Source organism: Bos javanicus, chromosome 14 (genome assembly GCF_032452875.1).
Source record: "Bos javanicus breed banteng chromosome 14, ARS-OSU_banteng_1.0, whole genome shotgun sequence".
Classification (NCBI taxonomy): domain Eukaryota; kingdom Metazoa; phylum Chordata; class Mammalia; order Artiodactyla; family Bovidae; genus Bos; species Bos javanicus.
In genome coordinates this window covers 15,962,259-16,229,588 of record NC_083881.1, presented here as the reverse complement: position 1 = coordinate 16,229,588, position 267,330 = coordinate 15,962,259, and the positions used below count along the sequence as shown (strand labels likewise).

Below are 267,330 nucleotides of genomic sequence, written 5' to 3'. Positions count from 1 at the left end.
CCTACACCTCACAACCACTTACCTGTTCCTATAATTTTGCTTTTCCCAGAATGTCATATAAATGGTGGAATTGTACAGTTTGTAACCTTTTAAGCCTAGCCACTTGTGCATAACAAAATGCGTTTTAAATTCGTATGTGTTGTGTGAGTCAATAGCTCTGTTTCTATTGCTGAATACTTCATTGTATGGACATATCAATGTTTGTCATTTAAAATTCATGTGCAAATTTTAATATAAACAATTCATTTTGCTTGGGTAAATACCTAGGAATGGGATTGCTGAGTTGTTGGTAAGTGTGTATTTAACTTTATAAGAAACTGCCAAACTCACCAAAGCGACTATGACATTTTACATTACTGCCAGCGATGAATGAAGGTTCCCATTGCAATGGTATCTTACAGTAGTTGAAATAATTTGTTTTCCCAGTGAAAAATTATGTTGGGTGTCTTTTCATATGCTTATTTGCCATACATGTGTCTTCTCTGGTGAAGTATCTGTTCAGATCTGTTCCTCATATTTTAAAAATAAGGTGTACTGAGTGTTTTTTTTTTTTTTTAATTTTTATTCCTTTATTTCTCATGTGTTCCCCATCCTGAACCCTCCTCCCTCCTCCCTCCCCATACCATCCCTCTGGGTCGTCCCAGTGCACCAGCCCCAAGCATCCAGCATCGTGCATTGAACCTGGACTGGCATCTCGTTTCATACATGACATTTCACATGTTTCAATGCCATTCTCCCAAATCTTCCCACCCTCTCCCTCTCCCACAGAGTCCATAAGCCTGTTCTATACATCAGTGTCTCTTTTGCTGTCTCGTATACAGGGTTATCGTTACCATCTTTCTAAATTCCATATATATGCGTTAGTATACTGTATTGGTGTTTTTCCTTCTGGCTTACTTCACTCTGTATAATTGGCTCCAGTTTCATCCACCTCATTAGAACTGATTCAAATGTATTCTTTTTAATGGCTGAGTAATACTCCATTGTGTATATGTACCACAGCTTTCTTATCCATTCATCTGCTGATGGACATCTAGGTTGCTTCCATGTCCTGGCTATTATAAACAATGCTGCGATGAACATTGGGGTACACGTGTCTCTTTCCCTTCTGGTTTCCTCAGTGTGTATGCCCAGCAGTGGGATTGCTGGATCATAAGGCAGTTCTATTTCCAGTTTTTTAAGGAATCTCCACACTGTTCTCCATAGTGGCTGTACTAGTTTGCATTCCCACCAACAGTGTAAGAGGGTTCCCTTTTCTCCACACCCTCTCCAGCATTTATTATTTGTAGACTTTTGGATCGCAGCCATTCTGACTGGTGTGAAATGGTATCTCATAGTGGTTTTGATTTGCACTGATTTGCATTTCTCTGATAATGAGTGATGTTGAGCATCTTTTCATGTGTTTGTTAGCCATCTGTATGTCTTCTTTGGAGAAATGTCTATTTAGATCTTTGGCCCATTTTTTGATTGGGTCATTTATTTTTCTGGAGTTGAGCTGTAGGAGTTGCTTGTATATTTTTGAGATTAGTTGTTTGTCAGTTGCTTCATTTGCTATTATTTTCTCCCATTCTGAAGGCTGTCTTTTCACCTTGCTTATAGTTTCCTTTGATGTGCAGAAGCTTTTAAGTTTAATTAGGTCCCATTTGTTTATTTTTGCTTTTATTTCCAATATTCTGGGAGGTGGGTCATAGAGGATCCTGCTGTGATGTATGTCAGAGAGTGTTTTGCCTATGTTCTCCTCTAGGAGTTTTATAGTTTCTGGTCTTACGTTGAGATCTTTAATCCATTTTGAGTTTATTTTTGTATATGGTGTTAGAAAGTGTTCTAATTTCGTTCTTTTACAAGTGGTTGACCAGATTTCCCAGCACCACTTGTTAAAGAGATTGTCTTTAATCCATTGTATATTCTTGCCTCCTTTGTCAAAGATAAGGTGTCCATATGTGCGTGGATTTATCTCTGGGCTTTCTATTTTGTTCCATTGGTCTATATTTCTGTCTTTGTGCCAGTACCATACTGTCTTGATAACTGTGGCTTTATAGTAGAGCCTGAAGTCAGGTAGGTTGATTCCTCCAGTTCCATTTTTCTTTCTCAAGATCGCTTTGGCTATTCGAGGTTTTTTTGTATTTCCATACAAATTGTGAAATTATTTGTTCTAGCTCTGTGAAGAATACTGTTGGTAGCTTGATAGGGATTGCATTGAATCTATAAATTGCTTTGGGTAGTATACTCATTTTCACTATATTGATTCTTCCAGTCCATGAACATGGTATATTTCTCCATCTGTTAATGTCCTCTTTGATTTCTTTCACCAGTGTTTTATAGTTTTCTATATATAGGTCTTTAGTTTCTTTAGGTAGATATATTCCTAAGTATTTTATTCTTTTCGTTGCAATGGTGAATGGAATTGTTTCCTTAATTTCTCTTTCTGTTTTCTCATTATTAGTGTATAGGAATGCAAGGGATTTCTGTGTGTTGATTTTATATCCTGCAACTTTACTATAATCATTGATTAGTTCTAGTAATTTTCTGGTGGAGTCTTTAGGGTTTTCTATGTAGAGGATCATGTCATCTGCAAATAGTGAGAGTTTTACTTCTTCTTTTCCAATTTGGATTCCTTTTATTTCTTTTTCTGCTCTGATTGCTGTGGCCAAAACTTTCAAAACTATGTTGAATAGTAATGGTGAAAGTGGGCACCCTTGTCTTGTTCCTGACTTTAGAGGAAATGCTTTCAATTTTTCACCATTGAGAATAATGTTTGCTGTGGGTTTGTCATATATAGCTTTTATTATGTTGAGGTATGTTCCTTCTATTCCTGCTTTCTGGAGAGTTTTTATCATAAATGGGTGTTGAATTTTGTCAAAGGCTTTCTCTGCATCTATTGAGATAATCATATGGTTTTTGTTTTTCAATTTGTTAATGTGGTGTATTACATTGATTGATTTGCGGATATTGAAGAATCCTTGCATCCCTGGGATAAAGCCCACTTGGTCATGGTGTATGATCTTTTTAATGTGTTGTTGGATTCTGATTGCTAGAATTTTGTTTAGGATTTTTGCATCTATATTCATCAGTGATATTGGCCTGTAGTTTTCTTTTTTTGTGGGATCTTTGTCAGGTTTTGGTATTAGGGTGATAGTGGCCTCATAGAATGAGTTTGGAAGTTTACCTTCCTCTGAGTTTTATGAGTTCACTAAATATTTGAGTACGAGTCTTTTATCAGATACATGCTTTGCAGGTGTTTTCTCCCAGTCTGTCTTGTCTATTCATTCTCTTAATAGTGTCTATTAAGGTAAAGAACAAAAGTTTTAAATTTTGACAGTGTCTGATTTGTTAGTGTTTTGTTTTTTTTTTTTAATGGATTGTGCTGTTGATGCTGTTATCTAAAAATTCATCACCAAACCCAAGATGCAGCATTTTCATTTTCTTCTCAAAGTTGTATAGTTTTATGTTTAGGTCTTTGACCCATTTGAGCTGATTTTAATGTATGAGGTACATGTTTATCCTTTTATTTGCTGCATCACCATAACACCTTTGTCAAAAATCAGTTGATGGGGATTCCTCTGGTAGTTCAGTGGCTAAGACTCCATGCTCCCAAAGCAGAGGCCCTGGGTTTAATCCCTCATCAGGGAACTAGATCCCACATGCCACAACTAAGCTCAGCCAAATAAATATTGAAACAAAAAAATTAGTTGATAGACCTATAGAGACAAAAGTAGATCAGTAGTTGCCTGCGGGGGAAATGAATGACTGCAAATGGGCACGAAGCATCTTCTTGGAGTGCTGGAAATGCTATAAAGTGGATTGTGGCGATTGATGGTGGTTCAACTCAAGTTTTCAAAAAATGCATTGTACACTTAAGTAAATTTTATCATGTAAGTTATACTTCAGTAAAGTGGTTTTAAGAAATCAATTGACATTTTTTTGTCTGGGTCTATTTCTGAGCACTCAAGTCTGTTTCATTGATCATTGTGTCTGTCCTCTCAATACCATGCTGAAATTGGATACTGTGAGTCATCCAAATTTTCAGGGTTTTTTTTTTTTTTTTGAATTGATTTTGGCTCTTACAGTTCCTTTGCCTTTCCATATAAATTTTAGAATCAGCTTTTCAACATCTACACACAGGCCTGCAAAGATTTTAATCAAAATTATATTGACTCTGTAGATCAAATGGAAGAGAACTGACCTCCTAACAAATCTCTATAACTTCACTGATTTTTGTTGGGTCACTGTTTTGTAGATTTTCTTTCTTTCTTTTTTATTTTGGAAATGTTTTGAGCTCCAAATTAAATTTCTGTAATCGATGTATTCAGATTATCTGTGTCTTCTTGAGTGAGTTTTGGTGGTTTGTATCATTCACAAAATCGGTCTGTTTCCTCTGTATTACTGAATTTGATGGTATTTATTTTTCATAGTGTACTCTTGCTGTCCTTTTATCTTGTGAGGTAATATGAAATAGATGAAGTGAGATCAGTTCCAAAGAGAAAATGGCCAGGAATGATCCACAACAGATGAAAGATGGGAATCCAGAGATACAGGAATCTGGTGCATAGTATTTATCCATAGTGTTAATCAGTAATGAACTCAGAAAACAATTCAATTACATCGTCAAAGTACTTAGAGAAAATGACTGTTGACCTAACTATTGTGAATCCAGCAAAACTATCTTTCAAAAACAAGTGTGGAAAAGACATTTTCAAATATAAAAAGACCAAGTTTATCATTAGATCAATCTTAAAAAAATAAAGGAAAATTTTTTCATAAGGAATGTCTTTTATGAGAGGAATGCTAAGTAAAGATGCTGATTAACCTTAAATTTCTTTTCTGAATGAAAATAATAGATTTGGAAGAGTAAAAAAAATAAGACTAAAATCCGTATGAGAGTTATGATTACACGGAGTGAAGCACTCTTAGCCCACTATTGTTTAGAGGGTAAATAATACTCTTTCGTGTGCACATTCATCACTTCCTGTAGATTTACTAAATGGCAGACATGATACTAGTTTAGGAAAGGGATGGATCAGTGAATAAGAAATTCTGGTCTTTGTGGAGTTTACATTTTAGTGGAGACAGTAAAAATAAATTGCATAGCAGGTTCAGTTCAGTTCAGTTCAGTTCAGTCGCTCAGTTGTGTCCGACTCTTTGCAACCCCATGAATTGCAGCACGCCAGGCCTCCCTGTCCATCACCAACTCCCGGAGTTCACTCAGACTCATATGCATCGAGTCGGTTATGCCATCCAGCCATCTCATCCTCTGTCATCCCCTTCTCCTCCTGCCCCCAATCCCTCCCAGCATCAGAGTCTTTTCCAATGAGTCAACTCTTCACATGAGGAGGCCAAAGTACTGGAGTTTCAGCTTTAGCATGATTCCTTCCAAAGAACACTCAGGACTGATATCCTTTAGAATGTACTGGTCGGATCTCCTTGTAGTCCAAGGGACTCTCAAGAATCTTCTCCAACACCACAGTTCAAAAGCATCAATTCTTCAGCACTCAGCCTTCTTCACAGTCCAACTGTCACATCCATACATGACCACTGGAAAAACCATAGCCTTGACTAGGCATAGCAGGTTAGAAGGTGGTAATTGCTGTAGGAAAAAAATAGTAAAAAGGATGGGAAATATTAGGAATTGGAATTACTATTTATCAGTACCTGATCAGAGAAGACCTTAATGAGAGGGTGATATTTAAGCAAAGATTTAGAATGTGGGCCAAACATCTAGGGAAGAGTGTTCAGGGAGAAGAAATAGTCTGTGCAAAGGCTAACTGGTAGAGGCATGCCTGGCATGCATGTCAAAAAAGAAAAAAAAAAAATGATGGGACTGGGGTAAATGGAGCTAGGGTAAATTGTGTTAGATATATCAGAGGCCCCCAGCCTCTACATTCTAATACCTGATGATCTGAGGTAGAGCTGATGTAATTATAATAGCAATAAAGTGCGCAATAAATAGAATGTGCTGGAATCATCCTGAAACCATCCCTCCCCCTGCCTCCCCCCGCCTCCCCTACCAAGCACAACTCACTTCCTGGTCCTTGGAAAAACTGTCCTCCACGAAACCAGTACACGGTGCCAGGAAGGTTGGGGACCATGAGCGAGAACGGCAGCAGTCTGCTTTCATATGTTTTGCTCATGAGGAAAAAAAATATATGCATGGCCTTCATTTTCCGGGCAGGCGTCTGCTGAATGCCAGGCAGGACAGTCAAGTTGAAACCCACGTTTAGGCCTGTCCTGCTATCTTTTGAACGCCACTGAAAATTGAGAATGCCCAAAGGGAGCAGCTGCCCAGTTAAACTTTCCTTAACTTCATCTCTCAGTGTTTTTATTGCTGGTATTTCAAAAGTCACTGTCCAGGTCCCTGTGGGCAAAGAGTGGGAGTTGTGTTTAAAGCTCAGGGTCCAGGCCTCTGAGGGCTGGAGTGGTTTCAGTAGCTTCTTTCTTTGCGTACAGGCTTCTCTCTTCCAGTGGGTGGCAGTGTCTCACTTTTTAATCCTCCTTTCTCTGGGGGACTTAACTTACGTGAGGACAACAAAGAAAGCGGAATTCATTTACAGCCCCCCTTGTCACCCACTGCCTCCAGCCCTGTTAAAGGACTGAGTTCGCTTGGATGACTACTTGGAAAACATCAGGACTTACTCCTCCCGGTTGATTGTCCTGTAACTGGTCCTTAAGTGGCTGTGTGACCTAATTCTGGCTGATGAAACAGCATGGGAGGTCTGTTGGGGAGGGCACCCTTCCCAAAGGGAAAATATGAAAAAAATACTGAACAATGAGGAGAAATGAAACCCCATCCATGGTCTTTGGATCCTGTCTCATTGCTTTTCTGAGACCTTCTAGGTCTAATACTTAGTGATTGTGTAATGGTGGCATGTTTACATCCTTAAGTTAGGTCATTTTGGTTGATAAACATGAGACCTCATAAGAGTGTCAGAAGAGAGCAATAAGGATCTAGTGAAGCTTGGAAGATAATGTGGGAGATCTGTTACCAAAAGAGTGTGGGGTGGGGCGGGGGGCAGTTCCAGCTGCTCGCCCCTAGAAAGCCAATAAACAGGCCAGGTTGGTGGAAAGGACCAACATGCAGAAAAAGCAGTCATCTCTAACAGTCATCTTCAGATTGGTCATCAGTGGTCTGACCATCATCATCTTGGTGGTTTCAGTTCAGTTCAGTTCAGTCGCTTAGTCGTGTCCGACTCTTTGCAACCCCATGAATTGCAGCATGCCAGGCCTCCCTGTCCATCACCAACTCCCGGAGTTCACTCAAACTCATGTGCATCGAGTTGGTGATGCCATCCAGCCATCTCATCCTCTGTCATCCCCTTCTCCTCCTGCCCCCAATCCCTCCCAGCATCAGGGTCTTTTCCTATGAGTCAACTCTTCACATGAGGTGGCAAAGCACTGGACTTTCAGCTTAAGCATCAGTCCTTTCAATGAACACCCAGGACTGACCTCATTTAGAATGGACCGGTTGGATGTCCTTGCAGTCCAAGGGACTCTCAAGAATCTTCTCCAACACCACAGTTCAAAAGCATCAATTCTTCGGTGCTCAGCTTTCTTCGTAGTCCAACTCTCACATCCATACATGACCACAGGAAAAACCATAGCCTTGACTAGACGAACCTTTGTTGGCAAAGTAATGTCTCTGCTTTTTAATATGTTATCCAGGTTGGTCATAACTTTCCTTCCAAGGAGTAAGTGTCTTTTAATTTCATGGCTGCAGTCACCATCTGCAGTGATTTTGGAGCCCAAAAAAATAAAGTCTGACACTGTTTCCACTGTTTCCCCATCTATTTCCCATGAAGTGATGGGACCAGATGCCATGATCTTAGTTTTCTGAATGATGAGCTTTAAGCCAACTTTTTCACTCTCCTCTTTCACTTTCATCAAGAGGCTCTTTAGTTTTTCTCCACTTTCTGCCATAAGGGTGGTGTCATCTGCATATCTGAGGTTATTGATATTTCTCCTGGCAATCTTGATTCCAGCTTGTGTTTCTTCCAGCCCAGCGTTTCTCATGATGTACTCTACATAGAAGTTAAATAAGCAGGGTGACAATATACAGCCTTGATGTACTCCTTTTCCTATTTGGAACCAGTGTGTTGTTCCATGTCCAGTTCTAACTGATGCTTCCTGACCTGCATACCAGTTTCTCAAGAGGCAGGTCAGGTGGTCTGGTATTCCCATCTCTTTCAGAATTTTCCACAGTTTATTGTGATCCACACAGTCAAAGGCTTTGGCGTAGTAAATAAAGCAGAAATAGATGTTTTTCTGGAACTCTCTTGCTTTTTCGATTTGATCTCAGGTATAGTTAATCTTCAGTTCCAGGGTGCATATGTTCCCATTTCTTTGTGGCCAGTTCTCAAGTGCTTTATTTCAGATGCTGGCAACTAGGGGATGGGGAGGGTGGCAGACATCTTGTCCAAAGGCTGATTCCCGCCCCCCTCTCCCCACTGACAAGCAGAGGGTGAGAGCTCTTACAGACAGAGTGAGGGGGGCTACATGCAGAAACAGCAGTCATCTCAAACAGTCATCTTCACATTGGTCATCAGTGGTCTGACCAGCATCATCTTGCTTAAGGTACAGTTACTCTTCAGTTCCAGGGTCCATTTGTTCCCATTTCTTTGAGGCCAGTTCTCTGAACTGTGGCAGCTCATGTCCTGGGTGCAGTCTGGTCATCATGTAGTTAACTTCCCCCCCTGGTGTTTTAGTGTCGGTAAGACAGCTCACAGGATATGGCTCAGAATATTATCTATAGTCCTTGAGAAAGAACTAAAGGTCCTAAGTATTATTATTTATTCTCCTTTGACTGTTTTCCTTTATTTCTGTATTTCTCATTTCTCTGGTTAAACTTCTTTGACTAGAATTTTCCGCAGACAAGAAGCAGGCCGAGGACACGGTCGGGGGCAAGGACCATAGAGCCCTGCTCCGTTTCAAAACCACATAGCTGGGAGCAAGGGAGGAAATGGTGAGACAGCCCCAGAAAAGCCCGTGCTCCTGCAAAGACTGTATAAGCGGGGAAGGTGAGGATGAGCCGTGAGCTTCTAGTAGGCAAATGTGAACAGATTAGATTGGAGCCAGGGGACATCTGACACAATACTAATGACTGTATTAAGTATCAGGCATACCAATGACTATTCGTATTGTGCAGGAAGGGTTTCTAATTTTCTTGATTCCTCTCATTAGGCACAGTGAAGGCATTCAAAGAATTCTTATAAATGAATTATTCTCTTATTAGCCCGGGAAAACCAAGGTCTTTTTTCTGAGGATAGATAGAAATACAGGTTTGGTTTTTCCAGAAATGGAGCAATTATCCTTCATTTATGTGTGCAATAATTGGACAAGACACACTTCTTAAATTTCCAGAGGTAGAGAATTACATAAATGCAAGACCACTAATAAAAAACAAGGTCATTATCCATGACATGTGCAGAGGACCCTGAGATGAATGGGGCTCCCAAAGGAGTTCAGCCAAGCAGAGAAAGTACACACAGAGCTGACCATAGTACAATGAGGAAGGGTGGTATCCTACGGCTACTTAGAAAGAGGTGCAGAGCACAGAAGAGGGTGTTGTGCTGAGAGGAAAGGAGAAGAGAGTCAGGGTGGGGTTTATGACAGGCTGCTGTGAAAATTTAATTGGAGTGGGGCTTCCCTGGCGGTCCAGTGGATAAGACTACTTCCAATGCAGGGGACGTGAGTTGGATCCCTGGTTCAGAAACTAAGATCTCACATGCCTCAAGGCCAATAAAAAAGAAAAAAAAAGAATAGGAGTTTGCCAGACGGGGATTGCAGGAGTGTATATCCTATGCAGAGGGGTTAGCATGAATGGACACACGGGAGCAAGACAGTGTTAAGCATTTTAAAGTAATGGCAAGTTCTCTGCGTTTGTAGAGCATGACCATGGTCGGTGCTATAACAAAAGACTAAAGAGAACATTGCTTTCTGCAATCAGGAGAAAGCTAAATGCCTCTGGTCATCTGGAAATAAGCTGAGTCACCTAAGTATTCTGAATGTCAGTAGAATCTTTGTTGTTTTTCTGTTCACATTACCCGATTAAGGGCAAAGTTTTTGGGTGAGGCTTGTGCCTTTAAATCTTGACATCCCACGGGTAGCTGGAAACAGTGTGGTAGATGGCTCTTTGAGCTCTTGGAAGGTAAGCCTGAAATGAATCTTACTCATTCTAAGGTTGTGTGGGCTCATGGTGGGTATGACACATGGCTGCTGGTCAAAATACAGGTGTTGACTTGATTCAAACGCTGTAGATGACTGTGAAAGCAAAAAAGATGGTAAGTCCTGTCTCTGAAAAGGGAAAGTATGACATCGGAAGTATGAGTCTCTTGGAGAAGAGAATCATATCTTTTTTTTTTTTTTTTTTGGCCAAATGGCATGTGGGATCTTAGTTCCCCAACCAGGGATTAAACTCGCACCCCCTAATTTGGAAGCAGAGTCTTAACCACTGGACTGACACAGAGGTCCCAGGAATCGTCTTTAATTACAGGCAAAATGAAGTAAAAGGCTTGGATAGAGAAGTATTTTGTGTCTTGAGATTTTATGTTCTATATTCTTTCTTTGGACTTGCATGATTCCTGCAAGGACCCAGGCAGGCTACACAAAAAACCTACTTTATGAATTAATCAACTTAAGACAAAGTTCTTATAATTAAGCTCAACCATGGTCTTTTTAAAAAAAAAAATCATTTTCTTCTGTATTTTCCCTGACATTTTCTCTAAAGAGATAACAATTCTCTCATCAAATTGTTTCCTTTCAGAGTCCATCTCTTATCCCCCTGAAATGTAAACTTCTCTGCTTGATGGATAATCTAGGTCTGTGGAGAAGAATTCAGATGTTAAAATCATAAAACAAGCCTAGTGTAAGGGATAACGATCGTGACTATATTCTACCCATTGTCAATCTCTTCAGTTATATCTAAATAATGAAACTGGACATTTGGTACAACAAGAAACTAATTTTCTTTCTTTCTTTTTTTTTTTTATCTGTTTAGAGGTAAATCATTTGCTTTGTGTGCTTAATAAAACCTCTGGTCTTTAAGAGAGAGATTTATATTTATAATTGCTGCTTCATCCTGCAGAGGCTTTCAACAAATTTAAATTATATAAAAGTGTTTTGGACACTTTCTAAGTTTAAACATCTTGCCAATTGTCGTTCATCTACAGTAGTCCAAACAGTCTTGCTGAATTTTTATTTGTCTGAATTTAATCACAGGAGCTACAAGAAAGAAAATTTAAAAACTTGATATTTGTGGCTCAACCATAGAAGAGGCTGACCAGAAGAATATAAAATAGCCAATGAAAAAGAAAATCAGGCATTTAGTGTTTGTCTAAGGCTCATTAAGGCTTCCCTGGTAGCTCAGCTGGTAAAGAATCCGCCTGTAATGCAGGAGACCCCAGTTTGGTTTCTGGGTCAGGAAGATCCGCTGGAGAAGGGATAGGCTACCCACTCCAGTATTGGGCTTCCCTGTGCCTCAGCTGGTAAAGAATCTGCCTGCAATGCAGGAGACCTGAGCTTGATCCCTGGGCTGGGAAGATCCCCTGGAGAAGGGAAAGGCTACCCACTCCAGTATTCTGGCCTGGAGGATTCCATGGACTATATCGTCCATGGGTCTCAAAGAGTCAAACACCACGGAGTGACTCTCACTCTCACTAAGGCTCATCAAGAAAACAAAGCAGAAATACCAGTACTGACTCTTGTCATGGTGATGATCCTTCCAAATCTTAAATGTATAGAAGCCCAAAGAAATGCTTCACAAGGCACGTGATCCAAGGACTCCAGGCTCTCTAAGGCAGTAAAATTTATGTTTAGGAATTTTGATTCAGGTGAGACAAGCCTGGTTTCTCTCTGTACCACTGTCTCCGCATCTCCCCATATTTGCCACCCAAAACCAGTCCTTTGGTTTTGTTATGGAGGTTTCATTACACAGAGCTTCCCAAGTGGCACTAGTGGTAAAGAACCCAGCTGAACACCAGGTCAGACTGGGCTCCCCTGGTGGCTCAGATGGTAAAGAATCTGCCTGTAGTTGGGAAGAGCAGCCTGGGGGCCCACAGTCCGTAGGCACCCAAAGAGTCGGACACAGCCGAAGTGCCTTAGCCCCAGAAAATGACTCAAGTGAAAGATCTGATTCCTTCTGAAGAAAAACTATTTCTGTGAGTGAAAGTTTTTCTTTGAATTAAGATCAGAATGAGGAAAGAACAGAGATAACAATCTATAAGACACACCAGTTGTGCATAAGTGTTCCTGCTTCACATTTTTGGGGTTTTATAAAAGCCCTCTTATTCTTTTTTTTTTGGTCTCAAAGCATGGCATATGGGATCTTAGTTCCCCCACTAGGGATTGAAGCTGTGTCCCCTGCAATGTGGAGTCTTAACCACTGGGCCACCAAGGAAGTCCAAAAGCCCTGTTATTCTTTTCACCAAATTTAAACCAAGACCCAGGGCCACTTCTACCAGAAGATTAAATTTTATACCCCATACATTTCTCTCCTCTTAATCTTGGTAATTATAGAAGTAGGTTTGCCAGATTTAACAAATGAAAATACAAAATGTCTGGTTAAGTTTGATTTTAAATAAATAATAAATTGTTGGTAAAAGTATATGTTCCATTTACCCAAAAACTCAAATTTAACTGGCTATCTTGTGTTTTACCTGGCGAGCCTATTTAGAAGACTTCATGTTACCCTATCCAATAAACTTTTTCTTTGCTGGCATTGAATGACCTGATTTTGTTTGGGAATCTACTCCTTCTTAGGTGGATTTACTTCAGAAGTTAATCCTGATTAGTCTAAGTGAGCCATAGTAGTTCCATTCTCCTTGAGAGTGATTGGTTTAGATGTGGTATATGGTTCAATTCTTGACAATGGTGGTTCAGATGGTAAAACGTCTGCCTGCAATGCGGGAGACCCAGGCTTGATTCCTGGGTCGGGAAGATCCCCTGGAGAAGGAAATGGCAATCCACTCCAGCACTCTTGCCTGGAAAATCCCATGGACGGAGGAGCCTGATAGGCTACAGTCCATGGGGTCGCAAAGAGTCGGACGGCGACTTCACTACTAGGGTAGGGATTCTGGGAAAGGCTTCTTTGCTAATTGAAAGAAACATATGAAAAGAACTGACCTCTTTCATTTCTCTGGATGTTGTCCTGTCTAAATGTGACACCTGGAGCAGTGGCAGCAATCTCGAGACCATCACAAGGGCAGACTAGACTGGAGGACAAAGCTAACTTTTGGAAGGTGGCAGAGCAGGGAATTGGGAAGAACCTGAATCTCTAATGATGTCACTGATTCCCTGAATTAGTTAAGCCTGATATCTCACTTTGGAACTTCTTAGATGAAATAATAAAGTTTCCTTATCTTTTAAAAAATTAATTAATTAATTGTTTTGGCCGCACCATAAATCTTATGGGATCTTAGTTCCCCAACCAGGGATGGAATCCAAATCCCTGCATTGCAAGGTGGATTCTTTACTGTGTGACCACCAGGAAGGTCCCAAAATTTCTTTACCTTATAAGGTATTTTGATTTGAGTTTTCTATTCCATGTAACCCAAAACATCCTAAATAATAAATTATTTATTAGACTGGAAAACCAAAGCGCAAATAAGTGAGATAAGTTATCCAATGTCACTGATCAAGGAATTACTGGGGTTGAATTTGCACACAGAGCTGTCTAAACTTCTCTCCGTTATACCAGTTCAATCATTTCCCTGAAGTGTGGCTTTGGGCAAATTCTATCACTTCTCTGAACTTTGACTTCCTTCTCTGTAAAATAGAGATGTACCTTTTCCCTTTTTTTGTTGTTTCGTCATTAAGTTGTGTGAGATTCTTTTGTGACCCCATGGACTGTAGCCCACCAGGCTCCTCTGTCCGTGGAATTCTCCAGACAAGAATACTGGAGTGGGTTGCCATTCTCTTCTCCAGGGGATCTTCCCCACCCAGGGATGGAACCCCAGTCGCCTGCATTGCAGGCAGAGTCTCTACCTCTGAGCCACCGTGATGCGTTAAAGATTTAAATAAACAGTGTGAACAGAAAGGTCAACATGAAGATACCTAATACGTTTCCTCCTTCCTTGCCCAATTTATGTTTTTATTCTTAGGAATAGTCCTTTGCTCCTTACTGTGTGAGCAGATGAATAGTCCTTTCCCTTGAAAAGGGCGGGTATACTATAAGGAGTTAGATAAGTAAAGTTTCCCATTCCATGAAAGTACTTAGACTCTTGGGTCTCACTGTTCATTGGACTGAATGAAGCTCATAACCTCAATGAGCTCTTCAGACTCTGGGGATCACTCACGATTGTGTCTACATGCTGGAGCATTTCTTTCCATTTTGTTATAGTTTTCCATTCCAGCCGTCACTCATCTTGAGTTTTCATGCTGTGGATGACACAGCGGGGAACAGCCCCCACTAGGAGCCAAAATGTAATGGTTCTCAGAACCATACTTAAAAAAAAAATTCTCTTATGGATCTGGAAGCCAGAAGTTCTAAATTGAGGTATCAGTAGGACCATGCTCCCTCCCAAGGTTCCAGGGCAGGATCCATTCTTGTCTTTTCCTATTTCTGGTGGCTCTGGGCAATTTCTTGGCTTGTAACTGCATCACTCCAGTCCTCTATCTTCCTGCGACCTTCCCTTCTGTGTTTCCCCCGATGCTTTCTAAAAACAGAGGCTTTCTAAACATGTTAGAACCATGCTTTCTAAAAACAGAGGCTGGGACACTGGTTTTCAGGATACTGGCTAAGTGAACTTGTAAAGGTTGCTTAATCATTCTGAGCTTTACTTTCCTTATCTGAAAAATGGAAATAATAAGACTTAACTTCAAAGATTGATGCCAGGACCACACGAGGTAAAAAGTGAAAGCTCCTGATATCTAGAAGTTGAACAGAGCATCATCACCTTCAGGGAGTCCTGCCAAACACACACCGCTCAACATTCTGTTACTGTTGTTACCTCTGCAGCTGCAGTGTCACCTGCCAAACTGTTCTCCTTCATAAAAAAAGATTCTTGAATTCAGCCTTTCCGTCACACATCATTTCTCTTTAGAAACTGAGCAGTAATCAAATTTCCAGACCTCGTGTGAACTGCAGGGGCATGAATGGGTCACAGCTCAAACAGATCCTCCAGTCAGTTCTGATGCCTCACCAGCATCTCTGGTTTGAATATAAACAGGAAAATCTATGAGACTCTCTGAAAGCCCATGTTTGGGATTTGAGCAACTTGAAACCTGAGCAGATAATTACATACCCTCTGTTACAGTCCTCCAAATTAACTTGTACCAACTGAGCTCGCTCAATCCATTTCAAAGGCTAAGGAAATTGACAAAATAAATTGTCTTCCTAGAATCAATATAAAATATGCTTCTACTGAGAAGTTACAGAGAAGATAGACTAAAAGAACCTTGGCTAGTGACTCAGTCTAGATTCTACCAGCCCTAAATCATTGCTCCAGCTAGGCTGTCTTTATGGAATAGCCCCTCGACCCTTCTCCATCTCTGCCCTCTTTGTGAAATCCGAAGACTCAAATATAGTGTGTGTGTGTGATCCAAAATAAACATTCCCAAAGCCGTAGGAAATTCTCTTGCTCCTTCCAAGCTAATTACCTGCCCCACAGAGGTAACCAATATTCTGACCTCTATCACCTTACTTTTCTGTGACCTTGAACTTCACATACATGAAATCATGAAGTTTGTACCCTTTTGTATTTGGCTTCTTTTGCTCATCAATGTATTTGTTGCATGATCCATATTTTTGCTTGTAGCCTTAGTTTTTGGTTTTATTTTTTTGATTGTGCCATGCAGCATGCGGATCTTAGTTCCCCAATCAGGGATCGAACCCATTCCCCCTTCAGTGGAAGTGCAAATTCTTAACTACTGGACCTCCAGAGAAGTCTCTAGTTTTTTGTTTTTTTTTTTTAATAGAATTTATTAGTAGTTTTAGGCTCACAGCAAAATTGAGTCGCTGGTACAGAGATGTCCTATATACCTCCTGCCATCCACACAAGTGTAACTTCTCCCATTATCCATGTCCACACAAGGCTGGTGTTTTGTTACAATCGCCATGTGGCACAGTGGTTTTCAACCAGGGCAGGGCACCATCTTCTTAGGAACCACACAGGTGGACAAGTGTGGTGCTGCCTTAACTGTGACAATCACCGGCTCACTACCACCCTGCAGTGGGCAGGGGACAGGAATGATAAACATCCTGGACTGTGCTGTGTGGCCCCACAAGAGAATGATTAGCTCCACCTGTTTACTTTACAAGGGCGTTAAAGCCCAGGAAAAGGATGCTAGTCTGGGGTCATGTGGGGCGACATGAGCTAGGAATCCCAGTGCCCCATTCTACCTTCAGTGCCCTCACTTCTCTGACATAAGGTGCAGCTCTTAAGAGGATGAGCTCTGGAGTTCCGATAACCTGGGTTCAAATCCAAAGTCCAGTGTGTTCTGGGCAAGTTGTGTGATGCTGGGCAAGTTACTTATCCAAGCTTCAGTTTCTTTATCTGTAAAATGGGAATAACCTTAGTATTTGCCTTGCAGAGTAGTTTTCTGAGGATAAAAATGAGCTAATTTACCCACAGTGTGCTCAGAACTGCCTGGTCTATGGGGATGCACTTTGTACGTTGAGTGCCAGCTCTTTCTCACAGTATTTGGATGCGGTTGTTGTTGTGAAGATGGCTGTATGTTAGTCACTCAGTAGTGTCCAACTTTTTGCAACCCCATGGACTGTAGTCTGCCAGGCTCCTCTGTCCATGGATTTCTCCAGGCAAGATTATTGGAGTGGGTTGTCAATCCCTTGTCCAGGGGATCTTCCCAACCCAGGGATTGAACCTGCACACAGGGAAAGTTGCAGGCAGATTCCTTACTGTCTGAGCCACTGGGGAAGCCCCAGTGGGGTTCATACTCGTGAAGATGGCTAGTATTTTCCTTTTTTAAAAAAGTTTTAATGAAGTATAAAGTGTTTATTATCAAGCTGGGACTTCCCAGGTGGCCCAGCAGTTAAGACTGAGTGCTCCCAGTGCAGGGGTGAAGGTTTGATCCCTGGTCATGGCAACCCATTCCAGTGTTCTTGCCTGGAGAATCCCAGGGACGGGGGAGCCTGGTGGGCTGCCGTCTATGGGGTCACATAGAGTCGGACACGACTGAAGTGACTTAGCAGCAGGGAACTAGATCCCACATGAGTTCACAAGTCACAGCTAAGAGCCCACATGCTGCGATGAAGATCCTGCAAGTGGAAACAAAGATGCTGTGTGCCACAATGAAACAGTCAAACAAATAAAAAGCTCACATATCACAAGTGTGCAGATTAATGAATTTCTTCCAACTGGACTGATCCTCATAACTAGCGTCATGATTAATACACAGGACATATCACTGGTACTCATATAACCGCTTTTGTTCCCTACCTGTCACTACTCCCCACAAAGAGCAAACTGTGAGTCTAAATTCTAACAGCTTCGATTCTTTCATGTCTATTTTCATACTTTGTATAATGGAATCCTATCACATGTACTTTTTGTGTGTGCTGGCTTCATTCTCTCAACATTGTAACTGTAAGTTCCATTCTCCCCCACCTCCCCCTTGTCCCCCTCTCTCTGTTTATTGGAAAAGAATAAAGTGCCAGCACAGAGGGAAAATATATGAGAGGGTGACTTAATGGAAATTTTTAAAGAGGAAAACTTGCTGCTTAGATTAGTTAAAGGGATTGTGTGAACTTTGCTGCCTTGTTAAAATCCCGGCACTTAAGAGTCCCAGGTGTGGTCAGAAGAGCCAATTAGTGATTTGGGCTTTGAGGAAGGGATCAAAAAAGAAGAGTAATGAGAAATAAAAACTTATGAAGCATGTGTTCTGGGGCAATGACTCAACGCAGGCCAGTTGCTAGATGAGACATCTGTTCAGTGGCACGCTTTCTGGAATTTTTCCGAGGGATTTTATATATCATAACTGAGGTTCATTTCTTTATATAATGAAAACACATTCTAAGTACCGCATGTTTTTCATTCCCAGAAGTGATCTCTGCTTCCTACATACGTTTGGGGAGGTGGCCCCCGTCAGCACACTGCTTCTTTCCCTAAGCACTGCTCTGTGGACTTGCTGGCATGTTTGTGCAATAAAGAAGTAAGTCTGTTGACTTGAATTGATATTCATCTTTATTTCTATACTCTAGTAGGAGTCATTGTCTGCTTAATTTCGGGAGATAGAGGTAATCATTTTTCTCTATCTTTCACCCAGCAGAGCTACAAAACAAATTCTGAGCTATCGGTCTCACAAGGCAGGAAGTCACCAAAGAGTTGTCAGACATGTCAAGAGAGGTGTGATAGGAAGACGTCAGGAGCATAGCTCTTCAGAAAGCGCCATCGGTGGGTTAATCAATGACTCAGACAGGGAAGGAGAGTTGTTTGCTGTCACCTGCCAGGTGAGCCCGAGTGATGCGTGCTCCTGTGCCCCACCTCTGTCACTCCCATACTGACCCAAGCTAGTATTGTCTCCTGTCTGTTTTAGGAAGTCTCACGGCTGTGCCCCCATGTTCTCTATAGTCTGGTCTCCATTCAGAATCCAGAACTGTCCATGAAAATTGTAGCTCAAATCTGGTCTCTCTGCTTCTCAAAGCCCTCCAGTGGCTCTCTCTTCATTCAAAGGGAATATATATATAAAAGATTTTATATTCCGATGCATATATATATATAATCTTTTATATTAATATATAATCTTATATATGCACATATATAATCTTTTATATATTATACACAGATGCTAGGGGATTTTGTGCATAATGTGTGATAGAGTTTCTTATCATTGTAAGACTTTCTTCTTAGGTATGGACCAATTCTTCCTTCTCTGCTTCATAGCCCTGACACCTACCACAACACTTGGCACATAGAAATGCTTAGTGAGGGACAGAATGATATAAATGTATGTGAAAGCAACTGGGCATCCCCTCACCCAAGAGTCATTCTTTCATATAATTTTTAATTACAGTTGATGTATTGGACTTGTCTGCAATTGCTAGCCTTCTTTTTGTTCACTGCCATGATTTTATCCAACCTCTGTCTATTTAGCATATTTTCCCATGTCTCATTTCCTCTGAGCTCCCAAAATAGCACTATAATTTTCACTGATTGATGCTGTTTGTATAAACTGGCGAGGATCCTGGGTTTACACACCTGAGTTCTCTGGCTCATGTGGGTTTCAGCAGGACGCTTGGGAGTTCAGCCACCAGCAGCTGGACGTGTTTGGCATCAAATAAGATGAAGTAGGGAGAAACAGCAAAGTCCTGTAGAATGGCAGGCACGATAAGGGCCGTTGTCATCCTGCCGCTGTGACAGGCAGTTTCTGGTCCTGTTCTGTGAGTGTTCTCCCTGCTGGCCTCGTGTTGTTCAGCCTACGTCGCTCAGGCTTTGAATTAGTATTTTCATCAGGTTGTTCCAATGACAGGAAGCACCATCACATATTATGCAAAAAATCCTCTAGCATATGCATGTGAAAAAAGAGCCTCCTGTAATTTTGTTTTCTTTACCTGCCCCTGCAAAGAAAAATGAAATTATTATCTCTGGTGAGATTGATTCTTCCCTAAAAAAGTTGTTACCATCACGAAAAAGAATTACCAGCTGTAATAGAGGCCAACAAATTATTATTATTTTGCTTAAGCACATTTTTCATTATAAGTACAGGAGAGAGAGTAAGCTAGCTCTTCATAAATCTTTTTGGTATTGTAAAGAATTTGATGGTCCAATTGTTTTTTTTTATGAACACATTTTTTCTACCTTTTAAATTTTTTAATTTTGTTTTTAATATTTTAATTAATTAATTTAATCTTTGGCTGCGCTGGGTCTTTGTTCTGATGTGGGCTTTCTCTAGTTGCAATGAGTGGGGTGTGATGGTGCACAGGCTTATCACTGCAGCGGCTTCTCTTGTTATGGAGCCAGGCTCTAGGCTGTGTGGGCTTCCATTGCAGAGCACAGGCTCAGTAGTTGTGGTACTCAGTGGCATGCGGAATCTTCCTGATCCAGGGATTGAACCCGTGTCCCTTGCTTTGGAAGGTGGATTCCTACTCACTATACCACTAGGAAAGTTATCTAATTGTTTTATTTATTTATTTTTTAAATAAAATGGAGCATCGTCTTTAAGAAATCAGGTTTAAGATTTCTGAGCTATCCTGTGTCACTTTCCCAGAGAACAAGTCTTAGAGAAAATTAAAAGCAGCTGGGAGAAGGGGTTGGGGTGAAATAGAATAACATGATATGTTCCAGAACAGGAAAGATGAGAGAGAGGAAGAAGCTAACTGTGTCAAGACTGCAGGGGAAGTCAGGAGACTCACCGGTACTCCCAAATCCACTTTTTAACCCTTACATGGTCAAGGGTATGCTGAGTTCCTGGAGTCAAAGTCATAAGGAGAGCCTGGAGCAGTCTTTGGATGGGAGTAAGTTAAATACAGGGCTGTTGATCAAGACCTGAATTTCAGCACTTGTGGCTCAAATGTTAAAGAATCTGCCTTCAAAGCAGAGACCCAGTTTCAATCCCTGCATCAGAAAGATCCCCTGGAGGAGGACATGGCAACCCACTCCAGTATTCTTGTCTGGAGAATTTCATGGACAGAGGAGCCTGGCAGGTTATATAGTCCATGGGGTCGCAAAGAGTCGGACACGACTGAGTGACTAAACAACCAAGTTAAATACAGGAGAGTTGATCAAGACATGGTTTTCATCATTACTGCCCAAGCCTTAACCTACGACCTCCCAGAGAGCCACTACCCTCCCCTGCAATGTTTACTGACCTCTGTCCCAGGGACAGAGCTCCTGGGAGAGGCAGGGGGTGGGAGCCACGCCTCAGGACCCCACCCTGAGCTCTTCATTTCAAGGCTCGCCTGAACTAGCTGCGTGACTGCAAGTTACTTCACCCATTAGGCTCATCCTAGAGATAAACGAGTTAATGTTTGTGAAACATTTGGCGTAGTGCTTGGCACATAGCAAGAACAATTGGAACAGTAAATAAAATACTTTTTTTTGGCTTTGTCCAAATACTTTTTCCTATTCATTTTCTATAAAACTTGTACATGTAACTATATCTGTTTTATATAGTTAGTTACATGTACAAGTTTTATAGAAAATGAATAAGAAAAAGTATTTGGACAAAGCCCCAAAAAAAGTATTTTATTTAATGTTCTGATTAAATATTTAATATCTGTTTTAAAAGGAAACTTTGTTACTAATAAAAATGGAAGGCCATGTTATAAAAAGAAGGTAACTAAAAATAAAAATGAGGAAAACAAAACAATGTTATTAAACTCTAGTTATATTCTGTGCCCTAAGTCAGGCTCTGAGCTTGAGGCCTCTCTCTCTCTGTTAAAAAGTGAGATTTGCCAAGCCTTGGGCATAAAACATACAGTAGCACCAAAATGAAATTTACCCTTTGTTGTAATCACAAGGATCAAGGGAGAAAGAGAGTTGTAATAATTTTATTGTACATTTCATTATATAAAAAAACTATATTATTATATAGATTTATTGTGTATATATTTCATTATATATACAATTTTATTATATAATGTATAATACATTTTACTATACATTATATAATATATCAGTCAGTTCAGTTGTTCAGTCGTGTCTGACTCTTTGCAACCCCCTGAACCGCAGCACACCAAGCCTCCCTGTGCATCACCAACTCCCGGAGCTTACTCAAACTCACGTCCATTGAGATGGTGATGCCATCCAACCATCTCATCCTCTGTCGTCCCCTTCTTGTCCTGCTTTCAATCTTTCCCAACATCAGGGTCTTTTCAAATGAGTCAGTTCTTGGCATCAGGTGGCCAAAGTATTGGAGTTTCATCTTCAGCATCAGTCCTTCGAATGAATATTCAGGACTGATCTCATTTAGGATGGACTGGTTGGATCTCCTTGTAGTCCAAGGGACTGTCAAGAGTCTTCTCAAACACCACAGTTTAAAAGCATCAATTCTTCAGCGCTCAGCTTTCTTTATAGTCCAACTCTCACATCCATACATGACTACTGGAAAAACCATAGCTTTGACTAGATGGACTTTTGTTGACAAAGTAATGTCTCTGCTTTTGAATATGCTGTCTAGGTTGGTCATAACTTTTCTTCCAGGGAGCAAGCATCTTTTAATTTCATGGCTGCAGTCACCATCTGCAGCAATTTTGGAGCCCCAAAAATAAAGTCTGTCACTGTTTCCACTGTTTCCCCATCTATTTGCCATGAAGTGATGCGACCAGATGCCATGATCTTAGTTTTCTGAATGTTTAGTTTTAAGCCAAATTTTTCACTCTCCTCTTTCACTTTCATCAAGAGGCTTTTGAGTTCTTTGCTTTCTGCCATAAGGGTGGTGTCATCTGCATATATAAGGTTATTGATTTTTCTCCTGGCAATCTAGATTCCAGCTTATGCCTCCTCCAGCCCAGCATTTCTCATGATGTACTCTGAATATAAGTTAAATAAGCAGGGTGACAATATATAGCCTTGACGTACTCCTTTTCCTATTTGGAACCAGTCTGTTGTTCCATGTCCAGTTCTAACTGTTGCCTCCTGACCTGCATACAGGTTTCTCAAGAGACAGGTCAGGTGGTCTAGTATTCCCATCTCTTTCAGAATTTTCCACAGTTTGTTGTGATCCACACAGTCAAAGGCTTTGGCATAGTCAATAGAACAGAAGTAGATGTTTTTTCTGGAACTCTTTTGCTATTTTGATGATCCAAAGTATTTTAGCAATTTGATCTCTGGTTCCTCTGCCTTTTCTAAATCCAGCTTGAACATCTGGAAATTCACAGTTCACGTACTGCTGAAGCCTGGCTTGGAGAATTTTGAGCATTACTTTGCTAGCATGTGAAATGAGTGCAATTATGTGGTAGTTTGAGCATTCTTTGACATTGCCTTTCTTTGGGATTGGAATGAAAACTGACCTTTTCCAGTCCTGTGGCCACTGCTGAGTCTTCCCAGTTTGCTGACATATTGAGTGCAGCACTTTCATAGCATCATCTTTTAGGATTTGAAATAGCTCAACTGGAATTCCATCACCTCCACTAGCTTTGTTCATAGTGATGCTTCCTAAGGCCCACTTGACTTCACATTCCAGGATGTCTGGCTCTAGGTGAGTTGTCACACCATTATGGTTATCTGGGTCATTAAGATTTTTTTTTGTATAATTCTTCTGTGTATTCGTGCCACCTCTTCTTAATATCTTCTGCTTCTGTTAGGTCCATACCATTTCTATCCTTTATTGTGCCCATCTTTGCATGAAATGTTCCCTTGGTATCTCTAATTTTCTTGAAAACATTTCTAGTCTTTCCCATTCTATTGTTTTCCTCTATTTCTTTGCATTGATCACTAAGGAAGGCTTTTTTTTTTTAATCTCTCCTTTTTATTCTTTGGAACTCTGCATTCAAATGGGTATATCTTTCCTTTTCTCCTTTGCCTTTCACTTCTCTTCTCACAGCTGTTTGTAGGGCCTCCTCAGACAACCGTTTTGCCTTTTTGCATTTCTTTTTCTTAGGGATGGTCTTGATCCCTGCCTCCTGTACAATGTATATAATATTGTTGCTATATACAATATAATATATAATCTCATCTAAAATAATTTCAGGACCACCAGGGAAACACGCAGTTCACTCACACACTCAGATATGTATTTGGGGCTTCCTTGGTGGTGCAGAGGTTAAGAATCCACCTGCCAATGCAGGGGACATGGGTTCAATCCCTGGTCTGGGAAGATCCCGCAAGCCACGGAGCAGCTAAGCCTGTGAGCTGTGACTCTTGAAGCCCATGCTCTACAGCCTGTGCTCCACAAGAGAAGTCACGGCAATGACAAGCCCTAACAGCACAATTAGAGAGTAGACCCTGCTCACTGCAACTAGAGAAAGCCGGAGCAGGGCAACGAAGACCCAGTGCAGCCAAACTAAATAAGTATAAAAATAAGCAAGTACAGAGCTTTGTGCAGCCCCGATTTTCAAAAAAATAAAAATGCATTTGGAAAAATGGAGGTTTACCCTCACACCTCTCCTGCCTTGGGCACTTGTAAATTTCTTCACCATTCCCAGCTCTGTGGGAAGCATGTACTGTTGGTTGACACTTGGGTTCCCCAGACCCTCTCCCTCATTGCATGATGCTTCTCTGTGGACACCAGTGTCAGTTAACAGCTTCTGTGCGACAGGCTGTACTTCTTATTGTGTTGTCCTTCTTCCCATCATTACATTGCCACCAAGACCAGGTGTGGATTAGACTCTCCTGAAATATATGTAAGTCTGACCTGGGTCCTTTGGCTGTGAAGGGCAGCCCTGACACAACTGGTCAAAGTTCAATATTGGTCTAAGGATTAGATCACGGTTTCTGTATGTCTTACACACGTGAACTCATCTTCTCTTCACAACAGCCCCATGAGTTAGTAACTTAATTTACAGATGAGGCAGCTGAGGCTCAGACAGGTTAAGTAGCTTGCCCAAGATCACACAGCTAGTAGGTAGTAAGAGCCAGGATCCTCTAGGTTCTGGAGTCTGGGATTTTGCCACTGCACTGTACTTCCTCTCAACAAACAAATAATAAACAAACAAATGAGATAAGTATATTGTGGATCAGAGAGTGACCTATGCTAATGGAGAATACCAAAGGAGGGCGTGCAGGGGGCCAGGTTTTCACCGAAGTGAGTAGTCAGAGATGATGTCTCTGAGCAACGAAGGATTTGAGCAGAGGCCTGATGGGGTTGAAGGGGAGGAACCTTGAAAAATCATTCATTTCACCCATGAAATCAATCTTAAGGATATACTACCTCTGATCTTGCCCACTGCTCAGCTCAACGTAATAAGATATGCAGGATCAAATTTAAGAAACACATTATTATTGTTAGGTGCTGGAAAACAGAGAGGAGAAGACCAAAACAAATAGCTGAGAATAAGGAAGGATTCTTAGTCTTCTCCATGCCTGGTTCAAAGTGAGGGCAGGATTAGAGAACACACAGCACAGGCTCCTGGGGGTGCAGTCCACAGAGTGGGGGCTGCTCAGTCGCTCAGTCGTGTCTGACTCTTTGAGACCCCACGGACTACAGCACGCCAGGCTCCTCTGTCCTCCACTAGCTCCCGGAGTGTGCTCAAACTTATCTCCATTGTGTCAATGATGCCATCCAACCGTCTCATCCTATGTTGTCCCCTTCTTCTTCTGCCCTCAATCTTTCCCAGCATCAGGGTCTTTTCCAGTGAGTCAGCTCTTTGCATCAGATGGCCAAAGTGTTGGAGTTTTAGCTTCAGTATCAGTCCTTCCAATGAATATTCAGGGTTGATCTCCTTTAGGATGGACTCTCAAGAGTCTTCTCCAACACCACAGTTCAAAAGCATCAATTGTTTGGTGCTCAGCCTTCTTTATAGTCCAACTTTCATATCTGTATATGACTGGAAAAAACATAATCAGGATTCTAAGGGGCCAAATAAAAAGAGGGCTTGTTCTGGAAGCAACCACACTAGAAGAAGCAAGTACTGTCCTGGGAGGGGGGATGCAAGGGCTGGTGGTACAAGGCATCGTCCTGGGAGGTGGCAAACGAGGGAAGCCAGCCAGGGGTACCACAGTGAGCTGAGGGGCTGTTGGGTAAAAGAGGGGAGCGTGCTCAGCTCAAAGGCCTCCAGATTCCAGTTCTAACAACACACTCACCGTCATGTGCTATTCCTTCCAAGTAGGATTTTAAGTCCCTTTCAGAGCAAAGGTACTGAGGTATTTTACTGTGTTGGCTGAAAAGCTCGTTAACAACTTATGCAGAAACCTAAATGAATCTTTTGTCCAATCCAATATGTGCTGCTAATTGGCACATCTGAGAAAGCCTGAGAAAGCCTGGCTTCTTCCTTACTTCTGCTCTGCAGAAAGGTAAAATCAGGCAGAACACATGGAATTTTTGTTTGTTTGTTATTGTGGTTACATGTTGTGTGATTCACAAGAGCTCTGAAACTGTGCTGATTTGACTCTCCTGCAAGGAATCTGTCTTTGTGCTTTGAATCTGGAAATATTTGGGAAGGATGTTTTCTTGCTAGGGATTTGTAACTTTTTTGCCTGAAAGGTCATGAGTTTCTCATTTTAAAATTTCTATCTTTTTTCTTTTATCTTGATGTCTTTCCCCCTTCCCCACTTTGCTTTTGAATATTACCCTGATTTGCTTTACCTTTTTAAAAACCTAAGTTATATTTGTGGTTCTCACTGTGTAACAATAGTACCCGTATTAGGTAGAAAATAACAGCTTTCAACACCGTCTATGTACTGATGATTTTCAAGTTTATGTCTCTAATCCCACCTGTTTCCTAAGCTCTGGGTTCAAGGAAATCTGGAAATCTTTCTCTTTTTTAAAAAATATTTTGTTTATTTATTTGGAAAAGACATGAGTTAGATTCCTGGGTTGGGAAGATCCCCTGGAGGAGGAAATGGCAACCCATTCCAGTATTCTTGCCTGGAGAATCCCACGGACAGAGGAGCCTGGTTGACTGCAGTCAATGGGGTGGCAGTAAGTCAGACACAACTCGGTGACTGAACACCAACACCAACATCTATTTATTCATTTATTTGGCTGCCCTCGGTCTTAGTTGTGGTGCACGGTGTCTTTCGTTGTGGCACAGACTCTAGATGCGGCTCGTGGGCTTAGTTGCTCTGCAGCGTGCGGGATCTTAGTTCCCTGACCAGGGATCGAACCTGCGTCCCCTGCATTGCAAGGCAGATTCTTAACCACTGGACCACCAGGGGAGTCCCTGCATTCTTAAATGTTGCCAATGAATTAGATAAAACAACAACCACAGTAACATTATGGGATCCAAACCTATCTAAATCTGTCTGCAGAGGGTGACTGACATAGAGACGGAGAGGGAGAAGGATACAAGCCGTGCTTGGGGAAGGAGCACTGCTGGAATGTATGTGGGTATGAGTGGTTGCAAGTCCGGGGCAATAAGACACAGAACTGGATAGGGCTGTACAGCCTGAGAACTGAATCTACTTATAGGAGTTCAGACCCCATTCTGTGTACTGTGGGGAGTCTGTGATTATGGAGGTGATTTGTTGAAAACTCTGTTCTATAAAGCAACAAGATCCCCTAGAGGAAGGAATGGAAAAGGTTGTTGAGTTGAGGATAGAGAATGAGTTAAGAGTGTTGCAGGGAAGATCCAATTCTCACTCCAAGTTGCACGTGTTCTTTGATTTGCTTTTTGTTGCTTTTGTTGTTATAATCATACATAATGACTTGCCTCAGGGAACCAGCCCCGCTGGCTGAATATGAAAACCAAAGTGCAGGACCCTGTCCACTGTGGATATCTACAGGAAGAGAGAAATTAACACACCCCCTCCCCAGACTTGCCATTCCAGAGGATATTTGCAAAATTGGTTGTTGTTGTTTAGTCACTCAGTCATGTCTGACTCTTTGTGACCCCCGTGGACTGGAGCACGCCAGGCTTCCCTGTCCTTCACCATCTCCTGGAGCTTGCTCAAACTCATGTCCATTGAGTCAGTGATGCCATCCAACCATCTCATCCTCAGTCATCCCCTTCTCCTGCCTTCAATCTTTCCCAGCATTAGGGTGTTTTTTAAATCAGTTGGCTCTTCACATCAGGAGGCCAAATTTTTGGAGCTTCAGCTTCAGCATCAGTTCTTCCAATGAATATTCAGGATTGATTTCCTTTAGGATTGACTGGTTTGATCTCCTTGCAGTCCAAGGGACTCTCAAGAGTCTTCTCCAACACCACAGTTCAAAACTATCAATTCTTCAGTGCTCAGCCTTCTTTATGGTCCAACTCTCACATCCGTACATGACTGCTGGAAAAAACCATAGCTTTGACTATATGAATCTTGGTTGGCAAAGTAATGTCTCTGATTTTTATTACGCTGTCTAGGTTTGTCATAGCTCTTCTTCCAAGGAGCAAGTGTCTTCTAAATTCATGATTGCAGTCACCATCTGCAGTACTTTTGGAGCCCAAGAAAATAGTTTGTCCCTGTTTCCATTGTTTCCCCATCTATTAATGGGCTTTTTACTTTGCTTCCTCACTTCCCCCATCTGTGTTCTATAAAATAACTTGGCCTCTAGACCCTGATAAGATGGTTATTTTGAGACTTTCCAAAGTCGTATTCCTGTAGACTACCAGACTCCTCTGTTTATGGGATTCTCTAGGCAAGGATACTGGAGTGGGTTGTCATGCTGTCTTCCAGGGGATCTTCCTAGGGATCTGGGTCTCTTATGTCTCTTGCATTTGCAGGTGGGTCCTTTACCCCTAGTGCCCCCTGGGAGGCCCTGCCTCAACACCTCATCTCTCAGTTAATTGGCCTATCATGCAGCAAGTAGGGTGAGTTTGAACTCAGTGACATGAGGATGCTACAGGGATTCAGGGTGAAAACTGATGAGGGTCTGAACCTGGACTAAAACAGGGCTAGCGAGATATATGAACAGTCAAAAAATATTCATGTTTGGCTAAAAATAAAGGTTTCTTTCCATTTGTTGAGAGGTTGATTTAGGAGACTGAGGTCTAAGTCACAGACAGACCACTAACTAGTTTTGCGGCTTAGGGCCAATCATTCCTTTTAAACTTTAGCTTTTCTTCTGCCACATGGTGACAATGATAACTGTCCTGTCAACTCAGGATGCTGCAGCAATCCAGAGAAGCAGAGAGCCTGAAAGAGCAGCCATCACTATAAAGGACTGTGTCCATGGAAGTGATCTGGGAATATGGGGATGCGCATGGTAATTGAAATGAGGATGGGCATGCTAATTTATTTATAATCATGGGCTGCGTAGAAAAGGACAAAATTATCATGGAAGTGATTTTTATTGGTGTAATTTTAGCCAGTTATGGGATTCCACATCAGTTAGGATTTTAAAAACATAAGGAAACATGAAAAATTATTATTTAAAAGAATGATGATTTTTTTTTTAAATTTATGTGAAACAATAGCAGCATCCGGAGAGGAGAAACTTCCTCTGTTGCTGTGAGCGGTGACAATCACAGAACATGCTGAGTCTCACAGCTGCTTCTTGTTTTAAAAAATTTTTTATTTCTTTGCACTTGATCTTACTTGCAGCAGGTGGGATCTTCACTGACGTGTGTGGGCTCTTTTAGTTGCAGAATATGGGATCTAGTTTCCTGACCAGGGATCAAACCCGGGCACCTTGCATTGGGAACACGGAGTTTTGGCCCCTGGACCACTAGGGAAGTCCATTTACAGCCACTTCTAAGCAAAATGGACCCACCCACTATCTTGAGTTGAGGGCTCAATTCAAGGCAGCTGCATTTGATACCTCAAGCTACATCTGACCCAGCAGCAGCAGATACATCAGTGGTCTAAGATGTGCCTTGTGTCAAAGAGACTCTTCCAAATGGAAACAATGGTAATTAACTGGGCCAGGAGGGTAATTTCTACAGGAAATTTGGATGAGAAAGTAAAGCATCCCATCTGTGGCATAAGGACCATGCGGTAGATGGGTAACATGGCAGAAGGGGGGTGATGGTAGAAGGAAGATGGTAGAACACTAGGGAGATGGTCCAAGGTCTTTTACTTCCAGCATTTCTGGAGTTACTTTAGGTCAAGAATCACTCTTCTGCTGTATTTTCCACGAGGCCATGTCAACTTTCATTATTTTGTTCTGTATAATTCCATTCAGTGGGAGTCCTTAAAATAATCTTCACCATTCACTTGAGTTAGCCAAGCCTCCTGAAACCAAAAGGCTATATAAAAACACTGTGCCTATTCATCTGAACTGAGAACAATCTTTTTTGGGGTGTTTGAATTTAAAACAGAGGTCATCTACAATTTGCTTAAATGGTAAAGTTAGATGGTATGTGACTGGATAGACTCAGAAGTTTAGGTTAAACATTAGAAAAATGCTGTTATTTCAAATTCCTCTTTATAGAAGGGCCATTGCTTTAAAAAAGGAAGATGTCTTAAGACTAGTCATATCAATGATGATGAGAACAAGGCTGAATTAACTCATGAAATTGATGGTGGAGTGGAATAATCCTGGGCTTCAGTCAGACGCCTTAACTTGAAGTCCAGGTCCTATGACTTCCTGGTTGGGTGGGCATTGAGGTTGCAGGTAAGTCACACAGTCATGCAGGACCCCAGGTGTTGAAAAATGGAGATGTGATGGTGTTGGCCCTTCTATAACAACAATGATGATAATGATGGTGTCATAGGAGTCCATGAGATAAATTATGCAAAGTTCCTTATAAATAAAACTAATCAGTATTGTGAAATTAAGAAATTAGAGACTTCCTTGGTGGTCAAGTGGCTAAGACTGCTGTACCGCTAGGCTCCTCCGTCCATGGGATTCTCTAGGCAAGAATACTGGAGTGGGTTGCCATGCCCTCCTTTAGGGGATCTTCCTGACTCAGGGATCCAACGTGGGTCTCCCACACAGCAGGCAGATTTGTTACCATCTGAGCCAGCAGGAAAGTTGGGAAAAAGGATTAAGAGGCTTGATCAAAGTTGAAGAGCTTGGGGTTCAAACCCAGGTCTTTTGGGCTCTGCATTGTATGGGTGATTGGCTCATCCTAGGATGCTGAAATGGATGGGCTGTTATGATCCTTGCAGATTGCCCACTCTAGGCCTTTCTTTTTGGAGAAAAGAAATCTGAGGTCCAGGGCAGTGAAGTGACCTGCCCAAGGGCACACAGCTAATTATTGGCGAGATCAAATTCTCAGACTTGGGCCTCTGACTCTCACAGCAGTACTAGGTGACATCTCTGGTGTGCAGCTATTCTGCATTTCCATGTGCTTCCACAGATAGGCTGTTGAGAATTACAGGGAAAACTTACCCTTCCTGAGGGAACAGCTGGCATGCGTGCTGTGCTGTCTGGAACAGCCCCACACCCTGGGTTTATGGTGTTTTGCCTCTGGCTTCTCCTGGCAGTGGGTAGCTGTGGCCCAGATTAAACAAATAAGGGAGTTCACTGAAAATCAACCCCTCAATTCTTGTGGATCAGCCACTTCTAGCATGAATGTTACATGGTACTGCACCTGGAAGGGAGCAGAAATGACACATTAATATGCTCACAATAGCCAGTTTGGGTGGAGTTCTCATCAGGTATCAAGGTCCTTTAATTGTCATAGGCTACCAGTTAGTCAATTAAACCCATTTAACAGATGAGGAAACTGAGAACCAAGGACATTAGGAAACTTGTCAGTGTTGAAAAAAAAAAAAGCCTCATGAGTACTTGAGCCAGGTTATAGCCTTCATTCTCTGGTATGTTTGATGCCAAAGTTGAGATTTGTAATCACTGCGCACACCTGTGCTGGACTTGTACCCATGGGAATGCTGGGTGGTCGGGAAATAAGGCAAAGTTTTGCCTTCATGAAACTGATAGTCTCACATGGGATGCACAAGTGCACAAGCATGATTAATTAAAGCACTTGCTATCTCAGAGGGAGCGCTGACTTTTTCTACCAGGCCCTCTTCTAGGAGATTTATGAGAATCACCTTTAATTTTTTTTTAACATGGCTATTCAGTGAATTTTTATCTGCATTTTACAGATGAGTGAGAGAGGTAAAGCAGATGACCAAACTTTATAGTTTATAAGTGTTAGAGTCTTGATTCAGTCCAAGGTCATAGTTACTACGGTCAAGTTAAAAAAAGGAAATGCAATGCGAATCTGAAAGGAGAAGTCTGTGGGTTTGAAAATTTGATTACACTAAATGCTTTGAATCTATATGACTTTGATAGCTTTTCCTGCCAACCTCAGTGATCTTGAAGAGCAGTGGATTGCATGGTGTTGGAGGTAGCATGTTGCAATCAAAACAGGAAGAGAATGGATGACAGAGCTCTGAATTTGAGACCCTTCTCTTCCTCCTGGTGAACTGTGCAGCCATTGTAACTTGGCTGTTGTAAGCCAAGAGTACATTGGCTCTTTCTTCTGTGTCCTGCTTGCTGTCACTGAAAGGAGCTCATCAGTCAGTCAGTTCAGTCGTTCAGTCGTGTCCGACTCTTTGCAACTCTTTGCAGCATGCCAGGGCTCCCTGTCCATCACCAACTCTCAGAGTTCACTCAAACTCATGTTCATTGAGTCGGTGATGCCATCCAACCATCTCATCCTCTGTCGTCCCCTTCTCCTCCTGCCTTCAATCTTCCTCAGCATCAGGTCTTTTCCAGTGAGTCAGTTCTTTGCATCAGGTGGCCAAAGTATTGGAGTTTCAGCTTCAACATCAGTCCTTCCAATGAACATTCAGGACTGATTTCCTTTAGGATGGACTGGTTGGATCTCCTTGCAGTCCAAGGAACTCTCAAGAGTCTTCTCCAACACCACAGTTCAAAAGCATCAATTTTTTGGTGCTCAGCTTTCTTTATAGTCCAACTCTCACATCCATGCATGACAACAGAAAAAAAACACAGCCTTGACTAGACAGACCTTTTGGCAAAGTAATGTCTCTGCTTTTTAACATGCTGTCTAGGTTGGTCATAACTTTTCTTCCAAGGTGTAAGTGTCTTTTAATTTCATGGCTGCAGTCACCATCTTCAGTGATTTTGGAGCCCAAAAAAACAAAGTCTACCAGTTTCCACTGTTTCTCCATCTATTTGCCATCAAGTGATGGGACCAGATGCCATGTAAGGAGTTCATAAACCTGGTTTATTTTTAAGATATTTTTTGTTTTATTGCTTGTGTCTGGGAAGATACCCATAGGTACTAACAAGCCCCACAAAGACTGGAGAATTTGTAAAAGCTTTATAGAAATCTCGAAGTTATAGGGCTAGTTCTATTTTTTCTCATATTCCTTTCTTAGGCATACTTAGGTAATTATTCATCCATTGATTTCTCTTTGGTATTACAAATGTCTGCTTCTTTAATTCCTCAAAATCTTCAAAGAAGGAAAAGAAGAGAGTTGTTTTCAATTTGGCCAGCTATATTTCCCCAGTGGGGCTTCCTTGGTAGCTCAGTGGTAAAGAATCCACCTGCCAGTGTAGGAGATGTGATTCAATCCCTGGATTGGGAAGATCCCCTGGAGAAGGAAATTGCAACCCACTCCAGCATTCTTGCCTGGAAAATTCCATGGACAGAAGAACCTGGTGGACTACAGTCCATGGAGTCGCAAAAGAGTCAGACATGACTGAAGTGACTTAACAACAGCAACAATTTTCCTGGTGAGTTTCCTTTCTTCTGACTTTGTGACAATGAAAATAACAGTTGTCTGGCCAATGCCATTGGTTATTAGCTATGTGATTTGGGCAGGTCTTCTTTTTTGGGCTCAATCTTCTCTCTCTCTCTCAAACTAAGGCTACATAAAATCACTGGTTTGCACATTGAATTGTGCACTCTCAGAAATGGTCATCACGAGCTATGGATTTATTGGATAAGATCTGGAAATCTGTACATTAGACAAGTTTGAAGGCTGAACAAAACCATGCCTTACATATATCTATTATATGTGTATAAGGATGCTGTTGTAAATTATGAAATGCAATTTAAAGTATTACTGTAATTTTACTAATTTTGGCCTCTATGCTTTTCTTAATTAAAATGCCATTAAAACTTGTTATTGAATATTTACTGATTTTGATCATCATGATTTTCTTAATTAAAATGTAATTTAAAATGTGTAAAGTTTAAAAATAAAATAAAATTAGAGAGAGAAAAAAAAATGTTCTTGAACTTTTGTTCATTTGGGTTATTACAATATTTTTAACAAAAGATACTACACATTCTGTTAATATGAGGAAGGTCTGAATGCATCTTTAATATTAGGAATGGGTCTCCCAAACGCAAAGGTTGGGAATCACAGGTCCAGATGATTTATTGGGTTCTTTCCAGGCCTAACATTTTGGGATCCTAAACTGCAGTGGCCAAAACAGTGGCCATTAAGCCACATGTAGCCATTTAAATTTAAATTAATTTTAAAAAGTGTACACAGTTGCACTTGCCACATTTCAAATTCTCAGTAGTCACATGGGTTAGTGGTCAGTGTTGGTAATAAAACATTTCATTGTTGAAGAAACAGCCTTTTCTTGGAGAACTGAGTGGTTTATTTATTTTTTTGCCTTACTGAGCAGCTTATGGGATTTTAGTCCCCTAACCAGGGATCTCAGCAGTGAGATAAGTCCTAAACACTGGACCACTGGGGAATCCCCTGAGTGATCGTAATAACATGTTGTCCTTGCAATGAGATGGTATATGTGCATGTGTACACTCAGCCGTGTCCAACTCTTTGCAACCCCACGGATTACAGCCCACTAGGCTCCTCTGTGGAGAAGGCAATGGCACCCCACTCCAGTACTCTTGCCTGGAAAATCCCATGGAGGGGGGAGCCTGGTGGGCTGCTATCTATGGGGTCGCACAGAGTCGGACACGACTGAGCGCCTTCACTTTCACTTTTCACTTTCATGCATCGGAGAAGGAAATGGCAACCCACTCCAGTTGTTCTTGCCTGGAGAATCCCAGGCACAGGGGAGCCTGGTAGGCTGCTCTCTATGGGGTTGCACAGAGTCGGACACGACTGAGGCGACTTAGCAGCAGCAGCAGCAGCAGGCTCCTCTGTCCATGGGATTCTCCAGGCAAGAATATTAGAGTGGGTTCCATCTCCTCTCCCAGTGGATCTTCCCAAGTCAGGGATCGAACCTGCATCTCCAGGGTTGGCAGGTGGATTCTTTAGCACTTGAGCCACCATGGTCTTAAAACATAATTCTTAGAAGAATATGAGTTTGAGGCTTGAAGGCACTTAGCCTTTGGTTCTGTCATTGAAGGGAATTAAGACACATGCTGCTAGGCGTGTCTGATGGATGGGTCCACTCTTCATGGGACAGTTTCTTTTTGCACCTTTGATTACACTGGGTAACATGATGCTCGAGAATAGCCGTGCACGCCAGCGAGTGTTGATTCAGCCACACCCCAAACAGCCTCACCCACCAGATGACTGTGAAACTCAGAAGCCTGTGCCCAGGATCTGGATAAAGCCAGACATCAGGATTTTGCCAGTTACTAGCCCAGAGGAGCCACCAAGAAGAGGAAGAATGGAGAAGCCATCCAAAGCCAAGTAATATATTTCCTTTTGCTAGCAAGGTTTCTGGGTGTGGCCAGAGCCAAAGGGCTGGGAGCTGGGAAAGGAGGGCCTCCCTTCAAAAAATCCTTAAAGATTAACTGAGACTTAAAGCTTAGGAGGGAAAGTTCATGGGCCAGAAAGGACGGCTGGGTCTGACCATGCACTTAAAGGGCTTCCCAGGCAGCTCAAGTGGTAAAGAATCCACCTGCCAATGCAGGAGACGTGGGTTTGATCCCTGGGTCAGGAAGATCTCCTGGAGAAGGGAATGGCAACCCACTCCAGTATTCTTGCCTGGAGAATTCCATGGACAGAGGAGCCTGGCAAGCGACAGTCCATGGGGTCACAAAGGGTTGGACATGACTGAGTACATACATGCACCTAAGAGACAGAATTTTCCCCTTCTGATGAGAAAATATATCATATTCATTGTAGAAAACTTGGAAAATATAGAAGCTATGAGGACTTTAAAAATCACTCACAGTATCACTGGAGATAACCACTGTTAATATTCTGAACATTAAAAAAATTCCTTTAGCTCTCCCAACTGAGCCATAAGGTGAAAAGTGAAAGCAAAAGTGTTAGCTGCTCAGTCCTGTTCGATTCTTTGTGATCCCATGGCTCCTCTGTCCATGGAATTCTCCAGGCAAGAATATTGGAGTGGGTTGCCATTTCCTTCGCCAGGGCATCTTCCTGACCCAGGGATCGAACCAGGATCTCCCACACTGCAGGCAGATTCTTTACAGTCTGAGCCACTGGGGAGTTATAAAGGGTTAACATTAAATGCTTTGTATTTTCAGAAACCAGGCCCTTTTCTGATGTAATTGCACTAACCTATAAGGCCAGCTTAAACTTGTGGTTTCTTTTCTTGCTCTGGCCATCTCTTGCTTCAGAGTCTCTTCTCTCATTTTGTAAATAAGAAGTGGGGTCTTTTTAGTCCTATGGTCTCATTCTTGGACCTGCCTGGGGAGTTTTGCTGGGGCTCAGTCTGCACCCCTATGGCCACAAGGGCCTTGGGGAAGTTAGTCGTGCGTCCAGAACAAGCCTTCGCTCTTCATTTGGCTTGGGGCTGGTGAAAAGGGGTGGGATAATGAAAAGCAGTCTAAGCACATTTGATTGTTTCATCTACAAAGCAACTTGGTAGAATTAGCTGGGCACATCGTCAGCTCTGCCTGGGGACAGGATTGGGGTAATTGTATACAAATGGGCTGCTGAATCATCTTTGAAAACTCAATCATTTATTAAATATATCTGTTACGAGTACAGCTCTTTACTAGGTTCTGGGTCCACACACACGGATCACCCAGATCTTCTCTCAGAGCGCTTGCAGAGAAGTGGTATCGATGAATAGCAAAGTAGACGACTATGATGCGGGTGCTGTGAAATTATGATAGGAGTAGGAACCCATGTGGGAAGAGAAATTTCATCCATTTTGGAGGATCAAGGAAGGCTTTTCAGAAAAAGTGCATCTAAGCTGAGAAGTGGAGGGTGAATGGTAAACAACATTCCTGAATGTGGAGAAGGTGAGAGAATGTTCCAGGTAGAAGACACAGCAGGGGTAAAAGCTGGGAGGCAAGAAAGCATGATCGCTCTGAGAGGACAAGTTCAGTAGGGCACATGCGATGTCTGTCTGCATATTTTCCTGGTAAATGCCTTACACGGTAATGTTTGCTTCCAGACTGGCCTGAGTTGATCTCTGTTGGCACATTTCCCTTCCTCCTCAAGGGTTACTGTCACAGTTTCTCAAGAAGACCCAGGTGGGGGTTGCCTTCCTCAGGCAGCCCTGCTAGATTTCCTCTGGGGGAAAGAAACTCTCTCTCCTCTGAATTCCCACAGTGCTCTTGTCCGCTCTCACTTTCCATTTTACAACAGCTACGTCCAATGTCTCTCTTGCTACTTTCTGAAAGTCTGAGCAGACTGAGGTCAGGGACAGTCTGTCTTCCAGAATTTTACCTGGTGCCTGGAACAAAATTGCACATACACAGCATATGTGTGTCCAGGGAGAGCTGTGCTCAAGCAAGGACTGGCCTTCTATGGGGCTGTCTTGTACTTCTTGAGATTTTATTTTATTTTTTTGGCCATGCTGCATGGCATGTGGGATCTTAGTTCCCCAAGCAAGGACTGAAGCTGTGCAGCCCTTAAGTGGAGTCTTAACCACTGGACTGGGAAGTTCTTTTTTTGAGATTTTATCACATCCTCTCTCCCTTTATAATCATTCTTTCCCTCTATAGACCTGCCCTGATCCTCTGCTATGGCCAGGCTCAGGAAAATTTTCAGAAGAGGATAATGACATTTGATTTCATTTGTGCATGCAAATTGGATGTGTCAGGATGAAGGTTTCAAGTGGAGTTATAAATAGTGCTCAGAGCAAGGGCCGTGCTGTGCGTGGAGAGTAGAGCTTCTCACTTGGGGAGTGACACTGCAGTGTGTCATGGAGGGTTTTTGGCAGAGTTCATATCCAACCATTATGCATGTGTTTGGCTGCATTTGTTGGTAAAATAATGAAATAGTTCTAAACCAGTGGCTGAGTGGGCTCCTATCTTGAACCCAATGAATGTCCTGACACCCAGGATCCACTGGCATCTGGCAATTAATGGGTTAATGCTGATCAAGGCAGGGGGTCTCCGGGGTCCTGCACCCATGCCATTTCGACAGGTCAGTACCCACGCCGCTTTGAATATCAGCCCTGATTATCAGATCTATGTCTGTCAGTGATAGTGAAGACTTTCCTCCTAAAGAAAGATTTGGGGTGGGAGTGGCTTTTGATAAAAGAGAGCTGATTAGGAAACCCTATACAGGAATGAGTCCAACCCTCGAGTTAATAATGGACTAACAGTATCACCCTAGGGATGTTGCTTCACCTCTGCTTCTCTGTTTTCTTGTCTGCAAAAGAGGGAAAAGAATTCATTCCTGTTATCCATCCGTCCACCCATCCATCCAACAACCTGCTCATCCATCCAGCAAGCAACTGTGCATCCCCAACCCAGAAATGTTGCCTAATGCTGGCCAGACAGATATTTAGGGAGTTCAGTTTGGGAAACTGGCCACAAATCTAGTTTTGAAGGTTGAATGAGATGTCGAAAGCACAAGCCTTTCAAAACAGTGGAGGATTTCACTTATGGTGAGCCCTCACCACATCAGTAGAAACGTTACTTCCATGGTGTTGACTCAGGCGGCAGACTAGGGCATTTTGGTGCAATTTAGCAGTCAGGAAGGCCTTTTAGGTCTTCATCTATTCATGTCATTTGTAGAATCCTGCCTCTACCAAAAGACTATGAGTCAGTTTCCATTTAACTAGTATTTGATAAGAGCCTTCTTGTTCCAGATACAGTTTTCTTTCCCCAAATGAAAAGAACCTTACAATTTTTGCTGATTGTAAACATAATGCACAACTTTTATAAAAATGTAAAACCACACAGTAAAAGGTATAACTGCTGCTAAGTTGTTTCAGTCGTGTTCAACTCTGTGCGACCCCTTAGACAGCAGCCCACCAGGCTCCCCAGTCCCTGGGATTCTCCAGGCAAGAATACTGGAGTGGGTTGCCATTTCCTTCTCCAACACATGAAAGTGAAATTGCTCAGTCATGTCCGACTCTTTGCGACCCCATGGACTGCAGCCCACCAGGCTCCTCCATCCATAGGATTTTCCAGGCAAGAGTACTGGAGTGGGGTGCCATTGCCTTCTCCTAAAAGGTATAAAGATGAAAGTAAAATTACCCCAATCCTGCTTCCCAGAGATTAATACTCATCTTTTTGATGAAAAATCCCTTCAGGCATCTTTCTATGCTGATATGCATTTTTAAAAACATAGACTGAATTGTGTTATACATGCCATTCTGTAACCTACTTTTCCTCTGAATGTTATCGACATGCACTGAAAATTCCATTATCCAGTGGGTGATTGAAAAGAAGTGTTTAATATTGAAAAGCACTGTGACTTTTATGGTTTCTTTTCCCATATCGTACCAAGATTCTGTGAGAGTTAAATCCTTTTCTTGCATTTTCTTCTTAAACTAATCAAGTTTGTGCTTGTGTCTTGTATGGTTCTTTTTCAATTCAATGAGTACATATTGCCCTGTCGTTGTTAATGAATACCTGGTACTCCACTGTATATACAAAATACATTTATTTAATTAGCCTCCAGCTGATGAATATTTGAGTTATTTCCCATATTCGGCTAACGTAATCATTCCATAATAAACATCCTTGTGTATTCAACTTTGTTCCTTGGTAAAGTTTTATGATCTCATCCTCAGGAAAAATTTCTAGAAATGAGAATCTGGCTGAGGTCAAAGGTTTTTAAAATTTAACCTGTATTTGTATCAGGGGCAAGAGAAGTTGTGGAAACTCGAGGCTTAGCTGGGTTGATGGGACTTCAAACTCATGGCACAATCGTAGAACAGTCCAGAAAGCAGACAGCCGAGGAGTGAATGCTTTTACGTGAAATGGTCACTGAATGTTGGAAGCAGTTTCAGAGAAAGTGAGTGAAATGATCTTGCTTTGGAGTCCTTAAAAATAGCTGGACCTTCATCACTGAGGTTACCTCTTAGAGAGCTCTGCTTAAAGGCAGTTGGATGAATAGATTCTTTTTGTTCAACAAATACTTCATGAGTGCCCCTTCAGTGTGCGGCATGGGGCAAAGCCAGGGCAGCAGGGGCGGTCAGTCCATGGGGGACACAGCGTGGCCAGTGTGAACTGCAGCTCAGAGTGGGTGTGCTCCAGCCAGTTCTTGGATCCTTCTGTGACTCTATGGCTTCCTTTAAACGAATGGGCACACTGTCTGGCCCCCGAGGGTTGTAATCCACTTCAAAATCGAGGATTCGGAGGTTAACGCTGGGTTGTCATGAAGAACCAAGACTAGACTAGTTCCGTGGCCCCCAGAGCTGGGAGGAGAGATGGTGGCATGGCGGCTCTGTCTGGGAGACAGGATTGAGCAAGGAGCACTCGTGGTGAGTCTGAATGACCACATAGCTTCTGTTGGGTAGGGAATTCATGCTTTATACAGGAAGACACACTGATTTGACCTTTGGGGTTTCTTCTTACTCTGGGACTTCGTGATTTCATAATAAAGTTTTAAGCAATGTAGTATACATTTGTTTACTCATTCAACAAATTCAAATGCCAGGTACTCTTCTAGGTACTGGAGACAAAAGACAGATCAGGTTAGGTTTCTGCCACTGAGGGACTGTTTTCTTAAAAATTAAAATAGAATTTAAAATAGAAAAGGCATGCTATAATATTTACCATCTTAACCATTTTTAAGAGTATTCAGGGGTGTTAAATATATGCACATTGTTGAGCAAACAATCTCCAGAACTTTTTCATCTTTTGAAACAAACTCTGAACCCACTAAACACCAGCTCCCAATTTCCTCCTCCCCTGCCCTGATAATCACTATTCTGAGTTTGACTACTTTAATAATTTTTTATTTATTTATTTTAATGGGAGGGTACTTTACAATATTGTTATTGTGTTTGCCATACATCAACATGTTGACTATTTTTGATGCCTCATGTGAGTGGAATCACATAGGATTTGTCTTTTTGTGACTGGTTTATTTCATTCAGTATAATGTCCTCAAGGTTCACCTATGTTGTAGGATGTGACAGGATTTCATTCTTTTTTAAGGCTGAGTAACCAGGTGGCTCTATCAGTAAAGAACCCACCTGCCAATGCAGGAGACATAAGAGACACAGAGCCTGGACTCAAGAGAGCCTGGAATCCTTCTCCCTATGCCCTTTCCCTACCCTACTCCCGACTTCAAAAAGAAATTGCCATGCTTGTAGATTCCAAGGGTCACTTTGGATCTACATGTTGCACTTCCATTGTATCTTATAATTGATGTATATGATTTATATGTTAGTGTCCCCCTACAATTCCTCCAGCCCCCCAAAAACCATTCATATAATGGTGATTATCTTTCTATATTCTACTTAATCCCACTGACTCTTACAGCAGCCCAGGGAGGTAAATATTAAGAGATGCTGGTGAAGACTCTGTAGCTAAGAAGGGCAGAGGGACTTCCCTGGAGGACCAGGGATTAATACTTCGCAGGTGGCACTATGGAAAAGAACCTGCCTGCCAATGCAGGAGATAAAAGAGACAAGTTTGATCTCTGGGCTGGGAAGATCCCCTGGAGGGCATGGATACCCACTCCAGTATTCTTGCCTGGAGAATTCCATGGACAGAGGAGCCTGGAGGGCTACAGCCCATAGGATCACAAAGAGTCAGATACAACTGAAGCAACTTAGCATGTTCCAATGCAGGGGGATGTGGGTTTGATCCCTGCTTGGGAAGCTAAGATCCCATATGCCTTGTGGTCAAAAAACCAAAACAAAACATGGAAGCACAATATTATAATTAAATCAATACAGATTTGAAAAATGGTCCATATTCAAAAAAAAAAATGGTGGTAGAGTCAGCTTGAACTCAGACTGACTCATCCAAAGCTCTTCTTTTCCTCTGAATCATGTGTCCTGGCTCTGGTTTCCAAAAATACAGCAGCTGTGATCTCTTGCCCCCGCATCCTGTCTTGCCCTCTTTGTTCTCCTCCGACTGTGTCTTTTCCTGTCCTGGGGAGGGGCTGCTGCACAATGAGTTTCTACTCTCTGAGCCAAGAGTTGTGGCTCTTGGCCATCATCACTCCAACATGGTGATGGAGAGATTTGCCCCCAAGATTTATTCCAAAGCTGGTGAGGAAATGTCTGGTAAGAAAGCGAGAGTCTGGAGAAGTTTTGCCATTTGCCTAGAGTCATGGATAATCAGTAAATGGCAGGCAGTGAAAAAGACAAGCTTCTTGGGAGCTTAGTTTTATATCACAGAAGTGAGTCAGACGTCAATAATGAGACTTTAACAACCAATCTCATTTTGGGGAAAATAAAAGATTCAACTCATGGCTTGGCTGAAAGACTGGGCTAGTCATCATAATAATGAGTCTAGTTATTCGTGAGATAAGAGGATTGATGAAAAAAAATTTTCTAGGTCTCTACTGGAACTGGTTAGTGGAAATAAAATCTGTATTAATCCTTTGGGAAAACCAAGTGAACTCTGAGTGGTAAGGATTCAATGATAGAAGTCACGTTTCTTTATTCAAATATCTGAAGGGCAACCTAGTTTTTATTTGTGAAACTGAATTTTTGGCTTTGACTATAATAAACATCCTATGTTTTGAAAATCTTCACACTGGCTTTTGTGGAAGCATTCATTTCCGAAGCGTTCATTTCCGAAGAGATCTTATTTTAATGCTTCTTCACAAGTTGTACTTCTGGCTGGTAGATGGATGGGCTGGCTGATACTATCTTACTTTACTAATGCCTGCTTTATTCAAGGCAGAATCCCAAAGGCTGACAAAATAAACGTAGATCACATTTATCGCTTCTTCTCCACGTTCTGCAGTTACCTTGGAGAAGGAAATGGCAACCCACTCCAGTGTTCTTGCCTGGAGAATCCCAGGGACGGGGAGCCTGGTGGGCTGCCATCTATGGGGTCACACAGAGTCAGACACGACTGACGTGACTTAACTTAGCTTAGCTTGGCAAGAGAGCTGAGTTACTTCAGTTTGACAGGATTTGTTCTTTATGAAGCTTTACTGACTGCTGTCTTACACTTCTATATATCCCTGTTTCTAAAGTTGTTGTCTGATGAGATTTCTTCTCACTGCTTCTTTTTCCCTTTCTGGAAAGGTATGCAAAGTTCATGTTGTGAATAATGCAGGGCTCTACTTATGTAATTGCTGCAAATGATGATAAGGGTTAGAGAGGAATATTAATTTCTCTATTAATACTTGAATATGAATCAAAGTTTCATTGATTTGTAAATTACCTTCTAATGGAATTTGAAAAAAATCTTCTCATCAAAATTTCTCCATAAATTCTCATTAAATGCTCACCTTTGCATACAAAGGATACAGATGAATTCACTGATGATTATTTCAACATGTTCAATTTTTTAGAGCAAAAAATCATATTTGGATTAACCAATATCACTGCTGCCTGGTGGTGACTTATTGAAGTTATTTATTGTTGGTGGAATGAGACAGTTTTTCTTTCCAACTGCTCTACACCTCTAATCTTCTTTCCCATCTGTAAATTCTTCCCAAGGTAAAACCCATAATAAACCTGCTTGCCTTGCAGTTAGGATGCTGACATTAGACTCCAGCTGCACCAGTCAGATGTGTGCACTTGAGATTTTGAATTGAAAGCTAGTGACACAAATAAATAGGTGGAGCATAGAATGATTTTGGTGCGGGGAAGGGCAAATAGCCTATTTTATTATTTATTTATTTGTTTTTGGCTGCACCAGGTCTTCACTGTAGTATGTGAGATTTTATTTTCAGACCAGAGATTGAACCTGGTCCCTTGCATTGAGAGTGCAGAGTCTTAGCCACTGGACCACCAGGGAAGTCCCCAAATATCCATTTTCTCAGAGAGCAGTACCAGAGGTTCTGGCAGTACCTCTGGTTTCCAGTGTGGTGGATAAACTGAAGTATCTGTACCCAGAGGTGGGGTCTACCCAGGGGCTGTCTGTGATGTGTGAGGCACTGCTCCTGGCTTTGTAGTCTTCAAGGTCTTCCCAGTTTCCCTGAGAATCTGGGGCTTCCCTTGTGGCTCAGATGGTAAAGAGTCTGCCTGCAATCTGGGAGACTGGGTTTGATCCCTGGGTTCGATCTCCAGGAAGATCCTTTGGAGAAGGAAATGGCAACCCACTCAAGTATTATTGCCTGGAAGATCCCATGGATGAAGGAGCCTGATGGGCTACAGTCCATGGGGTCGCAAAGAGTTGGACACGACTGAGTGACTTCACTTTCGCGTCTCACTTTTGAGAATTTGAAACTGTCTCATATCCTTTAACACATTCCTTTTCTAGTTAATCTAGCCAGGGAGTGTTTCTGTAACTTGCCACTAAGAAATCCAACTGATACAACTGCAATATGAGGAAAAAGAAAAGGAAATAGGATTCTTTCACATGTATTCATATACATGTGTTTCAACAGCTGATGTCTTTCAACAGCTGATTCATATCAGCTGTTGAAAGACATCAGTAGAACAAGACTCTTTGTCAGGTTTTCTTATAGTAGCCTTCATTTATTTCAACTGATTAATGTTTTAAAACAGCAATCTAGAGACAGTAATGCACACCCAGACTGGGTGTTTCTAAGGGAAACAGAGGGTGTTTTAATACCAATGAATGGCTGTGAGTTTGGGACTCAACAGTGGCTTTTTGTTGTTGTTTAGTCACTAGGTCATGTCCAGTGGCCTTAGGAAATGGCTTTAAAAGATGAACTATGAAGAAATTAAGGATAGAGATATTCTGGAAAGGCTCCAGGTTCTTAGCTTGTGAGGTATTAGGAGTTGGTTGAAATAAAGAATAGTTTCACTGGAGGCCCATGATTTAATTCTTCCACCCATTCATCCAGCTATATTTATTAAGCATCCATTCTGTACCATGCACATGCAAAAATATCAATGTTAAGGAGATGGTGGTGAGCTAGGCAGAGCTACACAAGCCTTTATTTTGATGCTCCAGGGTTTCAGAGTGTTTCCATATACACATGAGGGAAGGACGATGAGCTTTAGTATAACTGAAGATGATGAACACTGGAGATGTCACATGAATTATCCACCAACACATAGCCAGTAAGTAGTAGAACTGAGAATCAAATTCAATTCTTCTGGTTCCAGAATCTTACATTCTTTCCAGGATGCCAGCCCGCCTTACCTGCTAGAGTTCATATCAACAGTGAGAGACAGGTGTGAAAATAATACTTTTCTTGGAAGAAAGTCTGAATCAGAGAAGGGTTAAATTGGTAAATATAGAGGCAGGACCTTGCTTTCTAGGGCTTGTGGTCTTACTTCCACTCTGCAATTGTACTACCCCAGGATGCCTCTCTCATTTATATCTTGATTATAAACATAGTATTGAGAGATGCCCTTGATGGGTGATATTCAGGGAAGGGAAAACATTAGACATCTTTGGGATGAGGGTCAGGTAGCTTCAAATGTAGTCAAATGTGAGAACTAGAGAAAGAGGGAGGGCAAGAAAGGGAACTCTACCTACTTAGCCATTTCTTCCTAGGGCTGTGACTTTATAGAAGACGTGGTCCCACCCTCCCTGATACCACAGTCTAGTGGGCAAGATAAAACATGTACACACTGAGTCATTTCTATCCTCAAGCCTGTGCATATGTGTATCCTACTAGGTGGCATTATTTTCCTTCTTTTTTTTTTTTAATTGAAATTTTTATTGAGACAATTGTAGGCTGTTGAGAAGTGAAGATAACACGCGATTATGGGAAATAATACAGAGAGATCTCATGCACCCTTTACCCGGTTTCTCCAAAGGTAACATCTTGCAAAACTATAGTACAATATCACCACTAGTACATCGACTTTGAAACAATCCACTGATTGCACTCATTCCTAAGTTTTACTTGTACTCATTTGTGTGTGTGTGTGTGTGTGTGTGTAGAAGTGTGTGTTTGACTCTATACAGTTGTATCACCTGTGTTAGGTTGGGATCTAACACCACAGTTAAGATACAGAACTATCCATCACTATGAGGATCCCATGTACTGACCTTTTATATTTTTATAACCATATTTCCCGCCCTCCCTGGTTTTATATTTTGTGTCTTGTGTACCCTTGGTATCTATAAAGAATCAATGAAGGGACTTCCCTGGTGATCCAGAGGCTAAGGCTCTGAACTCCTAATGCAGAGGGTTTGAGTTCAATCCCTAGTCAGGGAACTAGGTCTCACATGCTGCAGCTAAGGGTTTGCATGCCACAGCTAAAGATCAAAACTCCTGTGTGCTGCAGCCAAGACCTGGTGCAGCCAAATAAACAACTAATAATTTAAAAAAAACTCACAACACAAAGTAACATAAAAAAGGACATTTGAACAACTCCTAAAATAAAGTATTTTTTAAAAAAGAATAAATGAACTAACAATGCCATAAGAGATTGTATTACGTTTATATTTATATTTGTGTTTGTATTTATATGTGTCCTCTGAAGGAGAGGAAGAAGCCATTCATTTGAGCAGGGCCTTGAAGTCAGAGAAGGAGGCAGAGCTTCACAGTGAGTGAGGGACACCCATGACTTGGACTGGAGGGCGTGGTGACTAAGCACGTGGACTCCACGAAGGCCTGGCTACCTGGGTTTGAATTCCCTTTCCACCACTTACTGTCTGAGTGATCCCCACCAGGCAGATCTCTAGGCCCCCTCAGTTTTCTCATCTTTAAAACAGAAAGGACATTGGACCCACTTCAGAGGTCACTTGGAACAAGCTGCAATGGTGCACGTGTAAGAGTGCCAGGAAAGCGGTGAGACTCACCTCAGCAAACAGATGCCATTCTTACTAGTCTCACTTAGCAATCTGAGAAGGTCCTTCAGTGACCCGGACTGAAGTCCTGTCTCATTCTGCCTTTGTGAAGAGGTGTGGATTGAGCTTCCTCCTCGAGGCTGATGTGGGAGACAGTTCTCAGACGACACCCACCCTTAACACCCCGACAGTGGTTCTTGGTTCTTGCCCTGGTGGTCACTCTCATTGAGGATCCTGAGGCCTTGCTGGCATTTTCCCCATCTCTTCTTAAATGCATTCTATGAGGAGGTTGTTTTTTTAAAGGTTGTTTTTATTTTTAAATTTTTTCAATTTTAGTTTTGACTTTTTCGGGGCTCAGTTGCGGCACGCAGATCTTCTGTTGTGGTGCCTGGGCTGGTCTCTAGTTGTGATGCACAGGCTCTCTAGTTGAGGCACTTAGTTGGCATGTGGAACCTTAATTCTCCCGCCAAGGATTGAACCGAGACCCGCTGCACTGGCAGGCAGGATTCCTAACCCCTGACCACCAGCGAAGTTCCAGAAAACGATTTGTTAATGAGCATTTAATCTGGGAATTTGTGAACTTCCTGAGTCACTGCTCTCCTGAATAAGCAGAGCTTTGTGTAGCAAAAGCCCCACCTACACTTTGCACACATGGTCAGTGGACGAGTTTGACCCCAGGCTGACCTCCTTCCTAACAAAGAGGCTTGTAGGAAATTATTCCTGAGAATCAGCTCCCTTTTCATCCACTTCCTCTTCATGTGATTGAGAGAGGTGTTTACTGCGGGTCTGATCTGTGGGTAGTGTGTCTAGACCTCTCCTGGTTCCACTGACATTCCTTTGTTGTGTACACACCTGCTGTGAGAAAATAAATCTTGTGTTCCAAAGACAAAAGGCAGTTAGTAGAGCAGGATTTGGGTTAAAAACCCTTTGCAAATCCCTTTGCCAACTGTCAAATCCACTTCCAGAGGCCACCACAGAAAAGGCCTGTCTGAGGAGCCACAGAGACAATTTTTTTTAAGGATGAATTTGAAGAGCACCTTGGCCAGCACTTTCCACCCACAAATTTCACATGGCATCCTCAACAATTCATTGTATGCTGTGAAATATTACTGTCTTTTTCTCCCCTTAGAGATTCTTGCCATCTCAATAGAGCAGGGACTTCACCCATTAAGTGTGGGCAGTTATGGAGAGGAGAGTAGCGAACTGTTTCTTAATTACAGACACGGGCACATTCAGTAGGCTGGTGGGATAAGCATAAATTTAGGGGACGTGGGAAGAGGTTTTAGCCCTCACTGATGATTCTTAGCTAGTGCTCACTCTAAGGATGAAAAGACTTCTCTGGTGGCTCATACTGTAAAGAAACTACCTGCAAGGCGGAGACGTGGGCTTGATCCCTGGGTCAGGAAGGCCCCCTGGAGAAGGGAATGGTAACCCACTCCAGTATTCTTGCCTGGAGAAGTCTATGAACAGAGGAGCCTGGCAGGCTATAGCCCATGGGGTCTCAAAGAGTTGGACATGACTGAGCAACTGAGCATGCGTACAAGGGATGAAAATCTTATTTTCTATTATTACTCTGAGTATAAAAAGAGGTTTCCCCTCTCTCTTCTTCATCTAGCCCTTCCCCTTTTCAGTATTAATATGGGTTTTCAAATTGTTATCTAATGTGTTATAATCCACTCCTGTTATTGATTTTGATACTCAAATTGTCTCCTATTTTTCCAGAGAAAGCTCCTTCAGGTTGGCTCCTGTGTCCTTTCCACATGCCCCCATCAGTTTTTTTTTTTAGCAGTTTCTTTCTTTCTGAAATGAGACTTTCCAGGTTCCTATCTAACCTCTTGTAATTATGTTAGAAAAGCAGGAAGGTAAAAATCATTTCCCAGCTTTAACACTGGCAAATGTATCCTAGAACTTTGGCAAAGACCTAGCAGGTTCTGGACTGGTCCTATTGATCACTGAAGCTCCAGAAATGGGTCCTAGGAAAGTCACTGTTTTCTGTGAGAGGCAGCTGAGTGTAGATGCTGCTGGTGATAGGCAGACCTGTGGGCTCAGGCAAGTGCAGATTCATGGACATCTGGTCAACACGGCCCCTGGCACGTATCCATGGTGATGGGAGATGGGAAGCATATGGTAATTAAACCCACAAGGAAAACAAGTTCATTCAGGGATTTGAACTCTTGTTTCCCAGATGACACCAGGAGAGCAGCAAACCAGTTATAAAATTATCTCTTTGCTTTGCACCAGTTTAAACAGGTGCTATGGTAAAGAAGCTGCCTGCCAATGCAGGAAACATAATGAGATATGGATTCAATCCCTGGGTCAGGAAGGTCCCCTGGAGGAGGGCATGACAACTCACTCCAGTATTTTTGCCTGGAGGATCCCATGGACAGAGGAGCCTGACGGGCTACAGTCTACAGGGTCTCAAAGAGTCGGACACAACTGAACCGACTCATCACACAAACGTCTTCTACTCTCATATCTGTAGAGATGATGATCATCAGTAAAGGGAGACAGTAAAAGGATACTAGAGAAGATGATGAGGTGAAAAAAGTCTCCCAAACCAGCTGATGCAAAAAAAAAAAAAAAAGTCAAATGTCAAAATGTTTCATCAAAGCAGAGACATTTTGGGTCAGAGACTTCTAGACAGTTTGTGTGTTACTTGGCAAGCATCCCTTAAAGAACTTTGCAATGCCAGTTGAATGTGTGGAAAGAAAGCGATAGACCTGTGTATGAGGATGGGAAGAAGATTAGCCGCTTGGTTGGAAAGAGCCAGTGGCCGTGTCACCAGTGGCCTGATGTTACGCTAGGATGCATGCCAGTTGGGATGTCCCAAGCCAACTGCCCACATGCTTCAAAATTGCTCTGAACCCTACCAGTTGTTTCAAGGACAGAAGCTTAGAAGTGGACCCACACTCCTCAAGTTCGATGAGAAGGCCAGGTCCTGAGGAAGAGAAGAAGCCCAGCTAGTTTTGAGCCCATAATATGGTGCCCTACTTTTTCACCATAGAGGCTCAAAGCCCTTTAGTATTATCGACTTAGTTAATTATGATGTTGCCCTTTGAGTCTGGAAAGTGCATTGATATTTTTAAATAAAAGCTGATTGCAGCCTGATCTTTTCAATAAACAGTGGTGAATTTTCTAAGCAAAATGAGGGTGCTGTGACATCCATTCACTTGGACCCAACCGCCTCGCATTTTCTGGTCTTCCCATTGTTAGGAGAAGACAGTGACTATTACTAAAACACATGTGTAGTGTTCAAGCTTTAGAAAGTCAGCTTCCTGGGGATATTCAGGAGTTGAGTCAGCAAATACACACACTACTGTTCTCCTTTGTCTTGCCTCTTGCAGACACAGATAATCTATCAGAGTTTCATAACTTTCTATATAATATTAGTTGGATGCCTACAATGGATGGGATGATGGGGGCAAGAAGAGTGAAATGTATCTTGTCTCTCCTCTAAGAGCTTTTCAGTATGCTTGGGAAGAAATCAAGGGTGACAGCAACTGTTCTCAAATGCACTTTCAACCTATGAGAATTTTACAGTTACATGGAGTCAGAGCCATCCAGTTTTCACGGTACGGCAGTAGTAGAATGAGGATGGTATGTTTCCCCTGGGTCTCTTACAACGTAATAGTATTTTCCAGAAAGACACTTGTCCTCTAGCCAGTTTTGGTTATGATTCCCCTGTGCTGTGCAGTCTAACTGTGATTTGGGGTTTTTTAATTGCACAAAACACAATAACATGCAGGTTACCCCCAGTGGTGGAACGTGTCTTATGGATATATTGAATATGGGATAGGGAAGCAGTGAAGTGTGGACCTTAAGGGCAGAAGTTCACAGTCAAGTCTTGGCTATCTTCAGGATGGTGGATCCTGGGCACATCAGCTTAAGCTCTCTGATATCTGTTTCTTTATCTGTAAAATAGAGACAGTGGTAGGTCCTTTACAGAGTTGTTCTGAGGATGAAATGAGATAAGAGTATAAAGGTGTTTGCCACAGTTCCTGGCATGGCAAAATGCTCAAATTCATAATTGCCATTATGATTTAAAATTTTTTCTCTTAAATATTTATTTTTCCTGCTGCACTGGCCCACAGGATCTTCATTCATTGTGTCACGTGGGATCTTTCATTGCACCACATGATCTCTAGTTGGGCCCCGGGGGCTTACTTGCTTCATGGCATGTGGGATCTTAGTTCCCTGACCAAGTATTGAACAAGCGTCCCCTGCACTGCAAGCCAGATTCTTAACCTCTGGCCCACCAGGGAAGTCCTAGCCATTATTACTTTTGAAATTAAGCTCGTTATTTTTGGTTGTGCATGGCCTTTGTTTAGTGGCGGTGCACGGGCTTCTCATTGTGATGGCTTCTCTTGTTGCGGAGCACAGGTTCTAGGGGCACAGGCTCAGTAGTTGCCCTGAGGCATTTGGGATCTTCCCGGACCAGGGATTGAACCCATGTAACCTGCATTGGCAGGTGGTTTCTTAACCTCTGGACTACCAGAGAAGTCCTGCCATTATTTTTATTCTTATTCTTATCACTATTATTACATGTGGCGTCGATTCCAGCAAGCAGCCTTGTGGATGAGCAGAAATGTTGACAGAGCGCCTCCCCGGCCACCGCCCCTTTAGGGATGCAAACATTGCTCAGGAACTGTTGCGCTGTTCAGGGTTCCCATCAGCCCCTGGACATTAGGAGGTTTCCTCTGGCTCTTTCTGGCTCCTTCACTTTGTAGACTCATCTACTCCCTTTCTGCTTCAACTAATTCCTGCTACCCTGAGCTAATTTCCCTGTATTCCTCCACCTGGTGACTTCTGTTGACTCATAGGTTTCAAAATTGTGTTTCTGTTTCCTATTTCAATGACAGGTAATCAAAAGCAGTTAGTTGGTTTCCCCTATCTGTCTTGCCAAGAACATTTTCTTTTCATTACTGTACATCTCAAGAAGGGAGAAGAAGGAACATTTGTAAAATTCAAGAAGGCTGAATCCCACATAGACTCATGTCAGGCCTCTTGTCCCTCGGTGACTCTAATGTGCCTTTTAGATGACTGTTGCCTAACTGTTTACACAGGGGAACACCTGCTTGGTACATAGAAATCAGTATCTTTTCCCACTAAGCTTCCAGTGTACTGAGAGGCTGCATCACCCGGAAGTTTACAGAAAAACTATAGCACAATTTGTAACAAGGGATTTATTTCCTTTTCATTCAGTTGTGGAATCATGAAGGGGTGAAGTGAAAGTTGCTCAGTCATGTCAGACTCTGCGACCCAATGGGCTATACAGTCCTTGGAATTCTCCAGGCCAGAATACTGGATTGGGTAGCCTTTCCCTTCTCCAGGGGATCTTCCCAACCCAGGGATCAAACCCAGGTCTCCCACACTGCAGGCAGATTCTTTCCCAGCTGAGCCACAAGGGAGCTGAGGTACAATTACCCACTTTCAACCTTGAGTGGAAACATTTGATATCAATTAAAACAACAGGGTAATACCCACAATAATAGGTCCAGTATTAAGATCTATAGATAGTTTAGAATTGCATATTAACACATATATGTGGAAACTAGAAAAATGGTACAAATGAATTGCTTTCCAGGGCAGAAACAGAGACACGCATGTGCAGAACCATGCGTGGGGAAGGGGAGGGTGGGACGAATCGGAGAGTGGCACTGATGTATTTACACTGCTGTGTGTAAAAAGCTCGTGGGAAGCTGCCACGAGCACAGGGAGCTCACCGCTGTGCTCCGTGATGACCTAGAGGGGTGGGATGCCGGAGGGTGGGGTGGGAAGGAGGCTCAACAGGGAGGAGATATATGTACACATATAGATGATTCACTTCTTTGTACAGCAGAAACTAACGCAACATTGTAAAGCAATTATATTCTAATTTAAAAAAGAAAGTTATAAAAAAAGAATCCACTGCTTGTGTTTCTTATTTTACTCAGTTCACCCATCTGTTAAAGAAGACACCTATTTTAAGAGATCAAAATCACACCATTTGCTAAAAATAGGAGCAAAGCTTTAATATAAAGGATAATGAATTTCCTACTCTTCCAGGGAAGATTGCATTGCTTGAGGTTTTCCTGGGTACCTTGCTTTTTCCTCCCACTTTTTGTCATCCATTTGAGGACAGCAAAAGAAGCGAATATCAAACCATCATTTTGAGGCTTTTTAATAATGCTGACTGCAGCCATGAAATGAAAAAATGCTTACTCCTTGGAAGGAAAGTTATGACCAACCTAGATAGCATATTCAAAAGCAGAGACATTACTTTGCCAACAAAGGTCTGTCTAGTCAAGGCTATGGTTTTTCCAGTGGTCATGTATGGATGTGAGAGTTGGACTGTAAAGAAATTTGAGCACCGAAGAATTGATGCTTTTGAACTGTGGTGTTGGAGAAGACTCTTGAGAGTCCCTTGGACTTCAAGGAGATCCAACCAGTCCATTCTAAAGGAGAGCAGTCCTGGGTGTTCATTGGAAGGACTGATGATGAAGCTGAAACTCCAATACTTTGGCCACCTGATGTGAAGAGCTGACTCATTGGAAAAGACCCTGATGCTGGGAAAGATTGAGGGCAGGAGGAGAAGGGGATGACAGAGGATAAGATGGTTGGATGGCATCGCCAACTCAATGAGCATGGGTTTGGGTAGACTCCGGGAGTTGGTGATGGACAGGGAGGCCTGGCATGCTGTGGTTCATGGAGTCACAAAGAGTCAGACATGACTGAGCAACTGAACTGAACTGAACTGAGAGTGGGTCCTCCAAAGAGTCGATTCCAAGATGGCATTTGTGTGATCAAGATTTATTTGGAAAGGGAATTCTCTGGTGGTCCAGTGGTTAGGACTCTGAGCTTCCACTGCAGGGGGCTGGTGTTCAAGCCCTGGTCAGGGAACTAAGATCTTGCATGTCACTTGGTGTGTCCAAAAAACCCCATTTATTTGGGAAACTTATGGCAAAGATAAAGCTTCCCAGGTGGCGCTAGTGGCAAAGAACATGCCTGCCAATGCAGGAGTCGTAAGAGACACAGGTTTCATCCCTGATCAAGAAGATCCCCTGGAGGAGGGCATGGCAACCCACTCCAGTATTCTTGCCTGGAGAATCCCATGGACAGAGGAGCCTGTCAGGCTACAGTCCTTGGGTTGCAAAGAGTCAGACACGACTGGAATCAACTTAGCACTGACTCATGGGAGGGATAAAGAGGAAGGAGTACCAGAAGGCAGAGAGTTTTCAGACTATGATGCAAACCTGACTCCTGTGATGAAGAGCAGGAAGGAAGGGGAATTGGATAAGAAGAATCTTCCCAAAAAATTTTCCTCCAGGCCAACAGGGACTCTTGTGACTCAAGTCATCCATTAGAAGAGTACCATGTTTTATAGGACTAGCTCACTTGCAGTGCTTAGTCATTTGCTGGGTAGCATGATCTCAGTGTGACACAGCAGTGAATCAGAGGTACAGGAGCTAGGGCTGTCAGTGAACTATGCTTCGTGCAGCCAGAGACCTGAGTGGCACTTTTTCATGACTACCATGGTTTCCAGTTTTGGCCATTTTTAACTGTGCAAACTTGAGTAAGTCATTCCAGGCTCAGAAACTAAATGGTTAATCTATCAATGAAGAGGGAAACCGTTCTATGTCACACAACTGCTGTGACACATCAGATCAGATCAGATCAGTCACTCAATCATGTCCGACTCTTTGTGACCCCATGAATCGCAGCACACCAGGCCTCCCTGTCCATCACCAACTCCCAGAATTCACTCAGACTCACGTCCATCGAGTCAGTGATGTCATCCAGCCATCTCATCCTCTGTCGTCCCCTTTTCCTCCTGCCCCCAATCCCTCCCAGCATCAGAGTCTTTTCCAATGAGTCAACTCTTCGCATGAGGTGGCCAAAGTACTGGAGTTTCAGCTTTAGCATCATTGCTTTCAAAGAAATCCCAGGGCTGATCTCCTTCAGAATGGACTGGTTGGATCTCCTTGCAGTCCAAGGGACTCTCAAGAATCTTCTCCAACACCACAGTTCAAAAGCATCAATTCTTTGGCGCTCAGCCTTCTTCACAGTCCAACCCTCACATCCATACATGACCACAGGAAAAACCATAGCCTTGACTAGACGAACCTTTGTTGGCAAAGTAATGTCTCTGCTTTTGAATATGCTATCTAGGTTGATCATAACTTTCCTTCCAAGGAGTAAGCGTCTTTTAATTTCATGGCTGCAGGCACCATCTGCAGTGATTTTGGAGCCCAGAAAAATAAAGTCTGACACTGTTTCCACTGTTTCCCCATCTATTTCCCATGAAGTGATGGGACCAGATGCCATGATCTTCGTTTTCTGAATGATGAGCTTTAAGCCAACTTTTTCACTCTCCTCTTTCACTTTCATCAAGAGGCTTTTTAGTTCCTCTTCACTTTCTGCCATAAGGGTGGTGTCATCTGCATATCTGAGGTTATTGACATTTCTCCGGGCAATCTTAATTCCAGCTTGTGCTTCTTCCAGTCCAGCGTTTCTCATGATGTACTCTGCATATAAGTTAAATAAGCAGGGTGACAATATACAGCCTTGAGGAACTCCTTTTCCTATTTGGAACCAGTCTGTTGTTCCATGTCCAGTTCTAACTGTTGCTTCCTGACCTGCATACAGATTTCTCAAGAGGCAGATCAGGTGGTCTGGTATTCCCATGTCTTTCAGAATTTTCCACAGTTTATTGTGATCCACACAGTCAAAGGCTTTGGCATAGTCAATAAAGCAGAAATAGATGTTTTTCTGGAACTCTCTTGCTTTTTCCATGATCCAGCGGATGTTGGCAATTTGATCTCTGGTTCCTCTGCCTTTTCTAAAACCAACTTGAACGTCAGGAAGTTCACAGTTCACATATTGCTGAAGCCTGGCTTGGAGAATTTTGAGCATTACTTTACTAGCATGTGAGATGAGTGAAATTGTGCGGTAGTTTGAGCATTCCTTAGCATTGAATTAAAACTGACCTTTTCCAGTCCTGTGGCCACTGCTGAGTTTTCCAAATTTGCTGGCATATTGAGTGCAGCACTTTCACGGCATCATCTTTCAGGATTTGGAATAGCTCAACTGGAATTCCATCACCTCCACTAGCTTTGTATGGTAAAGTTCTTTGTAATCTATGAAGCACTCTGGAAATAGAAAATAATGTTACGATGGAGTGACCGAAGCCTTTCAAATGTAGTAGCTGTTAAAAAGCCATTGTGCTCCTTGACCACAATGCATTGTCTTTCCCGGATTGCTCTGTGTTTCCCATAGGCCCACTGCAGTGCTGGGCGTCTAATAGGTAATGAGTAAATGTTTGTTGAATCATGATAGCAACTTTTGAGAGTTCTGCAAGGAAACACTCCATGACTGAGACGGTATGTGGGATAATGATTGTAGACACTGAAATTTAGTCCCTCTGGCAGAAGGCCACATGGCAGGAGGCAAAGCATGGGGGAGGGTGGAGGAGGATTTTTGTTGATATGGTCTGCACTTGGATTTGGAATTGACGTAGCAGCTTCGTGCAAAGGGCATTATTCTTCCCAGAGTGGGGAAGGCTGGAAGAGAGTTTTGTAACCTTCTTGTTTTGCAATATAGCCTTTCTTTTGAGAATTTCTAAAATAATTCTGAAGCCAACTGAATTAAGACAATTCCCAATCTTCTTTTTAGATAACTTTACAGCATCACTCCTCTGAAGTTCATTTCCTAGAGTTGTCTATCATTTACATTATTGAGCCCTTTGAGTTTTACCAACTCATCCTTCCCTCCTTTTGAAGAAAAATCTGTTGGGGCTAAAATGTTTAAGGGGCAAGCACAGGAATGAGGGAAGTGGATAGTGGGGGTGAAGTGTGACTGGGTAATTTCTTAAGGAGCTGACTATAGCTCATCTGTTTGGTTCTATTTCCTGAGAACTCACAGTTTTATCTGTTCCTTCTTTCTACACTGCTTTGCACCAGCTCAGCATTTTCAGCATTCAAATGTTTGTTGAATGAATTAATGAATGAATTAGATGTGCTGGGTGCAGGAATCAACTAGAGAGAGTTTCTACCTTAATGGAACTTTTGGTTTAAGGGATGCTGGTGAAAAAAAAATTATGTAAAAATAAAATGACAAACTATGATAAGTGTTGAAAAGAAAAAGCATGAGAAACATGAGGACCTGCTGAGGAGGAGGAGGCGGGGAGTATCTGGAATGTTAAGTGGCATCCTTCTGAGGGGCAGGATGGAGTCAACAGGGTGAAGAGGTGTGTGTGGGCATATGGATTCCAGGCACAGAGAAGGCCACGTGCAGAGACCCGGAGGGAGGGGCATGTGCCAGTCAAGTTGCCGAAGGAAGGTGGTCAGAGCAGAGAGAGAAAGCAGCAGAGATAAAGCAGAGAAATAAAGCTCTGGGTTTTCCCTGTGATGAACAACCAACAAACCTTTATGGCTGTCTACCATGCAGCTAGCTGACTTCTGTTGTTATGATGTGTACTTATATCTGAGTCAGACATAACAGCTGCACAGCAAGACTCATTCTGCAGATAAAGAGGAATAAACTTAAATTCTAGGAGGAGAAATGTGAGTTTTAGCTAGAGAACCGTTGAGGGCCCCTGGGACTATTGAGTTCAGATAAGAGCTGCTACAGATCTTCTTTTGTGAAGAACAGATCAGACAAAGGGAGGAGGTTTCGCTCCCTTGAAAGGATCAGGGATCTGGAGGCGAGGTTCCAGCTCTGATGGTTCCATGATTGGCTGTGTGACCTCAGACCACATCACCTTTTTAGTCATCACTTTCCCCATCCATAACACCTGAGGTTGGGGCTCAGGGATCTCTGACATATTTGCTTCTGACTGGGGTCAAATTCACAATGACCAAAAAGGGAAGAAGGCGTGTATCAGGAAACATGTTCCCCATCTGTGAACCCCTGAGCCATAGACCATTTCTTTGGGGACAGTGAAGGCTCAGCTGGGGCTCTTGAATGAGGTTGCCTTGTGAGTTACTATGTAACCGGCTCAGTCCTCACTTGCAAAACCTTCCCCCTATCCCTTGTCTTCCTGTTCTGCCTCTTGGAGACTCTTACATCACTGCCTAGTCCACAGGCATCAACCTCCTAGCCTTCCCCATGAGGGATCAGTAGAAAGAACCCAACTTTTTTCTCCTTTCCTGTGGCGCCATCAGGAAGTGCAAGAGGGGACTTCCCAGTGGGTAAGACTCTGAGCTCCCAACACAGGGGGCCTGGGTTCCATCTCTGATCAGGAAACTAGATCCCACATACTACAGCTAAGACCCAGTACAACCCAAATAAATAAATATTTTTTCTGAAAGTGCCAGAGAAAGTAACAAAGGGTAGTGGGTCAGTTCCTTGAGGTTGCCATACAAATGACCACAGACTGGGAGGCTTAGAACAACAGAAAAGTATCCTCTCCCAGGTCTGGAGGCCAGAAGGCTGAATTCAAGGTGCTGAGAGGACCATGCTCCCTCTGAAGGCTCTGGGAGAATCCTTCCTCTTCCAGCTTCTGGTATCTCTAGGTGTTCCTTGGCTTGTGGCCACATCGCTCCAATCTCTCCATCTTCACATGGCCTTCTCTGTGTGTCTTCTCCTTTTCTGTTTCTTGTGAGGACACCTGTCATTGGATTTAGTCCCCACTCTCAGGTGACACTAGTGGTAAAGAACCCGCCTGCCAGTGCAGGAGATGCAAGAGACGTGGGTTCAATCCCTGGGTCGGGAAGATCCCCTGGAGAAGGGCATGGTAACCAACTCCAATATTCTTGCCTGGAGAATCCCATGGACAGAGGAGCTTGGTGGGCTATGGTCCATATGGTCCCAAAGAGTCAGACACAACTCAAGAGACTTAGCACAACACAACACGGGGGTAATCTAGAACTTAATTACATCTTCAAAGATTCCTCTCTTTTTTTGCAAATGAGGGCACATTCACAGTTTTCAGAATGTGCAGAATTTTTCAGAATATCTTTTGGGGCGCCACCATTCACTCCACTACAGGCCATGACTTCTGAGACATTTGACCCACCAAAATGCCTTCGTTTCATTGATTTTTCTCCTTTCTAAACTTGACTTCTTGAAATAACATCATACTACAAGTTCCAATGAAATGCCAGAGAGGAGACAGCAGGCTGGAGAGCCTGAGCACACAGGCTCTGAGGGTAGGTGGTGGTGGTGTTCAGTCACTAAGTCGTGTCTGAATCTTTGTGACCCCATGGGCTGTAGCCTGCCAGGCCTCCCTGTCCTTCACCATCTCCTGGAGTTTGCTCAAACTCAAGTCCATTGAGTCAGTGTCAGTGATGCCATCCAACCATCTCATTCTGTGTCGCCCCCTTCTCTTCCTGTCCTCAATCTTACCCAGCATCAGGGTCTTTTCCAATGAGTCGTCTCTTCGCTTCAGGTGGCCAAAGTACTGGAGCTTCAGCTTCAGCGTCAGTCCTTCTGATGAATAATCAGGACAGGTGGCCTTGGTTCAAACCCCAGCACTTACCAGCCCCTCTGTGACTCAGTTTCACCATTCATAAATTGGGTACAATAACAGTACCTACCTCTGAGGGCTGTTGTGGGACTTAAATAGGATAATACTTGTTAAAGTATCTAGAACTGGCCTCAAGAAAAGTGAAAACACTTTACTTGTGGGAGTATGTGTGGTAGTATGTGGGAGAAGGGGGCGACAGAGGATGAGATGGTTTGGATGTCATCACTGACTCAATGGACATGAGTTTGAGCAAGCTCCAGGAGTTGGTGATGGACAGGGAGGCCTGGAGTGCTGCAGTCCATGGAGTCACAAAGAGTTGGACAAGACTGAGCAACTGAACTGAACTGAAAGTGAAAAAACGTATTACAAAGCAGTAGAGGATGGTGAAAACGACTAACTTGGATGGCTAGATGGTGGCTAGAAAGTATCCAGGGCTTTGGCACTGTCTGGAGCTGGGGTTTCTTTGAGCCTCAATCCACCTGTGGCTACCTGACTTGGAATAAAGCACGCCAGTGGCCACTCCCCTCAGGATCTGCTCTGAGCTGCTGTGTTTGCGGATCAGCGTCCTGGGCTCTGGCGGCCAAGCCAAGCAGCAGGCACTAGGTTTCAGATAGGGAGCTACCAGGTGGACACAGCAGAAAGGGCATTTCCCACTCCATGCTAGAGGGGAGCCTTTCTCCTCCCAAGACCAGTTCTGGACACTGTGCCTCTGGCCCTGCTTTGAATCCAAGAAGATAGTGAGCACGAGTACTTCCAGGCACGGTCAGAAGCTCTCCGTGGCCAAGGTGAGACCGGTTGCTCTTTTTCTTATGACTGAGCAGGACTCAGTCATAGAAAAAGACTGGGCTGTTGGGAGCCCTTTGGGATGTGGCTCCTCTGTTTGTGCTTAGAGACCTGAGTCATGATGGGTGAGGTCTCAAAGTGCAAAGGGGCTGGGCTTCAGCAATGGATACTGTGTGGCTGTAGGCAAGTTTCCACATCTCTCTGAGCTATGCGGTTTAGCCTCTGGGGAGGATTGCACTCTTGTTAAACCTGTGGCTCTAATTGGTATTTGGGAGGAGGTATAGAGCAGAGGTTTGATGGAGCTTGGTTGCAGCTTAGAGCTGTGGGATCTTAGGCAGGTTACTTAACCTCTTACACTTTTATTTTCACATTTGTAAAAGGGATTGAACACGGCTGTCAGATGGTTACTGGGACAACTAAATGAAAAAACTGTATGCAGGACCTTAAGCCAATGCCTGACTTATCCTACATGCTTAATCAGCTCAGTTCAGTTGCTCAGTCATGTCTGACTCTTTGTGACCCCATGGACTGCAGCATGCTAGGCTTCCCGGTTCATCACCAGCTTCTGGAACTTGCTGAAACTCATGACCATCGAGTTGGTGATGTTATCCAACATCTCATCCTCAGTTGTCCCCTTCTCCTGCCTTCAGTCTTTCACAAGCTTAATGAACAGCAGCTATTAAGATTTCCCCAGAGCACTTTGAATAATGACAGTCAATAATGAAATGGATGACTCTATTGAGTAAATTAAACACTATACAATGGAAACTGTTTAATCCCAGCATGGTCTAGAAGGAAAAGCATTCAGCTGGCCATGGGAGACTCAACTCTGTCCCCAGCTTGGCCAGTTTGTAGCTGGGTGACTGAGCAAGTTGCCTAACCTCTCTGAGCCTCAATTTTCTTGACTTGAAATAAGAATCATAGTAGCTATTTTCTTTTATTTGCCAGGAGCTGATCTAAGGGCTTTTCATATATAAACTCAATCCTTGTTACTTTGTGAAGTAGATATTTGTTAATACCTGTTTTACAGATGAGGAAATGGAGGCATAGAGGAGTTATGTCATTTGCTTCAGTTGCACGGATTATAAAGAAGAAGCCAAGGTTAGATATGAGCCTGTGTTCTTCCCAGGATGCCATGGAAAGACTGCCATGCTGTGTCCTCTCACAGAGCTTCTGTTAGGGTCCCACATGTGACAAAGTGCTTGGGGGGAGGGAAGAGTGTGGTCCAGGTAGGACCCAGAGTCCCCATGTACCTCCTCAGGTCTGGGCTCCACTGCATCTTTGTTTTATGTGTGTGATATTCATTACTGTGTAAACTAGGATTTTAAGCAGGAGTTAAACAGGAGTAAGTAGAGGCTTCCCTGGTAGCTCAGTGGTAAAGAACTCACCTGCCAGTGCAATGATCCCTGCATTGGGAAGATCCCTTGGAGAGGGAAATGGTAACCCACTCCAGTATTCTTGCCTGGGAAATCCCACGGACAGAAGAGCCTGGTGGGTTACAGTCCATGGGGTCACAAACAGACACTTAGCAACTGAGCAAGCGTATATGAGTTCAACATAATCTTCTCCACTTCTGATATTGCTCCTAGAGAGGATTGGAAGTAAATGAGGTTTTCATCATTGTTTATATGGAAAAATCTTTACTAAGAGTCTCAAGGACTCAATATAACTTTATACCTTTTCTATTAGTGTTTAGACCCCTGCTATTAGTGTTTCCAGGTGGAGCCTGGGAGGGACAGGACTGGGATGCCCCTGCCAGTTTGGGACCCTGAACTGAGGCTGAAACCCCAAGGACAGTTACTCCTGGGGAGGGTTTTTTTCTTCCCAGCCAAGAAGCTCAAACTTCAGCTTTTGCAAAAGTAATTTCAAAGGAAACCCAGCAGAGCCTTCAAGAATGTCTTGGCTGAGTGCCGGAGAGACAGTTGATGGCATTCTGTTGTTCCTGAGACCCTGTAAATCTCACACACAAGACTCCCTCGAGACAAGCTGTTCTACAAAACCTCTCCAAAATGCCTTCAGTGTTATGTCTGGTTGCATGAGTTGATAGATGACCCTTCAGATTCATTTCCTTTTATGCAGGATATCAGTGAAAAGGGAAGCAATGAATTTCTGGTGGGGATTTTTTTTCCTCTGTGATCTGTTCAGGGTCTGGCTGATTGGAAGCTGTTTGTGAATCATTGCATTGACTTGCCTCACTATATTTCAAGTTTTAACTGACAAGAGAGCTTCACTCGACTGCTCAAATTAAAGTCCCTACTTTGGGAACGCATCAGCTTGAGTGAAGTAGATTTTCCCTCCTCATGGTTGCAGAAGCCATTAAAGAATTCAAGTGTGTGAAGGAGATGGGATCCTATGGAGGTCATATCTGAAGTACTGTAGCCTTTCATTTTCAGCCTTGATTTGCTTTTTCTTTTATCAGTTGTGAAATTCTTAGAAAGTGGTTAGGTTATCGTAGTTGACCCCCTGGAATATTTTCTGTAATGCACAGGAGTTCTGAAGGAGAGCTCTGTGGAAGAATAAAGACCATTTTTTTCCATTTATTTATTTAAGTTAATTTTTATTGGAGTATAGTTGCTCTACCATGTTGTGTTGGTTTCTGCTGTGCAGCAGAGTGAATCAGCTCTCCGTACACATACATCCCCTCTTTATTGGGTTTCCTTCCTGTTCAGGTCACCACGGAGCACTGAGTAGAACTCCCCGTGTGCGGTAGGTTCTCCTTAGTCACCTACTTAATGCAGGTGTGGTCTGTTATCAGCTCTCTGCCCCACCTGTGTTTGGAGAGGAAGGGCTATGGAAGTCCACACCTGCTGAAGTCTTAGCATTCCTGGGGGGTAAATATGTGAATAAATGGGGACTCAGAAGCCCCAGCAATTTCCATAAGCAAATATGACCTTGGTCTGGTTCCTAGGTCTTAGCTCTTTTTCCTGGGTCTTAGTTTCCCTATCTGTCGAATAAGTAGGCTGGTCTTGAAGAGCAGTTTTCAAACTTCAAAAGTTTATTTATGTATTCCTTGAACTCCTTAACACAGAAAACAGGTGATGATGAAGCCCCTCAGATCGAAGGGGTGGAGGGAAGAGGGCAGACTGGGCCATCTTGATCTTTCCTTACTTCCTCCTACCTCGACCCCCTGGGTAGACACCCTGGCTTGAGATCATTGATAACCCCTCCCACCAAATATCTAGAATTCTTTTTCCAATCCCTCCTTTCACTCAGCATCTTTACTGTAGTCATTCTGCCCAAAGATAGAAGTGAAAATGACTTTATTATTTCATCTCTTCCTGACTGAAACTGGATAGTCCTGTTATAAATCACTCTGAACTATTCTGTCTTGGAAGAATGCATGTAAATTTCCATCTCCCCCTTGTATGTTTTGAAAGTATTTGTAATCATCAATTTGTGAAGTAGTAAACTCCTCATCACTGTAGTCTTTGAGGCTAGGGTTGGCTTGTCAGCTGAAAGCCTTATTTATTAATTATTTTATCAAACAAATACCTCTTGAGGACCTAGTATATGCAAAGCACACACGTGTGCCCCAACCTTGCCTAATGGGGAGGATGGACATACATATAAACAATTCGTAAGGGACTGACTGGCTTTACCAGCTTCAGTTCAGTTCAGCTCAGTTGCTCAATCGTGTCTGACTCTTTGCGACCCCATGAACCGCAGCACACCAGACCTCCCTGTCCATCACCAACTCCAGAGTTTACCCAAACTCATGTCCATTGAGCCAGTGATGCCATCTAACCATCTCATCCTCTGTTGTCCCCTTCTCCTCCTGCCTTCATTATTTTCCAACATCAGGGTCTTTTCAAATGAGTCAACTCTTTGTATCACGTGGCCAAAATATTGGAGTTTCAGCTTCATCATCAGTCCTTCCAATGAACACCCAGGACTGATCTCCTTTAGGATGGACTGGTTGGACCTCCTTGCAGCCCAAGGGACTTTCAAGAGTCTTCTTCAATACCACAGTTCAAAAGCATCAATTCTTCTGTGCTCAGCTTTCTTTATAGGTTACAAATAAGTCACACTGTCTTTTATCGTTCAAAGTCATTGCTTTAATAGGTTTGAAGAGTGGTCAATTTGTCTTTGGTAAAGACAAGCCTTCCTACTCTTGTTTCCCTGGGAGCATAAAGCACAGGTTTGCTTTTAAATATTTTGTACCTTTAAAAAAATGTTTTTGACATGTACACACTGCTTTATTTACTTATTTATGGCTAAAACAGTTCTTCATTGCTGCATGCAGACTGTCTCTAGTTGCAGAGATCAGGGCCTACCCTCTAGTTGCAGTGCACAGGGTTCTCACTGCAGTGGCTTCTCTTGTTGCAGAGCACAGGTTTTAGGCATGTGGGCTTCAGTACTTGTGGCACAGAGGCTCAGCAGTTGCAGCTCAAGGGCTTTAGAGCACAGGCTCAGTAGCTGTGATGCTCAGGCTCAGTGGCTCCACAGCATATGGAATCCTCCCGGACCTGGGATTGAACCCATGTCTCCTGTGTTGGCAGGAGGATTCTTTTCCACTGCCACCAAGGAAGGCTGTTTTTAAATATTAAGCAAAGAGATAATTTTACTTACAGTCATAGATTTTGCTCCCATCACTCTCAACTGTATTTCTACTGAAAAGGAATCCTTCTGTGATAAAAGATGTCCCAGGACTTCCTGAGACAGTAACACTCTGGGGTGTATGTGGATGCTTACCCATTTCAGATCACGGCCACTGAACTGGGACGGGCTTCCAGCTTCAGCCACGTCCTGGGCCAGCACTGGCCTTCCTCATGACTTTCTAGTCTTGGTGTTGGGCATTGGTCAACAATCTAGATTCAGTCATCCTCATCATGAATGCCCCAGGCATCTGCAGTTCCAGCCACGCTTCAGTGCCTCTAAGGCTAAGAACCCTGTTGGATTTATCTTTGTACAGCAGCGCCTACCACAGGGCCTGGGCCACAAACAAAATCCATGACCTTTTCTTCAATCACCTTCAATCATCCCCAAGTAGTAGAGAAAGAACCAACCGACAAAAGATGTTCAGGCATGATAAAGAGAGAGAAAAAAAGAGATGCATTGAAAAAGGGAATGATTTTAAGAAATGGATGAAGACCGAGGCTGGGTGACAGCCAGGGGTGATGCACCATTTAACAGAGAACAAATGCACCATTTAACAGAGAACTCCCCAGCTCCAAGGTGAGTATTAGGATAAGGCTTAGCCACTGACTTTTGAGATTGTTCTCTTCTCTGATTATGCTCTGCTCTGATTATGGTCTTAACTCTTTTCTGTCTGATATGATAGATTTTTTAAAATACATGTTTTAATTTTTCACCTGGGAAGGGTCTTTGTTACTGCACGCAGGCTGTCTCTAGTTGTGACGAGCAGGGGCTATTCTTCATTGCGGTACAAGGGCTTCTCGTCATGGTGACTTCTCTTGTGGAGCGTGGGCTCTAGGGTGTGGACTCAGTACTTATGGTGCATGGGCCTAGCTGCCCTGTGGCGTGTGGGATCTTCCCGGATCAGGGAAGAGCTAGTGTCCCTTGCATTGCAAGGTGGATTCTTAACCACTGGACCACCACGGAAGCCCCTGATACTTTACATTTTTAAATAGAGACAGAGAGCTTCCAATGAATTCTTGCGGCTCTTTCTCTGTGTGTGCTCTATCTGCCCATCTATCTGTCTGTGTGTCCTACAGTCACTGAGCCTATGCCAGGCATTATGGAGGTACAGACATAACAATAGTAATGGTTACTGCCTTCAAAAGTTCAGCATCTAACAAAAGAGAATGATATTTTCAAGGAACTCTTATGATCCCTATAACAAATGATTTCATATTATAGAAATAAGGACAAAGGGCCAGTGGAATCCAGAGGAAAGAGTGACTTGATTCCTCCTTACGAAACTAAGAAGTGTTCACATAAAAGGAGGTAGCCGAACTTTCCTAGAAGAAAGATGTGGGTGTTGACAGTAGAGACGGGAGATGTTACCTTCAGTGGAGGCCCTGGAGTGAGATCAGGTTCATGGACAGAAGCGTGTGATGAGTTTAGGAGGAGCTGTCCACTGGACTGGAGAACAGAGTATGGGAAGTCAAATACCGGATTAGTGAGCTGAGCATATAATGTGGAGAGCCCTAAGGGACATTCGTAGAATGTCGATCCAGTTTTTTCTTTTAATTAACATGTTTAGGATATGGTGGGCTTCCCTAGTGGTTCAGTGGTAATGAATTTGCCTGCCAATGCAGGAGATGTGGGTTCTATCCCTGGGTCGGGAAGATCCCCTGGAGAAGGAGATGGCAACCCACTCCAGCATTCTTGTCTGGGAAATCTCAGGGACAAAGGAGCCTGGTGGGCTATGGTCCCTAGGATTGCAAAGAGTTGGACACAACTTAGCCACTAAACAGCCATAGCCATACAATATAGCACTTCAGTGTTTACAAATAGAATGTTGTATGTTTTATATCATTTGATCTTCATGACAGCTATCTAAGAGAGGCATAACTTATCCTCTAATTTATAGATGAAGAAACAGGTGCAGAGACTTCCCTGGAAGTCCAGGGGTTACACCTCACCTTCCAGTGCAAGGGGTGTGTGTCTGATCCCTGGCTGGGGAGCCGAGACCCCACCTGCCTCAGGGCCCAAAAGCCAAGACAAACAAACAAACTAAACATAGAAGCAATGTTGTAATAAATTCAATAAAGACTTTAAAAATGGTCCACATCCAAAAAAAAAAAAAAAACCAACAACAGGATCTAAAAAGAAAAAGAAACTGAGGTGCAGAAAGCTTAAAGATTTGTTCAAGTTTCCATAATTAGCAGGTGGCTGAGCTGATAATCAAATCCAAGACTTTGGATCCCAAAATCTATGTTTCTAAAAAATGAAGCATTTTGTTGAAGCATATTATTGTTCTTTAGCTGCTAAGTTGTGTCCAGTTATGCAGTCCTATGAACTGGAGCCCACCAGGATCCTCTGTCCATGGGATTTTCCAGGCGAGAGTACTGGAGTGGGTTTTCATTTTCTTCACCAGATGATCTTCCTGACACTTGACATATACACATAAAATACACACACAAATTATAAATATAAGACTTGAAAAATTTCACAAGTGGATAGAGTAAATAGTAATCTCTATTAAGTTAGGGAGGTTTTACATCTTTCCAATATTGCCTTTTTACATTTAAGAGCATGGAGTATCCCTTCACTGATCTTATTTTGTAATTTCTGGTATAGAAATCTTGCTCATATTTCTTAGGTTTATTCCCAGGTTTTTAAATTTTTTGATGCTCTTATGATATCTTTTATTTATAATTTTACTTAATAGTTTATTATTGGTGTGGTGGTGGTGGTTTACTTGCTAAGTCGTGTCCAACTCTTGCGACCCCAAGAACTGTAACCCTCCAGACTCCTCTGTCCTTGGGATTTTCTAGGCAAGAATACTGGAGTGGGTTGCTGTTTCCTTCTCCAGGGGATCTTTCGCATGTAGGAATCGAACCCAGGTCTCCTGCACTGCAGGCAGATTCTTTACCAACTGAGCTACGAGAGAATCTCCTTGTTGTTGATACAGAAATGTATAATAGATTTTTTAAAAATTGACCTTGTTTCTAGATGACCTACTGAACTCACTAATTCAACAAATCAAACTTTATTTATTTATTTTTTGACTGGCTACGTGGTTTGTGGGATCTTAGTTCCCTGACCAGGCCCTCAGCCTTGAAAGCAAGGAGTCCTAACCACTGGACTTCAAGGAAATCCTTCACTTATTAATTCAACTAATCAAACTTTATTGAACTGTTAAGAGAGGGCTTCAAGTACAGTGTTGGATAGAAGGGCTGATAGCAAACATCTTTTTTTTTTTTTTTTTAAATTGGAGGATATTTGCCTTAAAAGGTGTGTTGGTTTCTGCCTTACAACAACGTGAATCAGCCATAAGTATACATATGTCCCGGAGAAGGCAGTGGCACCCCACTCCAGTCCTCTTGCCTGGAAAATCCCATGGATGGAGGGGCCTGGTGGGCTGCAGTCCATGGGGTCGCTAAGAGTCAGACACGACTGAGCGACTTCACTCTCACTTTTCACTTGCATGCATTGGAGAAGGAAATGGCAACCCACTCCAGTGTTCTTGCCTGGAGAATCCCAGAGACGGGGGAGCCTGGTGGGCTGCCGTCTATGGGGTCACACAGAGTCGGACACGACTGAAGCGACTTAGCAGCAGCAGCAGCAGCAGCATACATATGTCCCCTCCCTCTTGAAGCTCCCTCCCTCACACCCCACCCCACCCCACCCATCTAGGTTGTCGCAGTGCAGAGCTGAGCTCCCTGCGTTGTGCAGAAACTTCCCACTGGCTGGCTATTTTGTATACAGTAGTGTATGTTTTAGCACTGCTCTCCCAATCTGTCCCACCCTCTTCCTCCACTGCTGTGTTCACAAGTCTGTTCTCTATGTCTTGATAGCAAACATCTTTGCATCCTTTTTTAAAAATCTTAGAGAAAGTCTTTTAGTATTTATCATTGATGTGATATTAACTCTAGGATTTAGGTAGATATTCTTTATCATATTAAGGAAGTTCTATGCTCTTCTGCTTTGCAAATGGAGACTAGTTTGCAGGAAGGAGAAAGAATGGATCCAGAAAGGCCAAGTTAGAGTGAGGTCTGTATGAGAGTTGGAGCAGGGTGGCTGCAAGGAGGGAATGTGAGAGAGGGATGCTCTGGGTTCTCTTCCTCCTCAAAGGCTCTTATGTGGTAACTGCTCATCTCATAAAAATTTCAAAAGAGAAAAGAACACTACAAATTGCCAGAGTTCCTTTCTCTGGGTGTCCCAAATGGTGCTGTTTATTATTAGCTGTTTTGTGATAAAGATGTGGTCCAATTCATTTAGAAAAATCTGAATACTCTATCACTCTCTTTGGAAAGTCATGATGAAGGTCAGCATATTAAAGGCTCGGAGAATCCTACAAAGGGAGGATTTAATTTAATTATTTAATTTAATATAGCACCCATCCTTCTGTCTTTGATGTCCATTACACCAATAAAATGAGACTCAAAAGGAATTTTAGAGATCCTCTCTTTACCCTTTATTGAGTTGACTGATACTCATCTATAACAAAATCTTTATATGTCAGTCTGTTGGTTTTCTTAAGGTTATAACTGTATCTTTCTCTTTCCCTGTTCTGTTCAAAACCATTGAGAAATAGACCCATGTGGAAAATTGGGATCAACATATCACCTTTATTTCTGGCAAAGGTAGATTGGAGGAAGCTGAATGGATTGGAGTCCAGATCAATTTTCATATACTTCACTGTGACTCTGGGGGACTCACCCACCCAGCTGCACGCGGGGATAAGAATCTCTGCCTCAGTGACTTGTAATCACTACAGTGACCTGTAGTAGGAGCAGAAAGCAGAATACAAATGTTCTGCAGGAAAGCTGACTCAAAGAGGGGAAGACCACATGGGAATAGTAACCTTTAACATGACCTGAGAGAAACATGCCAACCAGCGGATGTCATAATGTTATCATTGTGCCAAAAGATACTCAGGGAATAGATGTGAAAAAGAAATTTTGGGGAGTAAAGAAAAGATGGAATTCTCAAAAGGGTGGAAACTTGAAGACTGATTTATGCTGGAACATAGGGAGAGAGAGATGCTTGTTGTAAATAAGTCTATTTGGGACGTAGAGATTGATCCTTTTATCTTTAGAACAGAGATCAGGGCTCTGATTAGCCAGCATATAAAGAGGATGAAATAAAAATGAACATTTTCTTAGGGACCCAGGAAAGAGAAAGCTTGGGGCCAGGGGAGTCCAGCAGCCCTAAGTATACTGAGTCAATGACATGACCTGCCAAATTTGTTTCTCTATTTTCCTTGCTCTCCAGCCAACCCGGTCATACACTGATCTTAGCTAGAGAGGAGGAGGAACAGGAGAGGATGGAGGCTAGTGGCCATGGGTTAAAAAGGCTCCTCCTACCCTTGGAAGATGGCCTCAGTAGTGGGCGCTCTTGGTGTGCTGCAGGGTGGGTGAGAGGCATGCGAGGAAAAAGTCTCCATTTTCCCGAAACAGACCTACAACAACACCTCCTACCACTATGCCCTTGAGTTTTTGGCAAGGGTTTCTGAAGGACTGTCAGAGACTGGCTTAACCCAGGATGGTTCTACCCACTGTGACGCCAGATTATTCCAGAGTCACCCTTGGCTCAGAGAAACCACAGGAGGGAGGATTCATTAGCATCCTTGGAGGTGCATTTCTTGGACTCTGGCAAGTGAAATAGCAAGGTTTTCAGTGACAATCTGCTGAGCTGGTGATATCTGAATCTCACTGTGATGGCTGATGGGGCTGGAATATACAAAATGAGGACCTACCAGAGAAACATCCGTTTACCTCAACAAGGTGGGAGATTCTATATTACAGTAGGCAAAAATGGAGTGTTTCCCACCAGACTGGGAATCAGTTCTCCATCTACTCAGGCTTCCCAGGTGGCGCTAGTGGTAAAGAACCTGCCTTCCAATGCAGGAGACATGAGACATGGAGTTCGATCCATGGCTCAGGAAGATCCCCTGAAAGAGGGCATGGCAACCCATTCCAGAATTCTTGCCTGGAGAATCCCATGGACAAAGGAGCCTGCTGGGCTATAGTCCATGGGGTTGCAAAGAGTTGGACACAACTGAAGTGACTTGATGCTTTTGAACTGTGGTGTTAGAGAAGACTCTTGAGAGTCCTTTGGACTGCAAGGAGATCCAACCAGTCCATTCTAAAGGAGATCAGCCCTGGGATTTCTTTGGAAGGAATGATGTTAAAGCTGAAACTCCAGTACTTTGGCCACCTCATGTGAAGAGTTGACTCATTGGAAAAGACTCTGATGCTGGGAGGGATTGGGAGCAGGAAGAGAAGGGGACGACAGAGGATGAGATGGCTAGATGGCATCACTGACTTGATGGACGTGAGTCTGAGTGAACTCTGGGAGTTGGTGATAGACAGGGAGGCCTGGCGTGCTGCGATTCATGGGGTCACAAAGAGTCGGACACGACTGAGCGACTGATCTGATCTGAACTGAACTGAACTGTAGCAACTTAGCAGGCAAGAACACACTGCATCTACTCAGTTCATTGCCTGGGACACCTCAGACCCAATAGAGGACTGACCCTTCTCTCAAACTGAAGGACTCGGTTTCATCAAGACTGAGCTAATCCCATGCAGAATTAGAGAGGACAACCAATTCTATGGGCTAATTGTTGGGATGAAGGTTGAGTGGAAAAGGAGTTGAGATTGGACAATAAAATTCACCCAGCCTATCCAAATAAATTCACTAAGTACTCTGAATTTCCTAAATGGTATTGTTCCTGCTGGTTAAAAAATTATCTTTGAACTTCCTTAAAATATACAAACCTTGTCTCTGAGAACACAGCTCATCAGCACTGATAAATTAGCCATAGAAGTTTGAAACCCTGCTGCACTTCAGAATCACCTGGGGAACTTAAAAAACTACTGTGCCTTGGCCCCACTCTGACCAATGAAATCAGGCTCTCTGGGATGGGATCTGGCCACAGTGTGTGAAAGAGTTTTAGAAGGCTCTTCAACAAGAACCCGATGTACAACCAAAGTTGATCATCATTGCTCTGAACAAATAGGATATGATCAGGAGAACAGTAATGGGCAGATCATAGGGAGAGGGGAAGAAACGTTTCAGTCTTGACAAGGCAGGACATCATGTGAATTTATATTTTCACAGTCTTCTGTCAAAACCCCCATTATAGCTATTTCTGTATTTGCTGGCTTGCCTTTAATAAATCTATGCCAGTCTTAGAAGTAAGATGAGTATACAGAGAGCATTTACCCAAGAAGGTATTTCCAACAGTCAGCTAGAAACTTACTCAAGGCTCTATGATAACCTCAAAATGGTGATGAAGCTTGGTTTTGTTTTGTTTTTTAAGATAGACCTGATTACCTGCAAATCCATTCTTTTGATAAAGGAATTTTATTAAACATTAATATATTAAATGTAATATATTTTTCAAATATATATTTTAAAATACTTTTAAGAGTTATCACATATAGAAACTCACAAATCAAAAAAAATTTTTTTCTACACTGGATGTTATGATTGTGTTTGGAGGGTGAGGTGCAGAGGTGACCTGAGTCCTCTTAGATGGGAAGGAGAGCGGGAGGGGCCTGGACTGGTCACACCCATTGATGCAATTAACTTAGTGTTTGGCCTCTTGGCCTGAGCTTCTATTCTGCACTGAAGGTAGAAAAGATGATTCTAGAAGAGGAATCTGGTGACACGAATGGAAAACCACATAGAGACCATGGTTGTGAGCCATTTCCTAAGCCCAGCTCCCCTGAGCTGTGGACATGACCGTAAAGTAGTTATTTGTAGAACTTTTAACAGTGCAGCCTGAGGGTTCAAGGAGGTCACACACACAGCACCCCCATGAGAAAAGCAAAGTGAACTTTATCACCACTTCCTGCAGAAGAGGAGCCTAGAGCTCAAAGTCCCATGGCCGGCTCTGGAGACATAGTCAGAAAGTGACATAGATGAGACCCAAATTCCAGTAGCCCAGCTCCTCTTTCTGTGTGCTGGGCTGGCTGCCTCCCTGCCTGCGTGAGCCCTGGGGTCTACGTGGAGCGACATCACCTTGAACAGATGAGCAGAAGCGTGTAAAACACACACACTGTTTAATGCTCTCGTTGTTTGGACTCAGATATCAGAGCCATGGTAGCTTTCACCCTGAGGAGACCAGGTGGGTACAGACATTTCTGTGTGTCTCTTGACTTATCTTTGGGTGGCCCTGGTGGGAGATTCAATAGACCCTAAGCCAGAGGCCCTCATCCTTTTTTAGAAGTGTATGTGGTGGGGTTCCCGTGATGGAAACCTTGGCACACTGGAGGTGGGTGGGTGATGGCAGCTGCCTTGAAGACTTACCAGGCAATTCTTCCTGAGTTACTGGCTGATCCCAATATATTGACTGGAAACCACTGGCATCCTCTTTTTTAAAATTTAATTTTATTTGTGTTATAAACATATCTCTTAACTTGAAGTATACTTGCTTTACAATGTTGTGTTAGTTTCCGCTCTACTACAACATGCATCAACTGTATGTATACATATTTCCCCTTCCTCTTGAGTCTCCCCTCCCTGAATCCCACCCCCGAGGCCCCTGACAACCTCTTGTTTGTAAAAATGGGTAATAATAGCATCTGTCTCATGCATAGTATATTTCGAGGATCCAAAGAACTAATGTGTATAACCTGGTATTTCATGGAACATGGTGAGTGTCAAAGTACGTTTAAAAAATTTTAAATTCAGGGGAATATTGTAGCATGTTTTCTTGTCATCAAGAAAATAATAATAATCTATAGCACGTTTAGGGCTTCCCTGATAGCTCAGTTGGTAAAGAATCTGCCTGCAATGCGGGAGACCCTGGTTCGATTCCTGGATCGGGAAGATCCACTGGAGAAGGGATAGGCTACGCACTTCCTTATTCTTGGGCTTCCCTTGTGGCTAAGCTGGTAAAGAATCTGCCTGCAATGCTGGAGACCTGGGTTCAATCCCTGGATTGGGATGATCCCTTGGAAAAGGGAAAGGCTACCCACTCCAATATTCTGGCCTGGAGAATTCCATGGACTCTATAGTCCATGGGGTCTCAGAGTTGGACATGACTGAGCACCTTTCACTTCATTTCATGGCACATTTTGCATTGTCTAAGCATTGTGTCCTTTTTAAACATCACCCTGTGGTTAGATAAGAAATATTGTGCTATATGTGAATGAAACGAGCTCATCTGAGTTAAGCATCCAGGCCCAGATTCTGGAGCTAACAGGTGGGGTCAAGCTGGGTCCTGAGCTGGGTTCTGTGTCTCCAATTTACCCTCTGCTGCCTGATTTGCCAGTGACTTGATCTTTCTGGGTTGGTGAGCTGTGTCCTCTCTCTACTGTGGATGTCATGTGGCTGAGGAGGAGAAATCAACTTTCATCAAGAAGCCTTTTCACACTGGGCATCATGCTGGGAGTATCCTTGAGGACTGACTCAGGGTTCCAGGCAAACAACCTTGTGTGTTTGTGAAACAAACATCAGCCCCCTTCCAGAGAGCAGAGTGGATTGTCAATTCCTTGGGCATTACTAGAAGGGTTCTGGCTTCCTCTGCACGGGGTCTGAGCTGTGATCTTCTCAAAACTGATTCTTTCCCCAAATCAATTAAAAATCTCTGAGGGTGGTTCCAGATGTTGGCATATTTCAAACCTCCTAGGTGTGTCTAATAGACAGCAGAGTTAAGAGCTCTTGGTTTTAAGGGGTAGGGGTGCCTGTCTCAGGCAGATTCTTTACCACTGAGCCATCAGGAAAGCCCTAAATTGGATATTATAATTAAATGGATTGCATGGATTTTTCAGTTTTCTGATGCATCTAAAAGGTATTCAAGGAATTCTCTGGTGGTCTGGTGGTTAGGGCTCATGACTCTCATTGCCAAGGGTCTGCATTCAGTCCCTGGTCAAGCAAATAAAATCCAGCAAGCTGCGTGGTGCAGCCAAAAACCAAAGTGGGGTTGGGGGGTGTTTATACTATACTGTAGTGTGCAAAAGCATTATGTCTTAAAGAATGTATGTACCTTAATTTAAAAATACTTTATTGCTAAAAATAATAGTTTATTGCTGAAAAAAGATGCTGAGCATTCAGTGAGTGGTAATCTTTTTTTTCTGGTGGAGAGTCTTGTCTCGATGTTGATGGCTGCTGACTGCTCTGTCAGGTTGGCGGTTGCTCAAGGTTGGGGAGACTGTGGCAGTTTCTTTAATATAAGACAACAGTGAAGTCTGCCACATGGATTGCCTCTTCTAAGAGGCACCTTAGACACCTCTCCCTCCTCCCGTGCCCGCGACAGCAGCCTAAGGCGTGCCCCGATGTCTCAGTTCCCAGCTGCCCCATGGGAGAGTTCAGAATGCTAAGGCCATCTGTGATGAACACTTCTGCTCCCTAAAGGTGTATTCAGTCTCCCTCTAGTAGGTACTCTTATGTATTGGTAGCAACTTCCTGTTACTGAATGGAAATAGCTCAGTCTTCTCAAGTTATCTGAGAGCTCGCTGGCCAGGTTCCCAGGAACATTGCTTCTGCCTCCGTGAAATGATCACAGGCAGTGAGCCCTTGGGGACCACAGTGGCAATTCAGGGTTTGGAAGGCACTGGCCGTGGTACCTCTGTTGGGTAACTCTTCTTTGAAAACAGGAAAGGAAAAACTATTATTGGACATTTTCTTCAAGACTTTCAGGAAAGAGGGATTTCCCTGGTGTTGCTAAGATTCCTGGGAGACATAAACGGGTATTCTTGTCACAGCTGATGGCAAATCAAAGTGGGAAAAATACTACCTCCCAAAAGGGTATGTTTTAATACTCTCTATATCCTGGACACTGTCCTAGGTATTTTGCTTACTTGCTCCTTTTTATTCTTAGAACAATCCTGTGAAGAATGTACCTTGTTATTTATCTCCATTGTACCCTGGGGGAAACTGGCTCCAAGAATTGCCGTGACTTGTCCAATCCACCCATGTCTGGGTGGTTCTGGAGCCTATTATTTCCATTTTACTGTATTTCAGGGTCTCGAAGGCTTACCGTCCCCACCCCCAGGTCCCTTAGGCCAGTCCCCCCCTCACTGAATTTCAGTGTTTGCCCTCTCTACAGCACCCTTTACTAGTGGCTCTCAGGTATCTGCTTGCACACATCCAGGAACAGGGAGCTCACTCCCACCCAGTGCAGTTCATTCACTGTTCAGACAGCACCAACAAGGAAGGCTCCTTAATTCCTCATCTGGATCAAAGCAGGATGTAAAAGAATAAATAAGCAAATAAGTGAATGGAGGGGACATCTGTCTCCTAGTTGCTTTTTCTCATTGGTCTTAACTTTATCATTTCAAATCATGAGAATAACTAACATTTATTGAGCAACTAGTATGTTCCAGGTACTGGGCTAAATGCTTTACGTTTGTTATCTCATTTACACATGACGACTCAGGAGTATAGAGAGGTTAAGTGACCTGTTCAAGGAGGCAGAGATGGGTTTAGAACCCAGGGAGTCTGGCTGTGGAGGCCCTAAAGTTAGCTACTGCAGTTCACCCCCTCGTGAGTCCTAAATATGTCAGCGAAAGGGAAAGCTTCCTTGGTTCCTTCACTGTCCTTGTGTTGCTCCAGGACTGCAGGATGCTCCCTGAAAGGGTCTGAGCTTTGCTGCTCTCTCCTCCCTTCTGTCCCTGTTCCTCTTTTTCCCTCTTCTATGGGCCGCCCCATCAGGCTGCCCAACGCAAGGCCAGGACTTTTTCTGACTTGCCACCCTTCCACGCAGCTCCAGAGAGGGGTTCTCTCAGGAGGCCAGCGATGCTCCTGATATCAGCCGTAGATAGCAGACTGGGCCCTTTCCTGGGCTGAGAAAAGTGTAAGTGTTAGTCACTTAGTCGTGTCTGACTCTTTGTGACCCCATGGACTGTAGCAGCCTGTCAGACTCCTCTCTCCATGGAATTCTTAGGCAAGGATACTTGAGTGGGTAGCCATTCACTTCTCCAGGGGCTCTTCCTGACCCAGGGATTGAACCCGAGTCTCCCTCATTGCAGGAAGATTCTTTACTGGCTGAGCCACCAGGGAAGCCCTGAGTTGAGAAGGAGGCCCCCAAATGGATTCCTGCTCTTGGCTAATAATAATGATGATAGTGGCTGACATTTTGGGCATATACCATATGTCAGCTGAGCTGTGTACTTGTGCTGTGACCTCAATAAATTCCAGGGCTGCTCGCCCTTGGAGATGGTCTGAGAGCTTGGCTGTGGAGAGGGTGATTTATTCTGCTCAGGGGAATCAGCAGGCTCAGGCTTCTCAGTGGTTAGAGTCTGGGCTGTGAAATCAAGCAGACCCGGCTCCAGGGGTAGCTCTGATACTTAGGGGCTGTGTGACCTTGGAAACATTATCTACTCTCTCTGAGCCTTGGTTGTTCATCTGTAAGATGGGTAGGAGAGGGTTGCTGTGTTGATTAAATGATATCATTTGTTTTGAGTGCCTGGCATAGGTGAGAAAAGAGAAATGGAGGTAAAAACAGCTAGTGCTATCTTTTAACTATGGTTCTGGGTGGATCTCATGATTTCTGTTCAGGTGGTATTTCGTGGTTTCTGCAAAAGCAGACCTATCTGGAGAATGTGTTGGGTCATCCTGACACTTGTGGGTTTTATTTTTTTGGTTGTGCTGCCCAGCTTGTTGGATCTTAGTTCCCCAACCAAGGATTGGACCTGGGCCCCAGTAGTGACAGTGCTGAGTCTTAACCACTGAACCACTGGGAATTCCCTTGACACTTGTCTTTTGATGCCCTTCCAGTGTGGATGAGGAGGATGGTCAGCTTCCAGAAAAACTCAGTGTGTGTGTGTGTGTGTGTGTGTGTGTGTTTATTTTCTCTTAACGTGTCTGAATGAGCCAAAGTTGCTATTATTGTATTTTTTAGTTTTTCTTCTTCTTTTTTTTTCCCTCCAGAAAAGGGATGTTTGGGCTAAAGCTGAAGAAGAAGAAGAATAAAGCAGAGAAGGGGTTAATCCTAGCCAACAAAGGTGCCCAAGGTGAGGCTTTTGGGATTTGGGGAGGGACTACTACCCTGGGGCCTGCGGGTCTCCAGAGTTGACTGACCCCTACTTGGCTGAGAAGGGAGTTCACTCTCCGTGGGAGTGAGGTGGGAACTGTGGGTCTTCAAACCCTGCCAACCCCAAGTGTGCACCCATGGCGATCCCCACCGGTGCTGGGTCATCTGGTCGCTGAGCCAGGTGGGTGGGTGGACACCTGCTGGGCCATGAAAGGCCCCCACAAGGAGGCAGTGACAGAAGAGCTCAGGCTCCCGGCTCTGTTCTGATTTGCTCTGTGCCCCAGGATAAACCACTCAGCACCTCCAAGTCCCAGCTTCTCCCTTTGATAAGTGTTTGGAGTGTGGGCTCAGCTGACCATGAGGGGCATGGGGAAAGCAAGTGAGATGATGAAAATCAGTGGGAGGGCAGCAGCTGCTCTGGGGGAGGCTTTCCATCCACGGACTCATTTAACCTCTCCATCATCCTGCCAGAAGGCGCAGTCATCCCAGTTTCACAAATGAGGTCACAGAGATGCAGTGAGAGGACTTGAAGTGTGGAAAAGACCAGCTGCAGGATTGCAGGGCTCAGTGGAAAAACCAAAATGCAAAGCCATTGTCAAGAACTCATTAAGAATAGCTGGATGGTGACTGCAGAGCACTAAGCCAAGGACAGCGAAATCCTTCTAATCACAGGGCTCAGCGGGCTGCACAGACCCTTGAAGCCAGCCTTGAGGGGGGTGGGGGGTGGAGCGGCACAGAGCCAGGAAGCAACGGCATTGGGATACAAATCCAGACTCTCAGATATTCTACACTTAGAATGGGCTACTTCCTTTTCCAAAAGCAGAAAATCCCAAGTTACAAGGTGACCCGTGGTGGTGGAGGCCAGGCCCCAATCAGGGAGACAGTCAAGTGTATTAAATCAAAGAGGATCAACTGCTTCCAGTGGACAGGTCTAGGGTGATGCCTGGAGACTTTTGCTGGGTGGCCCTGACAACAGCCAGTCCAAAGCCAGCTTTCTGGACCGTTTCTAAACCAAAATGGGTCTGTTTTATTTTCACCCTCCTTGTCTCCTTGGAGGGATCCACCATTTACCCTTCACTGCTGTGTCCTGTAGGTGCCCTGTAGCCTTATCTCTGCCCTCCCCAACCCCAACTCCACTCCTCACTCCCATGTAAAACCCAATCTTACTAAAGAAAAATATGGGAATTCATCATACTGAAGTGCTAATAATAATAATGATTAAGTCATCCTTGGATGGGACAGGAGAGGCATCACATTTTAATTGAAGACAAGGTTTAAAGCTCAAGAGAAGTACTTGCCTATTGGGTGAAATAGAAGGTATCAGGGAGTGGGTAGAAAAGACTCTAGGGTCCTTCTTGATATCCTTGAAATTACAATCCTAAGTAGGACCCTGCAGTAGTCCTGGAGGTACAAGGTTGAAAAACAAATAGTTCCTTTCTTCAAGGACCTTATGAAAAATAATATCTCTGACACATTGAATAAGCCCCTTCTGCTTTTGATTTGACATACATTATTCATGACTCTGAAATGTAGGTTCTTTTGCCCCTGTTTTAGAAGAGGTTCAGAGAGGGTAAGTGCTTGCTCAAGGTTACACAACCAATAGATGGAGAAACTGGCTTCTGAGGCTGGGTTCGTCTTACACCAGAGCCCAGGCTTTCCTACCCCCCGGGTCAGCCTCCAGTGAGGAGCCCTCACTGACTGTGCAGCAGGGAAAGAATAAGCTGGTGGAGATTTAGGGCAGCTGACCACAGGCATTTCAGAGGACCTGGCTCCCACGGCTCATTCTAATTAGAGTCTTCAACCCACAAAGCAAACAGGGCAAAGAGGAATCAGGCCTCTCCTGGAAAGTAAATAGTGTCCATCCCGCTGACCAGGGCCTCACCCTGCAGATTGACAAAACAGAGTCTAAGGAACTGAGTACAAGTTGGTCTTTCTTTCTTGGCATGACTGGGGAAGTTAGGGCTTCTCTGGGTGAAACGTTTAGAGATTCTCAGTCTGTGGCTCTTACATCTGTGTATTTTGAGACCTAATGGCTATGCCTTAATTTTGTAAAATACCAGTTACCTGGGCTTCCCAGGTGGCTCAGTGGTAAAGAACCTGCCTGCCAATGGAGGAGACATAAGAGACGTGGATCTGATCCCCGGGTCAGAAGATCCCCTGGAAGAGGAAATGACTACCCTCTCCAGTACTCTTGCCTGCGAAATCCCATGGAGAGAGGAGCCTGGAAGGCTGCAATCCATGGGGTCTCAAAGAGCTGGGACACAACTGAGCTTGTAACATAAGCACGTACCCGTTAATTAGTTACCCAATGAGTAGTTGTTGGGTACCTTCCACGATCATCATTCATTTAACAAATATTAATGGCATGTCTTCTAAGTGTTGGGTGTTGTGCCAGATTCTGGGTATACGATGGTGACACGGGATAGGTTAGAGGGAGGACAGTCCTGTGGGGGACTCTTCCGTTTGTCCCTCCAGATCTATTCTCCACCCTTGTTCGTCTGTTCTCTGTCCTAGGAGGCTGAGCCCCCTGGATGCACCACCCAGGTCGCTTTCCCAGTGGTGCACCCCAGCACGAGGTCTGGGAGAGGGAGGTCAGGACATGTCCCCAACTGGATGATGGTCGACCCCCTTCTAGGGAAGCCCATGGGACCCGACCTCCTCTCTCCTCAGGTCCTAGTAACTATTCTCTCTCCTCATCTGGAGGGTCTCCAAGTGGCATCAGCTTGGCCGCCATGAGCTCCAGATAACTCTACAACGCTTTGTGGTTTTTCTACACCCACACCTTTGTAAAAAGTCCTCAGAACATCCTGTCCTGGTTGGGCCATCTGTTATCCATGGGGGCCCTGAGGAGAAAACTGTATTACAAGTGGAGAAAAGTGCTGGAAAGAAAACAGACCGTGTGCTTAAGGGGCGTCTATTGGAGGATTTCTTTTAGTGTGGTTCTAGAGGGGCTCCATCGGCGGGGGAAATATTTAAGTTACAACATCGAGGATGAGTGGGAGCCCGCCAGGGCAGTGAGAGCAACTCAGGTGGAGCAGCCTGTGAAGAAAAACTCCAAGCAGGAGGTGGCTTGTTAGAAGGGATGGGAGTGAGTAACTAGAAAGCAATGAGGGCAGGACCAGAGGAGCAGGTGGGCCAGGAGGAGATGGCAGTCAGGTAGGTAGGGAATTAGAGTCAATGGCACCCAACTCCAGTACTCTTGCCTGGAAAATCCCATGGGCGGAGGAGCCTGGTAGGCTGCAGTCCATGGGGTCACGAAGAGTCGGACACAACTGAGAGACATCCCTTTCATTTTTCACTTTCACGCATTGGAGAAAGAAATGGCAACCCACTCCAGTGTTCTTGCCTGGAGAATCCCAGGGACATGGGAGCCTGGTGGGCTGCCGTCTATGGGGTCACACAGAGTCAGACACTACTGAAGCAACTTAACAGCAGCAGCAGCAGCGGACTTCAGACATATTCTAAGTGCAATTTTTCAAAAGAGGGGTTTTCAAAAGAGAAACATAATCTTTTTTTTTTTAAAGAAGGTTACAGTGGATGCTGCTTGGTTACTTGATTGGTAGGACACAGTATTTCAGTGACTGAATGAATGAGTGAGTGAATGAATGAATGAGGGAGTGAATGAATGGATGACTGAGTGAGTGAATGAATGAGTGAGTGAATGAATGTTGGCTATGGATGAAGCTTCAGCTGACTGCCTTCCCACCTCCAGGTCGGTCTCACCCTCCTGCATATAAACCCCTACAGAGAAGGGTCCATGTTTTGCTAATTTCTCCATCTTGCACATCTAACATAGCCCAGATTCTGGCATGTGTAAGGTTCCTAAGAATGTTCACTGGAAACCTGACTCTGTAACAGTTGCTCCTCATTCCTGAGGCCCTGTGGTCAAGACGGGGAGCAATAAAGTTTATCTTCACACTTCATGTCGCACAGTTGGGTACTGGCATTACTCTAGGGTCTCTGCAGGCTGGACTTTTGTTTCCCAAGTGACAGAAGAGTCAGAGCAGATGGGCTCAGTCATCCTTTCTATAACTACTGGACACCTATGAGGTCTGTGTCCATGAGCCCCTATGGCAGCATGGGCTGCGTTATTCTGTCTTCTGACTCGGTTCTGTTTTGTTGGTTCACTAATTCAAATCAGAGAATCAATATATATCAAAGCTGGAAGGGGTTTAGAAGCTTACCAGTTTCCCAGAGAGCCCAGGGTTCTAAGAAATGGCTTCAGGGGTTGCTGAAGAGGGTGATGGTGAGGCTGGAAGAAGGTCACTGCCCTACATTCCACCTCATGACACATAGAACAGCTTGGTGTCAACAGACTTGTGTTTTATATTGAGGTTCTGTACAAAATTACATATATGAAAATGGACCGAGATCTGATCTCTTTGGGGAACATTATTCAAGCTATTGCACCTTGTTACTCAAAACTAGCCCTCAGACAGCAGGAATGACCTCACCAGGGACCTTGCTTTTAGAAATGCAGAGTCTTGGGCCCTACCATGAACCTACTGAGTCAGAATCTGCATTTTAACAGCTTCACAGGTAATTTTTATGCACATGACATTTTGCTAATGAGACGCAGAGGTAATAAGTTAGTTGTCTAAAGTCTAAATGTGGCAAGGTTGTGACTTGAAAGCGCATCTTTAAATTCATAAGCCATAACCCCACAACACTAGCATACAAATCTACCCTTTTTTTGGAAACAGAAGATGCATAGCATGTGTCTGGCCTTTCTGCCACTAAAATGTTAAGGTCCATGAGGTCAAGGACTGTCTTCTGGTCTCCTTGTGTGTTTGTGGTGACTGGCATAGCGCTGGACAGAGTCGAGGCTCAGATCGCCACGGTGTGGCGTATTTAATAGACTGTTCTCTTTGTTTGCTTCTCTAGATGATCAAGCTGAAGCAGAAACACCACAGGAGGGACCTTCTCACCAGGAAGGCCTAGGAGGAGATTTGATTTCCGACAATACTTCCATCACTCCTGTCCCCTCATCTCCTCCAAAGAGAAGGTACAGTGTTGCACAGGCAAGCAGCCTACACCTACTGAGCACCTCCCTTGTGCCAGGTACCCTGCAGGCTCTGGGAGAATAACACCAGTCCCTGTGTACAAGGAGCTGAAGGTCGGAGGCAGGAAGACAGCGTGCTGTGTCCCCTTCACTTTCTCTATGGCAGTGCTGGCCAGGGCCCCGGCTCTACCAGCTTCTAGTTTTCAATCTTCATGTCCCTCATTGTTCAGGAATGACAACAGCAGCAGGAGACAGAATCAGGAGCTGTCCCTCACCTGTTCTGTAAGTCATCGAGACGCTAGATGTCTTAGCTTTGTGTTTGTCCCAAATGAGAAAGTGGTTCTTTTACTACCCAACAAAAAGTCAGAACAAACTGACCTTCTGCACGCAATCTGCTCTTTCAGTTAGCTATCGGTGTGTAACAAATAATCCCAAGGCTTAATGTAAGAATTCATTATTGCTCATGAGTCTACGGGTTAGTTGGTTAGTCTTTACTGGTTCCAGATTGTCACAAGTACATCACTCATGTTTTTCTCATCGTTTCGCAGCTCTGTTGATTTTAGTTTGAGGGTTGGTCCGTTGTGCGCTGGCCTAGGATTTCTTTATCTGGGGCTATGGGGCTTTTCTCACTATAGTATTGCATCCTCTAGCAAGCTAGGCTTTTTTTTTTTTTTTGGCGACACAGTTTGTGGGATATTAATTCCCTGACCAGGTACTGAACCCACACCCCCTGCAGGGAAAGTGGGGGGTCCTAACCACTGGACCACCAGGGAATTCCTCCCAAACTTTTTCCAGTGGGGCTAATGCCAGAGTTCTGAAAGAAAGAGTGGAAGTGTACACAAGATCTCTTGAACCTAGGCTTGAAATTGGCAAAAGTCACTTCTGCTGCATTCTGTTGGCCAGTGCAAGTCACAAGTCCAACCCATGTCACAGCAAGAGCAGACTACAGTTTTCAGAGTAAACAGTCTGGATATGGGGAAGCCAATAATTGGGGCTAGATGCCCTTTGATTTGTGTCCATTTCTTATTTATGATAATTCCTCATGCCATCCTTTCCTTTTCCACTCAGGATTATTACTATCAGTAGAGCAGATTAGTGCTTCCCTGGGTGGCAGGAAGATGCTGAGTTGTTATTACTGGACTGTGACAGGATGCACAGTATATGTGTGTAAGGGTCAGGTAGGGGGGCAGAGAGAGATGGAAATCAGAAAAGGTGATAGCTCAGAGATTGACTCTTAAAAGAAGGCATGACATTTGTATGCTCATACTCACTGTAATATCTCCTTCCCCCCTACACTGCACCTTGACACCTACCCCCATCAAACTCCAGAATCAGGATTTCAATTATTTTTAATATCCTTTAATGGATCCTTTGACATTTATTTTACTAGGATAATAGTACTGCGTTGGTGGAGAAAGGCAGGTGAAAGAGAAGTAACTAGCCTTTTCCTTTCTCCTTGGTCAGTGGATTTTCTATCAATTAAAATTCTACCCATCCACCAGTGCTCAATTCAAACTTGACCTCTGTAGTGACATCTTTATTGCTTAGTTTGGCTCTCACGAATATTTCTCTTCTCTGAACTTCTGTTACGCTCTTTCCCTATGACACATTTTGTACTTAATAGTTCTCTTTTTATATTCTGGTCCTCTCTCCCTTGGATAGATTGCTAGCTCTGCAAGGACCAAGATGATGACTTCTTCATGTTTTCTCCCTGAGACTAACACAGAGTTTTCACATAGTAAATGCTCGGTACAGGTTTGCCATTTTATTAAAGAACAGATACCCTTTAATATCTATCTTTTCCTACATGCAATATTTCTTTTAATCCATAGAGCAACCCTATGCAGTAGAAATTATTTCTATTTTTAGATGAAGAAATTAAGGTTAATGTCACAAAACTGGGGAAAACAGATATTCTAATTCAGATCAGTCTGACTCCAAAGCCTTGAGATTCTTACTAGGTTATTCTCTACTAGAGTCAGTTACAATCAGCAGAAATAGAATGAAATCAGATGCAGTGTTGCTAGAAGGCAAGAGAATAAAATTCTATAGAAACTCAAGCTGTATTTTTCCCCACCCATTGTGCTTCTGTGACAACAGGGATTCCTCATATCTTTCTATTATTATCCAATCTCTAAATGCCCAGGTATTGCACATCTGTTTTCAATTACTCATGACAGTCCAGACAAATGAAGTCCCCTGAAAGTGAAATCTCACTAAGATGGCTGGTTGTTCCTTCCAATTTTCTTTCTTTTTTATTTTTTTTTAACCGCTTGTTTTTTTTTTTTTTTCTCCTAAAAGCAATCATGAAACCCAGAATTGCTGTATAGGTGAGAAATGGCAAAGTGGTCATCTGGCTAGGACCAGACAGCAGAGAAAGAAGATTCTTATTTAGACTCAGGTCTGCCACTGATTTGCTGGGGCATCTCAGGTTCTCGTTCTGTAAAATAAGAAATAAATGCTACTGATAATCATACTCACAATAAGAGTTGACATTTAATCTTGCCATATGCTAATTTAAATCTTTATATATGTTACATCTTTTAATTGTATACACTCCATGTATATGGGTTATTATTAGCTCCATTTTTTAAGACGGGAAAACTGAGTCCTAGAGAGGTTAAGTTACGTGTCCATTTACATTTATCTACTCCAGAGATGGGGAGAGGATATCTAGTATAAATAAAAGCACTTAGAAATACCTGGGAAAATATTAGCGTGGCTTATGGATTTAAGGTAGGTTCTTTTATTTATTTTTTTAGAGAATAGTTTTGAAGAAACATTTATGTGTGTGTTTTTGCAGTATAATTGTTTTACAACTGTGTATTAGTTTCTGCTGTGCAATGAAGTGAATCAGCCCTGTGTATGCATATGTCCTTCCCTTTGGGCCCCCCTCCCCTACCCCTCTAGGTCATCGCGGAGCACGGACCTGAGCGCCCTGTGCTATGCAGCAGCTCCCACTAGCTCTTGCGCACATGGTACCTATGTCAGTGCTACTCTCAGTTTGTCCCACCCTCCCTACCCCATACCTGTGAGAGTGAAGGTGAAGTCGCTCAGTCCTGTCTGACTCTTTGCGACCCTATGGACTGTAGCCCACCAGGTTCCTCCATCCATGGGATTCTCCAGGCAAGAATACTGGAGTGGGTTGCCATTTCCTTCTCCAGGGAATCTTCCCGACCCAGGGATCGAACTCAGGTCTCCTGCGTTGCAGGCAAACTCTTTACCATCTGAGCCACCAGGTAACTCTAAAGAAAGTGAAGTTGCTCAGTCAATTTGTCCATTCTCTACATCTGTATCTCTATTCCTGCCCTGGAAATAGGTTCATTTTTCTAGATTCCACAGGTAGGTTTTTACTTAATGAAACATATGTGTTAAACTTTTTTCAATAGATCAAAACTGTTGACTAAGATCCACGATGGGGAGGTCAGATCCCAAAATTACCAAGTAAGTGATGAGTCCTTCCTACCCAGCCTCTGCCAGCTCTTCTTCTTTTTTTAAAAAATAGTTTTATTTATTCATTTATTGTTGGCTGTGCTAGGTCTTCGCTGCTGTACAGGCTTTTCTCTAGTTGTGGTGAGCGGGGGCTACTCTCTAGGCGAGGTGCAGGAGCCTTTCACTGTAGTGACTTCTCTTGCTGCGGAGCATGGGCTCTAGGGTGTAAGGGCTTCAGTACTTGCGTCCCACGGGCTTCAGTAGTTGTGGCTCTCAGGCTCTAGAGCACAGGCTCAGTAGTTGCGGTGCATGGGCTTAGTTGCTCCTCGGTAGGAATCTCCCCAGACCAGGGATCGATCGAACGTGTGTCTCCTGCATCGGCAGGCGGATTCTTTACCACTGAGTCACCAGGGAAGCCCTCCCCCAGCTCGTCCTGTGTGACTGAGCAGCCAGGCCGAGTGTGTGCACGCTGCTTTGTGTTATAGATCGCCATAACCATCACGGAGGCCCGCCAGCTGGTGGGTGAGAACATAGACCCGGTTGTGATCATCGAGGTCGGGGATGAGAAGAAGCAAAGCACAGTGAAGGAAGGAACCAACAGCCCATTTTACAACGAAGTAAGTCATGGGGGTCACCAGCTTCCCCTCCACCAACATGCTCTTCACCACATGGCAGCATTCTTAAGCCAAACAGAAAATCTGTGCTCTTCCTGACTGCTTCCCATCCCTCATCTAAGCCCGAGGCAAACTCCCTGAGCCTCCTTACCAACAGAACTTAACAGACAATGGGCAGTCCGAGGCAAGGAATTCCTCCTGATTTTAAATTCATTGCTGTTTTCAATAGACCCATTTTCTTATTACTTAAAAAATATCATTAGAGTATAACTGACTTACAATATTATATTAGTCTTAGATAGTCTTAGTTGTCTTACAACTTAGTAATGAAGTTTTTTAATGTATTATGAAATGATCACCGTGGTAAATCTGGTTACCATCTGCCACCACACAAAGTTATTATAATACTCTTGACTATATTTTCTGTGCTCTAATTTACATCTCCATGGCTTATTTACTTTATAACTGGTAGTTCACACCTCTTGCTCCCTTTCACTCATCCCCTCAACACCCCTCCCCTCTAGCAACCATCAGTTTGTTCTCTGTATCCAGGAGTTTAGTTAAGTTAGCTGATTTGTTTTCTTTTTTAGATTCCACATGTAAGTGAAATCATCTGGTATTTATCTTTCTCTGTCTGATTTATTTTGCTCAGAATGTTACCCTCCAGGTCTGTCCACGCTGTCGCAAATGGCAGTATTTCATTGTTGTTTTTTTATGGTTGAGAAATATTCCATTGTGTATATATATCACATCTTCTTTATACATACATCTGTTGATGGACAAAGTTTCTTCCATATCTTGGCTATTATAAATAGTACTGAACACAGGGAGGCATATATCCTTTCGAATTTGTGTTTTATTCAGATAAACACTCAGAAGTAGAATTGCTGGATCGTATAGTAGTTCTGTTTTTAATTTTTTGAGGAACCTTCATACTGTTTTCCATATTGGTTGTACCAATTTCTTATAAACTCATCTTCATCCATCATAAGTTCTGAGTATATATTCAATAAATGTGTTGGCTAGTAAGAAGATAAACATTCATTTGCAGAGCAGAAACACTGAAAATTTAATTATTAATTTTGACATAGTCATACTGATTTGGAAAGTAAAGCAGTGGTATTTTTCTAAGCAGCATAAAAATTGTAAAGGAAAACATCAAAGAGAGACATAGATCTTCTAAGTTTATACACACTAATTTCTCATTTCTAAATAAAAAGATTACACAGTTTTTAAAAACTGTCAAAGATGCAAAAAGTATAAAATGATTTATGAGAAAATATATACAGTATATGTGTTTCCCCTGATTTTTGATCTCTAAGTCCTCCTCCCTGGAGGCAGACTTTCTCACCAGGCTTTTGTGTATCTTTCCAGAAATATTCCAGGTGTGCATAAGAATGTGAACAAATATTGGAGCCAAATGGTAGTGTTCTACACAGACTGTCCTGGACCTTGGGCTTTTCACAAAATGATGTATCCTGGAGATTAGTCTGTATCAAGACATCTAGTTCAACCTTATTTTCCCTTCTTTGCTGTAGAGTTTTCCATTGCATGTACTTATTATAATTTACTAAACCAGTCAGTCTCTCATTGATGGATATTAAAATTTTTTTCAGCCTTTGGATACTACTTATAATGATATTTAAATGGCATAATTGGGGTGAAGAGTGTATGTGTTTAAATTTTGATATCACCACATTGCCCTCCAAAGAGGTAATGATTTACATTCCAACTATGTGCAAGAGTGCTTGTTCCTCCCAGACACTTCAACACCATGAATTGTCAAAAAGTGCAGTCAACTCTTAATTAATTTTTTATTGAGAGTGGAAATTGAAAAGGAAGTCGGGGGAGTATGCATAATAAAATCAACAGAAAATTCCCAAATCCCATTTGAGCTGTTAACTAAAACTATTAGAGTGGCAATGTCTCCTTCCTGTTCTACTCCCCGCCTCCAGAACCTTTGAGCTGTTAACTCCTTTCCTCTTTATCACTCCTGCCTTACAGCCTTTTACCATGAGTTAAAGTGGCAGTCTTCTCCTTCCTGTTCTTCTCCCCACCTCCATAACATCTTTCAGCGTGAATGCGATATGAAATAACGTGTGTGGAAGTGCTTTAAAACTGCAAAACTCTACAGACTTGTTAATGAGAATAAGTATTTGCTTTATGCAAACAAGTCTTGCATCTAAGTGACATTCCATTGGGCTAAACGTAATCATTGGGAAATCAAGTGAAAACAAAAGCTGAATTAAAAATCTTTGTTACAGACTTGGACTCTAATTTTCAAGCCTGAAGTTCATCAGATGTTGAAGGAATCAGTTAGTAGAGGCTGGGGAATCTTTCCCAGCTAGAAAAATGTGTGTGGCTTCAGAGGTCCAGGGACCCTCTGTGAGACAGTTGAGTCTGAAACATGTGAAACTCAGTGGAAGGCAATACATTTTAGAACTAATTTACTGGTCCAAAGGAAGCCACAGCAGCTCATATACCAGAGAATGAAGAACTTCACGCAAATGAGTTTTGCACAGAAAAGATTTTCTGAACACCAAAACTCTTGAAAAGTTTGAACATATATATGAAAAATTTCCTGAAATGTTATACATAGCTTCCTGTTCTCTTAACCAGGAGACACTGAACATAATATAACCTTAATGTAGCTTTTCATTGATACTGCAGGACTGCCATTTTGAAGGTCTCTTATTCTAGTGTTTGATGACATCTTTGGTTTTCCTTCCATGTTTTGGCTTTTCTGTTCTGCCTTTAAAAGCAAGCTGTTGGTGACCCCTTCTCCCTTTCCCACTGCTGTCCTGTTCAGCTCTAATGTCTTGGTGTCATTCCTCCGTCTTGCAGCTCAAATACCAAACAATCCAAGAAACAACTTCCTAGTTCTGACTCGGCTTCCACCTTCAGTCCTTAAAACACACAGGCTGTAACAAAGCACTACTCCAGCTTTCTGCATGAGGAGCATCCTACCTCACTTCGGGAACTTGACAAAATTCCAATGGTGAAACATCTAGCACTTGAATTCCTTTTATGATAACTTTAGGGGAACTTAACTTTGGTCCCTGGCTCAGCAATAACTAGCTGTATGACTCCAGGCGTGTCTTTTAAATTTTCTCACTTTCAATCTTTATATGTAGAATATGGAAACTACTCTATATATTTTCTTCAACTCTAAAATTCAATCACTTTTTTCAAATTAGAAATCTTCCTTCCCCATAATTTCTTTTTATTATTTTCCTGGTCAGTCTTGGGAATTTCACAAGGATGTTTGAAGCTGAAAAATCCCAAGAAAATGAAATTTTAATCAAGTTTACTCTAAATTAAAACCACAATGAGATATATTTTCAGTCATCATTATATATAAGCAATAAAAATGAATATATAAGAAAACCGACAATTCAGGGGTTAGCAAGGGAATGGAGAAATGGCTATTTTCATATGCTGCCAGTGGGAATGTAAAATGTTTTAGCACCTTTGGAAAAAAATTATGCTAGCTACTAAAAATTTACATGCACACAAGCTATGATCCAATAATTCCAATTCTCATGTCCATTTTAGAGGAAAGCTTACGTATATATTGTGAAAAGATGTAATTGGTGTTTTTTTTTTTCCTATTTGAAAAAAAAGAAAACATTAAACAAGTTTCAGTGAAAACAAATCAAACAAATTAAACAAGTCAATTAACTGATGATAGAGTTATGCCATTGGGAACCTTGCAGCAATTCATTAGAACAATGCAGAATTAGAAGTATTGAAGAACAGAGTTCTTACATGAAAGTTCTTACATGCAGAATGAACTTTGTTTTACAGTACTTTGTCTTCGACTTCATTGGGCCCCAATTGCATCTTTTTGACAAGATCATCAAAATCTCAGTAAGTATATCATTGGTGGTGATGGTGATGGAGGTGGGAGAGATTCTAGGCTTTGGAAAGTCTTGAAGACTTCCTTGCCTATCTTCTTCACCCACTCAATCTATATTATATTATATTATATTATATTATATTATATTATACATAAGTTCTGCATTAAGGTTTAGGTAATAGTGGAATCTTGCTTGGGGGTACTTAAAGAATGTGACTCTTGAAGAATGAGAAGTCACCAGGTGCCAAACATTCTTTACATGTGAATTTCAGGCATGCTGACAGGTGATGAGAAGATATTTCGGGACCTGGGACATTGCCCAGATGTTGTCTCATTGCATCACTCAGACAACCACCTGTTTGTGGGATCAGCTTTATTGCAGGCTCTGAGGGGACTGTGTAGAGTTCAGAGGAACAGTTAATAGTTAGGTTTTATGCAGCATCATAGACAAGGGTCATGACTCTCTGTGGGGCAAGTGGATTTTTAGCAGAGGATCAAAGCTGGTATTGCCTATCTCTGTTTCTCTAACTTGGAAGAAGAAGGTAGAAAACTGTCCTTGAATCAAGGATCTCATAGAATTTTATTGTTAGAAGGAAGCTCAGAGGCCACGTAGTTCAACTTCCAGCCAGTACAAGAATACTTCTCCGCCACTTCCATGACATATGACATGGGGTTCTTGGGTACTACTTGATTATATCCAGTGATGGGGAGGTCAGTACTTCTAGAGAGGCCCATTCCATTGCTGGAGAGTTCTGTTATAAAAATTATCCTTATAGTAAGCTGAAATCTCTCTTCCTGCAGCTTGAGAACTGCAAAGGTATCCTTACCTGCTTTAAGATGGCAGTATTTTCAAGAGTGGAAGGCACCTGAGTTACTATCAACCTTCATCCACACCCTCAGTTTTCTCTTTTCTGGGTTAAAGGTTAAACTAGTCCTGATTCTTCAGGAGTTTTGTGGCTTCTGGACCCAGGCCCAGCTCTGCCAGCTTCGTGTAGAACTTTTTTATCTTAATTGCATTTAGAATGAAAAATGTTCTGCTGTAAACAGCCAGCAGTCTACTGACTTATCAGACAAAATATTGAGGATGACAGCCTCTTTTGTCCTGCCTACTGTACATGTCCAAAACTTCTCAAGACAGTAGGAATGGGAAAGTTGTGAGCAAAGCATTGTGAGATTTTAGGAGAGAAAGGGAACATGTTCAGTTGTGAAGGATCAGGCAGGGCTGTTGGAAGGAGGCAACGTTTGCTCTCGGCATTTAAAGATGGGTAGAGTTGGGACTTCCCTGGTGGCCTAGTGGTTAAGAATCTACCTTGCAATACAGGGGACATGGGTTTGATGCCTGGTCAGGGAACTAAGATCCCATATGCTGTGGAGCTACTAAGTCTGAGTGCTGCAATTACTGAGCCTATGTGCCACAACTGTAGAGCCCCTGTGCTACAACAGAAGATCCCTCATGGTGCAAGGAAGATCCTGCGTGCCACAGCTAAGACCCCATGACAAAGGCAAAAAAAAAAAAAAAAAGGTTGGGTAGAGTTTCTAAACGCAGAGGTAGATTTGAATATTGGGCTACTCTAGAGTTAATTTTGGCTACAAACAAACAAAAAACAAAAACCTTTTGGTGGTGAGATTTGATGGGTGTCCCTGAAAGGACATTTAGCTAAAATCCTGCTAGAGGGTGAGGTAAAGCTGTGATTCTTTGCCCACCCTTACAGCCATCCCTGAGGTTCGATAACCAAATGTCAGTGTGCCCCAGATAAGAGTGAAGGCCAGACAAGGTTCAAGGCCTAGAATCCTCTTTGATGGGTTTGTCTTGAGCCCTTTTCGCAGATTTAGCCTCAAAGAGAAATCTAATGTTGCCAGACTCACTGCTCCGTCTCTCCCAGGTCTTTCACCACAAGCTGATAGGAAGTGTACTGATCGGCTCCTTCAAAGTGGACCTGGGGACCGTGTACAACCAACCTGGTGAGAAAAATTTGCCTCCCAGTCTCTCTTGCTCTTCTTCTCTTCTTCTGACACCTAGGAGTCAATTCATTTATCCCTTTATCCACTTATCCATTCATTCAGTACATAGGAGTCAATTCAGTTATCCCTTTATCCACTTATCCATTCATTCAATACATTGAGCATCAGTTAAGCAAAGTGGTATAACTGTGTGTAACTCTTGGATCTCTTCTTCCAAGTTTTCAATCTAATGATAAAGCTGTCTTATGTGTCCATAGGCTGTGTGCTTAGTCGTTCAGTCATGTCCAGCTCTTTGCGACCCCATAGATTGTTGTCTGCCAGGCTCCTCTGTCCATGGAGTGGGTTGCCACGCCCTCCTCCAGGGGATCTTCCCAATCCAGGAATACTTCTGAGCAGTTTTAAAAAATATTTTCCCAAAGTCTGTCCAATTTATTGCTGTGAGACACAAGAAGGAAATGTGGAAGTTAAGAAGGTGGACTCTGGGGCCAGATTTGCCTGGCTTCAAATTCTACTCTGTTCTTTCTTAGCTGTGCAACCTTTTGTTAATAACTTGACTTGTCTGTGCTACAATTTCCTTATTTGTAAAAATTGGGATATGATAGCAACTCCTATAGAGTTGTTGGAGGATTAAGTAAATATATATGTAAGTGAATATATACATAAGCATATATGCATAAGCACTTCATAGGATCTAGCACAAAATAATGACTATGATAAGTCACACATGGGTTTACTGTAATTATTACTATTATCCCTGATTTTTCGGAGGTGCTAGGCAGATTGTCCAAGGTCAAGAGTTAATCAGTAACAGAACCAATAGCAAACATAAATCTTATAATCAAAGCTTCTTTCTCTTCAACAGTGATTCCAACTCACATGACCACCGGGGCCAGGCAGTGGGCATCACTGAGTGCAGTGGACTGGGTTTAACGCCGTGGGAAATGAGGGAGGCTGGGGGGATGGAGGCGGGGCACATAGCGCCATGGAAGGAATAGCATCTACTCAGCTCCTTTCCTACCTGCCACCGTGTGGCAATGTGGACTATGTACTGCCAGATCTAACAGGTGTTTTTTTTTTTAAAGATAAGCTTAAAGTCTAGATTTTGTGAGAGCCTTTGAAGTTTGGGCTCACTGTGTAGGCCAAGAAAAAAGATCCATGAGTGGCACTTGTGGCCTGTGGAATTACGTGTGGCTTCTTCTGTTTTGGCTACACCGTGCAGCATAAGGGATGCTAGTTTCCCACCCAGTGGTCCCTGCAGTGCAAGCACAGAGTCTTAGCCACTGGACCCCCAGGGAAGGCCCTCAGGCATGGCTTCTACACTGCATTCATGTCCTTCTCTCCGGTCAAAACTAGACTCTAGTCCAGGCATTTTCCACTTGGTTAAGGGCTTCCCAAATCCCTGTGGCAGGTTGGGGAAAAAGATGGAGAAGTGGTTGGGGAGAGAGGAGAGGAGGGGAAGGAGGAGAGAGGGGTAGCATGAGACTTGGAATTAACTGTGATGAGCGAGCCCCTCCTGGGGAGCAGAGGGTGGGGAGGTTTGTGTTGGAAGGAAGTGGGTGGAGCATCTGGGTGCATCTGTGCAGGGTATCTGAGCTGTCGGGATGTCTTGCAGGTCATCAGTTCTGTGACAAGTGGGCCCTGCTCACGGATCCTGGTGACATCAGGACTGGCACGAAGGGGTACCTGAAGTGTGACATCAGCGTGACTGGAAAAGGAGATGTCTTAAAGCCCAACCCCAAAACCTCCGATGCCGAGGAGCAAATAGAAAAGTGAGACAGGCCCATGGAGGACCGTGCAAGAGAAATGACATGTCCCATTTCCGTGTCTTTCCCCTCTCCCCTTCCTTACGGGTTCTTGAGAACTGCCAAGTTAAAGAGGCCTGTCCCCCCAGACTCTGCTCTGTCAGGGGCGCCATGAGATGTCCTACCAAAGGCACCACTATCCTTTGGGAGGGCAGCTTCTAGAACAAGAACAGCCTGTCTTCCTATACCAACCCACAATGGATAAGCTATTCCCAAGCTTATCCTATGGATCTGAACTGAGCTGATTTTTCTTTGAAGGGAGAATAATTTCAGCCACTGGCTTATGAAATGGAAAGGTTTAATGCACCTCTTTTAGGTGTTTATTCTGTAATTCTGGAACCTGAACCAGTTTATCACATTCATTCTATTCATGCCCTGCGCTGTCATTCACGCCAGGAAGAAAACTCATTTTAGTGATGCATCCTGATATTTTCTCCTGTATCAGGATGCTCCTTTCTGCCTCCAAATTGCCTCTTCCTCTTCTTTCTATTCTTTCAAGTGAAACAGTTCTTTTATGTTTCATTTTTGTCCCCCTCAAGGAACCTCTTGATCCCTCAAGGGTTTCCATCAGAGAGGCCCTGGGCCAGGTTCTACGTGAGACTCTACAAAGCCGAAGGGTTGCCCAAGGTGAACTCCAGCATCATGGCGAATGTCACCAAAGCATTTGTGGGTGACAGTAAGGACCTCGTGGATCCCTTCGTGGAGGTCTCCTTCGCTGGGCAGACGGTGAGTGTCCATTGTTGCGATCCCGGCAGACCTGGGCCGGAATTCTGCTCTTTACCCCAGGACATCGCTGGGTAAAGGACATTAAAATCAAAATCAACACATGCCTGGAGAGAGAAGGCTTGTTGCCAGAAGGCCTTGCACGTGGCAGGAAAGTAGGGGAGAGTCACCTACTTCCTCTCACCTTCACCTTCCTGGAAGGTTCATGGAGAAAAACTGGCGGAGGGAACCACCATTCAGGACCCAGGCAGGCAGGCCTCCTTCCTCACCTCTGGCTCCTTCTCTGAGCTATTGGCCAGTCCTCAATTCCCAGAGAATTACCACCTCCCCTTCAATCTGCTCCACAATCTACCCAGCTTGTCCTTATCATATGTAAGCCTGGACATCCTTGTGTCCAGCTGTTCCCTGCTCAAGAGCCATTGGAAGTGCCAGGGCCTGGGCACATGGTCAGAGCTTAATCCTGTTTAGTTGGACTCGGAAGCTTCAGCCAACACACGTGTCTCTACCCAGCTCCTCCCTTTGGCAGGGTGAACCTTGGACTACTTTTGTCTTGGGTCCCATTGGCATATATAGGACATATATAACCCGCAAATAGGATATCACCTCCATTGTATGATGAGGAAACTGAGGTCTAGACTGGGGAAGGGATTTGTACCAGGTCCTAATTTTAAAAGATATTTATTTATTTGGTTGCACTGGGTCTTCATTGAGGCACGTGAGATGGTTCATCTTCATTGTGGCACACAGGCTCTTTCAGTTGCAGCATGTGGGATCTAGTTCCCTGACCAGGGATCGAACCCAGACTCCCTGCATCAGGAGCATGGAGTTTTAGCCACTGGACCACCAGGGAAATCCCTGGTCCTACTTTTATGACACAAACTCAGGGTCTAATTGTATCTGCTGTCTTCCCGGAAATGCATGGAATGCCTTAATAACACAGGTGTCAGTTTCACCTCAACCCAGTGTGATGATGAGAACTTTCTGGGGGAGGACCTGTGACAACCCTCCTTTTGTCCCAGATGCCCAGCATGGTGTCTGGCACAGAGCAGGACACTGGTTATGTTCATGGGATGTAACTGATTTTCATGGGTGCCTTGTGGAAACAGGTTCATTAATTTGGCAACTTACTTTATATCTCCAGCTGGTGTGAAGAGTTTTCTTTAGTTGGTCAAAGGCCTCTTTCATTTCCTTCAGTGGTTCACATCCTCCTGGCTTTGTGTTTAGGGGCGAACCACAGTGCAGAAGAACTGTGCAGATCCCGTGTGGCATGAACAGGTGATCTTCAAGGAAATGTTCCCTCCGTTGTGTCGGAGGGTAAAAATCCAGGTGTGGGATGAAGGCAGCATGAATGATATAGTGCTGGCAACCCACTTCATTGACTTGAAGAAGATCTCCAATGAACAGGATGGAGATAAAGGTAAGGCCTCACATGTCTGACTTCAAGGTAGGGTCTCGAAATGATTCATTTAGAGCCTCATCTTCAAAGCCAGAGGAGCAGACGATGTGTTAGGTACTTTCCGTCTCTGCGTAGTCTGTGGCTTGGGTTGGTTTAGGGTAGTGGACAGAGCCAGACTCTAGGAACCATGAGGCTTGTTCCCTGTCCCAGGTCTTCCAGGAACACTGCTGTGTGTTCTTGAGGAAGTCACTCGCTTTCTCTGGGCTTTATGCTTCCTAACTGGAAAATGAAGACTTTAGATTGGATCAGAGGTTGGCAAACTGTGGTCCATGGACCAGATCTGAACTACCATGTATCTCTGTATGGCTCACAAGCTTAGAATGGTTTTACTGTGTTTAAATGGTTCAAAAAATACGGTTCCCTCAACTACTGATGGAAACTCAAGAGCATGAGCTGACTGCAGAGAGCCAGGGCAAGAATGGAAAGTCCCAGCTAATTCACTGAGTCAATCCAAAGAATTTTCACCCTGGGTAAAGCTCTTCACAGTAATTCCTCTACATACAAATGAGTTCCATTCCAAGTGTGTGTTCATAAGTCCAGTCTGTTGGTAAGTCCAAAAAGTTAGCCTAAATACCCAGCTAACACAATCAACTACACAGTACTGTACTATAATAGGTTTATAATACTTTTCCTGCACATCATACATACATAAAAAACAAACACAAAAAAAAAACATTTTTAATCTTACTGTACAGTGCCTTGAAAAGTACAGTAGTACAGTACAACAGCTGGCATACAAGGGTTGGCACACATTTGCAACTTTTTGAAAGTTTGCAACTTACATGTTCATATGTAGGGGACTTACTGTATTAGCAAAATCTAAATTAATAGCTGATAATTCTCTACATATCCCAACCCACCTTCCCTTTATTTAAATCTCAAGAGAATCTTTCTCTGCACTACAAATTTATGTTAATTAATGTATGTATTTGTGGATATGTGTGTATACACATTATACTGTAAAAGGCTTGGCTTATGCAGAGAACAACTTTTACACATTTTTGTTCCCTGCACAAGAGTGTCATCATAGAAAGGCCTTAATAAATATATACCATTTAACTTTCCATGTTGTGGAAATGTTTGCCCCAGGTTGCTTTATGGAGAAAGCACATTCTGCCCATCTATAGGATTTCTCAACCAGGCAAAGACGTGTTTTACCCACAACTTTTCAGAGTCACTCTGTGGGGTTTGGGGAGATGTATAGCGATAGTAAAAAGTAGATATCATGGGTTATAGAATCTTCCTACCTCTTTTAAAACAATAGCACTACTTCATAGAATTTATTAAAGGCAGGATAGAATCTAGTCCATGGAGGAATAGGGCAGTGGGTGAGGGGATGGAGAGAGGAAGCTTTCAGGTATTAGAATTATTGATAACAATAAAGCATATGGCAACTTTTTGTCAACAAGAATTGTTAAGCAAATTATGATACATATTGATTCCTAGGTCAGGAAGATCTCCTGGAGGAGGTTTTGGCAACCCACTCCAGTATTCTTGCCTGGAAAATCTCTTGGACAGAGGAGCCTGGAGGGCTACAGTCCATAGGGCCACAAAAAGTTGGACACGACTGAAGAGATTTAGCACACAATCACTTATTAAGAGTAACAGCTAATATTTTAGAGCATTTCCTAAAGACTTCAGTGAAGCACTTAATATTATCTCTTCTAATCCTGATAGATTAGATTATCCCAATAGATAATCCTGAGATAGGTACTATTAGCATCCCCATTTTACAGTTGAGGATACTGAGGCATCAGAAAGTTAAAAGACTTCTCCAAGGTCACACAGCTTGAAAATGGCAGAGCTGAGACTTGAGATCTGAACCCAGGAAGTCAAGCTCAGGGCCACCATCCTGTACTGCCAGTCAAAATGGAACATTCTGGGAATTTCCCTGGAGGTCCAGCGATTAAGACTCCGAGCTTCCACTGCAGGGGTCCCAGGTTCGATCCCTGGTCCAGGAATGAAGATCCTACATGCTGCAGAAAAGAAAACAAAAGGAACAGTCAGTTGCCAAAGAGATGTTTGCATAGACACTTACATTTTCCCAGATGCTATGGATCAAGAAAGGAAACAATGTATGCCAAGAGTAAGTTAAAATCACCAGGTCTTGTCAGTTCTACGTTGAGAGCACATTTCAGAACATTTACTTCTCTCAATCTCCACTACCATCACACTGGTCCAGGCTATCCATGTCTTGAATTTTAATGTTGAAGGAGTCCTTGAACCAGTGTGCTCACATCCATTCTTATAACCCTTCACATGGCAGCCAGAGTGAATTTAAAAACACACATCTGAGTAGGTCACATCCTTCCTCAACCTCCTCTAGAATAGTCCCATAATCTCTAGGATAAAGACAGACCCACTCGCTTCTCCACATTCTTCTCACCCGCTCCCTCTCTGGACTCCAGCCGCACTGGCTTTCTCTTCCAGTTCCTTCTGCCTCCAAGCTCCTTTCCAATGCCATATGCTCTCTCCTCTGCCCAGAACCCTCCTCTCTCTGCCTGATTCCTCTTCATGCCACAGCAGCCTGTTTTTTGTCCTTGCAGCACAAGATATAGCTCCTTCATAGCATTTGTAATGTGAATATTTGTTTCATGTTTGTATCTGATTTAATCTCCATTGGGCTCCATGTTTCGTCTCTAAAATGATGCCTGGCACGTGTTAGGAGTCCATAAAAGTTTGATGAATGAAAATGCATGTCAGCATAGTCTTGCTGAAATTATGGACAAGTCTAAACATATACATGGAAGAATGACTAGAAAGAAACATAGCAAAATGCCAATTGTGGTAGCATGTCTTTCTTTCTTTAATTTTATTCTATTTTTGGTTACCATGCATGGGCTTTTCTCTAGTTTTGGAGAGCAGGGGCTATTCTGTAGTTGCGGTGCATGGGCTTCTCATTGCAGTGGCTTCTCTTGGCTGAGCACAGGCTCTAGGCACATTGTGTTATAGCACAATAGCACGTGGGCTCAAAGGTTGTGGTGCATGGGCTCAGTTGTTCTGTGGCATGTGGAATCTTCCCAGACCAGGGATCGAACCAGTGTCCCCTGCATTGCAAGGTGGATTCCTATCCACCGTATCACCAGGTAAGTCTGGGATGTCCTGTTTTGTTTTGTTTTTTGACCGAGCCTCATGACTTGTGGGATCTCAGTTTCCCAACCAGGGATTGAACCTGGACCATGGCAGCAAAAGCCCAGAATCCCAACCAGGAGGCCACCAGGGAACTCCCCATGATGGGATAGTCTGTAAATATTTTCTCTTGTCTTCTCTTTATACTTTACATTTCTAAACAAATGTGCACAACTCTCATCAAGCAGTAACCAGCTTGAAAGCATAACCAGGCAACTAAAGCTTGGGCTCTTTCTAGGCTTCCTGCCCACGTTTGGACCTGCCTGGATTAACCTGTATGGCTCACCCAGGAACCACAGTCTGATGGATGACTACCAGGAACTGAATGAAGGCTTCGGAGAAGGCGTGTCATACCGGGGCAGGATCTTGGTGGAGATTGCTGTGGAGATCCTCTCGGGAGGGGCACAGGAGTCTAAATTCTCCAAGGCGCTCAAGGAGTTCAAGTTGTCTCCGAAGGACAAAGATGGCAAATCTTCCAAAGGTGCGAGTAAAGACAAGGGCGACAAAACTGACGATGGCAAACCCCAGCAGGCTTCAGACAAAACCAACTCAACAGAGGTCGAGGTGGAGCCTTTCGACGTGCCCCCAGAGGTAGGTCTGAGCGCGCTTCCACTGAGACTGTGCACTGAGCCCAGGGCAGAGACAGCATCTGCCATGGGTCCCCAGAGACCCACAGAGGTGTTGCGCCCCCTGCAAAATGTGTGTTGACTCAGCCCTATATTTCGGGGCTGATCCTCTGCCTTTTCCTGCTCACAACATAGCCATCTGCTCATGTTGCATTCTGTCTGCATCCCCCACCAAACACAGATTCCCATGGACATCAAAGTAAAATAAAATTAAAGCACTCTGGAGGAGCTGTTGGGAGTGGGTGGCCGGGTGATGGACTGAACTCTGTGTGGGGCCTAATTGTGTTTAGCTTTGTTAGCTCAGCATGCATTCTGGATGAGATAATGTGGGATGAGGGATGAAGAGGAGGAAGAGTGGGTGACAAGCAGGGACACAAGGAACCAAGACACCTGTTCCCCGGCCCCACGCATGTGGGGAAGTCACCACTGGAGGGAATGGTTATCATTGCTTGTGACTCAGCAAACAGCAGAGTAGCGTCTTCTGGCCCAGTTCTGTGTTAGGGGTGAGAGGTTTGGGACCCCAAGAGGAACATAAACCGTGACTAAGCTCTCAGTCTTTAAGTTCAGTAATAGTGCTTTGTGACTGCAAATGAAGGCATTTTATATTTTGGTGGGTAGATTATAGCTTGATTCTGCCTCTGGGAGGGTGTTTCTCAGGTCAGCCAGACTCTAATTTCAGATGGGGAAGGGATGGGGTGCCTGGTCTCCCAGAGCTGTCCATTCCCGGTAGAGACTAGAACACACAGAAGGATTTTTAGTATGTGGGTCAACTTAGCCTTGGAAGAGCCACTTAATTTTACTGCTGGGATTTAATAAATCTGGCTTCTGCCAGAGTGGATGATCCAAAAGAGAGCAAGGCAGAGACTGCAATGTCTTTTTTGCCCAAATCCATGGAAATCACACAGATATTTATGCCACATTCTAACTGTTAGAAATGAGCCACATGTCCAGCCCACATTGAAATAGGGTTGGGGAATGAATGAGGCTTCACCTTTTAAGGGGAGGCTTTTCCAAGAATTTGTGGACATAACTTAAAACTACCACACTACAGCTTCTGCCTTCCCCAGAGCCTCAGTAGCTCAGAGCTTGCCCTTACTAACATGATAATATCTATTTTTTTGTAGCATCTTCTTGTTCAGCTCTCCAGGTTCCCGCAGCTCTAATTTCCCTTGCTGCAGCCTTGCTCTCATTGTGAATCTGGACAAATGAGGTCCTATAATGCTGGCTTTTTAAACTCATTGTCATCATCACCATCAAAGCTTATCTCCCTTCTGTCAAACCTTGTGTTCATCTTTATTATTTTTCAAATTTATTTTTATTTTTTCTTGGTATATAACTGCTTTACAGTGTGTTAGTTTCTGCTGTACAACATTATGAATCAGCTGTAAGGATACATATATCTCCTCCCTCTCGAGCCTCCCTCCCATTCTTGCCCATTCCACCCCTCTAGGTCATCACAGAGCGCAGAGCTGAGCCCCCTGTGCTCTACAACTGCTTCCTGCTTGCTAGCTATTCTGCACATGGTAGTATATATATGTGTCAGTGCTACTCTCTCACTTTGTCTCATCCTCCTCTTCTCCCATGTCCAGAAGTCCATTCTCTATATCCGCATCTCTATTCCTGCCCTGTGTTCCTTTTTAAATCCTCAGCATTGGTAGGAATAAAAATAGAGTCTGACTGCATGAAATTTATGGTAAAGAAGGGGAGATAAGACCTACAAAATAAATGTATAGGAAGTAGAATGTGATAAAGTGCCTTAAACAGGTAAAGATAAAGTCATATTATCTCCTGGGGTGAGTGCAGTGTAAGGATTAAAATATTGGGCTCCCAAATAAGAGAGTTGGGTTTAAGATGTGGCAGTATTGTGCAATGGTTACTGTCTGGTCTCTGGACAAGTATCTGTTTGAGTCTTTGGGCAAGTGATTTAAGCTCCTAGGTTTATTTCCAATAATAACCTCTACTTCATAGGCTTATAATGATGATTTAATGAATTAATACAACAAAGTGCTTATTAGAAAAGAGCCTGACACATAGTAAGTGCTCAATTACTATTAATCATGTTTAGTAACTATGAACAGATATCTTACTCTTTCATGAAACTACAGCTTCTCACCTTTAAATGGATAGAATAGAAAGATCCCTCTCATAGGATAGTTACAAGAATTACATGAGATAATACAGGTAAAATTCTTTTTTTAAAACTTGTTTATTTAAAGTGAAAACAATTGTTGAGGTATAGTTGATTTACAATACCATGTTATTTTCAGTTGTATAACATAGTGATCCAGAAATTTTGAATGAAAGATAATTGCTTTACAATGTTATGTTGGTCTCTTCCATACATCAACATGAATCAGCCACAGGTATACATGTGTCCCCATCCTCTTGAACCTTCTCCCACCTCCCACTCCATCCCACCCCTCTAGGTTGTCGAGAGCACCAGTTGAGCTCCCCATGTCCCACTGGCTATCTATTTTACATATGGGAGTGTAAAATATGCTACTCTCTCCATATCTGACACACAATAAGAGTTCTGTAAACACTACCATCATCGTTTTTCTAGCTCAGGGCATCAGGGGAGGCTTCCAGAAGAAGAGGCTTCTTCTGGATTGGACTTTGAAGGGTGGATGGGATTAAGACATGAATTATAACCTGTTGAAATACTTATGGTGACTTCACTTATGGCATTGGCGTGTGTAGGCTTTATCCTAGGTACTGCACATGGGTGATCTCATTCCTTCCCCATGTAGGTCCTGCTATGATGCTCATTTCACAGACAAGGAACATGATACCTGGATAGCAGACACGGCTTGCCCAGTCAACGGCTAGGAAGCAGCAGAGTTGGGATTTAAAGAGGGGATCACCTGGCCTTGGAACCTGCGGTCCCTCTTCCAGGCTCCGTGGCCTCCATTCCCTTTGGGTCTCTGAGTGATTTTTAACCTCCTCCCAGAGAGTAAACTTGGCCTCAGGAAGGCGTGATAAGGGGCTGGCTTACAGCCAAGGGACACAGTGGTGGCAGGCAGGAGCGGCACGTGCTGTGACTAAGAGTCAGCATCTGGCCCCACCCTGTCCCACACTTTCTGGTCAATAGAAACATTTCCTGCTGATGCCAGCAGCACAGGGGGCTTGTGTGTGAAGAAAGAGTCTCAAAAAGAGAGAAGGGGACTTCCCTGGTAGTCCAGTGCTTAAGACTCTGTGCTCCCAATGCAGGACGCATGGCTTCGATCCCTGACTGGGGGGACCAAGATCCCTCGTGGCCGGAAAAAAAGAGAGAGAGAGAGAAAGAGACAGAGTTAAGAGCTCTTGATTGAATGGGGCTCTTAGCCTCTGAAACTACAGCTGCTGTATTTCCTTCAATGAACCTTACTGCTGTTTCCGTTGGGCTCAATAAATCCAAGGGTAAAGCCGGAAAGCACAGCATGAAAGCTCCAGCTCATTCAGCCTCCTCACTCAGAAATGTAATGTGTCACCTGGTTTCTGGAACCATCACTCTCTTAACAAGATACATATACCAAGCTTACCTTTAAAATGAAAGGAGATTTGATTGTAAGGTTGAGACTACATCATTGCGAATGGCTGAACTGGGATTTGCAGTGCGTAGGTCCTGGTTCCTGCCAGTCTGATTAGAGTGGAAGTGATGTACCCTATCAGGCTGACACCAAGACTCAGGTTTCTATAAATCACCCTGGACCAGGTTGGCCTCACTGATTCAGTTTCCTCCTACTATAAAAAGATCCAGGGCCGTCTAATGTATTTTTTTTTCTTTCTATAGATTGTACCAGAAAAACATGAGGAATTTTTACTCTTTGGAGCATTTTTCGAAGCTACCATGATAGACCGGAGGATCGGAGATAAACCCATTAGCTTTGAAGTTTCTATTGGTAAGTGCAGACAAGCACAGTGTCTGGCACATGGCGTGAACTTTATACCTCTTTCTTGAATGAATCAATGCCTTACATGCAGATGGTAGCATTCTGTTGGAGGTTTGCACCTCAGGAAGAAATGAATAACTCCTTGTCCACTCTAGACTCAATATGTAAGGGATAGATTTGTTTTTGTAGTTTTAATTAAAAATATATATATAAATTAAAAATAATAAAAAATTTTTAAATGCATACCTATGGCTGATTCTTGTTGACGTATGGCAGAAATTAACCCAATATTGTAAAGCAATTATCTTCCAATTAAAAAAAGTTAAAATAAAAAGATTGAGAGTATAGTTTGCATTCAGACAGACTTGGACTACTAATCCTGGTTCCCTGACCCTAGGACCACTTTATTTCTCTTGGTCTTGGTTTCTTCATCTATAAAATGGGAATAGTGATAATTCCTTATGAAGCTATGGCAAGAGTTTAATGAATTAATGCACATGGCATGCTGTGCGTATAATAGATGCTATTGTTGTAACCTCCAGCAGTCTTCCTGGACTGATGTGCACCTGGGAAAACCACTCCAAGAAAGAGCATTCCATCAGAGAAGGTCTTGATTTACATTTGGGAAGTTTTGGAGCAGAAAAAAATGGAGAAGGAATCCAGTTAATCTGTAACTTAAGTCATTAAAAAAAAAAAAAAAAGACCTTAAGATGGAAGCTGATGATGACTTCGTATCATTGCTAATCTTATTTCTTTGATCTGACCATCATCCTGCCTTCATACTGAGAGCTTATTACTCTGCCCTGGGAAGACATAAGCTTGGATCCTTTCTGCCAAGCAGCCTGATTCTACTTATTGACATCTGGCCCTTCTCCCCTTGCTACTGGCTCTACAGGTAATTTTGGGAACCTGATTGATGGAGGGTTGCATCACAGGAGTAGGAAGAAGTCAGCAGACTCAGCTGAAGAAGACACTCTGCCACTGCTGCACGAAGGAGAAGGGGACACAGCCCATGATGCCGCCATTCCCCTCGTCTCCACCACTCACCCAGAGAAGCCACTCGTGACAGAAGGGAACAGGTAGGAGACGCAGCTTCCCTGACGGCTCAGGAAGTAAATGCAATGCAGGAGATGTAGGTTTGATCCCTGGGTTGGGAAGATCCCCTGCAGAAGGGAATGGCAACCCACTCCAATATTCTTGCCTAGAGAATTTCATGGACAGAGGAGCTTGCTGGGTTACAGTCCAGGGGGTCGCAGAGAGTTGGACACGACTGAAGTGACTGAGCACACACGCACAGGAGCCCCAGGAGGCGAGAGTAGCCAGGATTTCTGACTGTGGAAATGTGACCCATTTCCATGACCGTTTGATTCAGTTCTTCCCTAAAACTAGAAACATTCTGTATCTTAGTTATGGGTGCAAGGTACAGGCTAGACCGACAGGATAACTGCCACTCTCCTGGATTCTCGTGTTGACAACTCTCCAAATGACACATCCAGTTAAATCATTCAAGGACAGAGTGATGACGATGGTTCTTATGACCATATCTGAAGCTCCCTTTATCCTATAACTTTGAAGCATAACAATATAGGAAGGTCAGAAGTTAAATTTCCACCCAAAATCCTATCAATAGTTTTTATAGTCATTTGAACACAATGTAAATTCAACTTGGTGGAATTATTAATTACATCATTTCTTATCTTATTTTGGGCGCAAACTGAAGAACTCAGAAATGATTCTTAGCCATGAAAAAAGACCATTTCAGAAAACAACTGGGGCTCCTACATGCACCCTTACCGATCTTTAACCCACATGACATTTCAACATGCAAAGAGAAGTGAAATTATAGAACTTTGTCTTAAGACAGTGATGTCAACCAAGTGGCTTATGAGAAAGGAAAGCCGCATGCAGTGAGAGTCTTCTGTGTTCTGAGCTTTGTGCTAGGAGTAAAAAAAAATATGATCTCACGGGATTGTTGTAAGAGAAGATTGCTCATTACATGTCAAGGGATTGAAATCACATTGCTAGTTCTCATTAGTCTACTCTTCTCAATCTAGCCAGTGTCTCTGGGCGTGAACCCATGGCTTAGTGACCACTGTTAGAATCACAAGAACTCTCACATCTATTTTCCCAGATGGCCTTCCTGAGCAGCAGATCCAAACACCTCTACTTGGGGGTCCCCAAGCTAGTCATCAGACTCATTGTCTTCACAGGCAACTTTTCCCCTTTTCCTGTCTTTCCCATCTCAGAGACTGGTCCTGCCACTCACTGCATTCTCAGCCACAAATTGGAAATCTGTCAGTTGTTCTCTTTTCCCTTCCTACCCACATCCAGTCAGTGATGAAGTCTGGTTAATTCTAGTTCTCAAGTGTGTTCCCTACTGCCATTTCTTTAATTTAGTCAATTGGTATCTTTGGCGTAAGTTATTTTAAACACCTCTTACTTGGCTTGGACCTGCATCAAGGAAATCACCAAACTATCCATCTGAACTCCCCACTCCCCAGTTTGACATTATCCATTGGCTGCTTGTGGTTTTTAAAAAATAAATAAATAATTAATTTTTGGCATTGCTGGGTCTTTTGTTGCTGTACACAGGCTTTCTCTAGTTGCAACAAGCAGGCGTTGCTCTCTAGTTGAGGTTCGAGGGCTTCTGGTTGCAGTGGCTTCTCTTGTTGCGGAGTATAGGCTCTAGGGCGTGTGGGCTTCATTAGTTGTGACTCGAAGCTTCTAGAGTGTGGACTCAGTAGTTGTCGCACGTGGGCTCGGTTGCCTGGTGGCATGTGAAATCTTCCCAGGCCAGGCATCAAACCTGTGCCCCCTTCATTGGCAGGCAGATTCCTAACCATTGGACCACCAGGGAAGTCCTGCCTATGCGTTTCAGGCTTAATCTCAGGGGCCATATTTTGTTGATTTGATCCCCATCCACTTCTTTACCATAAACTCCAGCCATTCCCCAAATTCCACCAGTTCTCCAGTGCCATTCCCCAGATGAATCCTGCTGTTTGCTCCATGTGGACCTTGGAACACGCTCTTGCCTCTGCCAGGCAATAAGCGCCATCCTCAGAATGGCTAGCTCCCATTACCTTTCAAGAGTAAATTCAAGTTCCCTTCCCTGAATCCCAAGGCTGATTTGGACTTCTCCACTGAGCTCCATCAAACACTGTTCACGCTGCATTCACCTGTTTTTATTCGTCTGTCTCTCTATCAGATGGTGAGCAGTCAGAGGGCAAAGGACTGTGTCTTGCTCACCTTTGTATCTGCTCATCTCAACACCGGGCATGTAGTAGATACTCGTACCTGTTTTTGAATGAGCTAAGGAAGTGCTATAACCGAGTTGGGTACCAGATACCATGGGGGAAGAGAGTGGGAAGGGGAGGAGGTGAAGAGTTGGCAAAGGCCACAAAAGGGTGACACCCTAAAGAGCGAGGATGAGTTTAAGGATGGAAAGCGATTGTCTGGGACAAAGTAGGAAGGAGTAAGTGAAAATAACCCTGGATGCATGTCCTCTCATTTCTGGGCATGGCTGCACATTTTCTAAATCCTGTCTCTCCCATGGACCACCTTCTTTGGGGTCTTTTTTGGCCCCCTGGCAGCCATGCTTGATGGCCCATCCTCCCTTACATGCACCAAAAAGGACCCCAAACTTCCCCATCCTTTAATGGTTTTTCTGTCCAGTGTCAAACCTGAGGACATCACTGAGCAGGATCTGCAGCTCTGGGAGGCTTTTCTGAGGCTCTCAGTGGTACTCTGCATCCTTCTCTGGGACCAGGCAGTGAAAACATCCCCACCTTGTTAGACTAGCCCATTGCTGATAGTGATGGTAATATCAGGAGATGTAGTATGGGGAGGGTTTAAAGGAGATGAGAGTGCTACAGAATCCTTCAGCGGGCCACACATCAGTACTAACTGGCTCACTCAAAGAGACCAAAATAAGTCATGCTGATGTTTGGGGGTTTTCTGTATATTCCTGTCACTATATTGAAGCTCTGTCCACATAGTGGTAAGCCAAGAATGGCAGCATCTGAATTAGAAGGTTTTATAATAGAATATACCCCAACACACTTGGGCATGCCCACACACACATATGCCTATGCACTCACAGTGTCCACACCCATGAGCACATATACACACATGTACAAACACACACATACAACTTATTTGTCTGTTGCCTCCATTGAAATACCACCTTATAAGGAGTGGTTTAGCCTGACACTTGAAACATCACCTTGGGTTTGCTCTGGGCTTTCCAGTTTTCTAAAGCATGTGCATTTACATATAATTTACATATGGGGCTGGAGTGCAAGAATGAGACTGGAGCACAAGCCCAGAGTCAGATTACCGTTTGATTCTCAGGGTTCCAGGCCTACCCTTGCCCCGAGTCACAAGGCTGATGGCACATCAGGGCAGCCATTCAAACTGTTAGACGTCTCTTCCTGCTGGCAACGTGGTACCCTCCCATCTGCTGCTCTCCATCTGCATGGTCATTTGCCTGAGAAAAATACCGCATCCTGAGCCCTGTAGATCCAGTAAGATCTGGAGGACCTGGGAGCCAAAGACACAGAGGCTTTGAACACCGTTAGCACAGAATCATCCAGAGCAAAGAAACCTTGGGACAGAGCACAACATCGAGTAGGAATTTATTTAGTTGCAGGATTCTCAGTGCCATAATCTGTTTTTAATTTTTATTTGAGTATAATTACTTTGCCTGGAGACTCCCATGGACAGAGAAGCCTGGTGGGCTACAGTCCAAGGGTCACAGAGAGTTGGACATGAGAAGGCAATGGCACCCCACTCCAGTACTCTTGCCTGGAAAATCCCATGGACGGAGGAGCCTGGTGGGCTGCAGTCCATGGGATTGCTAAGAGTTGGACACGACTGAGCGACTTCACTTTCACTTTTCACTTTCATGCATTGGAGGAGGAAATGGCAACCCACTCCAGTGTTCTTGCCTGGAGAATCCCAGGGATGGCGGGGCCTGGTGGGCTGCCGTCTATGGGGTCGCACAGAGTCGGACACGACTGAAATGACTTAGCAGAAGCGACTTCAGACACACGTAGTTGCTTTACAATGTTGGGTTAGTTTCTTCCATGTAGAAAAGTAAATTAGTTATACGTATACATATATCTTCTCCTTTTAAGATTTCCTCCCACTCTGCTCAATGTGATGTGGCAGCCTGTATGAGACAGGGGCTGGGGGGAGAATGGATCCATGTATATGTGTGACTGAGTCCCTTCACTGTTCACCTGAAACTATCACAACTTTGTTAATTGCTTTGTGCTAAGTTATTTCAGTTGTGTCCAACTCCTTGCAGCTCTATGGACTGTGGCCTCCAGGCTCCTCTGTCCGTGCAACTCTCCGGGCAAGAATACTGGAGTGGGTTGCCATGCCCTCCTCCAGGGGATCTTCCCGACCCAGGGATTGAACCCTTGTCTCTTACATCTCCTGCATTGGCAGGCGGGTTCTCTACCACTAGTGCTGCCAATACAAAATAAAAAGTTCAAAAGGAAAAATAAAGATTTCTTTCCTACTTGTGTCATCACAGAGCACTGAGTAGAGTTCCCTGTGCTATTCGGTAAGTTGTGATCAATTACCTGTTTTGTACAAAATAGTGTATATATGTCGGTCCCAGTCTCCCGGTTCATCCCACCCCTGCTTCCCTCATCAGTATCCAGGAGTTTGTTCTCTACGTTTGTATCTATTTCTGCTTTGCAAATACGTTCATCTCTCTCAATTCTAGACTCCACATATGAGCCCTATTATACGACATTTGTTTTTCTCAGTGCCATCATTTTTAACAAGATAAAGGAAAGAGCAGTTTCTGACCTTCCTTATTTGTTAAGTTTTATTTTGTTCCCGTGCTGTAATCGTAACCTCAGTTTCTGCCAAGGACTTATTTGGCTTCTCTTCTGAATGGTTGCCTGCTGGTTTGTTTTCTGCAGAACAGACCACAGAGCATCTTTGCTAACTTTATGGCCTCTAGAAGAAACTTAGGTTGGAGAGCTAAAAAGAACAACCATGCGTTCTTTCAGGCTGAAGTCCTCTGTAGCTTTTGGAATGGAAACAAAGCTCTCTCTTTCACTTTCCCCCCACCCCAACCTCTAGAAGCTCATGACTCCTAACACTGTCCACATTTATTAGGGCCCCTGTCCAAGCAATGCCCATGACAAGAAATGTGCTCTTGCCTGCATTACATGTTTCTCTTCACACCCAGATGTTTGTGGGAAATTTTCAGGGGGCTGGGGGCAGAGCTAGGTAAGAGCTAGCTATAATGAATATGGCTGTCATTAGGCAGGGAACTTCAACCTTAGGCTACATCTCTCCCATCTTACCTGCTTCCACATCCACATTCTTGGGAACTGAATTCTCCCGGTTAGTCCCTTCTTTTCTGTCTTCAGTCTCATCCTCTGAACTATCTTTTTCTCACCATCATTTAAGCATATCCAACCATCACCATCAACCATTCTCTTTGGCTCCGTGTCTCCCCTTCCAGCTACTTTGCTATCTCTCCGGTCCTTTCTTAGTCAAGTGGGTCACCGATCAATATATTATTGGCACTAATGCCCAGCAACAACCAACATTGGATGGATGGATGGATGGATGGATGGCAGCCATGGAATGTTGGAGTTGAGTTTGAAGCACATGACTTCATCCTCATTAATATTATTTTACCTTCTTACAATTCTCTAGTGATTTCAGTTTATAAAATACATTCACCTCTGTTATCTCAGTTGATCCTTACATAGTCAGTTCTTAGTATATAGATTTAAAGGGAAAGGAAAATGTTAGTTTTTCTCCCTTCTCTCAATTAGAAAGAGAATTTTTCCTTGAAGAGGGCTTGCCAATTGAATCCTGCCTTCTGTTGCTCATTCTAAGCTTTGCCCTGGGTCAGAGTGGTAGCCATTACTACCTCTTCATTGTAGCCATATGGCTGTTCATTGCTTAGTGTTCATAGGTCCCCAGATAGAGGCTAAGGGTGGCATTACTAATGTGACTATTTTATCACCATCCTTTCCCCAGTCCACCCAGGATGTATGAAACATGAACATGTGACCGGAATTGCCTGAAAAACACTGATTGCCAACTAACTTCCAGACCTAATGTATTTTCCCAGGAATTACAACTATTTGCCATTTGAGGCCAAGAAGCCCTGTGTCTACTTTGTCAGTTCTTGGGGAGACCAGACGTTTAGGCTGCATTGGTCCAACATGCTGGAGAAGATGGCAGACCTCCTGGTAGGTGACTCTGATGGGTGATGGATTCAAATATTGGGAAGCTGGAGGCAAAGGGGATCTTTTCCCACTCCGAAGAGGGTCTTGGCCTCAGTTCAAATACCAAAGAATTGAGGCCTCTGCATTTGGATGACGCATGGCTCCTGCCATGTGAACCCAGGGAAATGAGAATACATTTTGCAAAATTCCTCACCTTTAAATCAAGCTCTCCAAATTCAAATCCCTGCTCTGCTTCTACCTGTTATAGCACCTAGTATGATCCATGCTAAGTCATTTCAGTCGTGTTCGACTCTTTGTGACCCTGTGGACTGAAACCCACCAGGCGCCTCTGTCCATGGGATTCTCCAGGCAAGAATACTGGAGTGGGTTGCCATGCCTTCCTCCAGGGGATCTTCCCAACCCAGGGATAGAACTCGCCTCTCTTAAGTCTCCTGCATTGTCAGGTGGGCTCTTTACCGTGAGTACCACCTGGAAGGCCCATAGAACCTAAGGATAGACCATTTTCCTCATCTCCAAAGGTCAGGGGATGGACAGCATTCTCACAAAGTTGACAGATCTTAACTTCAACTAGTATAAAATCCTAAGTCTACCAATGCATGAAAGTGAAAAGTGAAAGGGAAGTCGCTCAGTCGTGTCCGACTCTTCCTGATGTCATGAACTGCAGCCTCCCAGGCTCCTCTGTCCATGGGATTCTCCAGGCAAGAATATTGGAGTGGGTTGCCATTGCCTGCTCCGAACAGTAGATAATTCCCTCCAAAGTCAAGCCCTGCTACCTCTCTGGTCCTGTCTCTCACAAGCTCCTCTTCCTTACTTTATTCCAAGCACAGTGGTCTCCTTTCAAGTGTCTCAAAGAAACCAAGCTAGCCACCTCCATGCCCTTCCCTCTGCCTGGGCTGCTTTTCCTCATCTTGTTTCTCCAAGGAAGCCCAGTCAGCCTCCATAGCTCAGGTTCGAGCACTTCCTCAGAGAAGCTTTTTGATGTTTCCTCTTACCCTCTCCTATCATATCTTGTTCTTTTCCTTCAGAATTCTTTGAGGAATTGAATGTGTGAAAGTATTCAAAACAGTGTGCATGTGTGCTCAGTTGCTAAGTTGTGTCCAGCTCTTTGTGACCCCATGGTAGCCCACCAGACCCCTCTGTCCGTGGGATTCTCCAGGCAAGAATACTGAAATGGGTTGCCATTTCCTCCTCCAGATATCTTCCTGGCCCAGGGATCGAACTCCTGTCTCCTGCATTGGCAGGCAGATTCTTTACCACTGAGCCACCTGGGAAGCCCATTTAAAATAGTACCTACGTGCAATAAATGTACGCTGTCCCACCCAAGCCCCCGGGGGTAAAGAAAACCAGGGAACATGCTGCTTTGGCATCTTGCACCTTCCCTTTGTGATTCCTCTCACATATCCCTTTCCAGCTCACATAACTCACGGGCAGTGTCATCTCTTGCCTCTTTCCTTTTCAAAACAAAATATGAGCTGAATATAATTTCTGTGAATGTTAGAATCAGTGTCTCCACGACAGTTTCATTCCCATCTCTCATCCCTCCACCTCCGTGGTTTGTTTTCAGGAAGAAGGTATAGAGGAAGTAAAAGAACTGATTAAGATTTCAGAGGAAGCCCCAGAAGAGAAAATGAAGATGGTGCTCAGTGACTTTATCAGTCAAAGCAGGTACTGGAGCTGGCATCTGGGGAGCTGAGCTGTATGGAATCAGCTTTTACTTACCTTAGAAAATAGTCAATTTCACATGCAGTCAAATGAACATTGAGTAGTGTTACATCCATCTTCTTTTGTTCAGTAATTTAGCTGCTGTGGGCTCACTATTGCTTTCTGATACTTTACTAAAACATAAAGCAAAGGAAAAAAAAAAAAGGAAAAGGGAAGAAAAGAAAGACTTACTGCAGAGATTCTTTTTGAAACAAGAAAATTGCTAGCAGTGTTAGTGTCTGGCATGCTTCTTTGCATTTGGTAGGTACTCAGCAACTATTTCGGAGAAGGCAACAGCACCGCACTCCAGTACTCTTGCCTGGAAAATCCCATGGACGGAGGAGTTTGGAAGGCTGCAGTCCATGGGGTCGCTGAGGGTCGGACATGACTGAGCGACTTCACTTTCACTTTTCACTTTCATGCATTGGAGAAGGAAATGGCAACCCACTCCAGTGTTCTTGCCTGGAGAATCCCAGGGACAGGGGAGCCTGGTGGGCTGCCGTCTATGGGGTCGCACAGAGTCGGACACGACTGAAGCGACTTAGCAGCAGCAGTAGCAACAGCAGCAGCAACTATTTGGGCTTCCCAGGTGGCACTAGTAAGAAAGAATCCACCTGCCAATGCAGGAGACTTAAGAGATGTGGATTCATAACCTGGCTCAGGAAGGTTCCTTAGAGGAGGGCATGGCAACTCACTTCAGTATGCTTGCCTGGAAAATCCCATGGACAGAGGGGCCTGGTGGGCTAGTCCGGAGAGTTGGACACGACTGAAGCAAGTTAGCACACATGCAACAACTATTTGGCAATTGGCTGCTGGTGGTGGGTATTTAGTTGTTAAGTTGTACTTGAATTTTGTGACCCTATAGACGGCAGCCCATCAGGCTCCTCTGTCCATGGGATTTCTCAGGCAAGAATCCTGGAGTGGGTTGCCATTTCCTTCTCCAGGGGATCTTCCTGACCAAGAGATTGAACCTGCATCTCCTGCACTGCAGATGGATTCTTTACTGCTGACCAACCAGGGATTCCCAGTTAGATGGATAAATTGTATCAAATGCTACTTAACAGAAGTTTTTGTACACTACATTAATAAGCACCAATTAATGACTCTTACTCCAGGAGGTAGACAATATAATAAAAAAATGAGTAGGGTATGTCAGTTACCAATTGCAGAGTAACAAATAACCCTCAAATTTAAGTGACTAAAACATATTTATTATTTCACAGTTTCTTGGGTCAAGAATGTAGATGTGGCTTAGTTGGGTCCTCTGCTCAGAACCTATCCCAGGCTGCACTCAAGGCATTGTCTAAGGCTAGAGTTACCTCGGGGCTCCTCTGGGAAGGACTCACTTCCCAGATCACTCACGTGGTCATTTGCAGAATTCAGTTCTTTATAAACTGTTGGATTGAGGAGGATTGAGAACTGCAGCTCCCTGCCAGCTGTTGTTTGGAGGTCATCCTCAATTCCTTGCCATATGGGCCTCTCCACGCCACCTCTCACAACGTGGCAACTGACTTCATCAGAGTGTGTGAGACAGAAGAGTCAGAGAGGACATGCCAGTAAGCGGACATCATGGTCTTTTATTATCTAATCTTGGACGTGACAGCCCATCAGTCTTGATGGGTTCTGTCAGAAACCAATCCCTGGGACTAATGTATATTCAAAGGGGAGGAATCATATGATGGCAAGAACAGCAGGAGGCGGGGATCGTGGGGGCCATCTTAGAGGCTGCCTCCCTTAAAGGAAACACCTTGGATTAACTCTTGAAATGAATCAGTCAATACTCGAGCAAACAGTGAGAATTTGTCATGATAGAATGAATGGAAAAGGAGTGGCATTTCATTTGATGGAAAGAAAAAAACAAATAGACAGCAGATAGCTAAATTCCTGTGTTCTGCTTTGCAAGTTTTGTCTTGCAAGTTTTGTCTTTTCTAATCTCTCAACTACCCGAGTATTTTTACTTTTTTTAAAAAAAGGAAGAAAGTGGAGAGATAAATATGTGTTTTTTCTATCTTGATTTCTCTTCTGTTTTTCACAGAAGCAATATGAATCAGTGCTACTCCTGCTGTGAGTTAAGTGCCACCTGCAATTCCCTTGAAGTATCTTTTAAAAGCTTCATGATCATTTTTAGAAATTGTGGGCAAATTAATAGCTGGAAAATTTTTGTTTACTAGGAGGTTGCTTGATGTGATAATCATTCCTTTCTTTTCTGCAAGTTTTAAACCAACTGAAAAATATACATGAGGGTCAGACAGGGATCAGACATTTGTTTTCTATTTGGTAAATAGGGATTTAAGAAAGCAGTTTGGACCTGAGGTCGAGGACACTTTGTGGTTCCCCCAACCTGTTGGCAGTTGAGCAACTTGACTTTGGGGCTTCCCCCTAGAAGGACCAGACCACCTGCCATGTGGAAGTGAGGAGCCTGCCCACAGCCCACAGTTGGCGGGTCTAAAAGATGAAGAATGATCAGAGTCAGGAGCCAAAGTCATCTATCTACCCCCATTCTGAGGGGGAAATAAGCTATTTCTCCCCCTGTGCGGAAGGGAGAGAGATTAGAAGCGTTCATCATGTTTCTTAGAGCTGATCCATCCTGGGAGTGGAACAGATTCCTTCTGCCTCTAGGAAAGAAAGGTAGACATGTGACAAGACGCCTTCCTCAAAATAGAATCCTTTTATTCTTCTTAAAAACTAAGAGAAAATGCAATGACTAGTAGGCCCAAAGAGAATCTCTGGCGAAGCTTCAACTGCCACCAGGCAGAGCTTCTGTGTGGGACCCCGAGCTGGGAGGTTTGGCATCTTACCCCCGTTTTGTTCCTTTGTAACTGATTCTTTTCATCACAAAAGTACTACAGGCTCATCTCACAACGACAACAAAACGCAGGATGGGTAGGGTAAAAATGTTCTCAGTTCTCTCTTCAATCCCACTCAGAGAGCAGAGTTTGATTGGTCTTTCTGGGTTTTTTCCTGTGCATTTGCAAACATACACATTCATAAGAATGCTCTATTTCTTTACAAATATTGCACTTTGTTCAGCAGCTTGCTTTTTCACTCAACAATGTATCACCAGCATCTTTCTACAGTGGTAACTAATGGTTGACCCCACTGTTTAGTTATGTGATATGTATCATGTAATATTTAACTAGCCCCTGATATTTTTGTTCTGATTTATTTTGCTACTATAAATGGTGCTACAATAAGCATTACTGTATAAACATCTTTTTTTGCAAGAACTTTCAGTTATTTTTAAAGGATAGAATTCTAGTATAATTTTTGGGTCAAATTATATGGACATTTATATATTGATAAGTGCTATCAAATTACCTCCTAAACATTATAATAATTAACACTCTTCTATCGTAATAGAAGAGAGTGACTTTTCCCTCTCGAATATTTTCAATCTTGAATACTATCCAGTTTTTAATAAGTGAAAATGGCATCAATTTTAATTTGCATTTAAATTATTGCTGATGAGGGCAATATCTTATTTTCCCACGTTTAAAGCCATTTCTAGTTCATCGCACTCATAACCTTTTTCTACTGAGCACATTTTAAACTTCATCTCTCAAAGTGTTACTGTTCAGTCCTTTGTATATTTTAAAAAATATAAGGACATAGCTCAGTTTTGAAACTAAAATATTTGCTTGACATACAACTTTTTAGGAACCTTTTGGTGTGTGTTAAATTTGTAAAATAAAGGAATTGCAAAATAACCGCATTATTTTGGGTTTGCTCTTATGAACTTGTATCAGTTCAGTTCAGTTCAGTTGCTCAGTCATGTCCAACTCTTTGCGATCCCATGAACCGCAGCATGGCAGGCCTCCCTGTCCATCACCAACTCCCAGAGTCCACCCAAACCCATGTCCATTGAGTCAGTGATGCGATCCAACCATCTCATCCTCTGTCATCCCCTTCTCCTCCTGCCTTCAATCCCTTCCAGCATCAGGGTCTTTTCAAATGAGTCAGCTCTTCTTATCAGATGGCCAAAATATTGGAGTTTCAGCTTCAACGTCAGTCCCTCCAATGAACACCCAGGACTGATCTCCTTTACGATGGACTGGTTGGATCTTCTTGCAGTCCGAGGTACTCTCAAGAGTCTTCTCCAACACCACAGTTCAAAAGCATCAATTCTTCAACGCTCAGCCTTCTTTATAGTCCAACTCTCACATCCATACATGACCACTGGAAAAACCATAGCCTTGACTAGACGGACCTTTGTTGGCAAAGTAATGTCTCTGCTTTTTATTATGCTGTCTAGGTTGGTCATAACTTTTCTTCCAAGGAGTAAGCGTCTTTTAATTTCATGGCTGCAGTCACCATCTGCAGTGATTTTGGAGCCCCCCAAAATAAAGTCTGACAGTTTCCACTGTTTCCCCATCTATTTGTCATGAAGTGATGGGACCAGATGCCATGATCTTTGTTTTCCTAATGTTGAGCTTTAAGCCAACTTTTTCACTCTCCACTTTCACTTTGATCAAGAGGCTTTTTAGTTCCTCTTCCCTTTCTGCCATAAAGGTGGTGTCATCTGCATATCTGAGGGTATTGACATTTCTCCTGGCAATCTTGATTCCAGCTTGTGTTTCTTCCAGTCCAGCATTTCTCATGATGTACTCTGCATATAAGTTAAATAAGCAGGGTGTCAATATACAGCTTTGACGTATTCCCTTTCCTATTTGGAACCAGTCTGTTGTTCCATGTCTAGTTCTAACTGTTGCTTCCTGACCTGCGTACAAATTTCTCAAGAGGCAGATCAGGTGGTCTGGTATTCCCATCTCTTTCAGAATTTTCCACAGTTTCTTGTGATCCACACAGTCAAAGGCTTTGGCATAGTCAATAAAGCAGAAATAGATATTTTTCTGGAACTCTCTCGCTTTTTTGATGATCCAGTGGATGTTGGCAATTTGATCTCTGGTTCCTCTGCCTTTTCTAAAACCAGCTTGAACATCTGGAAGTTCACGGTTCATGTATTGCTGAAGCCTGGCTTAGAGAATTTTAAGCATTACTTTATTAGCCTGTGAGATGAGTGCAATTGTGTGGTAGTTTGAGCATTCTTTGGCATTGCCTTTGGGATTGGAATGAAAACTGACCTTTTGCAGTCCTGTGGCCACTTCTGAGTTTTAGCCATCACATTAGGCATATACCAAAAGAAAGTGGAAAAACAAGCATTCCCCAAATCATTATGGGACCTGGACATCAATTCCCATTCTCATTTGTCTCTCAGAAACAGTACAGGGACTTCCCTGGTGGGCCAGTGGTTAAGACTCCAAACTCCCAATGTAGGGCACCCAGGTTTGATCCCTGGTCAGGGAACTAGATCCCATATGCCACAACTAAGACCCAGCACAGCCAAATAAATAACTAACTCTTTTAAATAAAGAAAAGAAACGTTAGTGCATCATTGCTTAATCCTAGTTAAAAAAACCTTGGCTCCGTGGCTTCATCAGCTTTCCCACTGCATTGTAGAAAGTATACTTGCAAATCTCTGGAATTTTAGAAATGAATTTTCACTAGGTTTGAAAATTGTTTTTCTTCTCTTCTAGTGCCTTTATTTCTGAAGCAGAAAAGAAGCCTAAGATGTTGAACCAAACCAATTTAGATAAGAAACGACTTACGCTCTGTTGGCAGGAGCTGGTATGTGAAAATCTATTTATACTTGGGAAGCACTAAAACATGTGCTTTAAAAATAAGCCTCGTAGATGAAGCATAGGTCATAGACCACATGAGGATAAGGTTCTTAGGGTTATATGTTTGTGTGGTATAGAGGAATGAGTGGAAAGGGAATAAGCAGATGAATGCGCTGGAGAAGAGCTAGCATGTATTGAATGTAAGATTGAGCTAGAAGCCCACCAGCGCTACATTCTATTCTGATGTAGGGCTTGTTCATTTTTTGGCATTTGTATCTTGTCAGAGGCTGTGGACTCTTGCACCTAACCTTCTGCCTCCTGAGCTGAGAGACAAAAAGAAATAACTAGGCTTCCTCCCCTCCATGTCCTCCCTTTACGATGTATGAAAAGCTGTGAGCCCTGCCTGAGGGCAGGGTTGGGCGGTGGCTGGTCCCTCTCTGCGTCCTGTGAACCCTGCACAGTGCTGGGTGCCTGGGAGTCACTCGGTCCCTGTTGAATGAGTGACAACTGGGAACTGCCAGGCCAAGTCAGACCCTGATTATTTCTGCTTGGAACTTCAGCTCCAGCTGTGGCAGCAAGGAGTGTCTTGTATGGAGTCATGATAATTCTGCAAAATGAAATTCCTCAGTGTCAGAGAGCTCAGTTTGGTGCTTTATGATGACCTAGAGGGGTGGAATGGGGTGGGAGAGAGGTTCAAGAGGCAAGAGATACATGTATACATACGGATGATTCTCGCTGTTGTATAGCAGAAACTAATACAACATTGCAAAGCAGTTATCCTCCAGTTTACAAAAAAACCCGACTCTGTTTGGCCAGGGACATTTTAAAGATGTGAATGGAGCCTGGAGAGATGAACCACTTTTTTTTTAAGGTCATAGCTAGTTAAGTATACTCCAGAGACTAAAGCTTGAGTCTCTGAACACTTGACTCATCCATCTTTCCAGAATAATAAATGGTTTGTGTTCTCCCCTACTCCTGGGGAGACCAGACTCCCACCATATATAAAATCTTCTTCCTACTCATTTCTTCCTCAGCACCTGTGACTGCCCCTCCCTGCCTCTGGAATAGCCATCCCCTATGTATCACCCGCCGAGCTCTCTTGTTTTCTGTGTCCAGCAGTCCTTGTCCTGAACAAGCCCACCATGTCAGTACCTTTTGGTGGCTTGGCTCTTTCCCCACCTCCAGGCCTGTGTTTCCAGCCTCTGAGTGGACACATCAACTGCTGCCTCATTGCCCCTCTGACCCAACATACCCAACTCAGCCCATTATCTTCCCACCTAAGCGTATTCCCTGTCCTGTACTGGTATCACCAGCCTTCCCTGTTGCTCTAGTCAGAAGCCTAAGAATCAAGTCTGAACCCTATGCTGCTGCTGCTGCTGCTAAGTCGCTTCAGTTGTGTCCAACTCTGTGCGACCCCATGGACTGCAGCCTACCAGGCTTCTCCATCCATGGGATTCTCCAGGCAAGAACACTGGAGTGGGTTGCCATTTCCTTCTCCAATGCCTGAAAGTGGAAAGTGAAAGTGAAAGTGAAGTCGCTCAGTCATGTCCGACTCTTAGCGACCCCATGGACTGCAGCCTACCAGGCTCCTCCATCCATGGGATTTTCCAGGCAACAGTAGTTGAACCCTGTACCTCACCCTAAATGGTCAGTTGACCCCAGGCCAGGCACACGACCTGGCCTTTAAAGACTCTGGCCCTTACTCTATTCTTTATCCCCTGAACCGCTGCCTAACCTGAGTGCCTTAGCATCTCTGGCCTGGACTATTGCAGTCATCTTCCTCCAGTCCACCTTTCAGAATGGTCTCCAAAACACTAACCTGCTTAGATCGGTCTTCATGAAAATATCACTGGGGTCTCTCAATTGCTCCAATACTTTGGCCACTTGATGTGAAGAGCTGACTCACTGGAAAAGACCCTGATGCTGGGAAAGACTGAGGGCAAAAGGAGAAGGGGGCAGCAGAGGAGGAGATGGTTAGATAGCATCACCATGTTGATGAATATGAATTTGAGCGAACTCTGGGAGATAGTGGAGGACAGAGGAGCCTGGGGTGGGTTACGGTCCATGGGGTCACAAAGAGTCAGACGTGACTCAGGGACTGAACAACAAAAACAGTGCAATTGTTCAAAAGATAAAGGCCAAATTCCTTTGTGCATGACATACAGAGCTGCTCAGCATCTGGGCCCAGCCTAGTCTCCCAATCTTAGCTCCCATTTCTCCCTTCCTATATATCTAAGCAGCAATGATTTTGAACCCCTACTGATTAGGTATCTTCATAGGTAGTTGTTCCTTCCATCTGGACTGTCCTTTTTCTTATCCTCTGATGAATTGAATGTATTTTTAAAGATTCAGCTAAAATATCATATTTAGCATTATTCATAAAACCTGGCTTTGGCCCCTCTAGTCTCCTGGTGTTTTACACGGTTTAGTTATTTGCATGTATTGCTTTCACCTCACCGACTGTCAAAGCCTCAGGGAAGGGAAAACTGTGTCCTTCCCCTGCCCGAGGCCTTGGCTCCTGGGAGCGCCTGGTCCACAGCAGGCATTCAGGTCCTCTGATCAGGGGCTTCCCAGGCGCCAGGCCCTGGGTGCAGGGAGCACGAGGCTGTAGGTACTTGGTGCTTGTCCCCAGTATATTGACTCATCTGTTCACTCCATAAACATGTATTTAACACCTGCCACGTGCCAGGAACCCCACCAGACACTGACTTCTCTTGGCCTCAGCTTCTCAACTGTCAAATGAAGGTGAAATAATATTCACTCTTTCCATCTTCCTGAAGTGAAAGTGAAAGTGCTCAGTCAAGTCTGACTCTGCAACCCCATGGACTGTAGCCTGCCAGACTCTGTCCATGGGTTCTCCAGGCAAGAATACTGGAGTGGGTTGCCATGCCCTCCTCCACGGGGTCTTCCCAACCCAGGGATCAAAACCAGGTCTCTTGCATTGTAGGCAGATTCTTTACCATCTGAGCCACCTTCTTTTAACAGGCAGCGTGCAGACCCTGAAACTGCCCTCATGATGGCTCAGTGTGGAGCTTACAAGCACTTTGACTGTGCTTCTTAACCAGATTTCTAGAAAGATCTACACTGACTCTTGTTTTGTTTTAGGAGGCAATAGCCAAGGAGGCCAAGGGGCTCACTCAGCAGCAGAAGAAAAAGTTATCTCTTGAAGAAATGATCCAGACAGCCCAAAACTTTGTGGAAAAAATCCGCTTTCTTGTGGATGAGGTAATCAACTCCATGGGTAAAGCTCATTTGAAAGATTAACCTGAATATGTCTTCCTGGGGGGTTTGAATGTTTGCTAAGGATGAAAGATGGAGCTGTGTTTTCTCTCAAGTTCTGCTGAGCTGAGGAGGCAGTATTCATTTGAAGGGTGAGAAGGGACGTTTTTAAATTAAGTCAAACATGTATGACTTTATGGATTTTTTTTTTTAACGAAGCCTGAGTAGTCAGCAGAAATAAAAAGCACATTCCTAAAACAAAAACAAACAGAAAAAAACCACACTTCTTAGTAGGCTCAAGAAAAGTCAAAATAAGCACAAGAACTTTGATAGATTTTTAACTAAGAAAACTGAAATTGAAGCTCATGTTCAGTAAAAGTTAAAACAAATCTTCTCATTTTAAAGTTAGTTGTAAGCCATTGTTAATCGTCTGTACCCCAATACCAAAAAAAGTTTAAGCTTAAAAAAAGAAAAAAATAAGAAGAGCAGGAAAAGGGGGGAAAAATTAGTTGTAAGTAATATCTTCTGGTGACCACCGGAATGAGCTTTATAAAGTCCTCATATTTACTTCTGTTATAAAAACCAGGTTTCCTGTGGGAAGGTTTCGGGGAGAGGTGCAGGTCTACGGCTTCTGTTGTTCTTGAAAGTTGTTTTTCTTGTTGCAAATCAGTCATTCCCTGGAAGCATAAAAAACCCTGAGACAGTCATTTTGGAATGCAGGAATTTTAATAAGCACCCAGAACGTTTGAAACAGGGCTGTGACTAACCAACCCTGTGGCTGGAAACCCTTCCCATGAGTGTCCCTGTTTCCGTGTCAAGAGAGGAAGGGTACTAGTTACACTCAAGGGTTATGGGGTTAGAAAGAGCATCTGCTTACAGTCCAAGGATGTCAAAAGCTAGTTTATGCCAATACACCTCCCTTTAGTTTTGGAAGCTATGTTGGCTCAGAAATGTGCATTTCAAATACTCACTGTGTAATGGGTCTCTTGGCAGGGAATTCTGCAATTCTTATCTTGATTAGCTCAATTTTAAAGTCTAATTTTCCACGCAATTTAATGCAGTTTCTCCTGAACGAACACCTAAAATGGAGTGAAAATACTTAACAATCATATTTTAGGTATAAAGTCCCTTGTAAAATTATTTTTCCTTCCTGAAGATGGAAAGACATCCAAGGACATTAATGGACTTTTGTTTTTTCATCTAAACGTTCTGGAAATGTTACCAGGCTCCTAGGAGGTCTACTGCTTGAAACTAAATTGTGCTTACAAGAGTGCAAAGAAAAAAATTGCATTGGAAAGTGTAGAAAATGTTTGTTCTGCAGATGGAGAAAAGTAGGCGAGCAAAGATGCCAAGTCATGGGTCTGACTTGTGTATCGTCAAAGTGTGATGAGAGTTTGGTGTATGGGGTTTCTATGACCTAAGACTTTCTTAAAGAAGCTGTACTTAACTTGCTTGGTTGCACAGCTGTCTCAGTACCCAGACGGTTTAAGTCACAGAACTTTTGCAGAAGGGGGTTGTTTCGGGATAGGAGAACCCTGGAAATGCCCGTGTAAATGCTCACCTATCACATCCACCCGTTCTGCCCCGACAGCCACAGCACACCATCCCTGACGTCTTCATCTGGATGCTGAGCAACAACAAGAGGGTGGCATATGCCCGCATCGCCGCCAAGGACCTGCTCTACTCCCCCGTCAGGGACCAGATGGGTCAACACTGCGGGAAGATCAAAACTCATTTCCTCAAAGTAAGTCTGTGCTATTTTTGACTCAAAGACAGGAAATCTCTGTTTTTCCTGGGTTACACAGAATTCCTAGTATGTGTCCAGATTTATGACTCAACCCCAAGACTGTCAAAAATCCGGGGACAACTAGAACATCTTGCCCGCTCTTGATTCAAGTTATGTTTAAGTAGACCATCCTAATATTTTCCATTTTTCCTTTTTTTTTTTTAAATCTAGTGGATGTACCCTAAGGTTATTTTAAATTTTACTTCTTTGATTATTGGGGAGGACGAACATTTTTCTATTAGTTTCCTCTCTACCTTTTCTCTTGGGTAATGTATCATGGCATCATCTCACAAGTTCATCTATATCTTTAAACTAGATTGCAAAGAAAATTACAAGAGGAGAGGCTGATATTCCACAGAACTAGTTCAGGAGTCCTGATGACTTTACATTGTAGGTATATGATAGTCTTTTCATCTTGGCTCCCTGCACCCTTTGTGGGTTATAGGCACAATCTCTGGATAGAATCTACTGTCTTTAAATCAAGATTTAAGCCTTTCCTGGAGATCTTGGGTATTTTAGTTCTACTACAAAGAAATTTCTATCCCAGAAGTGGCCTTGAGCAAACATGGAGAAGGAGTGGTCCCAAAAGCTTGTGTGCATGCATGCCAAGTCGCTTTAGTTGTGTTCAACTCTTTGCAACCCCATGGACGTAGCCCTCCAGGCTCTTCTGTCCATGGGATTTTCTAGGCAAGAATACCATAGTGGGTTGTCACCTGCTTCTCCAGGGGATCTTCCCGACCCAGGGATCAAACCTGCATTTCTTGCATCTATTGCTTTGGCAAGCGGGTTCTTTACCACTGAGACACCTGGGAAGCCCTGATCCCAGATTAGGGGAATATTAATCTAGAGGAAACAAAACTACATCATCTGAAGACATGGCTAGGGAATAGTAAATCTGGAAAGGCAGTCAGGGTTCCATGGTTCCTGTTCCAAGATTTTTCTTTCTCCCTAATTTAATATTCACAACGCTATTAAAAATGCTGGAACAGAATTTGCAGAGCTCAGCCCAATCCACCACCCAGAGTTGTGTTCTGAAGCAGAGTTCTCCAGCTTCAGTCTCAGAAAAGGACACCCATTACCCAAAGCAAGCTCTTCCTGAGAGGAGCTGGCTGCACTTGCCAGAGGGGGGCGCCCAATCTTCTTTTTCTTTTCTCCCTGGGACACGTGTCAATGCTGAGTCCACCCCTTCTCAGTCTCGTTTCCACCTCTATCCTGGCTTCTGCTCCACAGCCCTGAGTCTCATCTCTTCTTTTCAGGCCTTTAGCTTTCCATTTAGCTTTTTCTTTATTGTTGTTCAGCCTCTCAGTTGTGTCAGACTGTTTGTGACCCCATGGACTGCAGCATGCCAGGATTCCCTGTCCTTCACCATCTCCTGGTGATGCTTTTCCCAGGATGCAGCAGAAAGTGGTAGCTGCAGACATCCTTCCAGGTCCTGCCACAGAGTGAAGTCTCTACAAAGCAAACACTTCTTTCTCTTCCTAATACTGATGGGCTAACTTCAACACAGTTTGTGTGAATGACCATCTTTCTTTCCTTTTTCTGACTGGCCATGATTACCCTTCTTTGTAAGCCAGTTGGCATTTCACCAGGACCGTGGAGGGAGGTGGGTGGGTTATGGGAGAAGCTCAGACTTTAGCATTCTGTCTTGCATAACTTGTACACATTGGTGATCATAGTTTTTTGATGCAGATTTGCATTCTTTAGTATTTTTCGGTTTTTTTTTTTTTTCTTTCCCTCCCTGCCTTGCCATGCTATTCATAAAAGGAAAGAAGTTGCTCTGGTTGGTCAGGCTTCGGGAGCACATGAGAGAAAAGAGATTGGGGAAGGGGGAGCAGGGAAGACACAGCCCAGGCTGGAAATGAACATGAAATTAAACGTGGGGTGTTGCTTCTATGAGTACCTCAGAAGGCGTTCAATGATGTTGCGTGAGTTACAGCTTGGATTCCTAAGTGAGAGACTGCACTGTCTTGCAAGCAAGTTCAATGTGTGTATTTTTTAAAATTTATTTAGTTAGTTTTTGGCTTCGCTGGGTCATTTTGTGCTAAGTTGTGTCTGACTCTTTGCAACTCCATGAACTGTAGCCTGCCAGGCTCCTTTGTCCTTGGGGTCATACAAGCAAGAATACTGGAGTGGGTTGCCATTTCTTTCTCCAGAGGATCTTCCCAACCCAGGAATCGGACCCAGGTCTCCCGCACTGCAGGTGAATTCTTGACCATCTGAGCCACCAGAGAAGTCTTTGTTGCTGCATGAGCTTTTCTCTAGTTGCAGAGAACAGGGCTTCTCTCTAGTTATGGTGTGCCGCCTTCTCATCATGGTGGCTTCTCTTGGTGCAGGGCACAGGCTCTAGGGCATTACCAATGGCCTTCCGTAGTTCTGGTAATTGTGGCTCTTGGGCTCCAGAGCACTGGCTCAGTAGTTGTGGAGCGCAGGCACAGTTGCTCCATGACATGTGGGATCTTCCCAGACCAGGGACTAAACCCTTGTCTCCTGGATTGGCAGGCAGATTCTTTACCACTGAGCCACCGGGGAACTTTTAAAAAGATGTGTAACCTACAAAGTTTAGGCACGCGGCCATGGTCCTTGTATAACAGCGCAAGATATTAGCCGAGTGTTAGGTTTTAACCATGATTCACACATACAGGTTGTTTTCAGAGCAGCAGAGATGTAGGATGTTTTGTGGTTTTGTTTTAAGCAAGGGATATCAGTCTGGCTTGAGGCAATGCAATACAGTAAATGAAGAGTCTTGCCACTCATTGAAATAGTGGTCCTTAGGTCAGCAGGATCAGCACTAATAGGGAGAATGCAGAATCTCAAATCCTACCCCACACCTTCAGAGTCAGAATTTGCATTCTACCAGATCTCCAGGCAACTCACATGCATGGATACACATATCAGTATGTGAGGAGGCCTAAGAGGATGGGCTCTGGAGCCAGGTGGAGCAGGGTTAAGTCTTGGCTCTATTCCTGCCTTGCTCTGTGATGTTGGACAATTGTCTTAACCTCTCTGAACCTCCACTTCCTCATCTTTAAAATACACAGCATGAAAGAATTTGTTTTATAGTTATCATGAAGATGAATGATAGCCTATGGCTTGTTAATAGTATGCAAGTGATAGGACCTTCTGGACTGCAAGGAGATCCAACCAGTCCATTCTGAAGGAGATCAGTCCTGGGTGTTCATTGGAAGGACTGATGCTGAAGCTGAAACTCCAGTACTTTGGCCACCTCATGCAAAGAGTTGACTCATTGGAAAAGACTCTGATGCTGGGAGGGATTGGGGGCAGGATGAGAAGGGGACGACAGAGGATGAGACGGCCAACTCGATGGACATGAGTTTGGGTGAACTCCGGGAGTTGGTGATGGACAGGGAGGCCTGGCATGCTGCGATTCATGGGGTCACAGAGAATCGAACACGACTGAGCAACTGAACTGAACTGAATAGGACCTTCTGTGTGTAGGGACATTCGACCAGGGCCTGGGACAATGTAAGTGCTCAGCACATGTAAAATATTATCATTAGACCAAGAAACAGAAAATTCAACAAATATTTACTGAGTGCTTCCTGGGTACGAAGTACTCTTTTAGGCATTGAGGACATCACTGTGATATGACAAAAATCCTACTGTTGTGAACTGAAGGCCTGTGATGGATCCAAATGGCAGATTTTTTTTTTTTTTTTATCACAACAAAATAACCATAGGCTCTCAATAGCTATTTGTTAAATTGAACAAGTGCTTAGCACATTTTAACTATTACCATTATTACCGTGGGCTTCCCTGGTGGCTCAGTGGTAAAGAATCCGCCTGCTCTGTAAGAGATGCAGGTTTGATCCCTGGGTCAGGAAGATCCCCTGGAGAAGGAAATGACAGCCCACTCCAGTATTCTTGCCTGGGAAATTCCATGGATAGAGGAGCCTGGCGGGCTACAGACCGTGGGGTCGCAAAGAGTCAAACAACAATAACAATTATTATTGTAGAAGTGATGAATGGAGAGTTATTTATCTTATAGTTTTAAAAATCCTGAGTTGCAATTATGGTTCTCTTACTAACAGCAAAATGACCTTATTCGTCTTTTTAAAGCTGAATAAACAATGACGTCCTACTCCCTCAAGAATAAAATCTAAACTCCTCCATATACTCAGCAGGATTCTACAGCCTCGTCTGTGTCTTTCTCTGTTTCAGCTCTTTCTTTGCTGAAAGCTTTCAGCAGATCCATCCGTGGCATAGCGTAAGCATTCAGTAAACGTCAGCCCTTAGCACCACTCTTAGTTCCTGCTCTTGTAGCTTTGTTCAGGCACTTTCCTCTTCCTGGGATGCCTTCTCTATTATCCAACCCCAAAGTACTTATTAAAACCCACTGGAATATGTGAGTCTTTTTTTTCCTTCCAGTTTTATTGAGCTATAATTGACATAGAGCACTGTACAAGTTTAAGGCATACAGCATAATGATTTGGCTTACATATATCTTGAAATGACTATCACAATAAATTTAGTGAACATCCATCACCTCATATAGATACAGAGTTAAAGAAATAAAAAAATTTATTTCAGTGATGAGAATTCTTATGATTTATTCTAACTTTTTCATATGTAACATCAGTGTTCATTGTATTTTTCATGTTGTACATTACATCCGTAGTATTTATTTATCTTTAACTGGAAGTTTGTACCCTTTCACCTTCATCCAATCCCCCTTGCATACCCCCTACCTCTGGTAACCATAAATCTGGTCTCTCTTTTCTTTTTTATTATGTACATATGTATTTATTTGACTGTGCAGGGTCTTCGTTGCTTTGCACAGGCTTCTCAGTGAAGTGGTGTCTCGCGCTGTGGAGCACAGGCTCTAGGCACATGGGCTTCAGGAGTTACAGCACGCGGGCTCAGTAGTTGTGGCTCATGCACTCAGTTGCTCTGAGGCATGTGGAATCCTCCCAGACCAGGGATCGAACCTGTGTCCCCTGCATTGGCAGGCAGATTCTTATCCACTGCGCCACCAGGGAAGTCCTAATCTCTTTTTCTCTGTTTTTGAAGTATAATTGACCTACTATACTATGCTCGCCTCTGTTACACAACGTAATGATTTGATATTTCTGTACATTTCAAAATGGTCACTATGCTAAGTCTGGTTATGATATGTCACCGTACAAAGATATGGAATATGAGAGTCAAAGAAAGGGTGGAAATGCCTGCTGCTTCTTCTCTGGTCCAATGGCATCTTCTCTCTTACACTTGACTTTGAGTAAGTGAATGCAGGTCAGCCTCCTTGTCTAGATGTGAGCTCTTGGAAGAGACCCAGGACTGTCTCTAGTCCTTGAGACGCCCTTCTGGCTCTGTTCCCTCTGCAAGGTCTGGTGACACCTGGTGGCAGTTGCTGAATTGGGTTGCTTAGAATCTTCCTGGGGAACTCACAGAGAAAGATAGGAAGGCAGGCGAACAACCAGGTGTGATTTGGGTTCTGGGGCTTTCCACAAGTGCCTGCGAAATTGTCAGAGCAAGTGGTAGCCTCTCCTAGCGGGATTTTGTGACTCTCGAGGGGAAAGAAGTGGTGCAGAAGAAAGAGGAATTGTGTATTGATGGGAACGCCTGAGAAACAGAAGAGGCACTTTAGAAGAGTCAACAGTCTGGAGAGCTGGCCACTTTCAGAATGCGAGCCTGGCTGGAAGTACTGAAGACGGCCGAGTCTGGGGCCTGGGACTCCCTAGATGGGATGTTGGTGATGGTTTAGTCACTCAGTCTTGGCTGACTCTTTGCCGCCTCATGGACTGTAGCCCACCAGGCTCCTCTGTCCATGGGATTCTGCAGGCAGGAATGCTAGAGGGGGGTTGCCATTTCTTTCTCAAGGGGGTCCCCGACCCAAGGAATCCCCCAATCCCGGTGGAAATAAAGGAGCCACTCTACATTGAGCTGTGTCCTTCACCTGTTGAGCACGCATGCACCCATGCACAACATGTATGTTGTGTATACACAGCACTCAAACTGGCACACACATAAACATACAAATTCAAATCTGAGTGCATTCAAAGAGGGAAAACAGGGCAGTGAGGGAATTTGAAATCACACTGTGTGAAGAAAGGATGAAGGAAGGAGAGGTGTCCAGCCAGGTAGAAAGGATGTGATAAGGCAGGTAGGTTCCTACAAGCCCACAGGGGCCTGACCTATGGGAGGAGCATCTGAGTTTTTCTGAATGAAGCAAAGAGGCAGAGGCTATGGCTGAAACTCTAGGCTATTGGAAGCTCTGGGAAGGGAGATTTCAGCTCAGTGTGGGGAGAGGCAGGCTGTGTGGGTTCACGGTCCAGAGCCCAGATCTGATTTCATCTCCCCTGATTCAAGTCCTGGCTCTGTCCCTGAAAAGCTGAGTGATCTCAGCCACTAGAAATGGCTTACCTGAGTAACCCAAAAGATTCGGATCAGCTAGTCAGTTAATTGGATCCAGGACACTTTCTTCATGAATGATGCATAAGCCAATGATGGATAAAAAAAGCTTTGCTAAGCCTGTTGATATTTGGTGTATAAGACATTGAAGATTTTCAGTAAAATGAACACTTTCAGTTAAAAAAAAAAAAGAGCTATATTATCTTAGGAACTTATTATAGTTAGCCTTTCTGAGCCCGAGTTTTCTTCTCTCTAAAATAAAGGCAATAACCACACTTACCTGTTGCTGCTGCTGCTGCTAAGTCGCTTCAGTAGTGTCCGACTCGGTGCGACGCCATAGACGGCATCTCACCAGGCTCCCCGTCCCTGGGATTCTCCAGGCAAGAACACTGGAGTGGGTTGCCATTTCCTTCTCCAATGCATGAAAGTGAAAAGTGAAAGTGAAGTCGCTCAGTCGTGTCTGACTCTTAGCGACCCCATGGACTGCAGCCTACCAGGCTCTTCCGTCCATGGGATTTTCCAGGCAAGAGTACTGGAGTGGGGTGCCATTGCCTGTTAGGTTTAAATGATCCAGGGCTTGGAAGTGCTTCATGCAAGGCCTGTTTAAGCTTCAGGGCCCATTAAACCTGGGTCCTTCTCTAAAATCATGTGTTGTGCCAACTAGGGTCTTTGGTCTCATTTTTATACAAGCCCCAGGGAAGGAGCTCAAAGAGTGAGGCCCATATGGTTCCTACTAATGAGACAATCTTCCTTGTAACCTTTCCCCAGCTTCCTGGAAAACGGCCGGCTGGTTGGTCAGTACAAGCAAAAATCGACGTGTACCTGTGGCTGGGCTCCACCAAACACTCTAGCACCATTTTGAGCAACTTGCCAGCAGGCTATGAAGCAGAAATGTCCTCCAAAGCGGCTGGCATCCATCACCCACCAGCCAACCTGCTCTACCAAGGTATGATGCCCACTGGGCCAAGAGGGTCATGAGCTGTCTCTGGTGGGCTTCTGAGAAGACAGTAAGGAGAGGTAAAATGCATGAGTTACTTGCACAGGATCAACTTATTTGCCTCTCTTAATACAATATCTAAATTTTCCTTCTGACCTTCCGATGTCCATTTAAAAAGAATGAAGTCATTAAGCATATCTAGAGTACACACTTTTCTGTTAATAGAGTGTAATGAGTTTCTTTGTAGGTGGACGATATAGATTGAGTTTGTATTTTAAGCAAAAGATGTCTTTTAAAGAAACATCAGTAAGTTCTTGTGCTCATAGGATCTGTGGAATTGAAGCAGATTTTCTTTTACATGGCATTGGGGTTTTGACCCAAAAAGAGCAGGCGTTTATGTTTTCCAGTAATGACCCAATAGGAACTGATATCACTGGGGTCACTCGCGTTTCTTTGATTCTTTACTTGGCTACTTTTAGAAATTCAGCATGGTCTATGTAATCCCTTTTTCTATACAGATATTTTCAATGAGTGCCATCATGTTTACATTTTCACATAATTCTTCTATTTTTTTATTGTGGTGAAAGTCACATAATATAAAACACACTCTTTTTATCATATTTAACTGTACAGTTCAGTGGCAAGGGCTTCCCAGGTAGCTCAGAAGTAAGGAATCTGCCACCAACGTAGGAGACACAGGAGACAGGGGTTCAACCCGTGGGTTGGTAAGATCCCCTGGAGGAGGAAATAGCAACCCACTCCAGTATTCTTGCCTGGAAAATCCTGTGGACAGAGGAGCATGGCGGGCTGTAGTTCATGGGGTTGCAAAGAGTTGGACATGACTGAGTGAGTAACATTTTCACTTTACCCAGCTAGTAAACTATCTCCAAACTCTTCTTTCTTTCCATTGCTTCCCATCTTGTCTTTAGAGAGTTTTCATCTTTGGGTGAAAACATCCACATCAAGTTATCTTTTTATTTTTGTAGACACTATCTCTAGAGACCCAAAGTACCTGGGCATATTTGCTGTCCCAGCTATTCAAAATTCAGAGGAGAGGAGAGATTTTTCCCAAAGCTTTCTGATCCTCTGAAGCATGTTCTTTTCACAGGGTGACCTAATAAACTCTTTCTGCTGTGCCTTGACATTGATGGCTTTGGCCACCTTCCACACCTCCTGGAGAATTTGGTCTCTTCATTCATTTAATGCTTCAGAACATATCCATTCAACCAATAATACCAATAATTAGTTTGCCCCTGCATATGGAAGGCACAGCGGGAAAACTAGTGAGGGCTTGTAGAGCCTAGTGAGAGCTGATCCTGGCCCTCTGAGGGGGCCATCAGACGTGTCTTTAATAACCACACGTGGAAAATGAGCCATAGCCCAGAAGTGGACTAAGCATGAAAGCTAAGAGGAAGCCACTTTACTAGTCAAAGAACAGAGCTGGTAAGACTCAAGGTTTCAGGAAAACAAAAACCTAGCCTAAGTCCATGTCGCCTCCTGAAGTTGTGCAGGGTCCTGTCTACGTGGCTGCACTGGGGGCTCTGCTAACATTCTGGGGTTTAGGCACTTTGGGGGGAGCTGGTGGGCGTTCTCAGGGGATGAGCCATTCTCAAGTTCCCTCCCAGCTGAGAGATGTGCCACTGATGTAGCCTATTAAGGAACACGTGGGCTCTCTCTTGACATACCCCAATCAGGAAATTCCTAAACCATCTGCTGAACATTTCTTTGTTTACCGTCCCTTTTAAGGAGTTCTGTTGTGTAAGAGAGTTAAAGGCAACAAATGAATATAAAAAACAAGAGAGGCCATGCGTCAAGGATCACTAAGTCCATGGACCAAGGAATATAATTAAGTCACCCCCTCCTTGGGGTCCCCACCATCCCCTGCTCTGCCCGCTGCTGCCCGCAGCCCTCTCTCTGCTGCCCAGCCCATCGAGCAGCTGTGCTCACTCCTGCCTTTCACCTCCCATGTCCTCTGCCTATATCTCCTGCAGGACACTCAGCCCCAGCTCCTGTCATGAATTGATGTGCTTGGCTTATCATCTGTCTCCTCCCTGGAGCTCCTTAAGGGTGGGGGCCCTTTTAGCTGCTTCAGAATCCTCAGAGGCCAGAACTGCACCTGGTACACTGTAGGCACTCCAGATGCTATTGGCTGGCTGAATGGGGGATGGATGGCTCAAGACTTCATTGAGTTTATTTTTTAACAGCTTTTTATTTTATATTGGACTATTGGGCTTCCCAGGTGGCACTAGTGGTAAGGAACCTGCCTGCCAGTGGCGGGAGACATAAGAGACATGGGTTCGGTCCTTGGGTCGGGAAGATGCCCTGGAAGAGGGCATGGCAACCCACTCCAGTATTCTTACCTGGAGAATCCCATGCACACAGGAGCCTGGTGAGCTACAGTCTATAGGTTCACAAGGAGTCGGACACGACTAAGGCAGCTTAGCAGCCATTCACACACAGCCAGTTAACAATGCTGTGATAGTTTCAGGTGGACAGCAAAGGGATTCAGCCACACATATGTATCCATTCTCCCCCAAATTCCCCTCCCTTATTGAGTTTATGGAAGCAAAGATAATTTGTGGAACCATCCCTTTCTTATACACACACACACACACACACACACACACACCAGAAACAGGAGAATTACTAAGAGATAAAATATGGTACTTTATTTTTTAGTTGAAGTATAGTTGATTTACAATATTATCTCATTAGGTGTACAGAATAATGATTCAGTATTTTTGCAGAATTATATTCCATTATGTTATTATAAAATAACATGGCTATAATTCTTTGTGCTGCACAATATATCCTGTTGCTTATCTATTTTATACATAGTAGCTTGTATTGGTTCATCCCATGGCCCTTATTTGTCCCTCCCTCTGTCCCTCTCCTCTTTGGTAACCACAAGTTTGTTTTCTATTAATATATCTGTGAATCTGTTTCCATTTTGCATATAGATTCAAAACACCATGATATTTCAGAAAGAGATTTAGACTTTGTAACCTGAGAGAAATGAAATCCGGGCTCTGGCATTAGCTGTGCAATCTTGGAAATGTATCTTAGCCTCTTTGTGAGCCATTTCCCTCATGTAGAAAATGAAGATACTGATGTATATTTCACGAGTTGTTATGAAGATTAAAACCCAAAATGTGGTGAAAGCAGCAAGAAGAATGCCCGTCGCCAAAGTACCCATGACCACGACCTCTTCCCCCATCTGCCCTGTGACCATTTTGGTCTCAGCGGCTGTCGGTGCTCATGGTCTCCCTCATCTGTCTCTGGATGCACCCACAGACACACAGCACACACAGGCACCCACCCACTCACACTCACCATTCCTAAGAAGCCCGCTAATACACACCCCTTCCCATTATTTGTCCACAGATCGTCACGTCTTTCAGCTGAGAGCTCACGTGTACCAAGCCCGGGGCCTCATCGCAGCCGATAGCAATGGACTCTCAGACCCTTTTGCTAAGGTCACGTTCCTTTCCCACTGCCAGACCACAAAGGTAACCAGGGAAGCCCACCTGCTTTCTCCTTGCAGCCCACTGCTGAGCCACAGCAGGCCCCAGGAAAGAAAAGGGAGGAAAAAAAACAAAACAAAACAGGGCACATTGCAAATACTTGTGTCTCTAGATGTGTAGGTATTTTAGACCCAAAAACATGGATGCAAGGAAGGACAGATGTGGAGAAGGTCTACTGATCCTATATGATCTGCTGTCCTGAAGCCAAGAGGTCAAGTACCCGAAGCAAAGGCAGACTGGGGAAGGAAGGAGGGATAAGCGGGGAAGGAAGGAGGGATGAGGAGGGAAGGAAGCTGGCATCCTCAGCTCCTCCTTCAGTGATGGGCACAATGCCCATCACAGTGGGAAAACGAATGAACGAGAAAACAGCACCATCGGCATGAGGCTTGTGCTGTAGTTTCTACTGAGGGGTCTCGGTGGGGAGGAAAGCTTTCCTGCTTTGTTGTCAGGAAGCCCTAGACTCTGTATTTCCAGCTGGGGGTCTTAGCACACTTTTAACCCCTCTGCAATTCAGTGTCTCTAGAAAATACTGCTTGCTGATGGATGCTATGAGGATTCAAGGAGATGGATCTATGCCTGTTTCCTCTGGTTTCCTCCTTTCCTGTGCGCTGAGCGCTGACATATGAAAAGAGGCCCTAATCAGCACATGCCCAACAGGCTGCCTTTCTTGTGAAATCGTGTTCTGTAAGGGTTTACTCTGTTCTCTGAGGATTCAGTGTTTTGAGGGAGGGGAGCTCAGTAAAGGCTTTGCCTAACTCTGGGAGTTAAGACAGAATTAGGACACAGAGAGCCCTGAGCTTACATTCTATTTCATCTACTCTCCAGCTGCCTTTATTCACTAAACCTCCATTTATCCTCTTAAAATAGGACTGTTGAGAAGAATCAAAAAGTTAAGTGTACAAAGAGATTGATAAGTAGTGGCCATTCCCTTGGCTTATATTAAGAGGGCTGACATTTCTCTCCAAATTGAGGCCATAACCTGGGAGACTGTGTTTTGATTTACAACACAGATTGAGATCATCCTCTGAACTAGCATCTTGTCCATTTCACCAGCTCAGGAGGAGTGAGGAGTGCTTGCTCTGTGCCAGCTCCTAGGCTGGGCTCAGAGGAGCTGGGGCACCAGACTCTGAGCTTGCACAGTGTAGGATCTGGGTGGGGCTGGGCAGTTCTTTGGCAGATGAGCTGGCTGTACTATGCTAAACCCCATGGTACTGGACCCCAAGAGCCACATGGAGAGAAGGGTTGGCTCTGCCTGGGAGGAAAGTCAGGAGAGACCTCAGAAGGAAGGTGACTTCATCCTCATTTAGCGAATAATCATGAAAACCTGAAGATTTCAGACTCCTTTCTCTTCCCTGTGTTTTGAGAGGCATTACATAGTATAGCAATTAGGAGTATAGAATCTAGAGCCCTTGATTAAAAGCAGGAGAAGGGGACAACAGAGGATGAGATGGTTGGATGGCATCACTGACTCAATGGACATGAGTTTGAGCAAGCTCCAGGAGTTGGTGATGGACGGGGAAGCCTGACATACATACTGCAGTCCATGGGGTCACAAAGAGTCAGACACGACCAAGCGACTGAACTGAGAGCCCTAGTGCCTGGGTTCAAGCCTGAGCCCTTCCATTTATGAGCTGTGTGACCTTAAGCAAAATCCTCTTTGTCCTCAGTTTATTCATTTCCGTATTTGCTTCTGTAAAATAGGGATGGTGGTATTGTATCTGCCTCCAAGAGGATGCATCACCCAGGACAGTGTCTTGTTTATAACAGCTCCTGGGTAACTGATTGTTAATATTGCCATTGAGGCTTGCCACCAGAAGCAAGGGAGATTCTCAAAAGGGGGACCCCTGGAAGCCTTCTCTGCCTGCACAGCTTGGAGTTCCAGGTCCTCAGAGGTGATCTCAGGGCTGGAGGGTGGAGGAGGGACAGGGAGTTTGAGTGAGTTCCCTCAGCTGATGTGTAATTCTCCTTCTATCTTTCATCTCTATATGGTTTCTTCATTTGATTTAGACTCACATCTCAAAAAGCTTCCCTGGTGGCTCAGATAGTAAAGAATCTGCCTGCAATGCAGGAGACACAGGTTCAAATCCTGGGTCAGGAAGATCCCCTGGGGTAGGAAGTGTCTACCCACTCCAGTATTCTTGCCTGAGAATCCCCATGGACAGAGGAGCCTGGCAGGCTACAGTCCATGGGGTCACAAAGAGTTGGATATGACTGAGTCACTAACACTTTCACTTCTTTTCCCAAAGGGACAGATGACATTTATTTATCAAATAATCATTTGAAAGGGAAACAAGTTCTGTTGAATCCTGGATACTTCATACTTTTGAACCAAGTACCTAATTTTTATTAATAATAATATTAGCTGTCATTTATTGAAAACTACATCTGTGCCAAGCACAATGCTAAGCTTTTTATATGCATTTTTGTCTATATCTAACTGCAGCCCAAAGGTTTAGGATAAACAGAATGATCTCTGTTCGTTTCCAAGGCAAACCATTCAATATCACAGTAATCCAAGCCTATGCCCCAGCAGTAACGCTGAAGAAGCTGAAGTAGAACGATTCTATGAAGACCGTTTAGAACTAACACCCCAAAAAGATGTCCTTTTCATTACAGGGGACTGGAATGCAAAAGTAGGAAGTCAAGAAACACCTGGAGTAACAGGCAAATTTGGCCTTAGAATACGGAATGAAGCAGGGCAAAGGCTAATAGAGTTTTGCCAAGAGAACGCACTGATCATAGCAAACACCCTCTTCCAACAACACAAGAGAAGACTCTACACATGGGCCTCACCAGATGGTCAACACTGAAATCAGATTGATTATATTCTTTGCAGCCAAAGATGGAGAAGCTCTATATAGTCAGCAAAAACAAGACCAGGAGCTGACTGTGGCTCAGATCATGAACTCCTTATTGCCAAATTCAGACTTAAATTGAAGAAAGTAGGGAAAACCACTAGACCATTCAGGCATGACCTAAATCAAATCCCTTATGATTATACAGTGGAAGTGAGAAATAGATTTAAGGGACTAGATCTGATAGATAGAGTGCCTGATGAACTATGGATGGAGGTTCGTGACATTGTACAGGAGACAGGGATCAAGACCATCTCCATGGAAAAGAAATGCAAAAAGCAAAATGGCTGTCTGGGGAGGTCTTACAAACAGCTGTGAAAAGAAGAGAAGCGAAAAGCAAAGGAGAAAAGGAAAGATATAAGCATCTGAATGCAGAGTTCCAAAGAATAGCAAGAAGAGATAAGAAAGCCTTCCTCAGCGATCAATGCAAAGAAATAGAGGAAAACAACAGAATGGGAAAGACTAGAGATCTCTTGAAAAAAATTAGAGATACCAAGGGAACATTTCATGCAAAGATGGGCTCGATAAAGGACAGAAATGGTATGGACCTAACAGAAGCAGAAGATGTTAAGAAGAGGTGGCAAGAATACACAGAAGAACTGTACAAAAAAGATCTTCATGACCCAGATAATCACGATGGTATGATCACTCACCTAGAGCCAGACATCCAGGAATGTGAAGTCAAGTGGGTCTTAGGAAGCATCACTACGAACAAAGCTAGCGGAGGTGATGGAATTCCAGTGGAGCTATTTCAAATCCTGAAAGATGATGCTGTGAACATGCTGCACATTGGAAATTTGGAAATTTGGAAAACTCAGCAGTGGCCACAGGACTGGAAAAGGTCAGTTTTCATTCCAATCCCAAAGAAAGGCAATGCCAAAGAATGCTCAAACTACCACACAATTGCACTCATCTCACACGCTAGTAAAGTAATGCTCAAAATTCTCTAAGCCAGGCTTCAGCAATATGTGAACCATGAACTTCCAGATGTTCAAGCTGGTTTTAGAAAAGGCAGAGGAACCAGATATCAAATTGCCAACATCCACTGGATCATCAAAAAAGCGAGAGAGTTCCAGAAAAACATCTATTTCTGCTTTATTGACTATGTCAAAGCCTTTGACTGTGTGGATCACAAGAAACTGTGGAAAATTCTGAAAGAGATGGGAATACCAGACCACCTGACCTGCCTCTTGAGAAACTGTTATGCAGGTAAGGAAGCAACAGTTAGAACTGGACATGGAACAACAGACTGGTTCCGAATAGGAAAAGGAGTATGTCAAGGCTGTATATTGTTACCCTGTTTATTTAACTTCTATGCAGAGTACATCATGAGAAACACTGGGCTGGAAGAAGCACAAGCTGGAATCAAGATTGCTGGGAGAAATATCAATAGCCTCAGATATGTAGATGACACCACCCTTATGGCAGAAAGTGAAGAGGAACTAAAAAGCCTCTTGATGAGAGTAAAGGAGGAGAGTGGAAAAGTTGACTTAAAGCTCAACATACAGAAAACGAAAGAAAACGAAGATCATGGCATCTGGTCCCATCACTTCATGGGAAATAGATGGGGAAACAGTGGAAACAGTGTCAGACTTTATTTTTGGGGGCTCCAAAATCACTGCAAATGGTGATTGCAGCCATGAAATTAAAAGATGCTTACTCCTTAGAAGGAAAGTTATGACCAACCTAGATAGCATATTCAAAAGAAGAGACATTACTTTGCCAACAAAGGTCTGTCTAGTCAAGGCTATGGTTTTTCCTGTGGTCATGTATGGATGTGAGAGTTGGACGGTGAAGAAATCTGAGCACCAGAGATTTGATGCTTTTGAACTGTGGTGTTGGAGAAGACTCTTGAGAGTCCCTTGGACTGCAAGGAGATCCAACCAGTACATTCTAAAGGAGATCAGTCCTGGGTGTTCTTTGGAAGGAATGATGCTAAAGCTGAAACTCCAGTACTTTGGCCATCTCATGCGAAGAGTTGACTCATTGGAAAAGACTCTGATGCTGAGAGGGATTGGGGGCAGGAGGAAAAGGGGACAACAGAGGATGAGATGGCCGGATGGCATCACAGACTCAATGGACGTTTGAGTGAACTCTGGGAGTTGGTGATGGACAGGGAGGCTTGGCGTGCTGCAATTCATGGGGTTGCAAAGAGTCGGACATGACTGAGCGACTGAACTGACTGACTAACTGAACTAGTGTCCTCAGTCTGCAGATGGGGAAGGTAAGGCTTGGAGACGCTTTAATTATTAATAGAAGGTGGTAGAGCCAAATTATGCTGGGAACTCAACTGGTAAAGAATTTGCTGCAATGCGGGAGACCTGGGTTTGATCCCTGGGTCAAGGTAGTCCATGGGGTCACAAAGAGTCGGACACAACTGAGCAGCTTTCACGTTGCCTTCCCAGGTGGTTCAGACGGTAAAGTGTGTGCCCGAAATGCGGTAGACCTGGGTTCGATCCCTGGGTTGGTAAGATCTCCTGGAGAAGGGCATGGCAACCCACTCCAGTATTCTTACCTGGAGAATCCCATGGACAAAGGAGCCTGGTGGGCTACAGTCCATGGGATTGCAAAGAGTTGGACACGACTGAGTGACTAACACCTGTGGAGCTAGGATGGATACCCATGTTGGTCTAATTCCAAAGTCATTTTGCTTAACCACTCTGCTTCCATTTTGGACCAATACAGTATAATAACATATATATGGAATTTAGAAAGATGATAATGATAACCCTGTATGAGAGACAGCAAGAGAGACAGAGATGTATAGAACACTCTTTTGGACTCTGTGGGAGAGGGCAAGGGTGGGATGATTTGGGAGAATGGCATTGAAACATATATATCATATGTGAAATGAATCGCCAGTCCAGGTTCGATGCATGAGACAAGATGCCTGGGGCTGGTGCACTGGGATGACCCAGAGGGATGATATGGGGTACGGGTACAGGGAGGGAGGTGGGAGGCAGGTTCAGGATGGGGAACATCTGTACACCTGTGGCGGATTCATGTCAATGTATGGCAAAACCAATCCAATATTGTAAAGTAATTAGCCTCCAATTAAAATAAATAAATTCATATTTTTACAAAAGAAAACTAAAAAAAAAAAAAAAAAGAAAGGGTTCTAGATTCCCTCTCCTGTTGCAGTGTGTGCTGCCTCCGTGGGACTAGTCTTTGTGTGACATGCCCAGCTCATGCATTCTTCAAGGTGGAGAAGGCTGAGCTGGGGGCTCTACAGTCATAGCTGAGCTGGTCCACCATTCACCTGTAAGCACGTGTCTGAATGTGTTGCTCAAGGAAAACTGACTCTGAAGGGTGGGTTCTGCAGCAAGTCCTTTATAAGTGACCTTCCCAACCCAGGGATCAAACTCACATCTCTTACATCTCCTGCATTGGGAGGCTGATTTTTTACCACTGCGCCACATGGGAAGCCCCTTATATGTGACTTAATGGTACAAAATAATTCAGACTGGAAATCCAGCTATTCCAGACACCACCAAGGATGTGGAACTTGGAAATCTTGTGGTGATAGAGTAAAGGGAATGAGAGACAGCTCCCGAAGAGAAAGACTTTGGGGATAGAAGGGGAGGGAGACTGTGTGGCTAAGATAGAAGGGGAGGGAGACTGTGTGGCTAAGATGGAGCTTCGAGGAGAAGGACAGGGATCTTAGCAGGTGGGGAGCGTGGAAGCTGAGATTTCAAACAGGTGGATGCTGAGTCCTGAGGAACAGGTGTTCTCTTATTAAGACACGAGTTACCCAGTGACCAAGACTGGCATGCAGTAGGTAGTCAATAAATGTTCACTCATTTATAAATGTGTGTGGCTGGGGTTGATTAGGGTGGGCAGTAAGCACTTATTGAGTACCTACTGTATGCCAGACACTTAACATGCTTTGTCTTAAACCATGGTCATAACAATTCTACAAGGTAGGTACTAAGTCCATTGAAGTGAGTAAGACTAAGGTTCAGAGGGGCTGAATCACCTGGTCAAGTAGGACATAGGGGGATGGTGAAACCAGGGCTCTATTCCAGGGGTGTCTCTGAGACTAAAGCCACACTCCATCCATGCCATCTCACTCCTTCAAAGAGTCAAACTTCAGTTCAGTTCAGTTGCTCAGTCATGTCCGACTCTTTGCGACCCCGTGGACTGCAGCACGCCAGGCTTCCCTGTCCATTGCCAGCTCCCAGAGCTTGCTCAGACTCATGTCCATGAGTCAGTGATGCCATCCAACCATCTCATCCTCTGTTGTCCCCTTCTCCTTCTGCGTTAAACTTCAGTGTTACTTGAATCTCTCCAGCAATGTCATTGAACCAGTTTTTACAAGCATAACCTCTGAAGGAAGCTCTGAGAAAGTGAGGTGAGTTGTGCTCACCTTGGCAAAGAAGTTGTTATGGAATCCAAGCTGGCTCTGCTCGCTGCATGACAGGCCAGTGAATCCTAGAGACGAGGGGTTGAGGAATGGAAGAGACTTTAATCCATGAGCCAGCTGATGAGAAGATGGCAGCTATCACCTCAAAATAACCATCTTGTCAGGGCCTGGTTGCCAGGTGCTTTTATGGATCAGAGATGGGGAGAGGCGAGGAAACAAAGTAAAAAGACTATTCAGTCCTTGCAAATATCCCCTAGAATGGCAAGTCTCAGATAGGGGGATGTGTTAGTTTCATTACCTTAGAGTCCTTGCCAGGTGCAGGGCTCAGGTTATGTCCCTGAAGCAAGCCATTATGTATGTTTATAATAACAAAAAAGGGTTAAAGTCAAAGAAGCAGATCCAGTGTAAATTTAAATTTAACCCTTCCCGGTTACAAAGTGGGAGAATGTACTTTTGCTCGGGTGAGCCTTTCAGTACCTCTCAAAGGTGGCCACATGTCCTTTCACTCATGGGACAAGCCAATACCCACTCATTACTTCATGCAAGTAGCTATCGAACACCCGCTCAGCACAGGATGCCATGTGATACTGGACACTGTGCCAGCACTTTGAAGGAATAGATATATAATGAACGAAAGATTGAATGCTAGCCTCTGGAATCTTACCAAGCAGCAATTATAGCCCCAAGTGCCAAGGAAGCCATCAGAACATTTCTGTAGGAAAGATGCTGTGAGAATTATAAATTGCTTTGGTATTACACTCTTGGGGGCAGCCTGCAAAAATGATCACATTTTTATTTTCAAAAGCAACCTGAAAACACATGTTTATTGTGATGTCAGTCACCTTCACAGGGGAACTTAGCATTGCAATGCTGTAACTTCTGTTCGTGAGTTGGTGGAAGCCATTCTTTTCCTGTCCAAAGAATTAAGATTTTCTCTGGAACGTAATGTTCAAAACCTCACTGTGTGAGAGGCATAAAATACTCCAAAGGCAAAAAAGCAAGGAAGGAAGTTGTGGAATGTGCGATATTTTTATGGCTCACATAAAAAGCAATAAAAATATTATTTCGTGATCACAGTGCAAATGATTTAAGGCCGTGACTTGAAATGGCTCTTGATGTAAAACTCTGAGATGACAGTTTTATTTGGACCTTGGAGCCTAAGCAGTTAGTTAGTTCAGGCCAGAGGCTCTCTCTAATCCCTCCTAGAGAGAGTGGTGCGCAGTGGAAATTTCCTCAGGATCCAGCAGCTGCTGTGTGGTCTGCATTATGCTGTGAAATCGTCCATTTGCCTGCACTGTCTGGGAGGCTGTGACTGTGGCCTGTTTCCAGTACTCACGTATGAATGCAACAGTTTTTGCCTAGTTGCAAAGTCCACCCATCCTGCAAGCAGGCCTAGCTTCTGGCTCTGTAAAAATGGCATGTTTCCAAACATCCAGTAAAATAGAGGATGCAAGTCCATCACACCCTAGCTTCTAAAGGTACTGCTTGAATGGCCTGGCAGGGAGCGCTGAGCCACTTCTGGTGAGACATTCATGGTTCTGGACAAATTATGTAGTTTGGTTGTCCTTTGGTTTCCCATCTGCATAATGGATGCAGCTAATTTCCACTGTCACAATTTGCTATGGAGGAAAGAATGATGTCATGCAAAATGGTAAGGATTATTTTGAAGACCCTAGTCAGTTCAATACAGTCAGATTAAGTAGCCAACAGCAGTAGAATTCCACAGGAATATTAACTTGAGAATCTTCTTTTGAGTATTTGATGACACAATTTTATTTGTTAACAAATGAAGAATCACTAAATCTCCCTCATCCTCAGTTTAGCCTTTCACTGGGCTTCCCAGGTAAAAGTATCTGCCTGCCAATGCAGGAGATGCAAGAGATCCCTGAGTTGGGAAGATGCCCTGCAGGAGGAAATGGCAACCCACTTCTGTATTGCTTGGAAAATTCCATGGACAGAGGAGCCTGGCGGACATGGGGTTACAAAGAGTTGGACATGACAGCACAACAAGAACAACCAAATGGAGATAATATTAGCATCTACTTGGTGAGGATGGATGAAGTTAGCAGTTTGGGCCAAAGGATCCAGGTTAAATCCTGGTTCTGCCACATGCTCACTCTGGACAAGTGAGCATTGGCTTATGCTTCCACCTCCCAGAATTGTTGGGAAGTTTGAGCGAGACAGTGTATGTGACGCACCGCAGCCAACACACAGTACGTGCTCAGTGAAAGGTAGCTGGTGTCATGATGGAAGCACCACTGCGAGGATTAAGCTGGAATTATGCTTGCAAATGCCTTCCCTGGTGGCTCAGATGGTAAAGAGTCCTCCTGCAAAGCAGGGACCCAGGTTCAATCCCTGGGTAGAGAAGGTGCCCTGGAGAAGGAAATGGCAACCCACTCCAGTATTCTTGCCTGGAGAATTCCAAGGACAGAGGAGCCTGGCGGGCTCCAGTCCATGGGGTCACAAAAGAGTCAGACACAACTGAGTGACTTTCACTTTTACACTCGTGTTTGCAAATAGGGTGGCAATCAGGTGGGGTACTACTCATGAAACTTAGGTAAGCTCCTCCAGGGCAGGGAGTCTGCATGCCTAGCATCCGGTACTTAGTAGTATATTAATTTCCTTTGTTGCTTGAATGTTGATCAAGTGAGCAATGATGTTAAGGATGTGTCCTCTTTACCCTTCCCAGAGCCCCCTCCAACTTGATCGAGTGAGTGTTGGCTTTTCTCTTGGCCCCACCTTACAGGTCATTCCTGAGACCCTCTCCCCCACCTGGAACCAGATGCTCCTGTTCAATGACCTGGTGCTGCACGGAGACCAGAAGGAGCTGGCAGAATCCCCACCCTTAGTGGTGGTGGAGCTGTATGACAGCGACGCGGTGGTGAGTGTCTCAGGGCTGCACTGACCGGGCTTCACCAAAAACACTCTGTTTTCAGCCACCTTCCTTTCTTTATCCAGCCTGGGACGGTGCCTGGACGCAGTTCTCACCTGGGAAAAACGCTGATTTTACAGAACTAGGGAAATCAGTGACGATCATTTGTTTTACTAATGGGTTGTTTTTTTTTTTTGCTTAGATTACCCTTTAGATTGCAATTAAAATAGGATCTGATTCACAAAAGTTCAATCAACATTCACTTCTTTAGGAATATAATTATTAAGGCCACCCATAGTTGTCCCCAGTCCCCAGCGGGCTCTATATTCTATTGCTGCTAGTAAAAAAAGTCCATGCCTTTTGAAAACAGAAGGTCTTTACTGATCTCCCTGGCTGGAAGCAAATGGATGTATTGTCACCGATTCAGTCTTGTAACTGGATCTTCTTATTTTGGTTGTTGCTTCCAAGCCCTGAAACAATGCATTTATCTCCATCTCATTTCTGTTATGATGTTAGCCAGACTGCTTCCTCTCCAAAGATGTCTGTGTTCTGAAATGCTGGGCCAGTTCTAAAGCTTACTGGAGGATTTTTTTTTTAATCACTGAAACAAATCTTTTTCTTTTTTAAACTAAGAAGTCTAAAGGGAAAGGCAAAGGCTTGTTTTAATGTTTTCTTTAATGTCTTTACCTCCTTTGGAGATTGTAGAAGCACAAATAATACTAAGTACAAGAGTTGTTGCAAGAAAACTTCCTAAAGCCTCCTCACCTCCTCAGAGCAGCCTGGCAGCTCCGACCTTCAGCCAAGGTCAGGAGGAAATTTGGATGGGAGAACTGGAGAGCATGAAGCCCCTTCTGGCTTTGGAGAAGAGGAAACAGAAGCCCAGAAAGGTCAAATGCCTTGTTCAAGGTCACAGCTGGCTGGAGGCACAGCCAGAACTTGAATTTAGCCTCCTGTGTCCACTTTTTCCTGCACAAGTGGAGTGGCCATTGTGACTGTCTCCCTTTAGACATACATATTCAGCTTCTCCTTGTCACTCTCTGGACTCCATTCCCCCATCTGTAAATTTGGGCTAAGTGGTATATTTATGGGCTTCCCCAGTGGGTCAGTGGTAAAGAATCCTCCTACAATGCAGGAGCCTCAGGAGACGTGGGTTCAATCCCTAGGTCAGGAAGATCCCCTGGAGGAGGATACGGCAACCTACTCCAGTAGATGTGTGTTCTACTGCTGTGCCTAGAATATACACTTTCTGTAAAGAAGGTCACAAAATAAACACCTTTTTAATAGAGTCCATAACAATATGATTCCAATCTTAAGTATTTTTATTTGACAACCAATAACAACAATCAAGGGCTGCCCAGGTAGCTCATCAGTAAAGAGTCTGCCTGCAATGCAGGAGACACAGGAAGTGCAGGTTCAATCCCTGGGGCGGGAGGCTCCCCTGGAGGAGGAAACGGCAACCCACTCCAGTATTCTTGCCTGGAAAATTTCCATGGGCAAAGAGAGGAGTCTGGCGGGTTACAGCCCATGGGGTTGCAAAGAGTTGGCCACAACTTAGCACGCGTGCGCGCGCACACACACACACACACACACACACACAAATATACACAACAGCAATCAGTCATCATTAAAAACTGAGACCCACCCACTGGACTACAGTGGATTTCCCTTTGTCTGTTTGCTTTTCAGACCCTCTTCTAGATCTCCATTCATTGATTGCCTTCCTGGGCCCCTCCCCAAACCAAACTCTGTCCAGAAAAGAAAGCCTACATTCTCACATCTAAAGGAAAAGAAAATGTAGGAGAGAAAGAAAATATGAACTTTTTTTTGCACTTTCTTCCTTGAGATACGTGTTGATGTGCAAAAGATTCTGTTCACACCCGTGGGCTGCCGCCATCACAATCCCATGGTGATGATCAAATTTTAGATTCTGACTCTGCAGGACCCAGCTTCCAGTCTCTAGCTTTCTCTCGTTACGCGGTGCCTGTGCCCTCATTCAAGTCTGCCGGCTCTGTAAGAAATTAGTTTACATTTGGCACGCAGGTTGCTTCAGTTTATGTTTACTCTTTTGTTTCCAGGGCTCGTTTTAAGTTAATTTTTCTGAGCTAGGATTATGGACAAAATAATTATGCAGCAGATCATTCATTTCATATCCAGCTGCCCTAACTCCACTCATCCCCGGAACAGGTCTGATGGTGCCACTGGATATCAGCAGGCAGCTTCGTTTGTTTGTTTTCCCCCTCGCCAAGCTTCCTTTTACAGCCGGGAATGCAAATGCTGGTTCATGAGTCCAAAGGCAATGAAGCAGCACAGGTGTTAAAACCCAGCCTCAGCCAAAGAGAGTATGGGCCCTGTCCTTGGACTTGGAGGTCACTTATCCAGATAAGTGAAAGCTCTTTTACTCTTGGATCAACAAGAGCTTGGATGAGTGCCTGCCCTGTGCCAAGAGTGAATAAAATAGGTAATCCTGCCTGCCTGCCTGGGACTTACATCACAGCTGTTCTTGAGATAAACAGCAAAGCAGCCCCAGGCTCCAGCCCCAGGCTGCTTGGGGTGGAACCAGAACTGGGAGCAGGCACTAGGAAAAGGCAGAAGATATACCATCAAGTAGTTTTTCAAGAAACTTACAAACAAAGCCATTCTAATACTCTTTTACTGCCAAGAACAGTTGGGCAGAATTGCTCTATTACTTAAACATGCTGATCTTAATCACCATCATATTACTATGCGTGTGCTGTGCTTAGTCACTCAGTCGTGTCCAGCTCTTTGTGACCCCATGGACTGTACCCCACCAGGCTCCTCTGTCCATGGGGATTCTCCAGACAAGAATACTGGAGTGGATTGCCACTGAGCACTTACTGTTTACCAGCTGTTGTGCAAAGCACATACATTATTACATTAATCATCATGGCCCTGTAAACAATGTACCTTTTTTTAAAAAAGAAATTCACCCAAGGCTTTACTGGGGCCCCTGCTGCAGCAGTGGGGGAATGAGAATCGACAGGTTCCCTTGCTGACTTGCTCCCTGAGAAGGAGCAGCAAACTTGTTCCTTATATGGGGAGAGGGTAGCACTGTCCTTAGGTGGTTTGCCCCGCCTTAGGTGATGTTGTGTGCAGGGGACATGCGCAGTACCCTACTTTTGCTCTCAAAACAATGTACTTTTAACCCCTTTTTAAGCATGAGGATCAAAATGGTTGAGTAAATGGTCCAAGACCAGAGATCTAGAAAGTAGTAGATTTGGCGTCTCCAACTCATGCTTGCCTGGACTCCAAACTTGTGTCTCAGCCACAGTGGTGCCCTGCCCTGGAGATCGTTCAGAATGTGTGCTATCACTTTATTTTCCTTTTCCCTTTCAAGTCTACCCGGGGTGATTATCTTCATTCCACTGAGCTCAATACACTGAAAAAAAGAGATAACCCCTAAGGTGGTCTTCAGCCAGGAAGCCCCTGAGATGACCTTAGAGTTTTCCCTGGGAGCCCAGATAGATTCTATTGCTCCCCGAGCCTATGGAAAAGGACTAGAGGGGCTTAGCAGAAGAAGACAGTGAGGCATGTAGACAGTAGTAGGAGGGAGACATGAGGCTGATGGTTTTGTGAAGGTTAATTACAAAATCACACTGAGACACGAGGTAGGTGACCACAAGGAACAAAAATTCTTATCTTTTCTGCCCTAGGGAAAGCCAGAATATTTGGGTGCCACTGTGGCTGCTCCTGTGGTGAAACTAGCTGACCAGGACTACGAGCCCCCCAGGCTGTGCTATCACCCCATCTTTTGTGGGAACCTCTCTGGAGGGGACCTCCTTGCTGTATTTGAACTCCTGCAGGTAAGTGGACTGGAAGCGACAGCTGCACTAGCCGTCCATCTAGTCTACCCGGCCAGAGAAGCAGCCTCACAGGAGGTGCACATCCATCACTCTGTGCCTGGTCCCTCACCGCTGTCCTGTGTCTGGAGATGGCTCCTTCTGGGGACCTGGGAGATACCATTTAAGAACTCAGGTGACCAGCTATTCCCAGAGCCCCTGTACTGCAAGTCACAGTCCCAGGATGAAAGGTCCTTATGGATTTGGCCAGCAAAGCTTGAGCAGCGCTATGCTCCATACACGGAGAAGGCAATGGCACCCCACTCCAGTACTCTTGCCTGGAAAATCCCATGGACGGAGGAGCCTGGTAGGCTGCAGTCCATGGGGTCGCTAAGAGTGGACACGACTGAGCAACTTCACTTTCACTTTTCTCTTTCATGCATTGGAGAAGGAAATGGCAACCCACTCCAGTATTCTTGCCTGGAGAATCCCAGGGACAGCGGAGCCTGATGGGCTGCTGTCTATGGGGTCGCACAGAGTTGGACATGACTGAAGCGACTTAGCATAACATAGCATAGCATGCTCCATACAAACCATTAGAGGATATGAAAGGGGAAGGGAGCAAACGTTTGTGGACACTCCCACGTGCCCCGTGTTGTGGTTGCTGCCTCACATCCCCTCTCATCACACTGAAATCTCCCTCAATCCTGATGAGGTACGGATTATGATTCCCATTTTATGGATGGTAAACTGAGGATTAATGTAATTGATTGACTTCCCTCATCAGGCTGCTAGTTGGTGGTTGAACTGAGAGCTGAACTTAAGACCTTTAAACCTTCTGCTCCTTACACTGTATCACAAAGTTTCCCAAAGACCTCGAGTTCCTAATCTGTCCTACTAAGACTTTGGGGAATTTAGGAACATACATCTAGGAAGAACTTCTCAGAAAGCAAAGGCAGGATACTTGAGGAGGGAAGCTGAGTCTGGTTGAATCATCAAGGACCAAATGGGACAGAGGGAAGAAATGACCTGGTGGGCCTGCATCAGAGAGGTTTCTCTCCCTGACCATCCCATTCACTGGGGGCAGAGGGCACCTGCCCTTTGGGTCAGATCAATCCTCTCTAGGAAAGCCTGTTTTCCAAAAATCCCAGTTTTAGAAAAATCTCACCTGGTACAGAAACTAGGAAGCAAGCAATCCTAAGACACAGCAAGCGAGTAAGAGGGAGGGTGTTAGAGGTGGATCCCATGGGTATGGATCTTGTTCCCATCACTTACTAGTGTGCGACCTTGGGTTAGCCACTTAGTCTCTCTCTGTTTAACCTGCAAAACTGGAGATGATAATTAATCTCCCTAAAGTTCCTGGCATGAAATCAACATGCAACAAATGCTACTTATTTTATTATTAGTAGTAGTATTATACCATGGAATACTAAAGCAGGATATCTCAGTCAGTTCAGTCACTCAGTCATGTCCGACTCTTTTCGGCCCCATGGACTGCAGCACACCAGGCCCCCCTGCCCATCATCAGCTCCCAGAGTTTACTCAAACTCATGTTCCTTGAGTCGGTGATGCCATCCAATCATCTCATCCTCTGTCATCCCCTTATCCTCCCGCCTTCAATGCTTCCCAGCATCAGTCTTTTCCAAGGGTCAGTTCTTCATATCACAGGTGGCCGAGTATTAGACATTCAGCTTCAGCATCAGTCCTTCCAATGAATATTCAGGACTGATTTCCTTTAGGATGGACTGGTTGGATCTCCTTGCAGTCCAAGGGACTCTCAAGAGTCTTCTCCAACACCACAGTTCAAAAGCATCAATTCTTCGGCGCTCAGCTTTCCTTATAGTCCAACTCTCACATCCATACATGACCACTGGAAAAACCATAGCTTTGACTAGACGGACCTAGTCTAGTCCCATCTATTTCAGGTGAAGAAACTGAGCTGGATAGAAAGGCAATGGCTTACTTGATATGGCAGCTTGGAGCCTAGAATTCATGTATACCAATTCCCCCAAGAGCTGGAGAGACTGGAGAGTGTAAGAGGAAGGGAACAGCTACTGAGTTAGATACACTTGTACTCAAATCCAAACTGCCCACATGTGTAGCTTGGGAGTTGCTTAAGACTATTAGAGATGAGCTCTGCTGCTGCTGCTGCTGCTAAGTCGCTTCAGTCGTGTCTGACTCTGTGCGACCCTGTAGATGGCAGCCCACCAGGCTCCTCTGTCCATGGGATTTTCCAGGCAAGAGTACTGGAGTGGGGTGCCATCGCCTTCTCCGAGAGATGAGCTCTGAAGTACAGCTAATCAGACTTTGATTGTGGTCTGGTTTTTGCTCCATTTAAGGATGAACTTTTTAATGCTGGAATGGCTGCCTTAGAGAAAGAACAATCTATCTGTCAGGGGAACTGAAGCAGGATGAGCTCTTAAAGGGTCAGAGTAGCAGAAACCCAGGCATCGGCTTCAGTTCTGTGGCGACTGTAGTCTAGGAGGGGAGAAGAGAACTGGTGAAATCTTTGTCTTACAAATCTTAAGTTCTAGGATTCCAGGATGCCCAATCAGGTGAAAGTTAAATAGAACCAGCTCTCAGCAGATAGATGTGTGCTGCATAGAAACGTGAACTCTTAGCACTGAAAGAGTGACCTTCAAAACCAGCTGGTCCAGTCTTTCCTCAAGTGAGGGTCCAGGTGATTTTAGGCTGTCCATGAGTGATTTTAGGTCAAAATTGGGTAAAGTATTAAGTAATATTGAATTGATATTGGTGGAGTTTTGCTTCCCCTCCCCCCCGCCCACCCAGGTCTTTTAAGATATAATTGACATATAACTTTGTGTAAGTTTAAGGTAGTTCAGTTCAGTTCAGTCGCTCAGTCATGTCCAACTCTTTGTGACCCCATGAACTGCAGCACGCCAGGCCTCCCTGTCTATCACCAACTCTCGGAGTCCACCCAAACCCATGTCCATTGAGTCAGTGATGCCATCCAACCATCTCATCCTCTGTCGTCCCCTTCTCCTCCTGCCTGCAATCTTTCCCAGCATCAGGGTCTTTTCAAATGAGTCAGCTCTTTGCATCAGGTGGCCAAAGTACTGGAGTTGCAGCTTTAAAATCAGTCCTACCAATGAACACCCAGGACTGATCTCATTTAGGATAGACTGGTTGGATCTCCTTGCAGTCCAAGGGACTTTCAATGGTCTTCCCCAACACCACAGTTCAAAAGCATCAATTCTTTGGCTCTCAGCTTTCTTCACAGTCCAACTCTCACATCCATACATGACCACTGGAAAAACCATAGCCTTGACTAGACAAACCTTTGTTGGCAATGTCTCTGCTTTTGAATATGCTATCTAGGTTGGTCATAACTTTCCTTCCAAGGAGTAAGCGTCTTTTAATTTCATGGCTGCAGTCACCATCTGCAGTGATTTTGGAGCCCAGAAAAATAAAGTCTGACACTGTTTCCACTGTTTCCCCATCTATTTCCCATGAAGTGATGGGACCGGATGCCATGATCTTCGTTTTCTGAATGTTGAGCTTTAAGCCAACTTTTTCACTCTCCACTTTCACTTTCATCAAGAGGCTTTTTAGTTCCTCTTCACTTTCTGCCATAAGGGTGGTGTCATCTGCATATCTGAGGTTATTGATATTTCTCCCAGCAATCTTGATTCCAGCTTGTGCTTCTTCCACTGTTTCCCCATCTATTTGCCATGAAGTGATGGGACCGGATGCCATGATCTTAGTTTTCTGAATGTTGAGCTTTAAGGTAGACAGTATGGTAATTTGATATATGTATGTATTACAAAATGATTACCACAATAAAGTTAATGAACACAGCCATCACTTCACACATTTAACTTGTGTGTGTGTGAAAGAGATAGCGAGAGAGAGAGAACTTTTAAGATCTACTCTCATAGCAATTTTCAAGTGTACAGCACAGTATTGTAACCGTAGTCACCATGCTGTGCATTAGATCCCCAGAAATTGCTCATCTTCCAACTGCAAGTTTGTGCCCTTAGGCCACCCTTGCTCACTTTCCCCACCTCCCCACCCCTGTCAATCTACCAATCTACTCTCTGTTTATATGGCTTTTCACTTTTCAGATTCCACATATAAGTGATGTCGTACAGTACCTGTCTTTGTCTTTGACTTACCTCACTTACCATTGTGCTCTCAAGGTCTGTCCATGTTGTTGCAAATGGAATTTTGCCTGTTTTGATCCTTCTAGCTACTTTTAGAAGAAAGTCTCATGCCCATCTGTGTATAATCCCTCTTTCAACTTGCAACCTTCCTTTTTAAGGAAGCACAGGCTTCAGTTTCAATGCCTCAAAAAAAAAAAAAGATCGATATTAGCTACAGGAACATTTCTCTGAGTCTACTTTTTTGAACACCAGCCCCTCCAGACAGAGTGAAAAGAAAGTTTAAGAAATGCTACACATGACCTATTCTAATAACATTGTTTTTTTTTTTTCATTGGTTTTCTTTTTCACGTTACTTTCCATTGATGGCCAGTGGCTTTTGCCAATCTAGGGGGCCCCAATCTTCCAGACCATAGACTAGTACCTCCTGTCAGATCAGCGGTGGCATTAGATTAGAAATAAAGTGCACAATGAAAGTAATGCACTTGAATCATCCCCAAACCACCCCCCCACCCATGGTAAAATTGTCCCTTGTGCCAAAAATGTTCGGGACCGCTGCCCTAATCCATCAGTGAGGGCTGGACCAGCGGATCCTGACAGGCTCTCTGAAGGCTGGGCTTTCTCCCAATGCCATGGTCCCACCTCTGATCCTCCTTCCATCCCTCTGCGATGAGCCGGGTGGACTAACGCAAGATCCTCCTGCTTCCTAACAGCAGGGTGGATGGAGGCAACCTTGTCAGAGGCAAGCAACCTAAGCGACACAATTCATTAGGGTTTCATTAGGACTTCCTCTCAGCTGATTCCTTGTCCAAAAAGTAATTTGATCATCAACACAACTGTCTCAGCGGGTGGATCTCATACAAGTCGAGCAGGCAGGAGCTGGAAAATTCCTTCATTGTCACTTGTGGCTCAAAGCTTCTGTCTGTGAGTGGTTTACCTTCAGCCTCCTTCTCCATTACAGCCTCCTGTCTCAGAAGAAGGGTTTGGTACCTGGGTTCTTCGATGCTCCAGACTGAATTCCTTATCTCCATTTTCCTCCTCTACCCAGCTAGCTGCCCCCTGTCCTTCCAGTCCTGGCCCACTCCTGCCTCCCACCCCATTCTCCCACTCTCTGCCTTGAGAATTCAGACTCAAATGTAGTTCTTCACTCTGGGTCTATATCCATGGCTAGGCCAATTGTTCTAGCCAGATGATCGTCCCTTGTTCCCATAGACCCTCGTTTCATCAGGATTGTTCCACCTGCCTCTTTCCTGGTCTAACCTACTCTAACCTACTCCTCTTTTCTTGTTCACTCAATTCTCCGAGTTCCTCCCAGAAGACAATTCTCTATACTACTCTCCTCTTGAGAAATGATCAGTGTCTGTCTGCGTCTCACCTCCAAGAAACTTTCCTGAAGACTGTATTTTTGGAACATGAGTTCCTCTGCTGCTGCTGCTAAGTCATGTCTGACTCTTTGTGATCCTATGGACCCTAGCCTGCCAGGCTCCTCTATCCATGGGATTCTCCAGGCAAGAATACTGCAGTGGGTTGCCATAGCCTCCTCCAGGGGATCTATGGTTAAAAGAAAGTTTGAGAAATTCTTCATTGTTTTATATATCCCTCTTGGAGCCTTGAAATGCCCGTTACCATAGTAAAGACTCTGAGAAGTCAACTACAAAGAAACTTTTAAAATTCTTTTTTGAAATTCAACATTTCCCCAATGTTTTTGAGTACAATTTTTTTTTTTTTTTTTGCATGACAACTCTTAGTATTTCATGAAAAGAAAATGCAGCCCCTAGGAGAATGTCAGGTGTCCATAGCTTGGCATTTAACCTCTCCCCAAATTCATTTATCTTCAGACTGCTTTTTCAGTCTCACATGTCAGTACAGTCACTCTGCACATACTGTGGCCTCTTTACAGCAGATATTCTGGATTCTCAGACCTCACCACATAAACATCCTCCTCTGTTTCTAGCCGCACTGTCATCCTGTTCCAAAATGTTTCCCTACTCTGCCCATCCCGACCCCTGCACTCTACTTACTCTTTAGGAAACTGATCATCACCACCATTCAGGACCAGAGCGGCCTCCTCCATGAAGCTTTCCCCCTCCCCCACCTCAATCAAATGTTTTCTCCTCTTCCAGGTGATGTCACTTTGCCTCTTTTTCGGTTTAATCCAGGCTTTGATAAAGTCCATTGTTTGCAGGCTTGTCTCCCTTAATCTGTAGTTTTTTGAAGGCAAGATCTACTTCACCCACTCATTCATGCACTTAAGTAAATATTATCCCGTGTCTATTTTGTCCCAGAATATTCCTAAGAATTCATCAGTGATAAAACAAACTCCCTGACCTCATGGGACTTGTATTCTAGGGAAGGGAAGATAATGGACAACACTATGTAAATTGTAACATAGCAGCAGTGTGGTAAATGCTGAAGAGAAAGGGAAAGCACGTGAAATATGAAGCAGGTGTGGGTGTTGTGGGAGGGGGCAGACTTAACACTTTAGGCATCCAGGGAAGGCTCCCTGAGGAAGTGGCATTTAAGTCAAGACCTGAAAGGGGATTTAAATATGCTTCTGGGATAGTTTCAGGAACTAGCAGTCCTTGAGCACCTGTGTCCCATTGGAGACTAAGATGAGTGAAAGTTGAGCCTTAATCGTTGCACAGGTCTGTCAATTTCCAGTTTACTCTTATTCCTAGGGAACTTACTATGTGCCAAGAAGTGTTGCCAAGTGCTTTGCATGCTGCCTCATCCATTCTTCACAGCAATTCATGAGTCAGATATCATTATCTTTACATATAACAGAACTGAGACTCAGTGACACTGTGTGACTATTTCAAATTCCACAGCTACTAAGTGATGAAGCGCAAAACTGGTATCCACCTATTATACTGAATGAGGGATAATGGAGGTGTGGATGATGGGCTGGGGGAGACAGAGAAAGGAACAAGGCTTCTGAGCATCAGTGATTTTTCAGATGGGCAGGAACTGAGACTAGAGTCCTACACGACTCCAAGTGTGGCACCCCCTTAAAGTCTGTGCCTGGGTCCCCTGTCCTGTCCTGCCGCTGGAACTCCTTCGAGGTCCTGTTAGGTTAGATATGTCCTGGGATATTAAAGCAGTCAGGCTTTTGGACCAACTTATCCTGATCCTTCACACTTTGCCTTCATAACAATTCCATATCATACCCTACTGAGTAACTGTACACTATGTGGTTTTATAGGCCTGCAGCCAACCCATTTCACTCTGAAAAAGCTGGGAGCAAAATCACTCAACCTCCACCATGCCGTGGGATCCTTCAAAGTTTTAGTTGCTCAATCATGTCTGACTCTTTGTGACCCCATGGACTGTAGCCCACCAGGCTCCTATGTCCAAGGGATTCTCCAGGCAAAAATACTGGAGTGGGTTGCCATTCCCTTTTCCAGGGGATCTTCCCGACCCAGGCATCGAAACTGTGTCTCCTGCATTGCAGGCGGTTTTTTTTACTATCTGAGCCAGCAGGGCAGCTTAAACTCTTAAGGGCATCTTTGAGGCGCTTCTGGAATGAGCTTGTTTAGGGCTTTTCCCAGGCTGACATCTCAGCAGCCCCAAGATGAGCAGACACGTGGTACTTTTTAAAGCGCATGTAGCAGCACCATCCTATGCCACCATCACAGCTGTTCTGTGGCTTTATCTTTGGAACCACAGGAGCAATTAGCTTTCTCAGAGAGGTGATGTTTTGCAGCCTGGATAGCTCATCACCAGGCAGTGTTCACCTCATCTTTTTGAAGCTTCTTTTTCTGGTCTGGCTCATTCTGCAGCTTCATTATCTTGAGTCTATTTGGCATTCCCAGTGCCTGCTGTCTTCTTTTTCTGGGCTTCTTTCTAATTAACTGAACCGCATCTGCTGTTGCCAGCTAGAATATGTCTGCAAAAAAGAAACGATGATATGTTTGTACTTTGCAGGTTTTGATGAGCAATTAGACTTTTTCGAGCATACGGAGCTAATGTGTCAGTCAGCCAATAAACATTTATCAAGAATCCATTGGAGATGGAGCATCACTTGAGGGTCTGAGAAGGAAATGCAGTAAACAAAGGCTTCCTCTTGGCCAAGTCTGACAAACTCCCCCATGAGGAAAACTTCCAGCTCCAAAGCGAGGGTCAGCTGGTCCAACATCTGAGGCCCAGAGAAGGAAAAGGACTCATGCAGGGCCACACAGCACAGCCTGGTTTTCTGGGCTCAGTCCACTGAAGTCTGTACTGAGCCTGCTGAGAAGACACACTGTGCCAAGGACTGAAGAGTAGAATGGCTCAGTGTGTATGCCGTGTGCTAAGTCCCTTCAGTCGTGTCCGATTCTTGGTGACCCCATGGACTGTAGCCCACCAGGCTCCTCTGTCCATCGGATTCTCCAGGCAAGGATACTGGAGTGGGTTGCCATTTCCTACTCCAGGGGATCTCCCTGACCCAGGGATCAAACCCACGTCTCTTAGGTCCCCTGCGTTGGCAGGCAGGTTCTTTACCACTAATGCCACCTGGGAAGTCCCCGTGGCAGCAGCGGCTTCGTAAAAGATGTGCGTGCTGAGCTGGGTCTTGAAGGTAATGCACGGTGGTTCACCCAGGGAGAAGGCCCTTTCCATAGGAGACTTTCTAATTCCTTTGTGTGAGAGTTCAGTAAAGCACGGTGATTGCCTTCCTGCAGTGTCATTCACTCCAAAGGCACAGGAAATGACACCTTTCATCCCAGAGGTCTGCCTTCAAAAGACTTCATTTTCTGTTTCACTGATTACGATGTAGTGTCTGTGTGGTTGACTGAATCTCCTGTAGCGCATACTAGGGGAATAGTGAAGTCTCAGAGGTTGGAATCCTATCAGAGTCCCTCTGCCATTCCACAGCTGGAGTTGCCATGCCATTTGATGAGGTTGTGAAGCTCCATCTACTTGTCTTTTTTCCCTCCCCTCTCTACTGTGAGCTCACTGAAAGCTTATGAACCTATTAACTCCTGACACATTGTAAGCGCTCACTAATGTTGGATTACCCTCATGAATGAATGTGTTTGTTGATTAAGAGACTGTGATAAAAATGCATCGTCTTGATTTACATTTTAAGCTGGAAACATTCCTGGGTTAAAACAGTGGCAGTCTTTCCCATGAGGTGAGATTGTGTGGCAGCCTTCATTTTCCTTGCCTCTTCTGATTTCTAACCAGCTTCAATCTGTGTGGTAGGTCCCTGCGTCTGGGCTGCAAGGGCTCCCTCCCTTCGACCCACCTGATGTCACCCAGATCTACCCTGTTCCTGCCAGCATCCGGCCAGTGCTGAGTAAATACCGCGTGGAGGTAGGGGGCCGGGAAGGATTGGGCTGTTCTTTCGGACTAAGGGCACTGGTGCATTGCGATCGCAGCTGGGTTGTGTGAGGGGACTGGTGGGGTCCTGGGGGAGACACAGTTGCTCAGAGGTAGCCCTCGAGGAGCGCACCATACCTTCCTGGAAGAACATACCGTAGTTCCCAGGCTGGGGCACCTGATGTTCCCACCCCTGAGCCACACCTGCTGCCTCCTCCCCAGGGCCTTTGAGCGATAGCCCTACCTGTTCTCTCTTCAGGTTCTCTTCTGGGGTGTCCGAGAAATGAAGAAGGTGCAGCTCCTCTCGGTGGATCGTCCCCAGGTCCTCATCGAGTGTGCGGGACGGGGCGTCAAGTCCTGTGTGATCCAGAGCTACAAGAACAACCCAAACTTCAACGTCCAGGCAGATGCTTTTGAAGTGGTGCGGGTCCCCCCCTCCTACCCTCAGGCCCTACATGCTCATTCCCTTCATTCCCTAAGATGTAACTCACTCCTTCATGAATTTGGGGGGATGTTTTAGAGTTTCAGGTGTCCACTACTCACAAGAAAGAGCAGTCTAATTCAGTGAAGAGCCAGAATGTCAGAATGAGACAGACTTTTGTTTTGTTTTTGAAGCTTCCAGGTGAAGATCATTTAGTAAATCAAAGCAGGTTGACAGTGGTTCCTGAAGTGTGGCCCCCAATTCATCACCATCACCCAGGAACTTATTATAAATGCAGATTCTCAGGTCCTGCCCCAGGACTACTGAATCAGTCTGTTAGGGGTGAGCTGGGGCCCAGACACCTCTGGTTTAACAAGCTGTGTAGGAGACTCTGATACACACTGATGTTTGAGAACCACTGGCCTGGAAGATACTGTCAAAAACCTAATGGTCAGATGTTTTAAAAATTATTTGTACATAGCATCTCAGCAGTTTGCATTTGAACTTATGCTTCTAAAGTGATGTTTGATACCTGTGCTTTTTCTTTATTTCAGTACTGTTTTATGCTCTGATTTGGAACTAACTATGAAATAAAAGTTTGCTTTGTCCAGCCCAGTCAGCTCCAACAGACACAGATTTTCTATCAGCAAAGTGTTAGTCTCTCAGTCATATATAACTCTTTGCAACCCCATGGACTGTAACCCCCCAGGCTCCTCTGTCCATGGAATTCTCCAGGAAAGAATACTGGAGTAGGTAGCTGTCCCCTTCTCCTGGGGATCTTCCTGACCCAGGGATCGAACCCAGGTCTCCCGCATTACAGGCAGATTCTTTACTGTCTGAGTCACGACTAGAATTAAAGAATATGTACTGTGTTTGCAAAGCTTCCACACCAGGCTTTGTTGAGCTTGGGGTGGGGGAGGTCACCAGGGTAAAGAAATGGATGGGGTGCTGGCCCTCAGTTCCATCTTAAGTGGCCCAACTCTCATCTGTTTTATATCCTGGATCTGTGTTTCTCTGAGATGAGGGTTTGGATAGATAATGACAAAATAAGAAGATTGAAGACGACTTGGGGAGTGTGTGATTTTTGCAGTTTATTTGTGGGTTGAATTGTTAGTGCCATCCCTCATATGTTGCATGATGACTCCCTGACTTGAGAAGACAGTGCTCCAGACTCTGGCCAGCTGCAGGCGTGACCCAGAGGGATAGGGCAAGGCAGGCTCAGAGGAAGGATGGATGCCTGGTTGGCTTCGGTCCTGCTCGTAGACAGGTCAGCTCAGGTCATACCCCACTCCATCCTCATCTCTCCCTGCAGGAACTGCCTGAGAACGAGCTTCTGCACCCACCCCTGAGCATATGTGTGGTGGACTGGAGAGCCTTCGGGAGGAGCACCCTGGTGGGCACTTACACCATCAACTGCTTGAAACAGTTTTTGTGTAAATCCAGGGAGCCCCTCAGCCTCACCTCACAGGTGGGCGGAGCCCAAGTTGGGAAAGGTAGGAAGATTCTAGATCTTGGAGCTGTGGGCTACGAAGTTGTGGTACCTGCAGGTGTCCACTCGGGACCCCAGCACAAAACAAATGCCCCAAGGTCAAATGGATCTTTCTGAAGAATTTGCTCCTGCGGTCCCCTTTGCTTCTTAGCTGCCAGGTTCTGACCTGAAGCCTGACATCAGGGTCAACTCTTCTAAGAAGGGTTCTTTGTGACTGGACCTCCATTCTGCCCCTGCTTGTGTGAATGCTAAGTCGCTTCAGTAGTGTCCAACTCTTTGCAACCCCATGGACTGTAGCCCACCAGGCTCCTCTGTCCATGGGGTTTTCCAGGCAGGAAGACTAGAGTGCATTGCCATGCCCTCCTCCCCTCCTGCCCCTACCCCCTGACATTCTCCTTGCTTGATGTTACTGGAATTTCTCTGCTTGGGATCCAGGTGCAGGGTCGAGTTCATTGGGTGACGTGGCTCTTGCTGCACAGTCATCACTTGTCTCTGCAAGACTGCGGTCTCATTATATTCACCGGCCTCTCCATGCTTTAGTCCTAGTTTCCCCACCGCGTGCCTCCCACTGCTGATGCTTGTAAAATCTAAATCTATTTGATTAACATATATGATACTATAATATTCACTTGGTTTTCCACTTTCCTCACTCAAAGCTATGTTTTAAGATCTGTCCATGTTGCTATGGTTACCTTCACTCGTTCCCCCGATCTGGTGCATCTACCCTACATTGGTTTCATTATCCCCTCATACTGGACCACTGGGGTGCCTCCAGCTCCCCACTTCTGCATTGTTGTGATGAACATCCTGTGTGTGTTCACTGAGGGAGAATCCTGTGTAGTGGTGAGATTACTGGCTCCCAGGAGATGAATACATGTAATTTTATTAAGTACTTCCAGAGTGTGCTGCAGAGAGCAGTACTGGTTTACATCAGTCTACACTAGTCTGTGCCAACCTATTCAAGTACACAGCAGTCTGTTTCAGGCTCCCTGTTATGCACATGGACTCATGTGGCCGGAGTTCTGCCAACACTTTGGGAGTTCACAGACCTCTGGAGTTTCTAAGGTTTCCCCTGGTAAACACAGTGAGGGAGGGCAATCAACACAGAGGATCTGTTCACTAAATCTTGATAAACATGACTCCTACAACCACAGTTATTTAAAATTACTCTGAGGGATCAATAAGTACAATCATTTGTTGATGACCAGTTATGCCCCAGACACCTTACATCATGATCTCATTTATTTCCCAAAGACATGGATATTTTTACTGTCCTTTTATAAGGAAAGTGAGGCTCAGCGTTGTTAGGAACTTGTCATATTTGAATTCTGATCTGTCTGATCTCCAGTACTGGGTCCTTGAAATGATCGCCCTGTATTGATTGTAGCCCAGTTGCCTGATCCAATGTCCTTTCATTTCAGATATTTCAGATTCATCGGTTGCCACTGAGCCCTCTGAGACCCTCAGCTCCATTCAGGAGGAACCAAAAGATCATGTCTTTGTGGATATTGAGCCTCCTCCCACAGTGGTACCTGACTCAGCCCAGGTTCAGGCAGCCAACCTGATTGACATCCCTGACTCGTCCCCGATGCTGGAGCCAGAACACAAACCTGCAGCCCAGGAGCCACCAAAAGATGGAAAAGCTAAGGTTAGAATGTCATCCATCTTCATATTTACAAGGCACATTAGAGTTTGCCAACAAGGTTCTGATACTAATCCTCCCATTAGTTGTGTGAGCACAGCAAGAAACTTCACATTTCTGAGCACTAGTTTCTTCATCTGTAAAATGGGGACACTGATACCCACTTCACAGCATTGCCGTAGAATCAGATGTCAGTGTAAATGGAATTAAAGTGTTAGTCAAATGTGACATCATATTTAATGGAACAGAAATACTTCTCTACTCATTGGCTTGGAAAAATGATTTCCTCATCTAGGCTTATTCCACAAATATTTTGAACCTACAACCTACTTTGTATAACATCTTGTGGGACCAAAAAGATTTGGCTGAGATTCTGTAAGGGGAGATGGATAAGTATACAAGATCATAAAACGGGGGCAGGAGTAATCTTTTAAGTCATAATTTTGAATGCAAAATCCTTGTGTACCTACCAATTGACTCAAAGAAGAAAGCAGTTTTGAGAAAGTCCTAAGAGAGGGCCTGCCCAGCAAATGGTAAAAGCTGAAATAAGAAGCAGAGTGAGATAGATGAATCGATATTTTCTCGGGCTCTTCCCATCTCATCCGGGCTCAGTGTGACTCTCTGACAACCCACAGGTTTCTCTCTGTCCCACCAGCAATGTACCTGCCGCTTGGTGTTACAAATCTCAGTTGAAGTGTTTTTGCCACCATAAAACTGTGGGTTTCACCAGTTCAAAGATGATTTAAAAAAAGATCTCTATCATGTTGAGGTTTGACAGAAAACAACAAAATTCTTTAAAGCAATTATCTTTCAATGAAAAATAAATAAATTAAAAAATATATATATCTTTGGATCCGCTGTACCAGATAGAATGCTTGCCACATCGTAGGTAGCCAGGAGATGAGAACAAACAAATGATGCATACAAGGTCATGATAAATCTGTCAGGACACAGCTAACTGTCTTCTCCCTAAATGCCTGCTTTCTGCCGTATATCCATCACACTGCCTCCCCATCTCCCAGTCACTTGTGTTGTCAGTCTCATTTATTTGCACCAGTTCCAATCAGATATGATGCTAAAGGGGGATTTTCTACATTATGCCACTTAATCCTCATGACAGTGAAGTGAGCAGGTGTTGGGGGCTGGCGTGAGGCACTCCGCCCGTGGCAAAGGTCATGAGGAAGGAGGCTTGACATACGCAAAGGCAGGATCGAGCCTCAGGAGTCCCTCTGGAAATCCTCGAGCATCTATCCCCATAACCAGAGCCTGCCTACTTTGCTACTTTGTGCTCTCACCTACACCTCTGACTTTACAGGGGGCTGTCCCCCACCACCTCTTTTGGAGAATGAGTTAACTTAGAGCTCCAGTTAATAATAATTCCTGGGCGTGACAAGAGTGTTTTATCCTACAAACTCCTCTGAAGGTTCTCTAGCCTGCCTGACAGGCTTGTCCGGCCACATGTGATTGCTCACAGCCTCCCAACCGTGAGAGGCATGAGATGCTTTAAACCTTCTAAAAACAGGTTCCTTAGAAAAGTTAGAAAACTATTAGAATAAGTATAGTGGGCTGATTAGAAATTGTATTGGTGAAGGGTTTTTCGTTTGTTGAGCCAATGTTTGTTGCTAAGTCTCCACATCCCCTGCCCTTACACACATTAATTAACATAAAGAAGAAATAAGTATTAACCTTTGATATTAATCATGTTAGACCTTAGGCTAAGTAAATTCTTCCCTTAACTAAAACCCACTACACCCTCACCCTATAGGAATGTAACTTTATTTGGGTGGCGTCTGTTTTAAGAATAATCACCCCTGGAGAAATAAGTGTCCTGGTTGACTGACCGCTGTCACAAGGAGAGGGTCATAAATTGTCAGCAGGCCCCCTGGCCAGAAGATGGTGTAACACCCCTAAGACTTCTGTATACATTTGTATGAAGCACCTGACTTTGATAAAAGTCAGGACTGCTGACCCCGCATGACTTTTGCATAACATCTCAGTGTATAAAAGTAGACCACGGAAAATAAAGAATTGGGATCAGTTCCTCGAAAGACTGGTCTCTCCATGCCTCTCTCCCTCTCAAATTCTGGCTGAGTCTCCATCTGGACCACGGAACCCGCCATGCTTACTAATTATGCCTGGGCTTCTAAGATCCGACTGGGGAGGCCTCAGTGTCTCCTCTCCTTCGGGAGAACAGAAGGATGCCTGCAGCCTACATAAGTGGTGCAAACTTCTTGTCTTGAAGTTTTATTGGTCTCCCGCGTAAACCAAGCTACTCAGCCTCTTTTCTCCACTGAATTTTCCTACTGAGCTATCCTCATTCCATTACTCTTTATACCTCTAATTAATATCTAATTGAAGCTATTGTATCCTGATCCTTGCCGACGCCGTGCCCTCTTCGAACTCCCTGGATCAGCCGGGGCTGGACCCCGGCAAGCAGGTATCATTGTTCCTAGCTGAGGAGACCGAGAATCACAAAATTTCTATTTTTGTTTATATTGTGTTTAGAAGTTCATTCACTTTCTACTCTACCACGTTGTATCATATAGATTGCTTGTCTCTTCCACTCAAGTCAAAACTTCTCAAAGGTGGGGATTGTGTCTAACCCTTAGATTCCCATATCAACCACGATATATATCTCATAACTACTCAATAAATGCCAAATGAATGGATGACACATTATTGAACTTTAATTTTTAAGGAGAATGGGGAGCTGTAATAACAAAACCTGCCAACGCCTCCACCCATCTCCTGAGGGTACCCATGTATCCTTAGTAAACTGCTCAGCCACCAGCACGCAGATTCTTGCCGCCAAACTAATAATCCATCCCTCATTCCTTGACAGGACTCCAGGAAACCTTCCCGGAGGTCTACTAAAAGGAGAAAGAGGACCATAGCTGATGAATCGGCTGAAAACGTCATTGACTGGTGGTCAAAATATTATGCCTCCCTGAAGAAAGCACAGAAGGTAGGTTCTTTCTTGGCTGTGACAGTCACGTGCCTTGATAAACACACAACACCCTTTACCACCCCCTCTAAAATGCTGCATTAGTCCCTCTTTATGGTTCCACTCTAGGTAGGCTCTACCTGGGTGTGGTTCCATTAACTGCTGAAGGCTACAAGCCTGGAAGGACCAGGGTCCAGAACTGCAAACTCCTTACTGTCTGGCTGGAGCTGGCCCTCGGACACAGGCTCTGCTGTAAATGCTGGCAGGATGTGATGTCTATCTCGGCATCCAGAGAATCTGCCCACCTCAGGGAGGTCCAGCCAGGAGAAATGGGGTCTCTAGACAGGTGGGCATCAGTGAAGGGGGCTTCAGGTTCACCTGGAGACACCCAAGTTCAAGTGTTCTCCAGCTGAACTCTAAGTTCAAAGGGGAAACTATCAAGTAAAGGCTGGGGTCTTGGCCTTAGCAAATGGCAATAATCAGCAGAGCCTCATGCTCCTGGAACAAGAAAGGAATTGAGTTATAAAGTCAGAGAACCAGTGGGGAGTGGGTCTGGAGATTTAGGGAAAAGCTCAATGGCTGAGTTTGGTAAGACTTCTCATCCTTGAGTTAAAATGGAAAGGAAATTCTGATGTTATTATCATATTCTATTGAATAGGAACTCTTCTGTTCTTTATTTGGAAAGACTGTATTTCTTTTTTTCCCACTTTTTTTTATTAGAGTATAATTGCTTTAAACTTCGTATTAGTTTCTGCTATACAACAACGTCAATCAGCTATGTTGTTGTCATTCAGTCGCTCAGTCACATCCAGCTCTTTGCAGCCCCATGGACTGCAGCACACCAGGCTTCCCTGTCCTTCACCATCTCCTGGAGCTTGCTCAAACTTGCTTAATCAGCTATATGTATACATATATTCCCTCCCTCCTGAACCTCCCTCCCACCCTCCCCCTTTGTGTGTAGGTTATCACAAAGCAGCCAGCTGAGCTCCCTGTGTAACGCAGCAGCTTCCTGCTAGTGTACATATGTTAATGCTACTCTCTCAGTTTGTCCCCCCACAACTTCCTGCACTGTGTCTACAAGTCCATTTTCTATGTCTGAGCCTGTATCCCTGCCCTGCAAATAGGTTCATCAGTACCATTTTTCTAGATTCCATTTGTATGGGTTGATGTTGTTTTGTCACTAAGTTATGTCCGACTCTTGCGACCTTATGGACTGTAGCCCACCAGACACCTCTGTCCACGGGCTTTCCCAGGCAAGAATACTAGAGTGGGTTGCCATTTCCTTCTTCAGGGGATCTTCCTGACCCAGGGACCAAAGCTGCATGTCCGGCATTGGCAGGCGGGCTCTTTACCGCTGAGCCTGCAGAGAAGTCTTATATATATATATATGAAGTGAAGTGAAGTGAAGTGAAGTGAAGTCCCCCAGTCATGTCCGACTCTTTTCGACCCCATGGACTGTAGCCTACCAGGCTCCTCCATCCATGGGATTCTCCAGGCAAGAGTACTGGAGTGGGTTGCTGTTTGCTTCTCCAGGAGATCTTCCCAACCCAGGGATCAAACCCGGGTCTCCCGCATTGCAGGCAGACACTTTACCATCTGAGCCACCAGGGAAGACTCATATATATATATATATGTAGTCGTGTTTAACTCTTTGCAACCCCTTGGACTATGTCGTGTTTAACTCTTTGCAACCCCTTGGATTATACAGCCCATGGAAATCCCTAGGCCAGAACACTGGAGTCGGTAGTTATTCCCTTCTCCAGGAGATCTTCCTAATCCAGTGGTGGAACCCATATCTCCTGCATTGCAGGTGGATTCTTTACCATCTGAGCCACCAGGGAAGCCCATATATATACATTAATATATGATTTTTTTTTTCTCTTTCTGACTTACTTCACTCTGTATGACAGATTCTAGGTTCATCTACATCACTTCAACTGACTCAATTTCATTCCTTTTTATGACTAATATCCCGTTGTATATATGTACCATGTCTTCTCTCTCCATTCATCTGTCGATGGACAGTTAGCCATGTCCTGGCTATTGTAAATGGTGTTGCAATGGTATGGAGGGTCCTTAAAAAAACTAAGCATACAACTACCTTATGATCAGGGTCCAGAACTGCAAACTGCATAGAAGTCCCACTATGGGACATATACCTTAAGAACAACTTAACTCAAAAAGACACATGGACCATAGTTTCTCCATCTAGGACTATCCATGAATATTGATATACAGTTAAATAAATAAACAACCAAGTGTTAGTCCCTGTCTCTAAGCTCCCCCCTCTGCTGGAGTGGGCACTAGCACTTTGGGTGAGTGTGCAGCCCTTTCCTCTTTCTCTGTTAAGCTCCACAATTCCAGCACAAACCCAGCAGCCCAAAAAGTCAGCGGGGATACTCACAGATGCAAATCGGGATGATGCTCCAGGGATGTGGAGGAACAGCAGGGAGAGGGGTTGCTTTTCCAGCGGCTGAGAGGAGACTGCACCTAGAGGACAAGGACGTCGACAAGCTTGGTGGCCCTGGTCCTGGATGTGTGGGCACCTCTTCTCTAAGGCAGGGCATATCCCTACACTTAAGTCCTAGGCCTTTACAGCAAGGCTTCCTTTGGGAGCTACCAAGGACTGTTTCAGAGAAGGCAATAGCACCCCACTCCAGTACTCTTGCCTGGGAAATCCCATGGACAGAGGAGCCTGGTAGGCTGCAGTCCATGGGGTCGCTAAGAGTCGGACACGACTGAGAGACTTCACTTTCACTTTTCACTTTCATGCATTGGAGAAGGAAATGGTAACCCACTCCAGTGTTCTTGCCTGGAGAATCCCAGGGACGAGGGAGCCTGGTGGGCTGCTGTCTCTGGGGTCGCACAGAGTCGGACACGACTGAAGCGACTTAGCAGCAGCAGCAAGGACTGTTTGCATATTCTTTTAAAATGCTGAGGGCTGAGGTAATTCAATGAGAACTGTTAGCAATCTGGGTTAATAAATGAGATGTGAGAGTGTCATCATCCTGTTTCCCTCTTTTCTCAAAGGAAAAGGAGAGCAATTCCAAGGAACAAAAAGGCAACACAGGTAAGTGGCTGTTCTGGGGACTTGTAAATGCAGCATAAAGCCATTTGAGTGAGAAAATGATATAACAGGAGCCACGAGAGCAACCTTGGAACCCAACGCCCTCATTTCCCAAGTGAGGAAATAATCCTAGGAAGATGAGAGCACCTTAAAGAGATTGTGTAGCTGATTTGAGCTGGACAGGAACCAGATCCCAGGAGCCCAGGTCTCCTGAGCTCAGTTCAGTACTGAAGTCAACCCACTGACTCAAATCTCTACCCTAAAGTATTAATGTAGAAACAGCAGAGTAAAAATAGGAACAAACTGGGATGGCAGGCCGAAACCAACATGGTAAACTTTAATACAGGTGACCTGGATTTAGGTTCCAAAACTCGGCTGACAAGGATTGGATAGAGCCGGTTTGGCAGAAGCTCAAATGAAAGAGCCCTGGGATTTGAAATGACCTCAAACTTGATGTAAGCCAGCAGTAGGTCTTGGCTTAAAACAAGGGGAACACCAAGTGCTGTTTCAGGTAACACAAAAGTAAGAAGACCAGAGTCAAGTTCAGTTCCTCAGGCCACTCCTGTTAGCATATTTAATTCTAAGACCAACCCCAGGACATAAACAGTAGTATCTTGGTTTGCAGATAGTAAAACCGAAGTACAAAGAGGTTGTGTAACTTGCGGAAGTTTATCTGGCTAGAAAATATCAGAGCTAGAAGTCTGTCTCAGGTGGTTTTTCTCCAGAACCTGCTCCTAAAAAATTACCAAATAATCTCTCAAAGTACATTTGTGACTTTGTTTAAGACTATTAACCTATTTGAGTTTGAAGATATTTTTTTAATATTTATGATCTTTATTTATTTATTAGGCTGCACCAGGTCTTAGTTGCAGCATGCAGGATCTTTGGGCTTCGTTCTGGCATGTGGGCTATTTTTTTAAGTTGTAGCGTACAGGATCTAGTTCCCCAACCAGGGATCAAACCCAAGCCGCCCGCACTGGAGAGCAGTCTTAGACACTGGACCACCAGAGAAGTCCCAAGACTGAGGTTGTTGAACTAGACAGTTCTCAAGATCCTAAAGAGATCTGAGGGGGAATGGATCTCAAGCTTTAGTGTCACTTTATCCTGGGTCTGTTCTTTACTAGCTGGGTGACTGGGCAAATTACTCACTGTCTCTGTGCCTAGTATAAAGAGTTCTCACATATCGCAGGAAGGCCTGCACGTTGCTAGCCCCAGGCATCTGCTGACATTGCCCTGCTCCTTGAGTGGAATCTCCTCTGCTCCTGCAGTGCATGGTCTGTAGGACTCAGGGCAGAAATCCTACTATAAAATGTTATAATTTCTTCTTTTTTTGCTGTGCCATAGAACATGGGGAAATCTTAGTTCTCCAACCAGGGATGGAACCTGTGCCCCCTGTTTAACCACTGGGCCACCAAGGGAGTCTCTCTATTCCTTTTTTAAAAGAAGGGTCATGACACATGCCAGAGCAAAGGAAAAGAGGGAGCTTGACCTTGTCTCTTCTCATCTAAACAGCCGTAAGAAGTCTAATCATTTCCACTAAATATCCACAGAGGCAAAACCAGATGAGGTAGTGGTAAATATAGACAGCCCGAAGAAGAAGAAAGACAAAATACTGAAGAAGAAACCCAAAGAAGATGAAATTCCCAACCTGGCCGTCTTGCAGGTGTGTGGACACAGCCATCTTGGCCATGGTTAGGGCGGGAAACTCAGAAGGGGGTTCTTTTAGTCCTTCAGTCAACTTCAGAATGCCTTTGTCTGAACTAACTTGCTTTGTCTTTGTTATCATCACTGATTCAAAGCAACAAACTGACAAGAATGCAAGCCAAGACAGTAGAGCTTGTTCTTTTTCCATTTTCTGCATGCCCATATTGAGAAGGGGCATACTTTCTATTGGCTAGCCTGGATGCAGCAACGTAATTTAGTGTGTGAGTTCCCCTGGGATCACTTCTTGGGGCTTGACATCATCATGCAGATGTGCACAGACTCGAAATAGCAAGAGTTTTAGCTCTTACTAAAGTCAGCTCCATAGACCAATCCTAATATTAGCCAGAGGTTGTTAGCTAGAGGCAAATTGACAGATACGAAAATTGGGAGTATGAAAATTATGTCCCTAGATACTGAATTTAGCTAAGTTATTTTGATGGGAAATTTGAAGAAGTGATCTAATTATATTACTAAACCAAAAACTCAGTTTTCCATTTCTAAAATATACATGTACTTTTCCACTTGGAAAATTCACAGCTATATGCATTATAATAAAAGCAAATATTCCATCACTTTATATACATTAAGAATTTAATGTTTAATGAACAGTTTTTAATTTGAATATCCTCAAAGTATGTCAGTCTGTATCTGACAATCAGTGACATCAATTAGCTATAAAAAGGTTAGCCACATTTATACTTATATATTACATTTTTTAAAAACTTTGGTTTAGCTATGCTTCTTAGAATTTGAAAGTTTATCAGAAATGTTTTATACATTTCAAAGTGGTAGCTAGTTCTAGGAATGTCAAGTCAACCATATTTCTTATTTTGCTAAAGATAAATTAATACTCCCTCTTATACTTTCCCAAGAGTTGTATAGGAAGACTGGTTTTGGGGAATCTTGGCATTTTTTCATTAAATCAATCCTGGGCTTTCCTTCCCCTAAGCACCCTCTCCTCCCTTCTTCCTAAAGATATATGATGGGGATCTCGAGAGTGAATTCAACAATTTTGAAGACTGGGTGAAAACCTTTGACCTGCTCAGAGGCAAGTCTATGGAAGATGACCAAGGCCTCGATGGAGACCGAGTCATAGGAAAGTTTAAGGCAGGTTCCAAAGTTAACTCTTTTATTTGGCTCTCCTGTCTATAAATATCAGATATGACTTAATTCTGTGGGACTGTGGTGTGCAATGTGGGTAAGGAAAATCCTTGATCTCTATGCAAGACCCTCCCTTTCTAGAATTCCACAAGATCAAGCCCTCGTCTTTTAAAGTATTTGATTTGTGGCCAGTAAAGTAGATTGGAGCTCAATCTGTGGAACATGAGGAACCAGAGTCATTACCTAAAAAGATCACTGAGTTTTACTCTTCTTTCCCCACCCCTGGCCTCCCAAACATTTGATTGACACAAACCTACCAGCTGAATGATTAAACTGATCAAACAACACAAGCCCTTCATCTGGCAGACTTACGGTGTCAGCCTCACAAAGTAATAGATGACACTTGCTATGAACCTACTGTACGCCTGGGCCCTTTATATGAAAGAGACGTGTTGGAAATCACATGGGCATTGCAGCTTGCCAATCTGAATTTTAAATCCTCATTGTGATACCAACCAGCTTCATGATCTTGAGCAGTACTTGACCTTCCTGAGCCTTGATTGCAGCATCTAAAAATAGAAATACTGCAGTCAGAATGGAATGAGATAATGGGAGAAGATGCTAGCTCAGCACCTCACATGTACAAGGCACTCGGGATCCCATCTGATGCTCCTATTCATGTTTCTCATGTAACAGCCCACTGAGGAGGGTGTTGCTGTACCAACACTGATTCACTGAGGTACCGTGAAGAAGTACAGATTGCAGGCAGATTATATGAACTGCTCAAGGACACCCAGGGGCAAGGGTAGGGCTGCCTCAGGTCCTGTTGGGTCCCAAGCTGTGGTTGCTTCCCAGAGCTATGCCCTATACGGTTTTCAGTGGAGCATATCATCATCTTGTTTCAACGGGTGGTGCTTTGTGGTTCCAGGGCTCCTTCTGCATCTACAAAAGCCTGGAGGATTCCAGCATCGAGGACAGTGGGCAGCTGAGAATCCAGCAAGGGATTCCACCAAACCACCCCATCAAAGTCCTGATCAGGGTGTACATTGTTGCGGTGAGCCATCCTCGTTTACCCTGAGGGGTTGTCGGAATCACCAAGAGCTGCCACAACAAAGTATTGTAGACTGGGTGACATAAACAGCGTTCCTTTTCTCCAGTTCTGGAAGCTGGAGGTCCATGATCAAGGTGCCACCAGAGCTGGTTTCTGGTGAGATGCATCTTCCTGGCTTGTAGATGGCTACCCTCTGGCTGTGTCCTCACAAGCCTTTCCTTTGTGTGTGTGTGTGTGTGTATGTGTGTGTGTATGTGTTTGTGAGGGAGAAAGAGACACACACACACACACAGAAGGAGAGAGACAGAGAGAGGAGATATGTTGTCTTCCTCTTCTTGTAAGGTCACTGGTTCTATCAGTTTAGGACATCACCCTTAGTTCAGTTCAGTTCAGTTCAGTCGCTCAGTTGTGTCTGACTCTTTGTGACCCCATGAACTGCAACACACCAGGCCTCCCTGTCCATCACCAACTCCCAGAGTTCACTCAGACTCACATCCATCGACTCAGTGATGCCATCCAGCCATCTCATCCTCTGTCGTCCCCTTCTCCTCCTGCCCCCAATCCCTTCCAGCATCAGAGTCTTTTCCAATGAGTCAACTCTTCTCATGAGATGGCCAAAGTACTGGAGTTTCAGCTTTAGCATAATTCCCTCCAAAGAAATCCCAGGGCTGATCTCCTTCAGAATGGACTGGTTGGATCTCCTTGCAGTCCAAGGGACTCTCAAGAGTCTTCTCCAACACCACAGTTCAAAAGCATCAATTCTTCGGCGCTCAGCTTTCTTCACAGTCCAACTCTCACATCCATACATGACCACGGGAAAAACCATAGCCTTGACTAGATGGACCTTTGTTGGCAAAGTAATGTCTCTGCTTTTTATTATGCTGTCTAGGTTGGTCATAACTTTCCTTCCAAGGAGTAAGCGTCTTTTAATTTCATGGCTGCAATCACCATCTGCAGTGATTTTGGAGCCCCCAAAAATAAAGTCTGACACTGTTTCCACTGTTTCCCCATCTATTTGCCATGAAGTGATGGGACCAGATGCCATGATCTTCGTTTTCTGAATGTTGAGCTCTAAGCCAACTTTTTCACTCTCCTCTTTCACTTTCATCAAGAGGCTTTTTAGTTCCTCTTCACTTTCTGCCATTAGGGTGGTGTCATCTGCATATCTGAGGTTATTGATATTTCTCCCAGCAATCTTGATTCCAGCTTGTTCTTCTTCCAGTCCAGTGTTTCTCATGATGTACTCTGCATATAAGTTAAATAAGCAGGGCGACAATATACAGCCTTGACGTACTCCTGTTCCTATTTGGAACCAGTCTGTTGTTCCATGTCCAGCTCTAACTGTTGCTTCCTGACCTGCATACCAGTTTCTCAAGAGGCAGGTCAGGTGGTCTGGTATTGCCATCTCTTTCAGAATTTTCCACAGTTTCTTGTGATCCACACAGTCAAAGGCTTTGGCATAGTCAATAAAGCAGAAATAGATGTTTTTCTGGAACTCTCTTGCTTTTTTGATGATCCAGCGGATGTTGGCAATTTGATCTTTGGTTCCTCTGCCTTTTTTAAAACCAGCTTGAATATCTGGAAGTTCACGGTTCACATATTGCTGAAGCCTGGCTTGGGACCTCATTTAACCTTAATTAGCTCCCTAAAAACCCTGTCTCCAAATACAACCACATCGGGGGTGACAGCTTTGACACAGGAATTTTGAGAAAACATAACGCAGTTCTTAATAAGGGGTATAAAGTTTGGTTGGGCTTCCCTAACAGCTCAACACGTAAAGGATCTACCTGCAATGCAGATGACGCGGGTTCAATCCATGGGTTGGGAAAATCCCCTGGAGAAGGAAATGGCAACCTACTCCAGTATTCTTGCCTGGGAAATCACACGGACAGAGGAGCCTGGTGGGTTGCAGTCCATGGATGTGACTTAGAGTTGGATGTGACTTAGCGACTAAAGAACAATAGAGTTTGCTTGGTAACACGGACATTTGCTGGCTTTTCACTCAGCGAAAATATTCCCAAGCTGCCAGGACCACTGTGTGTAGCTCTGTTTGCTCTCTGTGGTTGGCTGCTAGCTGAGCAGAGAACCAAGCAGCACTGAAGCAGGCAGCTCCCAGGCAAGCCAGCCAGTGAAAAGAGCCAAGGCAGAACAGGGTAGCCGCCGCTGCTCAAGCCTCCCGCTCCCACCCAGCTATGCCTCTGCTCTGCTGCAGGCAGACATTTCATTTCCAGTATATTCCCAAGAAAACTATTATCTGCCCTAGGCTTCCTTGCTGACAGTGAGGGCACTGATCTTTCATTGTGAAACTTCTTAGCCCAATTGCCAGGAAGCTTGGGGCCAAATTTGCTGCTTGATCAAAGTGACCGTGTGCTCGACTTTCATGGTTCATGTATTTGTATTTTGACCTTGAAGTTGATTTATAGCCATATTATTGGGTATTAACTTTTTGATTACATTGCATAAAATATTTTTAAGAAACTGAAATGAAACATAAAACAAAGATGAATTATTCTTTAATGCTAAGGTAGAATGAAATGTCCCCTTTCCAGCATGCAGTTCTCATGCTCCCCTCATTATTAGTAGCAATGCCATCATCACCATGACCACCACGTGCAAGGCATGTTCTAATCACTAAGGATGTTGTGATGGGAAAAAAAACCAAAACAGTCCTTGCCTTCAAGGAAGTCACAATCTAGTTGGAAAGATGAGAAGTACTTGTAAAGTGTTACTGGCAATGCCAGTGGTCTATATTAAACACTCAACCACAGGAGAATTTAGATAAATCTCAAAATTTTGTTCAAGAGATCACTCATGTCTTGGGAGAGATAATTAATGTGCATTCCTCAGGAAATAGACCATGTGTTCAAATAAATTTGAGGAAATGCTGTGCGTATAATAATTCTTTCCCTTGTCCAACCCCTGAGATACATAAAGCTCATTAGCATGCTGAATGCTCTGAGAATTCCAGAAGCAAAGAAACTGATTTAACAGCTTGATTCTTTAACAGCATTTTCAAACCACACCTATTTTTCCTCCCTACAGAAAACCCTGCCATCTTTTTCATGAATCAGATAGAACATAGGATCTGTATAGGAGGAAGGAGAGACTAGAGAAGGATTATGATTTGTGTATTCATTTAGCAAATACCTGCAGCACACTTTTATATTTATACATACGTATGTGTATATGTGTATGCATATATCTATATTTATATACAGGTATCCTCTAGAATAGGCAATGGTACCCCACTCCAGTACTTTTGCCTGGAAAATCCCATGGACGGAGGAGCCTGGTAGGCTCAGTCAGTCCATGGGGTTGCTAGAGTCGGACACGACTGAGCGACTTCCCTTTCACTTTTCACTTTCATGCATTGGAGAAGGAAATGGCAACCCACTCCAGTGTTCTTGCCTGGAGAATCCCAGGGACAGGGGAGCCTGGTGGGCTGCCGTCTATGGGGTCCCACAGAGTCGGACACGACTGAAGCGACTTAGCAGCAGCAGCAGCACCCTCTAGAATGCAGATCAGGTTCCTGCTCAGGAAACAGCATGAAGGAAGGAGGACTGGGACTGAAACTTGAACACAGGTTGGTCTTGAACAAATGAAGAGTCAGAGAGTATCAGCCCTGAGTTTTAGGGTTTAGGATAGACTGTGGATGGCCAATGTTTTTCCTTGACATTTCTAGTAACAGTGATTATGCGTGGTTTGCTTTCTCACACTGATTTAATTAACTAAATAATTGAAATCTTGAAATCTCTTAATTTGATAAAAATACCAAAGAAGTAAAAAATTATACTACTCAAAAGTTGCATGGAGAAAGAAATCAAATCCCCTCAATTCTGCAATTCCATCCCCAGAAATAGCTTACCCTTCTTATGTATATATACTCTTTTTATGCAAACACATCTCTATTTACACTTGTCTACAACTACATCCAGATATATATTTTAATGGAGTCCCACTTCATGCATTACATGTTGATCTTCTATTTTCTTTCTTTCGTTAGTAATGTACCTTGGACATTTTTCTAGATCGCTTCATACAGGTCTTTTTCATTCCTCTTAGTAACCACCTAGTGTTTTACTGAATTAACATAGTATCCATTCATTCATTCACTCATCAAAATTGGGAAGACCCTATCTTAAGACCTGGAGATAATGTAATGAACAAGACAGATAGTACTCTCTTGCTCTCATGGAGATAATAACTAGTTGGAGATGATATGAGGATTAGGAGGGTATAAAAATAACCACAGACAGATAAATAAGCAAGATAAATGTTAGAGATAACTGCCACATAAAGAATTAAAATTGGTGATGTAATCAACTATACTTCAACAAAAATTAATTTGGCGATGTGCTGAGAGTAAATGGGAAAGGGCCAATTTTGAATTGTTTCTTCCAAAGTAATTGACATGTAAGTTGTTCACAATTTTTAGTTATTAAACGATATTCTAATGAACAACCTTGAAAATATAGCTTTGTGTGCTTATGCCTTTCTGTCTGTAGGATAGAGTTCTAAAAATAAGACTGTTTCTTATCCAGCTCTCGACTCTGCACTTTCTCCATCTTTTCCATATCTTTCCTCACCATCTCCCTACCCTGGTCCTCCCTCATGGAAATGGGTTGTTACTTAGCTGACCAGCACTCAATGCAAGACTGATGGGCTCATGCATTTCAAAGCCAACTGGTTTTAGGAGAAGCTTTTATGTGTAGCCCATAATATTACAGATGAATCTCAAAGAGATGACTTGTTTTGTCCAAGATCACATGACTACTTAGAACTGGAACTCAGATTCATGCCTTTTGCCTCCTCGTCCAGCAGGTTCCTCTTTACTCTGTCCCAACCAGTGCTTCCCACTGGGGAGACAACTCCAGAGAAAGCAGGACTTGAGCAAAGCTGGTAACTTTTAACAGCCAAGTGGAAAGGCTAGAACAGTGGTTTTTAAACTTGGCTGAATCATCTAGGAAGCATCTAAAAAAAATCACAAAGTCCAGGAACAATTAAATATCTGGGGATAGAACTCAGTTCAGTTCAGTCACTTAGTCATGTCCGACTCTTTGCGACCCCATGGACTGCAGCATGCCAGGGCTCCCTGTCCATCACCAACTCCTGGAGTTTACTCACATTTGTGTCCATTGAGTCCGTGATGTCATCCAATCATCTCATCCTCTGTTGTCCCCTTCTCCTCCTGCCCTCAATAGAGTCTTTTCAAATGAGTCAGTTCTTCACATCAGGTGGCCAAAGTATTGGAGTTTCAGCTTCAGCATCAGTCCTTCCAATGAATATTCAGGACTGATTTCCTTTAGGATGAACTGGTTGGATCTCCTTGCAGTCCAAGGGACTCTCAAGAGTCTTCTCCAACACCACAGTTCAAAAGCATCAATTCTTTAGGATAGAATTCAGGCATCAGTATTCTTTAAAATTACCAGATGGTCCCTGTGCCCAGTGTTGAGAACCACTGGACTGAAGGATTTTTTTTTTCCTCCCTCTTCTCCAGGCATTTAATCTTAGTCCAGCTGATCCAGATGGCAAATCGGATCCCTACATTGTGATCAAGCTTGGCAAAACTGAAATCAAAGACCGGGACAAATACATCCCTAAACAGCTGAACCCAGTATTTGGAAGGTCAGTGGCCATCTGAGTCTCACTGCACTGTCCTCTCTGTGTTTGCTCCTGTGGTGTTTCTTTGAGGAGGGGGTTGGTGTGTAGAGCTGTGTGGGTCTGAGTATACAGTGCAGATTAAATGCTGGCTCCTGCTCATGATAACAGCCAATCAAGTCAATATTCATGGGGAAGGGCCGGATTCTTTCCTTGGTCTCTTTAGCAGTTTGGTTGTGCATGATCTTCATGCCCATGGTTTTCCAATAATGATTTTCCCAGATCTCAAATGTAAGAGGCCCCTTGAACAGTCATAAGGTTCCCCCTCCTGCCTTGGAGAGAGTCCATTTTTACAGACCAGGTAATCGAGGCCCAGAGAGGTTTAGAAATTTGTTCTAGTTCACACCACTCATAAGTAGAAGAGAAGGAGCCAGATGTTTAGTCTTCATCTGTTACCAAAGGGATTTTTGCTTCGTATCATTTTTCAGTTCCTTAGGGCTTCCCAGGTGGCACTAGTGGTAAAGAACCTGCCTGCAAGTGAGATACATGTCAGAGACGTGGGTTCAGTCCCTAGGTTGGGAAGATCCTCTGGAGGAGGGCAAGGCAACCCACCCCAGTATTCTTACCTGGAGAATCCCATGGACAGAGGAGCCTGGTGAGCTATGGCCCATAGGGTTGCAAAGAGTCGGACAGGACTGAAGTGATGTAGCATGTAGCACACTGCAGGCAAAAAGTTGAATTGCACCCCCAGTGTTCCTGCAAAGTGTTTACAAGACATTGCATTTGCATATTTTAGGTGAGCCAGGGATTCTCCAGTTCTCAGCAACCCTCCCCCAGAATACTGGAGTGAGTATCCTTTGCTTTCTCCAGGGGATCTTCCCAACCCATGGATCGAACCCAGGTCTCCCACATTGCAGGTGGATTCTTTACTGGCTTAGCCACCAGGGAAGCCCTTCAGCAACCTTATCACCCCATTTATCTTCTAAAAGGGTTGTGTTTGTGAGCCTGACTGCCATTAACTCTGGAGTCAAGCACACCTGGGTTTCACTTTGCCACATCATGCAGATGGCTTAACCTCTCTGATCTGTAGCAGTAACAGTGACACTTGACCCTCATACGCCTTCAGAAGATTAAGTATGATAAGCACCCAGCATTGTCTATGACATTGCGTAGTAGCTACTCAAAATGCATTAGCTTCCTTCCTCTCCACCTTGATAATCATTTTAGCAATGTACAAATCTTAAATATATCTAATTCCTTTTTTCCCAGAGTCCCAAGGACCATGGGATGAAATCTCTATCCACCTCATTTAAATTCATTTACACAATTGTGGTCGCTTTGGAACTTCTGACATTTGATCAGAACCAGCCTCTTACATGTGATTCAGTTCAGTTCAGTCGCTCAGTTGTGTCCGACTCTTTGCGACCCTGTGAACTGCAGCATGCCAGGCCTCCTGTACATGTTATTGCTCCCCAGGAAATAAGACAATAAACAATCTTGCTTGTTCCGATTAAAGAGAATGATTAAAAGGATGTGCTAGGGAAATGTACCCTTGCTTCCCTGATCGGAGATGACTTTTATCATTACCTGCCGTTTATGTAACCAGCACTTCTTTTTGCCAAGCGCTTTGTAGTCACTTTTTATGAGCTGCTCTCTCCATAATGCCATGAATTAGACTGGTTTTATAACCTCCACTTATGACCATGGTAAACAAAGGAGAAGCTGCTGGGATATTCCTTCCTGCCTCTGGCACTTCAGAGCCTCTTCCAGAAGCCTTCCAGGTGTGGATGCTTTGTGGATGTGTATTTAATTGTTACTTAGGGAAAGATACTGCTGGCTCAGTCTTGAAAAATTCTAGCAGGGGCCATGGAGGGCTCTTGTGCCTGGACTGGGGTCTGGGGAACCCCTCTTTGAGACCTTTATAAGAGGATGTCACAGGCTCCTCCCCTGATGCCCTGGCCCAGACCTGCCTTAGTTTTCTTCCTAACCTCTAGCATGAATTGGTGTGTTTCTCATGTGTTTATGGTTGTTTCCCATCTCCCCACTAGAATGTGAGCTCCATTCCAATGGGGACTTGATCAAGTACCCTGTACCCTGTACCTTGCTGTAACCCTAGTGCCTCAGACAGGGCATAGCACAGAGCAGATGCTCTTTGAGTATCTGCAGAATTATAGAATAAACGAATGAATGTACAATGGGGAAACAATCCTTCGGTAATTTTTCAGTGGGATTTCAGGGAACCCCATTATCCTGAGGGTGTACACATCTGAAGAGTTGGAGGTTCCTCATTTTCTTAGTAACCACAGTGCCTGATACACATGACACATATTATGATGTCTCATAAATGTCAAATGAACACATGAATCAAAAAAGAAGTAATAATTGGACAAAGAAACAATGGGACATCTTTTCTCCAAAGGTTCACAGTACTGAATGTTTCTATAAGACTCAGGTTTTACCCATTTCGTGATGCATTCTCTTTTCTCACACCAACGTTGTATCCAGAGGTCATATCACATTGACACCCAAGTTCGTATAAGTCTAATTTTCCCCCTGAGTGACTGGAGATCCAGTCGTGGCAAGCTGCTTTTGGTGGTTTTCCTAAGGACAGCACTAATGAAAATTCAGGAGAGGTGAACCAGTGAGCACACAGCACACCATCCTGAAAGACAGATCAGAGCATTTGAGCCCTCTGTCCTCTGTCATGGTTGCCAGGGGCAGTTAAACACTTAATAAGTCTTTCCTTGGTGGCAGCAGCTTGGTGATGGCCAAGCTCAGAGGTGGCTGGGGGCTTTCTGGTGAGATGCCTCTAGAATATCCATTACAGCTTTAAATACAAATCTTGGAAACCCAGGGAGGTAATACTATGACTTCAGGTGGAAGAAATGAACTCATTTTCTGCACAGCTGTATTCCTGGCCTGCTAGGGCTGCCTCAGTCAGTTACAGGCAAGGAGCTGTCCAGCATCTCTGCATTTTTCTCTCTGGGGAGGGTTAATTGGCTCTGGGCTATGCTGTGATTGCTCTCCCTACCACTCTGGAGAGTGAGAGTCGGGTTAAGTGGGCCTGACCTTGAAGGCCACAGCCCAGACAGGCCTGAGGATAACTGGGGAAATAATGGGCCCTCTAGTCTCCTCTCCTCCCTGCCTCCTCTCTGTCCCTTGCTCCCAGACCAGCCCTCCCCGTGTTGTCCCAGAGCAGAGTCAGGAACAGCTGGAGAAACATTGGTGTTTTAAGAACACATTTGCCTAAAATGCAGGCCTACATTCCCAATTTAATTCTTAATCACCTTCTCTAATGCTCAGTAGAACAGATAACACATTGTTACAGGAAATCCGACATCATGCCTATTCCTCTCAACACTGCATTAGGGTGGAATTGTGGAGGGAGCATGGAATTAGAAGGAAACTGATACTTATCTTAGTTTGACATGATCTGTGATCTTAGGCCAGTCCTCTGTGTTCTCTGGACTTCAGTTTCCTTAGCTGTAAAAGGAAGAGATTGGATATGATGATTTCTGAGATCCTGCACAATTCAAAGAAACATTTATTGTGTCTGCTTTCTGCAGCTGAAGTACAAGCTCCAACAATGCAGAGATGAGGAGGGCAAGTCTCTCTGTTCACAAGGGGCTCAGAATCTTGTATAGACACATCCCAGTCCTGCACGTCTATGTTTTAATGGTTTTCCATTGTCAATAGGATTTTCATCTCAAATAAATGCAGCTGATATTCCCTGATGAATCCACAATGGAGGGGAGAGGAAATGGCAGTTTATTGGGCACCAGTTGAATGCCTGGAAGTAAAATCTGTGTTTTGTATAAACAAGATCCCATTTAACCACTATGCTATATTATAAAGAAAACGTATTATTTATCCTCGTGTACATGTAAAGAGCCCAAAAGAGTTGAAATAACTTTCCCAATGTTTTACAACCAGGAAGTAGCTGATTCAAAATCAAGATTAGAAATCAGTCCTGTTTGAGACCAAAATCTAAGGACTTTGCTCTTCCTCTTGCTGTCACCCTAGTTGAGACTATAAGATGTGACCCATGAGAGAGTAGATGATTGGCTACTGGAAATTGACAAAAGGGTTGGAAATTGTTTGCATCTCAATGAAAAATTAAACTACATAAATATCCATTAAGTAGTAATTGGGTTTCTCAGTGTTTAGTGAGTTCCTACGGACCGTAGGCCTATACTTAACCACTTGGTGCAAAGAGCCAATGCATTGGAAAAGACCCTGATGCTGGGAAAGATTGAAGGCAGGAGGAGAAGGGGGCAGCAGAGGATGAGATGGTTGGATAGCATCACCCACTCAATGGATATGAGTTTGAGCAGGCTCTAGGAGATAGTGAGGGACAGGGGAACCTGGCGTGCTGCAGTCCATGGAGTCACAAAGAGCTGGACATGACTTAGTGAGTGAACAGCAACAATGGACTGTAGGTGAGCTAAAAGTGAAACAGGAAAAAGTTCTCTGCAGCACCAAATGCTGTTGATTCCTAAAGCCTCTGCTTGGACGGCAGGTCATTTGAGATCCAGGCCACGTTCCCAAAGGAGTCCTTGCTCTCTGTGCTGATCTACGACCATGACTTGATTGGGACGGACGACCTCATTGGTGAGACCAGGATTGACCTGGAGAACCGCTTCTACAGCAAGCACCGAGCCATCTGTGGCTTGCAGAGTCAGTATGAGATGTAAGTTCCTCTTCCTGTGGAGTCACTGTTGGTGCCCTGAGGCTGCAGCCCAGGCACTGGGAAGACCACCTAAGACTCAGTTTTAATATCTCAGATGGGCTCCATGTCAGCAGGGCTCACTGCTGACATGGAAACTGCTCATTGCACCTGAAGCTATTTGGGGCTGGGGAGGCAATATTGATTTGGAACCCAGGGCAGATTCTTCAAGTCAAGAGTTGTATTTGTTCAGTTGATTAGCTGGGCCTGGTGGGCTGAGTTCTCAGTGGGGAATGATGCTAGAAGAATGATTAACATAATACAAATGCCAATATCCTAGTTAATTACAACCAACACTCACAAGTACTTGAAATATACCATGTACTTCATATGGTATATCTAATTCAGTTCTCCTCAAAACCCATTGAGATGTTATTCCCATCTTACACATGAGGGAGAAGTGGGTCCAAGTCTCTCTTTAAAAAGGTTTTTGAGCTCTGCTTAATTTTAGAATGTATACTAGATTTCTTTTTTCAGTTCAGTTCAGTTCAGTTGCTTGGTCATGTCCGACTCTTTGTGACCCCATGAACCGCAGCACACCCGGCCTCCCTGTCCATCACCAACTCCCAGAATTTACTCTTTTTTTAAGTATGGCTTATTTGATATCTTAAGAGAAAATTCTTATAAATATCAGCTATGAGAATATATTAAAAAAAGGAAAATATAAAAACATCCATTAGGCTTCCATGGTGTAATTTTAGAAATATTTTTGAATATAAAGTAATATATATTCCTTGTATAAAATTTAGGAAATACAGGAAGTACAAAATGATGCTCAAATTATTTCACTCATAGATAAAACTTACATTAAAGAGTGTGTATGTATTTCCTTTCAGTATTTTTTCTATGCTGCATGTATGTATAGTTGCTCAGTTGTGTCTGACTCTTTCCGACCCTTTGGGCTGTAGCCCACCAGGCTCTTGAGTCCATGGGATTCTCCAGGCAAGAATACTGGGGTGGGTTGCCATGCCCTCCTCCTCCAGGGTATCTTCCCAACCCAGAGATCAAACCTGTGTATCCTGTCTCCTGCCTTGAGAGCAGCTTCTTTACCTGTTGAGACATCAGGGAAGCTCTTTTTCTACGTTATTTCCTCCCAGAATTGGACTCATACTAACCATACAATTTCCTAAGCTTCTTGTTGCATTTATACGTTATATCATAAGCATTCTATGATATTAAATATTCTTCAAAATCATTATTTTAACAGCTCTCTGGTATTCCCTTATATAAATTTATTGTACAATTATATAACCAGTTTCCCTTCTTGAATTTCAGGGCATTTACATTTTTCTTCCTTATTCTATTAGAAATATTGCTGCTTTGAGCATTACCATACAAAAGCCATTGCAAACCTTTCTGATAATTCATTCAGTGTTCATCCATCGACATGGATTTATTCCATTGAAAGGAATGCACACTTTAAAAACTTTTAATAGTAACATCCAGATGTCTCTCCAGAAGGGGTGGACCAATTTAGACTCTCATTAACATAGTCCAAAACATCTATTTCCTCCATGGAATGATTTTCAGACAAGTCTCTACTGCTGGCCTGTTCTTCTCTGAACCGAGCATGCCATTTCAGTCTGGGGACTTCAGTGAATGGAGAAGCCTTCTCGGGTATTTATATCATTCTCAAGTACCTGAGAGGGTAGCATTCAGAGAATGATTAGCTGTGTGCACTGTGAAGTCAGTAAAGGAGACCACATGTAAATGTGGTGTATCTTTTGTTCAAAAGAATTTCCTGACAGTGGAATTACCAGGTATCAAAATAGTTTAGTTAGGTAAGTTGTTCACTGAGGTCTTAAAAATAGACAAGAACACCTATTTCTGGGAAGGTCTATGTATGGGCCTGGCTTGGAATCTTCTTCAGGATCTTCATATTTCTGAACCAAGGTAGGAAAGCTGTTTTACAGCCGTGTTTTGTTTCTTTCAGTGTTTAAATGGATTAAATTCTGATGAATCCCGCATCCCAGGGAGCAGAGAAATCCAAGCTTATCTCAGTCATGGTTCCTAGGGAGCATCTCATTACAAGTTAATGATTTTTTTTTAACCAAATAGCTTGTTTTTAAGGAAGGAAGGGGTTGGAAAGATCTGGAAACTCACCACTAGGAAATGACTGATTAGAGAAATGGCACCTCAAGACTTCCTACCTGGGATGTGAGTCTACAGTATGATTTTGGAAGAGGAGGAGAAGGGAGGAAAGATGCAGAGAAACTAGAAGAATGAGCTTGGCTTTCTTCTTGGAAGTAGCAGCCAAATAGCTATCCTGCTAGTGACAGGACAAACTAAACCAAAACTACCTGCAGAGAAATCCATAGAGACAGAGAGCACACTGCTGATTGCCAGAGGCTAGCCTGGGCACGGGGAATGAGGAGTAGCTGCTTAAGGGGTAGCGAGTTTTCTTTTGTGGTGATGAAAAAAATTTTTTTTGGCACTGGATAGAGGTACTGGTTGCACAACATCATGAATACACTGCTGCTGCTGCTAAGTCTCTTCAGTCGTGTCCAACTCTGTGCAACCCCATGGGTGGCAGCCCACCAGGCTCCCCCGTCCCTTGGGATTCTCCAGGCAAGAACACTGGAGTGGGTTGCCATTATACTAAATCCCACCAAATTGGTCAACTTTAAAATAGCCAATTTTGTTATGTGAACTTCACTTCAGCTTTTTAAAGGATGCATTTGTTTTAAAAAATGTATATGAAACTACCTTAAAAGAAATGTTCTGTCAAGCTATTCCGAAGTTCTGCCTTTCATACAAGCACACATATACAGAGGTATTGACCAGAAAAGAGAGAAAACAAATTAAACAAAAACAAAACCGCTAGCCCCAAGCATGTGGCATGTCAAGTTAAAGCTAAAGGACACCACACAGGTCATACTGAGGTGGTCCTTTCACAGACATCCTGGGGGGCGGCTCCTGAGGCAGCCCGGACCTCACCCTCTGTCCTTTGTCCACTTTTCAGAGAAGGATACAATGCCTGGCGAGACACATCCAAACCTACCGAAATCCTCACCAAGCTCTGCAAAGACAACAAGCTGGATGGCCCCTACTTCCGCCCTGGGGAAATACAGATAGGAAACCAGGTCTTTTCTGGAAAAACAACCTTTACCAAGGAGGACACGGGTAACTCCCCACAGTGTATCCTGCTGAAGTGGTTCTTCTTTTGAAAAGCCTGCTTTCAGTGGTGTTGATGACTGAAGGCAATGGTCATCTACTGTAAAGTTAATGCATGGAAAAGTACTGAGGAGGATGAAGATCACTTGTAATCCCCAAATTCAGAGATAATGATGGTGCATGGTGGTATATTTCTTCACAGTGTGTGTGGGTGTGTGTGTGCGCATGCAATATGCCACATTTTTACATAATTTTAAATATGCTATATATATGGTACATTAATATGCCATATATATATATATATATAGTTTTGTACTCTGCCTTTTCTACTTCCAATAGATTATGACAATTCTCCTCTGTTCTTTGAAACTATCTTTGATAATCTTCTATTTTATGGCTGTGACATTTCCATTGTGTCCATTTTTATGGTGTCACTTAATGCTTCCATGAACCTCCTTACACATATTTTTGCATATTTCTGATGAGTCTACAGTACATATCATAGACGCAGAATTGTTGTGTCAGAAGATAGACAATACCTTAAAATGAATATTATATAGAATAAATACTTGGACACAACTCAAATTATCCCCATAAGAGTTACACCAACAACTCTCCTTTTCCAACACCAAGAAATAGATTTTTCCATATGAGCAACATAGAACATATCAGGAGGACTCCAGAAAGCCTTTCATAAATTTAGGATGAGAAAAAAAAATCCCCTTTAAGGATATAAAACAATTCCTGTACTATCACACCTATCCATTTGATGCTTAAAGATTACCCATATATGGTGCAGTGCTTCTGATGCAAAAGCCCAATTACGTACACGCTACAGGGTGTTCCGACACTCTGTCAATCCCACCACTTTAATGCCAAGATTTCTTTTTATTTTGTTGTTTTGGTCCCAAGAAATTCTAAGAGGTTTTCCTCATGCAGAGTTATTGATGTCTAGTATATTAACGATATAGATGAATTTCAGTGAGAAAAATACTTTTTCACAATAGACTCTATTAAGCCAATTTAGTCCCTTGGTCACTGTTCTACATTTCATGATTAAACAATTTATTTGCCCACCCAAAACCTGAAATTATGTTCATCAAGATAAGTTCTTGACTGATTAAACTTTATGACAAAGATTTAATTCATCGATTACTTGTTCATCCCTATTGACTTTTACTGACTATAATTGTTGTTGGAAGATTCTCTTGGTAGCCTTTTATTTCTTTGGTTAAACCAGGTTCAACTTTTCCTATGTCGAATTTGGCCATTCTAAGGTTTGTCAAGAAGATTTTATTCTTTCAACAATTTTTGTCTTATTTGGCAAGTATTTTTTCTACCAATAGTTTTTATCATGAATTACCTTTTTTGAAAATAAAGTGATAGATCAGAGAATGTTTTCCCTGAGTAGGTGCTGGTAGGAGTGAGAGATCTCAAGCAATAATGAGAAGAGTCATAAGACGTCAATGAGCACATGTTATGTCTATTTCACCACCTTGTTTAGGACCACTCTGATCCCCTGGGCCCTCTCCCACTACAGTGTTAGCAAATAGCTTTATGTCTCCAGAAAAAGTACCCTCTCTTATCCCTTGAAGCCAAGTTTGTAAGTCATAGACTGAAGGAGTCTGATTCAAGGGGTGAAGGGAGTCCTGTACTCCCAAGACCCTGACTGTGCTGAGTCCTCTGGTCAACCCGTCTCATTTCCCAATCTCTTAACTTTTTTTCTTAATTAATTTTTTAAATTGATGTATAGTCGATTTACAGCATTGTGCCAGTCTCTGCTATATAGCAAAGTTGGTAAGAAAAGCCAGGTCTCTGCTATACAGCAAAGTCTTTCCTCAGTTATACACGTATATATATATTTTAAAAATTCTTTTTCATTATAATTTATCCCGGAAGATTGGCTATAGTCCCTTGTGCTATACAGTAGGACCTATTCTAAACATAATGGCTTGCATCTACCAAACCCAAACTCCCAGTCCATCCCCCTTAGCCCCCTCCCCCTTGGCAAGGGGGAAGATCACTTGGCAAGATCACAAGTCTGATCTTTACGTCTGTGAGTCTATTTCTGTTTCATAGATAGATTCACTCTCTCAACTTTCACTCTCCTTCCCCCTCCCACCACTCTACTCCCACCTCTTTCCATTTTATTTGTCCTATTTCTTTTTTGCTATCTCTTCTCTCTACCTGTATATTTTCTCTCTACTTGTATGTTTAAATAAACCTTTCAAACACTTTCAGGGAGTGTTTGAAAATGTATCTGACAGTTCATCACTGTCCCCTTACAGGAACACGCATCTGACAAGTCTCTGTATTTTTCTCTCTTCCATGCAGATGAGACGGTGGAGTCGTATGAGCACTTGGCCCTCAGGGTTTTACACTCTTGGGAGGATATTCCAGAGGTTGGGTGTAGGCTGGTTCCTGAGCACATAGAAACACGGCCACTGTACCACAAGGATAAGCCCGGAATGGAGCAGGTAGTGGCCAAGAAATGTTCATCCCCAACAAATGAGACTTTTGCCCTAAAAGTTAATCTTGTTTGTGCCATATAGTAATGGCTCCCAACTAGGGACAGTTTTTCTCCCTCCTAGCCTGGACATTTAGCAGTGTCTGAAATATCAGTATTTTGGGTTGTCTCAAGTGGGTGAGGGTGCTACTGGCTTCTAGTGGGAAGAGGCCAGAGATGCTGCTGAACATCCTATTTTGTACTGGGCAGCCCCTCACAACAAAGAATTATTCAGCCCCAAGTGAATGTTAAGATTGAGAAACTCTGCCCTAAAATCAGAGTTGGATTTATTGCTCTTTCCTTTTTATGATTTGAGTAATCAAATTCTTTCAGAAGAATATTGACATTTAAGAAAGTTCAAAACCCATTTGATGTACCCAAGAACTTGTCCAAAATCTATCAGTAACCACACATCCCAGTAGTTTTCCCAGAGGGGCAATAGATGGAAGCTTACCTTGAAGAATTAGCAAAAACAAGCTGTGTGGAAGATAACTAGAGATCTGGGTTATGAGTTGGAAGGGAAAAGAAAACTTTATTAAGAAACTTTTAATGTCCTAGATTCCTTATGGAAATAATATCACTCAGTTAGGATAACCAAGGATATATTTATCCATATTATGGCCATTTTGAGAGTAAAAGAGGTCATTATTAACAATTAAGCTGCTACAAAGGGCCCACGCCAAGGTTTTCCTAGACAAACAGAGGTGTAGGGGTCACCTAAGCCTTATTTCTTAATATTGCCTCATGATGAAATTATTATGATCCTTACTTTTAAGAAATTGTGGTTAGGAGAGTTTAAGTAACTTGCACAAAGTTACTCAGCTGGTAAACAATCTGCCTGCAATGCAGGAGACCCCCGTTTAATTCCTGGGTTGGGAAGATCCCCTGGAGAAGGGATAAGCTACCACTCCAGTGTTCTTGGGCTTCCCTGGCGGATCAGATGGTAAGGAATCCACCTACAGTGCATGAGACCTAGGTTCAATCCCTGGGTTGGGAAGATCCCCTTGAGGAGGGCATGGCAACCCACTCCAGTATTGTTGCTTGGAGAATCCCTATGGACAGAGGAGCTTGGCGGGCTACAGTCCATGGAGTTCCAAAGAGTTGGTCATGACTGAGCAACTAAGAACAGCACAACACAGAGCTGGGATTTAACCCAGACAGCTTGAGTCCCTAGTTCTGTCCCAGCTCTGAGTTCACTCACTGTGTAGTCTGGGCAAAGCAAGTGAGCTTGACTATAATGGGGCAGGAAGACCCACACTGCTATCCCAGGCATGGTGGAATATAAACCTAGGGATCGCATGTGTGTGGGTGTCTGAAAAGAATACACTTTTATCAAATGTAGAAGCTTATGGTTATTTCTTAAGATTTACTCCCAGATCTTTGAAATCTTTTGGTTACTGGTATCCCTCATTTTCAGAGAAGGCAATGGCACCCCACTCCAGTACTCTTGCCTGGAAAATCCCATGGATGGAGGAGCCTGGTGGGCTGCAGTCCATGGGGTTGCTAGGAGTTGGACACGACTGAGTGACTTCACTTTCACTTTTCACTTTCATGCATTGGAGAAGGAAATGGCAACCCACTCCAGTGTTCTTGCCTGGAGAATCCTAGGGACGGGGGAGCCTGGTGGGCTGCTGTCTCTGGGGTCGCACAGAGTTGGACACGACTGAAGCGACTGAGCAGCAGCAGCAGCAGCCCTCATTTTGCCTGTCAGATGTGGCTTCTTGGTTAAAGATGAACATTAATGTCTGTTGCCTGGAAAAGTCCATGGACAGAGGAGCCTGGTGGGCTACAGTCCAAGGGGCTGTGAAGAGTCAGACACAACTGAGCGACTGAGCACATAATGTCTCTTTAGAGACCCTAGAAATATAATCCTTCATTGAATTGGAGTGGGTAGCCTATCCCTTCTCCAGAGTATCTTCCCGACCCAGGAATCGAACTGGGGTCTCCAGCATTGCAGGTGGATTCTTTAACAACCGAGCTATCAGGGAAGCCCAGAATTGGTTCATCACTTCCCAAATGCTAGCTCTTTGCTTACATTGTCCCTTCCTCTGGAAATCCTCCTTTTGTCCCCCTAGCCAAAGCTCCTCCTTCACCCAAATCCTACGAATCCTCCCCCCTCTGTTGACAGCCCCACTTACTTCATATAAAATCTTCCCTGACCATCCCAGCCTTTGCTGATCACTCACCTTCTTGCCTGAGCTGACAGAGCACTTAGAGTACATACAACAGAGCTGAACGTAGAATCCACTGGCCCTTCTTCCCACCTGGACTTTCAGATCCCTTGAAACAGGGTAAATTTTGGTGTATGGAGTCCAGAGCAATGGATGGAAGGTCCTGTTCTATCACTAATTAGCCACAGGACTTTGGATAATTTCTTTGATTTCTCTGAACCTTACTTTCTTATGGCTAGGGGTAAGCATTGGTGGAGCTAGTGGATGTTAAGATACTTTGGAGGCAATGAACCATGATACTTCTGACAGATAGTAGAATCTCTGTTATCCTTAGGGGTTGGTAAGAAAAGCCAGGTCTCTATAGAGTCAGCAGATAAGATTTGAATCCAGGCCCTGCTATATATTGCCTGTGTAAATACATGCAAGACATTTCTCATCTGCCAAGTAGGAATTTCTACCTAGTGGAGATATTGGAGGAATTAATGAGACAATGCTTTCAATTGCACAGGGCTGCATCTACCACATAGTAGGTGCTCAATAAGGTTTGCCCTTCTCTTGATATATGCTCCAATTTTTAATAAAAATGTAAGTTCTGTCTTTGTCAACAAATATTCTAAATACAGTATGGATAATATTATTATATTATATTATATTTACCTAATAACTGTTCCTAGTAAAGTGAAAGTGTTAGTGTCTCAGTCATGTCTGACTCTTTGCGACCCCATGGACTGTAGCACACCAAGATCCTCTGTTCATGTAATTCTCCAGACACAGATACTGGAGTGGGCTGCCATTCCCTTCTCCAGGGGATCTTCCTCATCCAGGGATCGAACCAGAGTCTCTTACGTTTCCTGCATCGCAGGCAGATTCTTTACCATCTGAGCCACCAGAGACTCAACCCTAATAAAGGCATCTGTTAAAACTGTGAATGGTCAGTGTCCATGTGGTAACCACACTTTCCCCAAAAAAGCTAGAGTCTTCTTTTCTTCACAAGGGCCGTCTGCAGATGTGGGTGGATATGTTTCCTGAAGATATGCCTCAGCCTGGACCTCCTGTTGACATTTCTCCAAGGAAACCCAAAGGGTAAGTAGTTGCAGCCTCATCTTCAAGGAAAGAAACCATGGTGCAGACTAAAAGACCTGGTGTCTGACACATTACACCAATCAGCTGACACCTGACAATCATGCCTGACTTTCTACCTGGTCAGTTACATCAGGAGTGGTGGTAGTAATAGTAGCAATGGGGATGGAAATAGTGGCCCCTGTTTTATGCTAAGAGCCCTGAGTGTCAACATTCTTCCACATCCAAAAAATGTTGGTTGATGGAAGGAGGATCTGCTCAGAGAAATTCATATTCATGATGATTCCAGCTGGGACACTTGGTTTTGATGGAACGAAGACCTTAAGTCTTAATATTTTGAACTTGGTAAAGTCGAGGAAGCTTATAGACTCAAAGCAATACCAGAATCACATAGACACCAATCGACTCAACCTCCAGGGTCTTCAACCTACGTCTCCCTTCCCTTATCCCAGGTATGAACTGAGAGTAACCATCTGGAACACAGAAGATGTCATTTTGGAGGATGAGAATATCTTCACAGGACAAAAATCGAGTGATATTTATGTTAAAGGGTAAGATCATCAGCAAACTCCATCCACCCTTTCCTTCTCCTGTTCACCCTTTAACCCTCAACCAAACTATGCCTCATGGAAGGCATTCCACCCACACCTCACAAAAGGAGGCTTTCTTACTCACCTTGTTAGAGAGGTCACTTTCTTTGCCAAATATTTGGTCATTTTACTAAGAATGATTATCTCATGAAATATTTTTGTGAGAAAAGTTTGTTTATATGAATGTCTCTTCCTGTTAAATGTTGAATGCCTAAACTTTTTGAATGACATTCAAAATATATTTACACCAGCAGGAAGTAGTGAACTATAGTGCTATCGATGAAAGATTAAGTGTTAAGATTATAAGCATGCATGCTAAATTGCATCAGGCATGTCTGACTCTTTGCACCCTGTGGACTGTAGTCCACCAGGCTCCTCTTTCCATGGGATTCTCTAGGCAAGAATACTGGAATGGGTTGCCATTCCCTCCTCCAGAGATCTTCCCAATTCAGGGATCGAACCTGAGTCTCTTGTGTCTCCTGCATGGGCAGGCAGGTTCTTTACCACTAGCACCATCTAGGAAGCCCACAGTGAAGTGAATATTGCTCAGTTGTGTCTGATTCTTTGCAACGCCCATGGACTACACAGTCCAAGGAATACTCCAGGCCAGAATACTGGAATGGGTAGCTGTTTCCTTCTCCAGAGGATCTTCCCAACCCAGGGATCAAATCCAGGTCTCCCACATTGCAGGTGGATTCTTCACCAGCCGAGCCACAGCCTAACACAAAAGTTGAAATTTATACCTTTTCATTTGCTAGTTTGATAAAAAAAATTTATCAGCCTAGGACCTACGAAACTAAATAATTTGTATCTCTCTCCTATGTCTTGGCTATGACACAAATGCCTTTGTAGGTTTCCTTTAGCCCCTAGTCAAGGAGGGAGAGGAGGTGGTAGAGAACCAGAAACAATATGACTTAAACATGTACCCTAATCAAGAGGGAGGGGATATATGTGTACATGTAGCTGATTCACTTTGTTGTACAGCAGAAACTAATACAACATTGTAAAGCAATTACACTCCAATTTAAAAAATAAGAAAAGAATTTTGGTTCTTTTAGCAGGAAAATTTCAAAGAAACAATAATTTTTCTCTCCACAAACTCTGAGGAAGTTAAGAAATTACTTAGAGGTTTTCAAAATAAATATTGCATAACTTAAGGCATTCTATGATTTAAAAAATAAAAATAGAATAATAATCATAATAACATATAGAAGTTATCTATAATAATAACTATAGATAGCTTCTCATCCAAAATCTTCTCGATAAACTACTTGTTTTCAAACAAAATATTCAGTATACTCTCAAATACAAGCAATAAAGCATAAATATTATTGTAATAAAGTGTACCAATTTTTTAACAACAACAACAAAATGTGTCCTCAGATAAAACTCATCTCAGAAACAGTAAATTCTTTTCAGTTTTATCTCTTTGTCTTCCCCCAGCAAGAACCTGTCTTCTTCATTGACACTCTCGTTTCTGGTATGCCACTAAGTCTTATTCATTTTAGGTCCCAAATAGCTGTCAGCAGTATCTATTCTCTTTAGCGTCACCACGTCATCATCATCTTTTTTTTTTTTTTTTTTAGTGTTACAGCTCTATTTTATTTAGAAGACAGCAGGAGAATCCACCCTCGAAGAAGAGAAGAGAGTGGAGGAGCATGCTAGCACGTGTGCATGGGGCGGGGCTGGTAGAGAAAGAGAGAAAGAGCTTACACACATGGGAGAGAAAGAGAAAGAGCACACATACGCAGGTTGGGGAGAGGGAGAGGGAGAGAGAGAGAGAGAGAGAGAGAGAGAAATAGACAGAGAGAGAGAGAGAGTCATCATCTTTTTTTTAAAATAATTTTATATATTTATTTATTTTTGGCTGTGCTGGGTCTTCATCCCTGTGTGGGTTTTTCTCTAGTTGCGGCAAGCCAGGGAAGCCAGGGCTACTTTGTTGCAGTGCGTGGGCTTCTCATTGCTGTGGCTTCTCTTGTTGCACAGCACAGGCTCTAGGACATGTGGGCTGCAGTAAATGTGGTTCCTGGGCTCTGGAGCACAGGCTTGGTTGCTCCAAGGCATGTGAGATCTTCCTGGACCAGGAGTCAAACCCAAACCTCTTGCTTTGGCAGGCAGATTCTTTACCACTGAGCCACCAGGAAAGCTCCACCATCATCATCTTTCCCTCCATCATTTCTTGCGGGGGTCAATACTATCTGAATTGGTCTCTCCATATTCAGTCTTACTTCCAATAATCTGTTCTTCATGTTGAAAAATGAGTGACCTCTTAAAAACTCAATCTGATCACATCAGTCCTGTACTCAAAATCTTTTAATGACATCCTATTTTCTCTGGACAAGGATCTAAAGTCTCTCATAAGTCCTAAAATATCACATATAATGAGCTGCTACCTATCATCTCACTGGATCAGTTCCCCCCTTGCCTTCTCTAGTCACACTGAGCTTCTCTCCTGTCTTAGAATGTATCCTAACTTCTTCCATAGGGCCTTTGCATATCCCTCACTGGTGACTTCTTCCACCCCACCCATTTCCCTCTATCCTCTCCCCTCCACGACTGTGGCTCCACAAAGACAAGGATCACCTCTGCTTGCTCCCCATCACCCCGTAGCATCTGGCTCAGCCCTTGCTTCATAACAGATACCACACGTACCTTGACTGGCCAAGCACCATCTTTAGCTAAATAAAGGTACCCTTACCTAAATAATTGTACCTTTACCTTGAGTGGTACCACTCTTCTCAGAAGAGAAGGATCTTTATCTGCTCTGGGGTAGTTTGAGGTAGAGGAAGGGATATTTGCTTTCAGAAAGTAAGTGGTATGGCATTATCAATTAGTTTGAATTAAAAGTACCTATTTTCTCAAGAGTTAATTAGCCATGGATAAAGTACTAGGGGAAAATGTATTCCTAATAGCTTACTTTATACTCAGCATGGAGGAGAAAGACCAGATAATACTAAGAGGAAATAGCATCATAGATCATTTGGAATACACAAAGCTCTGGACATATACTATCTCATGTAATTCCTCAGAATTCCCATGAACTAGATTCTGTGATTGCTTCCATGTTCCAGATGCAACAAAGGCACAGAGAGTTAAGACAACTTATCTATGGAATGGAGTAATGTAATAAAATGCAGTGTAATATAGTGGGTGCAGAAATGCCCCCTCCCCCATAACGAAGTCTCCCAGGGTGAGAAGAAACTCGTATTAAACTTTCATTTCACATTTCCTGAGTTTTCCCTCTTTACTGCAGATATACCCAAGAACTACTGAAGACAATTCCCCAACCTGACTTAGAATGAGAGTCTTATTTCTGCTTCAGACCCTTTGATCCCTATTTATAGCTTTCAGATTCAATGGAAATTTCCATCTGAATCTATGTCATAATTTTAAAACTATGATCCGTGACCACAATGAAACTACTTCAGTCACTCTTGGTGATGCTGATGCATGAATAATGTGCTCAGAGGGTTTAATTCTTTCTCTGTCTTCATTCAGGTGGTTAAAGGGTTTGGAAGACGACAAGCAGGAGACAGACGTGCATTACAACTCCCTGACCGGAGAGGGGAACTTCAACTGGCGCTTCCTATTTCCGTTTCAGTATCTCCCAGCAGAGAAGCAAATGGTCATTTCCAAGAGGGAGCATATATTTTCATTAGAGAAGATGGAGTGTAAGACACCAGCTGTGTTGGTGCTCCAGGTTTGGGATTTTGAAAGACTGTCCTCAGATGATTTTCTGGGTAAGGTAGAGACTTCATCAAAGTCATATTAATGTTGAGGGTTTTATCTCAACTTCTGAAGAGCTTAGTCTGACTTTGCTCCACAAATAATCATTTCGATGCTGTTTAATAATTTTGATAGCAAAATATTGGAACATTCCAAATAGCCCTTAATATAAGGTAATTGACTCAGTAAGTTATGGTACATCCCTATGGTAGAAGATATATATTCAAGTAACCTTAAATTGATCTTTGCTCCAATGCCAAGAAGCTGTTAAATTTTGAGCTAATCACTGGTCTTTTTTGTACCTCAGTTTTACTCAGTTGTAAAATGGGAATAATAAAATTGTATACTTCAGAGGGTATTGGGAGGTATATATTTGATAATCTAAAAGCGAAGTACAGAGTTTCATACAAAGTAGTGCTCAATAAGTAATAACCCTGCAGCCATTAAAATATTAGAATATTTAATCAGTTGGATAGTTAGGCAAGGTGCATCAAATGAAAAAAGTATGTAAAAAAAAATCCCCTTTTGGTAAAAAGTGTGTTTATTTGTGTAGCAGAAAGAGTCAGAGACAGCCAAAGAGACAGAAAGACTGACATGAGAATATGAACTAATAAGTAAGGCAGTGATCAATTTTTGGGAGGTAGGATTATGTAAATTTTTTAAACTCATGTATATATTTTAAGTGTCCACAGTTAACAAATACTACTTAATAGGAAAGTTTATTAAAAAGAGAAATATAGTATTCTCATGGCATTCTCTTATTATGACTTATACTTACTTGTTGAAAACTAGTGAATGGCAACCAAAAAGAAGCAGACTCACAGATACAGAGAATAAACTAGTGGTTACCGATGGGGAGAGAAGGGAGGAGGGGCAACCCAGGGGTGGGGGTGTGGGAGGCAAAACCACTGAGTGTGAGACAGGCTCCGGGGTGGATTATACAACATAGGGAAATATGCGAGTATTTTATAACAACTGTGAGTGAAAACTAACCCCTTAAAGATTGTACACAAATTTTCTTGAAAGAGAAAATTCATTGTTGAGAACCCACGAAGGTACTGGAAGAGTTGCTACCAGGACAGTAAGACTTAGTCCCCAGCCTGGAGGAGTTTAATGGGTTCAGAAAGGGAGGGGTGATGGGGGGAGGAGGTTCTTCTAGGCTGATGAGTGCTAAGGCAGGGAAAAGCTCAGAGGATAGACACGGAATCTAGATCATACTCGGGGAACAGAGAAGAGGCCCAGCAGATGATATCAGAAACCGAGGCTTGAAAGTTACATACGGTAGCTCTGCCCTGATCTTCTACCTGCTGCCACAGCACTTTCTTTTATTTAATACTTTTTTTTTTTTTTAACGTGGACCACTTTTTAAAGTCCTTATAGAATTTGCTATGATATTGCTTCTGTTTTATGTTTTGGCTTTTGGGCCGCGAGGCATGTGGGATCTTAAGATCCCCGACCAGGGATCGAACCCACACCCTCTGCACTGGAAGACAAAGTCCCAGCCACTGGACTGCCGGGGAAGTCCTGGTGTGCTGCCACATTATTAATGCCTTAAACGCAACACACATGTCTTGGTCATATTTGTGTCCTGGATACCTAGCACAAGCTATTGATCCCTTGTGGTCCTGATTGAATGACCAGTGAGAGGATAGATGAATAGGTGTGTGAATGAGGATAATGACGGATTTTAAAGCCCTTCCCTAACCTGTTAAGGGCATCTCTTCACAGGCTCCCTGGAGATGAACCTCAATAGTTTCCCCCGAGCAGCGAAGTCTGCCAAAGCCTGTGATCTCACCAAATTTGAAAATGCAAGTGAGGAGAACATGATTTCCATATTCCAGCAAAAGCGTGTGCGGGGCTGGTGGCCTTTTGCTAAAAGCAAAGAACTCACGGTAAGTCAGAGCCGTAGAAGATGGGGTGGGGATGGGGCAAGCAGAGGACCCATGCTCTTTAAATGAGTCATTTTGTAAACTTAAAGAAAAATGACTTGAAATGACAGAGAGCCCTTTAGGGCAAAGATTCTTCTGAGAAGCAAGAATTCTGAAAAATTTATAAATGCATTAAGCCCTCCGTATTTCAGCATGCTTGATTTAATAGCAATCTATGTCAGGGTGGATTTCCATCCTCTTGGCTTGAACATATGCCCCTGGCATTAATTTTTTTTCAACATCTCTTGAAATTATGCATACATTCCTGACGAATGTGCAATTTTAATGCAAATGCTTCATCCCTTCACCTTCAAACGAAAAACCCAGTTTAAAAAGTGATCTATCCTTTTAAAACTTGCTCCAGAGGATGCTGGCAGAAAGGAGAGCCATTCACCCCTTTCCCAACTTGCCAACTTGCTCCATCCTGCGTGACACATACTGTAGGAGTTCAGACATTTCATGAGTAGTGGGAAGAAAGTTTCCCTTACCCTTTCTTTGAGCTCCCTCATCACCTGTGTAAGGGAGGACGGAGGACTCCAGTGCTCAGTGAAGTTGAGAAAAGGGACCAGGACTGCATGGATGGCCCCCTTTCGCTTCTATCCTGTCTTCGGGGGAGCGTGTTCTCCCTTCTGCTCCTAGTGCCCAGAAGTCAGAGCAAACCCAAGTCAGGACCCTTCAGGTCACAGGTCTGGGTATAGACCGAGTTCTCAGTCTCTCTCTGTTCTGTGGACTCAGTGGGGGAAAGACATGGATTTCTTTGAGCCTAACTGGGTAAATGGCAGCTGCTGACCTGACTCCATGGGGTCTAGTTCTAGCGTGTTTTCTTGGAGGCTTTCTCTTCCTTCCATTCTCAAGTTCAGTCCCCTCTGTGAGATGGGATCGGAAGAATGAGAATTCAAGCAGACGCCTTCTTTCCTGTCCCCTCAAGTATGCACTGAGGTTTCACTGAGGTTTTACTATGTGGCAGCCTCTGCACTCCTTTCCAAGCTTCATGGCTTAGCACATAATAGATGCTCAGTTAGTGAACTGATTGATGAATGGATGAGTTCAGAAATGAAGGTTCATAGCAATGTTATTCATAATACCCCAAATTGGAGCCATCCAAATGTCTATCAACTGATGAATGGATAAACAAATTTGATATGTTAATAAAAATTTCAGAAACACAGACCTGATTGAAGTAAAGAGGCATTTATTTGAGGTTTGTTAGGACTATAGCTAGAGAGAGGCAGATTCAAGAAGCACTTGAGTTCTGTTCTGTTCCACTACAAAATGAGGCAGCCTGGTAAAGGCAAAACACCACAAAGTTAAGCAGATTTTTTTGGTTACCAATCAGAAATCCAGTTTGGCAAGAAGGGTGCTTTTTAAGCAAGGGTTGGTTGGGGTTTGAAATGATTACATTGTTGCAAAAGGAGGGGGGATCTTTGAAACTGCAAGGTTGCAGGGAGCAGGTGATGGCAGATACTGTTTTGAAGATGGTTAGTGGTGTCTTTGGAGAAGGCAGTGGCACCCCACTCCAGTACTCTTGCCTGGAAAATCCCATGGACGGAGGAGCCTGGTAGGCTGCAGTCCATGGGGTCGCTAAGAGTCCGATAGGACTGAGCGACTTCACTTTCACTTTTCACTTGCATGCATTGCAGATGGAAATGGCAACCCACTCTGGTGTTCTTGCCTGGAGAATCACAGAGACGGGGGAGCCTGGTGGGCTGCCGTCTATGTGGTCACACAGAGTCGGACATGACTGAAGTGACTTAGCGGCAGCAGCAGCAGTGGTGTCTTAGAATTTGATACAGTTCAGAAGATTGAAGTTCTCAATGATTTAGGAACTTGGATCTGCAAAACCACCTGGCTCCATTTTGGATGCATGAACCATAGTTACTCCATTTTGAGTTTTAAGTGGCTTTACATATGTCACCATCAGGTATATCCATACAATGGAATAAAATTTAACCACAAAAAAGTATAAAGTGTTGACACATGTTCCAACAGTAGACTGCTAGCTATTTCTCCAGCAGAAACAGGTTATTTGGGATTAACAAAGAATTGCAGTTTGAGATCTGCAACCATGGCTGCTGCTGCTGCTGCTAAGTCGCTTCAGTCGTGTCCAACTCTGTGCGACCCCTTAGACGGCAGCCCACCAGGCTCCCCCATCCTAGCCATGTGCAAGTCCCCAGCAAAAAAATGGACAGAACTCTTTTATGGAGGGAAAAAGGAAGCTGGGAGTGCTATAGTTAACAAAGAATCCATGGCTTTTTATTGGCTGAGTCGTGACTGTCTCTCACTGGATGAGCTGTGGCCAGGCTAGAAGAGGAAGTCTTTCTTCCTGTTAGGTTCTGCTGTCTGCATAGGGCATGAGAGCCCCCTTTGCTGATCTCTCCACTCTATTTTAATTGAGATTTCTGTCTACTCATTTTTACAGTTTCCATGCCTGTAAAATGAATAGTTCAGACTGGGTGCCTCCAAGATGTGTTTCTAGCAAAGGCATACTCTATTTCCAACTCTGCGTGAACTCCCCTCCTGTGCCTTGAAGCCAGCAGTCAGAACATCACTGTCCTCTTATTCCAATTACCAGCAGCCAGGAGGGGTTTGTTTATGGGCTATGCCACCTGCCAGGCTTATTTTTAAAGCCACTTATCTGTACACCCAAGTTGTGTAATTGAGAGACTTGGATCACACAGCTCCTAGTGTGGAATATAGGATAGTGAGTGAAAAACAGCTCCAAATGGAATTGCAAAAGCACAGGCATCCTTTGGTGAAGGAACAGGACTATGTATAGAACATGCTTTTCGTTAAACACATTGCATTATGCATCTTATTATCCTGCTAAAAGCAACCTTCAAAGAAATCACTCTTTCAGGAGATGAAGATCAGGAAGTTTCTTTTATAGCTTAATATTGTGAGTCTACAGGTAGGTAGCCCAGGTAAGTCCCAAGAGCATAATAACTAAAATTAAAAGAGACATTTCTTTGCTCTCAGTTTAGTATGAAAAAACCGTTGTCAGCATTTACGATGGCTCCATACTCATACGCTAGGCACTAAAGGCTCAGCAATCAATAAGACGCGTTCCTGCCATCCAGAAATTCACAGTTTAGCTGAGGAGACCTGTAGACAGACAAACTGTCTGAAGAGTACGTGGCAAATTCAGATTCCACAGGAGCAGAGAGGGGAGATATTTTTCACCTGAAGATCGTTTTTAAGACAAACTATATTATAGAAAATTTATAGAAAATTTTTAGAAAATTTATAGAAAATTCAAAAGACACCAAAATGCAGAAAGGAAGAAATAGTGCCCATATGCAAATTGCTCAAAAAAAAACAATTGCTAATACATATTGTTATTCCCGATATATATAGATTTTGGTTAATTTTATATCATCGTGATCATTCTATGTTAAAAATAATGCCTTGTTCATTTTGGCTTATTCAGTGTTATAATAAGCACTCCTCTACATAGTATTAGGAATATGATTAACTCTTTATATTCTCAAAATAGAAATGCCACAGTTAAATCATGTGTTTTTCCTCAACATATGTTCATTTAAAAAAATTTAAGCATGCAGAAAAGTTGACTAGGACAAGGATCAGCCACATACTCACCATCTAGACTCAGCATTTGTTGATATTTTGCCATATTTATTTTGCCTATATATGTGAATATATATGTGTGTGTATATGTATAGGTATAGATACACACACACATACATTGGCTGAACCATTTAGGAGTAAGTTCTAGACATTCTAACACTTTACCCCTAAGTACTTCCATGTGCATCTGCTGAGAATATGGACATCCTCTTACATAACTACAATGCCATCATCACATATAAATTAATAATATTGCCTAATATAACTTGATATCCATATCATATTCATTTCTCCTTCTGTAAAAAAGGATACCCTATTGTCCTCAAATGTATTTTATAGCTTTTTTTTTTAAAAATAAGATTCAGTTATAGTTGATATGTTGCTATTACTTATCTTTTTGATCTATTTTATTTTCAAATAGGCCCCCAGCCATTTTTATCTATCATCTATCTATCCATCTATATATTATCTAATTATATCATTGTTTTTCATTTATTAGTTGGCATTTATGTGTTAAGAAGAGCTTTCTCTCATCAAATGGATATATATTATAGTCACCATATCCCCTAAAAAAATATCAGATAAATGTTTAATTCTCTCCATTCACTATCAAGTTTTTGAATTAAGAATTAGTGTAAGACTCATACTTAGTGGTAGTAAATGAGATTTTTTTTCTCTTACTTTGCTTTTTTGTATCATCATTGACTCATGAATTCAAAAATATACTTTTCTAACCCGGTAGCAAACAAGATTCCTAGCACCCTGACACTTGTTTCTAAATACCAATTCCTACTAAAAGAATCCATATATCTTTGGGGAAATGGCTGACTCCAGGTCAGGGGCAGATAAATGCAATGTGACCCTGAGACATCTCATTATAATAGGACAATTTGAATATCCAAAAGAATATGACTATGTGTTTTGTGTTAAAGCTTTTTCTGAGTTTTGAATTATTTCCTTAAATTAGCTATTGAGAAATGGAGTTCCTAGGTCCAGAGGTGTGATCACGCACTGTAATGCGCACAGTCACACACACATGCATATGTGTGCACGTACGTATGTATGTGTATGTGGGCTTCCCTTGTGGCTCAGCTGGTAAAGAATCCACCTGCAGTGTGGGAGACCTGGGTTCAATCCCTGGGTTGGGAAGATCCCCTGGAGAAGGGAAAGGCTACCCACTCCAGTATTCTGGCCTGGAGAATTCCATGGACTGTATAGTCCATGGGGTCACAAAGAGTCAGACACAACTGAGTGACTTTCACTTTAACTTTTTTTTCCCACTTTTTTGGAGCAGGCTCAGAGAGGTAGTGTCATATCCAACTTCAACAGAATCACTTCTCAGCCTCCCGCATCTTCCACCCTCCGGGCTCAGTGAAGTGCGAAGCCCATGAGTGATGGCCGTGATACCACAAATCTAGTCTTGTCAGGACCTTTCCTTATCATTTTCTTCCATCCATAGATGTCATTAACAGATAGTCTCTCAAAGTGTCCACTTTTTCCAGCTCTGATTTAAAATTACATTGGGATGATATTATTAGCTTAAGACCTCTCCTTGGTGCTTGGTTGAATACTGATGATTGAAATAGGATATGGCCTCTGTGTGGAGAGATATGGAATGAGGAGCAGTGTTTATCAGACTGTGTCAGTAAATACCTTCCCTTGCTGCCTTTATGATGCCAGATAAACGCTTCATGCCCACTCAGGCAGGGCAGTGAAGTGGGGTCGAGGCTCTTCATAATATTAGCTGATGACTCCTATGCTTTGAGCAGAACTCATTTCATATCCTCTGCCTCCTGTTTTTTTTCCTTTAAATTTTTTCTGTGAGAATATGGGTCCTTGGGACTTCTTTGAGAGTTTTTTGAATAAGCAGAATATATTTCTCATTAAATTATGCATTTCTGTCCATGAAGTAGTGTTGAAGTTAAGAACTATGATTTTTTAAAAATTTGATATTCACCAAGCACTGGGGTGAGCACTATATAAGTGTTATTTATTTTTCAAAGCAACTTTATGGGGTACATGCTATTAACATCCCCAGATGAGTGAGACTCAGACGGGCAGGTAACTCACCCAAGGTCACACAGCTAGTAAGTGGTAGAATCTGATTTCAGATATAAATTTTTCTGCACCAAATCCTACTCACTCAATTCCTGTGCTGTGTTATGCTATGCCTTGCTCTACTATTCCCTGTTACTGAAGGCCAGCCATTAGATGGAAGTAAAAAATATGTTTTTCTTTTCTTTTTAAAGCCAATTTTATTAATACATAATATATTTACATACAGAAAAGAGTAATATACATTCTAGAAAAGTGTACCAACCATGAATTTTCACACACTGAACACTCCCATCGGTACCTAGACAAAGAAGCAGAACCTCTCCAGTGACCCAGACCCCTCATGCCACTGTCCTGACCGCTATCCTGACCTCTAACCTCATTAATTGATCCATTGCCTTCTTTAGCTAAATGAAATCACACATAGTGTGTTATTTTGTATCTGGCCTCATCTGTGCAACATTTTTTCTCTATATAGCAAGTATGTGTTTTCAACATTTAACATCAAAAATATATTCTAATGCTGGGGAATGGCAGTGATTGTGAGATTCTTCTTGAACATTTCAGAAAAGGCATATTGATTGATTGTTAAATAAATAGGCTGGTTCACTTATTCCACAGAATTAAACCACTTAGACACATAAAATAGCAGAAGATGTTGTTGTTTTCTCAGTCGTGTCCAACTCTTTGCAACCCCATGGACTGCAGCACACGAGGCTTCCCTATTCATCACTGTCTCCCGGAGTTTGCTCAAACTCATGTCCATTGAGTCAATGATGCCATCCAACCATCTCACCCTCTGTCGCCCCCTTCTTTTGCCTTCAATCTTTCCCAGCATCAGTATCTTTTCCAATGAGTCGGCTCTTCACATCAGGTGACCAAAGTATTGGAGCTTCAGCATCAGTTCTTCCCATGAATTTTCATGGTTTCTTTCCTTTAGGATTGACTGGTTTGAGCTCCTTGCTGTCCAAGGGACTCTCAAGAGTCTTCTCCAGTGCCACAGTTCAAAAGCATCAATTCTTTGGGGCTCTGCCTTCTTTACAGCCCAACTTTCACATCCATACATGACTACTAGAAAAATCACAGCCCTGACTATATGCACCTTTGTTGGCAAAGTGATGTCTCTGCTTTTAATACTCTAGGTTTGTCATAGCTTTTCTTCCAAAATAGTGGAGGATGGGATTTGGTGTCAGAGGACCTGGGTACAAATCCTAGTTTTGTGGCAAAAGTTAGCAAACATCATCAAGCCTTCGTTTCCTGGGCTATAAACTGGGAATAAAAATGTCATCTATTTTGCCAAGCTGTCAAGTGGTTTAAATGGAATAATATACCACCATGCATGTTATATAGCACTCTAGCTAAGCTTATTGTTAAGCAATGAAGACAAAAAGGCACCTATGATCCCTTCACTCTCATACTCACTTGTTCTCCATTGGATTTTGTCCTCTCTTCCAAACATTCTGGAGCCCAGCGGTTGGTTAGTGACTCTTAAACTCTGTCAAGTATAGAGGAGTTGAATGAGGCTCCTAGCATATAAAAGTGTTGCACAGTGGAACCCAGATCATTGCTGGAAAACCTCTGGAAATCAGACAGAGGGTCTTATCTTGCAGATTGGAAGCCCTCTCTGCCATGCATGGGGAGCTGGCTTCTTGGGTTTATTCCAGCCATGAAATCTTACACGGTTATCCTAAGCTCTAACTCCGCCTTTCATGAAACCTAGCAGTTAGAGCCAAGTTGCTTTAAAGAGCCTCTGGCCATCTGATAGATGAGGAAACTAAGGCCGGAGAAGACAAATGCCTTTAGGTGGCAATGATGAAGACAATCACAGAATCATCTCGTGTTAGAGCTGGGAAGGGTCCCATAAAAATTTTAGTCCAATTATCTGGCAATTGGAAGGCAGCCTGCTATAAAGGAAAGAGTGTGAACTTTGGAATCTTACAGAGTTTGGTTCAAATTCCAGTTGGTTAGCTAATTGCCTATGGGACCTTGGGAAAGTTATTTGACTTTTATGGCTTTATTTCTCTATCAATATAAAGGAGACCTACTTTGCTAGTTACTATGATAGATTATAGACAAAAAAAAAAAAAAAAACAAATCTGGGACAAAACAAGCATTCAATAAAGTGTTGCAATTACAGTTAGAGTTATATTACTATTATTGTACTGTTGATAGATGTATAGAGGAGTGATAAGAATGGATAAAAGCTTTATATTCTTTCTTTCCAAGCATTTCCTCAGTCCCTTTATGTCCAAGGCATTGCTGATGGAGCCAAAATTTCTCAATAGGAATGAGTATATATACACATATTTTTAAGGAATATTTCTGGGTCATATGAATTTAATCCCTTCTGAGTTGGGTCACAGTACTAGTCTAAAGAATGGATTCGATTACCTAGATTTGAACTCATGACTTCACTTGTAATAAAAGCCCACTGTGCTTCTTTACTAATTCAGACAGCCATGACACTACCTCTCTGAGCCTGCTCCAAAAAAGTGGAAAAAAAAAAAGTGAAAGTGAAAGTGAAAGTCACTCAGTTGTGTCTGAGTCTTTGTGACCCCATGGACTATACAGTCCATGGAATTCTCCAGGCCAGAATACTGGAGTGGGTAGCCTTTCTTTTCTCCAGGGGCTCTTCCCAACCTAGGGATCCAAACTCATCCCAAATACTCTACTTCTCTCTAATTTCTCCGATGATTACATTTTCGTGGCTACCAGCAACTAAATCTGTTGTTAAGAAGCCCTGGCTTGGGTTTCCCTGGTGGCTCAGTGGTAAAGAATCCACCTGCCAAAGTAGGAGACACAGGTTTGATCCCAGATCTGGGAAGAGCCCACGTGCCGCGGAGCAACTAAGCCCATGGGTCACAGCTGTGGAGCCTGCACTCTAGAGCCTGGGAGCCACAACCCATGTTCGCTCCAGAGCCCATGTGCCACACCTACTGAAGCCCACGCGAGCTAGAGCTGGGGCTTGACAACAAGAGAAGCCACTGCAATGAGACCCCTGCCTACCACCACTGGAGAGTAGCCCCACTCACTGCAACTGGAGAAAAAGCCCGTGCAACAGTGAAGACCCAGCACAGACAAAAAAGATAATAAACAAATAAAAATGAAATATATAGATATATATATGAAGAAATCCTGGCTTTTTCAGTAAGAATAAATAAGTTAACACTAGATCATTGGTTCATTAGAACCTTAGACCTTTTTACTGGGTAGGAAATCAACCTCAGAAGTCAGGTAATGCCCCATCCACACGAGATTCAGAAAGGCAAACTTAACAGCAAATATAGGTGCTGAAATTCTTTGATGTTGCTCCAGTCTCCTGCCACTTCTGTGTCCCTCCTATCATCTTGAATCTTTTCTAATTTTGTTTTTTTGGCCACACCACACAACATGTGGGACTTTAATTCCCTGGCCAGGGATTAAACCTGTGTCCCCTGCATTGAAAGCATGGAGTCTTAACCACTGGACCACAAGGGAAGTTCCTCACCTTGAATCTTGATCCACAAAACCAAAGGAGCAAGAGAGAGGGTCTCCTCCACCAAAAACAGGAGCTCTACTAGATCAGTGATCCTATTTTTCTTAATCATTAAGTCCCCAGGGCCTAGAACAATGCCTGGTATACAGGGAGCCTCCAAAAGTAGTGAATGAACAAGAAAGAATGACTCTCACCTTGTACAGAAGTCCTGTCTCATCCTTTGATAACCCGACTTATATCCCTGCCAATAACTTTGGCACGGTGCTCTGAAGAAGCATATGATTCACAATTTTCAAACCAAAGAGACTGTTTCTCACTGAGATGAGAGAAGGGAAGAGAGTGCTAGAATAAAAGGATAATTCTAAAATACTTAGAGGGCACAGCAAAAACAAGGATGACAGAAAAGCCATTTGGCAAATGTAGGTCCATACACACCCAGCTCCGCTTGAGAGCCATCTACAGGGAAGAAAGATGGTAGCAGATTCAAAAGGGTTTGCTACTCAAGTAATTAGTCCCCTTTTCTGTTTTCTATAATTCGTATTACTTCTGCAGATATTAAATGATTACAAGTGAAATAGTCCTTCCTTTTGAGAGCCATCAACAGAGAAGAAAGATGGTAGTAGATTCAAAAGGGTTTGCTACTCAAGTAATTAGTCCCCTTTCTGTTTTCTGTAATTCACATTGCTTCTACAGATATTAAATGATTACAAGTGAAATTTGTGTTTCTATGTGTACATGTGGGACCCCCTCGCCTCACAAAACTTGAGTAACATTATTTCAGGACTTTTATTGTCCATCGTAAAAATGGCTTCTCCCAGGACCAGAAAGATATTTCCTCGATAATAAAGCAGCGGATAGGCAAAATCCTTCCTGGCATTATCCCACATGATAACACTTCTTCTCGAAAGTTGGCCTTGCCCTCCCTGCCAACCCGCACCCCGCAGTTCTTTGTGACTAGAAACTGAGAGTTTTGTCTTTGTGCAGGGCAAGGTTGAAGCCGAGTTCCACCTCGTGACGGCGGAGGAAGCTGAGAAAAATCCTGTTGGAAAAGCCCGAAAGGAGCCAGAGCCCTTGGACAAGCCCAAGTGAGTGAAGTCACGGGGATGAGGGGATCAGACACGGGAAGGGCCCTCTGTGGGCCCCGTATCAGAGGATGCAAGCATTTCTCCAAAACATCCCTCTGGGAGAAGCGAGAAGTGAGGAGGAGTCAATAGCTACTATCCGATTCGTGTAGTTTTTGGTTCTTTGTGTTTTGTTTGTGCTTAGTCACTTAGTTGTGTCAAACTCTTTGCAGCCCCATGGACTGTAGCCCACCAGGCTCCTCTGTCTGTGAGATTCTCCAGGCAAGAATACTAGAGTGGGTTACCATTTTTCTCTTCCAGGAGATCTTCCCAACCCAGGGATCTAACTCAGGTCTCCCGTGTCCCCTGCATTGCAGGCTGATTCTTTATTGGCATGGTTTTATAACTGAAAAATATTCCAAAAATCTTACACAGTATCCAGCAAATGGAAAGGACACTTTTTCATAATACTACCAAATAAGCAATTCCAGAATAATTTCATATATGTTTTCAGTAATTTTGTATGGGAATGTGAGTTTCACATGAGTTTTTTTCCTTGTGTTTCTCTAATCATGCATACAAAATTATCTTCATATTTCACTTATCCTTGGCTTAAAAATTTTACCTTGTTGCCATAATTGTCAGAGGATTTTTTTTTAATGGCTGTGAAATTGTTCACAGACTCAATACCCATATTTAAGTTGGTTGCCATTCCATAGTTGGATGTTTAATTTACTTCTACCTTTTTCCATTATTGTAATATGATAAAAATGTTTCCCCTTTATAAATTATCACTTAAAATAAATTTCCAGAAGTAGAATTACTAGAAGCAAGGATTACCATATTCCATTTAAACCATGGTTATATATCAATTAAAAAGTAAACATACAGAGCTTCCCTGGTGGTCCAGTGGTTAAGACTTCACCTTCCAATGTTGAGGGTGTGAGTTTAATCCCTGGTTGGGGAGCTAAGACCCTACATGGCTTGTAGTAAAAAAATCAGAACATAAAAGCAATATTGAAGCAAAGTCAATAAAGGCTTTAAAAATGGTCCAAATCAGAAAAACTAAAAAAAAAAGTTAAAAAAGTAAACATATGTATTAATAGATATGAAATATGTACACAAAATACTCTCTCAAATTACAGCTGTCTTGTTCCTCCCTGGACCCCAAGTGTCTCCTGATGAGTAGGTGTTCCTTTCTTTGCACCTATATCTAATCTGTCATAGTGTTGGGAACATAATGGTTGGAAACACTTTGAAGAACACCAGAGAAATGTAAGATATAAACTCTGCCTTCCGGAAGCTTTCAGTCTGTTTAGGGAGAGCACACAGATTCATAAAATAGTTATCAGTGTGGAAAACACATGTTAGGTTCAAAAAGGGGGTAGGTCAAGCAATGAGTGAGGCAGGAATTCAGAACCAGAGGAATTATTGTGGACTGGGGTGGTCACGGAGGGCTTCATGGAAGAGGTGAGGCTTGAACTGGTCAGGGTAGGACAGACAGAGGGCTCTCAGTTCTCTGGCTAGGTTCTAACTAGGCTCTTGCCCTCCTCAGGACCACTCTTTAAAATGATGAGGAATCATTATCACATAAAAAGTTAGCGTGCTCCTGCTTGAAGACAACATGGTCTTCTCCCATTTTCAGGCCTTTCGTTGTGGGTCCTCGCAAAACTGAGAGTCAGAAATCCTTCCTGAGATCTTGAGATTCATATGTGTTGACAATCTGGCACCTTCTCTGATCTTCTCTTGCTTCCTTCTCAGCCGCCCGAACACCTCCTTCTCTTGGTTCGTGAGCCCCTTCAAGTGCCTGTACCACCTCATCTGGAGGAACTACAAGAAGTACATCATCATCGGTTTCATTCTGATCATCCTCATCATCTTCCTGGTCCTCTTCATCTATACCTTGCCGGGAGCCATCAGCCAAAGGATTGTTGGGGGCTCGTAGAGGGTCATGGAGAATCCAGACCCTCCCTTTCTGCTGATCCCCTCTTCTTCCTCCTCTGTAAATAGATAGGAATGTGTGCTCTGTGCAGGCACCATACTGGGTAAACCCAAAGACCTAAGAGCCACTCCTTATAACTAAGGACACATCAGCTCTTCTTGGAGGAAATGGGAGAGAAACTGTCCCTTCCTGCTCCAACCCCTGCTAGCCCTCTTTCCAACGGAAAAACCTTAAGGCATGGTTTTGCCCACGGGCAGCATGAGATAATGGCTCCTTTACCCTATAGTAGTCACTGGTGACCTTAAATTGACTTAGGTGAATATTTTCCTTCCATAATTGGTTTTATTCTGAGAAGTTTAATTCTAGGTCTCAGATATTATTGGAAACACTTCTTTTTAAGTATTAAGTAAATTTTTTTACTGCAAATTAAACTAAAAGCATTTTAGCAAATTACTAGATGTTTAACCTGTCCCATATATCTTAACCTTGTTTTAATCCTTACAATTTACAGGACACATTCACTTATTCAGGCTGAGAAGCTGGCTTGGAATAAACTTTATATACACCACTTAAAATACTTCATCGTTGAAAGTCCCATCTAAAAAGATGTTGCTGGTTTTCCATTAAATGCTTGTAGAACATGCTCAGTAGTAGTAATGAGTTCTGGAGAAATCCATTTGTATTTATGCATATTTATTTAGCATATGGCAATTTCCAAGTGGGAATTAAAATGTGATTCTGGGTATGTGTGAATAGGACGGGAAGCTCCATGAGACCAGTAGGAATTCTCTTTAGTCAGATATATAATCCCCACCAAATATGGTGCCCCCCTAGCCCTACACCATGATGTGAATAACCATCATCCGCGTTATTCAATCTTACCACCATATATGGTAGGTTCTGTCATGACTCTTAAGCACAGATTAATTTCAAAAGCAGTCTTAGAAACAATACCCAATGCACTTGTCAGATGGGGTCAGTTTTTCTTAAATTTACTCTTTGATCTTCAAAGTAACACAGTGTAGATCTGCCATCCCATCTGAAGCAGGGAGCAGAAGTGAGGGACTAGTGTTCTCAGGCGAAATAGGAAACAAAGGAATTGGAATGTTTGGCCTTAAACACGAGTAAGTATGGCAACTGTTTTTTTCTTTATTTCTTGAGGGGCCATTTGGTGGGATGGAGGAAGCTGGATTGGGGTTCCCCTCTCGACACCAGAAGCACTGGGGCTACTGTTTCCTTTAGATAGTCTTACACATGGCTCAGCTGGTAAAGGATCTGCCTGAAATGCAGGAGACCTGGCTTTGACCCCTGGATTGGGAAGATCCCCTGGAGAAGGGAAAGGCTACCCACTCCAGTATTCTGGCCTGGAGAATTCTATGGACTCTATAGTCCATGGGATCGCAAAGAGTCAGACACGACTGAGCGACTTTCACTTCACTTCACACATATGTTACTTCTGTAAAATGAAGCATGTTACTTCCACATGAGAAGTCATTTAGAATGTTCCTGATTCATCAAAGATTGAAGTATTAGTGTTGTTCCCTGAATTCTGGCCCTAGACACTCACTCCTTAGTAAACATAAGTCCTATTTTTCTGAAGTGCTAAAAACTAGAGCATTTAAAGCATTGACGATGTTTCCTAGTGTAATTAGTTACATAAACTATGGATCATTCTTATTGTGAAATAACAGACATCAGTAATGATACAGCTCAAATTACTTGATGGCATGGAATATATATACTGAGTACATTGTAAATTTTTTTTAAAAGACTATGTATAGAGTGATTTAAAAGGAAAAATATGTACATATGCATAAATTAAATATTTGGAGGAATATGCCAAAGTGTTAATAGTGGTCATCTTTAAATAGCAGTTGGAGAAGGCAATGGCAACCCATTCCAGTACTCTTGCCTGGAAAATTCCATGGGCGGAGGAGCCTGGTAGGGTACAGTCCATGGGGTCGCAAAGAGTTGGACACGACTGAGTGACTTTACTTTCACCTTAAGTAGCAGTATCTTTTCTTTCCCTTCTTGTTTCTCTATTTTTCCTAAGACTTCTAAAATAAATATGCATTATTTTTAATATCAAATGTTTAATAAGCAATTATAAATTTAAAGGTTTTCATTTAAAACTATTCATTGAGTGTCCCTTATGTGCCGAGCAGTGGGATACAGCAGAGGTAAGATAAACGCAGCCTCTTGTCGCCATGGATTTTGCATCCAGAACTTCCTCAAGATATTGTTTATCTCTAGATTATGGTTTGTCTAAGAAGAGCACTAAGTAAGGAATGTGTTTTTCACGGATGAAGTTTAGGGAATAGCACAACACATGTTTGCTGTGACGTTGAAAAGCAAAAGAACAACTTTATTTTTAGCACAGATTTGGGAGGAAGGTATTATGCTTTCTGCTGGATTCTGGACAGTGAAATGCCAAGTCAACACTTGACAAAACAGTATACATTGTTCAATCCACAATAAAAACAATAAAAATGGAAAATTCTTCTAAGTTAAATACAGCTCAAATTTTCTTTGATGTCATATTGAATGCTGAAAAGCAAAAGTATTTGAAACACTTTCAGATCAGATGGTGCTATAAGAAATGTGTGAGGAGCGATGGTAAATGAAGATAATTTTGGAATCGGCTCTGTCTGCTGTCTTACACATAGATTATCATTCATGGCCTATCCTGTGTAGAAAATAAATAAGTAAAATAATGTTCTAGGCCAACTGTGCACAGCTAGCCTTAAAGGAACTACAGCTTAAGAGTTTTAAAAATTTAGGACTTCCCTGGTGGTACACTGGTTAAGAACTTGCCCACCAATGCAGGAGACAAGGGCTTGATCCCTAGTCCAAGAAGACGCTAGATGCCAGGTAACAGTTAAAGCCCTGCACCACTTCTGAGCCCGCACTTTGGAGCCTTGAGCCACAACTACTGAAGCCCACACACTTAGAGCCTGTGCTCCGCAACGAGAGGCCACTGCAACGAGAAGCCCACGCACCGCAGTGAAAAGCAGCCCCTGATCACCACAACTAGAGAAAGCCCACAAACAGCAATGAAGACCCAGCACAACCAAAAAATAAAACAATTTTAAAAATTAAAGCAGAATACCCATTTCCCAAAAAGCTGTCATGAGTCCCTACTTGTATTCTTCAATGGGATTAATTTTTTTTTAATTTAAAAAAAAATTAATTTATTTATTTTAATTGAAGGCTAATTTACAATATTGTAGTGGTTTCTGCCATACATTGACATGAATCAGCCATGGGTGTACATGTGTTTCCCATCCTTAACCCCCATCCCACCTCCCTCCCCATCCCATCCCTCAGAGTCAATTAATTTAAATCTATTCATTTGATGGATTAGAGTTGTTCTTACTGCTTAAATCTGGTTCAGAGTGGTTTTGCTTATGTTTTTTTTTTCAAAACAACATTTAAATCTTTCCCCTCAAACTAAGCAAAATGGAATACCAGCAACAACATCATGAAACAACTCACTGGATGTGATATCCAATTCTCCAGTAATAGAAATGGCCTGTGCCTTTCTTGCTCTTTTCCCTCAAAAGACACATGAATAGAAATTGGAAAACTAAACTGTCTTTGTCACAGCTGGGGCCAGTTGGTGTTTATTCAATTCAACAGATAACTATTGAGTTCCGTCTTCATTCCAATTGCTGTGATAAACTCTGGGTCAAAAGTACACAATCTTCTAGATAAAGTAAATCTTTGCTCTAAAGGAGCATAAGGTTTGCTAGAGAGAAGATATTAATCAAATAATTACATAAAACCAGATAAATACAGACTGATAGATTTAATAGGAGCAAAGTACTGGGATCAGAAAGAGCATCTCAACAAGGACTCATAGCCAGTCTGGCAGTCAGGAAGAAAGATGGAGAGGAAGAGCACTCTAGCAGAGGAAAGTAGCATGTGCAAAGGCCCTGAGGTAGGAGGAAGCAAAAGACAGTGGGTACCAAGTGAGAAGCAGAGGGTCCTGAGATGGAGCTGAAAAGTTATGTAGGGGCCACATCCTTAAAGGCTTCAGTCTTCACTTTAAAGGCAGTGGAAATTGAGCATTTTTAGGAAGTGGAAAAGAATAACTAGATTTTTATTTCATGTGGAGAACAGATTGGAGATCATCCTTCCCACAAAAGAGAATGGTTATTTTCACTCAGCAGTTGTGGCAAAGAAGGAAAGAGAAGGGATCTGAGATGATCACTCAATGGCTCCAGGGTGGTCTAATGGGGAGTTGGGGTCTGGTATTAACTCTGCTTCACTCAGGCTTTGTGACCTAAGGCATCTAACTTCACATCTCTGATCTATACTTTCCTTGTCTGTGTTATAAGGAGGTTCATATATATGGTGATGAAAAGACCATGGCATATTTCAGTGAAAAACAGGTGTTGATGGGTCTGTATCATGGAGCAGAATGGATTGAACTCAGAATCTGACTGTGAAAAGCTTTGAATGCCAAGCAAGAAGGTTGGACTTTTTGCAGCAGAAAGTGGGGACCCCTGGAAGAGTTTAAACAGAGAAGTGACAAGAACCAGTCAATGTATTAGAGAAGTTGCTCTCCCTGCAGTGCATGATGGACTGATGAAGATGAGATCCAGAGGCCAGGGGACCTTTCAGGAAGCAGTAACCAAAACTCTGGGCTTTCTTGATGGCTCAGTGGGAAAGGAATTTGCCTGCGATGCAGGAGACACACACGGATTCGAGCCCTGGGTGGGGAAGATCCCCTGGAGGAGGAAATGGCAACTCATTCCAGTATTCTTGCCTGGAAAATCACATTGACAGAGGAGGCTGGCAGGCTACAGTGCGTGGGGTCGCAGCAAAGAGTCAGACATGCCTGAACACATGACACATGCCACATGACATGAGCCAAAACCCTGGTGAGAGGACCAGTGTCAGGGCCATGGCCATGGGATGGACAGGAGGACCCAGATTCTGGAACATTGGTGAGGTTCCCCAACCACCACCCCTATCTCTGGCACTCAAGATAAGTGCAAAGGAGGACAGGAAGGTTTGAATCCTGACTGTATCCTATCTGGGCAGGTCATTTGATTTCTGAGTCTCATTGAGTTCTCTCATCTGATATAAAGGAATGACTACCTACTTGACAAGAGTTGTGAAAATCAGAGAAAAGTTATGTCACATGTCTAGCACATGCCTGGCATGAAGCCAGTCCTTGAAGGATAGGAGCTAGTGTCATAAATATTATCTCTACAGGTAGAACCAGCAGGATGTGGGGTCTAACTGGACCTGGAAGTGAGGAAAGATGATCAGACTTATGTTTTAGAAATGTTCTGGCACATGGACTGAAAAACTTTCAGCCCATAATATCCCCAAGTGTATTTCTTTTGTATTGATTCTGTAATAAATTACAACAAATCCAGTGGATTACAACAGCACAAATTTATCATACAGTTTTATAGGTCAGAAGTCCATCAGATTTAGCCCACTGAGCTAAAATCAAGATGTCAGTAGAGCTACCTTCCCTCTTGGAGGCCTAGGGGGTCAGTTCAGTCACTCAGTTGTGTTCGACTCTTTGTGAACCCATGGATTGCAGCATGCCAGGCTTCCCTATCCATCACCAACTCCCAGAACTTGTTCAAACTCATGTCCATTGAGTTGGTGATGCCATCCAACCATCTCATCCTCTGTCATCCCCTTCTCCTCCCGCCTTCAATCTTTCCCAGCATCAGGGTCTTTTCCAATGAGTCTGTTTTTTGCATCAGGTGGCCAAAGTATTGGAGTTTGTTTCAGCATCAGTCCTTCCAATGAATATTCAGGACTGATTTCCTTTAGGATGGACTAGTTGGATCTCCTTGCAGTCCAAGGGACTCTCAAGAGTCTTCTCCAACACCACAGTTCAAAAGCATCAACTCTGACACTCAGCTTTTTTTATAGTCCAACTCTCACATCCATAAATGACCACTGGAAAAACCACAGCTTTGACTAGAGAGACCTTTGTTGGCAAAGTAATGTCTCTGCTTTTCAACATGCTATCTAGATTGGTCGTAGTTTTTCTACAAAAGAAGAAAGTGTCTTTTAATTTCATGGCTGCAGTCACCATCTGCAGTGATTTTGGAGCCCCCTCAAATAAAATCTGTCGCTGTTTCCATTGTTTCCACATCTATTTGCCATGAAGTGATGGGACCAGATGCCATGATCTTCGTTTTCTGAATGTTGAGTTTTAAGCCAACTTTTTCACTCTCCTCTTTCACTTTCATCAAGAGGCTTTTTAGTTCTTCTTTACTTTCTGCCATAAGGATGGTGTCATGTGCATATCTGAGGTTATTGATATTTCTCCCAGCAATCTTGATTCCAGCTTGTGCTTCCTCCAGCCCGGCATTTCACATGATGTACTCTGCTTGCAAGTTAAATAAGCAGAGTGACAATATACAGCCTTGATGTACTCCTTTCCCAATTTGGAACCAGTCTTTTGTTCCATGTCCAGTTCTAACTGTTCCTTCTTTACCTGCATAAAGATTTCTCAAGAGGCAGGTCAGGTGGTCTTGTATTTCCATCTCTTTCAGAATTTTTCACAGTGTGTTGTGATCCACACAATCAAAGGCTTTGGTATAGTCAATAAAGCAGAAATAGATGTTTTTTTCTGGAACTGTCTTGTTTTTTTGATGATCCAATGGATGTTGGCAATTTGATCTCTGGTTTCTCTGTCTTTTCTAAATCCAGTTGAATATCTGGAAGCTCACAGTTCACGTACTGTTGAAGCCTGGCTTGGAGAATTTTAAGCATTACTTTGCTCGTGTGTGTAATGATGGCAATTTTACAGTAGTTTGAACATTCTTTGGCATTGCCTTTCTTTGGGATTGGAATGAAAACTGACCTTTTCCAGTCCTGTGGCCACTGCTGAGTTTTCCAAACTTGCTGGCACATTGAGTGCAGCACTTTCACAGCATCATCTTTTAGGATTTGAAATAGCTTAACTGGAATTCTGTCACCTCCACTAGCTTTGTTTGTAGCGATGCTTCCTAAGTCCCAGTTGACTTCGCATTCCAGTATGTCTGGTTCTAGGTGAGTGATCACTCCACCGTGGTTATCTGGGTCATAAAGATATTTTTTTATGGGTTTTCTGTGTATTCTTACCACCTCTTTTTATTATCTTCTGCTTCTGTTAGATCCATACCATTTCTGTCCTTTATTGTGCTCATTTTCCCTCCTGGGGGCCTAGGGAAGAATCTGGGTTTTTGCCTTTTACACCTTCTAGAGTAAGGGTTTCCAAATCCCCAAGCTGTGGACCTGTATGGGTCAGGTGACTGTTAGGAACCAGGTCGCACAGCAGCAGATGAGCAATAGCGAGCGAGGGAGGGAGGCTTCATTTGCTGTTCCCATCACTCCCCATCGCTGGTGTTACCACCTGAGCCATCCCCCTCCACCCCATCCGTGGAAGAACTGTCTTTCCTGAAACTGGTCCTTAGTGTCAAAAAGGCTGGGGACTGCTGTTCTAGAGGCTACCTGCATTCCTTGATTTGTGGCCCCTTCTTCCATCTTCAAAGCCAGCAAGTTTATATCCCTCTGTGCATTTCTTTGGTAGAAAGAAATTTTCTTGCTTTCAAGGACCTATGTAACTACATCGGACCCACCCAGATAATCCTAGATAATCTCCCTACCCCAAGGTCCTTCAGTTAATCACATCAGCAAAGACCCTGTTGTTGTTGATACTCTTTGGGACCCCATGGACTGCAGCATGCCATGCCTCCCTGTCTCCTACTGTTCTGGGAGTTTGCCCAAGTTCGTCTCCATTGAAATACCCTACTGCCAAGTAAAGTAACATATTCATGGGTTCTAGGGATTATGACTGGACTTTTTTTTTTTTTTTTTTTTTGCAGACAGAAGCACTATTCTGTCTACCACACTGAGCATTACCCTGGTATTTTAATTCAGCTCAATTTGAAAACAATTTCAACAGAGATTTGAAAGCTGATGGGGTGATTATATGGGTGTATGGAAAGAAGGAGGCTCCACAAACACTTTTCTTTCTGGAACAAGATGTTTCCATTTGTTCAGCCTCTCAAGCAACAATTGTCTCAGGGAAAAATGTAAGATCCATTCCATCCTTCCCTGACTCATTAAAGTCCTTTCAAGCACAGTAGATGAGGTGTGTTTGCAGCTGGCTATGAAAGGACTCTGCCATTTCCTCTTACATTTCTGCCTCAGGAGTTTTCAAATAAGCCTCTTCTGTTCAGCTTTCCTTTAACACAGCAGTAGTTTCTTCCAAATCTGGAGAAAACCTGTGTCTTGGCTCTCTGTAGTTCATAAAGGGCAATCTGAAAAAAAAGCACTCTATTTTTCACTGAATTGTTTTACTAGTGGAAAGAAAAATGGGTTTTGGAGACTCAGATAATAGCACATGAAACTTGGGCATAGACAGGAGCTATGTGACCTTGAATGAGTTACTCAGCAACTCTGAATCTTTTCTTCCTGATATGTAAGATCTTATAGGATTGTCTGTGTTTGGACATTTGGGTAGTGGTCCTCTCCAGGGACAGAAGTAGAAGAATATGTTGTTCAGTTGCTAAGTTGTGTCCGACTCTATGGGTTTATAAAGGGGATCATAAAGGGTCTAAAATACTGTATACTGGGACTTCACTGGTGGTTCAGTGGTTAAGGCACAACACTTCCCATCTGGGAACTAAGATCCCACATGCCACATGGCATGACCAAAAAGTAAATAAAATAAAATACTTTCTTCTCCATGTCAACACTGACAGTACAGTGTGGCCCAATCGTTTAGTCGTATCCAACTCTTGGTGATCCAGGGACTGTAGCCCACCAGGCTTCCCTGAACATGGAATTTCAGGGGATCTTCCTGATCTAGGGATTGAACCCAGGTGTCTTATGTCTCCTGCATTGGCAGGCTGGTTCTTTACGCACCTGGATTTGAGCAAACTCCAGCAGATGGTATTGGAGAGAGGAGTCTGGCGTGCTGCAGTCCATGGGGTTGCAAAGAGTTGGATGTGACTTAGCAACTGAACAACACGGATCCTGTGCTCAGAAATAGAGGAGAACTAGATGTTGGTGAACAATAGCAATGTTTTATGCATTGGGGTATGATCACTTCCAGTTTACATGTCAAAAAATTAAGGCTCCAAAGTTAATTATAATGAAGTTCTGTTTGGTTCTAAAGTATCTTCTCTCCTTATTCCCACTTCTTTAAACCTACAATTAGAGGTGTCACCACACATGTAGAACATAGGGACTTTGCTGGGGAGTCTGGTGCTATTTTATTCCAAACCTGGAGTTTATCAGGGAAATCCTAACCATGGTCTAGAAATTCAGCAGATTTCCACAGCAGTAGAGCTATAATGTGGACGGTGTCACGAGTAGCTATTAGAAGGTCAACGAATGTGGTGGCGTTTTTGACATTGTTTTCACACCTTCTAATATATAGTAAAGAGAATTTCTGCTGGTGACATAATTACATTTTAGTATACTGGATATAGACTAAGTTCTCCCTAAAGAATTGTCTAATTTTCTGCCTGTATCAGTCTTTGTGATGTTTATGATGATTTAATGAAATGTCTTGCTAAGTGTAAGCCAAGTGATTTTCAATAAAACACCATGATTCAGATGGTGGTGAATCATTTTTACGGCTTTCCTGAGCTCCTTCACCAGAACCACTTACAGCTCCTAAGAGTCCGCCTGGGGCTCTTAGGAAACAGCCCAGTGGCACTTTACTTCCTTTGACTCAGGCAGCTCAGCTGCAGTCTTAGCAGTTAGGATCCAGGCGTGTAGAGGCAGCCACAGAGGCCACGAAGTAGAAGTCAATTCGCATTGATGCCAGTTCTTAAAATAAGCGGCCTCCAAAGTACGTCATGCTCTGCTCATTCTTGTCCTGCTGCCTCTCCTTCTGCCAAGCCCCGGTGCACTTGGCTTGGACCTCTCCTATGATCCAGACACACTTTATCTGGCTCTGGGGTCAATATGTACTTGTCATGTGCCTTATGTGCCTCTGTGCACTGAGTTTCTTCAGGTCCTTTCACCCTGATGTGTAGAAATGTAATGACAGTAACAGTAACAACCCCAAGGTCAGGACTCTTTTAACCCAGTTTGATTTATAGGAACTCAGTCTCCTAAAAAAGTCGTATTCACTTACTCAGCCCCAGAAGCTTTTAAATAAAACTTTAAACCAGACCTAGGACAGTTCACCCATCCTCATTTCATCTCCAGCTGTGGGGGCAGGAACAGATATGTGGACAAAGGCAGAGACTAGGGTGGCCGTGGGACAGGTTACAAGTTTGATGGATCTAACTGATGCTTACCCTCTGTTTCAAAGTACTGCTCTCAGTGTTGGGACTGCTGGTGATTTGTATGTTCTTTCTGCTTCTATGTTTTTTTCCCCAACTTTCTACAATAAACATCTGTAACATGGGAATCAGGAAAAAAAAAACACCTAAATTATAGTTAAACAAAAGGAATAAGAAAAGACCAGTAATTTAAATAATAAAACCTATTTCTAAAATGGTTTAAAATGTGCTCATTTTCTCGTGTACTCTAGATGGGGTGTATACTCTGGGAGGCAAAGTTGTATTTATCAACTGACACAGAACAATGAGTAAGGAAAATGAAAAATATGTTCCAAATTTACCCTGGATGACCTTTGGATTATCCAGTGGTGGTGCTGCCGTTTTTAAGGAGCTTCTGTTCCGTGACTTTCCCCTTCTCAATGATAATCAACCCAAGTATTTATCTGGATTCTCCCAAAACACAGACTACATTATTTTATTCCTTCCCTGTCCTGTTACCAAATACATTCACTGGCGAAACCGGGATTCAAAGTCACCCTCTCCATTTCAGCAGCATTTCTCACCTTTTGAGCAAGTATGGCTGAAGACACAATTACTCTATTGCCCACCTAACTGAGGGGAAGATTCTAAAGAGATGGATCTTTGGTCTCAATTCAGGTACAATCTGAATGCATGTTCTTAAATGTTCCCAGGACTCAGGCTCTTCATCCAATGAGTGGAGTTGGAAAGCACATTTCCCCCAAGCTTCAGAGTGCCCTCTGGGACATCAATCACAAACGATGGATGTGGAACAGCTCTATATACTGTAGGACACTGTTTACATATTTGCAACTAGTGACCACGGGATTGACTTTTTGCCTCAGGTGCCGGGAAACATAGAAACCAATTCAACTAGAAAATTAAAAATGTGTTTGTTCACTCATTTATCCATTCAAGTATCCAAAAGGCATTTCCTGGTCACCACCATCATCTCAGTTCTTGGAGCTGGATCCTGATGAATAAGGTAGTTTACAACCTGAGACTGAGTCTGAGAGGTAGAGTATGCAGTGATGCTACCAGGTCCCAGACCACCTTCTACCCACCCCTATTAGGTCTGGGCTCTGGAACTGAGCCAAAGCTCCATATAGTCAAATGGGGCTTCCCAGGTGGCGCTAGTGGTAAAGAATTTGCTTGCTAATGATGGAGATGCAAGAGACACAGATTCAATTCCTGGGTCAGGAAGATCCCCTGGAGACGGGAATGGCAACCCACTCCAGTGTTCTTGCCTAGAAAATCCCATGGACAGCAGAGCCTGGTGGGCTACAGTCCATGGGGTCTCAGAGTGAGACACAGCACAAACACAACGCACACACACAAGGTCTTTCCAGTAGTCATGCATAGATGTGAGACCATAGAGAAGGCTGAGCACCAAAGAACTGATGCTTTCAAATTGTGGTGCTGGAGAAGACTCTCAAGAGTTCCTTGGACAGCAAGGAGATCAAACCAGTCAATCCTTAAGGAAATCAACCCTGAATATACATTGGAAGGACTGATGCTGAAGCTCCAACACTCAAGCCACCTGATGTGAAGGACAGGGGAGCCTGGCGTGCCACAGTCCATGGGGTGACAAAGAGTCAGACACGACTTAGCAACTGAACAACTGGGACTGTAATGAGACAAGGCTGCTAGGATTGAAAAGCAAAGCTTCCAGCTACTTCTCCACTACTGACTGAGAGAAATTCACATTTTTTTCTCCTTTTACCAAAGAGAAAAATAAACACTTAAAAACTGACAAAAGTCCTTCAGCCAGGAAACTGGACTCAGACTTAGAAAAACCAGACAGTAAACATTCAAGCTAGCAGGGAGAAAAGATCTTCTCTAAAGAGCTTCTGCGGGGCATGCACTAAAGAGGCTGAAAATAAACCCTCTTAAGAACAGAGCAGATGGATCTCATTCCCTCCATGTACGTTTATGACATATTTCCTCTAAAGCCTTGTCTTGGAGCAAAGAAATAATTTAACACACATAGGAAGACACACTCAGACAGAGGAACCTCCACTCCTTGAGGACTGAGGCTGAGGGAAGACAAGGGTGACTCATGTTCCCATGGACCAGATCTGCTTCACAAGCAGGGAACACCCTCATGAAACAAGGTGACTGCTGGAAGTCACCTAGCTCCCCAGACATCACATCTTAACTCAGCCCTTCCTGTCCCACTCACACCTGCCTGAAACTCAGTATCATTGTAATTTCATTCTTCTAGATTAAGACATTGTCCCTGGGGAGCTCAGCTCGGTGCTCTGTGACAACCTAGAGGGGTGGGATGGGGGTGGGTAGGAGGGAGGTGACTGATTCATATTGTTTTATGGCATAAACCAACACAACAGTGTCAAGCAATTATCCTCCAATTAAAAACTTTAAAAGTAGTACAAATAAAGAGTTTAGAATAGGGAAATTAAAAACAAACAACAAAACAGAATTGGAGAGTGCAGATCATGAATTTTGGGTATGATTTTGTAAAAAAAAAACAAAAAACAAAAAACACACGTGGTTCATGGTCCCCATACTCCAAGAAAGTCTAGAATAAATGTATTTACTTAAAAAAATATTTTCCCTGATATATAACCCACTTCAGGTGCTGGAGAAAGTGGGCAAAATTAGGTGAGTCAAATTCCAAGTATTTGCAGGAAGGAAGAAGTTAATAGTGAGTTGTCGGAAATCAGAAGGCCTCCCAGGATGTCTATCAGGAGAATGCTCAAGCCTGGTGGTTCTCAAATTTCATGTGCCTGAGAATCACCTGAAAGGCTTGTGGAAATCCAGTGCTCTTCCACCCTTGCTGATACAGAATTGCAGGTTCTAAGGTACATATCCTCCAACTACTTTCTTTTTAATATACACTGAATTCCTTGGCACTGCCAATCAAGTATATCAACAGGTCTTCAATAAAGAGCTTGGTTTTATGTTAGACAGCCAAGGTATTTTGGAAATTTCCCAAGAATATTCTGAAGTCATGTACCCTAACACTCTTTTGATATATCATCCTTGTTACACAATTATCTGATGTAAGAAATAGCCTGTTAGTTTTCATATTTGTATAATATAAGTCATAACATCATTTTATCATTAAAAAAACACCCAAGTACTATGCTCAAAACTCAGAGGCTGATCCTCCATTGTTTCCTGGTATCTGATGTGTATAATATTTCTCTACCTTATTTTAGTATGCTATTACATAGTTTTACTCTTTTTTAAAAATTTTACCTTTTCACATTTTAAAAAATTTATGTTTTTAAAAATCAAAGTATAGCTGATTTATAATGTGTTAGTTTCTGGTGTACAGTAAATTGATTCAATTATATATATAATTATACTTTTTAATTTTCATTAATTATATGTAAATATTTTAAAATAGTTTTATTATTTCTATGTGTTTTTGAAATGAGGGCATTTTCCCCCAATGCACATTCTATCATCTGGAGTGAGAAGTACGACCATTTGCTCTCAACCCTTTTCTATTGCCAGAAGACTCCAGGAAGTCCACCTCCAAAAAGCCCAGAGATCAATTTGCAGAACTCCCTTTGCTGTCTTTTAGAGAAATCCCACAGTTACCATTTCTGTTACCTTTCTTTATTCAGGAAGCAGTCCGTGGAATTCTCCAAGCCAGAATACTGGAGTGGGTAGCCTTTCCCTTCTCCAGGGGATCTTCCCAACTCAAGGATCGAACCCAGGTCTCCCGCATTGCAGGCAGATTCTTTACTAGCTGAGCCACAAAAGGGAAGTCCCATGGTATATCCATGGTTTGTCTAAATGCTTCTTTATTTTCGTGGTTCAATTTAATACAGAGAGAAGAAAAGGAAGAGAAATGAAGACATGTGTTCAGGTTCTAATCTGAGGTGGATGACAGGATTATTGATATTTCCCACTTCTCAGTCCCACATGGTAGCATATTTACCCCAGGAAAATCAAATCCATAGCTCAAATGGTCTTTATGTTCCATGGGAACAGGTTGTCAGTGTCATGGCTATATCACTTGTACTTAGCAAGGTGCCTAATGTATAATGTTATGTATTAATATAACCTGTTTATCAACTGAGTTGTCATCCCTAAGGAGTAAGTGAGACATATTTAAGTCTATTTCCCATTTGAGGAAATTGAGGGTCAGAGTCACAGCCAAGCACCACAGACAGGACTAGATGCCAGAATTTCTAACATTGACCCAATTCAACACATTCCAGGAGGAACAATACAGTGTTGTTGATGATTTAGTAACTAAATTGTATTATTCATATACATATTCATGTGAATACAGAAGAGATAGTAAGTCATTTGTTAGATTATTGTAATTAAATGAATTAGTATGATTAATTATTATCCATTTGTTTCTTGATATTTCACACTCATGGAATATCTCAGAATTGAATAACAGCATTAAGAACCCTCTCCCAGAAAAATGCACATCTATACAAATGCACACAAGCTCATGAAACTGTGCATCAGTTGCATCAGGTGCCCAGAGCGCCTAAAACTGAGTTAAACCTGAAAAATCTCTTCTAATATCTTTAAGTTTTAGGGTCTAGAAAGGGCTTTAAAGATGATTGGTTTCAATTTCCTTATTTCTACAAATACGAAACCAAAGACCAGAAATAGGGAGTTACTGGCAGATTGATTTTAGGGTGCGCACACAGAAGGCATGGGATACCAGCTGTTTGGGCATCCTCCTCAGAGTTAGCTGAGGAAAGAGACACTCCACCTTATAAGACCGTTCTCCTCCCAAGTCTCACCCTCCTGAGCTTCCTATTGGCAGAAATGACCTGCCCAAAGCTTCAGAGATGTTCAAGAGAAGCCCAGAGACTAGAACTCAGGTCTCCTAACCCCTAGCCCATTGCATTTTCCATGACAAGTTTTGTCCCCAAAGTTTTTTTTGTTTTGTTTGGTTTTTTTTTGGCTGCACTGGGTCTTCGTTGCTGCATGCAGGCTTTCTCCAGTCGTGTTGAGCGGGAGTTTCTCTTCATTTCAGCGCACTGACTTTGCATTGCGGTGACTCCTCTTGTAGAGCACACGTTCTACGTCAGGGGGCTTCAGTAGTTCCAGCACACAGACTTAGCTGCCCTGGGGCACGTGGGATCTTCCCAGACAAAGGATCAAACTTGTGTTCCCTGCATTCACAGGTGAATTTTTCACTCACTGGACTATCAGAGAAGCCCTGTTTCGCTTTTTTCTTTTTCTCTTTTATTAAAATTGAGGTATGTTAGTTTCAGGTATGCAACATAATGATTTGATGCTTGATTATATTGCAGAGTGATCACACAATAAATCTAGCTAACATCCATCACCTCACACAAGTACAGAATATTTTTTCCTTGTGATGAGACCTCTTAAGATTTATTCTGTTGGGAACCTCAAAGTCTCTTAAAATCTCTTCCTTCACCCTCCCAGCCAGCTGCTCCCCTCCCATTCTGTTTCTGAGCTCCATTTTCACTGACTGATTTCTTATGTAGTGCATCCCTCCCCCCTTTCAATTAAAAAGGAACCTAAGTTTCCGTCCACAAAGTGATAAATAGTTCAAGTGGGATGACTGAAACCAAAAATTACTTAATTACTTGTATATTTCCAGTGTAAGTATCCTTAAAGCAAACTCTTATAAATCAATCAATCAACTATGAGAAAACAACAAAAACATAACAAATTGATAAGATAACAGATGACACTTAAAATTATGTCCTGAAAATGTCACTAGAAGTTTGGGTAAATCTTTATTATGCAAAAATAAATTGACTAATAATATTTGTGGAGCTATATAGGTACAGAACAGAATTAAGTTTTGCTGTCCCTCCACACTTTGATTAAATCAAATGAACTGACCCTTCCAGATAATAAAAATTGTTAATTGCCTCAGAAACTTAATTACATGATGACTGATGAAGCAGTTTCATTCCATAGAAAGGAAAAAATTATTAAACAACAACAATTCCTTTTCAAGGTGAACTCCTGCCAGGCTCCCAAAACACATGAAGGACAGAGGTTTCTGAGTGTTTGGCCAGTAGTGGAACCCAGATCTCAGGGCAGGGCAATGACTCACCCAAATCTTATAGCAGTAAGTTGTATAGCTTAGATTTCCAGATAAGGCCTTGATATTTCTGAGTTGGCTTTTCTACAAATATTAATGGTGAGTTTTGCTATCATCAGTGACTAGGACCAACCATCCCACTGAGGACCACAAGAAAACGTACACAAAACAGTGGTTATTTGAAGGAATCAAAGAGCTACCAAGGTAAAGATAATTTACAAGATTAAGATCCAGCAAAACCAGGGGAAGTGACACCAGACACTGGAACTCCTTTACTACTAAGTTCAACTGTTGATTCCAAGGCTTCCCTGGTGACTCAGCTGGTTAGGAATCTGCCTCCAATGCAGGAGACCCTGGTTCAGTTCCTGGGTTGGGAAGATACACTGGAAAAGAGATAAGCTACCCTTTCCAGTATTCTTGGGCTTCCCTGGTGGCTCACGTGGTAAAGAGTATGCTTGCAATTAGGGAGATCTGGGCTCAATCTCTGGGTTGGGAAGATCCCTTGGAGGAGGGCATGGCAACCCACTCCAGTGTTCTTGCCTGGCGAATCCCCATGGACAGAGGAGCCTGGTGGGCTACAGTCCATGGGATCACAAAAAGTCAGACACAACTGAGTGACTAAGCACAATGCAACAACAAAGCTGAGCATGAGAGTAGAACTTCTTGGAATTCTCATAGGACTAGAGGGAAATAAAATGGGTTTACCATCCTTCAGAGAGGAGGAGCTTTGAAAATTATGCAGAGATTTTAGTTGGGAAACAGGAAGGCATCCTAGAAGCAACAGTAAATGGGAAATGAAATAGCCCTCCCAAGGACAGAGGCTTCCAACAATTTCAATCCCTGATTTGATAAGGTGATCTTCCTGAATGGCTCTTGTAATGTAGGAGACCCGGGTTTGATCCCTGGATCAGGAAGATCCCCTGGAGAAGGGAATGGCAACCCACTCCAGTATTCTTGCCTGGAGAATTCCAGGGTCAGAAGAGCCTGATGGGCTGTAGTCTATGGGGTCTCAAAGAGTCAGACACAACGGAGCGACTAACACTTTCACTGTCTTTCTGCCCTTAATTTAGTATAGTTCCAACAGAGGGACAAAAGCAAATACAAGAAAGAAAAAGCAAATAGCAAAATGTCAGACTGAAATCCAGTCATATAAATAAGTTAAACTGGGTTCAACACTCCAATTAAAAGGCAGGTATTGTCAAACTGTATATTTTGATATATGTCAAGGCTGTATATTGTCACTCTGCTTATTTAACTTATATGCACACAGTACCTCATGACAAATGCTAGGCTGGATTAAGCACAAGCTGGAATCAAGATTTCTGGGAGAAATATAAATAACCTCAGATATGCAGAAATATCAATAACATCAGATATGCATGCAACACCCTTATGGCAGAAACTGAAGAGGAACTAAAGAGCCTCTTGATGAAGGTGAAAGATGAGAATGAAAAAGCTGGCTTAAAATTCAACATTCAAAAAGCTAAGATCATGGTATCCAGTCCCATCACTTCATGGCAAAAAGATGGGGCAACAATGGAAAAAGTGACAAACTTTATTTTCTTGGACTTCAAAATCACTGCAGATGACAACAGCAGCCATGAAATTAAAAGATGCTTGCTCCTTGGAAGAAAAGCTATGACAAATCTAGAGAGTATTAAAAAGCAGAGACATCACTTTGCTGACAAAGGTCTGTATAGTCTAAGCTATGGTTTTTCCAGTAGTCACGTACAGATGTGAGAGTTGCACCATAAAGAGGGCTGAGAACCAAAAAACTGATGCTTTTGAACTGTGGTGTTGGTGAAGACTCTTGAGAGTCCCTGGGGCTACAAGGAGATCCAACCAGCCAATCCTAAAGGAAATCAACCCTGAAAATACATTGGAAGGACTGATGCTGAAGCTGAAACTCCAATACTTTGGCCACCTGATATGAAGAGCTGACTCATTGGAAAAGACCCTGATTCTGGGAAAGACTGAAGGCAGAAGGAGAAGGGAACGATGACAGAGAATGAGATGTTTGGATGGCATCACCGACTTAAAGGACATGAGTTTGAGCAAGCTCCAGGAGATGGTGAAGGACAGGGAAGCCTGGGGTGCTGCAGCCCATGGGGTTGCAAAGTGTTGATACGACTGAGCAATCGAACAAAAATTGTCAAACTGGATTTAAAAAGCAAGATCCAATTATATGCCATCTTATAAGATATGTATTTTAAGTACAAGAGCACTGGTAATTTGAAAACAAAAGGATAGAAAAAGATACACCATGAAAAAACTAAGCATGAGAGAGCTGGTGTGGATATCCTGATAACAAAACAGATGTCAAGATAAAGAATTATTGCCAGAGGGAGGAGCCAAGATGGTGGAGGAGTAGGACGGGGAGAACACTTTCTCCCCAACAAATTCATCAAAAGAGCATTTAAACATCGAGTAAATTCCACAAAACAATTACTGAATGCTGGCAGAGGACATCAGGCACCCAGAAAAGCAACCCAACTCTTCGAAAAGAGAGAGAAGAAATACAGCTCCACCCACCAGAACACCAACACAAGCTTCCCTAACCAGGAAACCTTGACAAGCCACCTGTACAAACCCACACACAGCGAGGAAAAGCCACAATAAAGAGAACTCCACAAACTGCCAGAATACAGAAAGGACACCCCAAACTCAGCCATTTAAACAAGATGAAGAGACAGAGGAATACCCAGCAGATAAAGGAACAGGATAAATGCCCACCAAACCAAACAAAAGAGGAAGAGATAGGGAATCTACCTGATAAAGAATTCCAAATAATGATAGTGAAATTGATCCAAAATCTTGAAATTAAAATGGAATCACAGATAAATAGCCTGGAGACAAGGATTGAGAAGATGCAAGAAAGGTTTAACAAGGACCTAGAAGAAATAAAAAAGAGTCAATATATAATGAATAATGCAATAAATGAAATTAAAAACACTCTGGAGGCAACAAATAGTAGAATAACAGAGGCAGAAGACAGGATTAGTGAATTAGAAGATAGAATGGTAGAAATAAATGAATCAGAGAGGATAAAAGAAAAACGAATTAAAAGAAATGAGGACAATCTCAGAGACATCCAGGACAATATTAAACGCTACAAAATTCGAATCATAGGGGTTCCAGAAGAAGAAGACAAAAAGAAAGACCATGAGAAAATACTTGAGGAGATAATAGTTGAAAACTTCCATAAAATGGGGAAGGAAATAATCACCCAAGTCCAAGAAACCCAGAGAGTCCCAAACAGGATAAACCCAAGGCGAAACACCCCAAGACACATATTAATCAAATTAACAAAGACCAAACACAAAGAACAAATATTAAAAGCAGCAAGGGAAAAACAACAAATAACACACAAGGGAATTCCCATAAGGATAACAGCTGATCTTTCAATAGAAACTCTTCAAGCCAGGAGGGAATGGCAAGACATACTTAAAATGATGAAAGAAAATAACCTACAGCCCAGATTATTGTACCCAGCAAGGATTTCATTCAAGTATGAAGGAGAAATCAAAAGCTTTTCAGACAAGCAAAAGCTGAGAGAATTCTGCACCACCAAACCAGCGCTCCAACAAATACTAAAGGATATTCTCTAGACAGGAAACACAAAAACGGTGTATAAATTCGAACCCAAAACAATAAAGTAAATGGCAACGGGATCATACTTATCAGTAATTACCTTAAACGTAAATGGGTTGAATGCCCCAACCAAAAGACAAAGACTGGCTGAAGGGATACAAAAGCAAGACCCCTACAAATGTTGTCTACAAGAGACCCACCTCAAAACAGGGGACACATACAGACTGAAAGTGAAGGGCTGGAAAAAGATTTTCCATGCAAATAGGGACCAAAAGAAAGCAGGAGTAGCAATACTCATATCAGATAAAATAGACTTTAAAACAAAGGCTGTGAAAAGAGACAAAGAAGGTCACTACATAATGATCAAAGGATCAATCCAAGAAGAAGATATAACAATTATAAATATATATGCACCCAACACGGGAGCACCGCAGTATGTAAGGCAAATGCTAACAAGTATGAAAGGAGAAATTAACAATAACACAATAATAGTGGAAGACTTTAATACCCCACTCACACCTATGGATAGATCAACTAAACAGAAAATTAACAAGGAAACACAAACGTTAAATGATACAATAGACCAGTTAGACCTAATTGATATCTATAGGACATTTCATCCCAAAACAATGAATTTCACCTTTTTCTCAAGCGCACATGGAACCTTCTCCAGGATAGATCACATCCTGGGCCATAAAGCTAGCCTTGGTAAATTCAAAAAAATAGAAATCATTCCAAGCATCTTTTCTGACCACAATGCAGTAAGATTAGATCTCAATTACAGGAGAAAAACTATTAAAAATTCCAACATATGGAGGCTGAACAACACGCTGCTGAATAACCAACAAATCACAGAAGAAATCAAAAAAGAAATCAAAATTTGCATAGAGACGAATGAAAATGAAAACACAACAACCCAAAACCTGTGGGACATGGTAAAAGCAGTCCTAAGGGGAAAGTTCATAGCAATACAGGCACACCTCAAGAAAAAAGAAAAAAGTGAAATAAATAACCTAACTCTACACCTAAAGCAACTAGAAAAGGAAGAAATGAAGAACCCCAGGGTTAGTAGAAGGAAAGAAATCTTAAAAATTAGAGCAGAAATAAATGCAAAAGAAACAAAAGAGACCATAGCAAAAATCAACAAAACCAAAAGCCGGTTCTTTGAAAGGATAAATAAAATTGACAAACCATTAGCCAGACTCATCAAGAAACAAAGGGAGAAAAATCAAATCAATAAAATTAGAAATGAAAGGGAGAGATCACAACAGACAACACAGAAATACAAAGGATCATAAGAGACTACTATCAACAATTATATGCCAATAAAATGGACAACGTGGAAGAAATGGACAAATTCTTAGAAAAGTACAACTTTCCAAAACTCGACCAGGAAGAAATAGAAAATCTTAACAGACCCATCATAAGCATGGAAATTGAAACTGTAATCAAAAATCTTCCAGCAAACAAAAGCCCAGGTCCAGACGGCTTCACAGCTGAATTCTACCAAAAATTTAGAGAAGAGCTAACACCTATCCTGCTCAAACTCTTCCAGAAAATTGCAGAGGAAGGTAAACTTCCAAACTCATTCTATGAGGCCACCATCACCCTAATACCAAAACCTGACAAAGATCCCACAAAAAAAGAAAACTACAGGCCAATATCACTGATGAACATAGATGCAAAGATCCTTAACAAAATTCTAGCAATCAGAATCCAACAACACATTAAAAAGATCATACACCATGACCAAGTGGGCTTTATCCCAGGGATGCAAGGATTCTTCAATATCCGCAAATCAATCAATGTAATACACCACATTAACAAATTGAAAAATAAAAACCATATGATTATCTCAATAGATGCAGAGAAAGCCTTTGACAAAATTCAACACCCATTTATGATAAAAACTCTCCAGAAAGCAGGAATAGAAGGAACATACCTCAACATAATAAAAGCTATATATGACAAACCCACAGCAAACATTATCCTCAATGGTGAAAAATTGAAAGCATTTCCTCTAAAGTCAGGAACAAGACAAGGGTGCCCACTTTCACCATTACTATTCAACATAGTTTTGGAAGTTTTGGCCACAGCAATCAGAGCAGAAAAAGAAATGAAAGGAATCCAAATTGGAAAAGAAGAAGTAAAACTCTCACTATTTGCAGATGACATGATCCTTTACATAGAAAACCCTAAAGACTCCACCAGAAAATTACTAGAACTAATCAATGACTATAGTAAAGTTGCAGGATATAAAATCAACACACAGAAATCCCTTGCATTCCTATACACTAATAATGAGAAAACAGAAAGAGAAATTAAGGAAACAATTCCATTCACCATTGCAACAGAAAGAATAAAATACTTGGGAATATATCTACCTAAAGAAACTAAAGACCTATATATAGAAAACTATAAAACACTGGTGAAAGAAATCAAAGAGGACACTAATAGATGGAGAAATATACCATGTTCATGGATTGGAAGAATCAATATAATGAAAATGAGTATACTACCCAAAGCAATTTATAGATTCAATGCAATCCCTATCAAGCTACCAACAGTATTCTTCACAGAGCTAGAACAAATAATTTCACAATTTGTATAGAAATACAAAAAACCTCGAATAGCCAAAGCGATCCTGAGAAAGAAGAATGGAACTGGAGGAATCAACCTCCCTGACTTCAGGCTCTATTACAAAGCCACAGTTATCAAGACAGTATGGTACTGGCACAAAGACAGAAATATAGATCAGTGGACAAAATAGAAAGCCCAGAGATAAATCCACGCACATATGGACACCTTATCTTTGACAAAGGAGGCAAGAATATACAATGGATTAAAGACAATCTCTTTAACAAGTGGTGCTGGGAAATCTGGTCAACTACTTGTAAAAGAATGGAACTAGAACACTTTCTAACACCATACACAAAAATAAACTCAAAATGGATTAAAGATCTCAACGTAAGACCAGAAACTATAAAACTCCTAGAGGAGAACATAGGCAAAACACTCTCTGACATACATCACAGCAGGATCCTCTATGACCCACCTCCCAGAATATTGGAAATAAAAGCAAAAATAAACAAATGGGACCTAATTAACCTTAAAAGCTTCTGCACATCAAAGGAAACTATTAGCAAGGTGAAAAGACAGCCTTCAGAATGGGAGAAAATAATAGCAAATGAAGCAACTGACAAACAACTAATCTCAAAAATATACAAGCAACTCCTACAGCTCAACTCCAGAAAAATAAATGACCCAATCAAAAAATGGGCCAAAGAACTAAATAGACATTTCTCCAAAGAAGACATACAGATGGCTAACAAACACATGAAAAGATGCTCAACATCACTCATTATCAGAGAAATGCAAATCAAAACCACTATGAGGTACCATTTCACACCAGTCAGAATGGCTGCGACCCAAAAGTCTACAAATAATAAATGCTGGAGAGGGTGTGGAGAAAAGGGAACCCTCTTACACTGTTGGTGGGAATGCAAACTAGTACAGCCACTATGGAGAACAGTGTGGAGATTCCTTAAAAAACTGGAAATAGAACTGCCTTATGATCCAGCAATCCCACTGCTAGGCATACACACTGAGGAAACCAGAAGGGAAAGAGACACGTGTACCCCAATGTTCATCGCAGCACTGTTTATAATAGCCAGGACATGGAAGCAACCTAGATGCCCATCAGCAGATGAATGGATAAGAAAGCTTTGGTACATATATACAATGGAGTATTACTCAGCCATTAAAAAGAATACATTTGAATCAGTTCTAATGAGGTGGATGAAACTGGAGCCTATTATACAGAGTGAAGTAAACCAGAAGGAAAAACACCAATACAGTATACTAACACATATATATGGAATTTAGAAAGATGGTAACAATAACCCTGTGAACGAGACAGCAAAAGAGACACTGATGTATAGAACAGTCTTATGGACTCTGTGGGAGAGGGAGAGGGTGGGAAGATTTGGGAGAATGGCATTGAAACATGTAAAATATCATGTATGAAATGAGATGCCAGTCCAGGTTCGATGCACGATACTGGACGCTTGGGGCTAGTGCACTGGGATGACCCAGAGGGATGGTATGGGGAGGGAGGAGGGAGGAGGGTTCAGGATGGGGAACACATGTATACCTGTGGTGGATTCATTTTGATATTTGGCAAAACTAATACAATTATGTAAAGTTTAAAAATAAAATAAAATTTAAAAAAAAAGAAAAAAAAAAGGATTATTGCCGGAGATAAAAGGAAAGTGAAGTCACTCAGTTGTGTCCGACTGGGGACACTGCTAGATAATGAAAGTATCAATTCATTAAGACATGACAATCCTGAATAAGTATGTACCTAATCATGAAGGTTTAAAATACTTGAATTAAAAACTGATCACAACTAAAAGAAAATAAGGGAGAAATCCATGATCATAGTTTGATATTTTAACACAATTTTAATGTTTTTTTTTAACTTTCAATAGTTGATAGACCTATGAACTACTATTAGCTCTATCAACCAACTTGAACTAACAGTTACAGAATTTAAAACCTGCTGATGACAGCAGAATACACACTCTTTTCAAATGTACCAGGAACATTTACCAAGGTAGACCATATGTATGTCCACAAAATAAGTCTTAATGTACATGAAAGTTTAAAATCTTACAGGGTATATTCTTGGCCAAAGTGGAATCAAAATCGAAAAAGTCAAAATACTAAATACTAAATACAAAATACTGAAATACTAAATACAAAATACTAAAAAGTCTTCTAAAAACTCATCCAAGTACTTGGCAATGAGAACCCACTGCTAGGACTTCCCTGGTGGCCCACTGGTTAAGACTCCTTGCTTCCACTGCAGGGTCACGAGTTCAGTCTCTGGTCAGGGAAGTTCCACACGCTCAACAGTGCAGCCAAAAACAAAACAAAAAAACACTGCTAAACAATCATCTGTCAATAGCAAAATTAGGACTTATTTTTAACTGAATGATAAAAATATAATACATCAAAACACGTGACCTGTAGCTAAAACAGTATATAGACAGAAATACACAATATTAGATACTAATATTAGAAAAAAGAAGAAAATTGACTCAAGATGAATTAAAGGCTTAAACATAAGACCTGATATCATAAAGCTCTTAGAAGAAAACAAGAGACATTCCTTGACATTGGTCTTGGCAGTGGTTTTTGGATATGACACAAAAGTACAAGCACAAAATAAAAAATCAACAAGTGGGACTACATCAAATTAAAAAACTTTTGCAGAGCAAAAAAAAATCAACAAAGTGAAAAGGCAAACTATGGAATGGGAGAAAATATGTGAAAATACTGAAAATATCTAATAAGGGTTAATATCCAAATATACAAAGATCTCATACAACTCAATAACAACAACAATAAAAACTGTAGGTGAATCGACAGCTATCTCAAAATAAAATTTGATTTTTAAAAATCTGATTTTAAAATGGCCCTAAATAGACATTTTCCCAAAGTAGATATCCAAATGAGCAACAGGTACATGAAAATATATTGACATCACTAATCACCAGGAAGATGCAAATCAAAACCGCAATGAGGTGTCACCTCACACCTGCCCCCTGGTAGCCCAGGGCTTAAGAATCTGCACTCCCAATGCAGGGGGCACAGGTGCTACCCCTGATCAGGGAACTAAGATCCCACATGCAACATGGTGCAGCCAACAAATAAATAAAATGCACGTTCCCATTTATTAAAAAAAAAAACATTAAAATAAAAGACAAGAGACAAGTGTTGGCAAAGATGTGGAGAAAAGGGAACTCCAATCCACTGTCGGAGGGGATGTACATTGGTTCAGACATTGTGAACTAATGAAAGTGAATCAATGAACAGCATGAAAGTTCTTCAAAAAATTAACAATAGATCAACCATAGGATCCAGCAATCTGGCTTCTAGTATATATCCAAAGAAAACGAGAACAGGGTATTGGAAAGACATCTGCACTATTACATGCAATATAATATAATATTATATGCAATTATATATAATAGCTAAGATATGCAAGTGACATGTCTGTCAACAGATAAATAGATAAAGAAAATGTGATGTATGTGTGTATTTATATACATATATATATATGCAATGGGATATTATGCAATCATGAGAAGGAAGAAAATCCTACCACTTGAGATGACGTGCATGGACCTGGAGGGCATTATGCTGAGTGAAATGTCAGACAGAAAAAGACGAACACTGTATGATATAGTTTATAAGTGAAACATAAAAAGCTAAACATGTAAAAACAGAGTAGAATGATGGTTACCAGGGGCTGGTTGCAGGTGGGTGGGGCGGTGAAAACTGGGGAGATGTTCAAGAGCACAAACTTGCAATTAGTGGATAAATAAGTCATGGAGATCTAATGCACGCCATAGTTATTGTAGCTAACAAAAGTTATTATAAACTTTGAAGTTGCTAAGAGACTAGATCTTAATTGTTCACACCAGAAAAAGAAATAATAATTATGTGGTGTGATAGAAGGCTTAGTTAATGCTACAGCACTAATTATATTGCAGTATATAAAGGGCATCAAATCAACTTCCATAATGTTATGTGACAATTATATCTCAATAAGTAAAAGGAGAAGAGTTTAAAATAGACCAATTTCTTAATGATTTAAATTATCTTAAAAAATCAGAAAAAGAAAAGCAATCAAGGAAGGAAAATAATAAAGCAGAAATCTGTGAAATAAAGACAATGGAAAACAAACAGGAGAAATGTTAACAAAGCCCAAAATAATAAGGAAAAAACAGAGAAAACAAAATTGCTAATATTAGGAATTAAAGAGGAGATATAACCCCAGATGTTAGGAGGACAATAAGACAATATTATCCCCTTCTGAGATGGCACAAGTGGTAAAGAATTCGTCTGCCAGTGCAGGAGAGGCAGTTTCAATCCCTGGGTCAGGAAGATCCCCTGGAGAAGGAAATGGCAACCCACTCCAGTATTCTTGGCTGGAGAATTCCATGGACGGAGGAACCCGGCAGACTACAGAACACGGAGTTGCAAAGAGTGGGACAGGACTGAGCATGTACCCACTAAGGCAATATTACTAACATCTTTATGCTGATAATGTCAGTACCTGAACCAGTTCTTTGAAAAACAATTTACCAAAACTAACAAGAGAAAAATGAATGACTCAAATACTGTAATGTCTATCAAAGAAATTGCATTCATAGTACAGAATGTCCCCACACAACCAGATGGTGTCACTGGTAAAAACCCATCAAATATTTAAGGAAGGAACAACAGTTGTGTGAGTCATATGGTTGAGGATTCAGCAGCAGGTCCCTGGCCTTCACCATCCTTGCTTCCAGACCCATGAACCCCAGTCTCGGTCCCTTTCTTCCATATTTTAGGGAAGAGATTTAATTAGCTCAGCAGGGTCAGGTGTTCACCTCTAGAAAAATTAAATCATCCATAGCCAGTCAGGTGCACGAGCAGTTACATAGTACTGACCAGGACACAGGGACTGGAGCCTAAGCACAGGGCAAGCGCCTGGACAAGAGGGGTTCACCCCAGGCAATCACCCCCAGAGTACCTGAGAGGCCTACTGGCCTGAGAAACACTCAGCTCCTACAACTGGACACACACAGGCTGGGGCAAAAAACTAGAATACAAACTCCCTACATATAGACTGTATCTGCATTCCTACTCCAGGCAGAGGAACTTCTCCAGGGGTCTTCTCATTCTAGGACCACATGGAAATCTGTCCTCTGGCTCACATGGAAATCCAGTCCCAGTTAAAGAGAGGTTTAAGGTACAACAGATGGGAAAATGATGATCTAGTAACACACTGAGAAACTCAACCAGCAAGTAAGCCAGGGAGTACAAGCCAAGACAGAAAAACCCGTGTTTGGAACCACCATCATGTTTGCATAACCACTCCCCAAGCTCATGCGCTTCTAAAACAAACTCCCCCCAAAACAAAAACAATGATCCACTGGAATCTCTCAAACAGATTCTGAATTATAATCCCCATTTTCCACATGGAAAAGTTCACAATTGAAAGAAACAAAGGGGCCTGCCCCATCTGACAGTGGTCTGGGGTATCTTATGTTGCATGAGTCCTGCCTGCATAGCTTTATCACTTTAAAAGATAATTTGGGGCCCCTGTGGATTTCAGTTGGATGATGAAGCAGTGGAGTTCAGCCTTTCGGGGAGAGGCCCTTGCATTTCTTTTTTCTAATATTTATTGATTGATTTGGCTGAGCTGGATCTTAGTCGCAGCATGTGAATTCTTGGCTGCAGCGTGTGGCATCTAGTTCCCTGAAGGAACTCAGGTTCCCTGCATTGGGAGGATGGAGTCTTAGCCACTGGACCACCAGCGAACTTCCCACTGCTTTTCTTTTGCTCTTACATTCTCAGCTTCCCTGCCTTTCCTGCTTTGCCTGCCTCCCCATTTTGTTGGGATTATTACCAATGTTGAAATGAGAACAAAGATCATAAAGCAGAACTGCCAGGCAGCTTGTGAAAGGTAACTGAAGAGGGCAAAACTATATATTTAAAGAGGTTCATTTTTTAAAAGGCTGAGTGATGATTTCCTCTCAGGATAAAATTATGCAAATCCTTTCTCTGCAAGGAGGGGGAAAGATGGCCTTTGGAGAATGAATCTAGACTAATTTTCGCTCAATTGCATTTCTAGTGCATTAACAACTTCAATTTGGAGTGCCGAGGGGGAGGAGATCGGCTGACCCAATTACACATCTTAAAAGAAGGTGGTGGCACTCCGTGCGTGATGAGCAGAAGAATGGTCTTTTCAACAAATGGTGCTTCATCATCAAAATATCCGTAAGAGACAAAATGCTAACCAGACATGAATATCAACTCCAGATAGACTGTGGCTCTAAATGTGAAAGGTAAAGCAATACAACTATAAAAAGAAGACATTTGTAGATACCTTCATGATCTTGCCACTAACAAAGATTCTTAAATAGTATGCAAAAAAAAGTTCTGTGAAGACAAAAAATAATAGATTGGACCGTGTTACCAAAAAAATAAAATTAAATTAAAAAAAAAAGGAGGCAGGACAGAGCTGGGCTTGCAGATGCTGACATTGGGTGTGATGGTATGGGCTTTGGTCACACAGCTTGCAGACAGAGGACATTCCCTGCCCCTGACCTTCATCCCTCATTGTCATCTGCTCCTCCCTGGGCCAGCCAACCTTTGAGTTGAATGCACTGAGGACTCACAAGAGGCAGCATGATCGGGTAGACAGAGTGAAGGTGAGTTCCTTGTCTGGGACAAGTCACAGCCTCTTTCTTCCTGATTTTTTTCTGTGGAATGAGAACTATTCCAGGTGCCTGACACAATTGACTTTCAAGAAGGATACCATGTTGTTGTTCAGTCGATAAGTTGTGTTCGACTCTTTGTGACCCCATGGACTGCAGCACACCAGGCTTCCTCCGTCCTCCACTATCTCCTGGATAGTGCAAATTCATGTCCATTGAGTCAGTGATGCTATCTAACCATCTCATCCTGTGCTGCCCCCTTCTCCTTTTTCCTTCAATCATTCCCAGCATCAGGGTCTTTTTCAATGAGTCAGGATACGATTAAACATGAGATAAAAGAAAATAGATGCTGGTCTCTGTCCCCAGTTGCTGGCACAGAGCTTCTGAAACCCTTGGAATTTCCTGGGTAATAAGAGCATCTTTTGTTCTAATGAGGTGACTCTGAGTGGGCCCTTATGGCTCCTGGATGAGGGCTGCTCACCAGAAAGACCAAGCCATGATTAGAGACTTGGAATTTTAGCCCTGTCCCCATTCCCTTGAGAAGGGAAAAGGACTGAAAAGTGGAGTTAATGATTGATTGTGTCTATGTGATGAAGTCTCTCTCTATATATATATATATATAAATATCACAAAAATTTCAAGACCTTCCAGGTTGGTGAACACATCCACGTACCTGAAAGGTGATAGACATCAACTCAACAGAGATGGAATCTGAGAGAGGGGGAGATTGTGGGAACTTCTGATTTTTATCCAAGTGGAACAGAAGACATGGGTAACTCAGGGATCTACTACTTGCCATTGGCATCTGAAGTCAGGTGGAGTAGTCTCCTGCGACCCAGCCCTCAACTTGTGGAATCTGACACTTTCTCTGGGTAAACCACGCCCAAATTGAGTTAAATTGTAGGACACCCAGCTGGCATTGAGGAGAATTGCTTGATGTGGGGAAGAAGCTTCACCCATTTGGTGACCAGAAGCATCAAAAATGTTTTGTGTTAGTAACAAAGAAGGATCCACAGGAGGAATAACTGTAGGTTCCTCCCTACACAGGTAATTATTACTGTTAATGTGTCTGAGCCTCATTCATCACCCCTATTATCCATCCATCCAGAGATTATCATCAATGGGAAGTTGTATGAAATAGATTACAGGGACACCCTGAAGTTGATATGTTCCTGAACTCTTTCTTATTTCCTGTAAATAAATTCTGTAAATCAAATGAAATTCAAAATGCAATTGGTACCCTTGCTATTTGTAAATAGATAAAACCCACAGTGAATAATTTTACAGAGCAAAGACTCAGCTTTTCAAATCTGATTTATAAGCACAAGTTTTCACACAGAACAATATACCCTCAAGATGGAAAGGGGACTCAGGGTTCTATGCTGTCCTGGGAGACTATGGAAGCAGAGGAAAAAATATATCCTTGTGTGGTTCGGAGAAGGCGATGGCACCCCACTCCAGTACTCTTGCCTGGAAAATCCCATGGATGGAGAAGCCTGGTAGGCTGCAGACCATGGGGTCGCAAAGGGTTGGACACGACTGAGTGACTTCACTTTCACTTTTCACTTTCATGCATTAGAGAAGGAAATGGCAACCCACTCCAGTGTTCTTGCCTGGAGAATCCCAGGGACGGGGGAGCCTGGTGGGCTGCCGTCTATGGGGTCGCACAGAGTCGGACACGACTGAAGTGACTTAGCAGCAGCAGCAGCAGCAGCAGTGGTTCATGCAGATTGGAATGAAACAAAATACCCCTAGCTTTTTAAAAAAGAAAAAAAATCACCTCTACTTTTTTAATAGTGGACTTTGTCAAAGTGCTTTAAAAATATAAGCAATATCTAAAATCAGGTATTAGAGGAAACTCACGTTTTCTCCTTAGAAATCTATTTCTTCCTTATTTCTAATCTTTAGTTAACTTTTTCCCCTTTTGGCACAATAACCAAAAATAGTAAGGCATAAGACTTGAAAGACAGAGAAATCAGAATCTGATTCCCAGCTGTCATTTAACCTCTCTGGCCTTTATTTTCCCTTTATTATAAGGACACAATCCCACATGGTTGGTGGTGCTGAGTGTAACTGGTGTGCCACATAAACGAGATGGTGCACTGCAATCAAAACATACTTCCGCTGGTGTTTTTACCTTTAAACTTCATTGGAGGTGGGGGGATGGTCTCCCCTCGCCTGTGAATGACAAATCCTGCAGGCTTCTGCCTGTTCCACTCACATTTGGTCAGTTGACAGTCTAAAGGCTGCATTTAGAGCCGCAATTCAGCAATTACAAAGTCCAGCCCTTTGTAATGACCCTAAACTCTACATGTACGACTTAGCTTGAAGAAGATATGGCATATATACATGGAATATTACCACTCAGACATAAAAAAGAATGAAATTTGCAACAACATGGATGGACCCGAAGGTATTATGCTAAGCAAAGTAAGTCAGAGAAAGATACTGCATGTTTTCACTTAGAGGTGGAATCTAAAAAACAAAAATGAACATAATAAAACAGAAACAGACTGTCAGAACGAACTCGTGGTCACCAGTGGGAATAAGGGTGGAGGGAGGGGCAAGATACGGGAAGAGGATTACGAGGTACAAACCACTAGGTCTAAAGTAGGATACAAGGGGCTTCCCTGGTGACTCAGTGGTAGAGAATCTGCCTGCCGGCACCGGGTTAATCCCTGATCCAGGAATATCCCATAAGCCGCAGAGCAGCTAAGCCACAACTATTAAGCCTGGGCTTCAGAGCCCGTGCTCCACAACTTGCAAAACCCAAGCACCATGAGAGAGTAGCCCCCATTCTCCGAAACTAGAGAAAAGCCCATGCAGCAGTGAAGAGCCAGCACAGGCAAAAATAAATAAATAGCTGAATAAATAAAATTTTAAAAAATATTAATAAGATACAAGGGTGTAATGCACAGCACAGGGAATATAACCAATATTTTAGAATGACTTTGTAAGTAGTAGTGAAGTCGCTCAGTTGTGTCCAACTCTGTGTGACCCTATGGACTGTAGCTTGCCAGAATCCTCCATTTTCCAGGCAAGAATACTGGAGTGGGTTGCCATTCCCTTTTCCAGGGGATCATCCCAACCCAGGGACTGAACCCTGGTCTCCCACACTGCAGGCAGACTCTTTACCATCTGAGCCACCAGGGAAGCCCTATAATCTATAAAAATACCAAGTCACTATGCTGTGTACTTTAATATAATATTGTAAGTAACTATATGGCTTCAGGGAACAGTGGGGAAGGGGAAGCTGACTTTCCGCTCTTTCCCATACATCTGCTCCTGCTCCTTCAGATCACCCAGGCCAGGAATGCAGAGGGGAGCTGGGACCAAGGTGAGAGAAGAAGATGGTTCATGAAGCAAGTAATTCTGCACAATCTGACCAGGAATGTGGGTAGGGTGTCAGAGAACACACTCCACATTTCACTGGGCTTGAGGCTAGAAGGTGGTGCCTCCACTCTGTTTATTAATCTCTCAGTCTTTCATCATGATTTCCAACCAGGTGAGGGCGTAGGTAGACACAGTAGGTTTGGCACACATTGGCTATCCTCATAACCAGCATCCTGATATGTTCGTGAAAACCAGGTCAAAAGAGTCTGCTTGTCACATAAAGATTGGAAAGAATATATCTCAAGTGGCCGGCTTATGGTAGGTGCTCGATAAATTACTGACATGGTATAATCCTTACTAATCAATTGCTTCTTCCAGCTGGCAGATGAGAGAGGACTTTGTGAGAAAATCCCCACAGATGCTATTTAAATGCATCAGAATCCTTTTCTAAAAATTGTTCTCTAGTCAACACATTTAGCTTACCCAATTTCTTGTTAAATTGTTCTACATGTTAAGACATGCCACCAGTAAAACCACATGGTTTAGAGTTAAAAACTATTCAAAAACATCCTAAAGTTGGCACATCCAGTGGTTGTTGGTAATGTTTCAGAAAAGAATTAAAATAAAAGGCTCCATGTGGGTTTGAGGTTCCTTTTAAAATGTGTCATTTTCTCAAGAGTGAACATATTTATTCTGAAGGTCCACATGAAAGGCTAAAATACAAATTTAAATAATAGTTCAGAAGTCCCACTGAAAATCTGCTTCGATCAGCTCTTTGGAAAGTATAGGAAGCATGCTAATTCTGGTTCTACCACCTCTGAGCTTGGCCAAGAAAGAGTTGGACTATTTTCCAGCCAACCAACTCAATCAGAACGCTTGAACCTTCCAGGAAACCCAAGACTACTAATTTTCCAGAGCCTGGGCTTGCGCATATATGTGCTTCAATCTGCTGAATTTGCATCCTGCTCCTTTGTGACACTGTGGGCGTTGAGGTTCCCCTGCTGAGAAAGCTGAATGTTTTGTTTTTCTTCCAGCAACCTCATGGAATTGCAACAGCTCTCACCACCCCCTATCTCCCCATAATGTGTCTGATTCCCACAGAAACAGCACCTCTTCTGAATCTGGAGATAGCTTCCGAAGCCAGAGGGAACAGAGATGCAAATACCTTCTTCTCATATGAGCAAGTATTCTTGCCTGGGAAGTCCCATGGACAGAGGAAACGGGTGGGCTATAGTCTGCTGCTGCTACCGCTGCTAAGTCGCTTCAGTTATGTCTGACTCTGTGCGACCCCATAGGTGGCAGCCCACCAGGGTCCCCCATCCCTGGGATTCTCCAGGCAAGAACACTGGAGTGGGTTGCCATTTCCTTCTCCAATGCATGAAAGTGAAAAGTGAAAGTGAAGTCGCTCAGTCATGTCTGACTCTTAGCGACTCCATGGACTGCAGCCCACCAGGCTCCTCTGTCCATGGGGTTTTCCAGGCAAGAGTACTGGGGTGGGGTGCCATTGTCTTCTGGGTCACAAAGAGTCGGACACAACTGAGTGACTGAATAGCAACATCTGAGCAAGACCCTTTTGCATACCCACTGAGGACTTGGGTGATCCCCTTAAGTTATTTGGTTCTGGAAGTCCACCTTCCTTTGTGGGCTCAACTTCAATCACCCATGCATCTCTTTCAGCGATTGCATTGTCCTGTGATTGCATTGTCCTTGAGCTGTTTCTTAGTCTTCCTTCCCCTCCCCCCCCACCATCACCGTGAATGAAATAGGAAGGCACAGGAGCCTGGAATCTAATAAAAGCAACTCCCCCAGGTGAAATAAAGGTCTGTGGTTCAGCAGTAAAGAATTTGTCTACAATGCAGGAGATGAGGGTTCAATCCCTGGGTTGGGAAGATCCTCTGGAGAAGGAAATGGCAACCCATTCCAGTATTCTTGCCTGGGAAATCCCATGGACATAGGAGCCTGGTGGCCTACATTCCATGAGGTCGCAAAGAGTCGGATGACTGAGCACGCATGCATCCCCCAGTCCTACCTGCTGCCTTCTCTTAAGAATTCACACTTATCTCCCTGAGCTAAACCAGCCAAGGTCAGTAAAACAGTATAGGTTTTACTATAGGACACAGAGAAGGGTGGTTTTAGCAGCATGGGATTGTAACAGCTGTGAGACTCAGGCAAACCTTGATGCTTCTGAGTTTGGGTAGCCTGGGGGGTATCGGGGTACCTCAGTACAGCTGGGTGAGTGAGGAAGTCACAGCTCCCACTAAGCCTTGCTGATGGGGTGGGTGAGCAGTTTTCTCTATGCTGTTTAGCTGGAGTAGACAAGTTATTGTTTAAAAGTTTTCTGTCTTGCTAGGCTGCCTCTGCTTTGGTGACTAGAGAATATGAGTCTTTCTTAGGGCTTTTGATGTTTGTGCCCAATTACGTTCCCAGGTTGCCGGTTTCATCAGCTCAAGCCCAGGATATATGAGGCAAAAATACAAGCCCAGGAGATTCGCTCCTGGATCCTGAGGTCCCTGCAAGTCTGCCTTTTTCTATCCCCTTTTCAGAGTCTTCATCTGCTGGGTTTATACATCATATATATGTCAGTTGCTTCAGTCGTGTCTGACTCTTTGCAACCCTATGGACTACAGCCTGTCAAGCGCCTCTGTCCATAGGATTCTCCAGGCAAGAATACTGGAGTGGGTTGCCATCTCCTCCTCCAGGGGATCTTCTCCACCGAGGGGTCGAACCCAGGTTTCCTGCATTACAGGCAGATTGTTTACCACTGAGCCATCAGGGAAGCCCATACATCACATTCAGGGGTTGTAATTGTACTTAGTGAGAGAAATAAGAAAAGTGTGTCTATTCCATCTTCCCAGAAGCAGAGCTCTGCTCTATTGTTTTATAACCTTCTTTCAATGGATCATCTCCTCATACAAATAAATCTATCTCATATTATCATTTTAATGGCTGCATATTATTCCACTTCATTGATTTACATTGCTATAATTGATTAAATCAATTGTCTGTAGTTTGGACAGACAAGGTTTTTTCTCCCCAACAAATTTCTTCTACTAGGAATAACACTGGAGTGAACATATAAGTAGCTAAATATTAGTCATATTCTTGATTATTTTCTTGGCCTAAATTTCTGGACATAGCACAGCTAACCTAAAAGATACACACATGTGAAGGCTTCTAAAACAGGTAGCCAGTTGCTCTCCAGAGACCAGAAAAATTATAGCAAATTATGCAACCATCATCAGCCTCTGTACCTTCAACATCACTGAGTATTATTTTTTTTAGTTGACAATCCAGTAAGCTAAAAATGGCATGTCTCTTTTCAAAGATTACCTTTACTTAGTTATTTGTGAGACTCATCACTTGGAAAGCAAATCTAGGTAATCAATTACTACCAAATTTCTAGGCAGTAAGAGGGGAGATGGGAAACTGAGATCGGTAGCTTGACAGGGTCCCCCAGGTAGACTAGCCACGTGGCAGGCTGTAGCTTACCATGGAAGGGCAGCAGCTGGTGGGCGGGACCTGGGGTACCAGGCCAGACTCAGAGGCAGGGACAGAAAAGTGGGAGGACAGCTCCCATCTTATGCGACACCAGGTGTCCTCTGTCATTCCAAAGGTCATTTAATTTCTCTGGAATTCTTGGGCCTGTTTCCTCAAGAAGCAGCTGCTATCCATTAGAAATGAGTAGCTGTCATCACAGTGAAAGGATTGAAAGCATGATTTAATTTTGTTCTGTAACTCCTGGCCTTATGTGTGTGCCTGTTAGTCATTCAGTCATGTCTGACTCTTTGCGATCCCATGGACAGTGGCCCGCCAGCCTCCTCTGTCCATGGAATTCTTCAGGAAAGAATACTGGAGTGGCTTGCCATTCCCTTCTCTGGAGGATTTCCTGACCCAGTGATTGAACCCAGGTCTCTTGCATTGCAGGCAGATTCTTTATCATCTTAGCCACCAGGGAAGCATACACGAATACAAGTGTGCGCGCGCACACACACACACACACACACACACTCACACGGGGAGCCCAGGCCTGTTCTAACCCTGGTCTCTGTTCCATGCCACTGTCACTCTCTATCAGACTATAATTAGCTTATGTTCCAGCAGGGACAGTCACGTAGGGTGAGTGTAAGATGATAGGGGCTGAAAGAGAGGCTTTCCTCCCAGCAGTTCTCAGCTCCTTCTTAGATTTCTCCACTGACCATACTGCTGCTCAAAAATTAACAATAATAAGCTGCATTTGTTCCCCAAAAATGTTTAACCCACAAGTCCTTTAAGGCTGGGACTCTCCAGCTGCCCCACTCCCCAAATCTGAGCTAGTGGCCACCTCATATAATTGCTAATTACTCCATTTCAATTTGCTGAATTGGAATCCATTCAGCATGGATTACTATAATGAATTCATTATAGTAATTCTATGGAATTAAGTCGCTTGTCTAGACTTTGGAATAAGGGGTGGGCATCCCAAGATACTGCTACTGCTGCTAAGTCGCTTCAGTCGTGTCCAACTCTGTGCGACCCATAGACGGCAGCCCACCAGGCTTCCCGTCCCTGGGATTCTCCAGGCAAGAACACTGGAGTGGGTTGCCATTTTCTTCTCCAATGCATGAAAGTGAAAAGTGAAAGTGAAGTCGCTCAGTCATGTCCGACTCTAGCGACTCCATGGACTGCAGCCTACCAGGCTCCTCCGTCCATGGGATTTTCTAGGCAAAAATACTGGAGTGGGGTGCCATTGCCTTCTCCAATCCCAAGATAACTAGTACTCAATACCTTGAAAATGTGTGGGCTTCTTCACAACCTATATGTCCATCAGCAGAGAACTGGATAAAGATGTATTTATACAATGCAATATTACTCAGCCATTAAAAAGAATGAAATAATGCCACTTGCAGCAACATGGATGCACCTAGAGAGTTTCATACTGAGTGAAGTCAGACAGAGAAGGTGAGATAGCCTATGACATCCTTCATATGGTGGAATGTAAAAAGAAGTGATACAAGTGAACTTGCGGAACAGAAAGAGACTCACAGACTTAAGAACAAACTTCTGGTTACCTATACACACTGCTCTATTTACAATGGATAATCAACAAAGACTTTCTGTATAGAACAGGGAACTCTGGGATCCCCTTGCTGTTCACCTGAAACTATCACAACATTGTTAATCGGCTATATCCCAATACAAAATTAAAAAGTTTAAAATATGGAATAAAAAACACAGGGGCTCTTTCAGGCTCTTTCACCTGGAGTCATTAGATTTCATCAGAACATGTAGTATCAGATGCGTGAAGGGGCAATCTGATACCTTGAGGTACATATACATGAAATGTCATGTAAAGACTGCACTCTATAGATGTGGATCCTACAAACACAAAACTCATAAATTTTTTTCAATTCTCATCAATAAAAGGGAAAGATGTGTTTATAATTGCAAGCATTGCACTGACTGACAGGAGAGTACTTTCATCTTGACCCAGCATGAATGGAAACTGAACATGCCGTGTACAATTTTGTACGTTTGACGACTGAAATAACTGCAGACGGAGTAGCTTCTGGTAGCTTCTGGCTCTGTTTCAAACCTTGTTTCTCCTCCACCACTCACATCCTCCCAGTGCCCAGCGCAGAAAGGCATGTTCCTGCAACCTTTAGCTCCTCCTCTCTGCGTCACTGCCTCGGAGCTGGCACAGTGGATAACTGAAGGATTCCCAAGGGCATTACAACCTGCTCTTCAGATCTGGTGCCCAGGTGCACCGGGAGCTCACATTTCCTGATTCCTGCCTGAGCAAGGTTCCATCTGTGACCAAACCATCTTGAAATTGTCCATCCCTGGGACCTGGCAGATCCATTTCTGCAAGAGAGACATGCAGTCCTGTCACATTCTCCAACCTAGGAATTACACTTTGCACTGAGAGCTTTGCACTGAGGGTTATCCATCACTGTGTGGGTGTGTTAGTCACTCAGTCGTGTCTGACTCTTTGCAACCCCATGGACCGTAGCCTGCCAGGCTTCTCCATCTGTGGGATTTCCCAGGCAAGAATCCTGGAGGGGGTAGCCATGCGGTTCTCTAGAGGATCTACCTGACCCAGGGATCAAATCTAGGTCTCCTGCATTGCAGGCAGATTCTTTACCATCTGAGCCACCAAGGAAGCTATCCATCACTGCTAAGTCACTTCAGTCCTGTCCGACTCTTTGCGACCCTATGGACCATAGCCTACCAGGCTCCTTTGTCCATGGGATTTTCCAGGCAAAAATACTGGAGTGAGTTGCCAGTTCCTTCTTCAGAGGATCTTCCGGACTCAGGGACCGAACTTGCATCTCTTACATCTCCTGCATCAGCAGGCAGGTCCTTTACTACTAGCACGCACCACCTGGGAAATGGTCAGCTGTTATTTCCAGAGTTGGCACTGGATCCTACTCAGCTCCTTGGACTGCGTGTTCATGGTTAGAACCCAGAATTAGGGGAAATGGGTTATTCATCCTATGACCTCCATCTTCACCAGGTTTTGATCATTTGACAGATATTTTAGATATGTAACTGAAATTCAGAGGAATCTGTCTCATGTAGCATCAGCAATGAATGTCAGGGAAGAGAGACAGGTGTAGGCACCTGTCACTGTGTCTCCCCAACTCTCTGAACCCTTGTCTCCCTGTTGGCAATTACTCACATCATGAGCCCTGCCATTCCGAAACATCTCACATTCACATTCCTTTGCAGCTGATTGTCCACATGTGACTTGGGTCCCACCCATTAGATGCACACGAAGCCTGGGTTCCAACGTGAACATTCCAGGGAGGAGTCCACCTGCTGAGGAAGCAAATGTGCTGATGGAGATGTCTGCTGTCAAGGGCGATGCAAGGTAGATGTGCTGGGGGCTAGTCCTGAGCCCAGCTGGGGTCCAGAGAGGGTGCGGGTCCTTGCGGGCCTTTCACCACAGCAGTTCCTGTGATGATGAAACTGGTCATGTAGCTTCAGAGATCTCCGAGTCTTCCCAAATTGTGTATGTGTGTGTGTTAGTCACTTAGTCGTGTCTGACCTTTGTGACCCCAGGGACTGTAGCCTGCCAGGCTCCTCTGTCCACGGGATTCTCTAGGCAAGAATACTGGAGTGGGTTGCCATTCCCTTCTCCAGGAAATCTTCCCTACCCTCCCAGACTGTGGTACCTAATACCTTTAAATAGATTATTTTCTTGGTTGAAATAGCAACAGTTTATTTTGTTATTTGCAACAGAAAACCTGACCATGGTTAACTGGACCCCAGAATTTCTGATTCCCAAACTCAGAGCACTTTTCCTTGGCCCGCAGTCAGGTATTAGCTCTAAACTGGCACCTTATTGACTCTCTTCCTTTCTCCAGAGAAGAAACTGAATATGAAACATCCATGAAAAGAACTTTGGACTCTGGGTGGGGTGACAGAGAGGAAAATGGAGGGCACAAGATCTTACTAGGGGAAAGAAGGAGAGGAGGAGATTAAAAGAGAATCCAGAAGAAAAAGAGAATACACATTTACCAAGCAATAAATTTGTACCCGGACACATTATAAACCACAGCAGTCACAGCAACAAAAATGTACCTGTGATAGGTATTCACAGCACTTCTTATCTCCCTACTTTCTAAGGAGGGTTCTTTGAGTTTGCTAGCTTCTGATTTCTTTTTGTGGGAATAAGATTAATGAATAAGCAAAAGGAATGTCTCAGATTTATGCAGAGAAGAAAGACATGGAAGTGGGAAAAGGGGATTACAGGCAGTCAGTATGGCAGAGTGGGGGGCAGGAAGAGAGAGGTACAGTTCGGAATTATGGTTTTCTCCAGGTATATGCCTAGGAATGGGATAAAGCATTTTTCTAGTGGGAATCTAGAAAAATGGTACCTGAAAGTGAAAGTGTGAATTGCTCAGTTGTGTCCAACTCTTTGCGACCCCATGGACTATACAGTCCATGGAATTCTCCAGGCCAGAATACTGGAGTGGGTAACCTTTCCCTTCTCCAGGGGATCTTCCCAATCCAGGGATCGAACCCAGGTCTCCCACATTGCAGGTGGATTCTTTACCAGCTGAATCACAAGGGAAGCCCTGAAAAATGATACAGACAAACCTATTTCCAAAGCAAAAATAGAGACACAGAGATAGAGAACAAGCGATTGGACATAAAGGCAGGAAGGAGGCGGATGGGATGAATTGGGAGATTGGGATGGACCTATATACACTACTATGTGAAAATCCCATGGACGGAGCGGCCTGGTAGGCTGCAGTCCATGGGGTTGCTAGGAGTCGGACATGACTGAGCGACTTCACTTTCACTTTTCACTTTCATGCATTGGAGAAGGAAATGGCAACCCACTCCAGTGTTCTTGCCTGGAGAATCCCAGGGACGGGAAGCCTGGTGGGCTGCCGTCTATGGGGTCGCACAGAGTCGGACACGACTGAAGTGACGCAGCAGCAGCATGTATAAAATAGATAACTAATGAGAACCTACTGTATAGCTCAGGGAACTCTACTCAGTACTCTGTGGTGACCTGAATGGGAAGGAAATACAAAAAGAGGGGATATATGTATGTGTATAGCTGATTCACTTTGCTGTACGGCAGAAACTAACACAGCATTGGAAAGAAACTATAACCCCAACGAAAATTTTACAAAGAGAGAGATACCATCGTGGGTGGGACTTTGGGAATGGTGATATTTGAAAAGCGATTAGAAAGATGTGCTTGCATTATTTTGGAAGCATCAACATTCTGGGACCAGTCTTAAGAAAGAATAAATGCATTGTCTTATTTGGCTTTCATTATCATCCTGTGAGATTAGCACTATTATGCTTTCTATTTCTCAGGTTAAGAATCTAAGCGTCAGAGAAGTTTTGTGGTTGATCCAAAGTGGTAAGACTGATTTGACTCCAGACTTAAAGGATTCCAACACCCTTTCATAGGGGAAGATAGAAGTGACTTACACTGACCTGCTTCACAATCCGCCCCTTTGCTCACCCAGGGTGGTCACATGATTTGAAAGTTCCTGAGTTGATGCAGGGTTCTGTCAATTACTTAGAGTCATAGCTTTAAAAAAAAAAAAAAGCTACAAAGTTCCATGAAACAACTATTCCAAACACCTAAGAACAGAGTCTTCAAAACTATTGCTGTTGTTCAGTCGCTAAAGTTGTGACTCTTCATGACCTCACGGACTGTAGCATGATAGTCTCCTCTGTTCTTCACTATCTCCCGGAGTTTGCTCAAACTCATGTCCATCTAACCATCTCATCATCTCCCATCCCCTTCTCCTTTTGTCTTCAATCTTTCCCAGAATCAGGATCTTTCCCAATGACTCAGCCCTTCGCATCAGGTGGCCAAAGTATTGGAGGTTCAGCTTCAGTATCAGTCCTTCTAATGAATAGTCAGGGTTGACTTCCTTTAGGATTGAATGGTTTGATCTCCTTGCAGTCCAAGGGACTCTCAAGAGTCTTCTCCAGACTATAGTCACGAGCTAATGCAAAGAAGCTATTTAGAAAGTAAAAATTAATTAAATTGAAAGAACAAAGCAAATTTGAAACACACCCCCTTGGTCTGCCAGTAATACAGCTCATTTCTGAAGGTAATTAAGTTGATATACACTTTTTAAAAATTTGAATGAAATTGTCTCATGGTTGTTTATATCCATACAGACCAGAAATGATGACATGGGAGGAAGGTTGCCTTTGTGTAATCATTTTAGTCTAATATGCTAGTGTTGGGTCTGGGAGAAATTAACAGCCTCGTGCTAGGTAAGAACATTACATATGGTATCTCTTTTACCCTCATTACACTCCTAAGAGGTTGATACCATTAGTCACATCTTATAAATGATTCAGTGGGGCTCCAAAAGGTTGAGTGATCTGCTCAGTCTCACAGCTTCTGGTTTTAATTGGGAGACCATAGGTCCTGGCATGTCTGTGACAGTCCCAGTTTATAGCTGTTATCCAGGGTAATTACTGAGTGTTTTACAATTTTCTCTTTTACTTTTAAACTATTTTTTCTTTTTTGGCCACACTGTACAACATGCAGGATTCTAGTTCCCGAACCAGGGACTGAATCCATGTGGAACCCCAACCACTGGACCACGAGGGATGTCCCCACACATAATTAAAATGATCTTACATTGGTAGATTTTTCTATTATTTATAACTTTTAACCAACATAATGACTATTATAAATACTATGATAAACAACTTTGTGCTCAGTCGTGTTCGACTTTTTGTGGCCCCATAGACCATAGCCTGCGAAGGTCCTCTGTCCATAGAATTTTCCAGGCAAGAATACTGAAGTGGGGTGCCATTTCCTCCTCCAGGGAATCTTCCCAACCCAGGAACTGAACCCATGTCTCTTACATCTCATTGGCAGGCAGGTAAAGTGGTGCTTTACTACTAGCACCACCTGGGAACTCCCTATAGAAACAACTTTACATATACAAATTTTTTTACTTGCCTGAAGACTTCCACAGGATGGACCATTCAGGATTACTGAGTCAAAACACCATGAAATACCTTTAAGGTTTTGTCTTTAACAGCAAAATCACTTTTCAAGAAGCCAGTAGCACTGTCTTCTCCCACAAGCAGCGTATAAGTCTCTGTTTCTCTAGCCTTCTGATACTAGAAATTAGTCTTTTAATCTCTGCCAACCTGATAAGCCAGAAAAGAAAATGTATCTGATGTTTTGGTGAGCTTTTGATAAGGATGGACATGGTGGCTTCTTGTTGAATGCTTGGCTATCACTTAGCACAGGAAACTTCTTTCCTATTTTACTCAAACACAGGCTTGCAAGGCCCCTGAGCACCTGGCATAACAGACAACAGCCCTCACTTCTTTTTCCCAGTTGATTAACTGACCTCATATGTCAGTAGAGTAAATTCTCCTCCTAGCCTGCTTCAGTGACAGCCCATTACTCATGCAGCATGTAAGACCCATATTTCAACCGTCTGCCCAATACCAGCTCCTGGGTAGGCATAACAACTTGTCTTCAGTTGGTTATTTTCAATGCTGGCTGCACATCAGAATCACCTGGGCAGTTTTTTAATCTTTAATTTAAATCTTTCTTTCTGAGTAGAAAATATATGACACACAAACAAAAAAGAGAAAAAAAAATGGAAAAGGATATTCAGTTTAAAATCTCCCTCTGTGGCCCTGGACCAGCCAATTCTCCTTCCTGGAAGCAAACAATGTCATCAATTTCTCTTGGGTCTTTCCAGAGATATGGGTAGATTTTTAAGATGTGCCCTTTCTGGGACCTCACACCTAGACCTTCTGTAGCACAATTTCCAGGATAGAGAGTCTACAAACTTGGATTTTATTTTAAAGCCCATAGTACCATTGAATTATAGTCAGGGGTTAAAAAAAATACATTACTATGTCACTCATTCATTCATCATTCATTCCTTCATCCATTCAACATATATTTATTGAGTTGGGCTTTTTTCTTTTTCCTTTGGTTGTGCTGTTTGGCATATGGGACCTTGATTCCTCATCCAGGGATCAAACCCATGCCGTCTGCAGTGGAAGCATAAAGTACTAACCACTAGACCACTGGGGAAGTGCCTGAGCTTGGACTTTTATATGCCAGATGTGCTTGGTACTGGAGATAGTCATGAGCCAGTCACTACTCTCATGCAGCTTAGATTGCAGTGTGGAGGGAAAGCAGAAAAACTGTAATTATCAGAAAGTGAGAAGTTTCAGGACAAAACTAGAGCAGGATGATGGAAAGTCTTTCAATTGTGTTTATCTCAACTTTAGCCTTCTCCTTCGTCCCTTTTCAGACTTTCTTAGCCCTCCCACTGAAAGGTATGTGGAAGAGAGAGAAAAAATGAGACAAATTTTGTCAGGCAGTTGGATTACTCCAAGGGTCCAAATTTAGAAAGAGTTTTAAGCTCAGGCCCAAAGTCATTCAGGTGATATTCACGTCTCTTCATCAGTACGGGTCATTTGGGTTCTTCATAATGGCTTAGACATAATTCTGAGAAATGTCAATTTGCTCGTTAATCAAATAGAAAGTTTAATTTCTACTTTCTTTCCTGTAACCTAGTAAAACTAAAGCATCATGAGGGCTCCTGAAAACCTAGCTGACAGCTGAGAACTGGAGAGTATCACCAGTGTCTTCCAAATAGAAAGGGGCTGGGAGTCCCCTTGCCACTGACACTCACAATGTTCAGTCCAGTTCAACGAAATACTTTTATTGACATGTTCCAGGCACTGCAGGCAGTACCATTTTTATCCCACTTAAAAATGAGGAGGAGACTCAGAGAGGTTAACTTATCCAAGTTACCCAGAGTTCAGACCTAAGTTTATTGACGCCAGAAGTTGGTATACCCCTCCAAAGTCTGCCCCAAATTTTGAATGAGATAATCCATGCATTGTGCTTATGGTACATGTGCATCTGGTAAATGGTTAAGTCCTATTCCATTCTAAGAAAGCTGCCTTCTCGTTGCTGTTGTTCATCAATTAGACTCTAAGATCTGGCAGCTAAAGGCTCGTGACCAACAATTTTTGGAACCCAACTGGTGAGAAAGAATTAGGTAGGGAAGCATGAAACAACACAGCAGAGGAAGTCAGGGGTGGGGGGTTTGGAGCAGCCTGCCTGCTGCAAGCTGGGGTTGGGAGGGCCCCTCCTGCTCCCCGTGGGCCACACCGGGAGAAGTTCCTGATCCAGCCTGCATTGCTGATGCCTCAGCAGCTACCTCATCTTCTCCTCCCTTTAACCTGGAAGCACTGGAGGATGTACTCCTATTTGTATGCCCAGTGCCTAGGCTAGGGCCCAGCACATCATAGTGTCCAAATGCTGAATGAATGAAGAAATGACTGAACAAGCTTTGCCCCACCTCTCAAGCTTCCTCTTCTCCAAAGGTGGACACAGTCACTCTTCATTTTGCATTTTCCCCCGCAGATGCTGTATTGGACCCTCTAGGTGTATTTTTGCTCTTAATTCTCACACCAATCATTAGATAAGAGGTATTCACTCCACTTTACACCTGTGAACAGTAAAGTTAGAGTAAAGTTTAGGTGGTGGTCATGTGGTTTGGGGGCTTCCCAGGTGGCGCTAGTGGTAAAGAACACGCCTGCCCATGCATGGTGGGTTCGATCCCTGGGTCGGGAAGATCCCCTGAAGAAGTGAACGGCAACCCACTCCAGTATGCCGGCCTGGAGAATCCCACGGACAAAGGAGCGTGGCAGGGGTCCATGGGATCACAAAAAGTCAGACACGACTGAGCGACTTAGCACAACGAAGCCCAGCACACTATTTGGAAGCAACTGTGGTGCTGGCAGTCCCCCATACTGCTCCCTCCCCTCTTTCTCCATCAGCCTGCTCTAAGACCCCAGAAAGCCTTCCCCTCATTCCATTCCCCATCTTCAGTTCCTTGCCACCATTCGAGTTGCTGGTTTAGAGCAGTTTCTTTGGGAGAGAGCTACTGTTGAGGATCTTAATTCCTAACAACAAGCAGATTCAGATCCGGCCATGTTGACATGACTGTGCACGTCTGCGGGATTGCTCAGGTGCCATCTCTGGCTGCATTGCTTCTCAGACTTTAATGTGCAGACCAATCACATGGGGATAGTGTTAAAACAGATTCTGGTGCTTCTGTCCAGAGTGGTGTCCCAGACTCTGCGTTTCTAGCAAGCTCCAGGTGATGCTGAAATTGCTGATCTGCGTGCCACACTTGAGTCATGATTAAGCACGAATTCTCATTAGGCCCTGACTCAGAACAAGTGTGTTATGTTCTTTGTTATGAGTTGAATTGTGTCTTCCAAAAAAAAAAAAAAAGATACACCGACATCCGAAAACTACAATACCTCAGAATGAGCTGAGATGAAATCACACTGGAACAGGTTGGGCCCTTAATGTAATATGACCGGTGTCCTTCACAGAAAACAGCCCTGTGAAGACAGATACACAGGGAGGAGGCCGGGTGAAGATGGGGGCAGAGACTGCAGTAATTGCAACTACAAGCCAAGGAAGGCTAAGGATTGCCAGCAGCCACAAGAGAGGTAGGGGACAGGTTCTCCCTCAGAACCCTCAGAAGGAACCAGTCCTGCCAAAGTCCTGATACTGGACTTCTAGCCTCTGGAAATGTGAGAGGAAAAAAAATCTATTGTTTTAAGCTACCCAATCTGTGGTGCTTGTTATAGCAGCCACAGGAAGCTAATACACTCACAAACCCTGAGAAAATAAAAATTAGCCCAGAATAAGAAAGTAAAAAATCTGCCTGGTTGTTCATCAGACTAGACACAAATAAGATAAAAAAAAAGACAGATAATAACTCTAGCTGCAGATCATACAGATCAGATAATAAGATAACAGACACAGATGAAATCAACTGCTGAGTAACTGTGCTTACCAGTGGGGCTAGTGGTAAAGAACCTGCCTGCCAGTGCAGGAGATGAAGAGGCGTGGGTTCGATCCCTGGGTCAGGAAGATCCCCTGGAGGAGGAAATGGCAACCCACTCTACTTGCCTGGAGAATCCCATAGACAGAGGAGCCTGGCGGGCTTCAGTCCATGGGGTCACAAAGAGTCAGACGTGACTGAAGTGACTTAGCACACACACATGCATGCTGAGTGACCAGGTGACAATATTTCTGCTCAGAACAGGCTGCTGCTGAGATAACCCTCAAAGTGTCATAACATCCCCCTTCTGTGTGACGGCTTACTTTCTTACCCTGAACTACAAAATCACTGACTATCAGAAATTTGGTTGTTTGAAGTTATATTAGCAAGAATGAAATGCCCCACCCTTGCCTGGAGAATCTAAATCACTTTGACCCCAAGAAAGAGACTTCATTTCCAGCCCAGGTACAGAGTATCTGATGAGGTTTTCTAGACACCAGTCCATGCCTAGTCTCACTTTGTTGTGAAGGTGTCCTCATCCACTTTGCATCCAGAACTGATGTTGACCCTACATCCACAGAGCTGGTTTGCTTTGAGCTCTGTTTCACATACAGTTGACCCTTGAACCACATCAGAGCTAAGGATGCCAACCCCACACAGTCAAGACTACATAGGTCTAACCTTAGTCACTCCTCTGTATTCACAGTTCCACATTCATGGATTCAGTCAACCACTTGATCTTGTAGAACTGTTGTGTGTTTATTTAAGAAACTCACATTTAAGTGAACCCTCAAAGTTTAAACCCATTTTGTTCAAGGGTCAACTGTAAGTTTTACCTACACTCTACACTTCCTCCAATTCTACAATATCTCTATCCTTTCTTTGTTTGGCAAGAAACGCCATGGGCCCTGTGGTGCGTGACCTGCCTCATCCCAATGGGCCAGTTAACACTGACTGTCAGACAATAGGGTTGTCTCACTGGTCTTGGACTGACTGGGCTGGGATACCCCCAGTTTGATTTCCAGGGCTTATTACACAGTAAAGGACCCTTACAGGTGAGAATATTCAGGTCTTCATTGAACTTCAGTGTTTTCATCTCTAAAGTGGAACACTTGGAATTCCCTGGTGTTCCAGTGTTTAAGACTTCTAGCTTTCACTGCCAAGGGCCTGGGTTCAATCACTGGTCGGGGAACTAAGATCCTGCAAGCCACATGACTAGGTCAAATAAAATAGAGTGAAATGAAATGAAATTGAGCACTGTGCTCATTCCTCTTATTAGAGAGTGTCCATAACAAACAAAATATAAGGTGTGACAAAGGCATCAACTCAGTGAATGCTGATTGAATAATCTTGCAAAAGATGCATGCTGGGACTTCCTTTGTGATCCAGTGGTCAAGACTCGGCTTTGCAAAGCAGAGGGTGAGAATTCGATCCCTGGTCAGGGACCCGTATATCTCAGTGCCAAAAAACCAAAGCATTAAACAGAAGCAATATTGTAACAAATTCAATAAGACTTTAAAAATGATCTTCATCTAAAAAACTTTTTTTAAAATGCATACAACAGAAAAGTCCCTGAATATTTTTGCTACCGAACGTCTACTTGACATTAATAGCAGTTACTTGTTGATGGCAAAAAGCAACGGAGTGTTTGTTCTCAGGAACTTAGTGTTCCCGCACAGTGTTCACAGCACTGTTACAATGAAATTAGGCTAAATCAATGACCACAAAGACATTTCCTTATACCCATAAAAAACTAAGATCTAAGTTGAAGTTCAGCAGAGGGAAATATACCCATTATTTTGTAACAACTTTAGATGGAGTATAAACTGTAGAACCGGTGAGTCACTATGTTGTACACCTGAAACTAACATGATATTGTGAATCCACCATACTTCAATAGAAGATAAGTAATTAAGAAGCAGTTCCTTCTCTTTTAAATGCTGCTTGGGCAGAAGAGTGCTTCCATATTGTTGTTGTTGTTTAGTCGCTTAGTCGTGTCTGGCTTTGCAACCCCATGCACTGTAGCCCGCCAGGCTCCACTGCCCATGGGATTTCCCAGGCAAGAAATCTGGAGTGAGTTGCCATTTCCTATTCCAGAGGATCTCCCTGACCCAGGCATTGAAGGGATCGAACCCATGTCTCCTGCATTGGTAGGAAGATTCTTTACCACTGAGCCACCAGGGAAGTTTCCATATTATTCCTTATGTAGCTCATCTTCTCACTTGGTCTCTTTGACAAATGATCCCTCCATTTTTTTCAGAATTAAAATGATCCCATATTAGGATCCTTGCTGGATCATGGAAAAAGCAAGAGAGTTCCAGAAAAACATCTATTTCTGCTTTATTGACTATGCCAAAGCCTTTGACTGTGTGGATCACAATAAACTGTGGAAAATTCTGAAAGAGATGGGAATATCAGACCACCTGACCTGCCTCTTGAGAAATTTGTATGCAGGTCAGGAAGCAACAGTTAGAAATGGACATGGAACAACAGACTGGTTCCAAATAGGAAAAGGAGTACGTCAAAGCTGTATGTTGTCACCCTGTTTATTTAACTTCTATGCAGAGCACATCATGAGAAATGCTGGACTGGAAGAAATACAAGCTGGAATCAAGATTGCTGGGAGAAATATCAATAACCTCAGATAAGCAGATGACACCACCCTTATGGCAGAAAGTGAAGAGGAACTAAAAAGCCTCTTGATGAAAGAGAAAGAGGAGAATGAAAAAGTTGGCTTAAAGCTCAACATTCAGAAAATGAAGATTATGGCATCCAGTCCCATCATTTCATGGGAAATAGATGGGGAAACAGTGGAAACAGTGTCAGACTTTATTTTGGGGGGTTCCAAAATCACTGCCAATGGTGACTGCAGCCATGAAATTAAAAGACGCTTACTCCTTGGAAGGAAAGTTATAACCAACCTAGATAGCATATTCAAAAGCAGAGGCATTACTTGGCCAACAAAGGTTCGTCTAGTCAAGGCTATGGTTTTTCCTGTGGTCATGTATGGATGTGAGAGTTGGACTGTGAAGAAGGCTGAGTGCCGAAGAATTGATGCTTTTGAACTGTGGTGTTGGAGAAGACTCTTGAGAGTCCCTTGGACTGCAAGAAGATCCAACCAGTCCATTCTGAAGGAGATCAGTCCTGGGATTTCTTTGGAAGGAATGATGCTAAAGCTGAAACTCCAGTACTTTGGCCACCTCATGCGAAGAGTTGACTCATTAGAAAAGACTCTGATGCTGGCAGGGATTGGGGGCAGGAGGAGAAGGGGATGACAGAGGATGAGATGCTGGATGGCATCACTGACTCGATGGACATGAGTCTGGGTGAACTCCGGGAGTTGGTGATGGGCGGGGAGGCCTGGCATGCTGTGATTCATGGGGTTGCAAAGAGTTGGACACGACTGAGCGACTGAACTGAACTGTGCTACTTCTTAGTGGAAAGTGTGTCTAGAGGAGGGAATGGGCTTGGGAGTCAGTAGGAGGCCTGGATTGGAAGGTCAGCTCCAGCGCATACTAGCTAAGCCACCTGAACTCCTCTGAGCCTCAGTGGTCATCTCTGTAAAGTATGAATAGCAGCAGTTCCTACATTATAGGGCTATTATGAGGATACCGTTTATTTTGCAAAGCCCTTAGAGCAGTGGTCTCTCCTGAATAAACATTTAGGTTGGCCATCCTCCAATGTCTCCCTCTAGGAGCAAATACTTGGTTGGAACCTGACTTTCTCTGTTTTTTTCATCTTATTTACCCTTTGACTTCATTTACTGAGATCTCTCTCTCTCTCCAGGGGCCAATGTTTCCTTGTTCAAGTTATAAGCAAACCAACCCCAGGAAGAGAAGAGAAAACTAATCTGCAATAGAGTGTGATTGACACAAAGTATCCTTTCCTTTGATCTCTTCTTGAAGGATTTGTAGTTTCATAAGCTCTGAGCCTGAGACTGCTCCAAATCCTGCCTAACACACCCTGTGGGTCAACCAAACCAAGACCTCAATAGGAAGCTTTTAAAAATAAGAGACTGGCCCTGTTGAAAGGGTATAGCAGACAATGGCAGAAGTGGAAGGAAGCCCCAGTGCTCATGAGTCTACTCCTCACCTCTGCCCGTGGTTTATGACAATGTGTCTTTGTAGTCCAGGGACGAGCAAAATGTCTGTGGCTAGTGGCAGAGGCACTTTAGTGGCTCTGATGGCCTAGTACTGGACTGGACTGGTGTCTCCAATTAAAATCAGAGCCCCCAGGTTGTCTGAAGTTGTTATCTCAACAGGAAAACAGTAGGTCAACTGCAGATTGTCTGCCTCTTCTCCCTGCTCATCCCCCTAGAATCAGGTGGGGAGCTTTGAAAATCCTAATGTCCAGACAACACTCCGGACTGATTACTTTAAATATTCCAGAAGTAGAAACCATGCATCAATATTACTGCAGATTCAGATTCAATAGATCTGCCCTGCCGTCTGAGATTCTGCATTTCTGACAAACTCTCAGTCAATATCCACACTGCTGGTCACAGGATTAGAATTTGGATAACAATGTCTCAGACTGTCTTTTCTCCCATCCCTTCTGTCCATCAAAATTAGTGCTTGATGCTCATTGGTCTATTTCCCCCAAGGTTGTAGCATCAGAAGCAAAGGCTCTCTTCTGGTTAGTTTATTTACTTCTGGGACCTGGTCTGAGGAAAGAGAACTTATTATTGTTGATTCACTACATTATCTTGTTTAAGGAGAAGATACTTAATGGGAGTTTAAAACATTCTTACAGTCAGATCTTTCTGATCAATTCAATACTGTCATCTTCTTGCTTCTCGCTAGTGGGCTTTCAGCTTTAAACAGGTTCACACCACTTCTCTCTTCCTCCAACTCCTAGTTCCAATAATATTTTTAACAACATCAAGAGTAAGGTGGAATCATGCAATGAACCTGAACTTGGAATTGGGAAACCCAAGAACTTGAGCAAGTCACACATGTTCTCCGAGCCTGTTTTCTCTTCTGGAAAAGGACCACGTGGTGATGATAACAGCTGCCATTGTGTGCTGTTAGACTTACATCAAAATATCTCCCTCAATCCTCACTTATAGCCCATCTACCAGTGGAAGTCTTGGTGCTCAAAGAGGCTAAGAAACCAGTTTAAGGTCACAGGGCTGATAAGCAATAGAACTTGGATTTACATCCATGACTGGATCTTCCACTGTCTCACTGCTACCTGCCCAAGAGGGTGGTGAGGTGGCAAACGAAGTCACACATGTGAGCACTTCCTATGTGGAGGTGTTTTGTCATTTTTTGAGAGCTGAAATTTATAGCCTGAAAACCGGCCTTTCAGTCCTGGCTCTGCCATTCATTTACTGTACAGACTTAGACAAGTGACTTATTCTCTCTGAGTTTCTTTCTTTGTCCATGAAATGACTCCAGTATTGACCACTGACTCGTCTACCTCTCACGGTGAGTGAAAATTACAATAACAACAGCGAAAAAGCTAACATCTCTACGATGTTGAATATGCCTCAGGCACTGTTGGAAGGGCTTTTCAGAAATGTGAGCTAATGTTTGTGAACATAATTTTAAAATTATGAAGGTTTTTTACTTTTAAAATTAACCTGAAGTTTTTCTGGTCAAACTGAAATGCCACAGCTGTTGCTGAGCTGCTCTGTTCCCCCCACCCCCCGACCCCCACCACCCAGGGCTTATATTCACGTAGACAAATCTTCAAGTGAAAACTCAGGTTTGGGACTTCCCTGGTTGTCTGGTGCTTGAGACTGCATGCTTCCAATGCAGGAGGCACAGGTGCAGTCCCTGATTGGGGAACTGAGATCCCACATGCCACGCTGTGTGGCAAAAAAAAAAAAAAAAAGGAAGAAAGAAAAAGCAAACTCATTTTTACTCCAGTAATAGCTTCTCCAGCCAGCAGCAAGGACTCCAGAGAGAGAATGTGAGGAACAGTGTAAGTAGAAACTCAGGGTGTGGAACAGTGTAAGTAGAAACTCAGGGTGTTTATTCCTTCTCTCAGTAACTTATCATGGAGGCTTAGTCCCTCGTCAATGCTTGGGCTTACAGTCTTGACATTTTGCCTATGATGATATCACAGTAAAGCGTGGAAGAATGCACCACCAGTCCTCCAGGAGATTTTGTCTCCCGTCCTGAGGACAAACGGAAGGACCCAAGTCCCAGGAGGCACTGCCTCAGTGTCCTGCTTCTTCCCAGGGAGGCGTCACAAACACCGCCACTCCCGCCCTGCCAGCCAGCCCAGCTCCATTTTCTCATTCCACTTCCAACACCCAACATTTCTGTCCTGCCTCACAGTGCCTGAGAATCAGAGAGACGTGTCTCTTCCATTCCCCGGACGTGGAAACCTGGCCCTCGTGTGCATCACTTTCTTTCTGGAGAAACCAGCCTGGGAGGTGGACAACACTGGTCTTTCCTTATTAGAGAATCACGACTGAAGCGACTTAGCAGCAGCAGCAGCAGCAGCTTGTACATCCTCACCTCATGCAAATTCGTTCCCTCCAAAGTCTCTCCTCACCTTCAATTTTGAAGTTTTTGTCATACTTGGATGTCAGCCACATTATTATTTATTCAATAGCTTTCTTTAAATCTAGTCACATTTTAACTTAGGTTCATTTCAAAAGGAAAGTGTACGTGACTATCATAAATGGAAAACTACTATTGGGAAGAGCTTTCTCTATTATTGTAATTCTTGCAACAACCAAGGGTCGCTCAAAATGATGATTATGGAAACAGAGCAATCTAATCAGATTCTAACTAAATAGTATTGCTTGCTGAAGACACTGCTAAGGACTGCTTTCTCTTGACGTAATTGGAAAGGCTGATAGAAAATTGAAAGGAGAATTTTTCCCTCACTCTGAGCTGATGTGGTTTCATGACTTGCCTTGAAATTATCAACGAACAGAACCAAGAGTATACATCCTCTACCCCAGAAACACTAGTTTAAGGGATGGAAGTCTTTCTACTCTTCAAAGAGATTGGCCACAAGTACTAGAGGGCCCTCAGAGAACACCCCAAGCCCATCCATCTCCCCCTGCCAACATCCCACCCCCCTCCCTGACCCTTTGATCAGAATGTGAACAGTCTTTCCAATAACTCTGTCATTGATGATTGCCACCTTTGTGGTCCAAGAGGCTGTGGCCAACAGTAGTTGTTCCACCATCCTCAGGTTAAATGAGCCAAGAAAAAGATGAGAAATCATCAAACGGCCTGGCCCTCTCCTTTTGCAGACATCTGTGTTGCCCGTCTTGGATTCGGTCTGTTGGGGGTTCTCTCCAGACTGTTGCTGTAACGAGACTGAGATGTGTTCCCTCTGAGAGATGCCCCTTCTCTAGACAGGTCTGGGGTGATGAGATTCTGACAGCTCTGGTCTGTTTTGTGCACGTGTGTTTGAACACACTGTCTACCACTGAAGTAGCAAGTCACCGAGTGCTCAGGTGTGGCTGTGACGCAGGGGAAGGACCATGGTGTATTCTCAGCCTACCTCCTCTTATGTCCATCACTTGGAATCCATGTAACTTGGATAAAAGGCAGCCTCCATTCTCCCAGGCCAGACCACCAGGTCCTCACAGGACTTGGAGCAAATGTTTCAGTGTAATGAAAGCTTGTGCTGTCTGGCCTAATCCTTTATGTGTATATTAATATTTTCCTATGGTCACAACTCAGAAGGTTGGCATCACGGGTCTTTGCCAAATACCATCATCCCATCTGGGCAATACTAACATATGTGGAGAAAAAAATATTCAGGAGGCAGTACACAAAATGTTACTTGTGTAGATTTTTTGGATGGCAGGAGATCTTAGTTTTTACATTTAAATGAAGCATTTTTATAAATATTTCAATTCCTTGAGTGGTTTTCATTTTCTCTTTCACTGATCTATATTTTCTAGTTTTAGTGTCATAACTCTACTGAATAATTTGAAGTTGCAAAACATTTTTCTAGTCACAAAGTAGTGTACTAGCAAGCATAGGCTAATCATACATTGAAAAATAAAAATATATTTTTGGTCCAAAAACTTTGGTGAGACTCTGCAATTATAACTCCACTTTTATTGCTTCATATTGTACATTATTATCTTATAGGTTCAGATAGGCTTATTTCAAAAATCCCATCTTAATAAATTTTAAAAACAAAAAAATTTTAAAATCCCATCTTAACTATTAAAATCTAACTTTTTAATCTTAGAACTCTTTTTCTATATAAGACGTAATAATAAGCCATAGAATTGAGTGTTCCAGGAAACACAGTTTTGGAAAAATCAATCTGATCCATTTTTTCTTTCCCATTTTGCAGCCAGTGGAACTAAGGCCTAGAGAGATAAAGGGATTCATTCAGAGATGCTCATAACCATTAAGAAGTCAGGCTGGAACTTTTTTTAATTTAATCTTTTTTTTAATACCAAAAACCTTTTGTATTGGGATATAGCCTATTGACAATGTTGTGGTTGTTTCAGGTGAACAGGGAAGGAGCTCAGCCACACACACACACGTAACCATTCTCCTCCAAACCCCCTTCCTGTCCAGGCTGGCACAGCAGAGTTCCCTGTGCTATACAATAGGTTTTTGTTAGTTATCCATTTAAAATATAGCAGTGTGTACATGACCTTCTCATCAAGCTGGAACTTGAACTGAGATCCTCTCTTGCAAGACCAGAGGCTAGTTGTGTGGGTTTTGCACACTCAGTTCCAGGGCACATGCAGCACATTGTCACTTCTGTGAATGACACCCCCCTGGAGCTTCGCAAGGCACACCTGCCTGGCAGTCAGTATTCTTTTCACATCATTATCACTAAGTGAGAGGGCCTTTTACAATTTGACTGAGGCCATGACAGAGAAGAATCTGGAGACAAGTGAAGTATTTTCTGTTATTAGTTGGTGCATGTGAGCTCAGTTGTTCCAACTCTTGCAACCCCAAGTACTGTAGCCCCACCAGGCTTCTTTGCCCATGGGATTCTCCAGGCAAAGATAGTGGAGTGAGTTGCCATTTCCTTTTCCAGGGGCTCTTTCTAACCCAGGGATCGAACCTGCATCTCCTGCCTTGGCAGGTGAGTTCTTTACCAGCTGAGCCACCTCGGAAAAACCTTATTTGTTGAAGGCAGTGAAATAATCTCATAGTTAATGGATTTCTGAACTAATATAGCAAACTCCAGGAGACAGTGAAGGACAGGGAAGCTTGGAGTGCTGCAGTCCATGGGGTCACAAAGAGCTGGACATGACTTAGCGACGACTGAATAGCAATAACAAGCTTTCAGAAGCTCCTGAGCCAGAAGACCTAGCAGTTTACTTTCCTATTAATTGTGGAGTTTTCTGGGTAGGATGCTGGCTGACTGAGGCATAGTTTTGAGAATTAAAATATTTTTCTCTCCTTTCTTCCTCCTTAAAAAAAGACCAAGTACCGAAGATGTGGACAAAGCACTATGCCCTGGGACAGGCCTCATGGGCACTATTGAATCAGCCATTGCTCTTAGGACAGGGTCATCCAACCTGCCAAGGAATCCCATTTTCAAGACAGATTTTGCTGCATTTCCTTTTGTTATCCCTGCTGCACTAACCTGGACGCACCCCCAACCGGCAATCAGAATGCCAAGAATAATTTCGCGTTTTCTTTACTTCTTTCAGCTCACTCTTCCCTACAGCAAAATGACTGCAGCACCCCTGGCACGAGTCCCCTTTCTCGTCCCACCGTGTCAGCCAATGGAGAGGTCCTTCCTTGCTTCTCTGAACTGGGAAGCCAGCTTGGATTCCTCTTCCCCTCCATGTCTAACCCTTGAACAAGTCCTGGCGCATCCAACCCTGACGTTCCCTCAAACACTTCTGCTCATGGGCCAGGTCAAGCTGGGCCACCAGCATCCCAGCCTTGTCTACTGTCTCGTCCCCCCAAAATGGTCTCCGTGCTCCCGGCCAGCACACTCCTGAGTCTCTGTTCTTTCCGCCTGTTATCAACCTCCCTTCTCAGCCTGCAGCACTTAAGCCAATACTTTACTCCACCCTATTCCCCCTTATTCAAAAATCCCACCAAAGTGCATAAATATCTTTTTGTGACTGTGTGTTTAATCCTATAACTACCTGAATCAGAAAAAAGCATTTGCCGGATTGCCACCGTAGCCCAGTGCTTTGCCTTGTTCAGTTTTACTTATTTGCTCTGTGACTTTGAGCCACTTATTTAGCCTCTCTATTTAACTATAAAATATGGTGATGGAGCCCTACCTTACAGGTTATTTGGGGAATTAAGTGAGATGGTTTGCAAAGTGTCTAGAATAGTGTTTGCCCTATCGTTGATATTTAATGCCAGTTCCCTTGCCTTTCTCCCTGGGAGTGGGGAGGAGGTGTGTGTTAGTCAGGACTCTTGACTATAAGTGACAGAAACCAAATTGGAGCTGAAACCCAAAAGGGAAGTGATTAGCTGGTGTTTCTAAACCCCTGGAGAAATAGGGCGAAAGCTGAAACCAGGGACTCAAGCGTGCTCGGCTACCCACCTCTCTCTCATTCTCTTCCTCTGTGTGTGTGTGTGTGTGTGTATCTTATCTCAGCTTTTCCCTACAGCCTTTCTGAAGCAGGAAACTTGTCTCTGCCACCCAAGACAACCCCCCTCCCCCATCATAGCTTCACTTCCAGAGAGAAAAGGAGCTTCTTTCTCTGAGCTTCAGTTAGAAAAATGCCAGGGAAGGACTCTGATCGTCCTGACCTGAGTCACGTGTGCATCTCTCCCGACCATCACTAAGGCTAGAGAGATGGAGACATGCATTCTTATTCACACTATGACAGACTGGGGGACAATACCCCTCAAAGAAGGAGGATGCAACACCAAGGAGGAGCAGAAGAGCTCCAGGCAGACAGAACAACGGGTGGCCACTATGAGAAACACGGTAGAACACCAAGCGATGTATGTCAGGGCACAGCAATCGTTACAACTGCCTCTCCAAGCTACTTATGTGTCTGTCTCCCTCGTTAAATTCTGACTTCCTGGAAACAGGATGTCTTAATTATGGTGGTTTCCTTGCCTCTAGCACCGTCAGGTGTACACGAGGCAATGGAGAAGTGCTTTTCCTGAGTATGTGAATGTGCAGGGTAAGGATCAGAGTTTTCTTTCATCTCTGGCGGTATTTCTCAGCTGCAAACTGCTTCTGTGACCCTAGTCTGAGGAGACAGTTACATAATGGCCCTCAAAGCATCTTCAAGAAATCTGGCTTCTCTCGTTAGTTATTTACATCTTAGAATGCTCTTGCTGAGACTCACCCATTCTCTTTTGCCTTGCTTGGCTTCTTCTGTGAGTTTCCATGTTCCTATTTATAAATCTCACTTGAGCCCAGTTCTTTGGAGCCTCTTTCTCCTCCCCACCTCCCTCCTGCCCTTCCTCCTGGGGGCAGAATGCTCTGGTTAACCTGAAACGGCTTTCAGAGGAGGTACAGCTGTTCATACCAGTGTGTGTGGCACCATCCAGCTCCCTGTCTTGATTTCCTGTTTAGCCCCTTGCCTCAAGGACACAAGGGTCGCTGAGCACAGCTTCTCCATTTCATGCATGGAAAAGTCAAGAGGCTGTGAGAGGAAGAGACTGGGCCACGGTCCCAGAGTTCCAGATGAACCCAGTTCTGGGCTTTGCAAGTCCTAAGCCCTAGCCATGGCGAAGCCTGGGACCCCTGTTCTCAGCCCCTAAAGATGAAGCCAGCCACCATGGTGGGAGCACCCCAGGCCCTGTGTGGGGTGCTGGGACTCTGCGATGACTCAGAGTAATTCCTGCCCTTGCAAGGCTCACGTCCACAGCAGGCAACAGCGAAGAAACACCATTACTACAATGGAGTATGACCTACCAAAGTCTCAGGCCATGAGTTTTACAACAGAGAAGAGATAATAAATGGCATGTTCACCTGGAAAGACCTTGGTCTGACTCTGGAGAACCCTCCAGGGCTCATTTACCAAACACCAGCTCATAGAAACAAAGAAAAATCCTTTCTGTATTTACAGTCAGAGCAATTTAAATCTGGAGGAATCTTGATAGGAATCTGCTCCCAAATACTGAGGAACAAACCAGATGTGCAATTATACAATTAAATCCTTGCTGTGGTGTGCAAATTGCTACCAAGCAGGTCATCTTAATAATGCATAGCATTTTCTGTTGGGAAAAGGAGAGAAATTAAACATTTACCCATGAGGCCCTGAGCTACACATACCATTGTCACATTTAATTCTCCCAATAATAACATGGGAGAATTAATTATTCCATTTGCAAAGGAGGAAATGGAAGCACAGAGATGTTAAGTGACTTGCCCAAGGTCACACAGCTGGTAAACAATGGGTTAGAGATTTGAAA

At 43.2% G+C, this 267,330-nt stretch overlaps 1 protein-coding gene and 1 long non-coding RNA gene across 5 annotated transcripts; one reads left to right on the top strand and one right to left on the bottom strand.

Annotated features, from left to right (window-relative positions):
* Positions 1 to 34,557: 34,557 nt before the first annotated feature.
* Positions 34,558 to 208,777, top strand: FER1L6 (fer-1 like family member 6). Its single transcript, XM_061438664.1, has 41 exons — positions 34,558 to 34,952; positions 76,959 to 77,041; positions 81,946 to 82,066; positions 85,453 to 85,507; positions 85,981 to 86,112; positions 89,917 to 89,979; positions 91,852 to 91,930; positions 93,543 to 93,699; positions 94,272 to 94,458; positions 95,680 to 95,872; positions 99,279 to 99,631; positions 103,439 to 103,547; positions 104,434 to 104,617; positions 110,647 to 110,767; positions 112,329 to 112,429; positions 118,000 to 118,090; positions 121,189 to 121,308; positions 122,894 to 123,046; positions 130,226 to 130,403; positions 133,779 to 133,903; positions 143,883 to 144,017; positions 147,680 to 147,829; positions 157,108 to 157,218; positions 157,484 to 157,645; positions 158,958 to 159,138; positions 160,556 to 160,782; positions 163,619 to 163,741; positions 166,751 to 166,790; positions 168,338 to 168,450; positions 169,467 to 169,598; positions 170,521 to 170,646; positions 176,141 to 176,268; positions 180,761 to 180,931; positions 183,930 to 184,090; positions 186,416 to 186,558; positions 189,753 to 189,841; positions 190,291 to 190,389; positions 193,927 to 194,168; positions 195,883 to 196,046; positions 206,182 to 206,282; positions 208,020 to 208,777. Exons 1-41 carry the CDS (start codon positions 34,699 to 34,701, stop codon positions 208,201 to 208,203), a joined length of 5,841 nt encoding a protein of 1,946 aa, XP_061294648.1. The 5' UTR covers positions 34,558 to 34,698; the 3' UTR covers positions 208,204 to 208,777.
* On the bottom strand, positions 148,245 to 166,212 carry LOC133260377 (uncharacterized). 4 transcript variants are annotated; one of them, XR_009740795.1, is made up of 7 exons: positions 166,125 to 166,212; positions 157,469 to 157,596; positions 155,661 to 155,812; positions 153,302 to 153,477; positions 152,569 to 152,677; positions 151,942 to 152,112; positions 148,245 to 151,546 (listed from the first exon to the last, which is right to left on the bottom strand). It is a non-coding gene; the product is annotated as an uncharacterized LOC133260377 (long non-coding RNA). The 4 variants fall into 4 exon arrangements; XR_009740794.1 differs by lacking the exon at positions 152,569 to 152,677 and having other exon boundaries at positions 148,249 to 151,546; positions 153,302 to 155,812; XR_009740796.1 differs by lacking the exon at positions 148,245 to 151,546 and having other exon boundaries at positions 151,554 to 152,112; positions 153,302 to 155,812.
* Positions 208,778 to 267,330: the final 58,553 nt, after the last annotated feature.

Bases quoted from the DNA above. Each gene is read 5' to 3' on its own strand.
- FER1L6 (XM_061438664.1), top strand. From the start codon at position 34,699: ATGGGTCCACTCTTCATGGGACAGTTTCTTTTTGCACCTTTGATTACA. The intron at 144,018-147,679 runs GTGAGTGTCTCA...TTTCTGCCCTAG, and splicing joins TGTATGACAGCGACGCGGTG to GGAAAGCCAGAATATTTGGG. The intron at 169,599-170,520 runs GCAGGTTCCAAA...TTGTGGTTCCAG, and splicing joins GAGTCATAGGAAAGTTTAAG to GGCTCCTTCTGCATCTACAA.